Source organism: Cynocephalus volans, chromosome 7 (assembly GCF_027409185.1).
Source record: "Cynocephalus volans isolate mCynVol1 chromosome 7, mCynVol1.pri, whole genome shotgun sequence".
In the NCBI taxonomy this organism is placed as follows: Eukaryota; Metazoa; Chordata; class Mammalia; order Dermoptera; family Cynocephalidae; genus Cynocephalus; species Cynocephalus volans.
The window spans coordinates 160864527-161097687 of NC_084466.1; the positions used below are offsets into that span (position 1 = coordinate 160864527).

The window sequence follows — 233161 nt, forward strand, 5'->3', positions numbered from 1 at the left end:
CAGAAGTATCAGTGTCCCTGGGTGCATTTGTTTTCTGTGGCTGCTGTCACTGTGTGGCTTGCTGCTGGGCCTCAGAAGAGACTGAATGATTCACTGCGGTAACTGGGCATCACTGTGCGACCTCAGATGCTCCTTGTGAACTGGTCTCATCTGACGCAGCGAGCCATAATAGGGCTCACGCAGGGCTTGTAGTAGGCACAAGTAAGTGGCATGAGGAGGTGACCCAACTGGCATGCCCCCCCGCCTTCGCGGGTCATCAGGATCCCACCTTCAATACTTTTGGGTATTCCAGAAGTGAAATTGCTGGGTCACGTGTTAATTCTGTATTTAATTTTTTAAGGAACTGTGGTGCTGTTTTCCACAGCGGCTGCAGCAGTCCACATCCTCACCTGCTGTGCACAAAGTCTCCAGCTTCTGCACATCCTGGCCGACACTTGTCCTTTTTGGTTTTTGTGACAGTAGCCATCCCAATAGGTGCAAGGTGGTACCTCACAGTGGTTTTGATTTGCATTTCCCTGATGATTAGTGATGTTGAACATCTTTCCATGTGCTTATTGGCTATTGGTATGTCTTCTTTGGAGAGACGTCTATTCACGTCCTTTGTCCATTTTTCAATTGGGTCCTTTGTTTTCTTGTTGAGTTGCGGGAATTCTTTCTATGTTCTGGATATTAGCTTCTTATCAGATGTATGATTTTCAGGGGTTTTCTCCCCTTCCGCAGGCTGTCCTTTCACTCTGTGGATTATGCTATTTGATGCATGAAAGTTTTTAATTTTGCTCTAGTCCAATTCATCTGTTCTTACTTTTGTTGCCTGTGCCTTGATGCTGTATCCAAGAAATCATTGCCAAATGCAAAATGTCATGAAGATTTTGCCCTATGTTTTCTCTATGAGTTTTATAGTTTTAGGTCTTTGATCCATTTTAAGCTAATTTTTGTAAATGGTGTGAGGTAAGAATCCAACTTCATTCTTCTGCATGTGGATATCTGGCTTTCCCAACACCGTTTGTTGAAAAGACTGTCATTTCCCCATTAAATGGTCTTACCACCCTTGTCAAAAATCATTTATATTTATAAATAAGCTCTTATTAATTTATAAACCTATGTATGCAAGGGTTTATTTTGGGCTCTCTATTCTGTTCCATTGGTCTGTGTGTTGTCTTTATGCCAGTACCGCACAGTCTTGATTACTGTAGCTTTGAAATAAGTTTTGAAGTCATCCCTGTTTTCTTTCTTTGGGTAGCCTGAAGGCTGTTCTGATCTCTTTGAGCCTGTGTCAATACTCAGCTCAGGGCCACCTTCCTCCTTCTTCAGGGCCAGCAAGTCCTTCTCATGCCATGTCTCTGTGACTTCAGCTGGGAGAGATTCTCTGCTTTTTAGTACTCATTTGATAAGATTGGGCCACCTGGACCATCCAGGATAACTTCCCATCTCTGGATCCTTAGCCCTACTCACATCTGCAAAACCCCTTTGTTATGTAGCATATTCATAGGTTCTGGGGATTAGAGTGTAGACAGCATTGGGCGCCATGATTCTTCCCACCACACAGAGTACTCCCTGAGTGTTCAATGTGTGTTCATTGACATTACCTGTGTGTTCCAAACTTAACTGCTGACCCTCGTCCCTGAATTAATACAGTTTGTCCTGTTGTGATAGAACAAGTTGTGTTCCTAAGAAATCTTACACTTAGAAAACACTCTAAAATAAGTTGTTTCCAAGGTGAAATGGCAGGGAGCAGAACGTCTTAGATTCACAAAAACAATGTTAATTTTCTACAAAATATCCGTAATAAAAGCACTTCATAACTCTAAGTGTATTTTTATTAATAGCTAAACAGTATATACTGCCTCATCAAGATAGACAAAATCAACTTTATGGAGTAAATTTGGAAAAGGTAAGCCCATATCAATTGTAGGAAGCTCCGGAACTTCTAAAGTAAATTGCGGGTCACTTTATAACTGCCAGAAGTGCATGCACGCACACGCGCACACACACGCACACACACTCACACACACACGCACACGCGCACACACACGCACACGCGCACGCACACACACACGCACACTACATGCACGCACACGCACACACATGCACACACGCACACGCGTGCACACACACGCACACGCACGCACACGCACACACACACACTCACACACACACGCGCACACACACGCGCGCGCACACGCGCACGCGCACACGCACGCAGACACTCACACTCACACCCACACTCGCACGCACACACGCACACACACGCACACACGCACACACACGCACACACTCACACTCACACGCACACACACACACGCACACTCACTCACACACGCACACACACACATACGCACACGCGCACGCACACACGCACGCACACACACGCACACGCACACACTCTCACACGCTCACACTCACACACGCGCACACGCACATGCACACACACACGCACACACACACGCACACACACACACACGCACACACGCACACGCGCACACTCACACTCACACACACACGCACACGCGCACACTCACACACGCACACTCACACACACACACTCATACTCACACACACGCACACACACACACTCACACTCACACACACACACTCACACACACTCACACGCACACGCACACGCACTCACACTCACTCACACACACTCACACTCACACGCACACGCGCACACACTCGCACACACACACACCCCCAGCCCCTGCTGTGCACTGGCCACGATGCTGCCGCAGCTTGTTTCTCCCAGCTGTGCACAGCATGACTCAGTTTCTCTGTGTGGAAGGCTCATTTTCAGGAGGGCTTCTCTGGAACCATAATGCAGGCTCCAGTCCACCCGTCAAAAGCATCGGCTGCATGTTTTAAAGACTCTCGCTGTAGGAGAAAGTATATCATCACTTGGGTGTTTTAGATGCTGCCCTGAGCAAGTTTCCTTTTTCCTAGAGAGCTATTTCAAGAGTAAGAACCCTCCAGATTCAGGGCAGAGCTGTCTTCAGTCAGTCCTTTTGGGCACGGTCGGAGCCACTGAATCCCATTTCTGCACGTCCTCCAGGCCTTTTTCATTATTAAACTTCAGTCGGAACCCTGCTCCCCCAGTCCCGTTTTTTATAAACTAGCATAGCTATTAAAAGCACTCGTGTGTCTTTTCTAGCCCCTCTAAGAGAGCATACTCATAAGAAACCACCATAGCATTTCTCCCTTTGTGATATTTGCAAAATACTAATTCTGAGAGGCTTTTCATGAAAAAAGGTCTTCCTGAGCTTGTCTTCTGGTTTTGCTAGAGTACCTGGCACTGAACTTGCTAAACAGCTTTGCCTCTGGATGGAATAGTGCAACAGTGCAGCCGCCATCCTCAGCCTTTAGCTTTTGGGCTGTGCAGAGCTTGGTGCTCGGAAGGGGAGCGACACAGGGAGAGGGCCCAGGTTGTACCCAGCCTCGGCCACTTTTCTGCTGCAGTCCACCCAAGCTGTGGAGCCGTGGAGGCTACAGGTGCTGCAGGAAGCCATGGAGGAGGGAGCCCACTGGAGACTGCACAGGGAGCCCGCTGGAGACCAGCGGCCACATCTGCACCACAGGGAGAGACATGTGGCCTGCCCGGCCACTCCACTGTCACCATTGGCATGGAACCTCTGGTGAAGGGTGCGGCACTGTGGGACATCACCCGTTCTGAGATGCTTCTGCGGGTCTTTTGCCATTTTCCTGTTCGGCTGTCCATCGTGTTCTTCCTGGTTTGTACAAGTTCTTAGTGTATCCTGGACACAATTCCTCTAGGGGACATTTGTGTTCTAGATGTCTTCTCCAGCCCTGTGACTTGCCTTTTCACTCTTTTGAAGGTGTCCCTCAGTGAGCAGAAGTTCTTAGTGTGTCCAGCCCGCCCGATTCCCCTTGCACTTGGTGCTTTCTGCATCCTGGTAAGAAGTCTTCACCATTTCCAAGGTCATGAAGACCTTCTACGTTTTCTTCCAGAAGATTATTGTTTTACTATTCACATTTTATCTGCAATCCCTTGGAAAGTGATTTTTCTCCTATGGTAGAGGGCAAGATATGTGTTTTTCTCGTGGATACCCAGTTAACTGAGCACCACTTGTGAGAGGCCCTTCGCCCAGTGCACCGCATACAACCTTTCTCAGTGACCACACACGTGCCGGCTGCTTCTGAGCCCTCGCCGATTCCTTGGACTGATGTCTGTCCTTGTCCCCATACCCCGTCTTCATTAAAACACCCTTAGAAAGGCCTGGCGCCCGCAGTGCCTGTCCTCCAGCTCCATCTTCACCGTCCGGGGCGCCGCAGTCATTCTTGGCCCTTTGCCCTTCCACGCACAGGGCACGACGAGCCGTGGGGTCGGCGAGCCAGCCTGTGTGGGTGTGTGGTCCTGCTGAGCTGACTGTAGCCCTCCTGAGGAGTCTCAGAAGATGACGCGACCCTTTGCTGAAACACAGGTGCCGCAGTGCAACGAGAGTCACACGTCGCTGAGGCAGACATGGAGCAGTCCTAATCAAAGTCGTGATTTGGGTCTTTTAAATTTTTGTCATGTCTCTTCGTAACACATTGCTGTTTTCCTCTGCCTGCTTTAACATATGGATTTTCTGTATAGCAGCTGCTTTCATGCCCGTGTTTGCTAACTCTGTCACCTGTATCAAGTTGCTGCTGATTGGTTTTATCCTCCTCATTATTCGTTTTATTTCCGTGCTTCTTTGCTTGCCTGGTGATTTCTGACTGGATGCCACACGTTGTGAAGTTTGTATTGCTAGGGGCTGAATTTTTTCATTTCTTTCAATACTTATGAGCTTTGTTCCGGGATACAATTGAGTTGTTTGGAAAGAGGTGTGTCCCTTGAGGTTTGCCTTGAAGATTTCTCAGATGGGACAGAGCTGCTTTTCGTCTAGGGCTCACTTGGCCACTCCTGAGACTGTACCTTTCCAAGTACTCTACCTGAGTATCACAAGGTGAGGCTTTCACCAGTGAGGAGAATCTGCCAGACCCGGCGTGCCAACCTGCTGTGGGCAGAGCAGGCCCGGGAGCAGGCTCTCTCAGGAGGCTGCGCTGTGGCCTCTGCATCCTGGTTCCTCATCTGAAAGCCTGGGGATTCAGCTGGGTGATCCTGAGATTCCTTCCTGTGCTGGGAATCCGGTAGCTACACACCTCCATTTTTAAATGGAGATTAGTCAGAGACTGGTCTGTGGAGAAGCTAAGCTCTGTGAAAGCCATGCACGGTTTTGTTATTTTAGTTCTGTTATATTCAAAACACTTGCACTGCTACTTGTAAAACATTGAACATGCTCAGCGGTTCCTTTTATAAAGTGATAGTTGCTGCCAATTCTTACATCTCAAAAGGGACTTCTAGGTGTTAACATGACCTAAGACTTCCTCCTGAACTAAAGCAGGCAAACGTAAACCACACGGAAAGCTGCTCCTACGACACGTGCCTCCCCTGAAGTTAGCCGGCCCCCCAAATCCTGGAGGCGATGCCTGTTTTCTCAGCACAGGGCGGTGGTGGCTGCAGTCACTGCATGCCATGCCTGGCTTCGGCCCTGAGGAGCGCATCGGCAAATTTTAAATCATACTTGTTGTACAACCAAAATAATGGTCAGTACAGGTCCAAAATTTTTTCGTTGATCAGAAAGTCGTGGCAGGACTTCTGCCACCGGGCAGGTGGAGTAGACGTACTTCCCCCATACCTCTCATTAGTGTCATCAGAGACACTGGACGTCAAACGTAAAACAAGCGAAAGAAGACTGAAAGGTGGAGTGAAGAAAGCCACTGACTAGGTGTCTCGAGAGCCCAGGAATGACATGGTGGCGAGTTCCCTGGGCTTTCTTTTTGCCTCATGTGTCCCAGACATGGAGTAGAAGAAGCCAGCCACTCAGAAATACCACCGGGCAGAGTCAAAACAGCCCCAGGAAGAGCCTGCCCTCTCCAGCCACGGGACCGGGAAACGAGCACCCTAGCCACAGACATCCCACCCGAGCGGAGGCACAGAACTGAGCATGTGGGAAGATGGTGTCCGTAGTTACCAGGCAAATGCAAGTTAAATCCACAGTGAGATTTTACCAACGGAATGGCCAAAATGAAAAACAGTGAGAACAGTGAGCCCGCGAGGACACAGAGCAACAGGATGCATCGACACTGCTGTGGGACTGCGAACCGCGGCAGCACCTCTGGAAAAGAGTCTGGCAAACTAAACATCAACTACCACGTAGCCCAGAAATTGTACTGCTAAGCATTTATACTGGAGTGATGGAGACTTGTATCTACATAAAAACCTGTACATGATTGTCTATGGCGGCTCAATTCATAGAAGTCAAAGTGTAACAACTCAGATGGCCTCGATGGGTGAATGGTTAAATATACTGTGGGACACCCACACCGCGGGTCACTGCACAGCAAGAAGGGCAGATGAACTGTTGATATGAGCAACAACCTGCACGCGTCTCCGGAGAATTATGCTGAATGAAAAAATCCGATTGCAAAAGGTCACGTGTGTGTGGTTCCATTTCTGTAATGTTCTTGAAATGGCAAAATTACATAAATTTTAGACAGATCTGTGGCTTCCCAGGGTGGGGAGCGGATGGGGTAGGACAGAAGCCAGTGTGAGTCTAAAAGGGTCCCTTGTGGGTTCCTTGTGGTCCCTTGTGGTGACAGAAATGTCCTGGACCTTGATATTGACACTGTTCCAGTGTCAATATCCTCGTTGTGACATTGTACTACAGTTTTTCAAGATGTTCCCATTGGGGCAAACTGTGGAAAGAGTACGTGGGATCTCTCTGTATTCTCTCTTGCAGCTGCCTGTCAATCTGCAATGATCTCAAAGTAAAAAGTTTATTAAAGAAGAGAGTCATGGCACCTCAATGAAGGCTCAGAGTTCTAACTCACTTGTACTTGTAGGTGAGCAGAACTTGAGCCTGAATTAAAGAAACCCCTTTCCATCGCAGTGAAATGTGTCAGATTCAGTTCTGTAGACTAGGAATGGTGCCTCACTGCCAATATGCAGATAAAAATGTGAATGTGTTGAAATCAATGCACAGATTTTGTGCATGGTCGCAAATCACTTTTCAGAAAGACACACATCCAGCTTTATGGAACCACCTGAGTTATTGTGAGATGAAAAAGGATTTCTACATCCTGAAGCATCTTTTTTATCCATCATATGGCCACCATCAGCAACAGCATGGAAGTCCCATAAGGCCCCCTGTAGAAGTCCCTGCTGAGGCCAGCCCAGGAGGGTTTGCTGTTTTACCAGGTGCTGCGTGGTGGCCAGAGACCCCACACCTCCGACCTGCCCCTCTTCTCTCATGGGCCTGTGTCTTCACAGTCATTTCTGCCACACCTCAGGCTCCTTACAAACCTGCCCCTCTCCTGGAGCTGGCTTTGTACACTTGTCTCGTGAGAAGCAGCAGGGTCTTTGCCCACTATATAAATTCCTAGGCCTTTCTTCCTCCTGGAGACTCTGGTCCATATTTCATAAGCTTCCTCAGGTTATTCTCATACTCAGTTGGATTTGGGAACCTGCTGGTAGCAGGGCAGAGTGAGCTGGGGAGAGGAGGAAAGGAGGCCTCCATGGTTGTTGTTACATACTGACTTCACCAGCAGCATGGCTGGTGGTGGTTTGGTTGCAGTGGTGCCACACAGAAGGTAGGTGGAGCTTTTGTTGTCAGAGGGCATCCATTTCCCAGAGGCCATTCACCCAAACTCATTCTATGAGGCAAACATCACCCTGATACCAAAACCAGACAAAGATGCAACAAAAAAGAAAACTACAGGCTGATATCCTTGATGAATATGTATGCAAAAATCCTCAACAAAATACTAGCTAACAGAATACAACAACACATACACAAAATTATACACCATGATCAAGTGGAATTCATCCCAGGGATGCAAGGTTGGTTCAACATATGCAAATCAATAAATGTGATACACCACATCAATAAAATCAAAAACAAAAACCATATGATAATTTCTATAGATGCTGAAAAAGCATTTGGCAAAATTCAACATTCATTCATGATAAAGACTGTCTACAAGACTGTTGAAAGTATCTCAACATAATAAAAGCCATATGTGATAAGCCCACTGACAGTATCATCCTGAACAGCTTTTCCCTTAAGAACAGGAATTAGACAAGGATGTCCACTCTCACCACTCCTATTTGACATAGTGTTGGAAGTACTAGCCAGAGCAATCAGAGAAGAGAAGGAAATAAAGGACATCCAGATTGGAAAAGATGAAGTCAGACTGTCCCTGTTTGCAGATGACATGATCCTATATATCAAACAGCCTAAAAGTCTCTACCAAGAAACTCTTAGAGTTGATAAATGATTTCAGCAAAGTTGCGGGATACAAAATCAACACACAAAAATTGGTAGCATTTCTATGCTTCAACAGTGAGCATGCAGAAAGAGAAATCAAGAAAGCTAGACCATTTACAAGAGCAACCAAAAAAAGAAAATACTTAGGAATAAAGTTAACCAAGTATGTGAAAATGTCTATGATGAGGACACAAGTAGAGAAAAATCTCTACAAAGAGGACACAAGAAGATGGAAAGGTATCCCATGCTCTTGGACTGGAAGAATTAACATTGTGAAAATGTCCATACTACCCAAAGTGATCTCCAGATTCAATGCAATCCCCATCAAAATTCCAATGACATTTTTCTCAGCAGTGGAAAAAACTATCCTAACATTTATATGGAATAACAAAAGACCATGAATAGCCAAAGCAATCCTGAGCAAAAAAATAAAGCTGGAGGCATAACACTACCTGACTTTAAACTATACTACAAAGCTGTAATAACCAAAACATCATGGTTCTGGCATAAAAACAGACACATGGATCAATGGAATAGAATAGAGAATACAGAAATCAACCCATACATGTACAGCCATCTGATCTTTGACAAAGGCACCAACTCTACACACTGGGGAAGAGACTGCCTCTTCAGCAAATGGTGCTGGGAAAACTGGATATTCATATGAAGGAGAATGAAACTAGACCCGTACCTCTCACCATATACCATAATCAACTCAAAATGAATTAAATAATTAAATATACATCCTGAAACAATAAAATTCCTTAAAGAAAACGTAGGGGAAACACTCCAAGAAGTAGGATTGGGTACAGACTTCATGAATATGACCCCAAAAGCACAGGCAATCAAAGGAAAAATAAACAAATCGGATTATATCAAACTAAAAAGCTTCTTATAAACAGCAAAAGAAACAATTAACAGAGGGAGAAGACAACCAACAGAGTGGGAAAAAAATATTTGCAAAATATACGTCTGACAAAGGATTAATATCCAGAATATACAAGGACCTCAAACCACTTTACAGCAAAAAAACAAGTAACCCAATTTAAAAATGGGCAAAGGAGCTGAATAGGCATTTCTCAAAGGAAGATATATGAATGGCCAACAGACACATGGAAAAAATGCTCAATATCACTCAGCATTTGGGAAATGCAAATCAAAACCACTTTGAGATACCATCTCACTCCAGTTAGGATGGCTAATATCCAAAAGACTGAAAATGATAAATTTTGGTGAGGTTGCAGAGAAAAAGGAACCTTCCTACACTGTTGTTGGGACTACAAAATGGTGCAGCCTTTATGGAAAATGGTATGGAGGTTCCTCAAACAATTACAGATTAATCAACCATATGACTCAGCTATTCCACTGCTGGGAATATACCCAGAGGAATGGAAATCGTCACATCGAAGGGATACCTGGACTCCCATGTTTATTGAAGCACCATTTACAATAGTCAAGAGTTGGAACCAGCCCAAATGTCCATCATCAGATGAGTGGATACAGAAAATGTGGTACATCTACACAATGGAATACTACTCTGCTATAAAAAAGAATGAAATACTACCATTTACAGCAACATGGATGGACTTAGAGAAAATTATACTAAGTGAAATAAGTCAGGCACAGAAAGTGAAATACCACGTGTTCTCACTTATTTGTGGGAGCTAAAAATAAATATACAAACAAATAAAGGGGGCAGGGGAGGAAGAAGGAAAAAAAAAAAAGAAAACATCCGTTTCCTCCCTCCTTCCCTTCCCACCAAATTTCACTACCCTGTTTTCTGTGAACTCCATCAGTAGTTCATACAAGATCAACATTTGAAAACTTTGCAGTTAGAAATAAAGGTTATAACCCAAATCCTCAATAATTCTAAATCTGTCTTTCAGGTGGTGCATTTAAAATCACAGTGCAGTTGATCCTGCATCCTCAGTCTCGCTTTCGTGAGATATTCAGAGAGAGCAAGAGACAGACAACATTCACATAACTTTTATTATAGTGTATTAATTGTTCTATTTTATTATTACTTACTGTTGTTAATCTCTTTCTGTGCCTAACTTACGTATTAAACTTTACCATAGCTGTGTATGTGTGAATAGTAATAAAAACAGCACATATAGGTTTTGGCACCACGCTTGGTTTCAGGCATCCACTGGACATCCCCTGAGGGTAAGTGGGGGATATGCACGTGTTTCTAAGGGTTGCTGTCAATTTATCATGAGATAAGCCCCTCTTCACACTTCCTTTGATTTGTAGCAAAATGTCTTGCTGATTGTCATCATCAAAGGACAACATCTCAACAGAAATCCATCCATCTTAACAATTTTATCACCGTGTCCAGATCGAATACTCTGTCATCGTTCTTGGCAAGGAATGCTTCTGAAGTTAGTAATATGCTACTTCCTGTGAATTTGCTGAAGGATGCCGTCCCAAAACGGACACGCTCATGATGCTGAATGAAGTACGATTGGCAAGTCAGGGAGAGGGAGCATTTCTCAATATCATACTGGGCACTCGAGAGCTGGTGCTCAATCTCAAAAGTCAGGGAAGAAAATCCGTTGGCACATCCCCCAGGCCTGCCAACAGGCAGCACCCAGCAGGTGCCCGGGCCATTCTCTCTTCTCTGTGAGTCAGGAGAGGGTGGACATGGTCTGTGCGATGCCGCCTGTCCGGGCCCTTTGCTGGCCTGAGAAAGCCACTTGCCGAGCAGCTGACCCCCCTGCAGAGGCCAGGCCACCAGAGCTGGGCAGCTGCCCTCTCAGCACCCGAGGAGGCCACTGGCGAGTCTTCCCAAGAGCAGCCACGCTAGGGGTGGAGGGTGGTTCTGCTTTATTCACTCAGAGCCACAGACTCTATTTCCTGTTCCAGGAACAGGACAAAAGATAAGGCATGAATAGCTTGGGATGCAGAAATGAGGCAGGTGCCAGGCACGAAGCCTGGTGTTCACTCCACCTCTCGGGTCCTGTCCAGCGTGGCACCCTGGTACCAGTCTGTGCCCCCCTGCTCCCCGAAGCTTCCATACTGTGATCTCGTGTGGCAACATGTTCCACTTGATCTCTGCCTCTAGCTTCTAGGAGACACATGTCCAGGAGGGGTCTGGGCTTGCCTCTGTGCCCCAGCAGCCCTTCTCAGGCCACCCACTCCGTCCTGTGCCAGCAAATCCTGGTCTGTGAGAAAGGACCAGCATTTTCCAGGATGTGAACCAGCTGAGGGAGGGGCCACTCTGGGCCTTGGCATCAGGCACATCTGGTCAGACCCTGGACTTACCCTGAGTTGCTGTTTAACTTTTTTTTTTTTTTTTGACCGGTAAGGGGATCGTAACCCTTGGCTTGGTGTTGTCCGCACCACGCTCAGCCAGCGAGCGCAACGGCCATTCCTTATAGGATCAGAACCCGCGGCCTTGGTGCTATCAGCACCACGCTCTCCTGAGTGAGCCACGGAGCCGGCCCTGCTGTTTATCTTTAAAACATGCTTGTCACACGCACTGAGTCTGACTCTCATCTTTGACATGGAGACTGTGCTGCCTCTCGAGCGCAGTTGTCAGTACTGACCAGGGCTGCGTGTGCGGAGCCAGTGCCTGCCCGGTGCATGCCATGGCCTCTAGGTCAGGCAGACCTGGGTCACGTGACATGTGACCCCAGACAGGGTACCTGCATCCGAGTCTCCAACTGTAAACTGGGGTCAGTGGTCATCTCTGTACCAGGGTCGACATTTGTGTCTAAAGCCCCACCGTGCCTGGGACTTTGGACGGGTGTTTAACAGTGGAGGAGGAGGCAGGACTTGGGCAGACCAGGGCTTGAGGCTGGTGATGGGTGCTGCAAAGGCTGAATCTCCAGAATTCCAGAGGAGCGTGGAGCTGACCCTCCTTCCTGGTCTCTTTTGTCCTTTTTCCTGGGGTGGTTGGGTTGATCTTGGAAACCTTCCACCCATGTCTTCCTCCCCTCCCCCGGCCTCCTGTCTCCCCTTCACTGCCCCTCTGGCCACTCAGAGACCATGTGCTGCCCCCCAAAGCCCCCATCTCCCTGAGGCCACCCCGGCTTGCTAACTTTTGCTTCGGCAGCCTCCTGCTCCACCCGAGTGAATCTCCTCTTTCTCGGGGTCTCCAGATGTGGATCCGATTCTCTGAATAGCAACATTTACATCTAGCAGGAATGGCCAGCTGATTTCCCCCTGAGTGATATTTCTGTTTTCCAAGAAAAATAAATTTTAATGGGTGAGGTGCATCTCTTCAAGTTAGCTTGAGGCCCCACGCCTGGTCTGTCCCACAGGAGAGGAACCAGCCATTGCTCCAAGCTGCAGACCCTGCAGGCCCTGCTGCCCCACTAGGGCCCTTCCAGGGCAGCTCAGCCTGCCAGGCTCACTGGGAGGGTCCCCCCGGCAGGAGGTACCCTGAGCCCATGGTTTGTGTGCCACAACCTTTCTCCCCTTTGCCCTCACAGTGGGCATTTGCCAGACTGTGACCAACAGGGAGCCATGGCCCTGAACTGGTGGGTCCAATCACCCCCTTGGGGTCTGACAGCATGTCTCTGACCCTCCCCAGAAAGGCCCCCTCCTCCTCCCATCCACACCCTGGGTTTCTGTGGAAACACATCATCAGATTCACACTTTCTTCTCCATAAATAGACTAGTTAACCCAGAAAAATCCGCATCAAGTGCCATCAGCTTTGTAAGGTCACCAATGCTTTGTAAGACACCGACCTTTACATCCAAGATGCTCGAGAATCCCACGGGAATTGCTCTGTGGGCTGTCTGTGGGTTGATGCTTGTCACTGGCTTCTTGGGGTCCTCTATGTCACGTGATGGCATCAAGGCCCAAGTTCAGAGGCTCGACATGGGGCCGAGGTGGGCAGTGAGCCTTAGCCAGCCTGGCCTCATCATGGACAACGCTGAGGCTCACCGCGGTGACTCGTCGGTGCTGGAACACGTCCATCAGCTGTAAAGCCTGCGCCCACGCTAAGGCCTCCCAGCGTAGAGCCACTCACACGGACATCAACACAGGCGCCCCACGGCAGCCTGCGGAAGATGATTCAGAAGTAAATTGTATTTGTTGCCTCCTCGGAGACCCCAAAACAAAAGTAGGCAGTCAGTGCTATGAGTTTTATGACTTACCCTGTGAACGTAAGAGAAAAGCAGCCGGTCTCAAGCTGGCAGAAAACCCATTGCAGCACCATCCTGGTGCTGGGGGCCTGGAAGGGCAAACGCGCCCTTTCCTGGACATGCCCTGCCCTGGCTTTTCCTGAACTAATGGGTTCAGAGCTCTTTTCATGGTCTCATTCAAATCAGCCTATATTTAAGATGCCCAACACTGTTATGCAAATTCTAATTACTTAAACAGTGCAATTTACTAGGATGCTTAAATGAGTCATCACCAGCGTCAGTCCCCGTCACTGGGAGCCGGGTGTCTCTGCATGGTCCCTCATGCCCCTGAACCTCTCTTTCCTCCTCCTCCTCTGTCCTTTATACCCAAATCATTCTCACTTGTGTACAAATCTCGGGCCTATCCAGTGCAAGCCCTCCCCAGCCTTATTTCTCTGGCTCTGTCCTGGTCTTGTATCACAAAACCTCAGGAACCGAGCTGGAAAGACAGAGACCGAGGCAGTGAGTACTGGATCCTGCTGGTGAAGATACTTCTGATGGTGCCACCCAGCTCTGCCTGAGCATAAGCCCTGTACTGAACCCCTGTGTGGCACCCCCTCCCCCTCAGATGAGGCTAGATGCTTGGACAGGTGGCTGCAGGCTCCTCAGAGGGATACCTGCTGACTCCGCCCTGCTCCCACCCCAGCCGGCATTTCAGCAAAACCAGCCTCCTCTATACACCACCCCCCAGGCTGAGATGCTGTTCTCTCTGCATCAGTCCTCCCTTCCTGCCTCTCTGAGGCTGTCTCCCACTCACACCGGCCTCTGCCCAAAGGTCCCTCCCATGTCATCCTGCCTTCTCCTGCCACTTGTTCTGAGCACTTGATTCAGCCTCCACTAGATCTGCAGTGTTGATATTTAAGTCTCTCTCCTCCAATCCTGTGGGCTGACAGATTGGAGACTGGGAATACCAGATGCAGGAACGAGGACAGCTGGGTTCACCAGGAGAGACAATCGGGGCTGGGTGGGACCAAGCACTGTCCTGGCTGCTGCTCCCAAGGATGTGCTAATGCTGCACCTGGGGGCTGGCAACTGGGGTCCTGGCTCTTCCACCTGCGTAATCCAGAAGCTTCTATGTATGTCCTGCTGGCTTGTCCTTTCCCATCTGGTTGCCTTTAGTGCCTTGTGACAGGCAACAGGAAAGGTAGTCAACAAGGACAGGCTGGAAAAGGGTGATTTCTACCTCTGCTGGAAGAGCTGGCCACAGCAGGGATGGGAACAGGCCCCAGGAACAGGCAGACCACAGATGGGCCCAATGGACATGTAGGTGCATAGCGTCCCACCCCACCAGGCAGCAGAGAGGAGTGACTGGGAGAGGAGCAGCTGGGAGAGGAGCAGCTGGGGGAGAGGAGCGGCTGGGGAGGGCGTGGCTGGGAGGGGAGCCGGGCAGCAGGAAGGGCCTGGGAGGGGCTTATGTGGGGGTCTAACTAGCCTCGTCCAGTCGACTCCTCTCAGGCAAGGAAGGACAGCTTCCTGTCTTGCCTGTGATTGAACCTGGAGGCACTCACGGGGTGGTGGGGACAGTTGATTGCTTACATGGGGGCCAATCGTGAAGTGGCCCCGGAGAAGCCGCCTCTGCCATACTTAGCTCTATAATGGGGCTGGGGGCTGCATTTGGGTGCTGTGAGGTGGGGAGTCCAGAGTGGGCTCCAGCAAGGAAGGAAGGAGGTCAGTGCATGGGAACAGCCCTCCTGGGCAGTGTGCGTGCTGTGGGCCCTGGGGGCTTTGCCAAACAGTGTCCTCCCTGGAAATGACACCGTCTTTCCACTGAACTGTTTGAAACTGAATAGTGTGGAAGTAGGACAGACCCCGTGTGGCTCCTGTACACAAACAATGGGCAGAGACAGGCCTTTGGCCCACGGCTTCCCAAAGGTGGAGGCCGAGGCCCAGCAGACCCTAGACCGACAGGCCCAATGGCCTCCACCTGGACATCTGGCCCCCTGGGGCCTTGCAGCCTGCGGGATGCCTGGCTGGGGTTTGGGGGCTCAGGGTGACATGAGCTGGGCAGGACCTCGGGCGGCTGAAGAGCTGGCACTGGCAATGGGCTGGCTGCTGGGCCTGAGGCTCCTGCTGGCTAAGGCTGCATCATGCCACAGCTGTGCTGCTTGTCCACACCCTGTTGTGGGCTGGAAAGGAAGCTGGAGCCCCCTTCTTACCCACCCAGCTCTGGCCTCAGTGGGGATGGGGGGGCACACCCAGCCCATCAGTGAAGCCACCCACTTGCTCCCCCACCAGCGGGGCTTGTGGACAGAGCTTGTCCATCGGTGTCCTGTGCTGTGCTGAGGCCTGTCTGCACCATCTTACACCCTGGCCCGAATCGTGCCTTGGGGCCGCTTGGAGCCAGCCTCGGGTTCTGCCTCTTCCTTACAGCTCTGCTGTCCTCTTGACATGCAGAACCTTCTCTCCAGGTTGCAGGGTCTCTGTTCTTGAGTATCCCTGCACATGGCCTCTCTCTTAGAAACACGGTCTCACGATGAACCGTGCTGTCCCAGGAGGTCAGAGCAGCCCAGAGATGACCCTACTCTAGCTCAGGGAGCTGAGGCTGGGCTTCCACTGCCCGACGAGCCTGGTGGTGGCCATAGTGCCATCCTGCCCTCCTTCACCTCCCTGGAGAGGGGTCTGCAGGAGGCTTTGGGGGCTCTTTGGATGGTGCTCCTGGCCCCAGCTTCTGCCCCAGGTGGAGCCAACATCCATTGACTTCCGGTCAATTCTGGGGTCTGGAGCTGCTCCCACACAGCAGTGCCCAGCAGGGCTGGGGGCAGACCCTGCTCGCTCCACCCAGGCTTTGCACCCCCTGCCCAGCTGCTTCTTCCTCCTCAAGTGTCAGCCACTCCTGTTGGCACCCCACTCCTGTCAATGCCCCGCTCCTGTCAGTGCCCCACTCCTGTTGGCCCCAGTCCTGTCGGTGCCCCACTCTGGGCTACCCAAGTTGTCCCGAAACGTGTCTTCTCCCTCTCGGCACATCCCTTCCCTGTCGGAACTGGCCAATCCTGCCGTCCACGCCAGACTGGCCTAGTCCTGGTCTAGGAGATGAGGGAATAAAAGTGGAATGAGCAGAAACATACTGGCCAGAACTAATGAATGCATCGTTGCAGGAAAATAATGCTCGTGCTGCTTTCTGCCCATGAGGAGGCCCTTGCTCAGCACCCTTCCACCTCAGTCCTTTCTCATCGTGCTCAGCGATGGGTGCCTGTGTCTCACTGTTTGGTTCCTGACTTGCCTTCTGTGTTAGCTTGCCAGGGCCACCATAGCAGAGTGCCACACACTGAGTGGCCAAAACACACAAGTTCATTCTCTCACAGCTCTGGAGGCCAAAAGTCCAAGACCAAGGCATTGGCAGGGCCATGTTCCCTTGAAGGTGCTGGGGCAGGGTCTGTCCCTGGCCCCTCTCCCAGCTTCTGGTGGTTCCTTGGACTGCGGCGGCACAGCTGGGATCTTCTGAGGACGCTCTCTCTGTGTGTGCCTGTGTCTGTGTCCAAATCCCCCCCTTTTACCACTCATGTGGGGATCGGGGCCCACCTTACTCCAGTGTGACCTCATCTTAACTCATTACATCTGCAACGACCTATTTCCAAATAAAATCATATTCTGAAGCACTGGGGACTGGGGCTTAGGCTTCAGAATTTGAATTCTGGGGGACGCAATTCAACCTATGACCTCCTCTATTGGGTTTTTTTCCAGAAATAGCCCCTTCCGTTTTATGGTAGAAGGCATGCTCCGTTCCTTCCTGAGAGAACGAAGCAGACGTTGAATGTACTGACGGCTCTGGTCGGGTCTCCAGTGGGCAGAGAAGACTTGGCTCATGTCCAGGAACCACTCGACTCATTGCTTTCTAATTTGGAGAGTGTCGTAACCGAACATTCGTGTCCTGCTCGCCCGCCCCATTCACACGTCGCAGGCTGCAGGGTCAGAGTCACTCTCTTCCTGGGCAAAGTTTTTTTGGGTTTTTTGTTTGTTTGTTTGTTTTTTAAATGGTGGTCAAAACACATAACCTAAAATTTACCATCCAAACCATATTTGAATGTACAGTTCAGTAGTGTTAACTGCATTCACACTGTTGTGCAGCAGATCTCTAGAACTTTTTCATTTTATAAAACTAAAACTCTGTCCCGATGAAACACCAACTCCCCATTTTCTGTCCCTGCAGCCCCTGGCAGCCACCCTCTGCTTTCCGTTCGTATGAGTCCAACTGCTTCAGGTACCTCCTGGCGGTGGGGTCAGGCAGATTTGTCTTCTGCGACAGGCTCATTTCACTTAGCATCATGTCCTCGAGGCTCCTCCATGTTACAGCGTGTGTTGGAATCTCCTTTCTTTTTACAGCTGAGTAATAGTCCCTTCCATGGGTCCTCCACACTTCCTGTGTCCGTCCATCTGTCGCCGGACGCTTGGGCTGCCTCCACCTCTCAGCTATCGTGAACATGCTGCTGGGAACATGGGTGTGCAGTTATCTCTTCAAGCCTGGCTTTCAATTTTGGGGGATGTTTCCTGGTCCCAGTTTGTGGAGGAGCAGGGTCGTGGCCTTGAACCCGCCGCCCGAGAAGCCCATGGTTTGCACCTCCCCTGTCATCCTGTCACCTCATGCCCACATGCAAGAGCCTGGTTGGAAGTCGGGTGCCCAGTCTCTCATTCCTAGGGGGACAGAACTAGGCTTCACAGAGAGCTCGCTGTGTGCTGTGGATGGAGATTTGCTCCCACGCACAGGGTCCCCTCTTGGGCAATGGCCTCTGTGGCCTGGGACAGTGTCCTCAGTGCCGGACAAGGGCAGGGGAGGGGTCTGCTGTGCCCCCACCTGGCACACGAGCCCCCGACTGCAGGCCAGGGCTCTGGTGAGAGCCACTGCGGGTGGCAGGCCAGCACTGACTGCTCATCCCCCTGTGCTTTCCCTGCAGGTGAACGAGAAGATGTAGTGGAGCAACAGCCCACACCTGCCGGGAGCTCGGCGTGCACACCCCAGCCCAGACGGAGCCCCTGCCCCGGGGCGCTTCCTCTGGCCACCCAGCCTCACCATGTCCAAGAAGGGCGCTGGCAGCCGGGCCAAAGGGGACAAGGCGGAGGCACTTGCTGCCCTGCAGGCCGCCAACGAGGAGCTTCGTGCCAAGCTCACGGACATCCAGATCGAGCTGCAGCAGGAGAAGAGCAAGGTGGGCTCCCCCAGCCCCTCCCCTCAGGCGCGTTCACCCCCCTTCCCCTGCCCGGAGGCTCTGCTGAGAGGGCGTCGCCAGGTCTCTGGGAAGTGCCCTCCCTCGTTGTCCTGCAGGCCCCAGAAGAGTTCCTGGGGTGCTGAAGACAGCCCGCTCTGGGGCAAGGGGCAGAGGGTGGTCCCCTGTGAGCAGAGGTGCCGTGATGGGGGCCCCACCCAAAGTGAGCTCGGAGAAACAAACTCCTGCTGTGTGGGGACAGCCTCGTGCAGTGCCCGTGCCGCAGGACCTGGGGGGCCTTTGTCAAATGGCATCATCCCTGGAAATGATGCTGACATTCCCACGGAAGTGTTCATGGTGGAGTTGAACTAGTATACAGGAAACCAGTGTGGCTTCTCTTTGTGGATAAGGAGAAAGATGCACCATTGGCTTAGAGCTTCCTGGTACGGGGGAATAGCATGTAACAAAACTCAGAGACGTGGGGCAAGACCACTGGGGACGGGAGCCCCCGACCCAGCAGACCCTGCCTGGGCCGGCCTACGATGGCCTCCAACCCAGATATCCAGCACTTTGGGCTCCTTTTGGCCTTTAGGGAAACTGAGCTTGTGCTGGTGGCTGAGGGTGGGCCTCTGGGGAGAAGGCAGGGGCTGGCCAGAGCACCTGGGGCAGCCACCCCACTGGCCAGATCATCCTCCCATCTCTGCCTGACCTTTGCCCTGTCCTTCCACCCGTCCTGCAGCTTTTGGGAGGCATGTGGCGCTGGGCAGGGGAGGGCCAAGATGAAGTGTCTGGAGCGGGTGGCATCAAGAAGGGCTGGGAACCTGGGCTGCTGCTCTGCTGGGGGACTGGAGCGTCCCTGGGGGCTTCCTGCTCTGGGCTGTAATGCTCCCTCCCTCCCCCTCGCTGGCGGCTCTCCTCGGGGTGTATGGTCGGCGGTGGAGGGGGTCGGGTCGCCACTTTCCTGGTTAAATCAAAGAAGAGTAATGTTTCATGATACATGACAATTGCATGAATTCGGGTCTCAGTGTCCATGAGTGAGGTTGTACTGGAGCACCGTGGTGCCCTCATTCACTGTTGCCTGTGGAGTGGGCCTGCAGAGCCTACGAAGTGGACTTTTGGTCCCTGTACCGAGGAAGCTCGCCGGCCCTGCCCCATGACTTCCCCTCCTGACTTAAGCTCCCTCCTCTGTAAATGAGCAGGTGACGGTGGGGAGCAGGAGGCGGAGAGGTGCTCAGGAAGCTCCGGGACACAGCCTGGAGCAAGGAGAAGCCTCGCTGCCCATGCTGGAAAGTGGTTGGCACGGTGACCACATGTCCGCTGCCGTGGCCTTTGGGGATGATGTTGGCAGATGCTTGTTCGGCTCCTGCTCTGTGCCAGGAGGTCATGAAATCACAAACGGCAGCACCGGGAGGCCCAGACCAGCTGTCTGCTGGAGACACGGGTAGGGCACAGACCAACCTAAGGAAACCCTTTGTTTTATTTGGTAAAAATATAATTATCTTTCTAATGCAAAGAAACACCACATTGAGGAAATCACCAAGAACAGTGCCAGGCTGTCTGTCCCCCGACTGCGGAGCACGGCACACACTCTCTGTGCAGCCCACAGCATCCTGAGGGGCGCACGTGCCTTGTTCTTCAGCTGTGTCTGTGTCTGCGTGGCCAGAGCTCTGGGCTGGCCAGGAGCTGGCAAGGTCCCTGGGGTGGCACCTGAGGGCTGCAATTCACAATCTAGTCAGTTTTACAGTGCATGTTACTTATTTTTAGAAGAGATGATACACCCTCTTAGTACCAAATTCAAAAGGAACCAAGGGGAAGGCACACCGAGAAGACGCCTCCTTCCTTCCACACTCCATGTCCCAGGTCCCTTCCCAGAGCGGTTTATGTGACGGTTTCCTGTGCATGTACAGGCGTCGGGAAATCACAGGTGACAGCGCACTGTACGTAAAACTCCTTTTTGCTCGTCCTGACACAGAGCATCTTGGACACAGCTCCACGTGCAGCGGTGGAGCTGACATGGAACTTGTTCATCGTGTGTGTGCCCCAGTGTACATGTGCCCCGGCATACGTGTGCCCCGGCGTACGTGTGCCCCGGCGTACGTGTGCCCCGGCGTACTTGCCTGTCGACAGCGTTCAGGCTGTTTTCCGATTTTCAGCTAATCCAACAGCCCTATCTGCATGTCTTGGACCATATGTGCAAGGGTACCTGCAGAATACCTTCTCTCAGGCTGCATTGCTGGGCCAGAGCGTGTCTGTGTTTGCAGTTTGACAGTGACTGTCCCAGGGTTCATGCAGAACACAGAGGGTCCCTGGGCAAGGCCCAGGTGGCTCCAGAGGGGATCTCCAGGAGCAGCCCCGTGTGAATACTCACCGGGCTTGGGTTGACGGGAAGATGCTGGCTGCTGCTAGTCTGTGGTTCAGCAGCAAGGACCACACAGCACCAGGGCCCTGCATCAGCTCTCAGCAATGCTCGTGTCTGCAGACGTCCTGACTACCCTAGCTTGGGAGAGGACTCCAAACTCTTTCTATCTCTGCCAGTAGGTTCCCAGTCCCTTAGGCTGGGTTCTCACCTTGCTGGGGACAAGAGTCTCCTGACCTTAATCCTGTTGAATCAGAAGCTCCCGAGTGGGTCCTGGGAGGGCTTTAACCAGCTCTGTGACCGCTCGAGCTTTGGGCATCCCTGCGGAGTCACTTCCCCCACACACTCATCCACCAGGTCCTGCTGTCTGTCTGCCTGCCATCCTCTCTTCCATCTTGTCTCTCAGCCAAGCTGCAGTGTGGGGTCCAGGGGGAGTGCGCCGGCCGAGACAGGGGTGTGCTGGTCCTGGGGAGGGAACGCTGGGTTTCCTGCATCAGAGAAGCTTCCAGGTGATGTGGAAAATCACTATTCTTCATTGTCTTCTCAACTCCCGGAGACTGCTGCTAATCTGGAAGCAGGGGGCTGGAGAGAAGGAAGAGCAGGAGGGATTCAGGTAGAGCCAGGGACAACAGAGAGCCCCTTTGCCACCAAGGCCGGAGGACGTTCTCTGACCGCCCCCCCACCCCATCTTGGCTCCCACTGGTACCTCCAGGCCAGACCTGCACCCTCCCAGTCAAGCATCATTTAAACATTCTAGATTTTTTAAAAAGAAGGGTGTAGGTGGCGTGTGTGCACACGCGTGCACATGCAGTAAATAATATGGCAAACAGGCAGGTACCCACCATCCAAAATTCACAAATGCTGTCAATGGGGTTCAAATATAATTGAGCTAGAACCTCCCAGACCAGCTGCCTCCCTTTTTCTTGTCCCCGGAGTCTTGGGGACCTGGGTCTCCCTGGGCCTCAGCAACCTCCCACGAGGAGGACATGGGCTCCTCCCACCTAAGGTGCTGGTGGTCCCTGGCACCTCCCGTTTCTTTCCCAGTTCTCACCTGGGCTTCTGCTCGTTGCCCCACAGTCCATTCAGTAAATGGAAGACCCGCATCCGAGCTCGCCTCTGAGTCTCTCTGTGGCCTCGGGCAGTGTTAGCAACGAGACTGCAGGAAGCGTTTGAAAACCACAGGGTTCCCATGGCCTCCCACTCACCACGCGACTGGACCGTCACCACAGCAGCACCTGGGATCGCTGCCCTGCAAAATATTTGCTTAAGTCATGGCCAAGTGGGGAATATAAAGTATGAATTCAATAATTACAACAGATACTAGCATCAGACCTGCGGAAGCTGTTACTGTGTATGTGCTAAAATTAATATCACTGTGACTAGAAGACAAATTTGTGTGACCAGATCTAGAGCCGTGGAGTTGCAGCCTTCTGTCCGATTTCTGAGAGTCCAGATGTGGAGGAGGACCTAGCTGCAGACCTCAAGAGGGAAATCATGCGCGGCCAGACCACCCTTCCTGGGACAGGCCGGCTCTTCTCTACAGGTGACCGAGTGCACCTGGAGGCGATGGGTGTGAACTTGGAAGCTCCCATGTCCCCTGGGTGATCCAGGCAGCAGCTCAGGCACAGGCAGGATATTCTTGACGGTCCTCTGTTACCCGCGGCAGGGTCTGGGCCTTCAAATCTCCCAAGGTCAGATCCAAACACCTGGCCCCGCTTGATGGATGGGCCAAGATTTCTGTGTGGTTTCTCCAAGTTATGTGCAGACATCTTCTCGTTCAGTAATTAAGTCTCGGTTCAGACTTAGCGCCTGAAACCGTAGCCTCTGCCTAGGGCAGAGCGAGCGGGGGAGGGTTGTTCTGTCTCTGTGGTGGTCCAATCCCACTGCAAAGCGTCCTGGATTTCAGTCCACTGGTTAACATATCACCGAGGAATACATGAGTGGATTGAGATTTGACAGTGAAGAAAAAACGATTTAAATAAAAAAGGACTCTTCTCCAGGTGCCAGCCCTTTCTACCTGGAGATTTAAACGGGACCATCTCCAGTGTGGAAGACCCACCTCCTAAAAGGAGGGAGGCAGCCCCACAGGGAGAGAGTCTCAGGGGGAAAGCTCTCGCAGAAACCCCATTGAGATGAGCTCAAAGGTGTCTTAAAGAAAGCGAGTCTCCTCTAAAGCAGAAGAAGAGGTAAAAGTAATCCTGGGGGACGTAAGACACGGTGCTTTCATCAGGGACTCGAGGGCTCGGCTCTAGTCTGGGCACAGAGCAGCCTCTCCTGCGTGACTATGGGGTCATGGCCCTGCCCCGACCTGCACCACACGCCATACTGCAGGCTGTTCCCCCAACGCATGAAAACTCCCAACATCGTGGACAAGGAACCCATGTAAGGAGCAGAGAAAAAACACACCCGACAGTGAACACACACTTTACAACCCACTCTGAGAATTGTGCAGGATCCTGGGTCTAACCAGGAGGAGGGGACCCCCGAGTGCCCACTCACTGAGCAGCCATGTGTGCCGGCCACTGTGCTGTGGAGGGAGGCAGGGAACACACGAGAAGCGGGAACTGGGCAAGGGGACAGCTGAGCCAGCAGATGCGATGGACAGTGCTGGGGTTGCTCCTGAAGGGGTGGCCTTGGAGGGAGACCCCGACTAAGACAGAAAGACCCCAGGGTGATCGTTCCAGGTGAGATGAGCGTGGTTGGCTTGGAGCATGTGGGAGGCCAGGGTGACTGCGGCCCTGGCCAGGGAGGGTGGCAGGAAAGGACAACAGTGGGGGTGGGAGGGGCACGGAGGCCATGCAGTTGGGGGCAGTGAGGGGGACTAATGATTTATCATCTGACTGGGACGCTATGGAGAATGAAATGTACCAGGCTGGGACAACAAGGAAAACTGGCCTTGCAGGCAAGCAGAGATGACTGGGCATCCTCCACGGGCATGGTGGGGAGCTCGGCGGTGGTCCCCACATGGCCAGCAGCCTGTGAAGGCTTTAAAGCTGGATGTGACGTGATGTATTTATTATATATTACACATTATAGCTAGATTTACAGATTTAAAATATATTGATATTTTAAAATACCATCTGGCTACTGTGGGAGGGGCTGAGGGGAAGCAGAGAGGCGGGGGAGGGCGGCCAGCCCCAAGGTGCCAGTGCCCTGGCTGAGGGTGGCACCTTAGGACAGATGCAGGGCAGAGAGGGAAGGACGTGCTGACATAGCGTGTGCAGAGTGTGAGGGGATCGAGGCACGCAGGCGGACCCCGGGTCTGGCCTGGGCAGTTGAAGACTGGGGGGGCCCTTCCCTGAGGCAGGGGTCTGGGCGGGAATCCAGGGCTCTGCTTTGGATGGATCACTGGATACTCACGGTGGACATCAAGCAGAGGTTGTCAGGTGGCACGTGTGCCAGAAGTCTGCTGTCCACGGGAGCACAGGGCCTCACGTGTATGGAGCAGCAGGTGGCAGGTAATGTTACCTGGAGGAGAGCAGGTGGGGAGAAGGGGGCATGGGAGCAAGCCTGGGCCTCAGCTCCAGCAGTGAGGTCATGGGGAGAGGTCACATAGCCCGTGGCCTTCATCTGAGTCACGTTCAGTTCCAGAGCTCTCTGTCTTGCCTCTGTATTTTCAATACTGGCATTACGAGAAGGTCATTTTTTGTGGCTCATTACTTTGTTCAGTTGTGTTCTTTTCTCCAGGGTTTTTGTCTATAGAGTCTCAGGTGACTCTGTTTTCACAGAGATTTGTAAGCATTTTGGATTAAAAAAAGGAAAGGTCTCGAGTCTTTCCCCTGGAGGACTGTTTGCACATTATGATGGGTCCCTTCATGTTTCTGTGCCTGTAGAAGTGGAAAAATATTTCCCATAAGGAGTTTTGGAAATAACTGGATTTGGAGATGTGACGATCAGTCTCCTGGCCGTCGGCAGCCACACCTCTCGCAGGTCCGCCCGTCACACACCAGCCTTGCAGTGCGGACGTGCCAGGCTGCCCAAGACGGCGGCTGCTCTGCCAGCCTCCGCTGCCTGGCGCTGGAACTCCCCCTCCGCTCACTCTGTCTTTCCCTCCACCCTGTTCGCCTTTCCTGTTCCTCGGGCTACTCGTAACGAAACCGAAAAAACACGGATTTATAGACCAGAGAGCACACACCGCTCGGCGCTGAAAGACCGTGACCTTCACACATTTTTTAGCATGACTTATCTTGTGACCAGGACACTGTGCATACGTCTGAAAGGAATTGTCACCTGAGCTCACAGCCCACTGGTTGGTCTTGACCTGCTTTGGGGAATTCAGCGTCTGCCTCCTAGCAGTCTGTACGCTCAGACAGTACCCAAGTGGCCAAGAGCACTGGAGATTTTACTCAAAGAAATGCAAATTACAACAAAGTTGTACACACCAAATTGTTTTTACACACTGTTGATTCCCCCAGACATCCCCAGGAGCTGCTAGAAGAGTGACGTAGGACGCCCTCTCTGCAGGCAGCTTGGGGACAAGCACACGGACCTGAGAGATGTTGCTAGGCTTTTGACACAGTGATTCCATTTCTAAGAATCTGTCGTAAAGAAAAATATTCAGAGATGTGCACCAATGTTTATATGTGAAGGTGTCAATTTCAGCTCCGTAAATCACGATGAAAAAAATCAGCAGCCCCTAGTGTCCAGGCGTTGGGAAGCGGCTGAGAAAATCGGGTGTACGCACACAGAGGACTGCGCTGCAGCGTGGGAATCTTGCTGGGCAGGATGTTTGCTGATGGGGAGACAGTCATGCAGGGTGGAGCACAGGCCTGGGAAGGACAGCACTGAAGGTGTTCCTGCCGAGAGAAGTCTTTGCCTGTACTGAGGCCACAGAGACACTTTCCTGTGTTTTCTTCCAGAAAGTTCATTGTTTTACCTCTCAAATTTGTATCCAAAATCCACCTAGAATTGAGTTTTGTGCATGGGGTGAGTGGGGTCTAGACGTTTTTCCATACAGATATGAAATTGTGCAGCACCACTTATTTGTAAAAAGGGCTCTACCCACCGTACCACAGCTTCACTTGTACAGTGAGTGTCTGTGCAGCAGAATGTGTTACCACCCAGTTCTTCACGCCTCCCTGGATGACGCCTCATGTCCTAGGCCTCTGCGGCGTCTTGCTTTGCTTGGGACACTGCAGAAGTGACCAGGCCCAGGCCCTAGCCTCCCACATCTTCTGCTGGCCCCTCCCACCTCTGTCCTCACCACGAGGAGGAACGTCTGGACTGGCTGCCAGGCCCCAGGAAGAGCCACATGGGCCCCTGAACCCAGCCCAGCCCAGCCCCTCCACTGACCCACAGTCTCACAGGAAGTAATAAATACTTGCTGCGTCAGTGTGGTGCGGCAGACGTGTCAGTCCACGGTGACTAACCGGCAGAGCCTGCTCTTAGTGTCTCTATTCTGTCCCCCTCGTCCATCCTTCACCACTACTGTCCTGTAGTGGATTAATCACTTTACAGCAGGACCCGATTTCTGCAGTGTAAGCACCCTTGCTCTGTTCTTTTCTTAAAAACCGTTTCAGTCTTGGTTCTTTGCATTTCCAAATAACTAAGAATCTGCTTGTCCATTTTTGTAAAAAAGTTCCTGTAGACTGCACTGCATTGAATCTGTAGACCAAATTGACAAGTTTATACACTGAGTCTTTGGATTCATGGGTATGTTATATTCTTCCATTTATTGAAGCACGTTTTAATTTCTCTCAGGAGCCCTTTGTAGTTTTCACATAGAGGTCTTGAGCATCTCTCTTAATGTATAATCATAGGTGTTTGATTTTTTTTTGATACCATTACAGGTGTATATTTTAATATTTTCATTCCTATGTATTTGCTGATGATATATAGAAATCCAGTTGGTTTTTTATATTTCAGTCGAGCATCCCTCATCACATTCACTCAGTCATTCATCCGTTCAACCAATCTTTAATGAGTACTTATTTTGCCAGGATGTGGGAAAACCACAGGGAGCGGCTGCGTGATGCTGGCCTGGCTGGGCTGGATCAGTGCGTGAAGCATTAGCCAGTGTCGCTGTGATTCCATAAAAGGTTCCCGAGATGCCAACCACCATCTGTACAAGTTAGAGCGCTGTTCACACTAAGCAACTCTGACGTCAGCTCGACCTGGCTGGGGCAGGCAGTGGCCGTTGTCATGGGGAGGCAGCCCTGGCCTATGCCTGCATGCCCAGAGAGGCGCTCAGGGCTGCCTCCCTCTGAGGGCACCGGGATCCCACTGCTGCCCAGACAAGGCCTCAGTGGCAGCCGCTTCTCAGCTCACAGCTCTCCTGTGGCCTTTCTCGGGGTCACAGCCTTGGTGCTTGTGCTGAAGTTTTCTTCATTACCCTGGAATCATCTTGGGTGAAATGTTGGCTGCACTGTCTGGTTCAGGCACAAATATGGTGTTTGTTCTTGTAAAGGAACTAGTCCTCTAATGGCTATCTCTAAGGATGTTGGTGTTGGAGGTCAACAGAAGATCATTTTTCTGGAAATAAGACCACAGAGAAAAAATGTCCTTTCTAGTAGGAAAGTGGCTTGACTTAAAGTCACTCATGGGCGGAGAAGTATAGGACCCCCAGGGCATTGTTTTGTCCACTTCATTTACAATTCTATAAACCTGAGAGCTCGGCACTCTCGTTAACTCCAGTCTGAGAGCTGTAAACATTTTGTGACTTTATAAATGAACACTGCTGTTTCTGTCCATAAGTGGGTCTGGAAGTGATTGTACCAGAAGCTTCTCCCATGAGAGGGACAGAACTCTTGGCAACACAGCCAAGGTCACGTTAGGCAGGAGCCATCATCCCAGGCCCCGGCACTGTTGTCTGGACGCAGGACCCCCACTTCGCAGCCCACCCTGAGGCCAGGTGCTCACTGAGCTATTTTTGCCACTTATTAGACGAGATGCCTTTTCTGTGAAATTGAAAACAGTGACAACACAATATCAACTTCCACAAACAGTGTTGACTCGGGTATCTACCGTCCTGTGGGTAGCATCTGACAAACCTCTCAGTCCGCTGCATCTCAGCTCTGTTTCACAGTGGACCTGTCGGCACCACGGCCCCGGGTGGTCTGCACAGTACCCGCCTGCTCTGGCATCCAGCGATGCTCCCTCGAACAGTCTGTGACTCTCAGGTGCATCCCAGTCAGGACTGTGGGTTGTGGCCATCTGTCCTGGGAGTGCTGGTCGTTGGATCTCCCTGAACGAGCCAGGCACAGTCCGTCCTCACGGGGCCGCAGTCTGGCCTGAGGATTGAACTTGATCTTGACCCAGGAAGGAGCACAGTGGTGTTCATCACTGCTGAAATGACAGATGACGTGGGTGACCTTGTCTGTAACATAGGACAGAGCCACGTGGACAGATGGCCAGTCTGGGCAGAGACGGCTGTGCTGGCGCCCTATCCTCTGGAAACGGCTGTCTCTGCCACATGTGAGCCTCAGGGCCTGGCCACTGTCCACACCACCCACCTGCAGCTCTCTCCCCCTCTCCTGGTCTGTCCTAATGCTGTGTCTGGATTCCTCTCTTCTGCCCCTGAAGAGTCACCAGGCCTGTGGCCACCTGCTTGGTCCCTGCCTGGGTTTCTCTCAGGTCACCCTGTGCACATCTTGCAGCCAGCCAGGACCACACCACCACGGGCTGACCCAGTGCAACTCTGCCAGAGCATCCGTTAGAACACATGCAAACATCCAGTGTTCCCTCACGGCAAGGGTGGCGTCTGTTTGGAACTGGCAGAGAAGCACACGGGACCTCATGGAATGTGACTGACTCTGAGCGCACGCCAGTGGAAGGAGAGGGCATCCTGGACTCTCAGAAGCAGGTCATCACATATTCTGGAAATAACTCTAACTGACCCCTTCACATCTTTCAGAGCCCCATGACTGCACATACCAGCAAGGTTTCCAAGACCCATTATGTGCATGAGCATGTGCATGTGCATGCGTGCGTGGTGGGTGTGCACATGTCTGCATGGTGCATCTGTGCCTGTGTCTGTGTGCATGTGTGTGTGTAGTGGGTGTGTGCACATGTGTATGGTGTGTGTGCCTGTGTGCCCGTGGCTGTGTGTGTGTTGGTGGGTATTTGCCTGTGTGCATGGTGTGTCTGTGGCTGTGTGTATGTGCATGTTGGTGTGTGCATGGTGTGTGTGTGTGCATGGTGTGTGTGTGTGCCTGTAGCTATGTGTGTGTGATGATGAGTGTGTTCATGTGTGCACGGTGTGTCTGTGTGCCTATGGCTATGTGTATACATGTGTGCATGTGTGTGTGCCTGTGTGTGCGTGTGTGCATGGTGTGTCTCTGTGTGTGTGTGTGTTGGGTATGTGCATGTGTGCATGGTGTGTCTGTATGCCTGTGACTGTGACTCTGTGTGTGTGTGTACGTTGGTATGTGCAGACATGTGTGTGCATGTGTGCATGGTGTGTCTCTGTATGTGTGTGTGTTGGGTATGTGCATGTGTGCGTGGTGTGTTTGTGTGCCTGTGGCTGTGACCGTGTGTGTTGGGTATGTGCATGTGTGCATGGTGTGTCTGTGTGCCTATGGCTGTGTGTGTGTAGGTGTGTGCACGTGTGTGCCTGTGTGTGCGTGTGTGCATGGTGTGTCTCTGTGTGTGTGTGTGTTGGGTATGTGCACGTGTGCATGGTGTGTTTGTGTGCCTGTGGCTGTGACTGTGTATGTGTATGTTGGTGTGTGCACACATGTGTGTGCATGTGCACACACGTGGAGTGGGGGAACAAAGGATGGAGCTGACTCGAACGATCAGCAGGACTGTGGCGTCTGTGGCCCCCTCCCCCAGCTCTCCGTAAACCCTGGTTGGACCCCAGTGTGGAGCCACAGGTGTGGTCGGCTCAGACGCCAGGTGCTGCATCTCAGCAGCAACTCTCCACCTGGCCCCACATTAGTCTCTTCTGAGGAGTAGGGGATTTTAAAAGAATCCCAACATCCAGCCTGCCTCCCGTGCCAACACCATCATGTTGGGGCATGGGACCCAGGCATCCGTGTTTCTTAACGTGTCCCCAGGATGCCAATGTGCAGCCAAGGCTGAGGACCACTGACGGGAAGGGTCTTTGCTTAAAAGAGCCCTACTATTCATCAGAAAAACGACAGGTCTTTTTTTGAGCAGAATCACTGTTAATGGTTCAGTGAGGACTTGTGGGGTTTGGTGGAGACGCTGTATGTCATACGCAGGTTTGTGGGGCAGACAGGGCTCCACGAGGAGGTACGTACCCTTGTAATGAGTCCTGAATGACAAACCCGTCCTTTCCCTCCCCCCTCCCTTTCCTCCTCCTTTCTTCCCTCCGTCCACCTATGGAGACCTTACTAAAGTGAACCGCCTCCATCTCTGCCTTCTGTAAAAGCAGAAACAAGATGTATCGGGCTGTGATACAAGGTAGAGGGGGTAGTGTGCTGCGAGATGACAACCGCTGCTATTTGCAGGAGTTTACAGTCTGAGAAGCACTGTCCTGTGCATTTTCTTACTGCCAGTCTCTGTTACTCCTGAGGACCAGGGAGATGGACGACCAGCCCAAGGTTCAAGGTAGCGCTGGAACTGAAGGTCCCTGAGCTCTGAGGAAGGGGTGCTTGCTTCCCCAGGCTGGGGAGTGGGTCCAGGGGAAAGCAGGATGCGAGACGCCGGGGTGGCCGGGGTGGCCAGGGTGGCCTTCCAGAGGCAGCCGCCCTGGAGTCGAGTCACAAAGACAGAGTCTGATTTGGACGGAGGATTGTGCATCTTCATGTTATTTTCCACTGGGGTCCTTGGGCCGGGAATCCACACCTTTATTTCCCTCTGGTTTTCAAGTCCAAAGTCATCTGGCCTAGAGAGAGTTACTCATTCTCCGGCCAAACATCAGGAGACCCCTGCAGCTCCCAGGCACAGGTGAGCAGAGCCTCCCGGCCTCAGTCAGCACAGACACCACGTCCGCAGCACCAACCCGCCTTAGGAAACGTGGGTGCCTGCAGAACTTCACCTGAGCTCTGAAGGAGGTCCCAGGACCTCCCCCATCAAATCTGTCCCCTCAGGCCAAGAGCTTTCAAGCTCATCCCTCCTCTTTTCAAACACTGCTCTCAGGAAAAGATCTAATCAACCAATTTACACTGAAATGGAAACAGGTCATCGGTCTTCTGCACTCCCTCCTCCCAGGAACACTCATGTGAACAGGAACCAACCTGTCCTTCAAAAGGGACAGTCTCTAAGCGGGCGTGTCCAGCACTGTGAGCTAGGCGAGGAGGAGGAGGAGGAGGAGGAGGAGGAGGAGGAGGAGGAGGAGGCGGAGGAGGCGGAGCGGGCTTCACACTCACAGCCCCCACTGTGACCTCCCAGCCCCAGAGGTGGTGACTTCATAGGCAGAGTTACACATGCTTGTGTTTGGAAGGAATTTGATATTTCGAGAAAGACTCAAAAGAGCCAGTGTGGGGCAGGAAATCAGAGCTTTCTTGGACTTCCCTGTCTCAGCACTGGTTGTGGCTTCCACTGTGAATTGTGGGGCTGGGGTCAGCACATTTTCTTGAGCCGGTAGCAGCCCTTCTGGCAAACTCCACCTGCCTTGACTCCAGAGCGGCCCCAGGACGAGGGAGGCAGGAGCGGGTGAGTGCAGGGGAGGGGGTGGGGCCTCCGCCACGTGGCTCCACCCAAGTGTGGGCTGGGGGGTCTCCACCAGTCAGCTGATGCCAGGGCCAGCGCCCCCCTACCCCAGTGGTTTGTCTTTGAAACAGGATCCCAGAGAATGCCTGTTCTGTAGGCCAGGCCTGGGCTCCACCATGAAAGGAAATGACGGTAGCAAGATTTTGGCTCACAGATAAAAAACATAAATAAATAAACTACCTGAAGACAAAATCCTAGGGGCATGGAAGAGAGACATGAGCTGAAAAAGTAGAAGGCACCTGCGCGATTTCAGGCTGTTGAAGGAAGACTCACCGTGCGCTGTTAGTGGGTGAGGGTGTCAGATCACAGCAGTATTCAGATTCCACCAGGTAGGCCATGATTGCATTCTTGGAAACTTCTTAAACTTGTGGGTGACAACATGCTCACTTTAACGTGACTGGGGACATATGACTTTTCAAACATCTCTGTGGGGTATGCTTGTGGGTAAACAAGCTTGAAGCTCACTGAGTAAGAGGACCTGGCGCGGGACTCAGCTCCCCTGTAGCAGCAGGAGTGACCTCCGTGGTGAGCCAGTAAAAAGGTGAGGGGCCTGACTGGTGGCATTTGCCAATTCCCATGGTGCAGATACTGCCACCAAGGATGATTTCAAGCTACCAATGGCTTAACAACCAACTCGCAAAATTCCTCATATTTAACAGTCTGCTCTCACGAGCCAGGAGCCGGTGGAAGCCCACGGAATGCGGCACGTGGCTGAGCGCTCTCCACCGGGGAGCATGAGGGGGTCGCTGCTTTGCTTCAGAAGAAGAGTTGGAAAGGCTTGCAGCCAGGCTGCAAACCGTGGGATTTCACTGACAACAGAAAGGACCCGGAAGAGGAGCTGGGCAGGGGTCGAGGGGATAGGGGTGGGGAGGGAGCAGGAAGCCGTCGAAGCCCCTGCTGTCTGAGTGCTGGGTGAGGACCTCGGGGCTGACATGGCCTCAGGCCAGAGCTTCAGAGGCTGTTCCAAGATACTCAGCTCCTGGGACAGCGTCCAGGCCTCTGCACAGGTCACGGTCTGGCCACACCCATCATCCAAAGTGATCCCCACCCACCTGCAGGGGTGACGGCCTCGCGCCTGACCAGCAGCGCCAGCCCCTGAAAAAGGATGACCTGCCGGATGTAAGAAAAGCTCAAGGTTCTTAAAAGTGTTTCATTTTGTGACAGCTCATTTGTAATGATCACACTGATTTTTCAAAAACGATAAGTATAGCAAAGTACCTGCGAGGAACAGACCCTTCACTAGGGTAACGAATTAAAATGCAGTTTTTCTGGATGGGCTGCAGGCTCCAGAGCACAGCAAGTCAGCCGACGTGGACTGAACCGCCGTCCGTAGAGTTCACACACGGCTGGATAAAGAAAGGAGTGAGCGGCTCCAGAAGGGGACCCTGTGGAAGCGGCGCAGCCTGCGGGGACACTGGCTGTTCCTTACTTAAACGTCTGCTACTAAGTGTGGGCTCCCGCCAGGAAGCAGCAGGCAGGGCACGGGCCCCAAACCTGCCGGGTAGAGCAAGAGGTGCCTCCTGCTCGTCTGTCCACCTGCTGGGATTCCTGCTGAGATCCATCGTGGAAGCAGACCCTGTGCAAGCCCAGCCCCGCGACGTGTTCCTGCCCCCTCTGCGCCCAGCAGGATAACGAGGAGGCAGACGGGGAACGGACAGCAGCTGTTTGCTGCGTGCGAATTAACAGCCACAGGCACCGAGAGGAGGGAGAGGCAGGAGGGGAACTGGGGGGTGAGGAGGACTCTCGAGGCAGAGACATGCCTGGGAGAGTCGCTTCCCGTAGGGAAGTGTTCGGCACTGTAAAGATGCCAGCGCATGTATCACATCCTTAATTCAAAATTCAGCTTCTTATGGGCTTTGAGCAAATGATTCTAATCTGGAAGGATAAATGTGCAAGAATTGGTAGGAAAGATCTAAAACGGACAGTAGGTAACCAGGGGAGTTGCTGTAAACAGATACTAAAACATACTATAAAGCTACCATTGGAAAAAGCTTCTGGACAAGACAGAGATTGATGGATTGGACTAGGAAGTCCAGCAAGCGACCCAAGACATCCAGGAGCCTCCTGAGATAAAAGTGGTGCAGGCATTTGCCTGCTGGTTGTCACTCTCGATCTCACCTACTGTGCTCAGCCATCTATTTGGGGGGGTTGGGACACTACAAACCTCATTTCCCAGACACCCTTGCCAACACCTGGAGAGCACAGGAGGGGGCAGACTCTCTTCCTGCTCCAGTCCTGCTGGCATCTCTACAGGTGGCCATGTGCCATTGGCAGTCCCAGTGCGCCCTGGCACCCCTTATCTGCAGTTCTAGCACCAATGGACCAGCCTCTTGCCTGTGGCCAGGGGATCTCCAAACTGGTCAGGTGGTTCCCCTCAGTGATCCCGTGCCTGCTGGGACCCCGGCCATGCAGCGGGGAGCCCACTCCTGCCCCCTCCCCATCCAGCCCTACCGCAGCAGCTCCTTCTTACCCTCATCGTCTCTGGCCACCACCTTCTCCGTGCACCTCCGCCCCTCCGGTTGCCGTCAGTCCCTTACTTTAAGTCCCCTCTGTTCTTAGTGCATGTGATGCTTGCTCTTTTCCCGTGATCCCTGGTGGATAAAAGTAGTTTTGAAGTAAGTAGAGAAAGGGTTAATTTTACTGTAAGTAGAGTTGAGACAACTGGTTAATCTTCTGGGATAAATTATACCAATCTACTTTCCATATGGATTAAAATTTTTAGTGCATATGTGTATATATATATATATATTTATATGAAGAAAATAATTAACTAGTTAAACTTCGTGTGAGGATAGCCTTTCTAATCACGTCTTTAAAGGTGAAGCCATAAAAGAAAGAATTTATTACTGCAATACTTGAAAATTTTAAAATATGTAAGTAAAAGAAAAATGCCATGAGAAAATGAAAAACGACCTCCATGTGCCGCAGTAGAGAACAGATGACATGATGAACAGCACGTGAGTGTCGTGGATGCTTAGAAGCTGTTATGGTTAGTAAAACGGGAAGCTGTTTGCAAAATGTTGCTCTGTGAGAAAAAGGTTGCTTTACCATAAACGTTTTGATGGAGAGACAGAGACAGACAGAGAGACACAGAGGCAGAGACAGGGAGGGAGATGGAGGTACAAAAGCAGGAGGGGAAGGGTCCCCTCAAGCGTCACTGGTGGTCATTTCTGACTGATGGCACCTGGCATCGGGTGGGTGGCAGCTGTGGTCTTCGGGGCAAAACAGCTGGCCCCAGGGCAGGTCTGACCCTGGTGTGGCGTGTCCTCCAGCCGGCTCCCAGCTGCTGCCCAGCCCCTTGGTGGCCTCGGCAGACTCCCCGGGGACGTTCCACTGCTCTTGGCTCCCCCTGATGGAGGGTGGGGGACCGTGGAGGTGGCCTGTCAGGGAATCAGCCAGTTTTCTGACCAGTAGTGCTGGGAGGCCGAGCCGGACAGGCAGCAGCGATGGTTAGAGAGAAGATGGGCAGCGCCCGGCACCCGGGCAGTGGTGGGCACCCCTCAGAGCACATAGGTGCGCTCACGCTCCGAGCAAGCACAGCAGGGCCGAGTCAGCACCAGCGGACCCCACTGGCCAGGGGAGGGCCTCTGCCTTTGGGGTCTGAGAGCCTTTTAAAAGGAATTTTGGGGGCCGAGCCCGTGGCGCACTCGGTAGAGTGCGGCGCTGGGAGCGCGGCGACGCTCCCGCCGCGGGTTCGGATCCTATATAGGACTGACCGGTGCACTCACTGGCTGAGTGCCGGTCACGAAAAAAAAAAAAAAAAAAAAAAGGAATTTTGGGAGCAGTGACAAAAACTCCTCCTTGTTTCTACTCACCTGTCACAGCCACGATGATGGCGATGGGAAGCCCGGCCCTGTGCAGTGGGTCATTTGGGCTTTTTGGTCCAGCTCTTTTGCCTCTCCAGGTCCCTGAGGACACTGAGGAAGTGACCACATGGCATGCAGGCACCTGGTCCACCTCTGACAGCAGGAGAGGCGCGAGAGTAAATACCAGGACTCACTGGGTGGGATTGCACGTGGTTATGTGATGTGGAACCTAATTAGGATTCTTCGGGAGAAGTTCAGGAAGACTAAAATAACATAAATGAACAGCAGGAAAATACCAAATCTCATCAAGTCACTATAAGAAGCAAGGAGTGAGAAGCAGGATGAGGTCCCTGCAGACGGTGACAGCACACCAGACACGCTCTAACGCAGATGGCGGCAGTGGCGCACAGGAGGAAAACTATATCATGTTCTCTTGCACAGCAGGGCGACTCTGGTAAACAATATCCTGTATTTTAAAATAGCTAGAGAGAGGGTTTTGAATGTTCCACCACAAAGAAATGATAAATGTGTGAGGTGAGGATATGCTGATACCTTTCTTTGGTTTTTACACAGTGTACACATGTATGGAAGCACCACACTATACCCCACAAATGTGTACAATTATTACTATCTATCAATTACAAATAAAATTTTTAAAAAGAAAATTATATAAGACATAAGTAAAAACAAATAAAAATTAGAAAAATGCATAGAGTGTTTCAGCACACATAAAATTATACATAAAAGAAAAATATTTTAGAAATAAAGATTAAATTAGAGAGACACAAGAGCATATAAACACAACAAATAATACTGTAAGAAAAATAGCAGGTGAAAATGAGGGAAATTTTAAACATAAAAAAAATGGAGATAAAAAGGATGGGAGACAAAAGACAGATACTGAAGATGGGCAAAATCTTTCCAGCAAATGGGTAATAGAATTCAACAAAGAAGAAAACTGAAGAAAACAGCACGAACATTAAAAAACTGTAATTCAAGAAACCATCCAAAGGTTTAAAACCAAAAAAAAGAAAAAAGAAAAAAGCTTATTGAGCGAGAACACCATGTACCTGAGACTATAACCCAGAGCAACCAACACCAGCTATTCGAGCAACATTAGAGAAAAAGAAATTTCGCCTCAAGGCACAAAGAGCACCTGAGTCAAAAGGAAAAGAAACTCGTATGATTATCAGATGTTTGAGAGCAACGGTCTAACGCCAGAAGAAAGTGAGGAACATATTTAAGATACTTGAGGAAAAAAATATGCAAGCCAGGGATTGTATTTCTAGTAAAACCGACATTCAAGAGTATGGGGAGTGGACAAGGCGTTGTGGGCACGCAGGAATTCAGGGAATATTGTGCCCACGCGCTCTTCCTAAAAGATCTACCGGAAGACGGGCTTCTGACACCACAGTAACTAGAGAGACACCGACATTAGGACTGCCAGCGAGCAGTAAACAGAGAGCCACTCTGCGAGTTAAACCTCAGCGGTGGCAAGCGTGTAGGAATCACATATGACCTTCGCTTAGGCCTGGCCTCGTAGGTTTTGTCTGTGCAAACTCCATGGGAAAATTAAGAAATACTTTGGAATTCCTCGAAAAAAGCTAAATGAGAGTCCAAAGGGAGAGAGTATTAAATATACTGGCTGCATGAGCTGACCATGCAGATAGAGTACAACCATAAAATATTGGGGGGAGAATATGGAAAACTTGGAAAACAAATCGTCTTCAGTAATCATAATTGGCAGTGTGAGCATTAATATTGAAACTATTGTGTTCTGAAACAATTGTATGTGTAATGTGGATAAAATAAAAGAGTAGTTATGGGATATTCTAATTCTATCATCTGTTCCCTTGAAAACAAAGATTCTCAGTGTGAGGGAACAAGACACAGATGGACTATAGGAGAGGTTGAACAGAAACCCTGTAGTCCTGGATTTGAACTGGAAATTATAAATGCTAATACAAACTTAAAAGGTGCTGTATCATATACAGACAAGGAGTCTTTAAAAAATTCATGGAAAATGCATCTTATGAAAAACTATGCATGGATTTCAAAATATTTTTGCACCAAAATAAACTCATACTAAGTTGTTATAACATGTCTGAACAGGATCTAGTTTAAGGCACTAAGAAGGATCAGATCAGTTTGAAAAGAGGCCTGTCAGGGCAACAAGAATTCTGCTAAAATTGAAGCAAGAACAAACATCACATTTATGGGGGAGCTTGGGTGGAAGAACCGTGAAATAGTTGGTGCTTTACAAAAGCGTGTGGGGACAGTGGCCCAGAGAAATCAGCAGTTTACAGATGAAGAAGGGGACGAGATGGTGTTGGAGATGGAGCCCACAGCACGGACCGTCCGCATCCGCTTGCAAGGGAAAAGTCAGTCTTGCTCATGCCCTAGCTGAACAGGACCAACGGTTCACAGAGAAACAGCAGACATCTCGATGGGTTCGGCTCACACAATTCTGACTGAAAAATTACAAGTGAGCACACTTTCTGCTCCACGGGTGCCAAACCCGTCACACCCAGGTCAGAGCTGCAGACAAGGCAGAGCTTTCAATGGACATTTTAAACAGGCACGATCAAGATCGTGAAGCATTTCTCTGAAGAACTGGAACAGGAGATGGAGCGTGGCTTTACCCTAACGACACTGAAGACAGAGCACAATCAGACCGACGGCTTCCCAGAGGTGGCAGGTCCAGCCCAAGCAAGAGCGTACAGTCGAGAGCAGAGGTCATGGCGACAGCTTTTGGGATGCTCAAGGCATTCTGCTGTTGACTTTCTGGAGGGCCAGAGAACGAGACCGTCTGCTTATATGAGAGTGTCTGGGAAAGTTTGTCAAAGCTTTAGCAGAAAAACACCCAGGAAAGCTTCGCCAGAGAGTCCTTCTCCACCACAACAAGGCTCCTGCTCGCTCCTCTCATCAAACAAGGGCAATTTTGTGAGAGTTTTGATGGGAAATCATTAGGCATCCACCTTCCAGTCCTGGTTTGGCTCCTCCTGACTTCTTGTTGTTTCCTAACCTTAAAAAGTCTTTAAAAGGTCCCTATTTTTCTTCAGGTAATAATGTGAAAAAGACTACATCAACATGGTTCACCTCCCAGGACCCTCAGGTCTTTAGGGATGGACGAAATGGCTGGTGTCATTGCTTACAAAAGTGCCGTGAACTCGATGGAGCTTATGTTGACAAACAAAGTTCATATTTTCAAAATTAATTCCATTTCCATGAACTTTTTGAAGTTCCTTCATATAGTGATACATGACATATATGCACAGGAGTGTAACTGTCCACAGAGAAGGCCTTACAACAGTGGCCTGCCCAGGAGCAGCGAGCAGCCCCAGGGGCCTGACTGTGATCCTGAAACACCGTTCCATTCCCAGGAAAAGAAATCAGAGCAACTGGAGGATATATGTGGCAGGAAATGAGCAAAATGACCCTGGGCGCTCTCGACATGCCAGTGTGCTTGGCACACTCCAAGACCCACCCGAAGGGGCACCCACTGGCCACACATGGGCCATTCTCAGCTTCAGTAAGGGTTAGATTTGTGATGAATTGAAACCCATCAAATACAGGTACATCCATGTATTCCTAAGGAAACAACTAACTGGTTACCTTTTGAGGCTGACAAGGAACCAATTCATTATTTTGAAAACTGAGTAAATTAAAGGAAAGAATCAAGTGTTTATCCTGCCTTTCCACCAGGCAACTGACCAGCTGCCAAGAGGACGTGCCCAGCCCTGAATGAGGAAACCCTCAGCCCCCTTCATCTTCAGAGCCTGCCAAGAGGCCAGAAACGCCGGCGGAACGGGAGCGGCCCAGCGCACGTGACCCAGGAGCAGCCCGTGCTGCCGCTGGCTCCTGGCAGGCCTGCAGAGCCACTGTGCTCTCTGAGTCAGCACCACCGTCCACGTCGGCCACACCTTCACCTTGATGAGGTCCTGGAGGCTGCGGCTCCTTGAGGAGACAGTTGTGGGGTCTCATGGAAACAGCTTTCAAGTGCTTCTTTGGTGAAAGAAGCTTAACTCTTAATGAGTTATCGGAAGGCTGCTTTGTATTCCTGAAAAGAAACCTGAGTCATCCAGAGTTACCTGGGCTCAGCTGTTTAGGCCATGTTGGTCAATTCACCTTCTTTGGTGCCACCTACCCAGGGCGTTTTGTGAGTTTCACTCTGTTGCCTGAAATCCACACCCTTCCTCCCCCCTCCGGCCAACCAGAGCTCGCACACCCAAGTGCCCTTGGCCACATCCGCTTCCTGGCCGGGTCACCTTCCTTCCATCTGTCAGTCTCATGGGCAGCGTGGGAAGCTTCACATTTAAGCCCAGACATCTAAAGATGAAAGGGATTCAGCAGACCCCTCAGTGGACAGGGCCTCCGAGAGCTGCCCACTGTGGAGTGAGTGGATCACAGAGAGACAGAGCCTCGCGGCACTCTCACGGGCACCTCCTCGTCTCCCCCCGGAGCTGCGAGGCAGCCGAGTCTCTCCGCTCAGCTGCGTGCTGCTCACATGTACAGGTGAGCAAGGCCAGCCCGACGATGGCTCTGTGGTGCGTAGTTGTCTCCCATGATCCCACGTGGTTTACCAGTCCTTCCCTTCCTGCCCAGCTCCCGGTAACCGGGAAGCGGACTCGCTGTTGCGGATGGGAGCCCACCTTGCCATGTGCAGTGAGAAGCCAATTGCTCCAGCCCATCGATTGCGCGCTGCGGGTATTTCTGGGGTGGGCAGGAGGGAGAGGGCTTCCGGCTGGTTTGCTGGATTTCCAGCTACGCCTTCCATGCGTGTCTGGTACTGACGTGGGCAGAGACCTTTGTGCATGGCAGTCATCGACACTGGACTGCAGGCTCGCGCTGGGGCGGGTGTGGTCTCACGGTCGTGCAGCACATCTCCAAGCCAGGACTCAACCCCATCTAACCTTGAACTGTTCTGCTTGTATTTCTTTCTCCTCCATTCTCCACCCCCCTCCAAAAAAAATCTGCTCTGCCACATGCGGCACCATTTTTCTTGTCTCTGCTGATCCACATTCAGGAAGTTTTCATGAAGGTGAATATTATTGTTGTCTGTTAAGAGGAAAGACAAGTGGGGCTCTGGATCCATGGAGGCAGGTGTTAATTTTGGCGCTGCCATGTCCAGCTGCAGAAGCCACGTGACCCTGACCCTCAGTGCCACACCCACGTAGGTAATCTAGTGGCCCCCTAACTAACCATCCCCCCTCCCTCCTGCCCCTACACACAGCATGTTCTGGAATCCTACGGAAGTGGACCCCCTGCGGGAGAAAGGACTCACTGACCACCCCGCTGCCAAGTGACTTAGAAACACCATCAAAGGCCTTGCTCTTGTGATGCGTTGAGCTCAAACTGAACTGGAGAAGGAGGCTCATCTCAGATGGAGGCAGGGATGAATATCTGTCCGCTCCAGACTTTCGGTAGAAGTCCGGTTGTCTAGGCAGAAATCCAGACAGCGGGACCACTGTTTGCTTTGCCCTGTGTACAGCTGGGGAAGGTTCAGAGAGAAGCGTGGTGGTCGGAATCTCTCTATGCATTGCAGGGTCCAAGCCGTCTAGAGGGGAGTCTCAGGGTTGGACCCCATAGGATAATAGGACTGCCATCTGGGCAGTGCCAGCTGCATGAGTCAGCAGCACGTGACTGTCCTCATGGGAAATAGCAGCAAACAAGCCTAAGTTCCCCTGACCTCCCACTACCCCCAGGAGAGTTACCTCTGGCAGGGGAGGGAGATAGGACAGTCACAAAGGGAGACATAAGGCACATTCAGGGTGTGATCATTGCTATAAAGAAAGTAAAAAGTAATGGGATCTGTGTGCCATGGCAGGGCAAGGGGACGGTGGCCCTAGAAGTGGGGGACAAGCCCGGGTTCCAGAGGAGGTTATGCCAAGAATCTGCAGAGGCTACTGGCCAGCTCTGAGGGAGGGCACCAGCCAAGGGAACAAGGGAGGGTGGGTGGCAGAAGCGGGTCCAGGTTTTGTGGGATCAGAGTTTGCACACTGTCAGGGGGAAAAATACCAAATGCCAGGTACACTATTGTTAGGTCGTGAGAAGGACCCATGAGCAAGGGCTGAAACTGGCTCTGCTCTCCACGGTGGCTGAGGGTGAGGCCCTCTCCACGGCTCCCTGCAAGGGCTCTGGGATGCACCGGAGGCCTGGAAGAGGGACGCAGGGGCCGAAGCAATGAGCTTTGTGCCTCGAGAGAGCTTCTTGCAGAGAATGGACTGCAGTGGAGCCAGAGCGGGGAGGCGAGTTGGGAGACAGTGCAGCCTTGAATAGGGGGTGGAGGGGTGAGCAGGCGTGGGGTGGGCTTTGGAGGTGGAGATGACAGATTTGCTGATGGTCTGGGGAGGCACATAAGGAAGGGAAGGGTAGGAGCCAAGAACAGAGGTTGCAGCACCGTTCTGTCCTGGAAACGGGAGACCGTGGAGGTGGGCAGTGGCAAAGAGCTCTGTTTAGACCGATGACATGTGAAGTGTCCGTGAGGCAGCCGTGTCTGCAGGAGCAGATGGCATCCGCAGTGTGTCTGAGAGAGGATGATCAGGGGACTACTCACAGAAGGAGGCAGGAGGGACTGTGAGTCTTCTGTAAATAGGGGCTGGATCACCTGGGCCATCCAGGGAAGGAGGCTGACATTGATCCTGCACCTGCAGGAGTGAGGGGAGGGTCCCAGTTACAAGAGCTGCAGCCTCGAAAGAGGGGCTGCCTCCCAACAGAAGCTGTGGCTGTAGGTAGAGTTCCTTGGCTTGGCAGGGGGCTGCTGGAGGCTGCTGTGTCCCCCGTGTCATGCTCGTGCCACCCACTGGCTGTCCCCAAGAGGAGCCAGGGAGCAAGGGACTCTGGAGAGGCAGCCTCACAGGCCTCCCAGCAGAGGGTGGGCTGCAAGTCCATCTGGAGTGGTGAATGGGGGTTGGTCCTCATGGTTGCCAAATGGACTGGCCCCTGGAGTTCCAGAGAGGGGGCTGGGCCAGAGGTGAGAATTTGGGGCCAGCAGCATGTGGATGGGCTTGGGGCCTCGGGATGGAGTGCGGGTAGAAGGGAAGCAGCAGGAGACAGCTGGGGTCCACTCCAGCACCGAGAGGCCGGGAAGAACAGAGCCTCACAGGGGGTCAGTTCCCGCCGAGGGGACAGGAGGCTGGCTGTGGGCCTGGCACCATGAGGCACGGGTAGGAGTGCTGAGCTCAGGTGACGTTCCAAGCACAGGGTGGATCCAGGACAGATCTGAATTTCAGCCATCCTTTCATCCCATAGATTCTGAGCACCTCCTGCATGCGGGATTGTGGGTGGCATGGCAATTCAAAGGTTTACATATCTGGGTGAAAACAAAAACATCCGGTCAAAACTCTCAGTGCTTTCAAACACTCAGAAATTAGATGTCACCCGGATACAGGTCAGCACGTTAGGTTTCTTTCCCCATTTGACAAGAATGCCACAGAAGGTAAGCCCAGTGCCATGTGTTTTGAGTGAGGAAACGGGGCTGAAGGGAGCGCAGCGCCTGTCCACGCAGCCCCACGCTGCTCCCACGGGCTGTGTCCACGCAGCGGCCCTGAACCCCCTGAACCCCCTGAACCTCCTGGCAGGTTCATCTGAGAGTAGCGTCCCGCCTCCCGCACGGCCCATCCCCAGATCAGGCAGCAGGGCAGGCGACCTGGGGACCGTGCCCTCACCTTCCAGGCTGGCGATGCCCAGGCCGGGAGAGTTCCACTGTGGAGCCCACGGGTGCCTCTTCACCCTCTCCATCAGTCAGGTTTGATTTCGGTTTTTAAGCGACATGTGAAGGGGACACCCCAGGATGGTCAGCTCCCGCTCTGCTGTCTTGCAGGTGAGCAGAGTGGAGCGCGAGAAGAGCCAGGAGCTGAGGCAGGTACGCGAGCACGAGCAGCACAAGCACGCGGTCCTGGTGACCGAGCTCAAGAGCAAGCTGCACGAGGACAAGATGAAGGAGCTGCAGGCCGTGCGCGAGGCGCTGCTGCGGCAGCACGAGGCCGAGCTGCTGCGCGTCGTCAAGATCAAGGACAACGAAAACCAGCGGCTGCAGGCGCTGCTGACGGCGCTGCGCGACGGCGCGCCCGACAAGGTCAAGACCGTGCTGCTGTCCGAGGCCAAGGAGGAGGCCAAGAGGGGGTTCGAGGTGGAGAAGGTCCGGATGCAGCAGGAGATCTCCGAGCTCAAGGGCGCCAAGAGGCAGGTGGAGGAGGCTCTGACCGTGGCGATCCAGGCCGACAAGGTCAAGGCTGCTGAGATGCGCAGTGTGTACCACCTGCACCAGGAGGAGATCAGCCGCATCAAGAGGGAGTGCGAGCGCGAGATCCGCAGGCTGGTACGTGGGGCGCGGGGGCCGGGGGATGGGGGGCGCTGGTGATGGGCTTGCACGGGGCACAGGGGGCACGGGTAACTGGGGGCGTGGGGCGCTGGGCACGGGGTTGCGCCAGTGCCAGTTCTCGCAGCACACGCATCTCAGGCCAGAGATGCTAGACTGTTAAAAACACCAGGTACAGTTCAGAACGCAGAGGCAGGTACCCACCGAGCAGGCGAAATTCTAGCCTCTGTCCCCTCCACCAACACCAGCGTTACTTCCTATGTCTAACCTGGGCGACAACAAGAAAACTGCAAGTCAGCATTCCCCATTTGCCCTAAAACAGTTGTCAAAGACTTCTGCCTTCTTAGTGTCCCAGGTTAAACTAGAAGCAATGCAGGGCCCACTGTGTTCGAGGCAGGAGTCACATGCGTCCTGCCTGGAGGATTTGCAGAGTCCAGTGAACTCATTGGGTCCAGAGAGGCCCAGGGAGGATGGTGACGCCCCAGGCTGTCCTGATGCTTCCTGTGCCACGTGCCCTATCTGGGGACGCATGGCTCTGAGGCTGGGCCATAGGAGAGTGCCATTTTTGTAGGTTGATAGGGTCCGATATTGGCACCTTCATCTGGTGCCTCCTAAGAGTTCTAAATAGTTCCAGAGACCCAGGAATCCCATGGCAGATGCTGGAAGAGAACGTTCTCAAGGCCCCGGGGTTAAGAAGGTGAAGAGGACACCCAGGGATTGTGAAGGACCGACTGCGCCCTCATCCTTCAGACTGTGGGCTTTGTCAGTAATTTGGGGGAAATAGAGCTCTACCCTGGAGGTGCCCTACGCCCCTGCCCTGTGCTTCATCACCACCTGGAGCCCCCGGGCACTGAGATGCCCCTCAGTGGGCCGAACGCATAGGGCCCGCACCTCTCCCTACGCCCCTGGGCCTCTTGGAAAGACCACCTCCAGCCTGTGCCGCCGTATGGAACTTCCCAGCAGGGTGGCAGGAACTCTGGACCCATGACCAGAACAGGAGAACTGGGGGTTGTGGGGCAAACACAACTTTGCCACAGTGCACACATGGGTGCCCCAAACAATCCTAAGCTGGATAGTCCCCTCCCCTTTTCCAGGGTGTCCCTTGCTCCCTCCTGCCCCATAAAATCTTCCATCCATACCTGAGCTGCACGTTGCCATCGCCTTTAGCAACCCGAGGATCTGGCCCAAGAAACCACCTGTGAGAACTGGGTGGATTCCTCACATGACATGACATGACAGTACACCTGCTAGGGAGGAAGCGGCTGTCAGACTGTCCTGGCAGGATTGGAAAAGGACAGTGAGCACTTGCTGCCCCATTCTGCACCACCCTTCTGTTGGTCATGGCTGGATTTAATGTCTATAGTAGGGAAGGTGGCCTTATTTTCTTAACTAAAGGCTTATGGCAGAAAACACAGTTCCCTGTCATCCCCTTGGACCCCCTGATTTGGGCCCCCGGAGACAGCTACTTGCAGAGCCTCTAGCTGATTATTCTGTATTTTATTCCAAATTTCCAAAAGCACGCTTAACCTCTGTTTCTTCTTCTCAGTCTTAGCTGGGTCCCCCCTCGATGACCCCTCCCCATTGGGGGCTCTACTCCCACTCCCCCAGCCTCCCCCTAAATTACACAGGCCAAGTCTCAGCAGGAACAGGTGTCGCACACAAAAGAGGTCACAGAGGAGACTTCAGTGAAGGGTGATTCACGAGGTGTGGGCAGCATCACAGGAAACTCACTGAGGCCTGGTCATGGGGGCTCCCAGACCTGGAGAGCGGGTGCAGGCCACAGACAGCAGGGTGGCCATGGGGAGCGGAGCTCAGTGCTGCTGGCTTCCACCCAGCCAGGAAAAGAGGGAGCAAACACCCAGGCCTGCCTCTCTTGCCTCTGATTTCCATGTCTCCTGCTGTCCAAACCCAGCCAGGAGCCAGGGGGCTGGAACGCGTGCGTGCCACCGTGAATGCCCACTTCTGGGCACGGAGTGAGCGGGAGGGGAGAGTGGGTCTAGGGAGCAAAAGAGAAAGGCACACGTAGTGCTCGGGTTCCACCTTGGGCAGGTGAATGTCTACCACTTGCCTCCCAGTCGCTGTGTGAGCGCTGTTCACCAAAGGCCCACGGAGTGACCCTTGGCCTCGTGTGTACCTGCCTGGTTTCCCTGGAGCTAAAACTTTTTGTCATTTGCTTAACTTTCTAAGTGCCTATGTCACTAACACCTCAGAATTTCAGTACAATCAAAAGCGGTAGGAATTCATTTACCTTTTTTTGGAGCACGCTGTCTCCTCTGCCGGGGCTGTTTCCTCCCCAGACCTGCGACCCGGCTGTCGTCCTGAGGAACCCCCTCCCCCCTGCTCAGTGTCAGGCTGCCTCATATCTCCCCCTTTGTCGATTTGTTGTTCTCATTTTTGATGGAACATGTTCTCTTGTAGCTTCCTGGAAACAGAGGATGGGAGATTAATTCTGTGAGCCTTGTATGTAGGACACGTTTTTACTCCAGCCTCACATTTGATATTTTAAGTGTGGAATTATAGCTGAAAGTGTTTTCCATCAGGAAGCTGAGAGGCGTTTCTGCACCGTCTTTTAACTCCCAGTACGCTGCAGAGAGGTTTGCTGTCATTCTGGTGCCTGCTCTTACGCGCGGCTGTGTCCCTACTCGTTTCCCCACCTCCACCCAGGAGTTACAGGACTTTCTCCTTGAGCTCGGAGTGTCACCGAAATTTCGTGACGATGTGCTCGTGACATGAGGGTTTGCTCTTCCGTTGCCCCAGGTGGTCAGGAGGCCTTCAGCCGTGGAAAACTTGACTGCTTTGCAAATCTTTCTCTTCCTTCTAGAACTCCTATTAGTCAGATGTTGGACCTTTGAATTGATATTCTAATTTCTTATTTTTCTCTCCAATGTTAGCTTTTTGTTCTACTTTGTAGAAATGTTCTTAACTTTCTCTTCTAACTTTTCTGTTCACTTTTTAAAAATTTCTGCCATCATACGTTTAATTCTCAGAAATGTTTGTTCTCTGAAACAAAAATTCTTTGGCACCCCCCTGTCATTCATAGATGCAATATCATGAATATCTGAGGATGATATTATAACTGGTTATTTTTAATAGTTTTCTTCTGTTCCTTTCATTGTCCGGGTTGTGTCAGAGTTCTTTTCTGTGGCGTGGTCTGTCTGGCTGCTGTCTTTTGTGGTGGGGACTTCCCTGAGTGAAAGGGGGTCTTTGTCTCTTATGTCCTTGGCAGAGGAAGCTAAGAGGAGGCGCTGCATGTGTGTAGGGGGCTTTACTTTAGGATGAACAGGCAGAAATTCTGCTGTTTTGTTGGCGACTTTTTCTCTTTTATCTTTTTTATCTTTCCTCGAAGAGGAATTCGAGTCAGTGCAATAAGGCAAAAGAAAGAAATTAAAAGCACCAGATTGGAAAGAAGAAATTAAAACTGTCCTTTTTGGCAGGTGACATGACTGTGTACATAAAACATCCTAGGGAATCCACAAAAAAACTACTAGAACTGTTAAACAAGTTCTGCAAATTTCAGGATACAAGAGACGTATATAAATATCAGTTGTATTTTTATATACTACGTATACTAGCAACAAACAGTGCACAAGGAATGAACTCATAATGGCATAAAAAAAGAAAAATACTTAGGAATAAGTTTTACAAAAGTAGTGCAAGATTTGTACACTGAAAACTACAAAACATTGTTGAGAGAAACTAAGGATGAATTAAGTAAATAGAGAGATGTTCCATGTCTATTGATTGCAAAACTCTATAATGTTAAGATTGCAATTCTCCCCAAATCAATATAAAGATCAAACACATGCCTATCAGAATCCCAACAGGCTTTCTGCAGACATGGACGAGCTGATCCTAAAATTTACATAAAAATATATTTATATAAAGTGCAAGTATTTTCCCCACTCTGTGGGTTATCTTTTCATATTCTTTATGGTATCATTTTGTGATCTAAAGTTTTACATTCTAAAGTAGTCTAATTTGATGATTTTTTTTTCCTTTAGGATTGGCGCTTTTTGTGTCTTGTTTAAGAAATCCTCTTATCTTAGTCGTGAAGCTTTATCTTTTCAAAACTTTACAGTTTTGTCTCTTATACTTAGGTCTTTGCTCCCCTGGACTCTGTGTGCGTGTGCGTGTGTGTGTGTGCGTGCGCGTGCACGTGCGCATGTGAGTGTGCGTGTGAGTGTGTGCACGGTGTGTGTGCGTGTGCATGTGTGTGTGAGTGTGCACGGTGTGTGCACGTGTGTGCATGTGTGTGCACGTGAGCACATGAGCGTGTGAGTGTGCATGCCTGTGCGCACGTGCGTGTGCGTGCGCAGTGTGTGCATGTGTGTGCACGTGTGTGTGCGTGTGTGCGTGCATGCGCATTGTACAGTAGAGGCCAGGTTATGTTTTGTCCAGATGGATGCACAGTTGTCTTAGCAACCTTAACTAGAAAGACCCCCCCCAATCCCATAGTGCCACCTTGGTCGTATATTAAGTATTCTTACGTGACGAGCTTCCTAATCACTCCCGTCATCAGTCCCTCTTCCGTCCACTCTGTGCTGTTACAACACGCCTTGATTTCTCGAGCAGCAGGTTCTCCCACCTTGTTCTTCTTCCTCAAGAGTAACCTGACTCTCCCCACCCTTTAGACTTCCATATAAAGCTTGGAATCATTTTTTTTTCCTGAATAAAAAATGCTTGGAATTTTTCCCCACCTGACGAGCATCATTTGCATTGCGTGAACAGGGCTCGTACATGTGTGCACAGGAAACAGTGGGGTTGCTAGCAGTGTTCTCCGAGGTAGCTTTCCTCTCTGCACAATCATAAAATAGCCCAGTCAAAGACAAACACTGCTGTGGGGCCAGATTATGGCTGGCACCGTGCCCAGAACACAGGAGATGCCCCGAGAGCATTAGCTGCAGTGAGGAGCCAGCCGGCATCACCTGTGAGTCTGGCCCCCAGCCCAGGACCCTCTTCCTCATGACGCTGTCCCAGTGGGGCCCTCTTGCGTAATGGATGGAGGCCTCAGGACATCCTAGATATTCTCATTTAGGCACATAGTTTGTGAGAGAACATTCTGGCCCCTAAAACTCCACTGTGAGTTAAGGGGCGAACCCCAGACCCCAGTGTGCAGGTATGTACAATGTGAACGTGAGGGTGGACCAGAGACACTGACCGCAAGTGCTGTGGCTCTGGCTGGCAGGTGGCGTGGGACACAGCATGACATCCCAGCCTGGGAGCAGAGGGGAGGGAGCTGTGCTGGAGTGGGAAGGTCAGAAGCATTTTTGGAGAAGTCTGGAATGGAAAAGACTGTGGATGGAGCAGGCCTGACCCTGATGCTGCAGAGCGTGCAGAGGTTTCTGCACCTCCTGCATCTACACAGAGAGCACCTTATGCGTGCCAGTGCCCTGAACAGGGTCGCACTCTGCTGAGTGTGCAGCTGCCTGTGGGTAGGGGCAGCCCATGCACCGAGCTCCATCCCCAGATGGTCCCGGCCAGCAGGGCAGGGAGGGAGGTGCTGAGAAGGTCTGGGACATTCGGCTCCTTCAGGCATCCAGAGTGGGCTCAGAGCTCCCCCGTGTTGTTCCCAAAATTGATTCCATAATTCAAGGTTCTACCCCCCACCTTTGACAAGCAAAGTGTCCTGTCTGTATTTTGGGTCTGCACTATTCACTGCTCAATCCCCAGCACCTGGAGAAGGTGTTCAATACATATTTGTTGCATGGATTTCAACAAGTGGCAGCCAGTTTGCCAAAAACACAACAACCCCTTAGAGGGGCCCAAAGCCAGAAGCTCCCCACAACCCCTAGGCTGGACATGCTAGTGTTTCAGGGTGTGGCCCACTGCCTGCTTGCCCCAGCCCTCACCCCCTGCACCAGCCCGTCTGCAGATCTTCTGGACCAAGGGTTCCAGGGTGCCGATTGGGAGACTGCAGCCATCTCAGGGACCCAGTGGGCAGCTTGACTGACCTGCAATGGTGCAAGACTGGAAAGGCCACACAGCAGGCCAGGACCTGGGCAGGAGCAGACTACCCGAGCCAGGCTTGGCCACACCTGCTCCCAGAGCCGCAAATGTTCTCTGTCTTGCCCCAGGACCCTAAGTGCTGGCTGGAGATGTGGCACCTGGTGGGGGCTCAGAGGTCTCAGAGAGAAGCCAAGTAGTGAGTGGGGACATGGTTGCCTGCAGACACTCCCTACCAGGGCAGGGCTGCGGTACAGTGGGGGCTATGAGACTTCTGCAGAGAGCCCAGGTTATCGGGGCATCAGCAATGCCCCCACCCTGCCCAGAAGGTCACAGTGGGTGGGACTGAGGGGTTGAGCTGCCTCTCCACCCCTGCATGCATCAGAATGTCCCAGGTGGAACACATCAGGAAACAGCCATGGGGCCAGAACATCCCTGGTGAGTCTGGGGACCCAACAATTCTGCCATGTGGCCAGCCCCCTGATTCTACAGAAGGGAAAGCTGGAGCCTCAGGAGGCTCCGGAACCGAGTCCTCATCTGCATGTGTCCTGTGCAGTGCTCCTGGAGAAGCCGGTTCTCTGGTGGCTTTCTTCTAAATTTTCTCTGAAGTCAGAGTGCAGTGGAAGGAGCGAGAAGCTTCACAGCAAGGGCACTGAGTCGGTTGGCTCTGGCTGCCTCTGGGTTCAGGCAGGGATGCCCGCAGCAGATCTCCTGTCCTCCCTGGCATATCTCGCTGGTGACCTGCTTGAAGGACAGGGCTGTGTTGCAACCCCAGGGGATCAGCCACCGGTTCTTATGGAGTCTGGGAGAGATGTTTGTCCTGCACACAGCTGCACACTTAAGTGCATTTGCTAAAATACAAGCCCAGAATGTTATTAAAAATCCTGTAAAACCAAAGAATTAAGGGCAAAAAACAATTTCCTCTTTCTCATACAAATCTGTGGTTTATCATATTATCTCCTCCTCCTCCAGTTGTCCAGACAGCTAAAGTAGAATACTGATACACGGCAGTAATTAAGACCCCATAAAAAGGTTGCTCTGCGACCAAGATCTACTTCTCCTGGATGCCGCCTGGGGGCCTCAGGGTGGGGAGGAGTGGCCTGGCCTTGCTCTCCACAGCTGTGTTTTAACTGGGACATTGCTTCAGGTAAGTGGCCAGGAATGTGTGCAAGGCCCCTGATCTCTGATGGACCCATGCAGAATCTGGGCAGGAGCTCACTTTCAAGAATGGCGTCTCCAAACATAGCACAGCAGCAGCTCTGTCGGGGTTCCCAGTGCTGGTGCCTGGGCAAGGCTTCGGCTTTGGCCAAAGATCACTGATGTCAGATGCAAGCCACCCACAGCAGGGGCTTCCTCACTCTTGGCTGGTTGATTGGCTCTCTGGGGAGCGATCGTTGCAGCGCAGGTGCGTACCCTGCACTGTGCAGGGGGAGGGTCCCAGAGGTGAGGCTGTTCGTGTCCTGTTTAAAAATCTATTTTCTACCTAAGGTCATGAAGATATTATTCCTCTGTGTTGTTTCCCAGACACTTTATTGTTTTTCTCAACATTTAATTCTATGATCCATCTAAAATTAGTTCTTGTGAACAGTACGAGTACAAGTTCCTTATTTGACGTGTGAATATTCAGTTGTGATGGGAACGTTTTGTGAGAAGACTGCCTTTCCCCACTGAATTTTGGCAGCTCTTTGTCCCGTATCCAGTGACCCTGTATACGTGGGTCCATTTCTAGATGATTCTATTTTGTGGGTCTGTCTCTTCTACCCTGCGTCAGTAGCACAGTGTCTTATTTCTTACGCTTTAAAGTAAGTCTTCACATCTAGTAATGTAAGTTCCCCAAATTTGTTCTTTCTCTTCTTCAAGATTTGTTTTTGCTTTTCCATATGAAATTTAGATCATCTTGCCAGTTTCCACAGAAAAACTGCTGTCTTGAACCTTAATGAACATGGTATATAATGACTATTTGTGTAGATTTTCTTCTGTTTTTTGCATATTTTTGTTATATTTACTCCTGAGGACAGTATTTGATATTTTAGCTATTATAAATGGTATTGCTTTTTAAATTTTTAAAATAGTATCTTCCAATTGTTTGTTGCTGATATATAGAAATAAAATTGATTTTTATATTGATCTTGTATCTTACAACCTAGCTAAATTCAGTTATTAATTCTAATAGCTTGTTTGTAGATATTTTTTAGATTTTCTACATACATAATTATGTCATCTGTGAACAAAGACAGTTTAGTTCTTCCTTTCCAATCACAACCTTTTATTTCTTTTTCTTGTCTTAATGCATTGGTTAAGACCTCCAGCATAATTTTGAACAGAAGTGTTGATAGTGGAAATCCCTTGTTCTATTCCCAACCTCAAGAGGAAAGCATCAAATATTTACTTCTTCAGTGAGTATAATGATAGTTGCAGGTTGGTTTTTGCTTTATTTTGTTTCATTTTGTTTTGGCAATACTTTTTAAAAATCATATTAAGAAAACTCCCTTTTATTCCTACTTTGCTAAGCATTTTCTCATGAATGGCTATGGAATTTCATCAATGCTTTTTCTGCATAAGTTGAGGTGATTATATGTTTTTTTCCTCTATTGATGAGATGAATTATAGTAATTGGTTTTTAAATGTAAAATCAACATTACGTTTTTGGAATAAATTTTATTTGGCTATGATATATTGTTCTCTTTATATATTTTATATATAAACATAACTGGATTTGGGATTTTTTTTCCCCCTTTCTTATAATGTTCTTGCCAAGTTATGGTATCTAGATTTGGCTGACCTTATAAAATGATTTCAAAAGTATTTCCCTTTTTTTATTCTCCCAATTAGTTGTATAATATTAGTATATTTCTTCATCAAATGTTTAGAAAAATTCACCAGTAAAGCTATTTGGTTCTGGATAATTTTGTGTGAAATGTTTTTAAATTATGAACTACATATATTTAATAAATATGGGATGTGATTCCCTGGTCACAATAGGACCCTGTTGAGAGTTCCCACCAAGAAGGGCCTCACCAGTTGTACCCTCTGGACCGTGCACTTCCCAGCTTCCAAAACTATGGCAGACTACAGGTGCCTAGGGTGCATCTCTCTCACAGAAAAGGACCAGAACAACTCACAGACAGCTAAATATTGATGGGAGAATCTGTGGCAGAGCACAGGAGTGCAGCAGGAAACTGGCAAGATCCCTGTGGAGCATGGAAGCCCAAAATGACAGCATAGAGAGGAGAAAGATACACATGGCTTCAGCCACCATGTCTCCACTGCCAGTACTGGCACAGGAGAGACACAGGGGGAAGAGGTAGGTAAAGGGCCCACATCAACCCCCTTCCTCACCACAGAGGCCTGCAATTCCTACTGTAGGAGAATTCAAAAAAGAAGACAAAAAATAAAAATAATAAAGAATGAACAAAACATACAAGATTTATGGGATCTATTAAGCAAACAAATACTCAAATTATGGGCATTCCAGAAATAGAAGAGGACAAAAAAGGTAAAACATAAAACATATTTAATGAAATAATAACTGAAAAATTCCCTAGATTTGGGAAAGATACAAACATCCAAATCCAGGAAGCTCAAACATCCCCAAATATATTCACCCCAAAAATGTCCTCTCCAAGACACAGGGTAGTCAAAATTTCAGAAGTTAAAGACAAAGGGAGAATTTTAAAAACAGCAAGAGGAAAGTATCAAGTCACTTATAAGGGAATCCCCATTAGACTAACAGCAGACTTCTCAGCAGAAACCCTACAGGCCAGAAGAGAATGGGATGATCTATTCAAAGTACTAAAAGAAAAAAACTGCCAGCCAAGAACATTATACCCAGCAAAGCTATCCTTCAGAAGCAAAAGAGAAATAACATCTTTCTCAGATAAGCAAAAATTAAGGAAACTTACCACCACCAGTCTGGCCTTACAGGAAATGTGTAGGGCAGTCCTACATCTAAAAGAGAAATAACAGTAACAACCATCACAAAAACACCTGAAAATATATAACTTACTCATAGAATAGATACACAAATTAGAAAGAGAAACGGATCAAAACTTATCAATACAGAAAACAACCAAACTACAAAGACAAACAATGACAAAGAGACAGAAATAAAGGATACACAAAACAATTAGAAAACAATCAACAAAATGGCAGGAGTAAGACCTCACATATTAATAATAACCTTGAATTTAAGTGGATTAATTGCCCCAATTAAAAGACATACACTGGTTGAATGGATAAAAAAAAAAAATCTCTATTCTTCCCACAAGAAACACATTTTACCTCCAAAGACACATGTAGAGTAAAAGTGAAGGGATAGAAAAAGATATTTCATGCAAATGGAAAATGAAAGTGAATAGGAGTAGTTATACTATCAGATGAAATAGGCTTTAAATCAAAATCACTACTAAGAGACAAGAAAGGCCATTACATAGTGGTGAAGGAATCAAAACAGCAGGAATGTATAACAATTATAAATATATACACTCAACACTGGAGCACCCGGATATATAAAAGCAAACATTATCAGATCTGAAGGGAGATATAGACATCAACACAGTAACAGTTCGACATTTTGACACCCCACTCTGAGCATTGGGCAGATGATCGACAGAAAACCAACAAAGAAATATCAGATTTCTGTGACTCCACAGACTAGATGGACCTAACAGACTTTTACAGAACATTTCATCCAACAGCTTCAGAATATACGTTCTTTTCATCAACACATGGAACATTCTCCAAGACTGATCATATGCTGGGCCACAAAACTAGTTTCAACAAGTTCAAAAAAATAGAAATTATATCAAGTATTTTTCATGATCATAATGTAATAAAACTAAAAATCAATAACAAGAGCAACTTTTGAAACTACATAAATACATGGAAATAAAACAAGATGCTCCTGAACGACCAGCGAGTCCAAGAAGAGATAAGAAGGAAATCATAAAATTTTTCAAAACAAATGAGGACAGAAACACAATATACTAAAACCTATGGGATACATTCAAGACTGTATTAAGAGGAAAGTTTACAGCAATAAATGCCCACATCAAAGAATAGAAAGATTTCAGTTAAACAGCCTAACAATGCACCTCATGGAATTAGAACAGTAAGAACAAGTCAAACCCAAAATAAGTGGGAAAAAAGAAATAATAAAAATCAGAGCAGAAATAAATGAATTTCAGACCAAAAATACAAAAGATCAAATGAAAAGTTGTTTTTTAAAGAGATAAACAAAATTAACAAACCATTATCCAGACTAAATCAAGAAAAAAAGAGAAAAGACCCAAATAAATAAAATCAGAAATGCAAAAGAAGGCATTACAGCTTATACCACCAAAATACAAAGGATCATTAGAGGCTATTATGAATAACTATACACCAATAAATTTGAAAACCTAGAGGAAATGGATAAATTCCTGGACACATGACCTACCAAGACTGAACCAAGAAGAAACAGAAAACCTAAACAGACCAATAATAAATAACAAGACTGAATCAGTAATAAAAATTCTCCCAAAAAAGAAAAGCCAGGACCAAATGGCTTTATGACTGAATTCTAACAAACATTTGAAGAAGCACTTATACCAATACTTCTTAAATTATTTCAAAAAATTGAGGTGGATGGAATTCTTCCAACCTCATACTGTGCCACAGTATCACTGTGATACCAAAAACAGGCAAAGCACAACAAAAAGGAAAACTGCAGACCAATATTTCTGATGACCATAGATGCAAAGATATTCAATAAAATAATAGCAAACTGAATCCAACAGCATGTCAAAAAGATTGTGCATCATGATCCAGTGGGATTTATCCCAGGAATGCAAGGATGGTTCAACATATGCAAATCAATAAACATAATACATCACATCAACAGAACGAAAGGAAAGAAACATGATCATCTTGATAGGCACAGAAAAAGCATTTGATAAAACTCAACATCCCTTCATGATAAAAACTCTTGACAAATTAGGTATAGAAGGAGAGTATCTTAATACAGTAAGGGCTGTATATGACAAACCCACAGCTAACATTATATTGAACAGGGAAAAGCCAAAAGCTTTCCCCCTAAGAACTGGAAGAAGACAAAGATGCCTAATCCTACCACTTTTAACATAGTACTGTAAGTCCTAGCCAGAGCAATTAGGCGAGAGAAAAATAAAGAGCATCCAAACTGGAAAGAAGGAAGTCAAATTGCTCCTGTTTGCAGATGACATGATATTATATAGAAAGAAACCTGAAGACTCTACCAGAAAACTCCTAGACCTGATAAATTCAGTAAAGTTTCAGGATGCAAAATTAACATACACAGATCAGTCGCATTTCTGTTCACCAACAACAAACTAGCAGAAAAAGAAATCAAGAAAGCAGTTTCACTTACAATAGCAACAACAACAAAAAAATACCTAGGAATAAATTTAACCAAGACGGTGAAAGATTTCTACAAGGAAAACTGTAAAGCACTGATTAGGGAAATTAAAGAAGACGCAGAAAAATGAAAAGACATCTGATGCTCATGGGTTGGAAGAATCAATATTGTCAAAATGACCATACTACCCAAAACTATCTGCAGAGTCAATCAATTCCCATCAAACTACCAATGACGTATTTCACAGAAATAGAAAAAACAATACAAAAATTTATATAGAACAACAAGAGACCCTGAATAGCCAAAACAATCCTGAGCCAAAAGAACAAAGTGGGGGCATCACACTCCCTGACTTCAAAATATATTACAAAGCTATAATAATCAAAACAGCATGGTACTGACACAAAAACAGACACAGAGACCAATGCAACGGAATAGAGAATTCAGAAATAAATCCACAGCCTCCAGCTAGCTGATTTTCAACAAAGTAGCCAAGACCATATGGGGAAAGGACAGTCTTCAATAAATGGTGCAGGGAAAATTGCAGAGCCATATGCAGAAGAATGAAACTAGACCCCTATCGCTCATCATATACCAAAATCAACTAAAAATGGATTAAAGACTTAAATATAAGATCCAAAACTATAAAACTTCTAGAAGAAAACACAGGGGAAACACTTCAGGACTGGGCGAATATTTTATGAATAAGACTTCTAAAGCACAGGAAACAAAAGCAAAAATAAACAAATGAGATTATATCAAACTAAAAACCTTCTGCACAGCAAAGGAGACAACAGCAAAAAGCCTGAAGAATGGGAGAAAATATTTGCAAATTATACATCTGACAAGGGATTAATATCCAGATTATACAAAGAACACAAACATCTCAATAGTAAAGAAAACAAATAATTAAAAAATGGGCAAGGGAGCTGAATAGACATTTCTCAAAAGAAAACATACAAATTGAAAATATGTATATGAAATAATACTTACCATCACTAATCATCAGATAAATTCAAATCAAAACTGTGATGAGATATCATCTCACCCCAGTTAGAATGGTTACTATCAAAAAGGTGAAAAAGAACAAAAGCTGGTGAGGATACAGAGAAAGGGGACATCTTATACATATTTGGTGGGAATGTAAATTAGTATAGCCATTATGGAAAACCATATGGAGGTTTCTCAAAAATCTACAGATACAAGTACCATACGGTCCAGCAATCCCAGTTCTGGGTGCACATTCAAAGGAATGGAAATCATCAAGTCGAAGGGATACCTGCACTCCCATGTTTATCGTGGCTCTATTCACAATAGCCAAGATTTGGAATCGACCTGTATGTCCATCAACAGATGATTGGATAAAGACAATGTGGTATCTGTACACAATGGAATACTACTCTACCATAAAAAAGAATAATATTCGGCCAAATACAGCAACGTGGATGAGCCTGGAGAAAATTATGTTAAGTGAAATAAGCGAGGCACAGAAAGAGAAATACTCATATGTGGAAGCTCAAAATGTTGATCTCATAGAAATTGAGAATAGAATAGTGGTTACTAGAGACTGATAAGGGGAGGGGAGAGGAAGAGGGGGAGGCGGTGGTCAGTGGATACAGAAGTGTAGAGACTTAGGAAGAATAAGATCTAGCGTTCTATAGCAATACAGAGAGACTACAGTCAAAAGCAAACTACTGTATAACTTCAAGTAGCCAGTGGAGATGATGTTGAATGTCCCCAACACAAAGAGGTGACAAATGCTTGAGGTGATAAATATGCTAAATAACCTGATAAGATCATTGCACACTGTAGAAATGTGCCCAAATATCATATTGTACTTTATGAATATATACAATTATCATGGGTCAATTAAGGAAAAATAAATTAAAAGAAAAAAATGTTTTAGAGGTTACCAGAAATGGGAAGGGACAATGAGAAGTTATTTCTTAATGGGTACAGAGTTCATGTTTAAGATGAAGAAGAAGATTTGGAAATACATAGAGGTAGTGGTTGCACCACACCATGAATGTAATTAATTCCATGCAATCGTATATTTAGAAATGCTTAAAATGGCAATTCTTATGCTATATATGTTTTACCACAATAAAAAAAATGGAAAAAATAAATAAATATGGGACTATTCAGATTTTCCATTTCTTCTTATATCAAGGTTGGTAGAATGGATTCTTCAAGGAATATGTTCAATTTATTTACATCTTCAAATTTGCTGACATTTAAATTTTCGTAGTATCTTCTTATCCTTTTGATGTCGCCAGGATCTGTAATGATGTCTCCTTTTTCATTCCTGATACGGTAGTTTGTGTTCCTGTTCGTTTTATCACTCTCTCCCTCTTTCCCTATTTTCCACCTTCTTTCTCTCCCCCCTTCTCCCTCCTTTCCCCCTCTCTTCGGTCCTGCACAGGTTGTCTCCTTTTTAAAAAAAATAGCATTTAGCCTTTTTCCATTAGTAGTTACGTGGGAAATTTACAAGGTATCTTTAAATTACTACACTCTATTATAAACCAGTAATGTTTGCTGCACGCCCAAACTGCAAGAACCTGATAACGGCAACAGCTGAAGTCCATTTACCTCCCTGCTTCTACTGTCATGTACTTTACCTTTACATGTCATAAGCCCCAAGAGAAATGGTTTTTCGTGCTCCTTTAAGCAGTCAAGAGTCCGTTTTTGTCGGTTCGCATCCTGCCCTTGCATGCTCTCATCTGGAATTGTTTCTGTTCAGCCTGAGAAACTCCCTCTAGCATTCTTTGCAGTACGGCTCTATTGACCGAGGAGTCTTTCAACTTTTGTTCGTCTGAGAATTTCTTTACTTTCCTTCATTTCTGAAGGAAATATCCACTCAATATAGAACTCTAGGTTGTCAGGTTTTTCTTTCAGCACTCACAAGATGTCATTCCCATGCCTTCTGATTTCGTGAGCTTCGGTTAGGAAGTTTTAAAGTTTTTATCTGTTAATTTCAATATCCCCATAATCTCTGGGTTTACTTCTGTTAATCACGATTACTTTTAAATTCTCTTTTGCTAACTCTAGTGGTCTCTACAACTGCTTCTATTGACGATTTTATCTTCATTAGTGGTTACTTTTTCGTGCCTTCTTCACATGTCTCCTAATTTTTGTTATATTCTTGACATTGTAAGTGATGTGTAGTGAGGCTTTGCATTATGTTATCACAGGTAAAGAATGTTGAGTTTTGTTTTGACAGACAGTGAAATTACCAGCAAGCCACCCAGATCCTGTTTAGGTCTGTTTTCAGGCTTTGTTAGGGTGGGTCTATTTTCAGTTTTCTCTTCTCTTAGTGTGAAATTCTTACTGCCAGGACATTGTCCTGGCTTTAGAGTCTGGCCTTTCCAGGGTCTCAACTGAATATCTACAGCATTCACCCAGATCCCACTCACAAAGGGAATGTGGGAAGGGTGCTCTCATAACAGCACCCTTGCAATGGTATCTCAGATGGCTTCCTAAGGCCACCCGTCCCTCTCATGCAGCATCGCCCTTAGGCAGGAAGTGCGCAGACATCTCAGCGCGGCATGTGTATCTGCATCTTCTAATCCCGCCGCCTCAGATGCAGAGCCTGCTCGGGGCGGAGGCGTGTGCGTGACACAGGGGCCCAGCCTGGTGAGGAGGCTGCTCTGTCCAGCTGTGCAGACCCACCTCATCCACAGGGCCATCTCCAGCTCAGAGCACATACTCAAGCATGAGTAATGGGATGGCGACTGGCACCTGACGCCCAAGCCCAGCCAGGCCCAGGGAAGCCACCACTGGCGGCACAGGATCTGGGGCTCCCCACACACCTGCAAATGCTGCACCCTGCACATGTGCCTCCCTTCCTGTGAGGGCAGATTAACCAAGTGTCAAGTGGCATCATCACGGGCTCGAGGTATGAAACGCTGGCCCTGCTGTGCCTGGGTCACAGCTGCCGCTTTTCCTCTCGCGGAGCTGTTGGGTCAGAGGGCATGCCTGGGCAGAGCTAACCTTTCTGCTGAGGTAACGCAAAAGAGAGATTCTGAGACTCTGCTCTTTGCTCCAAACCAACCTCTCCAGTAGCTTGTGGAAGTGGGTCTGTGTTAGAAGCTCTTATTTTCTTGTTCCCTGATGAAAAAACATAATGTTCCTAAAGTATGTGTGTGTGAGCATGTGAACGTTAGGCCACAGAATGTAGCTGCTTATTCACATGATTTTATTTTCACTGGCCTTTTTGTTTCCACTAATTGACTGTGTTGCTTCTTTCAGCATTTCCACGTGCTCGAGTAAATGGGAATTTAGCAGTTAAGGATTTCTTTTATTCTGTTCAGCTCATCGCTTCCCCATGAATTCTGTGATCTGGGCTAATGAGACATCTCATCTCTTTCTTTCCAAGCTAACGTCAGCAGACGGCTAATTTATTAACTTATTTTAACCTTAAGCAGAAAATGAAATAGCAAGATATCCTATTCTGCTCCATGGTTTGAAAATGTATTTTAAACCGAGTTGTTCATCCCTGAAGACATTGTCTCTTCTTGTAAATCTAGCACCATTTATAATGACACCCAAAGCACCCGAGTCTGTCTGTCTGAAGAATGTGTAGCCACAGTTGAGTCTGTCCCACCCTCCCGTCTGTGTGCAGCTCCCACCTCTGGCCAAGCACGTGCATGTGGCCGCCTGGACCAGGTGTCCCGGGTGCAGGCAGTAGGAGGCAGCTGGTCTGGAAGGGCTTCTTGCAGCCCTTAGTAGGTTAAGCACAAAAAGTGCTGCATTTTACGGAAGGTGGGGCCACCAACCCCTGCGACCACCCTGCTCAGCTGCATGCAAAGGCCTGGGTACGTCAGATGTGCTGGGCACTCTGTGCTGCCATGTGAAGCCTACTCATCCACGTGCCTCCCCACCACCCTGGAAGCCTCTGCACATAGCAAGATTAATAGAAAATGTGGCTTTGCCTGAAACCAGCTGTGCAGCACTCAAGCCTGGTAGCTGCACCTTGGAACAATGAGGCGGGGTACAGAAGGATGACAGTGGTGTCCCCACATGCACTGCCCAGCCCTCCCATGTCCTAGCCATCGCCGCTTGGGTGGTAAGCAGGTTCAGGGTGAGGAAGGGGCTGTGACCCCCACTTGTTCTGACAAAGAGTCTTGCCTATTACACTCCCCTATTGGGGGTGTGTGTGTAACTTGGGGCATCTCCTGCTCTGCACCACCACAGCAGGAGGCAGGAGATCGAGGCGGCCTCTCTTGACCCTGCCAGACAACGCCAGCCCCCGTGGGCACCTAGGAGCCCCAGCAGCACAGCACGGGGTGGGGGGTCTGGCCAGGTGCCCAGATGGGCTGTGCAGGGGCACACACAGCCTGTCAGGAAGGCATCCTCAGTGGGCACCAGTTTGGAGGGAGCCGGCTGAGCCAGGGGCCAGCCCAGAGCAGGGGCATCGTGCCTCAGCCTGGGGTGGTGGGGCTTCTGGCTCCTGGTCTAGGACGATCTGCTTTTGCATCCAGTTTCAGAGCTTGGGGACATTGGCAGGGCCGCCGCCATAGAGACGCCTCCTGGTGCCACTCTGCCTGTTTCTATGGTAACTGCAGATCTATATCCTGCCTGTGTGTGTGATTGTGTTCTGTTCTCCTTGTAGATGGAGGAGATAAAATTTAAAGACAGAGCAGTCTTCGTGCTGGAGAGAGAGTTAGGGGTTCAAGCCGGGCATGCTCAGAGACTGCAGCTCCAAAAAGAGGCTCTAGATGAGCAGCTTTCCCAGGTCAAAGAGGCTGATCGGCACCTGGGCAGCCCCAGACGGGAACTTCCTTATGCAAGCGGTGCAGGAGACGCCTCAGACCACTCGGGAAGCCCTGTAAGCACCCCCCAGGCCTCTCCATGGCCAACCCAGTCACAGACACACAGTACCACATGGCTGCATGGCCCTGCGTGGGCGACTCCCTGGGGAGTCCAGAGCCTAAGTCCAACCAGAAGTCCCTGACCTGGGAACCCCTCCAGCCGGACCCTGGACCCACGAGCTTATCTGGCTCTGGCCATGAGCCTCCCTCCTTCCTCACCAGCACAGCCTAAGCACTGGCCGCGTCACCCTCCCACAGGCCCTGAGGCCTCAGGCTTCCGGCTGTACTCCATCTGCCAGCTGCGGTCCTGGGTGGCCAAAGGTCCTTGGTCCCTGCTGGTACCAGTGCCTGCCCTTGCTGGTGGGGGCAAGGCTCTCCGAGCATGTGCTGCTTCCATCTGTGCATGGGCATTTCTGGCGCTCACTTCACCAGTCACCCTCCCACCCGCTTTTCATGTGACCATGCCACCTCTGCTCCACCTTGGGCTGCTCATGAGGGACAGGGTCAGCCAGCAGTAACACGGCCGCGACATCATCCGCTTCCTCTTTGCCACTCCTCATTTTGATTCTCTGCAGTGGTTCTGGTATACCCTGGGGGATGTAAATTCCACAGACCCTCAATGCTGGTCCTTGTGGGTCTTTGGTCCCCAGCCTCTCCTGCACCTGTTGAATGAGGAACTTGAGTCACGTCCAGAGCCTTCCTGGACACCCGTTTGTTTGCTTTGAGGACAGAACTGTGTGAGCTGAGCCCACCCTAGGACAGTGACATTTCGAGATAGGAAATGACATTTTATAATTTTATTAAGAATGGCTTAACTGAATTAAAACCAGCCCCTCCTGCTCTGGTGCTTGATAGACTATTGCATTAACTCCAGAGAGATTCAGAAACTAGATTAAAATGTTTTCACTGATATTTGAATGACGTTCCAGTGGTTCCAAAAGTGATCTTTTAGAAACCCCATTTGAGGGAGCCCATTTATTGGGAAACCAACTTTTGAGGGTCTTCACTGGGTATCTTGTCCTGTGCTCCCTGGCTGGGGGCAGGGCAGACCCTTGCTGGGAGGTGCAGCTCAGCAGTGGCGCAGGAAGGCCTGGGGCTTGGTGTTTTCCTGGGCGGTCCCACATCTGCACACTTGCGGACATTTCTGCTCCTTTTGGTTCTGTCCCCATCGTGCGGTTTGCAGTGACATGGTGCTCAAGGCAGGGGTGCCTTCCCCCAGCAGGGTCCGAACCACCCCGCCACCATCTGGAGGCAAAGGTGACAAGTCACAAAAGTGTTTGGGTTTCCATAGTGAATCGGGATTTGCAAAGGTTTTCCACGTCTGTGTCTAGGAACGGTTATTTGCAGTTGATTTTTGTTTTAGGAACAGCAGTTGGATGAAAAGGATGCCCGCCGCTTCCAACTTAAAATTGCAGAGTTGAGCGCGATCATTCGTAAGCTGGAGGACCGCAACGCCCTGCTGTCGGAAGAACGGAACGAGCTGGTGAGTGGCAGGCGGTGGGCTTTTGGCGCTGGTGGGTTTATAACTGCAGAGTTGGGGGAGCCAAGGTGTGTCCATTTCCAAAATCCCTTGTGGCAAGGAGGACTGATGGTGGCAAGGGTTGGCCTTGCATCTAGGCATCTTGGCTGTGTTCCAATAAAACTTTATTAACACAAGCAGATGGTGGGCGAGATTGTCCCTCAAGTGCTGGTTGGTTGATCCCTGTTTTGTATTCTGGAGTGAAAGTGTCCTCAATTGTGCGTATGACCTAGGAAGTATAAGGACACAACCCCTTGGAGCTGTCACCATTGGTCCTTACAGCCACTGAGAGTTCCGAGTAACATCAGCTCCTGGAGGGTGTGTGAGGTGCTCAGAGCTTCTGGAAGGTTCCAGGGGGCCAGGCGATTTTACCTCAGGCCTTACCAGCAAAATGGGCCCCAGACTGGTGGCCTTCAAATTCATCCCTGTCTGCAGATGGGATGGGACCTGCCCCCTGGGGATGTGGAGCCCAGCTGCTGGCCTGCTCGCTCACGTGGGCACGGGGCCATAGAGCGTGGCAGCTGGCCTGGGGACACCGCCTGGCAGCATGCACTGACCCTTACTCTTTCCGAATAGTGGGTTGATGATCATGTCGTGGTGGCCGAAGCTTCGGCTGGCTGGCTGTATGGACACCTGCCGGTTTTCTGTCACTTAAAAGAAATCATCTTGTGTAATTAATTTTGTCTTTCAGTTAAAGCGTCTAAGAGAAGCTGAAAGTCAGTACAAGCCATTGCTGGATAAAAACAAACGCCTTACTCGGAAAAATGAAGAGCTGTCTCACACTCTGCGTCGGATGGAAAACAAGTTGAAATTCGTCACCCAGGAGAACGTGGAGATGGTAAGGGACTGCACGGGGTCCATGGGGCCAGCAGCATGGCCTCGCGCGTGGCCAGCAACAGTCCCCTGCACTTTTCTATGTGAGATTCAAGATGACGCAAACCCGCGCCAGGCGTCCAGACCTTTTGCCCGGTGACTGGTCTCACATACGTTTGTGGGAGGCACCGAGGTGAACCCTCTGCCTGGAAGAGAAGCCTTAGATGCCTGTGGACCTGACCTGGTACAGGGGGTATCTCCTGCCTTGGGCAGCAGGGACACAGGCACAGAGCTGGGATGCCGCTCAGCAAGTCACGCGTCCCCTCCCCTCGACTTGTTTGCCCACGTCTAGCACAAGGGTCTGGGACGAGCGGGCTTCCACCTTTGAAGGTCCCAGTGGAGCAGTGAGAGGCCACCCAGGAGCCTGTCTGGGGGAGGAAGGGAGGAGCAGGTGTCACAGAGCACCGAGGTGGGTCAACGGGCTCCATGCCTGTCATGGCTGCCGCGCCAAGAACAGGGGGTGATCAGCATGGGGTGTCTCGCGAGTTCCTTCTGCCCAGAGGACCTCAAAGGCCACGAAGCGAGAGCTCAGCCAAAGAGTAATTCAGCACGGTGCGGGAGGCGGGGGCCGAGGTGCCCCTGATGCCCGTCTCTGCAGAAATCCCCTTCTTTTCAAACGCTGAGTTGAAGTAACGACGGGTTTGGAGAAGGCAGTGGGTGTGAATTGAACGCAGACAGCCCACACAGCCTCACCTTCAGGGTACAGAGGGGTCCCTGTCTGGCCAGGCTTTCAGAGTCAGCCAAGACACAGGCCTCAGTTTCCCCTGGGGCTCTGCAGCCGGCTATGCCAAGGTCTGGTCAGACAGGGTCCCTGGCCCTGCAGCCGGCGTGTGGGGGGAGGTGACAGGAAGCTGTAGGTACTCACACAGGTGAAGGAAGATGACCCCCAGCTCCCGATTGTCCAGTCAGACCACAACAGCTGCCACTTGTGATGGCTCTGCTTGTGTTTCAGAGACAGAGAGCCAGAATCATACGGAGACCCAGTTCCTTAAATGATCTTGATCAAAGTCAAGATGAAAGGGAAATTGACTTCTTGAAGCTTCAGATTGTCGAGCAGCAGAATCTCATAGATGAGCTTTCTAAGGTAACCAGCTGTCCTGTCCGCGCCCAGAACCCCACCCTCTGTCTCCCAGGGGTTTGACTAATGGGAAGCCCTGGCAGGAGATGGGAGGGGAGGGGTCAGACAGAGGGGTCCCCCCACTGTTGTCACTGCTTGAGGTGGCCCTCCCTTCAGTTCTCTGCTCCAGGGGTCTATGAAGCACGTCCTACGGCATTGCTCTGGACCTTGGGTTTTCAAGACCAGAAATGCTGCCCATGCTAGGTCGTTCTGTCACAGTTATGGAGGCCACGAGTCTAAAGTCGAGGTGTCAGCAGGGCCATGCTACCTCCAGAGGCCCAGGGGAGGATCCTGTCTGGCGGCTGTGGCCCACATCACCCCAGTCTCTGCTTCTGTCTCCCCATGTCCCCCTCCTCTCTGTCTCTTATATGAGGGTCTTCAAAAAGTTCCTGGAAAGATTTATATTATCTTTTAATTCTGTTTTTCCACGAACATTTTGAAAACCTGCAAGAGCACGATCTGCGTTATCAATTCCATAAAGTGCCGTTTTCTTTTCCTAGACCCTGGAAACTGCCGGCTACGTGAAGAGCGTCTTAGTAAGGACCCATCGGTGTCTCCTTCCTTTCTGACCCTCCTGTTTGCTGGTGTAGCTGTCCGTGGGACCCGTTCTGCTCTGGTGGTTCCTTGCAGTCTAGACACAAGTGGCCAAAGCAGTTTTTTGGGTGGCTTTTGTTATCATAGCACTGCCTAACCACAGTTTCAGTGGTGACGAGAACACCCGTAAGCCAGGGAAGTGGGGGGTGCCCCATTGGGACAGCGCCCAGTCCCGATGACTTCTCTGTTTGCCAATGAAAGGCCCCTCTGGAGGCGCTCACCCCACCACAGGTCTCTCCCTGGCCAGCGCGGCCAGGCGGCCTTGACCTGGCGGCTTCACTCTCACGGCCCGGAGACGCAGCCTGGCTTCCCTGGAGAGCAGGTCAATGATCTCTGTATGAGTGGAAGGGGGTCCGTCTCACACAGGTGTGGGTGCCATTTCTGCAGAGTACGGAGGCGGCCTGGCCACCGTCCCCTCTCCAGCCAGCCAAGCTTTCAGAGCTAAATACCCCGATCAAGGGCCCGAGGTTTCAGGGTGTTCATGATCATACGAACAAGAAGCCAGTCTCGAAACCGTCTTCTCTGTCAGTCCAAATGATGACATGGAAATGTTAAACCGTGTATTCAAAACCCAAGGAGCCATGCAACTGCTTAAAAAATCTCTTCCCCTGGTTCTTGCAGGAGCGTGATAAGCTTTTAAGATATCGGAAACAAAGAAAGAAAATGGCAAAACTCCCCAAGGTAAACGAGAAAATGTTGGTGTGCATGTGCACAAAGTGCCTGTTTTTAAAAGTTGCTTAACAGGGATGAATCTCTTCCTTTGGAGAGGAAAAGAAAATAATTTTATTATTTCTAAAAATTGTTAACTGCGACGTAATCAAAATAGAACCCAAAGTAAACATGCTGTTTATAATTTTAAATTTAAAAATCCAAACTTATTTCTTTTAAATTTCCAAGAGCAGATATGAATTTCTAATGACAATAACAGCATCAGTACTAATGAGGAGGAGGAGGGGTTGGCTGCAGGACGCCGGCTCCTCACGCCTGCGGGGCAGCCTGAATCCCCAGGCCGTGCGGACACCGGCCCCGAGGACGGCCGCTTGCAGCAGGCGTGTGGCTGTTTACACTCACTGGTCCTCAGTGAGCCACGCGCCGTCTCCCTGGGCCTGCCCCAACTCCAAGCTTCTCCCAGCCACGTTTGCAGGCTGTGGCAGCCTGTGTGCACAGGCACCACTCGGACCCCACACCGGCAGACCTGTGTCCCTAGGAAATCTGAAGACCTGGGGCAATTTCTCTACAGTACAATCCTTTCTGATAAACCTATGATTTTTATTAAGGGAGCTTTGGGAGAATTTTCCACAGGACCTAACTTGTCTCCTGCTTTATGCGAAATGTGTATGTGTGTTGTTTTGTTTTTAAATAGTCGTTGATGCTTCCTGATAGGCTGTTATATATTTTAGTCACAAACACTTGTTTGTGTGGCCCTTAGGCCCCTAGGAGGGGGGAAATGGTGTTGAGGGCCTCTTAGGATCTTTTCAGGGTGTTTAGAAATTCTTTGGAGGTGCTTTTGCCCTGCTGAGCCCAGCTGTCCGAGTGCTTCCAGAGGGGCCGAGTCAGAAGAGAAAGTCAGGAGCAACGATGAGCAAGACGTGCCCAGGGCTTCGAGGACAGGAAGGTGGCTGATAAAAGCCTAGAGCCACTGACTGGATGTGGGGGTGACAGGAGGAGGTCAGGTCACTGGGTCAGGCTGCTGACTGGATACAGGTGACAGTAAGAAGTTAGGTCGCTGACTGGACATGGGGGCAACAGAAAGAGGTCAGGCCACTGGCTGGATGTGTGGGTGACAAGAGATCAGGCCGCTGACTGGATGTGGAAGTGACAGGAAGAGGCCAGGCTGTTGACTGGATGTGGGGGTGACACCAGGAGGTCAGGCTGCTAGCTACACGTGTCGGTTACAGGAAGAGGGTAGGCCGCTGGCTGGATGGGTGGGTGGCAGGAGGAGATCAGGTCGCTCACTAGATGTAGGGGTTACAGGAAGAGGTCATGCCATTGACTAGATGGGGTGACAGCAGGAGGTCAGGCCACTGGCTGGACATGCAGGTGACAGGAGGAGGTAAGGCTGCTGACTGGACAGAGGGGTGACAGAAGGGGCTGGGGTTAATGAAAGAACCTCATGATTGTGCTCACCACATTTGCCCATGTTCTGGGTATTTCAGTGGAAATGTCTGGAAGAAGGCTGGCACACAGGGAAAGCATTCCTCAGAGAGGCCAGGGCTCCACCCAGCAAGCATCAGGCCCAGGTGGTCACTCAGCTCAAGAGGCAGGGGCAGGTTAACAGGGGAGAAGAGACCGGCCCAGAGCCCTGCATGGCCAGGGCCAGAGGACACAGGATGTCTGGGGAGAGCCACATAGGAGAGGAACCAGCAACAGTGGTTTGCGGGGCTGCGAGGTGGTCCTGGGGCCCCAGGGAGGAGTTTCACTGGAAGGTTCTGGTGAAGAAACCAGCAGGGAGACCTGGAGACCACAGCAGCCAATTCACAGAGGTGGCCAAGGAAGGAAGGAGACCTGAGTGTGACTGAGAGAAGACGGCTGGCTTTTGGATGTTGTACTCTTTCTAAAACCTGGATGAGGAAACCTCAGGTTTTTGAAGACGGGGGTGAGGGAACCAGGGGGACCCCGAAGGCAGTGCCTCTCAGACATCTGGAGGAGGACCCATTTTATTTCTGGTTTTATTCCGATCTGTCCTTCTTTAAAAACTATGACACAATGCGTCGCTGGGAAAGCCACGGCACATTGGAGCACGTGCTCGGTGTCGGTTCTGTGCTATCTCAAGCCACACCAGTGGCCACCAGCTGAGGGCTGCTATCCTGCAGCAGGGGTGGACAGCTTCTCAGCCACGGCCCCACCCCAGGCGACAGGAAGAGGAGGTGGGAGAAGGCCAGGAGGTGCTGGTGAAGGCCAGGTCTGGGTCTGCACTAACACGTTGCATTTGGGTCAGAAGCCAGTTGTCGTGGAGACCTTCTTTGGATACGATGAAGAAGCTTCCCTGGAATCCGATGGCTCCTCCATCTCTTATCAAACAGACAGGACCGACCAGACCCCGTGCACCCCAGACGATGACTTGGAAGAGGTAACTTTCTTCCTGCAGCAGTTCCTGGACTTGCGGGGAAGGGGCTGACGGTTCATCACAGGCCAGCCCTTGGGGACACGGTTGGGCTGGGGAGGCAGGAAGGGGTGGGGGTCCTGCTCCCTTGGTGGCCCCCGCCTGCTCTACATCCCTAACAGTCCGTGCATTTGCGCGGTGAGAAGCACCTTTCTCTTTGCTTGGTTGGGTGGCTGTCGACTGTCATGCCTGGCTTCCATGAGCGCCCAGTCAAGTTTCCTCCCCGCCTTGAGCTTGTGCCCCTTCTGCAGAGCAGTATGGAGGGACCACTCACCCTCTTAAAGGGCCTCCCCATGAGGGTCTGAACCACCCAGCAGGGAGGTCACTTCCAATGACACAAGCACTTCAGGAAAACAGAGACAGGAGCTTTCTTTCTGACAAAAGCAGAGCCTGGTGTTCCTGCCCACCAGCCCCTTCTTCCAAAAGCACGGCCACCCTAGAGTCCAGGCAACCATCTCAGCCCCAGGGCCAGAAGCCAGGGCTTGGCAGTCTGACTCGTCCAGCACCTGTGGCTGTGGGACAAGGAGTGGCAATCCATGGCCTTGACGGGGCCCAGTGGCAAGGCCATGGATCAGGCCTCCCCTGGCAGATCCTGCAGAATGGCCCGATGGCCAAGGACCTGCTGAGAGATCTAAGACATCACAGCACAGCTGCTGCCAGCAGGCCTTGGGAAGCAGGGCAGGGCAGGTGGAGCTGGGGCCAGGTAAGGGTTTCTGTGCTTGGTCACTCCAGGACACAGTCTGACCTCCCAATCCGAGGGGTCCACTGGGACCCTTTGAAGGTAGCAGCAGACCACCGCCATGCCTTTTCCCTGGGGCAGCAGGTGCATTCCAGCTAGAAGGGTGCATCCCGGGGGTGACTCTGCAGGAGTGGCCTGGGGTGGAAGGGCCTGGAAGGAAGTGCGCTTCCTGGGCGCTTCGCTTCTTTTGAAAAGCACCACTCTTCCCGCAGCACATCTCAACAGAACAGAGCTGTGTGTTAGCTGGTCAATAATGGGGGGTCCGCCGGGTCAGGGCAGCCTGGCTGGCAAGTGGGAGCCCCAGGACAGCCATTTGCCCCAGGCACCGGCCCACGAGGTTCACCCTGGTCAGGGTGCAGCGGCTCAGCCTTCCACCCCAGGGACTCAGGACTCACCTTCCCGGGGAAATCTTTCTCCAAACAGCACCAAGCCCCCATGTAGTTGTCCCCTCCCTGCACGCTGAAGAACGGCTCCTCCCTCAAGCTACTAGAAAGACCAGTCCATTCCATCTTCCTGGAGAGGATGGGAAGCCTGGGTGCCCCAGCTGTCGGGCAGTGGTGCGGTGTGGAGGCCCTGTGCTAACGCTGCGCCTCTCTCTCCAGGGCATGGCCAAGGAGGAGACGGAGCTGAGGTTCCGGCAGCTGACCATGGAGTACCAGGCCCTGCAGCGTGCCTACGCCTTGCTGCAGGAGCAGGTCGGAGGGACGCTGGATGCAGAGCGAGAAGTTAAGGTCTAAATGACTTCTATTCCACCACGTTCCGGTTCCCGCTGGTCTCCTTCCCGCTTGACCCCCGTGTCCCTGGCAGGGACTCTGCATCGCCAAACCTTTCGGGGTCGCAGCTCTTTTGTCCCACAGTTACTTTTGGTCCTGAGTGATGCTCACTGAGGCCCATTAAAAACTAGCGTTTGCCAAGCCCGCTGCTGCAGGTCTGCCCCAGGCTCGGGTGGAACTTGCCCAGAGCGGGGCCAGGCACACGTGTGACTGAGGAACCTTCCTGAGCTGCATGTGTCCCTGCCAAGGGCGTGGCTGGTGGGTATGGGACCTGCAGCATCCCAAGATGAAGTCACCCTCCTTCCAGACCTGCCAGCAATGCTCTTAGGGAGCTTCCCGTAACTGCGAGGCACGAAGATGAACCAGGGGCAGCATCCGGGCTCAGGTTTTGAAACTGGCTGAGATCATTCATCCATCCAACAAATATTGAGCTCAAACACTGTGCCTGCCTTTATCCCGTGCCTCGCACCTTGTGGGGCTGTCCTGCCGGGAGCAACATGTCCCTCCTTCCCTGAGGACCCTCCCAGAGCGTCAGTATCCGGGAAAGGCCCAAATGCAGGGCTGGAGGGCACCCTCTGCTGGCCTCCTGCGGGAGTGCAGGCACCAGGCTGTGCAGGAGGTGCCGTGGGTGAGGGGTCCCCTCTCTGCTCCAACCGAAACCCCCACCTCCTATCCTCCCCGTAGGTTTGGAGTAGAAGCCACTATAGGAACTGTGGTTCATGCACCATGTAGGGAGACAGGCACTGCCCCGTGGAGGTGAGGGGCTCTCCTGAGCGGGCAGCTGGGGGTCTGGGGTCCCAGTGGGCCGCACCCCTAAACACCCCGCAGGACAAGAAGCACCGTCATCTGGGTGACTGGGATGGGTGGGGCATGGTCCTGGGGACCAGGGACAGTGTCGGCAGAGGACCACCCCCACCCCCACCCCGTGTGTCCGTCCTGGCTGCCCTAGGGGAGCTACCAGCCTTACCCAGTGTCACCTTTGCCTGCCGTGGTGACTTGGCTGGGCCCCACCCCCCCGCCGCCTCCCTGGGCATTCCACTGAGCAAGGCCTCGCCCTGTTGTGCTGCTCCAGCTGCTCCGGGTGGGTGCGGCCGAGACGCACCGTCGGGGGCGACTTTCCCTCCTCTGGCTTGAAAGTTGGAGATGAGAATGCAGAGGTATTTATTTGCATAACGGGGGACTTTAAATCTTCCCTTTTTGACTTTTTGGGCTTAATTTTTGCACAATCCTTGGAGAAAGGAAAACGTCAGGCAAAGTCTCCATTCAGAGCATCGTAAAGCCCAGTGGCCCAGGGAGGCTAAGGGCATGACGGGCCGAGCCTTCTGCCTCACAGCAGAGACCGCCGTCCTCGTGGCCAGTCTCACCTGGGAGCTGGAAGAGCTGGAGGAAGAATCCCGTCTTCCCTTTTTTCAGAGACATTTGATTGGGAGCCACATAAAGGCAATGAACTTAGAACATTCTGCTTGGAGAGTGAAAATGACCAAATTGCATTTAAAAGATTTTTGGATGACATTTAGAATCAGAGGAAAATCTGATGCAGAGAAGTACCACGTGATCACTTAAAAATTGGAAAATACAGGAAAGATTAATGAAGAAAATAGACCACTGATGATCCCACACAGCCTGATTCTGAACTAGAATTGGAACTGCCACCCCTCACTGTGCCAGCCGAGGAAGCCACACAGATAGTGAAAGGACTGTGGAGGTGGATAGGAGAAGACATGGACGTGGGCGTGGGCCTGTCTCTTACGTGGTCCCAAGACTGTGGGTGGCTGATGGCCCCCCAGGGCTCAGCCTCCCCACCTGGAAACAGAGGGTTAGGACTATCTTGACTTCCCTCTCCGCTCCAGGATTCTCCAACCCAAGCCTCCACGGCTGTTACTGCAGCCTCTTGAGGGAGAGAAGAGGCCGGGGAAGGAGGGCTGGGACCCAGTGGATGTGACCCAAAGGGGGCCCAGAGCTCCATGAGCACCACCACAGGCCATTCATTTGGTCCTTCTCTCCCGGAGATGATGGACCCTCAGACCCTGTACACAGCTGTCCGCAAACACTGTCATCCACTGGCCCTGAAAGCTGTTCCCATGAGGTGGCAGAGGGTAAAATGCCCCGTGGCTTGGACCCTGTAAAAGCAAATTAAATCAAGCAGCCCAGCCCCCGGCTGGAAGCCCAGGTGTTGCTCGGGAGGGACTTCACCCACAGTGCTGCCTGGTAAAGCTCAGGGCTTGTACTCCAGATGGAACAGGCTCTGGGGAAAGTGGGCTAAGGAACCAAAATGCAGAAAAGGCAGCAAACCCAGGGCCAGCAAAGGGCAGATCCACTCAGAAAGCCCCTCTGTGTGTGTCACGGTCACCCAAGGAGACTAAAGCGAACCCGCTCTTGCTGGTACCTGGCAGGGCTGAGCACAGAGCAGACTCGGGCCTCCTCGGCTGTTTCGTCCTGTAAACTAGGATTCTGCCTAACAGGTTCTCAAACTTAATCTACAGACCTTCCCCCGCTTGTGGTCTAAGTGAGACCACTTGCTTCAAACCAGCCTTTAAGTTCTTCCTTTCTTAGAAAGCCTCTTTTCCAGAGGAGTGAATGGTCACTTCTCAATGAGCAAAGCCAAAGGCAGACAGAGTCCTCTGAAGTCTCCATCTGTGTGAGCTGGTCCTGTCGGCGTGCACCTGGCTTTTAGAGAAAATTTGATGTATCTTTTCTCCATCCTACAGACCCGCGAGCAGCTACAAGCAGAAGTACAGAGAGCCCAGACGCAGATACAGGACCTGGAGAAGGCCCTGGCTGAGCAGGGGCAGGTGAGCCTCGCCGGGGCGCTTGTGGGGGCCTGGGGGCCTCCTCCCCCATGCAGGGTGGCTGGGAGGGTGGCTGTACATGGGTGCGTACATGGGTAGGGATGACTCGGCTGCACACTGAGGATGAGCAGCTTTAGCACGCTCTACAGTGTATATATCACACCGCAATAAAAAATTCTAAAACCCAGAGGGAACGTGGGTCTAGCAGAATTCCCTGGTGGCCTTGCTGAAGGCAGGGGTCTGCCTGACCATCACGGCCTCTCCTGGAAGGAGAAGGCGGCCAGGGTGGTTGGGAAACCAGCCAGAGGAGGGGACACCGCCTCCCTCATGCACAGAGGTGGATCCTTCAAGCTCTACAGGAACTCACAGAGGACTCTGGGGAGAGTAAATCCGAGATGCAGTCCCGTGCCTGGGGAAACCAGGTTTCTCCCAACACCTGCTTTATACCAGAAATGCTGCTGGTGGACCCAAGGGTTTCCAGACGGGAGAGGATATGCTGAGGACATAGAACTTCCTCCCGAGGTCAGGCCTTGAGGCTGGGTCGGCGAGGCGTCCACATGCCAAGTGACAGCATGAGCCCAGTCTGCCCATGAGTACCAAGCATGGAGGAGACAGGACGCCCACCCTAAGGAGACTGCCCTCCTCTTGAGCCTGAGACCCCTCAATCTCCAGCCAAGCCCCAGCGCCTGCTGGCCCCACATCAGGGTCCCTTGGCCCTGGGGCATCCACACAGGCCACGTGCTGCTGGGTACCGGGCAGGGGGTACTGTCCGTGGGTGACACACAGGGTCCTTGAGGGGTCCTCCTGGAGCAGGACTGCCTCTGCTTATTCACTGTCCAGGACTCTCTAAGAAAATGGGTAAAAACACAGGTTTTCACTTTCTATGATGTGAACTGTCATTAGGTGGTTATTTCAGAAGCTGAGTGTTGAATCCTTTCAGGGTTGACATTTTCTCTCCTGCCAAATCACAGTTTAAATGTTGGCTTCATAAATTTGTCCTGCAGTAATTTATGTATTTCTCCATTTCAATTCCATTTCCAAGGATATGAAGTGGATTGAGGAGAAGCAAGCGCTGTATCGAAGAAACCAGGAGCTTGTGGAAAAGGTAAGGCGACCCGCCCAGGGTCTGGCAAGAGTTGCTCTGTGCACACAGGAGTGCGGTGGGCCCTGTGGGCTGGCGGGGCGGGGCTCGGCAGAGGTCCCCTGACCTCCCCGTCACCGGGCCACTTCTGTGTTCTCATTCCTGCGGGAGCCATCAGGAGCCCCGGCCACCTGTCCCCCTCTGCATCCCAGACGTGGGAACAGCCCGGATGGAGGAGCTGGGTTTGTCCTCCCGGAGTCTCCGCAGCATCCCGATGCGCGTTTCTTTGTGCTGATGGGTTCTGCAGACGGGAGGGGTAGAGAACCTCTGTGAAGGAGTGGCGCTGTCGAAACCTCTGGGGTCCGCCCACCTGGGAGCCCCGTCGGGTCAGGAAACTCCACCTGTAGCAGTGTTCGCTGTGGAGTTTGCGGGGTCCTCGAGGAAGAGTGCCGCAGGCCGGGCCTGGGTTTTAGTTTCTGGCTGAGCAGTTGTGTGCTTCTGACTTGGCCGTGCTTCACCTGGCAGCAGCCCTGGGTGTGGGCTCCCTTGGCCATCATGGGTGGGGGTCCTGTGTGGCACCCTCCCCACCGGCAGCTGGCAGCCACCTTGTCCATGGCAGAGCCCTTGCTGAGGAGGCAGCAGGCTCCCCCGGCAGGGTGCAGCCCTTCCAGGGAAGAGCCGGGACCTCAGGCGCTCACAGCTGTGCTGCACGCTATCCCGACGAGCTTCAGACAAACAAGAAGCCTCCACACCAAGCCCTGGGGGCCACTGTCTGGCCAAAGGCCCATCGTGCCCTCTCCCCAAAGCCAGCAGTCCCTCATGGGGTCATGCTCTGGGTTCAGTTCAAGTCTTGAATGGTGAACGACACACACGTGCTTCCTGTAGACACTCTGCACACCTCCTAAATCAGGACAGCTCTTTCTGTGGGGCTTGCATACACACTTACACATATCACACTTAAATGCACATGTGCACATGCTAACACTCATATGCAGTTAAACACATCACACTTAACTGCTGCCATGCACACACAGACACTCGTGCGCACTTAAGCCCACGCACACGTAAGCACATGCACATAAATGCTGCAGGCACACATAAGGCCTGTGCTCTTCTCTGGCTACTAGGGCGCTGATCACCCTTCTGGCCTGAAGCTGCTTCACCACAGCCCGGCTACGAGTGCAGCATGGAGCCAGCTCATGCCCAAGCGGCTCACCCAGGGGGTACCAGTGCTCCCGGACCCATCTTGTCTAATTCCCTGAGCATCAGAGCAGGTCCCTTAGTCCCCCAACTTTGGTTCGGGGGGATAGACGCAGCTGTCTGCCCATGGTGGACACCCTGCCGCATGGAGCTGCTGAGGACATGTTCCATGGCTGCATCATGTTTACCCTTTGGAAGTCATGGGCCTCTCACATCTGGTTCACTCGTTATGGGTTCTGTTTAAACAGTCCTTTAATCAGCACAGTACATTCTGGAGCATGGTCAGGCAGCCCTGGCACCCAGTCCTTCCGTCGGCAGCCGTGTACCCTCAGGCTCCAGGCCAGCCTGGGTTTTGAGGAGTGCCAGGGTGCCTGATGTTAACATTGTGCCCTGAACAGCCCCCTCTGCCCTGTCTCTGCTCAGATGGCTGGGCCTGGCTCAGGGCTACTTCTCCAGCTTCCAGCCTCCCCTGTTCTCTGTGCCCAGCCCTGCCTGTCCAGCCCACCCCCTCCCCCGTTTAACCAAGGGGTGGGGGCTCACCCCATCTCACTAGGATGGACCCAAGTGCACTCAGGCTGGCATGAGAGCTAGGGCTGCACGCACACCTTGAAGAGCTTCCAGGGGGCAGGGCGCCTGCCAGGCAGCGGTCCCCATGCACGGCCAGCAGCTGTGCATGAGACAGAGCCAGACTCCTCACCTCATGTGTCTTTTATTTTACAGATTAAACAAATGGAGACAGAAGAGGCTCGGTTAAAACACGAAGTCCAGGATGCTAAGGACCAGAACGAGCTGCTGGAGTTCAGGATCCTGGAGCTGGAGGTGGGTGGACTGCGTGGCCAGCTCCCCAGCCTAGGCTGCAGCTCCCCTCCTGCTGCTAAGTGGTGACAGTGGTGACCACCTGGTGCTGTCACCCCTCGACTACGTGGCCAGCACCCCGGCCTCGGCTGCAGCCCCCTCCTGCTGCTGAGGACAGTGGTGACCACCTGGTGCTGTCACCCCTCAGAGCTGGGGTGAGCACAGGACTGTGGGTTGGGGCTCCTGCCTTGGCCTTCCTAATACACACGGGCCCTTGGCCATGAACCCAAAAAGCCAGGCTGGGAAGCAGAGGGCGAATGTCTGTGAACCGCGCGTCTCCCCCACAAGGGACTGGCCAGCTATGCAGAGAAAATGTAAATCTGGGATCTGACCTGCAGGGCTCAGCGTCATGAAGGGAAAACTGTGGGGCCTGAGTGACCAGGGCGGTGTCCTCAGCGTGTCACTGTGGTGGCAGCTGCCTCTGCTGATGAGGAGTGGCAGGGCTGGTGCCTGAGCCTCGGCGGTCAGTCCAGCAGATGTTTGTTTCTTCCTCATGTAAACCTGAGTGAGGGCTGTGGTGCCACACAGTGACCAGCCCATCGTGTGTGCCCTGCTGGTCCTGGCTCTGCATCCTCCATCCACCTCCCTGGTGGGGCTGGAGGGCTGTGCGGTAACTCTGGCAGACGACCATCCCTGTGACCTCCGGGGCTCCTGCCTGGGGTCCCGCCTGGGAGGATGGTGCCTCACCAGCCTGTGTCCTCGAGGGCTTGCTGTGCTCGGGCTCATGGCCCGTCATGACACACAAGATGCCACCTCTCTCTGAGTCTCCCAGCAGCCCCCTGGCGTTCACTGATGGATGAGCAGATGGGCTCTGGGCCAGGGCGTGATGGAGCTGGGGCCCTGCATGCCCGTCTGGGGTCAGGCACGTCCACTGAGGTTTCTGCCGCTGCCACCGCCACCTCCGGGGCTTAATTTTGCCTTTGTCCCTCCTTCGGTGGTCTTGCCATGTTTCCAGACCCCAGCAGCCCTTGTGGAGGGAGGAGACAGAGAGTGAGGGGCCCACTGTGCCCAGCCTTCTGCTCTCTGTCACAGGAGAGGGAGAGGAAGTCGCCCGCCATCAACTTCCACCACACGCCCTTCGTGGACGGCAAGAGCCCGCTCCAGGTGTACTGCGAGGCTGAAGGCGTGACGGTAAAGCCCTCCCCGTCTCCACCCCTTGCCCCCACCCTGGCTGCAGCTCACCCCTGGCCTGTCCCTTGTCTCTCTGCCTCCTAGGACATCCAGGTCCCAGAGCTGATGAAGAAGCTGGACATCCTGGGAGACAACGCCGTAAGTGTAGGTCGCTCTCCTGGCTTGTGCATGCCCCTAACGCCCACTGCCCCGGCCACCCCCATGTGCGTCAGGCCCCTGCAAGCCCCACCGTGGTCCTGCCAGAGGCCACCCTGCCCCAGGACCCTCCCAATGCCCAGGCCTGCCTAGAATGGGCCCCAGCATCTGGGAGAAACCCAGTCCTTTCTCATAGTGTGCCTTTGCCCGTCGGGGCTTCTGCAGTGCTGACCCCAGCTCTTCCAGCTAGTGATACTGCCAATCACATGTTCTCAGTTTCTGGAATCCTCTCAGTCTTTCAGCTATCCACACCCTCAGTGGGGATGTGGGATGTTGCTCTTAGACACACCAAGACTCCTAGGGGTTCCCACTTCCTTGGTTTTGAGGAAGAAGCAGAGTCCATAGATAATCTCCAAATCTCATTTGGGGCAGAGTTTCAGTTTGTGCAGGGAACTCATCAAAGGAATATCAATTACCAAGTGGGCAAGCAACTGAACCCTTTCTTCCCACCCTCCATCTTCATCCGTCCATTCGCTATCCTCCATCCTCCATTTATCCATCCATCCTCCATCCATCCTCCATCCATCCTCCGTCCATCCTCCGTCCATCCTCCATCCATCCTCCATCAATCTTCCATCCTCCATCCATCCTCTGTCCATCCTCCATCCATCCACCCATCCTCCGTCCATCCTCCATCATCCTCCGTCCATCCTCCATCATCCTCCATCCATCCTCCATCAATCTTCCATCCTCCATCAATCGTCCATCTTCCACCCATCCTCCGTCCATCCTCCATCCATCCTCCATCCATCCTCCATCATCCTCCATCCATCCTCCATCAATCCCCCATCCTCCATCAATCCTCCAACTTCCACCCATCCTCCATCCATCCTCCATCCATCTTCCATCCTCCATCAATCCTCCATCTTCCACCCATCCTCCGTCCATCCTCCATCCATCCTCCATCCATCCTCCATCATCCTCCATCCATCTTCCATCAATCCCCCATCCTCCATCAATCCTCCATCTTCCACCCATCCTCCGTCCATCCTCCATCCATCCTCCGTCCATCCTCCATCATCCTCCATCCATCCTCCATCAATCTTCCATCCTCCATCAATCCTCCATCTTCCACCCATCCTCCATCCATCCTCCATCCATCCTCCATCCATCCTCCGTCCATCCTCTGTCCATCCTGTCCATCCTTCATCCATCTTCCATCCATCCTCCATCCATCCTCTATCCATCCTCCATCCATCCTCCATCCTCCATCCATCCTCAGTCCATCCTCCATCCATCCACCCATCCTCCGTCCATCCTCCGTCATCCTCCGTCCATCCTCCATCATCCTCCGTCCATCCTCCATCCATCCTCCATCCATCCTCCATCATCCTCCATCCATCCGCCATCAATCCCCCATCCTCCATCAATCCTCCATCTTCCACCCATCCTCCATCCATCCTCCATCCATCCTCCGTCCATCCTCCGTCCATCCTCCGTCCATCCTCTGTCCATCCTCTGTCCATCCTTCATCCATCCTCCATCCATCCTCCATCCATCCTCCATCCTCCATCCATCCTCCGTCCATCCTCCATCCATCCACCCAACCTCCGTCCATCCTCCATCATCCTCCGTCCATCCTGCATCATCCTCCATCCATCCTCCATCAATCTTCCATCCTCCATCAATCCCCCATCCTCCATCCATCCTCCATCCATCCTCCATCCTCCGTCCATCATCCATCCTCCATCCTCCATCCATCCTCTGTCAATCTGTCCATCCTCCCTCCATCATCTGTCCATCTCCCATCCATCATCTGTCCATCCTCCATCCATCCATCTTCCATCCACCCTCCATTTATCCACCCATCCTCCATCCATCATCTGTTCATCCTCCATCCATCCTCCGTCAATCCTCCATTCTCCATCTTCCATCCATCCTCCATCCATCCTCCGTCCATCCCTTATCCATCCATCCATCCTTTATCCTCTGTCATCCATCCATCTATGTATCCGGCCATCCACCCACCCGTCCATCTTCCATCCTCTGTCATTCATCCGCCCCATCCATCCATCCTCCACCCATCCATCCACTTATCCTCTATTCATCCTTTATTCTGCCATCCACCCATCCATCATTTATCCATCCTCCATCTCACACAAGCTCTCCCACACCCTCCCTGAAGGACCCCTGTGTTGACAGGAATCCCTTCTCTCTGTGCCCACCTATCACCTGGAGCAGTGGGCAGCAGAGCAGGGAGGCTCTCCTGGCTGTGTCTTCCCCTCATTCAGACCTGGGGACTCCATCACAGCTGCGGTGGTGAGGGCACCACCCAGAGCAGGGACAGCTGTTGTCATGATGTGCTCTGGGGTCCAGTACTGGCTGTCAGCCCCCATCCTGGGAACTTGGAAAACATGTTGTGCACCCCTCTGATTCACAGTTGGAGAAACTGAGGCCCCAGAAGGCACCTGCCAATGGTCACAGAGCTGCTGTAGGGGCAGAGTGAGGGTGAGCCATGCTGTGCCCATCCTGGTTCAGGGCTCCTCCCCAGTCCTGTAGCTGCCCACTCAAGAGGGCCACTGAGCGTGACTGCCCTGGAGCCATCACATGGCCTCTGAGGTCATTCTGTGAAGAGTGCAGGGACAGAGGAGGGTGGGGACTGGAGGACACACAGCCAGATGTTAGTTACACTCAGGAGACCTGGAGACTCTTGGCAGTTCCTGCGGATGGGCCGAGGTCTGAGTGTGCGGTGGTTGTTCAGCGAACTTCAGGTGCATGTCCAGGCCTGGGACTGTGCTCATCCAGCCTGAGCCCATGGGTGCATGAGGTGGCCCAGTTTGTGAGGAATCAGGTGACCATCACCTTCACAGCCAGGGCATGCTAGTGCTGTAGCCACTGCCCAGACTAGCCCCGGTGAAAGCTGCAGCCTCCAACCTGGTTGTGTAAACAAATGAACCCCAGAGATCCCCCACCTGCCTTGGTTTCCTCAAAAGCCAGGGCCCTGGGAGCAGGGTGGAGAGGCTGATGGGGGGCAGAATGGGTGTCTGCCCTCTGTGACAGGCGGTGCTCACTGCTGGGCTGCAGGGGAACGGGTCACTTGGGAAAGGAAAAGCAGGTGGCACTTTGCCGCAGCTGGGGCATCAGGGTGCAGCCACTACCAGGTGGGAGTCAGAGGACCAGGCTGCTCACAAAGAGAGATGTTAAGGGCCCTTCAGCCTCCTGTAACCACGTCCAGGTTTCAGCCTGCCTTAACAGCATCCAGGTAGATTTCCTCAGTCACCCTGAAGCCACCTGCTCAGCTCCTTATCTTCATCGTCCTGCCCATCAGATGAAGTGTGGGAAAGGCCTGCCCTGGGAGAGGGCGTGTGGCCAGGAGGCGGCCAGCTGCCCGGGAGCAGGAGGGACGAGGAGCCCTAGCAGGAGGAGGCCCCCACACAGCGCCGGGTCAGGAGCGCAGCTGCCTGGGGACGGGGCCTGCCTCTGCCTGCAGCAGCTGGTATCAGTCACCAGCTCCTGCCCCGGGAGATCCTGCGCTGACTTCAGGGGTGGGGGGCTGGCAAGAAACACCGCGCCTAGGGAGCTCGCACTCCAGGGGGAGAACGGCAGGGATGGAATCCTCTGAGTGACCCGGCCCTGCATCAGGGAAGTTCTGGGGGAGGACAGTGCGAGGGCCCCCTCCCCAGCAGTGACCCTGGCAGCCCTCCCTGCTCCAGCTCTTGCCCTGCCCGTCCTCCTCCTGGCTGCCCCTTGAGGTGGGGCCGGGCAGCCCTGGTCCTTATGTGGGGCAGTGGGGTCTGAGCCTGTGAAGTGCCCCCATCCTCTGAGGATGCTCATTGGCCCCAAATCCAGACTCATCCTGCCCAGAAGGACCACCCAGTGGGCCCCTTGGGACAAAGTGTGAATAAGACATGCAGAAAAAAGGCAAGAACACCAGGGATTGGAGCCATTTCTTAGCCATCAATACTCGGTTTCCCAGTGGTGCTTTAATAATTCATGGCTGTGTATGCAGAGTGCAGGCCTTAAGCAACACAAGACAGACACAGAGAGTGGGGACGCATCTGTCACTGGGATGTGGCCACGGCCTGCTCACATCCCTGGTTAACTTAGGCCATCGTCGTGGTTACCAGCAGTGAGAGCATGACATGGGCAGTGCCCCAGAGTAAAAGCCAAGAGCAAAGGTCATCAGAGATCCCACGATCCCAGCTGGTGAGGGGGGTTGGGTTTAGTAAAAGTGTCTCTTAGCACTAGCCCCCTCCCCGCACTCCCAGCGTCCCTCTGTCAGCCTAACGTGCGTCCGTCATTCAGCCCCACCACGGAAGGTGCTGCCTCTGACACACCTGTGCTCTGCTTTTGGGTGCAGAATCTGACCAATGAGGAGCAAGTGATTGTCATTCAAGCCAGGACAGTCCTGACCTTGGCCGAAAAGGTAACAGTGACTGTGCGGTCGCTCAGCAGACGGCTGGCTCCTGCGAGTCTCCCTGGGAGGAGGGGCTTCAGGAGTCAGGGTAGGGGTCCACTACGTCCTGTCTGCTGCAGGAGGTCTGGCATGCATAGATCCAACAGCTGCCACTGAGCATGTTGGCAGAGGACAGATTCAGCCAGACCTTGTCCCACACCAACTCTGCCTCAGTTTCCTCCCAAAGGCTGGAAGCTGTGGCGGGGCTGTAAAACCGGCAATGTTCTCTGTTTCACCTACCAAGACCCACCTCTGGGGGCCACCCAGCCCACCAGCCTGGCCCCCGTCACCCAGACCTGCCTGGTGGGCTGGCTGTCAGCGCCCGTCTTTAGGCCTTCTGCAGCAAGGGAAGTGGTGCTCCTGGCAAACAGGTTCAGAGGAGCAGGCCACCCCTCCCCCCGCCTCTCCTGGTGAGATGAGCAGAGGCACCAGCTCCTGCTGCACCCCAAGCCAACGCCCTCCTCTCCTGAGGAAGACATGGGGCAGGGTGGGGGCAGACTGGACACCAGGCCGGGGAGGGGGCCCGGACCTGGCCTGCAGCAGGATGCACAGAGCTCACACCAGCCCAGCCCTGACTCCTGGGTGAGGAGGGGAAGAAGACCCAGGCCTCCCTCACTGCTGTGCCAGGCTGTCTCCACAGAGCTGGGGGTAGGGGAGGCATCGGAGCCCGTGGGGGTGACCAGGGGGTCACTGTCACTATCATGTCCTGTTTGTGCCCAGTGGCTCCAGCAGATCGAAGAGACGGAGTTGGCACTGCAGCGGAAGATGGCAGATCTGGAGAGCGAGAAGGTTGGTGGGCGTCTCCCCGCAGGGCCCAGCAGCACGGCGTCACCAGGCCCAGGCGCCCGAGGCCGAGACACGGGTCCGCTTGTGTTTCAGGAGCTGTTCAGTAAACAGAAGGGCTATCTGGATGAGGAGCTGGACTACAGAAAGCAGTCCTTGGACCAAGCCCACAAGGTAAGAGAAACGAGGCTGCTGGGCCCCCGGCGGGGGATCTGAGGTAGAAATGGGCAAAGCCACTCACACGCCCGAGCTGGGTCTCAGGTGCCATGGGGCTCAGCCTCAGAGCCCTGCCTGGGAAATGCCTGGCTCGGCTCGTGTGGCCACCTGGGGTCATTCTCTGCCTTCTCTCCCCGGAGACCCCTTTCTGGGTGAGCTCTGAGGACGTTTTACTGCCCTATCAGCAAACGCTTCAACTAAGGAGTGCAGACGCAGAAGCCTAACTCGCGTGGGTATTTGCAGTGAGCTGACAAAATAGAATTCATTGAAAAATGGTGTACTTACGGGTTAACTGAGCACCATTGAATGTTTATGTGACATCATCTACTGGGGCCTCTTGCCACTGTTCATCTCCCTCTCGGAGAGGTGCCAGCTTCAGCTGTGTGGCGCACGTCCCACCACCCCCTGAGCGACCATTTCTCCCGCTGATAGAACAAGAGGTCATGTTTCCGTCTCAGGTTAACACTGAGATCTCGGAAATTCTCCACAGACACTTGTATCTATCACTGTGAATCAATCCTCACTAAAATCCATTTGCAAACAGGAAAAGAATTCTTTCTGTTTCAAGATGGTTCCTGAACCCAAATCCAGTATTGCCTCATAGCTGCTCAAATTAGCATGACAAAGGCACAGAAGCCAGCTGGGAGGCTTCCCATGTGTCCTTCTGGCAATTAGCTACACCTGCAGTTTAATGTCACCCTACAAGCCATGTGCCTCTGTCTCCCCCAACTGCTAAGTCCTTAAAGGCAGAGAGCATGCTGCAGCCGCAGACTGGTGTGGGATTTGGAGCATGACAGCTCTGAGCTTAGCCCTCGGCCACTGAGGCTGATGACACGGCCCTCACGGTAAATGGAGACATTAGTTCCACCTCCTGGACTTGTGGAAAGTGGGTCCCTGCGGCATCAGCACAGGCAGCTTTTACTGCCGGCTGGGAAGCTGGTGGCTCCACGTTTCTGCTGTCCCTATCAGGGGCGCAGGGATGCTGGGCGGGGGCACCACCTGAGCATAGGGTGGGCTTCCTGTGGGTTGGGGGGGGTACCCCTTTCAGTGGAGGGAGGGACAAGGGCAGGAGAGTCAGGAGGAGTGGCCTCCTGACCTTATAGGCTCTTAGGTCCTTTGTGCCTCCCTTGTCCACATAACACAGGGACGTGACAGGGACATGTGCAATCATCAACCAGGACCGAGCAGAAGGTGTCAGCCACCCACCCCCTCAGGTGCAGCGGCGGTCCTTAAGGCCACAAACATTACTAGTTTGTGGTGGTAGTATGCATCGCGCCGTCACAGCGCCGGCCCAGCCAGGCCCTGACTCTGCAGAGAGGCCTGACTGGCTCTTCACTTGGACCTTTGTAAACTGAGCAGCAGGACTGCATGATGAGAGCGCTCTGTAGTCACACACAGGCGGCTTCAGTGTAGAGCACGGCCTGCAGCCGAGACAGCCTTTGGGCATGCATGTGGGTGCTGCCTGCTTCCAGCCCCTCTGTGGGGAACTGAGGAAGCCAGCAGCTGTTCGGCTGGCTTTTCTGCTACAACCGTCTGCTCATAAGCAGAGGGCTTGGTCTTACCCTATTTTGTCTGCTGTGGCTAAGATGCGCATAGAACATTTCTAAGTTGAAAACTCAGTTTGAAAACTAGGTTCTCCTGTTAGGAGCTACCAGGCAGCCCTGATAGGAGCCCCTGTATTTCCATACCATAGACACTGTCATACCTCTGTGATTGCACAACCAACTAGCTGTCTCCCCACTGGACTCCCTTTCACGTGAAGGAAGATACTACCAAGAGGATGCTCAGGCCCTGGTCTATAGGCAGATAAATATCACCACCAGGACACTCACCTGGGCATCCAGCCCGGCAGGCAGGGCCCTGGCCTTTATGCCTGTGAGGAGACCTACTCAGCCACTCAAAGCAGAGGAAGGTTGGCTTGGATGAAAATGCACACTCTTGGGGCCCAGTTGACATTGGGAGCTGTCAGAGTGGTGATGATGATGATGGTGATGATGGTGATGGTGATGGTGGTAATGATGGTGGTGGTGGTGGTGATGGTGATGATGGTGATGATGGTGGTGGTGGTGGTGGTGATGGTGGTGGTGGTGATGGTGATGGTGGTGGTGATGGTGTGGTGGTGGTGATGGTGGTGATGGTGATGATGGTGGTGATGATGGTGATGGTGGTGGTGGTGGTGGTGATGGTGGTGGTGGTGATGGTGATGGTGATGGTGGTGGTGATGGTGTGGTGGTGGTGATGATGGTGATGCTGATGTTGGTGGTGGTGATGGTGTGGTGGTGGTGATGGTGGTGATGATGGTGATGCTGATGTTGGTGGTGGTGATGGTGGTGATGGTGGTGATGGTGGTGGTGGTGATGGTGGTGGTGATGATGGTGGTGGTGATGATGGTGGTGATGGTGGTGATGGTGGTGGTGGTGGTGATGGTGTGGTGGTGGTGGTGGTGATGTGGTAGTGGTGGTGGTGGTGGTGATGATGGTGGTGGTGATGGTGGTGGTGATGGTGGTGGTGGTGGTGGTGGTGGTGGTGGTGGTGATGGTGGTGGTGATGGTGGTGGTGGTGATGGTGGTGATGGTCGTGGTGGTGGTGGTGGTGGTGGTGATGGTGGTGGTGGTGATGGTGGCGGTGGTGATGGTGGCGGTGGTGATGTGGTGGTGGTGGTGATGGTGGTGGTGATGATGGTGGTGGTTGTGGTGGTGGTGGTAGTGGTGGTGGTGGTGGTGGTGGTGGTGGTGGTGGTGGTGATGATGGTGGTGATGGTGGTGGTGGTGGTGATGGTGGTGGTGGTGATGGTGGTGGTGGTGATGGTGGTGATTATTGTGGTGGTGGTGGTAGTGATGATGGTTATGATGGTGATATTGATGGTGGTATTGATGGTGATGATGGTAATGGTGGTGATATTTATGGTGATGGTGGTGGTAATGATAACGGTGATGGTGATGATGGTGATATTGATGGTGATGATGATGATGGTGATGATGGTGATGGTAGTGATGGTGGCAGTGATCATAATGATGGTAGTGATGGTGCTGGTGGTGATGGTGATATTGATGGCATTATAATGATGGTCTACTCATGAGAGCCCTTCCTATGTGGCAGGCACTGGTCTGGGCAGCCAGCCAAAGAGAAGTTGATAACCTGCCCAAGGTCACTCAGTTAGAGCGAATGTAGGAGTCAAATCTTGGCATTCTTCCCCAGTGCCCACAGCCCTGACCACCACACTAGGCACCTCTCTTTTCTGCACTCAGGGATGCAAATTCCTCACACAGAGGAACCAGGGCTCAAACACAGAGCCCTGCAGAGCAGAGCAGCCACTCCTGGCACCTGGCACCTGGCATCCTGGGTTGGGGAACCAGGCCCATTTCAGTCACTGTGGAAGCCACTGTGAGCCATGGGTTGCTTTAGAGGCATATTCCCTGGGTTTGAGGTCCAGCTCAGCCAGTAACCACTATAAAGATTGGGGATTCCAGTGAAACGCTTGGCATTGGGGCCTGGCCCTCGGCAAACTGTAAATGACCCTCCTGTTGTTATCGTTATTATTTCTGACCACCAAGTGTGTACATAATTGTGTGGGAGCAGCTCACAGAGCTCCCAGCTATGCTTACTGGGCCACTGTTCTCACAGTCTCCTCTGAGTGCCAAAAGTCAGCACTTGGGTAAGTTGGCCCCCAGCAGTGGCAAGGCTGAGTCCTTTCAGGCTGCCTGGACCCTGCACAGTACAGAGCATGCCTGCAAACTCTCCCTTCCTCTGGTGGAGGGTAGACCCCAGGCCCAGGATGCCCAGCCAGGCCACTTGGCTGGAAGGGCCTGATTTGGCCTTAACTTTTCACGTGGTCATCTTGGCCCTCTCTGTTCTGGCCAGAAGGAAGCTGATGCAAGGATGCCTGGTCCCCACACTGCAGCCAATCGGACACTCCTCTCCTTAGCACCCCCTGGGTGGGATCCCAACTGCTCTCAGATAAAGAGAAAACTCCTACAAGGTCCAAGTCCCCTGCCTCCCTGCTTCGGCTCAGCCTCGGTCCCCTCTTCTGCTCCGTGGCCTCCTCACCCCCTCATTCTACCCATGCTACTCCCTGGCACAGATAGCTTCCCTCCCTGGGTGGCAGAGAACAGTGACCTCCCATTAGCCTCAAGTTGGGAGGGCTGAATCCAGCTGCCAGCCTCCCTGGGGATCTGTCTAGCCGGCAGGCATTCCCGTGGTGGCATAGCTGCCGCTGGAGGCTGTGGGACAGAGGCCTCCCCTTTGCCTCTGCTGTTCCCTCCCCCTGGAGTGCCCTCCCTTCCCCTCTCCTGCCTGCTCCTTACTGTCTCTTAAAGTCTGAGCCTAGCACATTGCCTCTGCTAGGAAACCTTCTCTAACACCCAGGGTGGTAACCCAACAGGCTCCACTCCCTTGGGACTCACCCCAACATAGAAATGGGTCTGTCCTCTTACTAGGCAAAGGAGGTACCATCTGTCACCATCTTGCCTTCTAGACCTGCACAACGCCTGGCAAATAACAGGTGCTTAGCAGTTGCTGAACAGGTGAAGGAGGAAAGGCTTGAGCAGAGGACAATGGAGTGGGAATTTTCAAACCCAGCTAACCTTGAGATAGGAAAAGGAAAAGAAATATTTCTTTTCTAAATATCATCTTTTTCTAAATGGAAGAATAGTAAATGTACAATTCTGATTTACAACACAGAAAAATCTGAGAAAGAAAAGAATTCATTGCATGCCCAGCACACAGAGCAAAACCATGCACATTTCAGTTTCTCTCCTTCTAGTGGGTTCTTTTTAGGCTAAATGTATATGTATACTTACATTTTTCTTACAAGACTGGGGTCTTCTTACACTTATTTGTAGCTCACTTTCCAAAATTTCTTATTAGAGACAGTAATCAGGCAAATGGTATTAAAATTTAAAGGTACAAAGGGACGTTTCCCTCCCATCCCTGTTCTTCAGACCCCAGGTGTCCCCAACAAAGCAGACCCTTCTTACAAGTTCTAGCACCTTCCAGGAGGTGCTGGCATAACCACGCATACGTGTGCACGTGCATTTACACGGACAGCCTTAGAACCGGAGCAGTAGCGTCGGTGCCTTGCAGCACACTGACTGCACACGTCGGCACTTCCCACCAGCCTGAACGGTAACTTGGTGCGAGCACTCCCTGGTTTATTAGTCCCTGTTTGCAGACACTGGGTTGTATCCACACATTTGCTGTCACCAGCAATGCAGCAATTTGTGTCATTTCTGATTTCTTTAAACATAAATATGAGTATGTCTGTCTGCAGGAAAAGTTCTTTTGTTTGGTCAAAGGATAAACACACTTAAGATTTTGTTGGGAACTGCCAGGTATTTCTCCCATAGTTGGTACAACTTACATCCCACACCTCCACCCTGCGATCTGTCAGCAAACACACGGGTCCTCACCAATCTGTTGTTGAAAGACGTCTCTTGGCTACTCGGAGCAGTCATAGTGTCTCCTAGCAAGCTCCATGCCAAGCCCGTCTGTACATGACTCCGCCCATCTGTATTTTTTCCTGCCTGTTCATATCTCTTCCCCACTTCTCTGTTATGTCTCTTCCCCACTTCTCTGTCATGTCTCTTCCCCACTTCTCTGTCATGTCTCTTCCCCACTTCTCTGTTACGTTGTTGGCCTCCTTCTGATAGACATCTCAGAGCTCCTGATAAGTTCAGGCGGCCAGCTCTTTGTCATCCATGGCAAACACGTTACTCAGGTTGTCAGTTCTTTGACTTTGGCCATTGTTTTGGAGACCGAACAGAATTTTTGTAATATGTAAAAAATTGATGGCCTAGGTTTTATTCCATAGTTTCAAGTTTTTCCTTCCGCAGATTATCAAATGTTTTCTTTCAGAATGTGTGTGTGTGTGTGTGCGCGCACGCGCGCGTGCAGTATAAAGAAGAAATTGAACTTTATTGATCTCCCAGATGATAGCCAGCCTCTCTGACATCGGCTCAGCAGGCCATCTTTTCTGCCCTGATGGCTTATAATAACAGTTCCCATTGTGAAACTGCACTGGGCCCAGAATCCATCCAGAGGAGTCTGGTGGGCTGTCCTGTGAGTGGCCACATGGCCCGCAGACCTGTCATATATATGTCCAGGAGACAGGGCCAGAGCAAAGAGAGCTTGGTGGGGGGAGGGGGAGGGCATCTTTCACAAGCCTGGGCACAGAGCTGCCCCAACTGCTTGCAAATTCCCTGTCAGCACACAGCCACCAGGCACTGGAACTCGAGTCTTGCCACATATTTGCAGAAGGTCCTATTAGTTCGACTTTCCCAGAGCCACCTGCCTCTGCCACCTCCAAGATAGCTGCTTCTGTGGGCACCAGGCAGTAGCCAGCCAGTCAGTGGCTCAGCCTGCCCCACAGTCCACAGGAGAGAAACATGGTGCTCACAGTAACAGCATTGCTGTGTGAAGCTGGCAGTGGGTGGGGAGGGCACTTCCTGTGAGACGCTGTGTGGGGGCCTCTTCCTGTGAGACGCTGTGTGGGGGCCTCTTCCTGTGAGACGCTGTGTGAGGGCCTCTTCCTGTGAGACGCTGTGGGGGGACCTCTTCCTGTGAGACGCTGTGTGGGGGCCTCTTCCTGTGAGACTCTGTGTGGGGGCCTCTTCCTGTGAGACGCTGTGGAGGGGCCTCTTCCTGTGAGACGCTGTGGGGGGCCTCTTCCTGTGAGACGCTGTGTGGGGGCCTCTTCCTGTGAGGCACTGTGGAGGGGCCTCTTCCTGTGAGACGCTGTGTGGGGGCCTCTTCCTGTGAGACGCTGTGGGGGGACCTCTTCCTGTGAGACGCTGTGTGGGGGCCTCTTCCTGTGAGACGCTGTGTGGGGGCCTCTTCCTGTGTGACGCTGTGGGGAGGGCACTTCCTATGAGACGCTGTGTGGGGAGCCTCTTCCTGTGAGGCACTGTGGGGGCCTCCTCCTGTTTGATTCCGTCTGGTGGTCTCTTTTGCACTTTCCACAGCAGGCTACGTGTTTGCTGTGCACACTTGTTTTTTGTCACTGCCTCAGCATGCACTTGTCGGTGCATAGTTAGCCTTTGCCATTGTATTTTATCTTTCATTCACAAGGGTGGCACGGACTGAGGCCCGGTGCCCTCAGGTGTTTTCCACACTGCTCTGCAAACTGGGGAGCCACAACATGGTTTGAAGGAGAAAGGCTGGTCCCTGGTGCAGCAGTAGTGCAGACCTGGCTTCTGCAGGACATGGGTGGGGAAGGCTTGTGGCCTCGCTGAGGGCATGAGGATCCTCCAGGTGGCCCATCGCTCGTTCTCTGAGATGTCCTTGTCTGTAGAAAAGGTCATGATAAACACCTCCTGTTCCAGCTTTATGATGAGGCTTTGTGATGTTAATTCTAAGCCAGCACTCAGCCATGTTTATGTTAAATAGCTGGAGCTCATCTTCGACACACTAAGCTCTTGCTCTAAGCGGTGGCAGTTGATGTGGGAGGGTGAACTGGTTGTGGCAGCTGGGGACAGTTTATTTTGCTGTTGTCAAGAACAATAAAATGTAACTGAGGCCCAAAAGATTTTTCTCACTTCCTAAAATTTCTAAAGCAAAAGGAGTGTTCACAATCATTTTGCCTGAAGAAAAAGAAACATTCATGCCTGAAGATGTTACATTTTTGATGGGAAGAAAGGGCTTCTGAAGTTTGAGAATTTTGTGTTTTTCAAAGAATATATCAATAGGATTTCCTGAAGAGAAAGTTTAAAAGTACTGCAGATCAAATTGATGAACCCTAGGAATTTATAAAAAGCTTTGTATTTTGGCCGCTGAGTTAGAGCGAAGTTCTCATTTTACATGGATCCGTGTTGGTTTCTCGGTCATGAATGAGGATTTAGGGAAGCAGCAGGGGTGGTGCCCGGCTTTCCTCTTTCTCTGTGTCTCTGTACACAGCCAGCTCCCAGCCCACACCGCCCGCCACCCCCAGCTCCGACCTCTGCCTCAGCTCCTGCCCTCACAGCTCAGCTCTTCCCTCACCTCCACGTCACTGTGACCTGCCCCTGGCCCGGGGCTTCCAGGCCCTGGCTTACACTTCACCTGATGATCTTACTGCTTCTAGGTTCTTCTCATGGATGGAGGGGGAGTGGTATGTGGGGTTCCAGGTCCTTCTCCAGAGATTGTGGAGAGCACTGTGCCCACTAAGTGCTGCCCACCGCCTCTCTGCTCTTCTTGGTGGATGGCCTGGCCTCCTGTTGCTCTTTCTGAAAGGCCAGGGCTGTCCAGCCCTCGGGGAGGACAGGTCAGTTCCAGGGAGAAGATGAGGACTAATGCATCTGCCCTCCCACCCCCAGCACATCCTGGAGCTGGAAGCCATGCTGTACGACGCCCTGCAGCAGGAGGCCGGGGCCAAAGTAGCCCAGCTGCTGTCAGAGGAGGAGCGCGAGAAGCTCAAGGTGGCCGTGGAGCAGTGGAAGCGCCAGGTCATGAGTGAGCTGCGTGAGCGGGATGCCCAGATCCTGCGGGAGCGCATGGAGCTGCTGCAGCTGGCACAGCAGGTGCATGGGCAGCGAAGGGCCAGTGGAGGGGTGGGGACTAAGACCTGGCAGGATGGCCTAGGCAGTATCTCATGGCTGAGCCTTCCATCAGCCATACCCACAAACAGCCACATCATCCAACAGCCACTTCATCCAATAGCCATGCCCTCCAATGGCCACACCTCCAATAGTCACACCCTCCAATAGCCACACCTCCAATGGTCACACCCTCCAATGGTCACACCTCCAATGGTCACACCCTCCAATGGACACACCTCCAATGGACACACCTCCAATGGTCACACCCTCTAATAGTCACACCTCCAATGGTCACACCCTCCAATGGTCACCCCTCCAATGGTCACACCCTCCAATGGACACACCTCCAATGGACACACCTCCAATGGTCACACCTCCAATGGTCACACCTCCAATGGTCACACCCTCTAATAGTCACACCTCCAATGGTCATACCCTCCAATGGTCATACCCTCCAATGGTCACACCTCCAATGGTCACACCCTCCAATGGTCACACCCTCCAATGGCCACACCTCCAATGGTCACACCCTCCAATGGTCACACCCTCCAATGGCCACACCTCCAATGGTCACACCCTCCAATGGTCACACCTCCAATGGTCACACCCTCCAATGGACACACCTCTAATGGACACACCTCCAATGTTCACATCCTCCAATGGACACACCTCTAATGGCCATGCTCTATGGCCTAGCCCTCCTGCCAGACTGCCCCATCAGACTAGCCTTTGAGGTGAGTTGTTGAGGCCTCTGGGTGGCAATTCCCCTCTTTTGGACTCCTGACTGCTCGGTCTCCTCCATGACACCATCCTCTGATGTTAAGGGCATTGTCTGGCAACAGTAGCTGTTGTATTTCTCTTGGCATCAGGGGCATGCTGGGATCTCAGGCCCAATGGGCCAGTTCAGTTCTAATGGGAGGTGAGGAACCCTGTTAGACTGGGCAGCCCTGATGTGTACAACATGCTCTTCTGCGTGTGCTGGGTTGGGCTGATAGTGGCTTTTATGAATATGTTCCATGTTAAAAACACCCCAAATGCAAAAGTTGCAACTTGCAAATTCAGATGAACTAGTGCACCATATGCTACTGTACCGTGACCCTTAGTGGCTAATGCCAGGCAGAGGGTTGGTCAGCTACCAGGGGATTGGTCAGCTACGAGGACAGTCGCTGCTAGCCCCTTTACTTGTCATTCTCCCCAGCAGCCCCTGTGGGCTCCAGCAGCAGTCAGGGGGAGGCCGGTCACCTGCAGCCCCCCTTGGTCCCATCAGATGGGCTGTGGCCAGAGCTCAGCTGCTTTCAGGCCCCAGGCACAGGTGTCACCCTTGCTAGAAAAGTCCGAGTGACTGGCTTTGAGCCCTGTGGCTGCTCCTTGCACTGTTGTAAGAACATTTGGGGACTGTGGATTAATCCCTTTCTGTCTCCTTGGGTGTCTGGCATTATGATTTATGACCTGAAGCTGCAGGAGATGGAAGGCTATTTCTCCCACCAGGGAAGTGTGGCGGTGGGGAAGGCCCTCGGCTCCCTATTGGAGCGAAGCAGCAAACTGAGAACAGCTGTGTCTGTGTTGCTAGCCTCAGGCCACTAGGGTGTGGAGCGGCACGCCAGCTGCTCTGTGACCACACACGAGTGAAAATCTTGAAAGACTTTTTTGCACTTAGTTTCACCAATGCTCTGATTATTCAAGATTTTCCTCCCTTTAACATTACAGAGAATTAAAGAATTAGAAGAAAGAATAGAAGCTCAGAAGAGACAAATAAAAGAACTGGAGGAAAAGGTAAAATGAATGCAATTTGGGGGCTTTTCTTGCTAACGGAGCTTATAGATAGAGGTGAACAGGAGCTGTCACTCAGCACGCGTCTCTGGGGAGGAAATAGACGTAGAGTGTAATAGTTACAGTAGGCGCCCCACCTGGAATTCAGGGTAGAGTTGGGCAGAATGAGGTTTTAGGTAGCTGCAAGGTCTCTGGCCCAGGAGGCAAGAGCCCCAGGTCTAAGAAGCCCTGCTCCAACGACCCAGCTATGCCACCCCAAAGGAGCCAGTCAGTTTTCCCATCTGACGCTGTGTGACCCGTGACGTGGGCTCCCTTTCAGTGCAATGTCCTGGGCTTGCTAAAGCCTTTGATCCCTCCAAGTCCAACAGTTGTGTTGGTCTAAAAATCAGTTTTCTGAAAGACAGGCTGTGGGTTTTCCCCTTGACAGCAACAGGAGTCTTTTCTTTTCTGGTCCTTAAACAACTGCTCCAGGCTCTGAAACTCCGGGTGCCAAAGCGCAGTTAGGTTGGGGCTGCCCAGGAAGGCTTGTCTGCTCCTTTCTCTGGATCTCCACACCTCGCAGAGCCACTGACTCAGCACTCCCCAACTCAAGGTGAAGGGAGCACACCCAGAGAGACCCCTGACTGTGGAGTTTTGCTGACTCGCCGAGCAGTTCTTGACTGGTTCTGCCTGTGGGTGAATCTCACCAAAGTGACAGGCTCAACTGAGCGCCAAGTGAAGCAGCCAGGGGGACCCACCTTGCTGTCTCATCTGTTCAGGAGAGAATAGGAGGGTGGGGTTTGGGTAGGACCCCCCCTACGGTCAGCATGTTCTTGGCCCAGCCCGAGGAAGAGCCTGCAGACATTCTGTGTGCCCCAGGAGAGATGGGGCCCTCTGGACACCAGTCACCTTATACCTGCTCTGGTTGTGCTTTTTTGCTTTGAATGGAACTGGGAACAAGATATTGCCACAGGAACATTCATGTCTCCTGGCATTTGGAAGGGCTTCCCACAAGACTTTCATCAGCATTATTAGCCAATTAGTGCTCTCAACGTACTCTCTTGTGACAGGTGGTGGTGGGTCCCCACTCATGGGGAAGGGAACTGAGCCCCCGAGAGGCTCACTGGGCATGTAGCCCCCAACTAGTGCCCACATCCGGGTTCTGGACAGTGCGAGGTCCCCTGAGCGCCTCCCTGGGGGTCGCAGCACCATCAGCTCAGACCCAGGGATTCCCCACAGAGTCCAGCTGAGCTCCGTCTTGTTCTGTGTGTAGTCGCACAGTATTCCTGCCAGAAGCACTACAAACTCTTTTTTCTCTCTCTTTCCTTCCGTTTCTCCATCCTCCCCTCTCCTTTTCAGTTTTTATTTTTGTTCTTATTTTTCTCCTTAGCTTTCATTCTCTGGTCATAGTTCGTCTTGGCAGCCTGACATGGTGAGTATTTCATTGACTGGTGTCCTCTGGCGAGGGTCCCACGTCCAGGCCAGGGAGCTGCCTGTCTGCTGTTTGATAAACAGGAAGGCGACACCCAGGGCTTCAAAAGGCTTGTTAAAAAGCTACCAAGTGCCCTTCAGAAACCAGACACCCCTCTGGGGTCAGGATTCAGAGAGAGGGCATCACCGTCGGAGGCTGCAAGGCACGCCTGCCTTTCTCGAGGACGAGGGGAGAGAGTCCCCGTGGCTCCTGGAGGGAAGCAGAGCTGGCAGAACACGGTCGTTTCATGTTTCATGATTTTCTTTGTCCTTTTCCGGTTGGTGCTGAGCACAAGCTTGGCTTATGTCTCCCTGGCACAGGGGATCACTCCCCAACGTCCCGGGAATAGTGCTAGACTGTAGGGTCCCTGATGCTACCTGCAGGCAAAGGCCACACGCCAGTGTCTGATCGTTGCTTCCTTCCTAAAGGAGACAAGATGACAAGTAGGAAGGAAAGTCGCTCGGTTCTCAGGTCTCTGCCCTCCAGAGGGTGCCGGAGGGCGCTTCTCTCCAGAACAGTGGTCATAAGCAGGACACCTTTCCCCGCAGCCCTGACCCCCAGCCTCTGCACTCTGGCTGAGCAGGGCACAGGCTCCCTGACTTCTGTGCTCTGTGTCTCTTTCCTTTCAGCCCCCCGAGGAGTCGGACCCCTTTCTTCTAGTGGGACCAGAGAGTGGCAGGTGCTGGCAGCATGACAGGACATTGCGTCTCATCCCTGAAGGCCCAGGAGGACTTGGTCTCTGCGCACCCATGCTATGGAGGAGGAGGGGAAGGGGCTCTGAGCTGGCAGAAAGCTCCCGAGCACCCTGAGTGGGGGCCACTGTCCATGCCGGATGAGCCAGAGTTAGAGCAGCTCTGCTGGCTGGAGCTTCCAGGAGGGGCCTGGCCTTGCCTGGTGACCTTGGGGTCCCTCCTCCTGGGCAGCCCCCATCCCAATTACAGGGATGTGGACATTCCCTGCCAAGCAGGGGTGACAACCGCTTCTGTGCAGGAGCACGCACTCCGGGCCCTCCACCTCCCCTCTAGGTTCCCATAGTAACCGTCACTTCATGTCCCAAAGGAAGATTTTCAGAAACCACACAGGCTTATATCCCTGACGACAAAATGAAGGCTGTGGCCTCAGTGGTGACCTTCATTCAAGGGAGCCAGGAGGGTTCATCGGGGACAGTCCCCAAGGGGATGCCCCTGACTCCTTGGCACACAGTGACAATGCTGTGACTTGCACTGGGGTGCTGAGCACCCGCTGTCGGACACATCCCACTCCTACCCATATTCATTACGTCATCATCTCCATGGGGACAGACAAGAGCCGTGGCCACTGCGGGCTGCTCTGTGCCCTCAGCCCTCTGCCTCCTCAGCCCGAGACATGAAGCCAAAATCCTGCCCAAACCGCTGGCTGGGAGCGCGGTGGGACTGGCCCAGGGGAGGGTTAGGGAGCATGGCGATGGGCAGCATGCTCGGGGCAGACCCTGCCAGGAAGGAGCCTGACCTCGGAGAGCGTGGATGCCAGAGGCCGCCTCTGATAGCACAGCCCCGGGAGCTGCAGAGGCCCTGGACGCCCAGCCCACCGGGCCTGAAATGCCCTCAGCCACAGGCCTGAGCCCAAGGGTGGCAGACCAGCCAAAGACGGCTGCAGCCGGCCTGGCCCAGGGCCTCTGCACACAAGGAGCAAAGCCCAGGCAAGGTGACAGCAGATGCACCTGGGACTATGTGGACGTTGGGAGGAAGCCCAAGTCCAAGTGGCTGACAGGTGAGGTGACAGAAGATGCACCTGCAGCCCTGCAGACATCAGGAGGGAGCCCGAGTCCAGGTGCTCACAGGTGAGGCGATGGCACCTGCCCTGCTGGGCAGCCCATGCAGGGGGACAGGCCTCCTTTCTGGCCTGCTGATGCTGCTCAGTCAAATGTGGCCACATTTGAGATGTGAGTTAAATTCACTGACACATCCACCCCCCCATCCCCAGCAGTGGGAGCCTGGGTGTCTAAACAGGTGGCGTGGGATGGGGCAGGCTTCTCCGTCACCACCTCTTGGCCCCAGAAATGGGCCTGGCCACATGTGTGTTTGGGGGCTGTGGGTCTCTGGCAGTCTCTGCTGCTCAGCATAGACTTCCGGTGGCCCAGAAAACATTGTGGCCACAGAGGCATGGTGGGCAAGTGGTCCTGGTCCTGGTGGCATCTCCCCAGCTGGAAGAGCCTGAGTGCTTCCCATGCGGCGTGGTGGGAGCTGCCTCTAGGGTGCAGCAGAGGCTGTGGGCAGGGCACAGCACAGGGGCCCGGCACATGCCCCCAAGTGGCACAGATCAGCTCTGCTCCTGCTCTTGGGAAAACTTTCTCGTGTGTGCACCCATCCTCCGTTGTCTCTGTGTGCGCGAATGTGAGCGCTCACCCACACTCACCAGGCTTGCAGCTGTGGAGCCGCTCTGTGTGGCTCTCCACTTTGTGCCTGTCTGTTCCGTGTGTCCGGCCACTCTGGGGAGGCGCAGTGGGCCGGCTCCCCCAGCAGAGAATGAGCATCGGGAAGAGGGAAGGACATATTGTTGCTGAACTTTTCTTTACAAGCTGGATTTGCTCGCGAGGGCTCATGTGCGGACCAGTCCAGCTCTAATGGAGGGCATGTGGGTTCTGCAGGTGGCAGTGGTCGGACTCCTGGGCCCACTCAGGAAGCACTCTGCCTTCCAGACCCCCCCCCCCAAAGAGCCTCCTGGACCTCCCCACAGAGGGGCTGTGCAGGGGATTCTAGGACAACAGATGCTGTGGACCTGCTTATCAGAAAGGTGACGTTTCGTTCCTCTTTGTGTCAGGTTCTGAGTGTTCTTAGAGATGCATCTTGCATAACAGCATTGTTGTTAGTGGGGGACGGGCACCCTTGGCACAGGGTGGTATCTGGCCTCTGCATCCCTTTAGGTAAGCACAGCACAGCCTCTGGCTGGACAGTTCACTGCAGAGACTCCTTCTAGAAGGGAGCACAACAGGCCTGGCCCAGCCCTGTCCTGGAGATGCCCACCGTTAGCCACGTGAGGGCACCCCAACCCAACAAGCCCTTCAAGGCATGTTGTACAGGACCCAGGAGCTCAGGGCTGCCTTTCAGGGTAGCTTTGGCACAGTCCTTGAGCTGTGTCCTGTTGTGTTCAACTAAGCGCTGAGCACTCTAAGTACTGCATTTCTAATTGCTTGTCAAGGACAGTTCATGACCACAGGTTGTTGAGCTCCACCTCCCTCAAAGGTCGCCTGTGGCCACGTGAAGGACGGTGAACGCCTTTCAGTGCAGCAACACATGCCTGTATGGAAACGCACCCTGAGAGTACCTGGAGAGGTCCCCTGAGTGGCATCCTTCTCCCAGCCCTGGGCAGGCCAGGCCGTGGCTCTCTGGACTACTTCACCATGTGCAGGGGCAGGTGGACTGTCCAGAGCTTGGAAGGCCACTCTGTGGCCTGAGCCATGATCAGGTCCCATGCACAGAGCGTGTTAGGGCCAGGCACGGAGGGCTGGGAGCCCAGGAGCAGGGCTGAGGCATCTTTCCAGGGAGCCGGGCCCCTCCCAGGCTTCCCTCTGTAGCCTCTAGGACCTGGATGCTGATAGACAGCCTCCCTGGATGGAACCGTGTCATGGACATTGGGCCTGGAGGTGACTTGGACCATCTCCCATTTGCAGGGTGTTCACATTGGGGCAGACAAGGTGGAGGGGCCATGCTGTCATTGGGGAAGGGCAGCGGAGTCAACGACAGCAGAACTGGGCTGCACACTAATGGGCTGGGCGTCGTCCCTTGGCTGGAGGGCTGGCATGCTGCAAAGCAGCCTCAAGGCAAGAGTCAGATGCTCTCCAAGGTTGGCGGGCACAGCTACACAAAAGAAGCAAATTCTCTTCTCACCCAGCCACCAACTCCCAGGATCAGGGAGAGAGCTCTTGAGCCCTAATGGAGTAGGGAAAAGTATGTGAACCAGTCAGCACTGGGGTCCTGTGGCCCCACGTAAAATTATTAGCCCCGGACGTTCAACAAGGGCTAGTCACCGTGGCCCAGCAATGACCTCTGATGCGGACAGGGAGAAGACCAGCAGGCTGAATGCCTCCCTGCCTGGCAGCTGCACCGGGTGACAATGCCCCTTTAAGTGTGTTCGGTCAAGTGAGCGGAGGACGGCGATGCCTCCTGAGGCTGCTTATGTGGTGGCCGTGGGGCGCAGCGCTGGGCCACTGCGCTCATCCAAAACGAGGCTGCTGTTCGCCCTCTTAGGGATGCTCTCCCACTGCCTTCGAGTTTGCCAGTCCCCAGCGAGTCTGAAGGACATCAGGAAGAGCTGCCGTCTAAATCTGCAGCCGGTGAGGGGTCTTTCATGCTGTAACCCCCACTCCCAGCCCGGGACCACCAACCCCATCGCTCACAGGAAGCAGCAGGCCCCTCCGGCCCCGGCTCGGCAGGTCCAAGGCCGTGCGCCTGCCTCCATACCAGGGACCTCTTCGGGAGCGCCTTTTTAGTACACGTCTTGGCACAGTGAATGCAACACCGGAAGTTAACGTGCTCTCTAATGAAGCATCTTCGTTCCCCCCAATTAGCTTCTTAAAAATTCTTTTATTCTGGAATAATTTTAGACTTCAATTTGCAGAATCGTGTCGAATCCTTGTTACCCTCCCTCCCCAGCTCCCCGGTGTCGATAGCTCGCACGTCACGGTACACTTTCAAAGCTGAACTGACCACAGACGTGACTCGGGTTTCTCCGGGTTTTCTGCTGGTCGAGGTCCTCCTTCCGTTCCAGGATCCCACACTGCATTTAATTATGCGACTCAGTCCCTCCAATCGGTGACAGTTTCTCAGTTTTTCCTCATCATTCTTAACTTGACACTTCGATAAGAAATGGTTGTTTATGTCGTAGAACGGCCCTCAGTTTGATTTGCCTGATGTTTTACGTTGAGGTTGTGCATTTTGGGGCAAGAATACTGCAGCAGTGATGGACCTTAAATGTATCATGTCAGCGGGTGCCTGATGTCAATATATTTTATCACTGGTGACATTAACCTTCACCACTTGGGTAAGGTGGTGGCTGCCATATTTTCCACTGAAAAGGCCCCTTTGTAATTATTATATGTGTAGAGGGGAATGTTTAAACTATGCAAATGTCCTGTTTCTCAAACCTTTGCCCACTAATTTTATCATCCATTAGTGGATCTTTCCTGCAACAATTGTTACTGCGGTGTTCTAACGCTGATTTTCTATTCCCTCGTTCCTTCTATTTTATTAACTAGAAATTTTCTGTAGAGAAGACCTGCCCCTTCTCTCCTATTTCTTTCTTTATCCATTTATTTATATCAGTTGGATTCATGGCTATTTATTCGGGGGGGGCTTGGTTAGTTTTGGGGGGTTCTTTTTGCCACAAAACAAGTCTTAATACATTTAAAAAGACTAAGGTCATAGAAAATGTGTTCTCTGACCAAAAGAACACAAGGAAACTTAGAAAATTCACAAATGTGCGGAAATTAAACAGCATTCTCCTAAATAAACCATAGGTAAAAAGAAAAATCACAGGGAAATTAGAGAGTACATTGAGATAAAAATCAAAGCACAACATATCAAAATTTATAGAATACAGGGCTCATGCAATGCTTAGAGGAAAATTTACACTTGTAAACACCTATGTTAAAAATAAGAAAAATCTCAAATCAGTAATGTAAACTTGTACCTTAAGAAAATAGAAAAAGAAGAGCAAACCAAACCAAAAGCAAACATAAGTAGGAAATAACAAAGATTACAAAAGAAATATATGAAATAGGGAATTAAACAATAGAGAAAATCAACAAAACCAAAAGTTGACTCTTGAGAAAGATCAACAAAATTTGCAAACCTTTATCTAGACTGACCAAGAAATAAGACAGAAGACAGAAATTACTAAAATCAGAAATAAAGCCGGGGCATGGTAGAGCAGTTGCTTCTCCTTTTACGCTGGGTTGGGCTTTGGGGAGAGACTCCATTGGTGACTCTCCTTGTGTCACTGCAGTAGAGTGTCTGGCAGGGCACCTGCACAGTGGCTGTGGCTACTGCTGTGTCATCGAGCCACTTTTGCAGCAGCCGTGGCTATGGCGGTGGCTGTGGTGGGCCATCCACATGGAAGTGGTGTTTTTGGTGTGCTCCTTGCCTGCTTCCAGGCAGGGGATGCTGCCCTCAGCTCCTGCCCAGGACCATGGGCACATTCTGTTTCTTGCCTGCTTTTGAGCAGAGGGGCTATTCTGTGGGTTATAATCCAACACCATCACTGATTATTTTCCTGCTTAGATCACCCAGCTGATACCATATTTTCATCGTTTTTCAGGTTGGCAGCCATGTCCTTTCGACATGCCCTTTCTCTTTTTCTGAGGACTTTCTTACTTTCTGTTGCCACAAGATGTGCCAAGCTTACCTTGTATCGCACCTGCCCCGGGGTGGGAATCAACTCCTTCTCCAGGAGCTCTGGTTCCTTTGTTGGAGAATGGTGTTTAGAAACCAAAGTCTCTGGATCTGAGTGTGCTTGTTGTTACTGGGGCGACATTATTCCTGGGACCTTGCAGGGAACAGAGCTTGGAAATATGTATGTTCTAACCTTTGCATCCCCCCACATCTGTGCGTATCTATCTGTCTGTCTCTACCATCTGTCTATCTATTCACCCATCCACCTGTCATCTATTTCTGTTATAAAGCCATGCGTTCCTGATGATACCTCCAACTCCAGGCCTGCAACGCAAGGTTCATTCCAGCCTCCCCCAGTCTCGTGTGTAACCTCTGTCTTTGATTCTCAATATCTACATTATATTTGCTAAATGTTCACTCTTAGAAGATACACGAAGTCGTTTCAGAATTCTTAGCCCTTGCCCTGTAAGAACAAATTTACTAACTAGAGTACAGTGTTTGTGTAGTTCTCTTTGTCCTTGCCTTACCGTAGCCGTAGAAACTGTCGTCGTCCCAACCAGCTTAGGTGACTTCGTTGCTTCCTCGCCCTCTCCAGGGGTAGTTGTGCCATGCACTTGTGATACTGTTAGGTCCCTTCGTTTCACCTTGTATTACATTTTTGGGTTTCCCCACATATTGAGTTGTTTTAAATTTACACATAGTGAAGTTTATGGTTTGTGGTGGCTTGTGGTTGTCTGTGCTCGTTCTCTGGGTTTTGGTCCAGTACCCAGCACCACAATCATGACACAGACAGTCCCACCCCTCCCGCAGTCCCTCACACTGCCTCTGCAGCCAGCACCTCCCCCACCCCTCTTCTTGCACCCCTGGTCTGCTTCCCATCCTTTCAGTTTGGCTATTTTCAAGTCATATAAATGGAATCGTGTAATATGTAGCTTTGGGGATGTGGCTGTGTTAACTTAGCAAAGCCTATTTGAGATTCCTCTGTGCTGCTGTGTGACTGTTATTTGTTTATGGTGCTGAGTGGCGTTCCAGCGTGTGGATACTCCCGTGTACCCAGTCTATCCGTAGCTGGAGGACATCTGCATTGTCCCCGTTTTTGTCGATTATGAATAGAACTGCGCTGAACATTCGTGTATGGGTCTTTGTTTGAATGTGAGTCCTCATTTCTGTTTGGTAAATCCCTAGGATTGGGATTTTTGGATCATATGGTAAGTGTATGTTTAATGAATAAGAAACTGTTGTCCGGAGTGTTTGCGCCATTTTGAATTCTCGCCAGCATGTACGAGAGCCCCTGTTGCTCCGTGCCCTCACGGGGCTCAACGTGGCCAGTCTTCCTCTGTTTGTTCGTTCATTCTAGTAGGGGTACAGCAGCTAGCTTATTTTGGTTTTAATCTGCATTTCTCTCTCTTTTTTTGTGAACTATAAAGATTTCTATTGCCTAAAATATTCACTGACATGGCAAATGTTCCTGTTTGAAGAAACCAGGCCACAGAATAGTAATTGGCATTTCTCTAATGACTAATAGCTGTTGAGCCTCTTTTTATGTGTTGATTTTCCATCCATATTTTATTTTGATGAAGTATCTATTCAAATCGTCTGCTCATTTTTGAATTGGATTATTAGCTTTCTTATTATTGAGTTTTGAGACTTCTTTATATATTCCAGATACATGCCTTTATCAGGTATACAGCTCAAAAGTATTTTCTCTCTTTTGTCTTTTGAAGAGAAATATGTTCTTAATTTTGAAGAAGTCAAATTTACAACTTTTTTAAATGGGTTGTGCTTTTTGGTGTTGGAACAAAGAAAGCATTGCCTGACTCAAAGTCACAAATACCTTATCCCGTGTTTCCTCCTAGAATTGTATGGTTTTATGTCTTACCTTTAGAAAACCTGTAATTCATTTTGAGTTAATTGTTTGCATATGGGATGCAACATGGACTGAAGTTTATGTTTTGCATGTGAATGTCCATCGCCACGTGTCCTCATCTCCCCCTACCCCCATTGTAAAGAACTCCTCCTCTTTTTGATTAAAATCCCCTCTGCTTAACTGGACCCATTCCCTGCTCTGGGTCAGCATGGTCCTGGCTGGAGTTTACCCCCGAACTGTGTCACTGCACACTGAGAGGCAAGATGGGGTACAAGGGCTGCTGCTGCGTTGTCCTCTGATCTGGCCATGCCAGGCACATCTGGTCCCCATTTGATCCTGGGGGTGGGGCTGGATCTCCAGGGACCATGGCTGTTCTAGTTCAGGGTCTGGAAGCTCAAGATGTGTTAGATTAACTGTCAGCAGATTCAGATTTACTGCTCCTAACAGAGCCAGCACCTGAATGCCAATGAGCAGCCCCGCTCCTTCTAAGCTCGGTCACGGAGTGTTCACACCGCGCTGCCGCCCCGGTGGACCAGAAATAATGGCTGTAGTGTCATTTCTGAAATCCAGGGATAAGCTGCTTTCATTCAGAATATGTCCATGTTTAATGAGCATTGTGCACATACAGTACAGGAAATATCTCTAACATTCTCCATCACAACTCAACGAAATTTTCTTCTTGAATTTGTGTACGTTGTTTTTTTAAAAAAAGGAACAAAAGGTGAGATGTTTAGAAACGGTTCACCCAAGTGTGAACAGTTAGTTCTTTGAGGCTGCTCCATCCCAGGGCATTTGCTAAGCTCACGAGAAAGCGTCCCCCGGGCTCTCCTGGGGAACACCCCAGTGCAGCCTGTCTCTCTTGGAAGCAGGGGCAGGGGACGCCTACCGAGCTGGTGGCCCTGCCCTCGTGCGCTGCAATGCTGTCTGGAGGTTCCAGTCAGGGTGCTTTGTCAGCCTGGGCTCAGCCCAAAATGGAAGTGAGGAGGGCCTGGGTCTGAGGTCAGCGTGTGCTTGTCTGATGGCAGGTGCAATGCCCGTGAGGTGTCCCCTCATCTGGAGCCACGATGGTCATGTTGCATTAGCGTTTCCGAGTCAGTGGCTTAAGGGTCCTGCTGGTGGGTGCTGCTGACTTGCGGCTCCGGCTCTGTGCCCTCTTTCCTCACCACAGGAATTGTCTTTATTCATTTCCCTGGTGCACGGGATTGCCCTAGTCCTGAGCTGGTACCTGCTACCCTTTCGCCGTTGTCTGCGAATGGCCCACGTGATTGCTTTGTTCTTTCATGTTTACAACCTCCATGGGCCCACCACCCACCACAGACACCCACCTCCATCCTTACGGCGGCCCACCCATCCCCTCCCCCATGAGAGCTCTGTGCAGAGGTTAGGGGCAGACTCGCAAGTTTCTAACAGGTGTAATGTTTATTGTTCTTTGAGCTTTTGTTAAGAAGTTATCCTTTGGATGTATATTTTTATATTTAATATCATTGTGCTAAGATTCAGCCTCGTGCACCATCTGAGGCATGTGACTTCCTGTGGGTCTTTACCTCCCCTTGGATGAACATCTGGGTTATTTCCAGGTTTTGGCTCTTGTGAATGGTCCTTCTTGAATATTCTTGCAAAGTCTCAATGTGCTGGTGCAGGGGTGGAAACGCTGGTCACACAAATACGAATGTTCGGCTTTAGGAGATAGTGCCAAACTCCTCCATTTCATATTGGTTTCAGAGCTACTTACGTTGCTCTATGTTCAGGATCTTTCTGTTTTCACCTCATGACAAAGATGTTTCTCAAATGTTACTAGGTGACTTGCATGAAATCTCAGACAGAGATTGAATAACTGGCTTGAAACCGAGTCTATCCCTTCCGCCTTTTATTGCTCTATTATATAGTTTATTCTTTTCAGCCAGCAGCTTCTGGCCTGTGGCTGTCTTGAGATCTGTAATGTAACCATCTTGGTAAAAGCAATAATGGATCTTTTTACTAGCATGACCAGGAGGCTGTTTATAAGAGATGTCATTATTAGAGAAGTCAGTGTCAGAAAAGATAGCTGGGCAACCCCAACTAGGACTGAGAGCAGCTGCTAGTGACCCAGATAGGAAGCAAAACTAAGCCAATGGAGAGCAGGTAGCAAGTGGGCGCATGGGTGTGGGCACACACAGGCCTGTGCATTGGTGTGTGTGTGTGTGTGTGTGTGTGTGTGTGCACGCGCGCACAGCTATGCATTTGGTTGTGTGCATATGTGCACACACCTATGCATTTTGTTGTGTGCACATGTGCATACACACTTGTGCATTTGGTTGGGCATGTGTGTGCGCACACCTGTATATTTGGTTGTGTGTATGTGTGCATACATGAGCATTTGGTTTTGTGTGTGCGCATGTGCACCTGTGCATTTGGTTGCGTGTGTGGTCAGGCAGAGGCCTGGGAGGCTCGGCAGTGGATTCTGTCCCCACACAAGATTTTCTGACCAGCAAGTGGGGATTGTACCCATATGAGAGCAAGTTACCCTTCTCTCCAGAAAGGACTGCCTGAAGTGCCAGCCCTGGCCCAGGTAACTCTGGGCTGATGTGGACTTGGTGGGATCCTGGGTGCTCAGATGGTTGGAAGGCGGGAACTCAGAGCCAGAGAGTAGCACCAGCCTTGGTCCATCCTGCACCATGAACGAAGCCCCAGAAGCTTCCGCCCTGCCCCCATTCCTGGAATTGTACCCCCTCTCTTTCCCCCAGACACAGCCCCTCGCTGTAGTGGTACTCACAGGAACGGGGGTGGGGCCTCTGGGTAGAGCAGGAGGACAGTGACCCCCACCCCCCCGCTCCTGCTGAGCCCAGTGAATGGCAGAGCTGAGATGCTGTGCTGCCCGGGGCTGTGTCACCCTAGGCTTGGTGCCCCCACACTCTCCAGAGCCTCGGGGGGTGCCTCTCCAAGGGCTTGGTGTAAGGGCCTTGCTGTCCCTGTCAGTATGGCCAAGCCTGCTGTGGCCCCTGCTGGGCTGCGTCCCATCAGTGCTCTGGGCTTCCCCATCCAGGGCAGAAGCCAAAGCAGCCTGCAGAGGGTCAGGAGTCTTCTACAAGCAGAGAGTATGTGGGCCTGGTGGCAGCCACTGGGCTGAAGGCAGGAAGGGGAAAGAGGTAGAGCCAACGCGGGGCAGGCAGGGACAGAGCCCAGCACCCACCTGGCAGTGGGAGCCACAGGGGCTGCTGTATGGGTGCCCATCCAGGAAGCCCGGGGTGGGGGTCCTGAAGTCCAGCGTGTGAGACCCCCAGTCCTGTGCCTTTAAGCAAGACCACCCCCACCGCCCACCCCCATGCGTCCTCTGGCAGAAGCAGCCCAAGGCACTGCGCTGTTCCCGCTGTTCCCAGCAGATGTGCCACAGCCTCCATCCAGCCTTTCTCTCCCTTCACCTGGCCCCCGCTGTGGGACCATCTTCTGTCCCCGTGTCCCCTCCTTCTGGCTGCTCAACTGGGATGGGCCCCTTGGGCTGCCCATCCCTCCCTCTCTCAGTTGGGTCTGCTCCAGGGGCTTCTGGCCCTACCAGCTCCTGGCTCCCGGAGGAAAGGACAGAATAGAGGCTGCCAGGAGCTCCCAGAGGCAGCTCTGGGCAGAACAGACAGAAGCATGGGCACTGCACTTCCTAGGCTGCCGCCGACCTTCTCCCCTGCCCTGGCTCCACCTGCCCCGGCACCGGAAAGCCAGCGGGGGCTGTGCTGACATGGGCGTGGGCTCTGGAATGTGAGGCCTGAGACGGTTAGGGAGCTCGTCACTCTGAATCTTGAGTTATAGCCTCAAAGCACCAGGTTCTGTCTGTGACAGCAGCCAGCATGGATGCAGAGAGGGTGGCCAGGCTGGCCGCCTTCTCTTCCTTCTGGAGCATCTGGACTTGCCCGGCTGTGAGGGAAGCAGGAATGGTCTGGACAGGGGCAAGGCCAGTGACCCCTGGATTAGTCGGTGTTCTCCAGAGAAACAGATACAGTAGGAGATACATAGATCTACCGGAAGGGATTTATTATGGGAGGGAGTTAAGTCTCAGGTCTGCCATCTACAAGCTGGAGACCCGTGGGCGTGAAGGTGGGGTGAGCCCTCTGCCCCAGGGTTGTTGCCTGAAGCCCCCAGACCCGGCCCCCGTCCTGGGCATCCTGGGTCCCTCCAAGTCCACCTTCCCTGCTGCCCCTCCACCTCTAGGGCTCTCCTGTGTGGAGCCCTGGGCACCCAGGAGCAGCTTGTCAGCCAGAGACCTTCACTCCTGTGAAGGACGAGCCTGGCAGGGTAGGGGCCCACAGCAAGCTTTCATGGAGAGACCTTGGAGCTGGTGGCTGTCCCGGACACCTCCTTCCTGCCCACATCACACATGCTCCAGTGCCATGCTGAGTTGCAGAGGTGGATATGAAAGGAAGTCGAACTGTGGGGCTGGGAGGAGCCCTGGAGACCAGGCAGGCTGAGAATGGGCCAGGGTGGGCTAGCAGTAACCTGGGTCACTCACACACCACTGTCCCTGTGTCCCCTCATTCAGAAATGCTCCCAGCAGCAGGGATGGGACTGGTACACTGCCTGGCTCCTGCAGCTCTCTGGGCTCCATCGTGTGAGGGTTCCACTGTCTGCAGCCCTGCCTCAGTCCAGGCCATTCCCACCAGGGTGATGGGGGAAGGGAAGTCCCCGCCCCACAGAATGAAATGGCCAGGGGAGCAAGGTATGACTGTTTGTCTGCGTGCAGCCTCATCCATGCCCAGGGCCACAGCCGTGGAAGGCAACAGGCATAGCAAAGACACTGACCAGCAGAGACTGAGTGACCATTAGTGTTGGACAGGGATGGGCGAGTTCTGGTCTCTGACTTCACTCCCCAGATTTTCTCTGGTTTTCAAGCCAACCTCAGGCCAAGGCTGCTGGTCAGACTGTGAGCCTGAGGATGCAAGCAGCCTTGACCAGGGCAGAGGGCACAGCCACAGGCACCCACGATGCTCGGCGAGATAGAGTACCCCATAGGGGTCAAGGCCGGGCAGGAGAATGTGCCATCAAGCAGTGTTTGCAGATGCACCACAGCCGAGAGCAGTGCTTGGACCTCTGATTCCCACATTCCTGAGGGGAAAACACTGAGCAGACCTTTATGCTCATATAGTCACTTTTTGCAAAATGACCATTAAGGGAACAGATTTTCAGAAACTCAGCAATGCACCTTCATAGAAATGGCTCTCAGACTTGAGTGAACCTCAGAACCATCTGGAAGGCTTATTAAACCAAGACTGCAGGCCCACCCACAGAGCAGCTGGTTCCAAGGAGCAGGGCCCAGGAATCTGTATTTCTAAACTGTTCCAGAAGATGCTGAGGCCTGGGGTCCTGGGACCCCACTTGAAGAGCTGTTGACTTTCTAATGGGGAGGAACCTCCATAGTTACCTTTAACCACTTTTTCTTGGGTTTGGGGTTTGTAAGGAGACCACTTTCATTATCTTGGCTAAAATGTCATGTTTTTTTTCTCTGTTTAAATTTTCTCGAAGTTATATTCTGATATAAGATGGGATTTCAGTACCCTCCAGGCCCCTTTCCGACAATGTCTGTGGTCTCAGTGGAGTTACACATCTGTATCAGTCTGTGTCAGGTTACTGGAGAAGCTGTGGTAGCTACTCAGGAAACTTGGTGGTTCTGTTGAGAACACAGTTCTGGAATCAGACGGACCTGGAGTTGGATCCTGCCTCTGCCCTCTCTTAGCCATGCGCACGTGGCAAGTGACATGGCCCATGTCCACCCCGGCCTCCAGCTCTAAGAGAGGGTCACCTCTTCAAATATGGGAGGTCAGCCAGGTTATGCATCTGTGTATTAGTTGGGCTTCTCCAGAGAAGCAGAAGTAATAGGATGTATGTGTGTATAAATATATACGAGTGAATGTATGTATACATATGTATACATGTATGTGTATATGTGTATTTGCATATGTATGCATGCGTATGCATATGTGTATGTGTATGTGCCTATGCATATGTATATGTATGTGTGTGTGTGTGCGTATATGTATATATATAAGGAGGGGGTTATTACAGGGAATTGGCTCATGTGATCATGGAGGCTGACAAGTCCAAGTCCCAGGATCTGCAGCCAGCACGCCGGGGATCCAGGACAGCCAAGGTGTCATTGCAATCTGAGTCCAAAGGCCTGGGAACCAGGACAGCTGGCAGTGCCATTTCCAGTCTGAAAGTCAACAGGCTTGAGATCCCAGAAGTGAAGAAGAGTCCAAATCAGAATTCCAGAGAATGCCAACGTCCCCGTCTACGCAGCCTTTCTGACTAGCTGGGGCTACCACGCTGGGGAGGGCAGCCGCTTTTCTCAGTCCACCAGTGGACATGTTACTCTCATCTGAAACACCCTCACAGGCACCCCTGGAGTAACGCTCGCCCGTGTACCTGGGCACCCGTGACCCAGTCAAACGTACACATAAAGTTAACCACCGCAGCACTCAAGAGCCCGGGGCAGTGTCCTCGGCTGCTACCTGCTCCACAGAAGCCTTTACTGTTTACTCACTGGGCAGCTGCAGAGTGCAAGCCAGGAAGACGGAGACCCCAAGCACAGCCCAGCACAACCGGACCATCCTGGGATGGGAGGACCTTCCCAGCAACTGTGGAGCACACGGGCTCTCCTCCACAGGAGCCAGGGAGGGGGTGACCTCACAGATGACCCTGGGCAGGTGGCAGGCAGGGGGTTGATGACGGCACTGGTGCCTATCTGTAGGGTTGATGGAAATCAGAGCTTTGGGGAAAAAAGACCTTGTCCCCAAGCAGGTTTTGTTTTGCTCTTTGTTTCTGTTCAGTTTGAAAATGTTTGGCTAAAGTTTCCCAGACAGACATGGCTCCACTGACCTATAAACTGGTGATACGTGTATTTGTGTGGGTTATTTTGGGGGCTGCTGGGCACAGGAAATGGGGCAGTGTTTGGGGATAGAGAGCAAAGATCCAAGCAGCTCACTCTGTGTGGGATCCCTGGTTCTGCTTGTCTTCTGCACATTTCTGGAAACCCCAAGTGAGGCTGCGGGTCCAGAGTTTTCCAGTGGCATTTGCCATCTGCTGTTGATTCCGATCCAGGTGGGGCACTTCAGACCTCAGGAAGGTGTTTGTCTTCCTTGCCAGTAGCTTTATGTTTCCAAACAGTTGAGAGCCCAGTAGAAATTCGCAGCACAAACACAGACAGTAGGGGCCTGTCATGAGGGCTCTATTTTGACAGAAATCAAAAAGTTGTTTCCTGATCCATATGCACGACTGCATTTGCATGTGTTACCCATGGGTGCTCCTGGTGAGAGTTCTGCTTCTGCAGTTTCTGATGGGATTCTGTGTCTCCGTGCCCGCAGAGCTGGGCACCAACACACGAAAGTGCCCCTGCCCCACTGCCAGCCTGGCTGCGGTCTAGCCAGACTGCCTGTCATCCTCCCATCCTGCTCCATTCATTTTGGTGCTACAAAGTGAACCACATTCACAGTTATGTGGTTCTTTGGTTATCAACACATTCTTTTGTTATCAACTTGTTTTTACACTTCATCACCCATCCTCACTGTAGCCCACCCTCCAAAATGAAGGGGTGTGCCAGGGTTCTGAGTGCCCAGCCTTGTCATGATGTACACACCCTCCCAGGGCAATTTCATGTTTACTAGGTTGCTCCATTGGGCTTTCAGCTGATCGGGGGCTCCCACCAGCACCACCACGTGCATGAGCTCCCTCCACATCCCGCACTTCTCCTACCACGTGACGCTCAGCTGCTGTAGTCAGTTGACCACCTCTCTTCCTTTGTGAACTGTGGGCTCCAGGAGGAGCCACACACAGGCAGTGATGTGCCTGGATTGCTCACTGTGGAATCCTTGATTTGGCCCCTCATACACTCAAATAAATTTCTGCCACATGAATGGCCACACAAATAGACAAATGCACTCACTGAGTCAAGGACTGCATCTTCTCCAACCTGCAACCTCACGGCCCCACCTGCCTTCCTGTGCCTGGCATGGCTCCAGTTTGGATGAGATCTTGGGCTGACCATGTGGGATAGCCAGGAGTTTGGGCCAGTGGCCTGGAAGGGGACGATAGAGAACATCCATCCCCTGGAGGAGACAGGACTTGGGGAGATGGGGCAGAAGGGATTTGGGAAGACTGGAACCCAGGAAGCAGAACGATGCCTCTGTTGTGTGTATGTGTGCACATTGTGCATGCATGTATATGTGTGCATATGTGTATGTCTGTTGTGTGTGCGTGCATGCATGTGTGCACATGTATGCATGAATGTGCATGTATGTGTGTGTGGTGTGTGCATGCATGTGTATGTGCATTGTGTGTGCATGTGTGTATGTACATTGTGTGCATGTGTGCAGTGTATCTTTGTAGTGTGTGTATGCATGTCCACATATGTGTGTATACATTATGTGCACATGCATGTGCGGCATGTGTGTGTGTGTGTGTGTGTGTGCATGTGGTGTGTTGTCACGGATGAGAGCAAGAAGCCACCCACTCTAGAAACCGTGGCAATGAATGCAGCTTATTAGCAAAGTCGGGCAGCGACTGGCTCAGGAGAGGGATCGAGTGACCTCAGGTAACCGAATGGCATTGTCTTGTCCCTTCAGTTTGGAAGTGACTTTTTAAAACTACACATATTGTTTTCAGCAAGCTTTCTGTTCTTTAATGCATGTGTGTTTATGCCCCAGGTAGTTGATCACACAATTTAGAGAGGCAGTGATGTGAAGTGAGAGGATTGGTGGATGGGTAGTCAGGACCCAGCTCTGGGCATCCTAGAAGTGTCACCTTAGGAAATCCCTTTTTTTCTTGGGGTTTCAGCTTTTCCATCTGCAAAATGACAGGGCCAGACTAGAGGGTCCCCTTACTCTTTAACATGCTGTAGGTAGATGATTCAGTGACAACTTATTTAGACATGAACCAGATTAAAGGCACCATGAACAATGTGTTATTTTAGTTGCAGCAGGAATTTGGACTACAACGTGTCACGTGAAGAAGTAAGCATGTGTCGTTTGACTATATTTATTTTTCATTCTATTTGAGGTAACATCCTCTTCCTTGGAAGTTAGGTTAAAAAACCAAAAACCCCCAAAATTCCTGGACCTCTTCTAGATTAGAAAAATGTGGAGTTTCCACTGCTTGGGACCCCAGTGGTTCTGCCTCATGCCCCCCCACCGATGCTGCCGTTCCCTGTGGGCTGCTCTGGACCCAACATCCTTGTGAAAAGGAACCTTACAAGCTTCTTCATAACTTGTACAAAAATATTAAAAATTTAAAAGGTAACAAGAAAAAATTAGAACGTAGCAGAGACCCTTTTCTAAGTAATGAGAGGAAATGAACATTGGGCAGAAACATAGGCAGCTGCCTCAGGCATTGTGAGGAAGACCCAAGGCCACTTCTTCACGTGGCTTCTTGGGGAGCACAGACTAATCTCTGTGAACACGCCTGGGAGGACCATTTGCATCTCCAGGGCTGGCACTGGGTCCATGAAAGCAGGGCCACTATAATTGGCACACAGGCTGTCCACATGCAGAGCCAGCGCCTGGTCAAAGCCCTCGCCCAGGGTGTTTCTCCTGACCTTCCCCCTCTTGAGTGTTGCCCTGTGGTACACGAGTGCCTCGCATAGGTCACCCTAAAAAGGCGTTTGTCTCCGCTCTTTTTCAGAGAGAAAACAGTGCATGGATGAAGGTGGGTTTACTGTGTGATTTCCATTCCACCAGGTGATCCGGCCCACAACTCGGGAAGGTCCTTCGACACTTGGATAAAGCCCCACTCACTGGTGGAGATGGGTCTTCTGTTGTCCTCACACCCTAGGTGGTCCAAAGCTGCCGCTCTCAGTGCTGAATTTACAAGAGCGGGGTGTGCGTGTGTGCACATGCATGTTCACGCGTGTGCTTGCGTGATGTGGACCACTGGGTGGTTAGATGTGCAGCCAGGTGTGAATATAACACACAACATTGTATAAAAGAAAAGCAAACTCAGTAGCTGGAGGGAGGACCTTCGTGTTGTCTGGAAGTGTTAGGTTTATTTCACATTTGTGTCAGAAGAGACGTGCAACTCTGGTGCAGATGACAGGGTGGCAGGGGTTACCCAGGTGGAAATCAGGGGAGAGCTTATAGGATAAGACAGATATGCTTTTTCTTTGGTGGGTGCAGAATTTCTGCTGAAAAATGCGCTGTCAAACAGCACTGTCCAAGAAGGACCCATCCCTTTCTGTTGTCATCAGAGCCACAGTTACTGATTCACTCAGACAAAAGACTAGGCCAGTTCAGCGCCTCTCTAGCTCAGCTTGACGTCAGGGTTTGTGTGTCAAGTCTGAAATCCGGTTTGATCCTCCATGCATTGTTTTGTCTCATTTTAATGACTGCATCCTCTTGGCACACTTATTGTACTTGGAACTGAATGCAAACAATAGCCTTGTGTTGGTGAAAGCTGCCGAGGAGCCGTGGATGAACTGCTGGGCTGAGGTCTGACGGACTAACCATGCAGGCATCCAAAAGTGTGTCGGAACTCCACACGGCTCCCCACCAGACGGGCCTCCTTGGCAGGAGCTGCCAGCCCAGCCCCAGTGTGCACCTGCATGGGAAGAGCAGCTACATGGGTTAGTCTTTTGGGATCTGGAGACATGCATTTGAAACTCACCCAGATTCACATCCCGCGTGTTTATTTGGATCATCGTGCTTTTGCATGTTGTATATATGTCTGGAGTACTTAATAACCCTCCTCACCCACCCCAGACACTCTTAACCACTGTTCTGTAATAATAATTTAAAAATGCAAACTATACAGGAAAGAGAAGCATGTAAATATGTAGCAATGCTTTGACGTTGTTATTGTTTATATGTAAAAAGTATGTACATAAGAAAGGGAAAATGGCTCAATGAATGTCTTAAACAACATCCCGTGTACCAAACAGCATCTGCATCTCTGCCGTGTTCCTGCGAGCACGTGTTTAGTGGGAGCGTCGGTTCCTCTCTCTCTCTCGACCTCGCTGTTTTCATTCACGTGTTGCAGGCACTGTCTTTTCATCTGATTACAAAACCCAACATTTCAGAACTGGGCTTTTGCCAAAAAAAACCCAAAAAACAAAAAACAAATATGAGCATTTATCACTAATTCCTGCTGGTCCAGTGAGTATCTAAAGAATTCAAGTGTTTTGAAATAAGGCACATTTTCTAAATCCCAGACTATACCTTTTATTCCAAATCTGTGGGCTGGACTGAATTTTCTTTAAGTTTTTGGGCTCTCTTCCTGCTAGCTCTTCAAATGGGACATCTGTGTGTCCATGCATCACTCCCAATGAAGCAAGAGGAGGGACCCTGAAATGTTGCCAGAAATGTTTACCGTGTTGTAACCAAGACATGAACATTTATATTCTATTATATTAGCAATTACCAACATAATCACGCTCTGTGCACAGCACACAGAACAGCATAAATATTTCAGTTTGTCTAAACTAAAAATCCATGTAAATTGGAGATTTCTTTGTTGACACCAGTGAGTCGTCTACCTTGTTTCCTTGGTCTAGAGTTCTAGTTACTGAAGGACTGTGGCTGCTACTTAGAGTCTCTGCACTTGCAGAATCTATAGCCTTCAGGATACCCCGAGTGCCTTACGTGGCTTGTGAACACCAACACTGCAAATCAGGAAGGAGGTGTGCCCGAGAGCGGGTGTGGAGGCATCGACGCATTCATCAACATTTACATTGCTCCGTCGTTGACACCTTAAGATGGACTGTGTGTTTTAACACAGCAACGGATTTAAGTTTAGGCTCAGGAAAACCATGTTGTGAATATATGTATCAAATCATATATTTGTTTACTGTATATTTTTTTAAAAGCTTTATTGTAAATTTATGCAAAAACAAATAGGACTTGTTTTCTCATGGCAATATGCCAGGCAGTATTTGTGTTCTCTAAAGCAATTCCTTAATAACCACGTTCTAAACATGCGATGTTCTGTTCACTGCTAAATAGTATTCACAGGCCTAAAATAGGTTTGTATGGTCATCAACTACAAAATTTTACACATATTTTTGTATTGTGATTCCTACAATATATGCCAGAGAATTTTTACTCATTTGTAAATTATTGTACAGTTTTAATAAAAAATTGTTTTAAATCTTAGAAGATCAAATCCCCTGAAAGGTATTATTAAAATTTGGATTTATGGGCTATATTAGGCATTTCTGTGTTTCCGTGTTCATTCTCTGAACAACAATGTCTCTTTCCACACCAGAAAGGGAATCTGGGCCTTCTGCCCACTGGGGAGGGGGAACCACGCGTCTCACCAGCAGCCTCGTCCTAAATCATCTAAAATCACCTGGAGGACACCTCTGCCGTCAGAGGTACCTGGCAGCACCTGGCTGAGGTCCGTTGCCTGTGGCTATTTATCAAACGTGAACCAGAAAAGAAAGAATTCAAATAATTCAGGAAAGGGAAAAAACTTCCGCACATGAATGAAAGCAGCTGGTGATGTGCTGTATATGACCCCGCCCAGGTGAGTAAAGGACGTTTGATCCATCAGTTTCGGGAAGTGGAAACCCGAGGTAGGGCAGGGATGGGGAAGTTGCCAGACTGCTACGCCCGCCAGTGGGCACCTAGGCTTTGAAACGCCGGCTGCGCTGACAACACAAAAGCTGAGCGTGCTTGAGTTCAAAATCAATTGCCGCAGAGCTTGACAGAGTGACAGCATCGCCCTGTGACCCTGGCAGGCCCCAAACCTCGAGCTCGGCTTTCAAGGAGGTCGGGAGCTGCTGGCGTGGGAGGACCCCCCTACTCTCCCCACTTGCCGATGTTTTGGAGTCAGGCCTTCTTGCTTGATTGATGTGGGATCTCCCCACGGGGCTGGAAGTGAGTCTGCGGTCCGGACAGACAGAGGTTTCTGCAGGCGCGCCCCCGCGCGTCCGTCCTGCGTGTGGAGCTGCTGGTCAGAGCCCACGCGTGCCCGAGGGCGAGCTGCCGCGCTTCGCAGGACGGATCGTGCGCCCCGGGCCAGGCCCGCGAGTTCAGCACCCACGGCGTGGACAGCGCCGGCCCCGCACCGCCCGGCGGGCCGCCCAGCCCACGTGCCGCGCGCAGACCCTCCTGCAGGAGGCTCCGGGGACCTGGCCGCGGTCGCCCACTCCCGCCATGACCGCGCCGGGCGGCCGCCGAGGCCCTCGGGTCGGCGAGCCCCACCGCGGCCGCGCGGCGACTCAGAGGGACCCAGCCAGCCAGGCAGAGACGGCGCGGCGGTCGCGGCCAGTCCCCGAGGGCGGCCCGGCGTGGCCCAGGCCGCAGCCCACAGCAGGTAGTGGCCGCAGGACAGGAGCCCGTCCCCTCCCTGACCGGCGGGGGACTTGTCCAGCCGGCGAGCCCTCCTCCGGGTCCCTAATGCTCCTCGGTCTCTGGGTGGTTGTCCCTTTCTCTGTGTGTCTCTCTCTGTCTCCCTGTCTCTTTCTGTCTCTGTGTCTCTCCAACGTGTCCTCTCCCGCCTGTCCCCAACTTCGCGTGCCCGGCCGTGTCCACGCCCTGTCTCCCGCCCCAGCCCGGGCCATCCGCGGAGACAACCTCCTGGCCGGAGCTGGGACCCTGGGGCGCCGCGGCCTGGATTTGAGACAGGTTCTGAGTTCCGAGGCTTGGTGCCTCGGGTCGCCGGAGGGGCAGTGGCGGCGCGCCCTTGGCAGGGCCTCCCGGCGGTCCTTCCCGGTGCAAACTCCACACAACGCCTGCCGGGACACCGAGCACGTGTCCAGCGGTCCGCGGGGGGCCCGGGGGCGCAGAGATCCCAGCAGCGGAGTTGGGGGGATAGGCGGGGGCGGGGCTTGAATGCAAGCGAGCTCCGGCGGGGGCGTGGCTTGAATGCAAATAAGCTCCGGCGCGGGGGGGGGGTAGAAGGCAAATGAGCTCCGGAGGGGCGGGGCTTGAATGCAAATGAGCTCCGGTGGGGCGGGGCTTGAATGCAAATGTGCTGCTGAGCTCCGGCGGGGGCGGGGGCGGGGGCGGGGGCGGGGGCGGGGGCGGGGGCGGGCTCGGAGCCCCGCGCTCGCACTCGGACTCCCCGCGCTCGCCCCGCCCGCCGCCGCTCGCGCTTCCCCTGCCGGGGACCCCAGGCCCGCCCCGCCGGAGCCAGGCCGCGCGGGCGGACGAGGCGCGGCGCCGGCCCTCGGAGCAGAATGTCCTTCCAGGGCAAGAAGAGCATCCCCCGGATCACGGTGAGCCCGGCTCGCGGCCCCCGCTTCGTCCCCCGCCCGCAGTGGGGCCTAGACGCGGGGCGGACCGTCCCGGTCCCCTGCCTTCGGGTCCAGGACCCGCGCGAGCCCCCGTCCGGCGCGAGAGTCCCCGCGAGTGCAGGCCGGATGCGCTTACGGAGCGGGGCGCGCAGGCCCGGGCCTCCCGGCCTTCCGGGCACCTCCTCGGGCGGGTGGCCGGGGTCGCGCCGCGGAGCTCTGCGCTCCTGTCGCGGCGGCGGCGCGGCCCTTTGTTGGCGGCCCAGCCTCGGGGCGCGCGGCGGAGCCGTTCTCGGCGCAGCCGGTGGCCTCCCGCCCCCTGGACGCGCCGCGCCGCGACAGGAGCTCTTTGTCCGACACAAAGCGATTTAGCCGGGGCCGCTTGCCCCGGGGCCCCCGGCGGCTCCGAACCTCTCGGGGAATCCTGGATTCCCAGACTCCACGGGAGGCGGCAGTCACCGGTCACCGACCGGGAAACCTGGCGCCCCGGCCCCGCACAGCACCCACCGCACCGGTGCGGGACGTCAGGCCGTCCACGCCCCACTCAGGAGGCCGCGAACCCGGGTGGGGAAGACCGGGGAGGGATGGAAGGGGGGACGCCCCTGGGAGCCGACTCTGGACTCGACCCGCGTGGGCGGGCGGGGGAGTCCGGTGCGCTGAGGGCTGGCTCCTTCCTGAGACCCTCAGCGAGGAAGGAGACCGTGCCCTGCCCGTACGGGACTGGCCACTGTCCCTCAGGGCCCGGGCCTGATGCGGGAGGTCCCACCAGCCGGCTGGCACAGGGGCGGGGCTTGGGGGTGGCTGCAGGACCCCATGTCGGGGTGGGTCAGGCAGCATGTCTAGGAGGGGTGGCTGCTTTACCAGAACCTGCACCCTGGCTCTGATGAGACCAGTAAGAGCCTCACCGTGCCACATTCACCACCTTTCAGCTGCGATACCCTTGGGTTCCAAACCCAGGAAGGTTCCCAGAATCTGGGTCCAGGTGCCTGAACACTTGGGGTGAGGTGTGAGCAGGAACCGGGACCGCAAGTCTCCTCTGCCCCCCAGCCTTGCTCTTCCTGCTGCGTTTTCCTTGGGCTTACCTGAGAGTGGGTTGGTCGACTGGCAGGGGTGGCCTCGGCAGGCAGCCTGGGCCTAAGTGGGTGGCTGTGTTGGGTCAGGGCTGGTCTGGTGTCCAGTGGGCACAGGGCAGTAGCATCTGCAGGAGACAGTGGGTGTGGGGCGGGGGGAGGGCCCACAGTTGGGAATGTGCAAGGCCGTGGACCACTGGTCAGCAGACTTCGTCCATAAGGGGCAAAGAGTATAAACAGTTTTGGCTTTGTGGGCTGTTCTGTTTCTGCCGCAACAGCTCCACCTTCAAGAAAGTGGTTCTACACGATAGGAAATTAATGGGCATGGCTGTGTTCCAATAAAACTTTATCTGTGGACACTGAAACTTTTCAAGTCATAAAACACTCTTCTTCTGATTTTTTTTCAACTAATATAAAATTTGAAAAATGTTTTTAGCTCCGGGATGAATAAAGACAGATAGAGGGCTGGGTTGACCTGAGGCATGGCTGGCCCACCCTTTCGTAGACCATGGAGTTGTGGTTTTACCTGTAATCAATGGAATCCTGAAAATTCAGCCCAAAAGTCAGACGTCAGTAAGAATAACGAACACACTCTTCCTACCTCGGTGCCCCTTGGAGTTCTCCTGGCCACACTGCTAGGCTGGGCGCAGCGTCAGAGCAGCGGTGCATGAGGAGGTTGGAGCCCCGCACACAGGACAAGGATGTGCTGCAGGCCACACAGCTGATGGGCATTGCCCGGGCCTGCTCGTCCCCTTCTTTTTGGGGTTTCTGCTCACTGCTCCCTGCTGAGGTCAGATGATTGCCTGTGACATCCAGGCAAAGTACCGCTAACGATGCCCCACACTTGCCCAGCTCCCCTTCTTCCCGACCATTTGGTGGGATTCTGAGAAGTGGTTTCAGGGCCGCCAAGCATGGGAACCCGCCACTGTCTGATGCCACAGCTCCTGCGGGGGATGAGCCACCAAGAGAGGGCCTGCCCCCTGCACTCTACCACCCATGTAGGGCGCCTCCCAGCCTCAACGGAGCCTGTGGTCACCAGTTTCCCATTTACCTTTCACACCACGGCCTCTCCACCAGCAACACTCAGCCCCCGTGGAGTCCATCTCTCACTACCCCCCTGGAATCCTGGCCCAAGGCCCCCTCACACCTGGACAGCCTCAGAAACCACCCAAGCCACAGCCCTATTTCCATGTCGAACGCCATATTCTACCTTCTACGTGGCATCTAATGTGATCTCTTTAAAACATCAGACCGCAATGAAAACCTCTTAAGGTCCTCCGGTGGCAGCCCATCGACTCCCGAGCCAGCACATCCCACTCCTGCCAGCTCTGGGCCCTGCACTTAGCTTTCCCCTCAGAAGTTTCCAGCCCTCTCTCTTCTCAGGTCAATGTCAGCTCAAGCTCTTTCCTGCCTTAGGGCTTTTGCACAGGCTGCTCCCTGGCCTGGAACTCTCCCCTGGCTGTGCTGCCTCTAGTGTCAGCTCCTCAGGGGTCCCCTCTCCATCCCTGAAGCAGCCTTGCCTCCTTGCCAATCCCTGTCACGCCACCCTCTCTGTGCTCTTTGTGTCTGTCACAGCCTGTGACAATCTCGTGCTTGTGTCTTCTTTGCCGTCATCTGTCTCTGCCCACTGGAGTGCAGCCTCCCGGGACGGGGACTTGCCTGTTGGGGCGCCGCTCTACCCCCAGTCCCCAGTAGGCCTGCAGTGTCCTGGTGGAAGCCAAGTCCAGCTGTGTCAGCTCCCGGCCTCCTCAGTGTGGGAGGGAGAGGGCAGCGGGAGAGCAGGCCTCCAAGGCCAGCGCAGGCGGTTGTGGCACGCAGCTCCCTCTTGCCCAGGCGGGTTTAATCAGGTATAACTTTAGGGGGTCAGCATGGTCCGTTGCAATGCTGCAGTTTCACCAGCACCGGCTTTGCCCTGGTGCTCCCCGATCACCTCGTGCCTTTGGCAACGCCAAACTCTGAGCAGCAGGTGAGGGCCGGGGGCCGGGGGTGGCCTCTCGGGCAGCTGCCTTCGAGTGTCCTCTGCCCCGTTCTTGGGGTATGGTAAATGGTTGCAGGCCCTTGTGCTCATTTTTCTGTCTACAAATTATGCCCAAATGTTTCAGTCATAATTCCAGATGAGGAAGTTGCACTAATGGTGTTGCTGAGTAACTCAGTTTGGAGAAAAATGATCCGTTTTCTGTTTCCCCAGAGTGACCGCCTTCTGATCAGAGGTGGGAAGATCGTCAATGACGACCAATCCTTTTATGCTGATTTGTATGTGGAAGACGGTTTGATAAAGTAAGTTTCTGCCAAAGATACGTTCATAGATCATACCAAAATACATGGTATCCAGGCAGTTTACTTTTGGGTGAAATCCATGTTGATGCTTTTGGTCATTTCCAAAACCCTGTTGCCTGGAAACCACAATGCAGTTACCACTGCAGACCCAGGACTTCAGTGAGTGGTAACAGACTCTCGCCAGTTGGTCGCAAGGTCTCGGAAAACAGGACAGCAGTTTCCATGTTTCTTTGTGTTGCCACAGCACTTAGTATAACCCCTGGATTGCAGTGGGTGCTTAATAAGTACTTACTGACCACACCTGTTAGCATCTCTGCTTGTACCTGTCAAGCAGCTCCAGCCTCTAGTCAATAAAGTAGCAAATAGAAACTTTAGTGGAAAACCAAAGGGGGGTAATGTTTGCACAAGGCTGGATCCTCCACCTTGACAGTCTCAGGCCACTTAGGGGGTGCTTTACTCTCTGACAGCCTCAAGGAGCTGGTCCAGGTAGGTGGTCGGTCACATTGCCCATCCCTCAAGGACAGGAGCTCACCCATGCACTTCTCAGCCTCTCTGCATTGCTCCACAGCCCCTTCAGGTTCTGATCTGGGCTCTGTGACCAGTGAAATCTTTCCTTGTCGCTTTCAGACAAATTGGAGAAAACCTCATTGTCCCTGGGGGTATCAAAACCATCGATGCCCATGGCCTGATGGTCCTACCAGGTGGAGTCGATGTCCATACAAGGCTGCAGATGCCTGTCCTGGGCATGACCCCAGCTGATGACTTCTATCAAGGCACCAAGGCAGCCCTTGCAGGAGGGACCACAATGATCTGTGAGTGTCTGGGCCCCCTGGCAGGGGGCAGCATCCAGCCCATATGTGTGTTACAGGAGCTCTACATGACAGTGTTTTCCTTTATTGCATCTCAGCCTCAGAAAACCTTTAGTGCCCTTTTGTGGTCCATGCTGCTTATTCCAGGTCATTTTGCCTTGGCCAGCTCTGCAGTGCTCCTGGGGTCTCCAGGGAGCAAAAGGGTGTGTGCCAGCCACTATTTCCCGGGAACTAACAGCTGGCTGGGGGCTGGGGTTCGGAAAACCCAAATGCCTTGGACGAGGATATCAGACATATGTTTGACTCCGAACATCACGCCTCCAAAGCTTGACTTGCAGAAAGCATGTTGAGAAGAGTTACAGATGGAAGCTGTGTTTTTAGGGAAAGGCTGACAGTAGTGCTCATTGTTAGCTTGTCAGCAACAAGCAAAGGTCCTTTCTCTGGTGCCGCCTGTGTGCCAGACACGGGTCCCGTCCTCATGTGCTTTAGGTCAGTGCTCCCCTCCTAAAACCCTCTGAGCTCAGAGGAGAAGCCCCATTTAACAAGCTTGTGAGGTGAATTCACCTGCCACCGTGAACTTGCATGCAGTAAGCTCAGGAGCCGGGAAAAGACCCCAGAGCTCAGCTCCTCCCCACGCTGCATGGCCTCAAACGCCATCAGCTCCACAGAGCCAGGCACAGATGTCTCTGCACGGTGAAGAGCTGGTCTTATGGTCCTGGCTGAACACTGACTCTGCCTTTTTCTAGCTGTGTGACTTCAGGTAACTCAGCTGACTTCTGTAAGATGCTCTTTGCTGGTCTGTAACCTCAGAGGAAGAGCACTCTCGTTAATGCACACTTTGCTGTGTGTGCTTGGCCACAGCAAACACTGTCACCAGGGAGGGGAGCTCTGAGGACTCTGGGCTACTTCACAAGTGACATATAGCCACTGCCAAAATCATGGCTTGGTTTGGTTTACTCAACCACAAAGTTAGGAGAAACTAGCAATCTTGTATTCTGACTAAGGAAGCTGGCCCAAATGCTCACATTCCTCACGGTGGTCCCAGGCTGGCCATGACATCCAATGTCACTTACTCACACCAGTGTCAAGGCATCCCACAAGCCGTGAGGTGTCCCCAGAGATAGAGAAATGCTGTAGGCATGAGGCTGCCCTGTCCAGCACTCCCTCCTTCACCTGGGAGCGCCAGGCTGGAGCTGTGAATGGCTGCAGGGAGTGGTGGGCTGGACAGAGGCACTCACTGGCTGTCCCGGGTGGGTGCACCTTCCTGCTCAGCCACCCCCATCTGAGCCTGGCTGCATCCAGGAGAGGCCAGCGAGCGGTGTGTGGACCTTGGACATGGGGCCAGTGGGGTGAGGGCACAGTGGCCGTGAGCAGGGGCACGCAGGAAGCCAGCCCAGCACCACGGACAGTGCCCCCACCCCCCACCACCCCACTTCGGCTGGGACCTGTGCTGGTGGTCGGCACCTTGGGCTGCTGCGGCCGCCATTGGGAGTGGGGTGGTTTGATCTCCGGCTCTTCTCTCTGCTCAGAGAGAGGCTGGGCGTGTGGGACCAAAGGAGCCTCTGGAATGGAGCTGATGGGCAGGTTCCTGGCTGAGGTGGCTGCTCCTGTGTCTTCAGACACATTCTCTGATCTCTTGGGAATATGAAACCAGATCTCCTGGGGGGCACGGGTGGGACCCCATGCCTGGGTGCAGGGAGACTGGCTGACCATGCCACCCCCACAGTGGACCACGTGTTCCCCGATGCGGGCACGAGCCTGCTGGCAGCCTATGAGCAGTGGCGGGAGCGGGCGGACAGTGCAGCCTGCTGTGACTACTCCCTGCACGTGGACGTCCCCCGCTGGCATGAGAGCATCAAGGAGGAGCTGGAGGCCCTGGCCAAGGACAAGGGTGAGCGGCGGGAGGGGGCAGGTACGGGAATCTGGGCTCCGACCCCTGTGTCCTGCTGGACGCCGGGCCGACCTGACCTCAAGGGCAGGAAAGGGGTGAGAGTCATTCGGAGTCTGTTGTGCTGTCAGAGGACCCAGACTAAGAGGTTTGCTCCTTTCCTCACCTAAGAGACACACCCTGTCACTGTTCTCCCTACAAGGGGACACCATAGTCAGGCAGACAGTGGCTTCCCCTTTTTTTCTTGGATACGAAGCTGCCCGGGGTGCAGGAGAAGTGGCTGCACATTTTCTCCGCATTCTGAGAGCCTCTGGAGAGGAACGTGTGACAACCTGCATTTCTCTACTGCCACCTACCCCGAAACAGACCAGTCTGGAAACAAGGCTTAGCTTTTCTCCCATAAAAAGTCCTCAAGTTTCATAGCGGGTTTGGGAAAAGTCAAACATTATAACTGACCTCTTATAATCGAGCTCCGAATGCGATCTGTAGCTTACAACCTGGAGTGGGGGCAGGACAGGGCCAGAGCGTGTGGGGGACCGGCTGGGGCCCAGACATCAAACTCACTGCCACAGGCCCCGGCCCGCCCAGGGAACACCAGCTGCCCTCCCACTGCAGACCTGGAGAAGGCAGGGCGTTTCTTACAGGTCATTTCCTTTGGGTTCCCATTTCCCAAAGAGCGATAGTCCCCACACTGGTGCCCTTTGGCACTCAGGACCTCCGCCTCCCTGCAGGGCTGGTGGAGTCAGTCGACTCTGGTCTGTGGGCCATGGTCCCGGCAGCAGGTCTGCCACCACGCTGCTCCTTAGTTGGCATTGGGAAGCCTTGTGTCTCAGGCGGAGGTAGAGCCCACGGAGCCCCCTCTCACCCTGCCAGGGCAGTACTGAGTGGGACTTCTGCTCCCACCAGAGCTGGGCATGGCCGCTGTCCTGTGCTCACTGGAGGGGTCCCAGGGACCAGGATGCATCCCAACCTATAGGCTCCATTGGATACTCTGGGTGGGCCTCCAACGCCCGGTCACTGCAAGTTGTCATCTGGGGGGGCTGGCGTGGCACAGGGTGACTTAGTTCCTCCACTGTGTCGTAGCTCCTCATATCAGCACCAGGGAGGAGGGCAGGGCACTGAGCTGGGTGGATTTGGATGGTGGGAGGCTCAGGTTGCTGCCTCCAGGCCCCGCTGGGTCCCCATGAAGGCCCCAAGTCCTGGAGAAGTGGGTGGGCCCTGGCTGCCCACAGAACAGGAGAGCTCGGCCCTGTCCTGGTCGAGCCCGGAGGCCATGGGCTGCCGGCCCCTGTTCCTCTACTTATCCTGAGATCCCAGCCTGGCTGAGGACCCCTGAGGTGTGCCTGAGTGCTCCGTGAGCTGGGCCTGGCAAGGCAGGATCTGAGGCCCTGCAGGCAGGTGATGTGCCAGATGGCCAGAGTGAGGGTCCCCAGCACACCGGGGCCAGGCCGTTCTTGGTGGAAGTGCGGCAGATGGAAGCCAGGCATCCAGCCCCGAGCACAGGATCTCTGTCCCTCCCAGAGGTGGGACGTCTGTTGGACAGGGGTTAGACAGGTGTGGGGGTTCTCACTTGCATTTGCTGCTCAGTGAACAGTCGACTCCTGAACCCACAGCACGAGGAGCAGGCAGGAGGGGCTGGGACGCAGCCACAGGGCCAGCCATGCCAGCTGGTGAAGCACCCCTGGGAGAGGGGCCCTAGCCCCGCTGGAGAGCCAGAGCAGTGGAGACTCCCTGGGGTGTCCGACTGGCAACCGAGCCGTCTGAGCCCCTCCCGCCTCTCCTGCAGGCGTGAACTCCTTCCTGGTCTTCATGGCGTACAAGGACAGATGCCAGTGCACAGACGGCCAGGTAAGGGCAGGTGCGGAGAGAAGGGGGCAAGCAGGTATGTCTCAGGCCACTGCTGGAGCAGACGCAGCCCGACACGGGACCCTGTCCACCTCTCTTCCCAGATGTATGAGATCTTCAGCATCATCCGGGACCTGGGGGCCGTGGCCCAGGTGCACGCAGAGAATGGAGACATCGTGGAGGAGGTGCTGCAGGGTGGGGGTGGGTGGGGTCGGGGTGGGGGTGACCTTGATGACCCTCGGATGTGAGCACTTAATCCCACAAAACCCTGAGGGACGGAATATTAAGTGCATTTCGGTAAATAGCTTACCTGAGGTCAGTGGTCAAACAAGCAGTGGGTTAGGGGAACCTGGGGACCTTTGGAGCCATAATACAGGTTTTTGCATGATCATCATATTTTTTATCCAAAATATCCCAAAACCAAAATGTCACTTGTCAGGGACCTGAGCCTGGGGGTTTCCCTGGGATCAAGGCCCCCTCTGGGAGAGGTCGTTGTCTTCCTGCTATTCCATGAGCACTCCATATGGGATTCACAGCCTTGTCCAAACACATCCCAGAGGGGCCTGGGGAGGGACCTGAGCCCACCTGTCACAGCACGGCCCCCTCATTCTTTACCCACTCAGAGACTTGCTGCAGCAGGTTGGGGCCTACCCTGCTCCCAAGCTCAACAGGAGGGTAGAGACGCTGGGGAGGAGCTTGTGGGTCCCTGACATCCCTGTCTGCCAGTTCAGCTGTCAGGGCAGCAGGGCGCCATGTGCATCTCCATGGTCCGAGGCCAGGCCCCACGCTGCATGGTCAGGACAGAATGTCATGGTCTTGCTGGCGCTCAGTGTACAGGGGAGGGCAGAGCATGTCAGGAGACCCCCCGGGAGTGTCTGGGATTCTCATCACTGGGGCCTGCTCCTCCTGTGTTCCTCACACCAGAGCTAGTATGCGTGTCTACCTTAACACGAGCGCAGATCCTCAGGGACACGGTGCCAGAGCGAGGTGCAGCTGTCCCCTGACCCCGCGCCTCTGCAGAGCCCCATGCTCGTGCACACCCACACATGCCCCATGCAGAACGCAGCACAAAGGACCAGTCCATTCCCTTGTAACGTAGGGAGTTGGCACTCCCTCCCCAAAGACCACCCCCGCCCCTACTCTGAGTTCTCTGAGGTTGGGTGATTCTGGGAGGCCTGGGAGCCCAGGACTCAGCTCAGGACTGAACATCCAGAGCTGGGCGCCATGCAGGGCTATAGCACGGCCTCCTGTTGCTTTATTTAGGAACAGAAGCGGCTGCTAGAGCTCGGCATCACCGGCCCTGAGGGCCACGTGCTCAGCCACCCTGAGGAGGTGAGAGTCTGCGCCTGCCGAGAGCTCATGGGCCGCACACCCCAGAGCCAACCTCACCCCCAGACTCCCGCCGCCTGGAGCTGGGCTGAGCCTTGGCCTTGGCTTCGTGGCTGGACAAGGCTGTGCCCACCCTGTGCTCGTCTGGGAATCAACAGACCCTCCCCCTACCAGGCACATGCCCTCCTGACCCCCGCCACCCTACAGCCTTTACTTGGGGCAGAGAAGCTGGTGTGGTCAGGCCCTCGGGACTGCAAAGTCAGCCCAGATCCCAGGCAGCAGCCCCAAGGTGGGCCCACACTCCGGTCAGGAAGTTCCTGAGCCCGCGAGTGACCTGAGTGCCACCACCCTGTCCCCAGGTGGAGGCCGAGGCCGTGTACCGAGCAGTCACCATTGCCAAGCAGGCCAACTGCCCGCTGTACATAACCAAGGTGATGAGCAAGGGCGCGGCCGATGTGATTGCCCGAGCCAAGCGCAGAGGTGCGTGCCTGGCCCGGCCTGCCCACGTGCCTGGGAGGGAGGGGCACCTTCCCATCCTCCTGGCCGGAGCTCAGCCGGCCAAACTGAGGGACCTCGGGGTGGAGCGGGGACAGGCCTGATGGAGAAGGAAGCCTGGGGCCTGGCCTGGCCTCGTCATGATGGGGCCTCCCACCTGGGTTACACCCCGGGCGCGGCGGCAGGAGATGTAGCCTGCAGGGGTGGGGCTGGCCCGAGCCTCCAGCTTTGGAGCAGCCGGCACTGCTGTCCCGGGGGCTGGGGGGCCTGCTCCTCCCGTTTCCACAGGAGTGGGGGTGGGGTTGTGCTGAGTGTGTGTGTGTGAGAGAGACCACCCGGGGGCCCCACGCAGACAGGCAGTGTGTGTCCAGGAGCTGGGGTGCACGTCCCATGGGCGGGGGTGCTCCCTGCCCACAGAGCACCTGGCCAGCTGGAGGTGGGCACAGGCCCTGGAGCTTAGAGGTGAATCTTTCTTGAGAGTCTCAGGCCAGGCAGGGAGTATGAGCAGCTGTCATCAATAGGGGCTGGTCTGGGGGGTCCCCCAGACTGGGCTCAGAGGGTCTGGGGAACCTCAGCCATCACCTAGGGGGCTGGAGAGGCCCAGAGGCCAGGGTTTAGGACCCAGGTGGCAGGTGCCTAAGGTGGCATCTCTCCCCACCTCCTGCTTTACGCCCCCCGCCAGTCTTGTAAGGAGAGCTCATTTCCTCCACCCTGTAGTGGGGTGCGGTGTGCACTTGCATGTGTTTTCTTCATCAGGGGTCAAAACAAAAACTCACCTGGCTAACTGGAGAAGGCTCTGTGAGGTTTGCTGGGCACAGGGGTGGATGGGGTCCACAGAGGGTGGGCCCAGGTGCCTCACTGGCCCCTCTGAGAAACCACTGTGCAGGGCCAGGCACTCCTCTGGGGCACCCCCACCGCACCCTGAGCCCCCACTGGTGGGAGCTGCCACAGCCCTGAGCCAGAGCCCCACAATGAGGATCTGGTCACAGGACCCAGGGCCGGTCAGCTGCCACACAGACAGGCTGTGGCAAGGCCAGCTGGGCAGTGAGTTGATCATGTCTTATTCTGGCTTGCTGGCCCCCCATGGCCCAGCTGGAGTGCCCAGAATACCTGACCCCTAGCCTGGGGTGTGGGTGAGGAGAGGACCCCCTTCTCCCAAGGACCTCTGAGGCCACTCATGTCTGCCCAGGACTGAGGCCTCTGCCCAGGGCCAGTGCCCCAGGAGGTGGGACAAGCTGTCCTGGGTCAGGAGAGTGAGGAACAGTTGGGTGCAGCGGCGGCATTGGGGGTCACAGGCTGGTGGGGGTGAGGCATGTCTCACGGGCCTCGCGCTGCAGGAGTGGTCGTGTTTGGGGAGCCCCTCACTGCCAGCCTGGGCACTGATGGCTCACACTACTGGAGCAAGAACTGGGCCAAGGCTGCGGCCTTCGTCACATCGCCCCCCATCAACCCGGACCCCACCACTGCAGACCACCTCACCTCCCTGCTGGCCAGGTGAGCAGCTGTCCCAGGGCCACCTGCAGCACACAAACCCTGGGCACCCGCAGGCAGCCCCAGCAGTGGGGCACCGGACCTGTGGCTCCCAGCTGCAGCTTGCCATGTGGGAGCCCGCCCCCCTCCCTGCTTTCAGTCCTCAGTTCTGTCCACACCCACCCTTCCTCTGCTCTGTGGCACCAGCTGTGCCCAGCTCAGACCTCGCGGACAACCTCTAGCCTGCATGGCTGTGCTGGCCAGGGTAAGCAGAAGCTGATTCGCCCCTCTTGGCCCCTCTGACCCTGCCTTGTCCCCAGCGGGGACCTCCAGGTGGCCGGCAGTGCCCACTGCACCTTCACCACTGCCCAGAAGGCCGTCGGCAAAGACAACTTCACGCTGATCCCCGAGGGTACCAACGGCATCGAGGAGCGCATGTCCGTGGTCTGGGAGAAATGTGTGGTGCGTCCGTGCCTGGGCATGCCGGGGCTGTGGGCAAGATCCGGGCGCTGTCTCAGCCCTCTGTCCAGGGCTCCTCAGAGACCTGGCCTGGCCACTAGACAAGACTCCAACAGTGACAGGCGCAGCCGTTATCCTCCCACACTTGCACCCGCGGGTTAGCGAGAGCGGGTCCCTGTCCCCAGTAGATGAAACTTGGTGAGGTTAGTGGTCTCTCCACCCATCTGTCCGGCATCCTCACCCCCCACCCCGGCCCCGAGCACTTCCCCTCAGCTCCCCAGGCCTCCTGGGCCCCCAGGGAGACTCATTGTCCCTCAGGGGACACAGACATTGTTATGGAACTTAACAGTTTACCCACAAAGTGTGCACAGAAGGGTGGCTTCATCCACAGAAGGATCAGACAACAGGCTTGGCAAGATGGGCCATTGGTCACACGTGCAGTGTCACCCTCCGCCCTGGGCGGGGCATTTGTGTTCAGGACATCGCTGTGGCGGGGGCATGGTTGGAGCCCCTCCTGATCCTTACTGCCTGGGGCAGGCACTGGGGATCCTCGTGACTGTCCACACAAGAGCCCCAGACCAGGCCCCCCACCCCTGCCCCAGCTTGTCCTTCTCGCTTCTCAGGCCTCGGGGAAGATGGACGAAAACGAGTTTGTTGCTGTGACCAGCACGAACGCTGCCAAGATCTTCAACTTCTACCCAAGGAAGGGGCGAGTGGCTGTGGGCTCTGACGCCGACCTGGTCATATGGAACCCCAAGGCCACAAAAATCATCTCTGCCAAGAGCCACAATCTGGTGAGAAGAGCCTGGGTCCCTAGGTCTGGCCATGGGGCCTGGGCGCCCTGCGACAGCTTTCCCGGGAGACTTGCAGGGATGGAGGCCACAGCCCTGGGCAGCACTCATGGGGCAGGAGCCGCAGCCTCGGCCCGTCCCGGGCAGCCTCTGCCCAGCACCTCCCGGGGCAGCCGCCACCACGGGCTCGGCCCTCCCCATCTCGTCCGCTGCCTCAGGAGAGGCATCTGGGGTCCCGTCGTACAGACGAGGAGACTGAGGCACAGCCATGTGCCATCCTCGTACGGACAAGGGGAGAAGTAACCCTGACGGCTGCTCACACAGGTTCCCTCTGTCCTTTTAGGAAACACGTGATCGGGAGCAGCTGTGTAGGCAGAGGGGTGGGTTCCTCTGAATGTCAGCCCCCCGTGGGGACGGGGACTGCAGGGCTGTGGGCTCTGCTCTGTGCCATGGCCCCGGGGCCTCTCTCCCCAGAACGTGGAGTACAACATTTTGGAGGGAGTCGAGTGCCGAGGAGCCCCCACAGTGGTCATAAGCCAGGGCAGAGTGGTGCTGGAGGACGGGAACATGTTCGTCACCGCGGGGACTGGCCGCTTCATTCCTCGAAAGACGTTCCCGGACTTCGTCTACAAGAGGATAAAGGCCCGCAGCAGGGTAAGGGGGGCGGGGAGCACCTCCGTGCGGGTGAGGCTTCGCCGCCCGGTCGGCCTGGCCCAGCCCCCGAGGGGTCAGGAAGGCAGAGGCCCGCCACCCGCCCAGGGCCCCGCCGGGCAAGGGCACACGGCCTGCACCCGGGCAGCGGCAGGGGGCCTCGCTCCAACCCCGGGGCTCCAGGCTCCCACCGCCAGCCGCCAGCTCGCTCTGCACAGTGGCGCCGGGTGCCTTGTTTACCAGGTAATCCGCAGTTGTTACAGACAATGTGAGTATGAAATAAACAAAATATCACCTGTAGTCACCTACCCAAGTGAGCTACCGTTAAGACTTTAGCGAGGATCCTTCCAGGACGTTTCGCTGACAGGATGTGCAGGTCAGTAAGTTGGTCAGGGTGTGGAGAAGCTTTCCCAACGGGCTTTTTTGGACTGGGAGGCATGAGCCGTTTCCTGCCTTCCCTTCTCTTCCCCTGGCCGTTTGCCTTGCCTGTCCCTGACCACATCTGACAATGCACCGCGTGTCTGCCCGGCCGCGGGTGCTATGCACCTGCACTCACCCGCACACCACCCAACACACACGCATGCTCTTGTGCAGGCGCATGTGCATGCACACGTAGAAACATACACACGTGTGAGCGCACACGCGCAGTTACTGTACACACTGGGTTTCTTTACCCCAGCTCTGCTCCAGGTTTCTGGGACGATGTTGTCTGTACTTGGAGAAAGGAGGGACAGCCTTCAGGCTGGGGGCCAGTCCCCTGGGGCAGGGACAGGGGAGCAGGTTTCCTCTATTCTCAACAAGAGGGGTGTCCGTGCTAGCCTGCCTGGATGCTCGGTCACAGGCTGTTGGAGCCCGGTAGCTGCTCACCAGAGGGTTTGAGCAGGACCGAGAGGCGGCATCAGGACACAGAGCACACCACAAGGCCAGATGGGTCACCCTGATGGGAGCCACAGCAGGGCAGCTCTGTGGGGTCACAGATGAGGGAGGCAGGGAGAGGAGACGGGGTGGGGGGCTGGGTTCAGACCCCCCTGCATCCTTGGGACTCAGCACCCTAAGCTCACTCGCTCAGTGAGCCTGGGGGCTGTGCGGGGGTCCCAGGAAGCCTGGGCCTTGAGAAGGCAGTGACTCTGCTAGGGCCAGTTTCCACTTCCGTGAAGCGGCCACTCTGCAGGCAGTCCCTCCCTCGGCAGAGCTCCTGCAGCTCAGGCCATGTGTGCACACGTGTGGGTGGGGGCTGCAGGAAGTGTGTGGGGGGAGGTGTGAGCGTGTGCACCCATGTAGTTAAGGCTGGAGGGATGTGTACACATGCAGGTGGGATATGGGCAGGTGCATGCACATGTGGGTGGGGAGGGGGCCTGTGGGGAGGGGGCCTGTGAGGGGGAGGCGTGTGTGCACGCAGGTGGGCGCCTGCATTCCTGAGCCCGGCATAGGAGGGTCACAGAGGGCAACAGCTCTGCCCTCTAGCTGCTTGGCTGGCACAGCCTCTCACACCCAGCCCCCTTGGACCCACAGCTGGCGGAGATCCACGGCGTGCCCCGTGGCCTCTATGACGGGCCGGTCCACGAAGTGATGGTGCCCACCAAGCCAGGGAGCGGCACCCAGGCTCGCGCATCCTGCCCGGGCAAGATTTCTGTCCCACCTGTGCGCAATCTTCACCAGTCAGGGTTCAGCCTGTCTGGTGAGTTGACCTTGGGGGTGGAGGGCTCTGCTGCTGTAGCATCCTGAGGCCCCTGGGGCCGCTGGGCCTCAGGTACCAGAGCCTGGCCTATGCCAGGAGGGTTGGTGAGCTCGGCCAAGGCTGCAGAGCCCGGCCACACTGCACCTGCATAGAGGCAGCTCCCAGGGCAGGGGTGTGAGCTCCCACGGGGAAGGCCCTTCTTGTCCCAGCACCTGCCCTAGAGGAGCAGTGACAAAGCCCCCACCTAGAGTCCAGCACGTGGGGTGGGGTGGGGCTGTCACTTTGAGCCCAGGGGGAAGCATAGGCTGGTGCAGCCTCCACGGGGGGCCAAGGCCTCTCTGCTGGGACCTGAATATCACGTGGGAGCCCAGTTCCCCAGCCCAGCCAGCCCCAGAATCACTTGTGAGGCATAAGAAAGGGGTCTGAGGTACATCCTTAGGCACGCAGGGACTTGCTGCAGAGCCTTGGGGACTCAGAGGGACCCAAGGTGCAGGCGCCAGTATTGGCCTCTCGTCAGCGTCTCAGCTGAGCGTCCAGCACACAATGCAAATGAGATTGTCCCAGAAGCGCCGAGCCCCAGGCTCTCCCTGCAAACCAAAGCAGACCCTCTCCGTCTCTTTCCCTGCCCTTGGGTGAGAGCCGAGCCACCTCCAATGTCCTGTCTCATGGAAGGTGATGGCAGTCCCTGCACACCTCCTGGGGACCTAGGGCCAGGGCAGTCCCTCAGGATCCAGCACTGTCTTGGAGCTGCGGACAGCCTTCTCCCATGCCACAGGGCCCACAGGACGGATGAGTAGGACTGGACTGGCCTGTGTACCTCCCTGGACAGGACAGGCTTTCTGGAGGGTCAGCCTTGAACTTCCAGTCCTCACAGGTCTGAGGGGTCTGTCGGGCACATCTCTGTGCCCCTGGGGCCTCAGGTAGGGAGCACCTGCCTGGTCGGCCGCCTGGTCTACCAGCTGCGCAGTCAGGGAACGAAGCTGACCTTGGTGAATGGGGAGGCAGGCGGGGACGGGCAGGGCCCTGCAGTGCTGGCCTCACAGATCCAGCCGGCCATGCCTTTGTCCCCCTCTCAGGCAGAGGAGAACCCCCATTTTGTTCTCCTTCCCACGCCCACCCCTTGCCCTTTCTTCAGGATCACAGGCGGACGACCACATCGCCAGGCGCACGGCTCAGAAGATCATGGCGCCCCCAGGCGGACGCTCCAACATCACCTCTCTTTCCTAGATGTCCCAGGACTTGGGATCCAGCACGCTGGTGCAGTCCCCACCCCGGGCAGGTGGCCGTGGGAACCGCTGGCCTCAGTTAGCTTTTTCCTTCTTAGAAGTTATTTTGAAAGGTGCCGGCCTTGCCTTCCCCTCCCCACATGTTCTCCTGTTGGGGTCCTGGGTCCTGCTGTGAGGAGCCCCCTCGAGGACAGGACTGAGTTTGGGTAGATCTCACTGCCAGGGTGAGGCGGCTGGATGCAGCAGGGACAGCTCAGGTGGCCCGTGCCCAGCTGCTGGGTGGCCTGACGCTCGCTCAGCCTAGGGCTGCGGGATTCCACTGGGTGCTGCACCAGATGGAAAACTGGGCTCCACTGAGTCCAGGCGGCCTCTCCCCTTAGCAATCACTGCCCTGCGGAAGCCCCCCGCGCTCCTGTCTGCTCCACAGTGCAAAGGGAGGCCCTCACCTGTCCGCCCTCGCAGAGCTGCTGTGACTTCAGGGACCCATCGGGAATTTAGTGTAGAGTAGCTCCCGCCCGCCTAGGGGCTGGATTGTACACGTTTCTAAGGTTTCGTAGTAGCCCATCTCCAGGGACATTTTATGATCCTTTAGCTAAGATGCCCTTTTACTACAAGATGTGTATTCCAATAGATTTATTAGAGTAATGGTTTGTACAGTGAAGACACCTATAGCCAGGAATCTGCGCATGCCTCCCGCGGCCCGCCGGGGCCACCGCCCCGAGTCTGATGTGAACTGGGTCAATTAAAGACGTCTGGGCTAGAAGCTGCCTGTGTGTGGAGAGCTCCGACGTCTCTTGCCCCACTCCCCACCCCGGTGGCCGATGTGCAAGCTCCGGGGAGCCCCCTGCTACCCCCGTTGGCTTCGTCCGAGGCTGGACCTCCACGTGCTGCTGGGAGAGCTCTGTTCCACCTTGTAGGCCCGGGGCAGGGCTGGGTCTGAATGGTGAGGAGGGGGCTCTTCCCTCAGGAAAAGGGGGTCTGCAGAGGGCTGTGGGTCACAATGTCTGTGACCCACGGCAGACATCAGATGGAGGGCCCTACACATTCCGCCTGGATGGGCCCAATCCACCCAGGAGGCTGGCAGCAGCACGTGGAGCCGTGAGGCCCACACCTCCCGCAGCCGGAGACAGACACGCACAGCAGGGCTCTGACCCAGAAGCTCCTCGACATCAGACCCGCTGGGCTGGCCACCTGGCCTCAGCCTCTTTCTCATAAAAACGGTGCCAGTTCTGGACTCCAGGTGTGGCATGTTCTTAGAGGGGGTTCTCCACCCCAAGAGCAGGGGCCCACCACAGTTGCTGGGCACTCTCTTACTGCACACACAGATCGTACTGCCCGGCTATGCCCACCCCCCGCAGGCATCGATTCTTCGTGGGAACCAAGGAACATCTCTTGCCATGGTCTCTGGGACCACAGGCAGGCAGGCTTCAATCTGGGCCTCTCATAAAGCTTCACGGCCCTGGCAGACCCCCTGCAGAAGGCCCTCCTGGTGGCCCACCCGCCTCATTGCCAGGGCTCCCCTCACCCACAGGTGTTTGGTCAGTGAGGCCTCAGACTGGATCTCTGGGGCTCCCCTGAGGCTGATGTCCACTGTGCCATGTCCCCCACTCCCTGCAGCAAGGAGAGAAGACGATCAAGGGAAGCAAATGGTACCCATGTCCCTGTGGCAAGGAAAGGACAGGTGCGCCATCCCCCCATGATCCCCAAAACACATGCTACAATTTACACGTTGATACAAAACCCAAATTTCCCCTCCTCCTGTCCCTGCCTCTGACACCACCAGGTTTCACGCAGAACGCAGCCACCGCTGTGCCCTCTCTGGTGCCAGCCCCTCTTCTGATGGGAGCTTGGGCGCTGTGTCCCTCTGCCGTGTCCCTCAGTGTGCTGAATCTCTGGGGTCCAGGCCTCGTGTAGTCCTGATGGTTGGTTCCCGCCGCATCTCAGAGGGTGCGGGCAGGTGGGGGACAGGGAGCAGCCGCCTCTGCCCCCGACTCTGCCCCTGCTCCTGGCACAGCCAGTTCTTCCCCAGATACTTGATGGTCATTTTGGTCCCTTGTCATTTTACAGCCCGGTGCATTGGGGACGGCAGTGTTTGCTGGGGGTGGAGCTGAGCGCAGCAGACACAGGCCCAGACACGCCCTTCCACAGTGTCTGGTTTGGCAAGCTGCCCTGGGAGGGCACAAACAGGACACCCCGATTCCCCTGAAGCAAACCAGTGCAGGCTTGTCTGGGGCCCTGGGGTGATGGGGCTGAGCCCACCCTCGGGACAGGAGAGAAGCCTGTGGCCTGTTCGCCCCGAGTTTCTGTTCTGATGACAAAACCCCCAGCAGCACCGGGAGGGGATGTCTGGTCTCCACTGGGGACGGCCCAGGCCCAAGGTGCAATTTCCAGTATGTGAGGAGGCTGGGAGCTCTGTGGGGCTGTGTCCCAGCGGGAGTTGCCCTGAGCAGCTGCCGCCACCCTGGTTGCCCCGAGTCCCGAGCAGACTTGGTCCATGCAAACCGCACGCAGGAGTCTGACCGCTGCGGCACGGAGCGAGCACAGAGTGCTGTGGGCTGAGTGGTTCTTACACTGTAATTCTCAGAGGTGAAGACTGCACAGAGGCACGGCAGGGACCGCCCGGTCAGTGTGAGTCTCTAGAAAACGTTCTGCACCTGCCCACCCACGCCCTCCCCCAACCCATGCCCTTAACACAGAAGAACGGAGCAAAACGTGGGCCCACCCACAGCTCTGGGAAGCCAGTTCATGGATCGGGGCAGCCGGACAGCAGAGTCTGCAAGAGGCCAGAGGCCAAGGGCTCCTGTCCCACCACGCGGCCCTGCCCTGCCACGACCTGCCAGCCAGCAGTCAGAGGCCCCCAGGGGTGGCCAAGGTGGGCAGCGGCAGGCCTCCCCACCGCTGCAGGTAACAGGGCCCAGGAGGCACCAGGCTTCCTCGTCCTCCCGGTGCCCTCGACAGGCTCCCACGGCTCCCGCCACTCTCAGCCACGCCCACAGCCTCCTGTCGCTGGGCACCACCACCAGCCCCTGGGCAGGCTCGATGGTCAGACCGTTGGTGTGAAATGTGGCCAGGGCGCTGTGGCACGGCCAGCCTGGGGCTGTCGGGTGGGAATGTGGATGCTGGACCTCCACGCACCAGCCCTCCCTCTGGCAGACCCGAGTCTCCAACGCAGCCGGAGAATTAACCGTCCGTGGGGCACCGGCCCGGGTGGCCTAGCTGCTCCCGGCCGAGGGGCAGATGGAGCCGCACACCGGCAGGGCCGAGCGCCCCCCATCGCTGTCTGCAGTGGACTCTGCCGCGTCTCCAGGCTCGGGGGTAGGGAGAGGCTCGGTGAGGTCCTGGCTCCTCTTCAGCCTGGGTGGGAGAAACACAAGGAGGGGCTTTACACAGCCTCCCGGACAGCCACGGTGTCTCCAGCCACCTCTGCTTCCCACTCTCTGGTCACACGACTTGTTTAAGGACTCCCAGGATGTGCCCCTTGGAAACATGGCATGGGGTGTCCAAACATGGGCCATGTGCTGGGCATCTCCCTGGCTCTGGGATATGTGGGGCTCTACAGGGAGCCTAAGAGGGGCGTGTGGCGCAGCTCAGCCTGGCAGCCTCTCTGCCTGACTTTTCACATTGCTCAGGGCTGGGAGCATGAGGCTGGAACCTGGACTCACTTCCAACCAGAGGCTTAAGGGAGGCCTGACTCAGTGCAGGTTCCACAGGTCAGCAACTTTGGAATAAGGCTTTTCAGAGAGCTTAGCTGAGTCCCATTCTTCACTGGGTCCTCTGACCCCCAGGATGGAGGTCAGTGTCCTCAAGCAGTCCCCACATACCATCCTGCACATCCTTTCCAGCCAGAGCTCACAGCCACCTGCCCCAGGAAGCCCCCCCTGCCTCACCCAGGCAAAGGGCGTGTCCACTCCCCCCCCACTGCAGGTGGTGTTAGCTCTCGTGGCCCGTCTGATCCCCCTCCTGGCCATCTGTGCCCTTTCTGTCCCATAGCGCCTGACACTCAGAGGAGGCTTACTGAGTGAGTGAGTGCTGACAGGGGCCGCCCAGGAAGCCATCAGCCCTCACCACCCCAGGAGGTTCTGGCCGCTGGCCCCATTTAGAACTAGAAGATTCCTAGGGAGCCCCCTCCTCCACCACAAAAGGCTGAACAGGGATCCCCCTTCTCCCCCATGGCTGCTGCTCAGACTCCACAAAGACAACAGGGACAGGCATCCAGGCCCATGGATGCCACACGGCTGCCGGGGGCTCAGCACTCTGTGGCCAGGCAAACCTTGGCCCGATTCCCTTCTCTCCACCCCACCCCAACATCCATACTCACTTTTCTCTGTTAAAAATCACAAAGTCTTGCTGGATCGCATCGAGGCAGTCCTGAAGGTAGTCGTTCTCCTGTGGACAGAGACACACGTGGGGTCTGTGGTGGACGCTGTCCAGGTTCTGCTCATGGCCCCTTCTCGATCAGTGTCTGAGCGTCCCTCAGGACCCCGGCCCGGTCAGCTTCTCCCCCCACCGCCCACTGGTGCCAGCGCCTGTGGCTTTCTCGGGGCAACTGCCTTTGGGCTGTTGGAGAAACTTCCCTCGGCAGCCAGAGTGCCTGGGAGTTACACATCCCTGCAGGTGACCTGCATCGAGCCTCAAAGGATGCCCAGGTGTGACAGCCCAGCCCCTTGCCTGAAGGGGATGCACTTGCTCCATAACATCCGCAGGCCCTGGCCAAAGCTGCCCTTCCCGGGACTCTGCCAGAAACCACACCCTGGCTCGGCTTCTTCCCTTCCCCGTCCTGTTCCCCCACTCCCCTGCGGGGCTCTCCCATCCCTGGTCACTGGCACACATGTCCCCATCTCAGGGCCTGCTTCTGGGGGCTGTCCTGAGAAGCAAACCCTTGGGATGGGATTTTGGACTTGGGCTGCCCACTGGCCCAAGGACCCATCGCAAGTGCAGTGTTGAGGGTGCCCAGCAGGCAGCAGGGTGGGCCACAGGTGCAGATGGAAGGGGATGTGCCGGCCACTAGAGCTCTAGCACTGGTGAGATGGGGGGATGCTGTGAACTGTGGGTCACGATCAATGTATGGGCAAACAACAGACTCAGGTCAGCTGACCAGCAACCCGAGGCACAGCATGAGCACCAGAGGCCTCGGCAGCAGCAGTGTTTAAAGGAGGCCTCATCTCCTGCAGCCCCAGGGCAACCACACTGAAGACACGCTCAGTGGCGGGAGCAGCAGCATCTCAGGAAGCTGTGTCCACAGCCTTGGGAAGCCGCCTGCACCAGCACAAGGCCAGGGAAAGAGCAGGAGCCTGAAGTGGGGAGGGGACATGTGAGAGGACGCATGTGGCAGCATTGACCTGAGATTCCCCTGCACGCACTGAGCCTGCAGAAGAGGCCCCTTGCTGCTGCTAGAGAACAGCAGCCCCTCCCCACAGATGGTGCAGAGTCACAACCACAGCAGATGCCTCGCAGGACGCACTGGCTCCTAGAGATCTGCCTCCACCTGCCCGCCTGGCTTCAGAACAGTAACCAGGTCACTAGCAGCATGGCCCAACAGGGACGTGCTGGACCTGCTGTGGTCAGAAAGGTGCTGTCCACAATTTTCATGTCACTGATGCTATCAGCATGAACTATTCCCAGTGTGAGCTCTGAGAGCTGTTCTTGCTTCTGTCTGGTGGCTCTTTCCCCAGCCTTGGGAGTTTCCTCCCACAGCATGTACAGACCAGGGCCTGGCTGAAGACACCAGGGCAACTCTGCATATCTCCGGTGCTCTCTGTGCAGGTCCCTCCTCTCCACGTAGCCATCTCCTTGCCAGTACTTTGCCCTGCCACCGTGGCCTCCCCCAAAGAAGTCACCATCCTGGCAGGAGGAACTGGCCTTCGTAATCCAGAAGAGGCAGGGCTTCTGTGCCAAGACAGGCCAGGCGACTCACCTGGCAGTGTCTTACCACACCCTGCCTGATACTGATGACAAGTGGACAAGCATAAAACCCTGGCCTGAGAAGGTAATGGCGACCAGGGCTCAGGCCACGCAGGAGTGATGGTCAAGTCACAGCACGGGCCGACCAAGCCACCGAGACACTGAGATCAACGGAACTGCAGCACGAGGGTGAGCAGGAGAAGAGCAGGCACTGGAGAGTGGTGACAATGGGTGTCGGGTGTGGCCTGTGTGCAGTGCAGGGCAGGGGCTGTGGTGACCTGATGTTCCACATCTGAAGAGATGTCACTGGAAGAGAGGTCACCAGAAGCCCAAGGAGCTGCTCCCAAAATACCCAAAAAAAGTGGCTATGCATGAGTGTGGACCGTGGTGACCACTGAGGCATGCTGCCATGCACGTCCCTTTCTGCAAGACACTCGAGTGCTGTCAGCAGGACGCCCACGCGTTGTCCATGCTCCTCCTTGTGACGGCCACCTGCAACTCCCCTTCAGTCCTTTGCCAACACACACACACAGAGCTGGAAGGCCACAGACGTGTGTCCCTCAGGGGCCCTCAGCCAGTGACTGATGAGAGCTGGTGTATGAAAGCCCAGCTCCCTCAGAGCAGGCCACCCAAGTCCTAACGTCCACTCTAGAGTCCCAGGCAGGCTCAGCTGAAGCTGTTCTCCACAGGACACTGCCTGAAATACCCCCTTGCCAGCCTCTCCCACTCCTGGAGGGATTTCTCCTGCACGCACTTCCTGAACATCTCACTTGCACACAAATCCTTGCTTCAGGACAGACATCTACAGAGCCTCTACAAGTGTGGAGACTTAGCCTCAGATGCCAGATGTCACGCACTGTTGCAGAGGACCTGGAACACGGAGACTAGGCTCTCATCCCTAACTCTGTCTCAAATAGACGTGCCATGCAACTCAGACACATTCCCCAAACCTCTCAGAATTCACTGAAAATGCAAGGGCCCCAGAACAGTCAGATAATCTTGAAAGAGAAAAACAATTAGGAGGAGTCACAGCTCCTAATTTCAACACTTGCTACACAGCTCAGTAATCAGGACAGCATGACACTGGCGTGAGGACAGACGTACAGATCGATACAACAGAACTACGAGTCCACAAATAAACCCATGCGTTCACAGTCAACTGATTTTTGAAAATGATGCCAGGCATTCAGTGGGGAAAGAACAGTCTATCCAGCCATGGCGCTGGGACAATTGGATGTCCCCATGCAAAAGACTGAAGTTGGACCCCCTATCTGATACCACACATAAAAATTAACTTGAAATGGATCATAGGCCTAAATGTAACAGCTGAAACTGTAATATACTTAGAAGAAAACACAAGTGTAAATCTCTGTGACCTCAGACTAGGCAATAGTTTCTTAGACGTGACAAAGCACAAGCAACAAAAGACAAAACAGTTACACCAGATGACTTTCCTGCTGCAAATGATACCATCGAGAAAGAGAAAACACAACACACAGAATAGAAGGAAATATTTGCAAATCATCTATCTGGTAAGGCACTGATATCCAGAATATGTAAGTAAATAACTCTTACAAAGAAATAATAAAAAAGATAAGCAAGGACTTCTGGTTCCAGCTCTGCCATGGAAATAACCTGAAGTCCTCGTTCCCATCCTTACAACAAGAAAAAAGCTAAACAAACTGAAAATTAATGGCTTGTCTTGGGCCCATCAAAGAGGTGAGGTCAAAGGGCCACAGCTACCCCAAAATCTGGAGTGACAGGTAAATAGAGTCACAGCCAAGATCAGCTTACCTGGAGCAGAAGCCACCAGAGTCCTAAACTACAGGAAGGCTCACTGGCAATACTGAGGTACTGCTGGAGTCTGAGAGTGTAGACCCCTGGGGCTGCAGTCTACACAGGCCCCACTCTTCTCTGGAACCCTCCACGTTTTAATGAAGAGCCAAGAAAGATCCCCTTGGCTTAGTGAGGGGAAAGTAACCATTGTGAAATATAACCAGAGCATGCTCCATAACAAATGGAGAATTTGTTCTCCAGGGGAAAGACTTATCCCACTTGGGGTAATAGTATTTTTCTGACTGAACCCCCACTCCCAGCCTTCCTGTTCCACCTAAAGGGGGTGGAAGTTGTGAAGCATTTGTGGAGGACACAGGTCCACAGAGAGACTTAATGTGTTCTGTGGGCTCTAACGGAAGAGTAGACAACAGGCAAGAACAGAAGGGTTATAGGTGGGTCATGTAAGCAGAGAGGTGGAGACTCTGAGAAAGAACCAAGAGGAAGTGCTAGAGATAAAAACCTGTCACAGAATGAAGAACACCTTTGACAGGCTCCTCAGTAGACTGGACGTGGTCGAGGAAAGGAACAATGAACATGGAAATACATCAACAGAAACTTCCCTGAGTAGAAAGCAAAGAAATAACAGAATGGAAAAAAAAAATGGGCAGAATATCAAAAAACTGTGGGACAATTTCAAAAAATGTAGCACATGCATAATTGGAATACCAAAAGAAGAAGGAAGAGAGAACAGTGCGGAAGAAACATTTGAAGTAATCATGGCCGAGAATTTTCTGAAACTAATGACAGACACCAAACCACAGATCCAAGAAGCTCAGAGAACAGCAAGCAGGATAAATATGAAAAATCCACACCTGTGCATGTTATATTCAAACTGCAGAAAACCAAAGACAAAGACAAGATCTTGAAAGAGGCCAGAGGGGGAAAAAAATCCTACTTAAAGAAAAACTAAGAATTACGGCAGACTAGAAACCATGTAAGAAAGAAGAGTGGAGTAAAATATTTAAAGTATTGAAAGAAAAAAATCCCACCAACCTAAAATTCTATATCCAGGAAAATTATCTTTCAAAGTAAAGGAAAAATACTTTTCCAGACAAACAAATGTGGAGAGAATTCATCTCCAGTAGACCTGTCCTGTAAGAAAGGTTTAAAAGTTGTTCAGGGAAAAGAAAAGTTATATAGGTCAGAAACACAGATCTACATAATGGAAAAGCATTAGAGAAGGAATAAATAAAGGTAAAATAAAATCTTTTATTTTTCTTATTCTTAGTTGATCTAAAAGATAACTGTTTAAAATAATAATAGTAACAATGTATTGAGTCAATAGCATATAGGTAAATGAAAAGGGCAACAACAATGTCATAGGGACGGGAGGAATGAGCTGGAGATGACCTGTTATGAGGCTCCTCCATGGCATGTGAGGTGGCACAGTGTCACTTGAAGGTGGACTTAGATAAGCTACAGGTACATTGCAAACTCTGGGGCAACCACTATAAGTATCCTTAAGAGACGTATAACTGATAGGCTAAAGGAGGAGATAAACAGAATCATATAAAATGCTTAATTAAAACTAGAAAAGGCAGAAAAAGGGAAAAAGAAGAAATACAACAAACAGATGACACTCACAAATACCATAGGTATAATCCAACTACAACAACAGTCACTCTAAATGTGAATAGTCCACACACACTGACTGAAAGAAAGATGTTCTCAGAGTGGATTAAAAAAGACAAATAACCCAAATTTAAAAGGATTTGAATAGACCCTTCTCCAGGAAGAAATGCCTGAAAAGAGGCTCCATATCATTAGCCAGAGAAATGCAAATCGACACCACAAAACCACTTCATGCTCACTAGGATGGCTATAATTAAAAGAAAAACTGAGTAAACCAGACCATAGCAAGAGCTGGTGAGGACGTGGAGACACGACAGCCCTCCCGCGCTGCTGGGGCACGTGGACGGCACTGCTGCTGTGGGGGCAGTCTGGCGTAAACGTGCTGCACAGTTACCACGTGGCCCAGTAACTTCTCTCCGAGGTACTTACCCAGGAACAATGAAAACATGTCTGTGCAAAGACTGGCACACAAACGCTCAAGCAGCATCATTCAGAGTAGTCAAAAAGTGGAAACAATCCAAGTACCCATCAACCATGAAGGGTAAGCACAGATACTGACCCTTGAAAACATCATGCAAAGACGCCAGTCACAAAAGAGCATATGTTGCATTATTCCATTTATATTAAATCTCCCAAATAGGCAAATCCATATTGACAGAAAGTAGATTAGGGGCTGCCAGGGGCTTGGAGGAGGGGGACTGGGGTGAGACTGCTGATGGGTAGGGGTTTCTTTTAGGGGAGATAAAAAGTTCTAACATCAGATCGTGGTGTTGCCCAACCCTGTGAATAGGCTAAAAAAAACCACTGGATTACCTCCTTTAGATGGGTTCATTGTAAGGTATGTCAATTATATCAAAATAAAGTTGTGACCAAAAAAACACTCATTCAGACTCAAGGTTCTTAATTTTCCAAGTAGGACACTGGGATTTTTTTTCAGTGGTGTGTTCCTTTCAAAACATCTCTCTACCCACCAGCCACAAACAAAGCTGAGCTCCTCCATCCAGGGTGCCTGACTTAGAATGTTCCTGTCCAAAGCCTGCTGGGCGGTCCATGTGGCCAAGCCAGGCTCTGCACACTGCCCACCCCTGGGTTCTCTCCTGAGGGCTTTATTCCTTCCTGGACCTGCTTCCACGCCCCAAAGCCCTAGCTCTGGAGATGCCCTGGTAAGTGGGACTCAAATATTCAACAGTGGGAACACAGAAGAACCCCAGCGAGTGCCTCCCCACCATCCTGCGACTCTTCCCAGCACCGCACCTCCTGCTCCCTGCAGGCGGCATCTCTCCACCTGCAATCTCACCCACATACACCAGGGGCGCCACCAGTGGTCCTGAAGAGGTGGGGGATGGGAGTCTGGCCCACGGGGCCTGTGTTCCCTGAAACACTGAGGCACCCCGGGATGACCCCATGGTGAGGAGGAGACTGATACCCACCTGCCCAAATCCACACAGGCCCACCAGGTCTGCAGAGATTGCACAGGGGTTGGGGACCTGAGGGGACCCTCCCTCCCCAGACTCAGATGGGTCCCAGGACAGGGGGACTACTGTTCGTACCAAGTATCACCACTATCACCCCTGACATCAGCACTCACGACCTTGACTGCTCTCTGTGAGTGCCAGCTGTATGCTGGTGTCATGGGCTAAGCTGTGTCCTCCAAGAGACGTGCTCAAGTCCTAATGCCAGTATCTCTGAATGTGACCCTATCTGGGAACAGGGTCTTTGCAGATGTGATGAAGTTGAGGTCCTACTGGATTAGGGTGGGCCCCAATCCAACGACTGGTGTCCTTCTACGAAGAGGAGAAACAGCCCCACACAGAGACGGCTACGTGGCCACGGAAGCAGACACTGGAGGGATGTAGCTGTGTGCCAAGGAGCCCCCAGGACGCCAGCAGCCATGACGCTGGGAGGGGCGAGGAAGGACCCTTCCCAAGAGCCTTTGAGGGGGCACGGCTCTACCCACACTCTGGCCCCAGAACCACGAACAATACATCTCTGCAGTTTCAGCCACCTGGTTTGCGGTCATCTGTTACGGCAGCCCCAGGACACTCTGCACCCAGGCACGGCATTAAGGGCTTCGCATACATGATCCCCACACATGCTCACAGCCCGTGCTCCCGGGGGTCACTGCCTGCCCCATGTCAGAAGGAGTGAGAGGGTCGGAGAAGCTGCATGACGGGGAGCTGGGGTGGGTGGTGCTGGGAAAGGCAGAGGGAAGGTTGGGGGCTTCTCAGGATGCCGCCAAAACAGTCCACTAGGCTTTCGAGATGTGCACCCTGCCCAGGGCCCTTGCAGGACGCCGTGAGGGGACCTTTACACACGCGCACAGGTGGTGGAGAGGACCCCGGGCTGGCAGGGATCCCACCCGCCCCAGCACTCACGGACTGGGAGCTGTCCCTGCTGTTGTCGCGGGACCTGTTCTTGGCCAGCCGCTTCTTCTTCTTGTGCAGGGGCCTGGACTCCAGGATCATCTCCTCCAGCTCAAAGGTGGGGTCACAGTGCAGGCGGCCTTTCTGCAGAGGGACAGGCGCTGAGTCCCAGCCCACAGGCACTGCCCACCACCCAGCCCTGGAGCCGTCTGCGCGCCGCCACTGGCTTACGTTGGGCACGAAGCCCGGCTCCACCTTCTTCTCGCTCAGGTCGTCCCACGGCACGCTAGCCAGCGACGGGGCCGCCTGCATGTCCTGGAGGCTGGAGAACCGGTGCTCGGGGTTCATGGTGAGGAGCTGCAAGAAGGCCAACGTGAGCCCGGCCGGACCCCAGCAGGCAGCCGGGCTGGACCCAGGCTCAGCACCCGCCAGCACAGCAGAGCCGGCCACCTGCCTGGGCCTGGGCATCTACGCAGGTGCCCGCCAGGCCTGCAGTTTGGAAATTCAGGATCTCAGGGCACAAAAGGAAAGGTGGAGCCAGTTTCCAGCAAAGCCATGTGGCTGGCTCAGCAGCCGGGCCCAAGGGACCACCTGATCTGCAAGGTGCTGGCCAAACCCCTGGCACCTAAGGACAGCAGCGGAGTTTGCAGGGCTGTGCTGCCATATTCGCCAGCAGGTGGCAGCCCAGGCCTGGCTAGCGGCTCTCTCTCTGCACGTGGCTGGGGACAGCAACTAATCCAAAAAAGTCCTCCAGCACAGTGAAGAACCTCCACAGCCAGTGAGCCCCGGCCAGCGTGCGTGACCAGGGCAGCAGCACCACAGGGCCAGGCAACTCCCACCTGGCTGATGATGCCGTGTGCCATTGCCTGTCCAGGGGAAATGCTGCAGTCCCCATGTTAGGCCTCCCCAGGCCTGGGGCTTGGCATGTGGGTCACCCCCACTTCCCGCTCAGGCCCCCTGGAGCCAAGGCCCCATCTTGTGAGCCACCAGGCAGGTGTGGACAGAGCTTCCTGGGGCAGGGGAGAGCACCAGCCAGGCTGCACCTCTCTGAACATCTAGGCTGCTTGGCTACAATTCTAGGACAGGAGGACTCATGGGCAGGCGTCCAGCCCTCTGACTTCCCTTTCAGAAGCACCAGCCATACTGTTTACAGCATGGCCTTCCAAGTGGGGAGCTGGGCAGGCCAGCGAGGAGCAGACCCCAGCCCAGCCTGAGCAGGATGGGAGGCCCCACTGACAGCAACACCAGGCCCCGAGCCCCACCAGGCTGATGCCCTTGGGCTGCTCAGACATGCTTAGGCCCTGGGAGGTGCCCAGAGACCTGGTTTCTTCTGTGCACTCCCTGGGTGGAGCACCCTTTCCACAGGAGAACAGGGCTAGAGGCCAGAGAGCAGTGCGGGCCCCGCACCTGGCCCCAGTGCACACCCGGGCCTGGGTGAGCTGGCACAGGACTTCTCTGCGCCGCGGTGTGAGCATCTGTGCAGGGGGTGATGGCCAGTGCCCAGGCATGCAGGCTCTCTGTGGGGATGAAATTAGACAGTCGTGCACAGTGACTCTGCTCATGGCAGGGACCCAAACAGGGCTTGCTGTGATAAGATACAACCAGGCCACCCCACCCGGCTGGAGAGGAACGCAAGATACACAAAACACATAAGCCAGACTTGCTTTCCCTGACACACAGGTCTCAGAGCCGCTGTCTGGGGAAGGCCCCCACGAGGTGCTAGTGAAGGGGTCTCACCCACAAGAAGGGGTGCTGAGTCTGCACGGGGAGGGGCGCCCTCCCTGAGCTCTGGGTAGGGCGAGCTGGGGGGCAAGGAGGCAAGGGGCACAGGCTCACCTTCCGCAGTAGGGCCACCATCTCCTTGGACCAGGTGGGGACGTACTGAACACTCACAGTGCTGAACAGCTGCACCAGGGACTCCACAGCGTCACTCGAGTGGACGTCATAGGGCCTCTGGGGGCAGAGACAGTGTGGTGCCAGGTGCTCCTTGTCCCCCATCATACCCAGAATAATGCCAGGCACCCCAAAAGCACCCCATACCCTCACCCCAAGTGCAGGCACAGGTCTGAGCACATCCTCCCCCCAACATGGAGCAGCAGGGAGGTGAAGCCAGCCCCTGGGCCACCCCACACCACTGCCCCCCAAGGGCCTGGGTCCTGGGTGGGTCAGCCCTGGAGGGCCAGGAGGGGGCTGCCTCCCTCAGAGGTGGTGGCCGGTAGGGTGGCTGAGGGGGCACTGTGCCTTGGACAGCCCCCAAGAGGGCATGGGGAGGGGTAGTTTGGGCCTGAGGCAGCAGTGTGGCCAGCGGGGAAGCACACAGGGACCCCCACGGGAACCCTGCGGGAGGCTGCGAGGAGGCGCCCGGCTGGACGGCTCTGCAGGGCAGCGAGCGAGCCCCAGCACGGGCCGGGACATCCACAGTGAGTTTACTCCCTCCTGCACCTGCTCAAGCATTCACTCACTGACCCAGACGCTTTGCTAAAAACAGAGTCCTCCGGGGCAAGTACAAACATTCCTGGGCACCTGGGGACTGGGGCAGCCTCATCCCTCCTGATGCTCGGGCCAGCTGGGGTCTGAGGGCCATGCGGGGCTCAGGAGCTCCATACCCATCCTCGCAGCAGCTCGTAGGCCATCACCCCCACCGACCACCAGTCCACCTCGAAGGAGTAGCCAGTCCCACCACTGACGAAGGAGTGGAAGATCTCCGGAGCTTTCCGACAGAGAGGGAAGGACAGCCGAGCTGCCGCAGGGATGGCAGCCCCAAGACCAGGCTGCCTGCAGAGCCGGCCAGGGAAGCCGCCCTCCCCGGGGCTCTGCCCTGTCCCCGCTGGGAGCAGCCAGTCCCAGCCCCAGCAGAGAGACAGATGTGCCGCCAGACCTTGGCTCTGCTCAGGTCCCGCCACCCTGACATGGTGCTGGTTTTGTCTCACTTTTAAACCCCATATCTCTCATGTGCACCCTTAGATCCTCTGTACGCATCAAATATGACTGTTGCAAAAACCATGGCCCCATCATATGGCTGCGTGACTTTAGGGACATGGGTTAACTTCACCAGCCACAGGCTCAGCATGGGAGACCCCCAAGGGCCAGCGGGGCTGCAAGGCTGGGAGTGAGGACTGAGCCGTGGGTGTGGCCAGGTGTGGCCGGGCAGTTGGGTGACGGTCTGAGTGGCCTTGGGCTTACCCATGTACGGCTTGGTGCCGGCTAATGCCGTCGCCCTCTCCCCGTCCTTGATGATGGTGGCGATGTTGAAGTCGGTCAGGTGTGCGTGTCCTGTGAGGAGAGAGGGCAGGTGCAGCTGTCCCAGGACCAGACATGTCCTTGTGGGCAGGGTCACTGCCCGCCCATCGCCGCCCACCCCCACCTCTGACCACTGCCAGCTGGCGCCGCATACCTTGCTCATCTAGGAGAATGTTGTCAGGCTTGACGTCTCTGTAGGAAGTGGGAAAGTGGGAAGATGCTCCTGGAGCCCCTCTCCATTTTCTGAGCGGCTCTGCCCCGGAATCCCTGGCAGAGCCGAGGTTCCCAACACACCCCCCACACCCACCCCCCGAGGCAGAGGCCTGGGAAGCTTGAGTTGGTCCTTGGGACAACACTAGCCCTAACACCTCTGGGTGGGGTCAACAAGAACGTACTCCCCTTTCTGGCAACATTCCCAGACATCACTGGGTGAAAGCAGAGCCTCTGTTCTGGCTGGGGGGTCACCTCCAGGATCCCACCTTCTGAGACCAGACTGCAGGACAGTCCCTGGCACCGAACACAGAAGGGTGCCTGCAGCCTGAAGCTTCCAAAGGACAAAAGCAGGCCCTCCTCGCCTGGACCCCCATGATGGCCCCTCTGCCAATGCCCCGGGCTGTGCGGAATGGCCATCTCCAGCCTCTCCCTCCCACAATGAGGCCTCATCATGGGAGACCAACCAGCCTCAGCCTTCAATATGCCTTGACTCCCAGGCACACAGTCAGCACTCAGTGTCTGTCTGGTGCCTGAATCAAGACCAGATAACAGAACTCTCGAGGGCAGAGATGCAGAAACCAGTTCTATCTGACTTTATGTCTTGCAGAATTTTTAATTTTGTTCTGTGGTTAGAGAATTTCAGTCTAATTTCTGCTTCTTAATTTTTCTGCTTTCAGCTAATGTTAGGGTCAGTTTAAATTCCCCAGGTACATGGTAGATGGACACACAGGTTATGCGGGTTATGGCGGAACCCCGCAGTTAAACAGACCAGGTGAAGGCCACTTGATTTGACCAGGTCCTGTGGTCCACCCATGACAGCTAACAGCCCTTTGTGTCCAGCTCAGCTGGGGCTACTTGGACAGGGTCCATCCCTCAGTTGGGCACTAACTATGCAGCTGTGGCGCTGACTTTGGAGCCGTGCATCAGTCAGCCCAGGTGCACAGCCGGGGGTGTCCTGTTGGCGTATGGACGTACCTCAGGTGGCCTGACCCGAAGCTACTGCCAGCCCGCCTGACCAAGACAGGGCCCCACCCCATCAGGTGTGCACACACCTGTGGATAATGTGCTGACTGCGCAGGTAGTCAAGGGCCAGTGCCATCTCGCAGATGTACAGCCTCACCGTGTCCTCGGAGAACTGGACATTCTGCTGTAGGTGGTAGCGCAGGTCCCCGCCCAGAAGCAGGTCTACCACCATGAACATGTCCTCCTCATCCTGGAAGGAGTACCTGTGGGCACCAAAGGAGGACCTGGCATGCCCACAGCTGGGGAACCAGAACCATGACTCCTGCCACACCTGACATGCACCCCCCGTCTAAGGACCACTGCCCCATACCACCATCACCCACGGGGCATTCCTAGGAGCAGGAGCCTAGCCAAGGTGCTATCTGTACTCCTGCTCAAAGCTGCTCTGAGCTAAGACCTTTGGGAAAGACAGAGCAACCTGTCCTGGGGGTGGCCTAGCTGGGGGCCAGAGATGCCTGTGAAAGACAAATGGACAGCAGAAATACAAGCTTGTCCCTGGTTGTTTTGGGATGCCCTGGTTTCCTCCTCTGTAAAATGGGGATAAAAATGTCTGCCCTGGAGAGTTGTTAAAGAATATGAGACGGTATGGGTGAAGTTCTTGGCACAGTACTTGGCAAGAGGCTGACATTTAATAACCAGCAGGGACGGTGATAATGTTGATGGCGATTATGATGAAGGTGATGATGGCGATGATAATGATGGTGGTGGTGGTAGTGATAGCGATGGTGGTGAAGTTGATGCTGATGGTGATGGTGATGGTGATGATGATAGTGATGAATATGATGGTGATGATGATGGAGATGATGGTGATGGTGGTGATGATGGTCATGGTGGTGGGGGGTTATGGAGATGATGGTGGTGGTTAAAGTGATGATAATGGTTATGATGATGGTGGTGATGGTGATGATGGTGATGATGGTGGTGATGGTGATGGTGGTGGTGATGGTGATGATGATGTTGATGTTGGTGATGATGGTGATGGTGATGGTGGTGGTGATGGTGATGATGATGTTGATGTTGGTGATGATGGTGATGGTGATGATGGTGGTGATGGTGATGATGATGTTGATGTTGGTGATGATGGTGATGGTGGTGATGGTGGTGATGGTAATGATGATGTTGATATTGGTGATGATGTTAATGGTGGTGATGGTGATGATGATGATGATTTTGATGGTGGAGATGGTGATGGTGATGTCGATGGTGGTGATGGTGATGGTGATGGTGATGGTGGTGATGGTGGTGATGGTGATGGCGATAATGCTGGTGATGGTGATGATGATGATGATGATGATGGTGGTGATGGTGATGATGGTAATGATGATGGTATTGATGATGGTGATGGTGATAATGGTGATGGTGATGATGATGTTGATATTGGTGATGATGTTAATGGTGGTGATGGTGATGATGGTGATGATGTTGATGGTGGTGATGGTGATGATGTTGATGGTGGTGATGGTGATGGTGATGATGATGTTGATGGTGGTGATGGTCACGATGATGGTGATGGTTGATGATGGTGGTGATGGTGATGATGATGGTGATGGTGGTGATGGTGATGATGATGGTGATGGTGATGATGTTGATGGTGATGGTGGTGATGGTGATGATGATGTTGATGTTGGTGATGATGGTGATGGTGATGATGGTGATGATGTTGATGTTGGTGATGATGTTAATGGTGGTGATGGTGATGATGGTGATGATGACGTTGATGGTGGTGATGGTGATGATGTTGATGGTGGTGATGGTGATGATGATGTTGATGGTTGATGGTGGTGATGGTGATGATGGTGATGATGATGTTGATGGTGGTGATGATGATGATGTTGATGGTTGATGATGGTGGTGATGGTGATGATGGTGATGATGTTGATGTTGTGATGATGTTAATGGTGGTGATGATGGTGATGGTGATGGTGATGATGTTGGTGATGGTGGTGATGACGTTAATGGTGGTGATGATGATGTTGATGGTGGTGATGACGTTAATGGTGGTGATGATGATGATGGTGATGATGGTGGTGATGATGTTGATGGTGGTGATGACGTTAATGGTGGTGATGATGATGGCGATGATGGTGGTGATGATGGTGATGGTGGTGATGACGTTAATGGTGGTGATGATGATGGCGATGATGGTGGTGATGATGGTGATGGTGATAATGGTGGTGATGGTCATACTGGTGATGAAGATGGTGTTGATAAAGATGGTGGTGGTGGTGGTGGTAGCAGAACATTTTAAGACATTTCTTCCACTTTGCAATCCTTTTGTAAGCTCTCAGAGGTCATTCTAATTGTTAAGTGACTAGATCTCCCAAGAATAAAGTTACAAATAACTCATTTTTCATGTGATGTCCTTCTACCTGCCCTCTATAAGCTACTGTCTTCATCCTCAGTGAAGGATGGCCTGGAGAGGGTGGTGCTGGTTGGGGCCTAGGGAAGAAGCCTGGGGAGGGAGCCACAGAGCAAAGGTGCTCAGGATGCCAGGCTCTAGGACAGGCCAGGGGTCCTGGAGAGCAGTGGGCTAGAGCAGGCATCCTCCTACACCTGGAGGTGAGGCTGTGGTCGCCCCACCCTGTGTGACCCCAGGACAGCAGGATACGTCTCCCACAGGCTGGGGGATGGGGACACCTGGCACAGCAGGTGAGGAAGGGAAAGCATATGAGCCATAAGGGTGGCTCACAGCCCCCCGCGTCAGCCTATGCAGAGTGCTTAGCCCACACGGACCTGTGCACAGCCAAGGAGGGCAGCTCTGAGACCACTCCCACAATGTTCCACAGATGAAGGGACTGAGAACAGAGAGGTTGGTATGTCATCCACTGCAGGGTGTAGGGATTTGACTCAGGAGCCCATGCTCCTGATCACAGGTCACACTGCCACCCAGAAGAGGGAAATTCTGGTTTTCCTTCTTTGCGAGAAGCTTCAGTGCCACATTGTGGCTGTCACCCCCAGATAGCAGCCCATTCCCAGGGTCTACAGGCCAGGCCTCGCCTCTCCTTCCCACTGACCCACCCCAGGAAGTGTCTACTCCCATCTGAGGATAAGGGATCTGGCCCTGGCCTGCCCTCTTTAGCCATCGGGTGGCTGGGGCAGGTTTAAGAGGCGCTGGGCACTTAGGTGCCCCTAGCTTTAGAACCAATGCCCCAAGATGCTGAAAACAAGACCAAAGACCACAAAGCCATGGTCTTCCCTGCCAGCTCCTCTACCTGCCTGGAAACCAGATAGCCATGACTGCCCTGGGCCCACGAGCAGGTGAGCATGGGAAGGAGGGGCGAGGCTGCAATGCTGGGGAGGGCAAGGAGACAAGGGCCCTGGCCATGCCTCGTGCTCTTTCCTCTCAGCCTGGACAGCACACGGCTCTGTGACACCCCAGGGCCCTGAGGCCTCGATCAGCATCTCCCCGTATCTGCGCAGGCACAGCCGCCCTAGCAAGGCCAACTCCCCACCACGGCACCATCCAGCTCCTCCTCCCCAGGAACCACAGAGCAGAGCCACATGACACCATTCCTGAGCCATGTCATCAGCTTCTGGGACATGGCCCCTGTCCACTTTGAAGTCCCCCTTCCTATTGTGGTGACCCCAAGTAAATAACCAGGCAGGGGCAGTCTAGGCTCTGAGTGAGTCCCTGAAAAAACTGGCACAGGGTCCACCTTTCAAACAGAATGCACCTGCCCCTACTCTCTGTTATCCCCAGTGACAGTGGGGCTGCCTCTTTCTTTAGTTCAGCTGACAGATACTTGGGTTGTATGGGTGGGGGAGGGGGATTTAAATCTCCCAGGGCTGGTATCACATGACTGTCCAGGTGCTAGGAGCACCCTGTGCTCTGTGGGAGCTTTTAGGGACAACGCCCACCTGTGAGCACCTCAGAGCACAAAGCCTACTGCGGGAGGCCATTGGGGGGGGACCCCTGCACTGACAAGGACCTCTGCATCGGTGGGACTCCCGGGGAGGAGGGGGTGAGCCTCGCAGCAGCCTGCAGGTTTCTACACCTCCCTGGAGCTGGTCTTGGTGCTCATTTCTTAAAGGAAACTCAGGTCAGACCTTAACCTCTCCCCCACTGACTTTAGAGCCAGAACTCCATGGGCAGCACACCTCCACTGTGGGTAAGCCCTGGGCTCCAGCAGGCCCAGGGAGGACCCTGCATTAACTTCAGCATGCCAGAGAGCCAGGACCTGTGCTGCCCAGGACACAGGAAGGGAGCTGGTGGAAGGGGTAGGGAGGGCCTGTGGGTATCAGGGTTACCAGGCGGGGCAGCCTGGGGCAGGGTGGCAGGTCTTTCTGCAGCACGGCCTTCCCCAGCCCGGAGCCCCAGGTGTGAGCTAACCAGAGGTTCACCAGGAAAATATGCTCGATCTCCTGCAGGATCTCCAGCTCGCGGAAGACGTTGCGGACCTCGTCGCGCTCGATGCACTGCTGCTTGTTCATGTACTTCATGGCGTACATCTTCTCCGTGTCCCGCTTCTGCACTATGCACACCTGTGGGCGAAGGGTGCTTCAGTGAGGACGCACACGGTCCCCGCGCCTCGCAGCCACGGGACAAAAGACTCTGAAACAACCAGGGTTTCAATCTGCAGCGGGACAAGCCTGTGAACAGACAGCTTCTGCAAGCAGGCAGGACCCAGCCTCACTGCACCCAGGTGGTGGCCCGAGCCAGCCGCAGCCTGGGCAGGTAGCTTCACCTTCCTAAACTTCAGTACCCCCTCCCCGGGGCTCAGAGCAGCAAGTGGCTTTGAGGCTGCTGGGGAATGGATGAGAGAACCCTCTTAGCACAGAGCCCCGTCCCCGGGAAGCCCTCGCCCAGCTCTCCCCTCACAACAGGGACCCTCCGGGATGACGGTACCCACACTGCTCTCAAGGCGCGAAGCCCTCTGAGCACTGAATGGCCAGTGTCAGCTAGCAGTGCTGACATTGCTAACACATCGCTAACACATCACTAATTGCGTGGCAGGGGGGGTCAAAGTGAGGAGAGGGTGAGAAGCAGGCTGGGAGTCCCTCGTGGCCTGGGAATGTCAATCAGAATCAAGGACAGTGTCTCTGGAGGGAAACAAGAATTAAGGAGCAAACCATGGGCGGTGGAGCCAGACCCTCCGTCCCCATCCAGGTCGTGGAGGGGTCTCTCAGTGGGTAGCCCAGAGCCATCTCTGAGGCTCTCCATCAAGGGGATGCGCAGATGTCCAGGACAGAACCCCGGGCAAGGGTCATACCACGAGGCCTTTGAAGGACCTCCCACCCAGGAGGCCACACATTTTAGGGCAACGAGCCTTTTTGTATTGTGCTTCGCATTTCAGCAAAATGACCCAAAAGCTGCCCACAGGAGCCGAGACACCCTCCCTGGCCGGGCGCGGGGTGCAGACCCAGAGCCCGCCGAGAGGGCCTGGGGAGCATGGGCATAACTTGCGTTTTCCTGTGTCCTGGTGTGATTTCCACGGCCTCCTGCTCTGGGGAAGATGCCAGAAATGCAGACTGACAAAAAGAGAGGGAAAGACCCCAGGCACCAGCAGTTCCAAAACTGAGTTTGATGAAGTGCAGTTACGCCCATTGACAGCCAGATCACCTGCTGATCACACTGGCTCTGCAAGCTCTTTCTCAGGATTCCTGCTGGGTTCTTCTCTCTCCTTGGCAGAAGATCTGGGGCCAGGAAGGCAGTGGCAGGCAGGGGGGTGCCTGTGGGGCTGCCCGAGGGGCTCCTGGCCAAGGCTTGGGGAAGGAAAACGCCAGGGCTCCTCCAGTGGCTCTCGGACCTGACACCAGGCCAAGCCCCCCTGGAGATGCTAACACACCACAAGTGGAGACCACCCTCCCGGCTGCCGTCTGAAGAGCAGGCCGTGGCTGGAGCTGGGAGGCCTGGCTGATATGGGGCTACCTATCATAGACTGTCAATCCGGAGCAGTAAAATGGGCTTCCCATGCAGACTTCAGCCAGAACCACAAGCAACATCCTCCAATTGCTGAAATGCAAGGCCACAGACGCTGGGAAACTCCTGACGCAGACACGTCACATCCCAGAATAAGTCCCGCTCCTAAGGACAGAGTCGGCTCCTAATCACGTGGGCGCAACGCAGGAAGAGCACCAACTTTCGGGTGGGCGTGGGGTCCAGCCAGGCAGGGGCACCCTCCCCACAAGGGAAAATCAAGCTGTAGCGACTCAGCCTGCCTCACGCAGACCCTGCTGCCTGAATTTCCAGGATTCAGTGGAATTCTGAAAGAGAAAATTCTCTGGTGCTTCAAGAGGGGATATGCCGACCACATCGCTGGAGGCAGAAAGGACAGGCCTCTCGGTGGCACGGAGGGCTTGGGAGTTCTGGACTCGGTCGACAGCCTGCAAGTCCCGCTGGGCCCAGACCCTGCGTGGGCTCCGGGCTCCTCCCACCGCTCTGGAACAAGGCAGCCTCGATCAAGGCTCAGCCTCCTCTGCGAGAGTTGGGGCAGATCCACGACCCCCGCAGTGGGGCAGGAAAGAGCAGGGAGGACGCTGCTCCTATCCCCCCATGACAACGGGCAGCTTGGGGCTCTTGCTGCTTAGAGTGCAGCGATCCTGCCATGTGGGGAGACCCAGCCACGTGGGAAAGAAGCAGAATGTGTCGATGGCCCTCACTTGAGCATCCCGGAACCCTGGCCTCGCCTGTCCCAGCCATCTCCCTCTTGCACCTCCTCTCTCCCTTCCTGGTCCCACAGCTGCCACTGGCACTCACCCACGTGGCCAGGGCAGCGCACTTGTTCCTCAGCTTCCACTCCAGCCACTGAGCCCATCCCCGCCCAGTGGACCCTGGCCACGCTTGCTCCTGATGAAAGCCGAGGCGGCCCCTGCTGTCAGGACAAAACCCGTCTCCTCCCCACGATCTGGCCCTAGGCTGACTTCCGACCTCCTTGCCCCACCCTTCCTAGAACATTCCAGGCCCTGGCCTACCTGGCAGCAGGTGCTTGCTGTTACCTGAGCTGAGGACTCTCTTTCTGTGATGCATCACCTCCTCAGAGAGCCCCTTCCTGGAAGGAGGAACCCCTCAGTGTCTGCTTTAGCAACTTATTTCCAGCTCTTACTTCACGCTCTGATGCTTCTGCTCACTGTTTTCTGTGCCTGTCCCTCAACTTGACTCCTGGGAGGGTAGAGACTCGGTCCTCAGAGCTGGGCAGGAGCAGGGCTTCGGATGTTTGCTGAACGCAAGGACAGCCAAAGCCTCGGCATCTCACACGCCTCCTGCTTCACCAGCCCACGGGCCCCCAGGGCCAGGGACCCGCCCCTCAGCACAGTGTCCTCCGAGAAGGTCCAGGGATGACGCCAAGACAAACTTGATGGCTGACTCCTGCATTCATCCAGCAATGCTCCCCACGTGGCCCCTCACGGCACCCATGCAGGCTCTGGGAACCACCACAGGCCTCAGCGGCAAAAGAGTTCAAAACACACCGGTCTGGCATATTGACCATTCTGAATTCAAGGCACTTAAAAAGCAGCCGGTGAAGGGAGTCACTCTGCCCACTTCTCTTTCTTAAAACAGGCGATGAAATTCCCACGTGAAAGGTGCCCTTCCTGCACTGCAAGGAAAGCAACATTCCTACCATCGAGGATGGGAAGTCGAGACTGAGAGAATTCTGGAAAGACCTTGTTAAAATAACTCTGACCCTGTAAGCCTCCCCATCGGATTTAGTGGCTCTTCACAACCTACCACCCTTTGTCCCAGTCAGCCCATAAGTGACTGACGCTAGCGGCTTCTCTGGGTCTTCATTTCCTGACGAGGGCCCCCGTGGCACGTGAAACTTGCATCGAATAGATTTGTATGTTTTCTCCTATCGATCTGTCTGACGTCGGTTTAATTCTCAGGCCCAGCAGAAAACCCTGAGAGGGCAGAGGTAAACTTTTGACTTCTCTACAGTGACCACCCTGTGGCGGAGAGCCCAGTTCTCCTGCCATCCTGTGGAGGGAGTGGCTCTGCTGCTCTGCCATCAAATGCATGTGGCATGGAGCCCAGGAGAGCCCTAGGGAACCGGATCCTCACGGGAGCACTGATGGGCCCCAAGGAGGTTCAGAAGGCCCAGCAAGGCCGCCTCTGGTCCAGATACCCCTGGATGAGGGGCAACCTCAGTGGCAAAGCCCCGGCCTAAGTGTCCTGGGGAGGCTGCGTGTCCCAGGCCCACCTAGCCCTCACCACTGACTGCCCCTACTCTGGGTTCCACCGTGTAAGGACGCCTTCCTTGGCCAATGCCAGGGCCAGCATCACAAAGTGTGCCACCCAACATCTGCAGGAAGGACCAGCGGCACCTCACAAGTCAGCAAGCTGCAAACACGCCCTGGCACACAAGGGGCTGAGGCAGGCATGGGGAGTGAGGGGGCACATCTGGGCAAGCCCCTCTGGCATGCTGCATCTATCTCCCTCACCATGGTGAGTGGGTGCATGGGCAGAAGGAGGGGACCCTGGGGTCTAGTAGCACAGGGTCCCACTGCTGCTCTGAGGCAGGTCCTGACCACGGAAGCACCTCTCACCTTGGACACTGCACCTCCCTTTACCTCAATGGCAACTTCCCAAAAGCATTGGAAGTTTCTCTTCCTGCACCTGAGACCCAGCCCCTGGGGAGCTTCCCAGGCGCTGCTGAGTGACAGGAGTGCCGCTCCTGGGATCCCACTGCACCCTGCACACACCCGCTACCTCTCCAGCTCTCACATCTGGCCCTCCGGGAGGGTCACAGCCATCCCCTGAGCCCTGGTGCTGAGGTCGTGTGGCTCATGGGGACGTGGGATGTGGGGTGCAGGCTGCCGGATCCTTGGTCTAGGATATGATGCCTGCCCGTCACTACAGGCCGGCAACCTGCTTCCAGAGACTCGTTTCTTTGTTTCACTGACTCGCCCTGAGCACCTCCCACCCTCCGCCCGTCCCCTCGGCACCCGCAGCAGCGCCTACTCCCAGCGAGGGCAGGACCCGGCACAGCCATGGGGTGAGGGAGTGTCCCCACTGCTTTGATGTGGCTGCTCGAAGCCCTGGGCCTGGAGATGGACACGCCGTGCCGTTAGATCTGCATCTGAGGAGGAGCCGCTGCCTGCCTGCTCTGCCCACGTCCCAGCCCCACCATGGCGCAGTGCCAGGGCACGGTCACCACCTCATGCAGCCGACACAGCTGCCTAGGTCAGCCGCTGCTAGGGCTGCTGTGCCCCACCCGCCTCCTGCTCAGTGCCCCTAAAGCAGCCCCCACCCCCAGGGACCTGACTTTCAGTGGTGGCCACACTGTTCCCAAAGCAAGGGTCCCTTGGCACTTCCAGCAGACCCCGTGGTGGCCGCCCCGCCCCACCCCTCCCTGGAGGCCTGAGGAGGGGGTATGTGTGTGTGAGGGGAGGAAAGTGCTTAGGGCCCCTTGTCGTTTTCACAACTTGGGAAGGTGGTCTTAGCCCTGTGAATTGCTTGAGGGACATTCTCTTAATTGGAAAAATAAGTCTGCCAGGTCCTCGGGCTCTGGTTCAGGCCACCTGAGAAGACTCTGTGTCACTGCCTTCGCCTCGGGGAAGAGACCTCAGGCCCTTCTCCAGGCGCATGTTCTGCCACCGGGTCCCCACCCGTCGCCATGACGGGTCAGGACAGCAACCATAGCCCCTTCCTGTGGACAATCTGGCTGGCCCTGAAGGCGAATCTCCTTTCTTCCTGGGGAAAGTACTTGCTGAGAAGAGTTTATGAAAAATGTCTCCTGGTTTTAAAAAGCGGTAAAATACTAAGACTAATTTTTTCATGACTAACATTGTCCTGCACACAGCAACCAGGCATTAAGTCCTAGGAACAGCCCCCATCTTCCTCTTCACCGTGGGTGGCCGCCACCCCAGGAGGTGCCACCTGCAGGCACAGATCCTGCTGCTGGGAATCTTCATGCCATCCCACAGAGACCCTCTGCAGGGCTCTGTGACTCACACTCCCCACCCCACGACCCACCAGACGAGGCAGAGGCCAGCCTCGGACCCAGTCCTGCACCTGCAGGGCTCCTCCCTGTGCCAGGGAGCTGGTGGCACAAAGGGGATCCACTTTGAGGCTGGTCTTTGCTGACAATTCCAGGCTATCTTGAGTTTCCACCTGTAGATTCAACCATCTTCCCCACCAGCTCCCGGCCCCGCTCTGGAAGGGTCCACATAGTGTCATCCCACGGGTTCTATGGCCACCCAAGCACGGGGGTCCCTCAAGCCACCGCTGCCCTTGCCAGCCTCAAGGACTTTAATGGGCTGCCCCACAAAACCCTCCACTGCAAGGACATTGTAAAGGTGTCTTCCTCGGTAATGAGGACTCATTCTTGAGCCGTCTGGAAGGCACCCAGTGGAGACGGCTGTCATTAAAAGAAATTGCCAGCCCATCCATCACTGTCGATTCGCAGGACCAAAGGAGCTCATCAAATCCTCCGCTGAGCGAATCTAGGGCGTCGGGAAGCAAACCAAAGCCTGGAGCACTCGCGCGTCTTGCTGCACGTTAATCCCCACTCCCAAACCTCAACTCGAAACCCCGAGAACCACCCTTCTGTGGTCCAAACTTCACAGGGTTCAAGGAAGCCTTGGAAAGTTCCAAGCATTGGCCACAGCTGCTCCACGGGCCTGCTGAGCGCAGAGGTCAGTGGCCGGGCTGAGCCGGGCAGGCGCTGTCTGGCCTGCATGCTACGGGAGGCACGGCGTCCTGGCCGGTCACACCAGAGCCCGCTCACCCAGACGGAGGAGGCGGGGTGGGGAACACAGCCCCAGGTGCTGACATTAGTGCACCTCGGTTCCTTCCCAGCTGGAGCAGAAGGGCCAGCCAGGAGGGTGGGTGGGGCTGGCCCTCCATGCACTCCTGAGACAGAGCCAGGAGGGACCACAGGGTGGCGGGGTGGCTGGGCACGGACGATTTGCTCCTTTCCTGTACTCTGCAACTCGTGACCACACACTTCAGGGCTTAAAACAACACCGATTTATTCTTTTACAGTTCCGGAGGTCAGGAGCCTGACATGGGCCAGACTGAGGGCTGGTCCCCCTGGATGGTCTCGGGGAGGCCCATTCCCTTGAGATTTCCAGTTCCCAGAGGCCACCTGCCCTCCCTGGCCCATCCTCTATTCTCAAAGCCAGCATCTTTCCATCTCCCTCTGACTGACCTCGTCCACTTGTACGTACCCTGGTGGTCACGCTGGGCCCACCTGGATAGGCCAGATGCGCTCCTTATCTCAGAGGCAGCTGATTAACAACCTTAATGCAATCTGCAACCTGAGTATGTTACCTGCAACATATTCACTCTGGGGATTAGGACGTGGATGTTTTGGGGGCCATCACTCTGTGAGCACAGAGGTACCTGCGATGTTTAGGGTCTGGCCCCTGGAGGCACTTGCCTGGGTCATGTCCTGGCTCCACGGAGCCCCTTCCTTGAGACCTGGCCTTCCTGTAAAGTGAGGGTGATGGCCCTCCCTCCAGGGGTCTCTGGTGGTCACAGGAGACAGTGCCATGTGCTGCACACTTAGCATAGGGGTTGGCCCAGACAGAAGGCGTTTCTGACATTGCACAAGGCCCATGTCAATAGGCTAGAGGGCCACGGGCACAGAGAGAAAGTGCTCGGTCTGGCACCATGGGCTGTAAGTGTGGCCTCTCCAGGGAGCCGGACGACACAGTGGCACCTGCTCTGTCCAGGGGTTGGGGAAAGTTGGGACAGGAAGAGCCTGACAAAGGATTCCTGAAGGCACAGAGGCCACACCTGCTTAAGAGTGGGACCAGCAACATGTCAGTGGAATGGGGAAAGGACAGAAGGACACCAAGGAAAGCACGACCAAGTGTGAATGATGTGGCCTCAGGAGAGCTGGACTGTGAGTGATGTTTCCGTAATTTCTTGCGTTTTCTACAATCATTTTTAAAATTACTATTTTGAAAGTTGGTTGAAATTTTCAGAATGAAAATAAGGGTCAGCCGCAGCAGGCCACCAGCCGCCCTGGGCTCAACTCCAAGGCCACTCGCAGTGGGCAGCGTCACGGGCTTGTCTGTCAGCAGCACTGCCAGCAGGAGTGATCTGTCATCTCCCTTGAGCACACATGCCAGCCTGGGGACAGGGAAACCCTGGTGCTGCAGAGGGGCCTCAGCCTACCACCTCTGCACAGAGGTGCAGGGGAATACCTTCCAGAGCCGAGCAGGGCAGGAATCGCCTCCCACCCTACGGCCCACTGCACAGCCAGAGGCATCGGCAGCTGTGGCTGCAGTAAGAGGCTGCGAGAGGGAGGGGACACAGTCCTCCTGCCCGTCCACAGGGCTCAGCCAGGCAGCTCCAGCCAGGGCTCCCCCCTCACTGCTGGGGCCGGGGTTCCTGGGCCCACCCCAAGCAGGGGCTGCCTTGAGGGGCACCAGCACCCACAGCCCAAGGCCCTTCACAGCCAGGTCCCATTTCTCTCCCTTTGTTTCTCCCCGTGGAAGCCACCTGCCCAAGGGAGCTGATCCTTTCTGTCGTCCCACATCACTGTTAACAGGGATCTCTGGGGAAGGATGCTTTCCCTCGGCATGCAAGATCCCTCCAGCCTACTTGTGGCGGGAAAGCCACTCCTGGGCTTTCAGTGCCCACCACCCCAGCCGCCAGCGCTCAGGAGCAGCTGACAGTCACAGAGCATCTGCTGCACACCAGGCCTCGACAGATGTGATCTCACCCTCCCTGTAGGCTTTCTTACCTAGGACCACCCCTCCCGTAAGCTGGAACCTGAGCCTGGCAGGCTCAGATCCTTGGGCACCATTTGGGGCTGGCCCCCAGCCCTAGAACCTGGGCCCACTCTCTTTCTATCACCCACGGCCAGCGAGCACTGACAGGAAAGCCTTCTCAAGCTGAGCCTGGCCTCACACACCCACAGCACCTGTGTTCAGCCTAACGAAGCATCAGATCTATCTTCCCTATGGCCTCAGTTTCCCCATCAGCTGGAGTCTGAGCCCCGCCTGGCCCTGGATGAGGGTTTGCCTGGGGAGCCAGAGGAAGGTGGGAAGAGCAGCCTTGGGACCCAGCCTCCTGATGTTTGGGCTCTGAGTTCTGGAACGTTCTTAGCTGTACTGCAATTCAAGGAAAGCTTCTGTCTCTATGTGGCAGCCCCGTGCAGGGTGCTGGCAGTGTAGGGTGAATCGCTATGGTTGCTCCCTGGAGGCCCAACCTCCCTATAGCGGGCCCAAGTGTGCCCCTCGTAAGACATGGCCACCAGGAGCCTCAGAATGGGGTCTTATCTGGGTTAAGGGTCTTTAAAGATGTAATTAAGTCGAGGATCTTGAGATCATGGATTAAGGTGGGCCCTAAAGCCAATGGCAGGTTTTCTTATAAGAAACAGAAAAGGAGACATGGACAGGCCTAGGGGCAAGGCCATGTGAAGACGGGACAGCGATTAGAAGAGGCTGGTATTGAGGACTGGAGTGAGGCAGCTACAAGCCACAGGCCACCTAGGACTGCCAGCAGGGGAGGGTCCCCCTCAGAGCCCCAGAGGGGACCTGCCTGCCTTGATCTCAGACTTCTCCAGAACTGTGAGAGAATTTCTGTTGTTTGAAGACACCAGGTGTGGTACATGGTTAAAGCAGCCCCAGTGAAAGGGACCTTAGCCAGAGAATAGCCATCTTTGGGGTAACTAGGACGAAGCAGAAAATTTCAGTTATCCATCAACTTGGGAACGTATAATCATCAATTCCTTGAGATTAGCAGAGGAAAGGACAGACTGACCGTATGGCTGAAACTGCCCAGAGATGAAGTCATGCCCCAAAGGGCCCTTCTGAAAAGTTTATTTCTGTTTATTTCTCATCACACCCTCTTATGTTGATTTACTTTAGATGCTGTGCACGTACATTTAAGGATTGAAAGTAAGTTTTCTTGTTTTTCTTACCTCCCTAATCAACTGGAAACAGGAAATCCAAGAGAAAGGCAAAGCACCCTAGCTGATTCCTTCTCGCTTGAAGGAAAATTGCATCCACGTTAGACAGAGGTACAAGTCAGGTATTTTTATGTTCCAGTGATGCTTGACTGAGGTTATCGTCTTTGAGTCTCCCTAGGAGACAAGGACTCCAACCACGAAACAACATCAAAGACTTGAAGCTGACCCGTCCACCAACTGCAGACTCCGTGACGCCAAAGCACCCGGTCCATCCTGGGACCCTGACATCTGACTCAGACCCTCTGCTAATCCTGTGACCAGCCGCCTCCTTTTCCTGCAGGACAAAACCCTTCCCTCACCAGCCTGCCTCTTCCCCTTTATAACCCCCAGTGCGGGCATCAGAAGGCGGGATGACTTTAGCCTGGTCATCACCTGGATGCTGATTATCCAAATAAACCTTCCAATCCTTGCATCAGCTTTTGGACTTTCGAGTCATTTATTTAGTGTGAGAGGGCAGCCGAGCCTGGCGCCGGTAACACCAGGACACCCACACCCCCTCCACACCTCCCTGAGCACGCCCATCCCAACAAGACCTGCCCGCCGGGCACCAGCCATGGCCGGCTCTCGCTGCCTGCCCTCCAGAGCCCCTGCTCTCTCCTCTCCACCTGCCAACCTGGCCACAGTTCAGGTGTCCCCAGCCAGACCCCACCACTGACCACTTCCTACCGAGACCAGCCTCGAGGCCAGGGTCTGAAAGGCGCAGCAGCCATTGTTGGGGATGGTGCCGGGTCTCCCCCTTAAAATGGGTTTGAGCCGATCACATCAAAGCGCATTCTGGTGGCAGCAACTGAGAAGAGGTTAAGGTCGAAAGCAGCAGCCTGGCTAGAAAAGCTCAAGTCTGCCAGCCTCCGTGGCTCCCGTCTGGCCCCTGGCAGGAGAGGCGTCAATTAGCGCCAGTTTGGAGCTTGGGGCTTTGGTGCAGCCCCTGTTCAGAGGGACCTCAGCGTCCTAAGATCTAACAGAGCAGCGTTTACAAAAGCAGAGCGGAAACACACAGCCTTTGGTGACTAAGCCTCCGAGGCTGAGAGCGAGCAGGCCAATTAAGCCATTTCCTCAAAAGAAATTGGTCTCGGCTCTCTGGGCTGCTTCTTCCAGTAATCGACTTAGGCCCAGACGAAGAGGAAATGGAATTAGATTTAAGCGCAGGGAGGAGTAAACCCTGCTGACCCTGGGGGTCTGCAGAGCCCCCGGTTTCCATGTAAAAGGCCAGTGGCCGCAGAGAGCCAGCAGAATAGGCAGTGACTAATGGCAGTGTGACTGCCACTTTAACTAAATGCTGTTTACATATTCTGCACATTTACGTGATTCACCCTAAGCTCTTTTTCTTTCAGAAAGCAAAAGCCTGACAACAGGTACTTAAAGCTTCTACACGTTATAATAAAACTGCCTCCTAATTCAACCTGGGGGAGCTTCTAAAACCCCATGGAAAAGCAGAATCAGGGCCTGGGTGGGCCTCTTGCGTGACACCGAGGACGTGGGAGCCAAGGCAGGGCTAAGTCCCTCCCCAGGGCTCTAGACCAGTGGTCCCTTGGACACCACAAGACCTGGAGGCTCTGTGCCCAGGTCGGGCCTGCAGAAGGTGTCTGCAGCTGCTGAGGAGGGTGACCCCCCAGATGGAGCATCTCGGGGAGGCTTGTGGAGGACTGGGGGCCCCCAGGCCAGGCAGGGCCCCTCCTGCAGGAGGCCAACTGGCTAGAAGCCAGGCAGCAAGTGGACGCTGCTCAGAGAATACAGGGGGCCAGTGCAGCGCCAGAGGCCACGCATCTCCTGTCTCCACTCCCGTCCCGCCCCTCCGAGAGCCTGACCCCAGCTGTTCTCTCGAAGCTCCCTGAGAAACCAGCATCCTCGGGCCATTCCAGGCCCTCTCTCCCTGGGTAAGTCATCCATGCCCTGGTGTGACAAGGGTCCCCAGCATGTTTGCCCCACCCAGACCTGTCTTCCGTCCTGCCTGCTGCCCTCTGGACCTGTACACGACCTCTCCTCATCTTTCCCTAACCACCTCCCCAGCAACTGCTGTGGAGCATATGTACCTGAGCAGGTGCCCCTAGAGAGCACCCTAGTCTCACAGCAAGGTCCAGCCTGGGTGATTCTAACAGGGTGAGGGGAGAGGGGCAGGGGAGGGGAGGGGAGGGGGCAGGGGAGGGGAGGGGCGGGGAGGGGGCAGGGGAGGGGAGGGGAGGGGCGGGGAGGGGGCAGGGGAGGGGAGGGGTGGGGAGGGGGCAGGGGAGGGGGCAGGGGAGGGGGCGGGAGGGGAGGGGAGGGGTGGGGAGGGGAGGGGAGGGGAGGGGAGGGGGCAGGGATAGTTTCTAACAGGGTGAGGGGAGAGGGGCAGGGGAGGGGCGGGGAGAGGGCAGGGGAGGGGCGGGGAGGGGAGGGGAGGGGCGGGGAGGGGGCAGGGATAGTTTCTAACAGGGTGAGGGGAGAGGGGCAGGGGAGGGGCGGGGAGGGGAGGGGGCAGGGGAGGAGCGGGGAGGGGAGGGGAGGGGAGGGGTGGGGAGGGGGCAGGGGAGGGGAGGGGCATGGAGGGGGTAGGGGAGGGCAGGGGAGGGGAGGGGGCAGGGGAGGGGAGGGGAGGAGCAGGGAGGGGGCAGGGGAGGGCAGGGGAGGGGCGGGGAGGGGAGGGGAGGGGAGGGGTGGGGAGGGGGCAGGGGAGGGGAGGGGCGGGGAGGGGGCAGGGAAAGTTTCCCGACGCTGAGGAGCTGCTTCCTGAGCCACGGCAGGTGGAGTTACAGAAGCCTCACGAGGCCACGGGAAATGGCCACAAGGCTGTCAGGAAGGGAACTGGCAGTCCCACAAAGGGGCCTCAGGCAGCAGCTGTTGGGATGAGGTGCTGGTGACAGCTCTGCTGGACACTGAGGTGCTTTTCTTACATCTACTGATAAGGATGTAATTGGGTTGTTTATCTCGAGATACTGAGATCCTCTGCACCCTCTGGCTGTCACATCTGGGGTCGCGGCAGAGTTGGCCCAGCTCAAAGATCAACTGCAAACGTGGCAGGCAGAACCTCAGCCTAGGGCAGCCCACCCCCCAACACACACACACAGTGTGTACCTGACGTGAAAATCCCACAGGGGACAGGGGTCAGGACTGCGGGAGCGGGTGCCCCAGCCCCAGGCAGGCGACGTCCTTGCACCCACTGTCTCTGGCCTTTGCTCTCCTGTCCGCTCAGCCATTTAATCAGAATAATTCCACGGGCTCAGCCATGCAATAACTGCAGTTGGACAATGGCCACTTCGGCAATGGCTTTCAAATCCCAGCTTTGTCTTCCTCTGGTTGGACAATCCCTGACTTGGAAGGGCAAGTGGAGTCGTGTGCTGTCCACGCCCTTGCATCTGCGAAGACACCGTCTTCTGGTCTTGCACGTGGGCCGTGGTTTTCGTGAGGTCTGGAATCCTCGGCTGTTTTCCACAAGGAGTCCTAGAGACGCTGCTCCCAGGGGCTGAGCACCCGCGGCCACGCTGTCACCCTCCCCCTGGGGTCATCGGGGTTGCTGTGGCCTTGCCTGGCCGCTCCCGGGTTTCCTCTCACCCTCGGGATTAAGGCCTGCTGCAGAATGTGTCTTCATCCGTGGTGGATACCGCCGGCAATACTTCCTGAACCCGGGTGCTTCCAGCCACAAGACGCGGGCGGTCTTCCATCCAGGCGAGCCTTGGTTGCAGCTTCTCCCGGGTCCCTCGCAGTCCCCTGAGACCTCCCAGTGCATCAGGTCAAGTCCCCAGGTGACACCTCCTCGGCCCCTACTCATCTGGCGTTGTTCCCTTTGCCTCACTGAGGTCCCTCTGAGTTCGGGAGGATTCCTCCATAGATCTTCCCAGGGTTGTCCTTCTGTGCCCCGCTGTGCCCCGCTGTGCTGGGGCGGGATGGGGGGTGCAAAAAGAGGTGGGGGGAGATAATGAGTACGTTGCGTTAAGGCGCTATGTGTGTGATAATGCGTTCCGGCAACCATGGGACACTCACACAGCACGCCCACCCAGTGGCAAGGGACACGGCTGCAACCAGGAACGGGCGACATTGCTCCACGTGGGAGGAGCGTGAGATCCAGAAATACCGTCAAGAGAGAAAGCCAAGCGCGGAGGGGCGCGGGCAGCCGCTGCTGTTTGTGGAAGCAGCAGCACGCGGATACACTGGAGAGAAATGGGGGGAACCACAAACCGAAGTCTCTTTCAGAGGGGTGTTCCTGGGAGGAAGGGGACACGGCAGGTCAGACTTCTCTGAACATCCCTTGTTTTGTAGCTTTTCATTAGGCTCCACGCACGTGCCTCACACAGGCGTTACATCTAACGTAAAAGGCAATCCCTGAAAGTTGAAAGTGCAGTACGACATACCCTGACTGTGCATCGAGTCAGTGGCACAGTGAGAGAGGATCCACCTCAGGTGGCTTTAAAACTTGACCTTGCACCCTTGTGGGATACTCCATGGGGGTTTCCCAGCTCTGTCCCCGACGGAGACCTGGGAACAGCGGCCGCACCAGGATCAACGAGCAGCCCTAGAGTGCAGACTGTGGCCTTTTATGATGAGCCCACCCTGGGGCCCGGCCTCCTGGGCAGAAACAGACGTGACATGGCTGGAGTGTCCTGTCACCCGAGCAGCGTGCACACAGCCACATCGGAAGGCGCGCAGAGCACGGACGTGCTCAGTGACAACATGTGGACTGAACGCCGGCGCAGCTGCTCCCACGAGCTCACGGCGACGATAAAGGCCTTCTTGGTGAGCTGCCAGGACACTAAAGGACAGACTCACTGGGCAACTGTTCAGTAAAGGGAAAGAAAAGAGCGCTGACCCTCCTTTTCTTTAGGGTTTCCTTTCTTCCCATTTTTTCTCTGGCTGCTGGCAGTATGGGGATCCGAACCCTTGACCTTGGTGTTACAGCATCACGCTCCCACCACGTCAGCTAACCCGCCAGCCCCACCCTCCTTTCCTGCATGAGTTGCACCTTGCATGTGTGCTCTACCAACATCCTTAACAAGAGAAAGCTTGATTTTTTAACTACTTCAGCTAACTGAGACGGATGAGTGAGTGACAGACCCAGAGCGCCACCTGCTGCGGTCTGAATGTGCGCTCCCCAAAGCTCGTGTGGGGCTCGATCCCCAGCGCCACAGCCCTGCGAGGTGCAGCATCGGGAGGAGACTGGATCATGGAGGCCCTGCCCATGAGTGGACTAATTAACCCATCCACGGATTAACGCAGCAACAGGTTAACGGATGAGTGGCTTATCCCAGGATCGGCACTGGTGGCTTTATGAGCCACCGAGCACATTTCTGTGCTCAGCCCCCTTGTCATGGGACACCCTGCGCCGCCTCCAGACTCTGCAGAGAGCTCCCATCCAGAAGAAGGCCCTCACCAGATGTGCCCCTGGACCTCAGACTTCCCAGCCTCCAAAACTGTAAGAAATAAACTTTGTTTCTTTAAAAATTACCCAGTTTCATATAATCTGTTACAAGTGACAGAAAACTAATACACTGCCATTTTGCAGCTCCTAAGGAAATACCAGGTTAGCAATAACCATCGACAGCAGTCAGCATCAGAAGGGGACAGGAACACAGCAGAGCCTGACCTCTAAGTCAACCCTCATTGGATCAAGCCAGTCCCAGTCACTGACCAGCTCTCAGCAATGGCAGGGACAGGGGGCTGTCAGGACAGAGAATGACTCAGACAGACCCTCAGCTCATAAACCAAAGGAAAAAGGAGACGGAGGGGCCTGCAGAGTGGGAGAGGCTCAGGGTCCTCACAGCACACTGTACAGACTCATGGGGATCGGACCAGAAAAGCAGTGATAACAGAGCACATATAAGGCCACCAGGAGAACGAAGGCCTGACGAGGCGCATGCTGATATCGAGGGGCTGTCATTCATGATCTTAGGTGGGAAAAATGTGTCGTGGTTATGTGGAAGAAAAGAGTCCATGTCTTTTGGAGTTACACAGTGAAATATTGACGGATAAAATGATACCCTCTGGAACTCATTCTAAAGAAGCCGGGGGGGGGGGTGGCTGAAACAAGGTCAGTGTCACGCTGGTCACTGTGAGGCGGGGAGGCGGGTGTGTGCTGTTCAATGTTCTCCTCTCTGTTTTTGTGCATGTTGGAAGTTTTAAAAAGAAAATTTGAGGACACATCTGTGTGGCCCTAAAGCCTGAGCCATGGGCCTCCGTCAGCACAGAAGGGACCCTGGCCTGCTTTCCCAAGTGGCAGAGCCATGGATGGCCTGGTCAGTGGGTGACGATGGCCAGCAGTAGCACTTGGGCTCTGGTCCCTGTGGGGAGGTCTGGATCACCAGACTTTGGGGGAACCAAGGGTTGACTGTCCCTGCGATCCTGGAATCCTGGAAGCTGTCAGGAGCCTCCTGCAGGGGGTGACCCAAGGGGGTGGCCAGGAACCCCGAGCGGAGGCTGAACTTCGCATCACAGATGACACCCAGGTGAGCAGCCCATGCGAGGACCCCACAACCAGCCCCAGAGCCTAGGAGAACAGCCTCTGGCCTGATGGTGGTATCTGCCAGCCTGATGGTGGCATCCAGGGGGCACAGGAGGCTTTCCTCACACCCTGGACCCGCTGGCCTCCGCCCATGCTTGGTCATCCCAAGCCGTGTGCTCCCTGGCTGGGAGGCACCACCTCTGTGGGCCCGGCTTTCTGGAGGTTCCAGGGCAAAGGCTGTGACCACTCACCTGCCACGGAGGGAAGAAAACGGGAAAATGGATCTGAACTTTCTCCTCCCGAACCAGAGTCATGGGGGAAACGGCTATTTAAGGCACACAAGTGTGCCTGGGTGACCCCGAGAGAAGAGCCCAGCAATTCACACCGTGCTTTGGCCCATTTAGGAGCATGTGATAAACGCTCTGTTTGATGCCATCTGTGCGGGGCGGCCGCCATGCTGGGCTTCTTTGGTCCTGCAGTGACAGCAAAGGCGATTCCTAAGCAGACGGCAGCAGACAGAGACGGCAGCAGACAGAGACGGCAGAGACAGAGATGGCAGCAGACAGAGATGGCAGCAGACAGAGACAGCAGAGACAGAGACGGCAGAAGACAGAGACGGCAGAGACAGAGACGGCAGCAGACAGAGACGGCAGAGACAGAGACGGCAGCAGACAGAGACGGCAGAGACAGAGACAGCAGCAGACAAACAGAGACGGCAGCAGACAGAGACGGCAGAGACAGAGACGGCAGCAGACAGACAGAGACGGCAGCAGACAGAGACGGCAGAGACAGAGACGGCAGCAGACAGAGACGGCAGAGACAGAGACGGCAGCAGACAGACAGAGACGGCAGCAGACAGAGACGGCAGAGACAGAGACGGCAGCAGACAGACAGAGACGGCAGCAGACAGAGACGGCAGAGACAGAGACGGCAGAAGACAAAGACGGCAGCAGACAGACAGAGACGGCAGAGACAGAGACGGCAGCAGACAGACAGAGATGGCAGAGACAGAGACGGCAGCAGACAGACAGAGATGGCAGAGACAGAGATGGCAGAGACAGAGACGGCAGAGACAGAGACGGCAGCAGATAGAGACGGCAGCAGACAGAGACGGCAGAGACAGAGACGGCAGCAGACAGAGACGGCAGAAGACAGAGACGGCAGCAGACAGACAGAGACGGCAGAGACAGAGACGGCAGCAGACAGACAGAGACGGCAGAGACAGAGACGGCAGCAGACAGACAGAGACGGCAGAGACAGAGATGGCAGAGACAGAGATGGCAGCAGACAGAGACGGCAGCAGACAGAGACGGCAGAGACAGAGACGGCAGCAGACAGAGACGGCAGCAGACAGAGACGGCAGAGACAGAGACGGCAGCAGACAGAGACGGCAGCAGACAGAGATGGCAGAGACAGAGACGGCAGCAGACAGAGATGGCAGAGACAGAGATGGCAGCAGACAGAGACGGCAGAGACAGAGACGGCTGGCACTGCTGGTCCCGCCCCGCCTCACCCCTCGGCCTGCAGGGCTGGGAGCAGAACCGCCCTCGGCACAATCAGTCTCCCCGTGGCACGCTCCAGGGCCCCTTCCAGCTGGGGCAGACCTTCTCCTGGCCTCTGGCAAGTCCTCCCGCGGCTGTGCTCTGGCGAGTCGTCCTGAGGGCTCCTGCTGCTCTCTGACCAGTCCTCCTACCCACCCTACCCTAGCCTCCCGGGGCTTGGCCTGTTTGATCCTCAGCGCCTCCCTCCTCATCAAAGCCCTGTGACCCTGCAGCCGGCACAGTCTGGAGCCCAAGGCTGGAGAAAAGGTCACCTGGGGGGGCTAGGATCCTCTGGTGTGGGAGGAGGAGGGGATGAGGCCTGGAGAGCTGCCAGCAGCCCGGGGGGGGCGTCCTCCCACGATCTGGGTGGACTCCTTGGAAGCAGAGAAGAGGGGTCCCAGAGGCTTGTGCTGGGGTCTGTGGCTCTGGGGCCCGCTGCTCTCAGCAACCCCTGCAGGAAGCCGGAGGGCGCGGCCCAAGAGGTCAGCACCATTCAGGTGATGACTCCTGTTCTAAATGTAGGTTTTGTTACATGCAGAAATGGCGGCAGAGCAGGAGATGACCACCATTGAAAAGCTGGTTCATCACTCACAGCACCCAGGAGGAGGCCATGCCACACAGGACATGCCACGCAGGGCCATGCCACACAGGGCCATGCAGGACCACAGCAGCATGGCTCATGAGACAAAGGGAGCAAAAGGGAATGTGGGCACGAGCCTGCACCATGGTTTTCTTGGGAAGGAACACGTGAGGCAGGCAGGCTCAGGACTGGCTAGTTGGGATAATTTCAGTGAGCTCGGGGGGCAAGGCCACCCCTAGTGGCCTGGCACCTGGCCCTGGGGTGAGCAGGGCAGGTGGACAGTGGCCTGGAGTATGCAGCCTGACTGAAGTGGGGGGGGGTGGGCTCTGGGTCGGTGTGTGTCCAGGGTTTACTCACTCTAGGAACTGGCCAGAACTGGAAACAGCCGTGCCTCCAGGGTAAGGCAAGGCCCCAGATGTCAAAGCATCGAGAACATGTGGTAAACCCCAGCCCCACCCTGAGGAGGGGCCACACTGGGTGGACATGTGGGCAAAGAAACCAGGCCGCAGGGCTAAGGTGACTGTCCAGCCCTGGCCCAAGCCCCTCTTTGTGCACCTAAGCCCTCACCCTGTGCCATGCTTGACCTGTGGGGTGGGGTCAACAAGGCCCTGTTTTACCAGAACACCAAAGTCTACAACAGGTGCGACTGCCTAAGGGACAGTGCATGGGGAGGCTGGAGATGACCAGGCTCTGCCCCAGCCCAGGTCTGCCCCTCCTTTGTGGCTCCCACCTGCCCGCAGATACCCAGGGTGCAGGGATTCTGGGAGGGCATGTGTGTGGAGCAGGACAGGACAGAGGACGACGCTGTGACTGACCTCCAAGCCCAACCCTGGGTGCTTGGCCAGGGCCCGAAGCCTCCTGAGGTCACAGAGACCCACACTGGCAGAGGGTCAGTGAGAACCACAGGAGACCACCCCCTATGGAGGCCACCCTGCCAGCTTGCTGACCTGATGCCTGGACAGAGGCACCTGGGCACAATCCAGCAGAGGATGAGGCTGCGATGGCAACATCACAAAACCACCGCATGGTGCCGTGAACACCAGCCACTCTTAGAGAACATTTTCAGATTACCCAGAAGGTCACTGGGTCCCCTGCTTAATTTATATTACATGTGCACACAGGTAAAGGATTCTTAGGAAACCTTAGGCCCCTGTTAACTGTCCCCATGTTTATCAAATTCAAATCCCAAAGTCATCCAGGGCTGAGGAGTGGAGCTCTGAGATGGGGAGGGGGCAGCTGGGAAACGCCGGGTGGTCTGTGCCCTGCTGTGGCCAGGACCGGGTTCCACACACCCTGACTTCCACTGTGGGACAGTCTGAACCCCTGGCTCCTGGCAGACTTCGTGGACTTAGGCCCAGCGCAGGCACATTCTGGGGCGCACCACCCTCCCTGGGGTCACCCATCAGGCCAACCTGGTCCTTGGTCCCTACACGGGACAGGTTATCAGCTCAGCTCAGTAAACATTCTCTAGATGCAGCCTTAGCAATAGCGCAGGGTCCTGTCCCTGGGAGCCCCATCACACACATGCGTGCTCACACACACACAATCACAACCACTAACGACCAAAGTCAGCAAAAACCCAAACAAAAGTCAGTATCAAACCATCTTAGGTCCCACCTCATGGGGTCAAGAAGCACCGTTGCTCCGAGGCCTCCAGGGGCATGTTCCCTGCCAAACGTCACTGCACGACATCCGCTTAGGCTGCAGCAGGGGACTCGTTGTGCCCACACAGTGGGGCAGGCACAGCAAGATGGGGGAAGGGCAGCTGGGGGGCAGGAGGGGGTGAGGCCAGCGGAAGCCTGAGCCTGTGTTGCTGGAATGAGGGGAACACATGAGAGGACCAGGCTCAGGCGCCTGCAGGGCCCACACCTGGGGAGGCCACACCGGGCCCATGGCTGTGGGGCTCTCACAGACGCTGTGGGGTGTCATGCCTCTCTGGTGACCACCACTAGCCTGCCTCAGCAGTGCTTCCCAAGGCCTGCTGACACACCCACACCGTGGTGGTCAGTCGTGTGATGGGGACATGGAGCCACGGTTCTGACCTGCATGGCACATGGGCATGGGTTTCTAAGATCCAGAGTCTAGGATCCAGTGCCTGGACGCCTCAGGAGAGGACCTGGACAGTGAGCCGAGGGCAGGACACACCATCACCTCCTGTGCAAATATCAAAGATAGGCAGCCGCCAGCACATCTGGCCTTTACCCCGTGGCGTTGGTGTCCACCGGCTACACACATGGAGAACGAACAGCCACCTGCCACACTGAATTGACCCAGGTGCCTCCAAACAGAGCTGCCCACCTGGTGCCCTGGAAGGCACGAGGTCCCGCAGGGCCACCTGCCCGGCTGAGTGTGGGCTGCAGGCAGAGCTGGCTCCAGCAGCCGCAGTGGCAGCCTGAGACCCATGACCCTGAGCTGACAACCAGGTCACATTCCAACCCCAGACACCTCAGAGCTCTTCGTGGCCAAAGCCACTGTCCCTTTACAGCCTCTGACCATCACGGGCACATGGAACCTCCAGGAACCGGCGCCTTCTCACATTGACTCAGCCAGCCACCAGCTCATGGGGGTGTCACAGCAACACTCTTGGTGGGGTGAGCGTGGACCGGCCTCTAAGGAGTTGCCATGGCAACCACCAGGCACTGTCTTCTCACTCAGGCGGCTTCGGGGGGGCGGGGGGTTGCAGTCCACGTCAACAGGGAGGGGGAGGCTGGGCGCACGAGCCCTGGCCTGGATGCCACCCCACCAAAGCCCCCAGGACCACACGTCTTCACAAACACTCTCCTCCACCCAAGGATCTGGGGTCACGGCAGGGTCAGGAGATGGCTCAGGGTAGCTTGGGTCTGTGCTGAAGGTGCTTTTTACCCAGATTATCTCAGTTCTCTCCCCACAAACTGGGAAATGCAGAAGCCGTGCACCTGAGCCTGGCCCCTGCATCCCAGGGGCTGGTCTGTGCGTCCCTTCCCTCCCCAAATAAGCGCCCAGCCAGCCCTTCTGCGGGAGCTCCGCTGCATGGCACAGGGTCCCCAGCCCCACAGCGGGAGCAGAGCCCCATCCCCTCCTGCCAGGCCAGGGCTGGTGTGGGAGCAGAGGGAGCCAGGCCACTTCCCACCCTGGGTCTGGGGTGCACGGGAAGTGGAAGCCCAGCCAACAAAGGGGCGTGAGAGAGAAGGGCACGGGACAAATCCACCCAAGAGTCAGGACCAAGCCACGGGGCCAGGAGGGCCGCAGGTGCAGGACAGAGCCTGGACATTCCTACTCAAACACTAAACTGTGCCCAGCGCCCAAAAGCCAGCCACGTCACTGAAGTTCCCAAGGGGACACCCCACCCCCATGGGACTCGCCTTTGCCCCCTGAGGCCTGTGCCCATCAGACCTCTCCGCATTCACTTCTCAGGCTCCCCGTGGTGTTCCAGCCAGGTGCCCACTTCTCAGAGGATCAGCAGGACCCCCGGTACGAGTGGACACCCAGCCTCTGCCCCTAGAGACGACACTGATGGGAACACTTAATCTTCCAGCTCGGGACACATTTAGCACTTAGAATATGTCTCTCCTCTAAAAGCCCAAAACACCCTGGTTAGGCCAACAGTGGGTCTCCTAGTCCCAGCAGGAACCACCCACAGGTTGGCAAAGCCAGACCCGACCCTCAGCCCACACCTGCCACCCCAGACCATGTGCCAGGGCCACACCCCATGCCAGGCAGGTCCTCCTGCCTCAGGAACAGCACGGGGTCCTGGGGAAGAGCCCCCCCCAGCAGCCAAGGGGAAGTGGAGGCAGGGTGGGCACGCGGAGGCACAGGGTCAGTGGTTTTCCAAAACTGGGAAACAAGTCAGACAATAACATCTCTATTCACAATAACAAAAAATATGTATATAACAACGTGACATATGACAGCAATAAGAACAACGTATCATACGTACAACACGACGCAAAGAACTAACATGGCACAACCTAAGACTATCGCGTTCAAAGGTGCGAGAGCGCTGGATAGGTAAGACATCACCTTTCCTCCCAATTAATCTTAAAATGGAATTCCTGTCCAAATCTCAGTGGGTTTATTTTTGATCTTGACAAGATTCGTTCTAAAGTTCAATTGGGAAGATAAAGAGGTGGGAGCGGCAACGTTTTTGGAACAAAGGGCACAGGCGAGGTGGGAGAGCTGGCGACACAAAACATGCCTGAGGTGCCCTCATGCGAACAGCGTGGCCAGGAGCAAAGCAGCGTCCCTGAAGCCAGCAGGTGCCACGATGGTGGCCACTCCCTGAAGAGGCAGACGGGGCGTCCCCGACTGGCTCAGGAGCACACGCTTGCCGAGCGAAAAATGGTAAATGCCAGATGGAGCAGGCTATTTTCCAAAATAGAGTATTTTCATGTTCTGATTGTGCGAGGGGCAATCCTCATCGTAAAACCAAGCCCCGGCTGGGCGCGGACTCCAAGCACCCAGGCGTCGGCCTCCCTGAGGCGGGAGAGCTGAGGACAGGGGCCCGAGGAGGGACGTAGGCACAGAGGGGCCCCGGAGGGGAGCGCGGGGAGGTGGAGGGCCGGCCTGGTGGAAAGGGGCGGCATGGGGGGCGCGGGCGGGAGGGAGCTCGGGACAAGCCACCCAAAATCTGACACTTGGCTGTGCTGCGTACTTTGAGCTGAAGGCATGTGAAGACAGCCAGTGCGGGGAGAGGCCTTCCCTGAAATCCCCATATCTGCCTGAAAACAGACCCTCTGAAAGGACCGCAACACTGTCAGTCCCCTCCCTGCAGCTTCATCAACCGGGACAATGGACTCAGGCGGGGCTGACACCAGCCCCAGACACTGCCCGAGGGTCCTACCTGCCTTCAGTTCTTCTGCAGCTCCAGAAGTCACAGCTCCTGTGACTTTCTCCAAGGCCACCAGCTCTCCCCAGGCAGCCAACCGCGCTCCCCCTCTGTTAGGAGGGCAGGTCAGCGCTCCAGCCCCACCACGTCTCGGGAATTCACTTGTCTTTCTTGTAACGCCGCCACACGCGTGATATTAAAGCTAACAGACCTGTGTGCCTTTTCTCCTGGCACCAGTTTTCTTCACAGACCCAGCTCTGGAGTCCAGGAGGGAAGGGGCAGCGCCTGTCCTCCCCACAGTGGCCATGGCAGCGTTTCTTCAATGGTGTGTTTGTTTGGTTCAAGGGAGGGCAGAGGGCAGGAGACCGTGACTGGAAGAGCAAGAAAACACTGCCCTTCCCCCTGTCCTGCCAGGAGCCCCAGAGTGTCAGATCCTCTTCGGAGGAGCAGTGTGTCCAGAACGGAGCTCACAGGCAGCGGGGCACAGGTGAGAGCTAAGCGCGGGCCTGGGCTGCATGCCCAGCTGGGGGCCACAGCCCCTCCCGCACAGGTGCCAGTGCCCCCAACCAGGCCCGGTCCCAGAGGGGCCCTGGCGTCAGAGACCCCACACTGGGCATCCATCAGGGGTAGCTGTGTCCAAGCTCACTGCCAACCAGCTCGCACAGTGACATGGAAGGAGGCTGTCCCCACCCCATCAGTGGTCCTGTGATAACAGCCCCTGGGATAACCGTAGCCTGGGCTGGAATTCAATTTCCTGAATTCAGAACAAACACAATTAGGCAGTGCTGGGGGAGGACAGCTAGCTTCTCAAATGCCGTGGCCTTTCCTAACCCCTGGCTGGAAGCCAGTCCTCCAAGTTTTTAATCACACTGAGCAGCAAGAGGGAAGGGGTGGTGGAGGGACAGAGGAGGGGAAGGGGAGGGTTGGAGGCCTGCATGAAGGTCCACGCCAAGAGGAAAATGGATTGATTTTCTCCAAGTCCTGATTATCCCCACCTAGACAATCTGTCATGGAATTAATTATGGCCACATCACTCGCTGGACATCAGTTGGACAGAACAAGGGAGAACAAAGCTGGGGGTGGGAGGGGCAGCCCATGCCATGTGTTTGCTCCTGCAAAGGCCTCCAGCTCCTGAAACCAGGTGTACGGGCCGTGAGCTCTTGGCTGGGGTCTGGATGCAGCTCCTCTCCCAGCACAGGATTCCTCCCAGTTCCAGGTGATCAGTGGGTCTGCCCACATCCCAAGTTTCTCGAGGCCAGCCTGTCATCTCCGGGAAGGGCAGATGCCTGGCAGAAGAGCCGTTCCGTCCAGCCTATGCCATCCCTTGAACGGAGGCTTCTAGAGTTCCACCAGATTCTCCTCAGAGCTTTGGCTCGGCTCGGGTGAGGAGCCCAGGCGAGAAGTCCCAAAGCCTGAGTCAGGGGCACCACCAGAGCCTGCTGCCCTGAGCAGGTGGCCACTGGGCAGGAGACCTGCAGGGCCCAGCCCCTCTCAGCTGACACGTCGCAACCTGACTCAGAGCCCTGCACTCAAACAGCTCCTCCTGAGAGATGAGACTCTCACCAACAGGATTTAAAAACCAGTCTTCGTGACCATCAGGGAAATGCAAATCAAAACCACAATGAGACACCACCTCGACCCCAGTGGAACAGCTACTATCAAAACCAGAACCAAGAGAGACATGACGCTTCCCTGTGAGGACATGGAGAGAAACGGAGCCGGAGCCCTGCCGGTGGGAGTGCGAAATGGTGCAGCCGCAGTGGGAACAGGCTGCAGGTTCCTCAGAAAGTCGAACACAGAATTACCATACGACCCAGCAATCCCACTGTGGAGCTCTGGCTAATGTCAGGATCCTGTCGACATCACCAATTGTAGTGCTCTTAATCCTGTTCGTGACACCAATTCTCTAGCTGTACGACCACGCTGGTTGTCGGGCTCTTTTACCTGCTGGTAATCCTGTACTGACTGGGCCAATTGCCGAGCTAGGGCTGGGTCTGGAGCTCACAGACCCCCTCAAGCCCATTCACAGACTGGGTCACAAACCCTAAACACACCAGGCTGGGTCACCAGACCCCACACATGCCAGGCTGGGTCTCCAGACCCCTTCCACACAGGTCTATGAGCTAGGTAACTGGCCAAAAGGTTGTTGGAAGCCTCAGGTTGGAAAGCACGGCCATGTGTGGCGGATGCCCAAGGCAAACGCCTGCCAGCCTGCCTCACCCAAGATTCTCTTCACAACACAAGAATAGCAACAAAACTAAAAAGATACATCGGTGCGCATGCACACTAACTCCACACACACACACACACACACACACACACACACACACAATTTGCTTACAATGGATGTGCTGAACCACACCCAACCGAGGCAAGGGTCCTGACCAAACCATTCTATTTTCCCAACACCCACTTCCAGATGGAAGAATTTAAAACAGGGGCTCTTAGAGATGTCTGCACACTCACGTTCACAGCAGCATCATTCACAATCACAAAAATGTGGATCAACCCAAGTGTCCATCAAAGAACAAATGGATAAGCACAATGCCGTGTACACAAACCATGGAATATCATTCGGCCTTAAGAAGGAGGGGAACTCTAACACACACTGTAACATGGTGAACCTTGGGGACACTGTGCGGTCACATGAAGCAAATGCTTTGCGGTTCCACTTAAGTGCAATGGCTGACTGTGTCACCCCAGTTCATACGTTGAAATCCTCACCCCCGAGGTGATGGAATTAGGGGTGGGAGGTGATGAGTCATGAGGTGGGACCCTTGTGAATGGGATTCATGTCTTTATAAGGGACCGCGAGCTCTCCTGCCTCTTTCCACCGTGTAAGGACCAGGCACCGAATCTGGCTTGATCTTGTTCCTCTGCCTCCAGAACTGAGAGAAATAAATGTTTGTGGATGAAGCCACCCCGTCTGCAGTGTTTTTGATGCAGCAGCCTGAACAGATTAAGATGATGAGGGACCGAGAGCAGACAAATTCATAGAGACAGAAGTGCAGTGGTGCTTGCCAGGGCTGGCGGGGGCGGGGAGGAAGAGTTCGTGTTTAATGGGGACAGAGTTCCAGTTCTGAGATCTAGAAAACGTCCTAGAGATCTGCTGCACGACAGTGTGAATGGGCTTAATGCCACAGAACTGTGCACTGAAAATGGCTAAGAGGGTCAATTCTGTTCTGGGCAATTTATCACAGTCTTCCAAAAATTGAAAACAAAAACAAGAGCCAAGGACCAGATACAAGTTTGGAAATCCATCTGCCAGAGCCCTGGCCCCAAAGGGTGGGGCAGCTGTAGCTACGTGCCATTGGGCTGGAAACAGACGCTGCCACCGTTCCTGAACACGGCCGGGCTTGGGTGGCTAGGCGTCCACACCCGCTCCACCGTCTTCGCAACACCAGGCTCTCTGGTGGTGGTGCTGGGGTGCGCCCCCCCAACAGGGAAACAGGAACAGTGGCTGCTGCAGCAGTGGAGCCATGGCCATCTAGGGACCGACACACACAGGCCCAGCCACACATGCTGATCCTCATTCCTTCCCGCTGGGGCTGAAAGCAGAGTGGGGTGGGGGCGGGGAGGGGCAGAGCTGGGTCTGCGACAGGCCTCCCCTCCCCACATTCCCAGTCACCCCCAGCAACTGAGCCCGGAGGCCCCTGGAGGCTTCATTAGGTGCCCTAATTAGGGAGCAGGAAGGACCCTCCAATTGTGGGCTAACGCGCCTCTGAAAGAAGGCCAGCAGCTCCTCTGCACCTCACTCTGCAGCTCCTGCTTCCAGGCCGGCAGGCTTTTCAGAGGAGGCAGAATCCTGGGGCTCTGCAGACACTGGTGGGGTCGGGGCTGGCAGAGTTGGAGAGGGTGGGGAGGGGTGTGCGGAGGGGAGGCAGGGCCCCAGGAAACCGCATCTGCACCCACCAGCCTCGCCCACCCAGGCGGGTCTTTGCCTCTCAGATGTCCCCAGCCTGGTCCTCTCTAGACGTGCTGGCACCAGCCCAGGCTTCCCAGCATCCCTCCTCGGGGCTGATTCCTGGATGCGTGGTGTCCCCGGGGTCTCCCTGTCTGAGCCTCCCCTCCTGAACCCGGCACACAGCTGCTGTCTTCTGCTGCCAGTGGGGGGCAGATCCCAACCCCATCGTGTCTGCCCTGGTGCTTGCCTGCACCCTCTGTGGCCCTGGGGACCAGAGCTTACACTCGGCTGGGAGAACAGGGGGGCAGAGGCCATCCCCATGGCCTTCAGCGTCTCTGACAAACTACACCAACTTCAGGCCCTCATGCCCCAGGCCAACCATCTTCATGGTCCACCAGGCTACAGGGCAGCACAGGCCCAGCCGTACCTCCTGACACCCAGAGATGCAGATCCTCCTTGGTGCTTAACAGCATTTTCAGTGAATTCACTGGCTCTGGCTTACAATGATCCTGGGCCCCACGACCCAGGGCCACAGTCTGTGACACAATGAAGTGGAGGCAACTTACAGCACCCAAACACACCACGTACTGCACTCGGGTTGCAGAGCATACCCTTTGGAAAGAGCTGATGGAGCTTCGACAGACGCAGTGTCCAGACAGCTGTGCAGGCAGTTGAGGGAGGGGCCGAGCCTGTCTGCAGCACCCTGGACGCTGCAAAGAAGCTGTCCATGCAGAAGTGATTCATGCCCAGCAGAGCTGCAGCACAGAAGCCAGGGCTAGTTCCAATCTTTTCAGAGCACTCGTTAAGCCTCTATGAGTTATAATTACCCCCAATCTCCAGACATCACAGTCGGTAATCAGGAGGTTAGATCTGGCCAAGAGAAAACTGAAGGAAAGTACAGGATTGGGGCCCAAGCAGGCCCATCTGGAGGACAGGAGAGGCAGGGCCACCCGAGACCAGGATGAGGACAGGGACGTGGCCACTTGCGTGCATGGTGGTGTCCCCCACATGCCCTCAAGGAACAGGTATGAGCACACTGCTGCTACTCTGGTCACCAACAGCCTTGAAGGGTCCCAGTGGCTCTTGGATATGGGCCTCAGCGTGGGGCCAAAAGGTGGGTGTTGTAGATTGCATTATGTCCCCCCAAAACTCCCTGAAGCTTGAATTGTATGCCCCAAGTTTCATGTTTTAGAAACCTACCCCCACTGTAACTGTTAAGAGGGTGGGAAATCCTATTATGGTAATTGAAAGGTGGAGCCTTGATGAGGTGATTAGATTGCAGGACTGTGCAGTAGTGAATGGATTAAAAAGGTGGTCAGGGACGTGTTTCTGAGGGCTTTAAAAGGAGAGGAGCGTCTGTCTTTCTCTCTCTCTGCTCTCTCTGCTTCCACCATCTTGCAATGTGAGACCCCTGGGTCACTGTCACCACTACCAGATGGACTTTGTACTTCCCAGTCTCAGAAGCTATAAGCAATAACTGTCGCTTGTCTTTATAAATCACCCAGTCTCGGGTATTTTGTTTGCAACACAAATGGACCATCACAGTGGCCTCAGTAGTCAGAGTGGGTGGATGTCAGGGCTGTCCCTGCAGCGGCTGGGCCGTCATCACCCTCAGCTCCCTGCTGCACTGCAAGACCCCCCAGATCTGGACTAAAAGGCGTTCGTGAGCTTCGCCGGCAGCCCCTCCTGACGCCCCATCACTGCGGCCTGCTCGGCGGGAGGAGCGTCCACACCCTCCCCGACACACCTGGAGCCCACCACCCAGGGGGGCCGGCTTCCCCAGAAAAGAAAGCAAGCAGGTGGGCTGTGGGGGGGCGCCCTTTCAGCACCGCAGTCCCGCCACGGCCTCTGGCATCCCGCAGAGGCTCCACCTTACCTTGCCGAAGCTGCCCTTCCCAATGGCCCGCAGGATCTGGAAGTGGTCAAAGTTCACTGCAGAATAAAGCAGAGGGACGGTGGTGAGGTAAAGCAAAAGCCCCACGCCTGGCACAAGCCCCCACCCTCAAGCAGCTCCACTAGCTCGGCTTCATCCCACACCCCCAGCAACCCCCCATTGAAAGCTGCCCCAACCCATGGAGACCTGCAAGTAGGCAGGCCCCAGGGGTCTCAGGGGATGCCGCGCATGCACTAGCGGCCATCCTGGTCCTGGCCAGAGCCTCGAGAGCAGGCCACCCTCCACCTTGTTGAGTCTCCAGAGCAAAGGGGGGCATTTGCCCTCCTGGAGTTCCCTGGACAAGCAGGGGAGGGTGAGGCACAGGGCTGTGGCTGTGTCAATGACCACGTGTGGCGCGGAGCACCTGCACCTACAGGACGGGTGTCCTAGGCCTGTGTGAGGCCACAAAGTCACGGTTTCTATTGACTTTGTCAGTGGGACCACAACTATGAGCCACTCCCCTCCTGGAGGACAGCTTACTGACTGTCACAACCCTCCTGAGAACCATAGCCGCCCCACTGCCCCACCAGGGTATGCACCAGCTGTCCCCTAGAGCGGCAAGCAGGGACCCGCGCAGAGTGAGACATTCTGCCATGTTTCCCAGACCTCCCCCACACGTTTTGAACCCATAGGATGGGAACCCTCAATGCCAACACAGGTTTCTTTCCTCCCTCCTCTTCGGCTTCCCACTCCCAGGCAGGGCCCGTCTCCACCATGGATGCCCCATACTCAGTGGCCTCCAGGGATGGGCCCCTCCAGCTAACTCCCAGGCCAGCAGCTGGCCCTGCCTGTGCTCCCAGGCCTGTGCACCCCAAGTCTGCACCCCCAGGTCTGTGCTCCCCAAGTCTACACCTCCCAAGCCTGTGCCTTCCCGGTTTGTATCCCTAGGTCTGCACCCCAGGCTTGTACACCCCCAACCCTATGCACCCCAAGCCTGTGCCCCCCAGGCATGTGCCCTCAGGTCAGTGCTTTCCTAAGCCCACCGCCTTAAGCTGAAAGACCACTGGGTGTGACTCTGTCCCCCGTCCTTGAGGATGGACACCTTGCCTGTTCTTGTCCATCTGAACCCTGGTGTTGGCGAGTGCCCAGAACTCCCTGGTGGTGGAACACCCTGGGGAAGGGCACAGGCATTTTGAAGTTTAGGTGGAAACGACAGAACCATCCTGTCCCCTCCTCCACACACTGACTGCTTAGAGCAGAGGGCTGTCATTTGTCCCCCAGCACAGCAGGGACCACCAGGGAGCAGTGGAGAGGACACTCCCACCCTCAGCCCCCTGAGCTCCGTGTCACCCCCAGTGTCTGCCCCGTGATGCTGCTGTTCTTTTCCCACCACTGAGATGGCTGGGTGCAGATAGGGACCCACAGAGGCTGTGGTGCCTGGAGCAGAGGTTGAGCCAGGCAGAAGGTGCAGGACAGGCGTCCTGGGAGAGGGTGCCTGCGCTGGGCCCTCCAGGACAAGTGGGCATCAGCCAGGGGAAGTGCCCCAGGCAGAGGGACCAGCATGAGCAAAGGCCAGGAGGGACCCAACCCCACCCCACGCCCACAGGGTGTGGACGGAGTGGGAGCAGTTCATGGTGAGCAGGGGTGCGGGGCTGTCGCAGAGGACCTGGGGGTGTTAGGGAATGAGGCTGGAGTGATCTGTGGTCAGATCTCCAGCTCGTGGAAAGGAGTTTGAACTTGACTCTGCAGGGGTCGGGGAGGGGCTTTGATTTAAGCACCTTAGAAGGCATGTGCCGGGGAGGGGACAGCAGATCTGAAGCAGGAGGGTCTGGCCAGTGCAGGGACGGAGACGAGACCGGGTGTACTGAGGCGGCTGCTCAGGGGGTAAGGGGGGAGGGGGGAGGAGGCCGCCAGGCTCTGGAGGAGTGACCAGGTCTGGGAACCCCTGAGAATGCAACTCCAGGCCGGGCTGCCACCAACCCCAGGGGCCCCTAGGGCCCTGAGGCCTCTGTCCCACTGGCTGAGCTCCCCGCTGTACCCAGCATGTTCACAAGCTTTGTCCCCTCCATCCTACACTACATTGCAGCCCCTTCCCCAGAAAACCTACACACCGCAGCCGTCCCGTGGGCTGGGACCACCTCCGCTGCTGGCATAACTGCCCGGCTCTGCCAGATGCTAATGGAAAGCCAGCCCTCCATACCAGGGACAGAACTGGGGGGGGGGGGGTACAGTGGGGATGCTCGGACGCCATCCAGCGGCCAGACCCCAGCACGCCACAGCCTCCTGGAGCCTCAACACCCTTGCCCCACGTGAGGCCGGATGCAGGACAGCTGCTCCTCTCCAGGCCTGGGCAACACTGCACGGGGTGGAGTCTGCTGCAGGCAGAGGCCAAGGAAGCTGGTGGACACCAGCCGGGCTCTCTGACCCAGCCCACTCGTTCACGTCCTCAACGGTCTACGCTGCTGCTGACTAGCAGCCGGGGTGTGCACACAAGGTCCACACTCACGGGGCCGTGGCAGGGGCTCAGTCCTGCAGGGGCAGCGTCCTGGGAGTGGGACAGTGCCGAGCTGGCCCCGGGGTCTGAGGCAGCCTGCACCATAGTGCAGAGAAGACCCAGGGCTGGGCCCAGGACCCTCCACCTGTGCCGTCCCCACCAGGCCCGGCTGCTGCTGTCTGGAGGCCGTGGGCCCCTCCCTTGCTCCTCAGAGGCAGAGGAGCCCTGGCCTGCACACAAGCCCAGGTCAGGGCAGCCTCGGCCACTCCCCACACAAAAGCACAGACGGAGGGCAGTGTGATAGGACCCCATACAAAGCCCCCATGGGCTCAGGCTCCAACAGCTTGTGTAGGGGTGGGTGTGAAGCTGGAGAAAAGGGGTGTCCAGACCCGAGCCCTGGAGGGGAAGCTGATGCCACGCACACAAACCCACAGGACATAGGTCAATCCCTCCGGGTGTCCTGGGGGCCTCCGCCCTCTTGCCCACTGACCCTCCACCCCTCCTGGTCAGTCCTGCAGCCCCCCAGGACCACCCTCCCTGTACGAGACACCAGCAGCTGCCTGCACCTGGAGGGCGTTCCTCTGGCACCCCCACTTCTTCCTGGGCCATTCAGGGCTGGGTCTTGGCACCGTCTGAACAAGGACTCTGGCCAAAGATCTGGTGAGGACTCATGGGACCCACTAATCAAGCCAAGGTCAGAGGTCCCTGCATGAACCACAGGCCAGGCCCATTCTAGACCCTGGAAGAATGTAGGGAAAATGCAGGGAGACGCCCTCCCGGAGCAAACTCGCTGGTGTGGAGGAAACAGACACTCAACACAGCAGATGCCAGGCACCAGGGAAGGACACAGTGAGGAGGGGGACTGCGTTTTTACAGGGTCACTGGGGAGAGGTTTCTGAAGCTGACATTTGGGCAAAGAAGTGAGGGTGTGAGCCCGGGGTGCCTGGGTGACGGCGGGCCGGGACGCTGTGCTGCGTTCTTCAGTCTGACTTACATCATGTGACACCGCAGTACGCGCTCGTTGTCTGCTACATGCCTCCTAAACTACAACGTTTGTAAGGGGGACGCTAACTCAGCTCCTAACAGTCCCCTCTCACGTTTACGCCCCTCCCTCCAGGACCCGAACGTGACTGCATGAAGGAAAGGCAGCCTGTGTCGCGTCCACACAGAGACAGCACAGCTCGGAGCTCAGAGCCCACTGGGACCCTCCTTTTTGTACAGCCAAAGTGGCAGGGCACAGACTCTTCCCAGTACAGACAAATATTTTTAAATCAAGGGTTTTAAAAATATTTATTCTTCAAGGAGGTTTCTGTCTGGCAGAGCTGGCAATTGGAGCCGCTGTTGCCATGAAGACAGGCCACTGTGGGCCAGCCGAGTGCCACAAGCAGAGGGGGGTCTCCTCGCCGGTGCAGCCTCCTGCACCTCCCACGGCACCCAGGGAGCCACACACGTCACCTCCAAGGGCCTCCGGCTGGGTTCACAGCACTGAGCGCGCCTGGCAGTCATGGATGGATTTTCTCACACGTGTCAGCACTAAACCCCACAGGCCAGACCAGGCTTCTGGGGGCTTGTCCTCCCTGGTGTGCGTTTCACAACGTGCTGAGGGAGAATCTCCTCCAACCTCCAGCTTCGCTAGGAACAAGAAAAAAAAAAGGGAAGAGGGAAAGACCAGCAGCTGGTTTTTAGAAAGTGGTGAACGCGCCTAATGGCATCTTTTCTGTTTCCTGTGACTCTGCCAGTTGCTGTGACTGTGCCGTGAACAGGCGTGTTGTGAAACAGGAGCCCCTGGCTCATCGGCCTGCATGTGGGGGGCATGTCCCTCCCAGGGCACAAAGTTGGTGTCACACATCGGTTAAAGGCAAGAGGAAGTCACGATGCTGGCTCTTGTGCAGCTACCACAGACCTAAAGCAAAGACCTCAGGTGACATTCAAACACTTCTCCCCTAACAATAAAGTGACAATCTGCCCTTTGTGCACACCTGGCCAGAACCTTCTTCCCCGCCTCCCATCGACCCACCTCAGCACGGATGGAGCCTTTTCCAATAACAAACCGTCCTTAGGAAGGCTGTGAGATGTCTGGTTAAAACGTTGCCCTTTCATAAGCCAGGGCTTTTACTGAAACAGACAAGAAAATGCCCCCAGTGAGAAAAGCAAAGAGAGAAGATGGCCCTGGGAGAGTAAAAATAGCCCGCTACAGAGCACCGTGAGTCACCGCTATTGTCATCAGCCACACAGCGAGTGCGCCCAGCCAAGGCTTCCCCCACAGACCTGGAGGGGCAGCCCTGCTCCTGACACCCCTGTCCTGGCCTGATGCTTTCGGAGGCCCAGGAAGAAAGTGCTGTACGCAGTTTGCAGAGAAGCCACATAGAAGCTGAGCTGCGCACGGCCACAGGCGAGTCCCGGGCTCAGAACCACAGCCTGGGACATTTCCCTTCACAGCCTGCCTCGTCTGGTGATCTAGGGGAGGTCCTGGACCCCAGAGTGTCCTCAGAAGAACCGAGAACTCCATACCACAGGTGGGAATTATTTACAAAGCCGTAATAACAAATCGAATGTTGCGAGTTGCTGAAATTCATACAGAAGTCAATTAAATTCTATCATGTATCCTATCACCCAAAAAAGTCTCGCGATGAAGACAATCATCCAGTCCGACCCTCTGAGGCCTTGGCGGAAGCTCTGGCCCTTCCCAGGGGCTGCCCGGGGCTCAGGGCTCAGGGCTCCTCCCTTGGGGCCACCAGCGGAGGGGTCGGGAGCGGGCCCCACAGCTGCTCGCTGCAGCAGGAGTGCCACCCTGCCCCCGGCGCACGGGCAGGACACCCACACACGGACATCACCCAGCCACCTCCTAGACACACTGTGGCCTTGGCCTGCTCACCATGGCCTGCCGGGGAACAAAGACCCCACAGGCTGAGGGGGAGGCCGGGCAGACCCGGAGCCAGAGGCAGGCACTGGGAGGACAGCGGAGCGAGGGCCCTGCAGATGCCCGGTGAGGCAGCGTGGCCTTGGCGTGGACGAGGAAGGACAGTTTTCTGCCTGACCCCTTGCAGGGCCTCTGAGCCACGGGTTTCCCCTGCAGGTGTCTTGCTGGAGACCCCGGGGCAGGAAGGTCAAATGCTGGGAGTGAGGAGCCGGGCAGCTGCTCTGGCTGATCCTCGGCGCCTCCGTCCAAAGCAGGGCTGGAAGCCACACGGCCACGCCTGAGCACCCGGGCGAAGCCATGCGTTCTGTGTGCTGCCCGGAGCCCGCAGACCCCCATGGCCCCCTCCGCATTATCCACTGTCCCCGCCCAGCCAGGGCAGGACCTTCAGCCTGCACCCTCCCCGGAGCCCCGGCAGCCGGTGTGGCCTCCCAAGGAAACAGGACAGCTTCTCGACCCCCCACGCCCACCCCACCCACTGCCACCTGAGCTTCTGGGGTGGGGCTCCATCCTCAGCAGACACCGCTGCCCGGCCAGGCCACAGGGGAGCCTGTGCTTGGGGCCTCTTGTGCCAGGGGCCTGATCAGGGCAACAAGGCCCTCCCCTGTCTTTTCTGCACAGCAGACACCGTCAGGATGCAGCACCTGCCAAAAAATGGAGCTGAGGCCTCAGGATCTCTAGGTTCCAGAACAATCCTGGCCTCTCATGCCCAGAAATGTGGCCAGAGGCCTGGGTCCTGGTACCTACACCCCCCAGGCTGGTACCGCTGGGGACAGCATCCTCACCTGTCCCCCTCCCCCCACCTTTACTTATAGTGAAAGCTTCGGCCCATGAACACATTTCGTAGCAACTTCCCAGACTAGCACTGTTTATCCTGGTTCCTGTCCAATCCGAAATAACCTGGAATTGTGTTCTGGTGTCTCATATTGACATCCTCAGACAACACCGGAAACTCATAAATTAGTGATGAGCCAAACAGCCGGATCAATAAAGTCTCTCCGGGCCGGCGTCCTCAGCTCCTCCAGGCCCGCGGGGAGGCCTCCTGGGATAGGCAGGGAGCCGCCCCGTGGCAGCCGGGACCTGGGATTCCTGGCTCCCCATCTCCCATAGTGGGGGAGGTCTCCACCCCAGCCACCCAGCAGGGTCTGCTGTTCAAGACCTGGCTCCACCCCCCACTGCCTCCACCGCCCCAGGTGCTCAGCACCCCCAGGACCTCAGACCTGGAGGACCCCAATGCCATGTGGTCCCCTCATCTGATGAGGAGCCTTCCCCTGGGACTCACAGTCAGACGTGCAGACAACAGGAGTGCACGGGGACCCTGAGCTGCGGGGCAGACAGCCCTGGACCAGGGAGGGGGGCTGGGAAGGGGAAGGGGGTACAGACCTCCTGAGCCCTGAACCCCGAACCCCGAGGCGGGCTTGCCAAACAAGGCACAGATGGTGGCCGGTCAGGGCAATAGCACCACTGGACGAGGGTGGGGGTCTCAGGAGCCTGAACCTGCCTGCCCCTCTGCAAACGCACCTCCTTTGCACACTCAGCCCCAGTAGGGGAGAGAGGTGCACACTATACCTGCCCTGGAGAGCCTTGGCACCCCCAGACTCGGGCCTCCACCGGCTCCTGGTGCCTGTGCTCAGGGCAGGGCAAGTGTGCAGCTGCAGGAAGGAGCCACACCTGCCCCACTGGGAGGTACAGGACCCAAGTGGTTTCTCCGGTCCAGGCGCCCCCTCCCAGAGTCCGAGGAGGCGGAGGGGCCCAGCTGTCCCAAGCCTCGGCTGACGGGGGGGCAGGGCTGCAGGGGGGAGCCAAGAGAATGGCCCGGCAGGGTGGCCTCTGGTCCCTCCTCAGCCAGGTTCAGGGTGGCTGCTGGGCACTTGAGGTGTGCAGGGTGTCTGACAGGCCCAGCCTGACAAGGAAGGGGCCCTCCCTGCTGCCCCGAGTACCTCCTCTCCCAGACCACCGCTGCCCCTCCCGCGAGGGCACTGCAGGGAGACTCTCAGCAGACGTGAGCCCTGTATTTGGACTCCTGTGTGCTCAGGGTTGATGTCACTGTCCAGCAATGAACCTGCCAGGGTGCAAGTCAGACCATGGGCATGGAACGGCAGGAGAGGAAGGGGCAGGGCCTGGTGTGGGGAGTTCAGCCGCTCCCAGAGTCTGTGTCAGCAATGCCCCAGCCCCTACTGAGGGTGCATGTGCCCAGCAGGGGCAGTGGAGCAGGCAGAGCCCACAGTAGCCCTGGCCCAGGGGCGGCCAGTCAGAGCAGGGCCTGCGTCTTGGGCTGCACATGGGGCTCAGGGTGGTGCCCGGCTGGTAGGCGCTGGTGGGGGGTGAGTCCCTGTGGATGCGGGAAATTCCCTAGAAACAGCCCAAAGTCAGAGCATCCAGAGGCCAACACTCGTGGAGAGATGAGGCTGGGCCAACGGGCAGGATAAAGCCCATCCATCCATCCATCCATCTGTCCTTCTGTCTGCCTGTCTGTGGCATCTGGGCTCCTGCCATCGTCTCCCGCAAAGGAACACAGAGGGGCTCCTAGGAGGCGGCGGCAGCTGACAGCCAGGCCCACGCAGGCTGGAGGGAGAGAAGCCCCAACCCAGGACCAGCGAGAGCCAGGCTGGGGCTGGGGGCTGCAAGGAGCTCACGAGGCCAACGCCGCCCCTGCGGTGCACCTGCAGGTGGGGACCGGCTGCCGAGGCTGTGCCTGGCACGGCAGGAGCTTCATTTCCAGACAGGGCATGAACTCAAGCTGCACTGTCACACGCATTAGCACTTGTGCAAAATAGAAAACACCTTTCCCAAAACTGCCAACAGCGTGCAAACGTTCTCGCAGCCTCCTTTCCCCTAAAATGAAGCGCAACCATAGCGACCGGTGCCCTCCTTCCAGGCTGCTGGCCAAGGACCACAAGGGATCCCGTGTCTCCCCAGCCCCAGCCACCTGCTGAGGAAATGAACGTGTCCAGACTGGCGCTCACCTGGGCGCTGGGCCCCCACCGGTCCCGCCCAGACACCCAGAAGACAGGTGCGGCCCTTCTGCAGAATCCCTTCTGGCCCACCCAGCAGGAACACGGGTGGGGTCTCAGCACCTAGGGCCTGGGCGCCAGCCACTGTCCACATAGTCCCCAAAGGAGCTGGTCGCTGCTTCTGAATACGCGCATATCTGCTGTCCTTTTTAAGTGGCCGGGGCCTCACAGCTGCACATCGGAGGGTCAGCCTGGACCCCATGACCAGGAGCACCCCACAACAGAGCACCCAGTGGGGCAGCGAAGGCCTTGCAGGGTGTAGACTATTTTACACACTAAAATTTCATCCCATGAACAGACCTAGGGTGAGAATGAGCTGTTTCATCAAGAAAGAATTTTATCCTAAAAAGGCTAATGACAGACGGCAGGAAATGTTAACTCTAGTGAAAAGCATTCACCCCACGGCACACACAGGAGGCCCCTCACCGGGGACCAGGGTGCAGAGCCGGGGGTGCGGACGTGAGCACAGCCAACTCCCCCAACCGCTGCACTCGGAGCCTCTCTGGCCTGGATGGGGGATCCCAGCAACCTCCACCCAGAGGGCTCAGAGGACAGAGGGGCCCTGGGGAGGGGCGGAGCTGTCCCAGCTCCCACCTCTTCAGTAGCCCAAGTCCTGCTGTGGCCCCTCCGCAGGAGCAGACCCTCAGGGTCCTGCCGGCCCATCCATGCTGGTGACAGGACAGACACTTCCTGCCCGTGGCCATCAGTTTCACCAATTGCACTCTCCTTGCACCCCCTATCCCCTTCCCCCGGACAGAAGCTTCTTGCTCAGAACACACCAGCCCCCGCCTCCTTCCTGCTCACCCAGGGGTCCTCCCCAGACACTGTCTCTGCCCCGGCAGCTTGTGAGGCAGCCCAAGTCATAGAAGAGGGAGTTGCACAGGACGACTTAAGGACAGCTGGGGCTGAGAGGCAGCCTCGGACAGAGGGGAGGAAAAGACAGAGGACACAAGACCTATCAATGCCAAACGCTGGCCACTGGGATGGAAGTGACCCACGCAGGCTCCGAGGCCCACCTCACCTGGGACGCATCCATCAACACCCAGGCATCAGCCACGGCCACTGCCTGCCCAGGAGGCACGTGCAACGGCTACAGTCTCGACACCCCAAATCTCAGACGCCATCCTGCTCAAGTCCTGCCCTGTCCCACACTCCACCTCCCCCACACTCCACACTCCCCAGGAGGGCTGACCACACTACAGCCCCCAAGTCTCGCAGCCAGGGACCCGGCAATGTCCCCCACGTCCCCTGACAGACAGAGGGCTTCCGGATGCTCAGGAAGCAGCAGAGGCAACAGGCAGAGCACAACTGAGGAAGGTGTCTGTGGACTGTGAAAGACGGTCTGCACCTGTGCACACACCCACACACGCTTACACACTCACACATGGATACCTTCACACTCTCATAAACACAACACGCCCGCACATGCTCACAGCACACGCTGATGCTCACAGCACATGCTCACACTCACAGCACACACACTCAGCACACACTCACACACTCAGCACAGACACAGCACACACACAGCACACACATTCACAGCACACACACAGCACATGCACACACACAGCACACACATTCACAGCACACACACAGCACATGCCCACACACAGCACACACATTCACAGCACACACACAGCACATGTCCACACACAGCACACACAGCAAACGCTGTCACATAGCATGTCACACACTCACAGCACACTCACAGCATATGCATTCACAGCACATGCTCACACAACGCACAAAGCAAACACACAGCACATGCTCACACTCACAGCAATGCTCACACTCAGCACACACAGCACACGCTCACAACACACAGCACACGCTGACACAGCACACACACTCACACTCACAGCACATACAGCACATGCTCACACTCAGCACACACACTCACAGCACACACATTCACACTTTTAAATATTCATGACACTCACACGCTCACCGACCTTCACACTCGCATACACTGGCCCAACATGCAGAGGTTCTCAATCCACCACCCAGCTCAAGAGATGCCTGGGTGACTCCTACTTGCCTCAGTTTCCCACTTGACCTGCCCTGCCCTGCCCACAGCAGCCCCTCCCCACATGCCCACTCTCTGGGTGGCTCCCAGCTCCTGCCCTGCACAGAAAGGTGGGGGCCCGGACTGTACCTGCAGTGTCTGCAAACAGCGCAGTGAGCGGCACATGCTCTGCGACCTCGTGCCAGCAGCATCACAGTGCCACTGTTCCCTCCGTGTTTGGTTTTCCCACTCACATGGGAGCGAGATTCATCCACATCGATCTGTGTGGCATTGTTTGCAATAGCATGGAACTGCGAGCATTTCTGTGGAGTCCCCAGTGTACGTGTTTCCTGTGGCTGCTGTAAAAAATGACCACCAACCTGGTGGCTTAAAACAGCACAAATGTATTCTCTTACAGTCCTGGGGGTCAGAAGCCCAACACGGAGCTCAGTGGGCTAAAATCAAGACATGGGCAGGTGCAGAGGACTCAGTGTTTTGGGGTCCCCCAAAATTAGTGTGCTGAGCTCCCAACCCTCAGGGGATGGTGTCAGGAGGTGGGGCCTTTGGGAAGTGATGAGGTCAGGGGGGTGGAGCCCTCCAATGGGGTCAGTGTCCTTATAAATGAGACCCCGATCACCCCTGCTGCCTCATGAGGACACGAGAAGAAGACACCGTCTGTGAACCGCAAAGAGGCCTCAGCAGACACGGAATCTGCTGGTGCTTTGATCCCCAGCCTCAGAACTGTGAGAAGCAAATGTCTGTTGTAGCAGCACAAAAGGACTGAGACCACAGAGCTGCCTTCCTTCCTGAGGGCCTAGGGGAAAGCCCACATCGTGCTTCTCCAGCTTCCAGAGGCCGCTGCGTCTCTCCATGTGGAGCTGCCTCCCGCCCCGGGCCCTCCCCTGCCCTTCCCCCGTCCCCAGGTCCTATGGGAGAGGGGAGCCTGGCCTTGTCCCCAGGTTTGGCTCCATATGCCGGCACCGCCTGGCAAGGCCATCGGTGGGGAGCATCCTCACTGTGCTCAGCCTCGGCCAGCACCATCCCTGCCCGGCACCCACTGCCACTGTGAGCAACAAACACCCACCCCACCCCTTCCCAAACCCATCACTGCGAACTTCAACCCGGAAGAAAACCGTCTCTGTTTGGAGACTAACTGCTCCGCGGGACTCTTTTCAAAATGCAAATTCGTGAGGCATCATCCTTTGCATGATTAAGACATCCTGGTAAATTAGGGCAGGTCCCGGCCCCTGCCCAGATGCCCAGTGGCTCTCACAAGTGCACAAGGACAGGCTGAGCTCCTCGCAGGACAGAACTGCAAGCGATGCTGGATTCCCTGCTTTTTCACCAGCCTCCACTCATACAGTGCCAGGCCAGGCCTGGGAGCTGGGCCACCGGACTGACACACCTTGGCCTGCCTCAGGGTACACTGGATGGCACCACAGAGTGGGGGAAGGGCCTAAAACGAGTCTAAGAAGTCTTCCTGGAGGAGGGGCCCTAGGGCAGGTCCTTTGGGCTGACTGGAGGGAGCTGGGTGCTGGGAAGGGGGTTCCAGGATGCCTGTGGGGAAGGGCGAGGCTGGACAGGGTAAGGGAGCAAACTGCAGAGGGAGGGCCTGGTGCCACCCAGAGAGGACTTTGTCAGCCCTGGGGAACAGGGTGGAGCTAGACGGGGGTTCCATGAGCAACCAGATGCCCAGGGTGCCAGCGTGGGTGCCACATGCTGCCTGACTGGGAAGGACAGGGAGTCTGGGCAAATGTTGCACGTGTGTGTGCACAAATGTGTGTGCCCATTGATGTGTGTGTGTTTACGTGTATGAGCATGCACTGTGCTTGTGTGTGTGCACATACATGTGTGTTTATGTGTGTGTGTGTTTGCGTACATGCACACATGTGTTTGTGCAAGTGCACATGTATGTGTGTGCTGTGGTAGGGACCTGTTGTATGTGTACGCACGTCTGCATTTGTACTGCATGTGTGTGCTTGTGTACGTGCATGTCTGTACATGCATGTCTTCGTTTTCAAGTACACGTGTGTGTGTGTGTGTGTGCACACCAAATGACCAGCGACCGCAGGCCTGACATGGGCCCCATGCCCACCGAACTTCCGAGCTCACAGCATGGCACAGTGGGACTCTCACCCCCAAGGGCTCCCACACCCCCTCTTAGAGGGCCGGGGAAAGCCAGCAGCCCAGGGGCTCCTGGCTGACACCCACCTGTAGCTCTGGTTAGACTAGATGCTGCTTTTACCCTTTCTCCCCAGGAGACCCTGGCCAGGGAAGCATTCGCACCCTCAGGGCACCCTCCACATCCCAGCCTCCTACAGTCCTGGGTTGGGTGGGAAGACGGGCCCTGCGCCACTTTCCTTCCATCCGGGGTAAGAGGCAACTGCCACCTCAAGAAACCACACCAGACACCTCAGAGCTGCCCCTGCAATTTCCCCGCAGGGAGTAACTATGGACTTTCTGGGACATGGAACCCTGCTGGGCACATCACTTAATGAAGGAGCTGTGTGTTTTCAACCAGCCTTAACAGATCCATCAGGCTTCTTGTGGCAGCTGGTTGACTACTGACCCACTCTGGGGACTGCCACAGTTTCCTGAGACTGGCGAGTCTCCCACGTCTGCTCCAGACTGAGGGCAGGACCCACATCACCAAGGCTGAACACACATGTCACAAACACACATGCATCAAGTCTGGTTCGGGGAAAAAGTCCAGGCAAAAAACTCCAGTGCTGTTAAGAGAGGGTCACAAGGCTCAGGGCCCTGTGTCAAAGCTGTCCCCGAAATAACTCCTCAGATAGAGGACGTGTCCTCCACACCCCATACTGTTCAGATGCGGCCACTGGCCCCGAGCAGCCCAGCCTGGACCCCGAGCCTGCTCAGCCAAAGGGAGACGCACTAAAGCCCCACCCTACAGAGCCCAGCCACGGGTTGGGGCAGCAGCGGCATCCGCACAGGTGGCCGCCTGGGCAGACAGAGACAGGGCATCATTTAGGGTGACCACATAGGAAGGGCAGGCAGCAGCACCTCTGCTCACAGCCAAGCCAGGGCCAGTGGGAAGTCACCCCTTGTGTCCCCTCAGCCCCCACTGGCTCCCATGAGCAGGGGAACAATCACCATCAGAGACCAGCATGGCACACGCCAGGTCACCAAGGCTCCCTGCCCCTTGCACTGCTCCCGTGGACCCCCAGCGGCCATGGGGGTGCCATTTCAGCAAGGCACAATGCACACCCTCCTGGCCAGCTTGTGACCCCCATGCCAGGACCCGGACACCCAGAACCACCAGGCCACTTGAGGGACACACTGAATCCCCACAAGCAAGTCCCAGAAGACAACACAAGCAGGACAGCCTCTTCATAAAGTTCGAACACAAGTGAGACCAGGCATACATATGTGACGGAAGTGTCTACAGCTGAAGGGGACAGCGACCACAAGGTCCAGGCTGGAGTCTGCCCTGGGAGAGCCCAAAGGCTGGGGATGTTGGTAACGCTCCAGCACAGGCTGGGACACGGTCCACGGTGCTGATGAGTTAAAAACTCAAATACTCATTAACAATCAAAGGTACATTGACAAGTCTGCCTCCCTCAAGGAAATGTGCATGGCCCCCAACGTGGTGTCAGACACAACAGACACAGATCCTGGCCAGGGGGCAGACGGCCAGGAAGGGAGTCCAGGAGGGCTCAGCTACGGCAGGAAGGGGCTCCTCACGAGATGCTGTCGTGAGAAACGGACCACAGAGAAAGCAACCCCTGAGAGAGCCGGCAGGTGGAAACAACCAGGTGTCCACTCCTCACGAGCAGATAGCAGGACGTGAAGGACCACGCAGTGCACTATCAGTCGCCGCTGCAAGAATGAGCACTGACGCATGTGGGATGGGGTGAGCCCTGAAGGCACCACGACACGTGAAAGAAGCCACACGCAGCGACCACGCGTCCCATGATTCCACTCATACGAAACGTCCAGCGCACACAAATCCAGACACAGAAGGCAGCTGGGTGGCTGCCAGGGCCGGAGGGAGGGGGTGAGAATGACCGTTTAATCGGAAAGGGGTCTCCTTAGGGGGTGGTGACAGTGATTGAAGTTAGGTAGTATATGCGTAAATAGTACGTTCACAAACGTCCTAAATGCTGCTGAGTTGTTCCCTTTAAATGGTTGATTTTATGTTCTGTGAATTTCATGTCATGAAATAGTAATTTTTTTATAGTGACCCACAACCAGGTGGGCTGAGGCCCCTTGAGGGAAGCCTGGTCACTAGGTGGCCCTGTTAGGATGGCCCGTGGTTATGGGGAAGGGGGTCGGAGCAGGCGTTTGGGCGGAAGGTGCCCCCCGAGCTGGGAGTGGGCCCATGGGGCGGGCAGGACACATGGCGAGCTGGGAGCCTCCCGAGAGAAAGGGGATCGGGGCTTCTGCTGTGTCTGGCACTGCTAGGATGTCTCTGCTGGATGCAGGTGGCCAGAGGTAGAGCTCCACCAAGGAGGAGGAGGGTCCCTGAGAGGCTGGACACCGTCCTGAGCCCAGGGAGCCCCTGAGGGGCTTGGACTCAACAGGAGAGAAAGGGCCCCAGGAGGGAAAAAAGACACACGTGCCCCACGGCACCTACTGTCACCCAAAGCCAGAGATGTGGGACCAGTATGACAGATACAATTTTCTCTTCTTCAAGGTGATTCCCCGAGGCAGGGGCACGGAGGCAGGACAGTCTTTAATCGTATTTGTCCTTGGTGCAAGAGGTAAAAAAAACATGTAAATAGTTAAGGCAGCTTTATTCTGATTCTTGTACTTTAAGCTAAACTACATCAAATTCACAAAAATGCAAGCTCCATCCACCAAACCTATATTTTATTTGTACTCAGGCTAGTTTCATAAAAGGACTCAGGGCCGCACCACTCTCCTTGGCCCATCTGTGCATCAGAACAGCAGGAGGCATTAGGAGCTGACATGGCCACTGGTGGCCCCTGGGGAGGAGCCACAGGGTGGTGCAGCCAGCCCCGTAGAGTCACCCACCAGGTGACAGCCCTACTGGGCATGGCTCTCCACCCACAGCAGCCCCAGCTCTCTGGGGGATCCAGGCCTGGCCCATCAGAGTGAAGGCATCCGGTGAGACCCAGCCCTGGGCTCCCAGGACTACAGGAGATGTGTCCACTGGGATCGCAGGGGCAGAACATAGCCTGGAGGAGCCTGAGGGACGTCCTGCCACAGCGCAAGGCCAGCAGAGAAAACAGCAGAGCCGAGAGATGGAGGATGCGCCCTGGAGGTGGCCTCCTGGACCGGCCAGTTACACCCTGACTCCTCCCATCCCTCTGACCCCCGCATTGTCTCCCTGCTGAAGGCTCTCTAAGTCAGGATTTAGTCATGGGAAGCCACAGTATATAAAGAACTCCTGCAAATCAATAATAAAGTGACAAATCATTTAAAAATGGCCCAAAGACCTGGACAGACACTGTCAGAAATAGCATCTGTGTTTGCCCCTGGGGGTGAGGGGCTGCCTGGAACAGAGCACGGGGGAACTTTCCAGAAAGATGGCAATGCTCTGTGTCTTGACTGGAGTCTCGGTTACACAGCTGTGCACATTTGTCAAAACTCATCTGTCCATACACTTCAGATCTGTGCCCTTGACCGTAATTATACCTCAATAAAAATACATAAAATATACATTATATACAGTGGGAGTTGTACATATCTAGTGTACATCGTGGGACACAGACATTTACCATCTGACAGCAGGAAACTGAGGCTCACTGAGGTTGAATGACCAGCCCATGCTCACAGCCAACAGCAGCGGCAAGATCTAATTCCAGCCTCCGGGACAACAGCTGTGCCCGGGGAGAAGGTAGGACAAGCCAGATGAAAGCAGTTGTGAGGTGCTGGGGGACAGGGAGGAATGTGGAAGGTGGGGAAGGTGCTGGTGTAAGGGGAGGCCAGTTCCTGGGGGGCGGTCAGAAATGCTCTCAGGGGAGCAGAGTATGTGGGGTACACTCAGCCACTTGAGGGGCAGCCCTGCGGTCAGAGCAGTGAGATTCCTTAGCCAGCCTTGGGGCCTGGGATGGCAATGGAGGCTGGGGGGCTGCTGAGGGGACAAGGCCACAGAGGAGCCCCAGCTCACCACTGAGCACCAAGAGCTCGGGCTGTGCCCCACTGTAGTAAAGCAACCCCAAGCCAGGCTCACACACAGTCTGAGCATCCCTGCCCAGCCCAGCCCCAAGCTTCCTCAGCCCCTTCTCCCCCACCTGGCTTTTCTAGCCCATGACCCACGTGTCCCAGGCTCCATCTGGATAGAATGAACCAGCTGCACCACCCCGTTTAAAAGCAGTGCACTCAGTGCAGGACACTGGTCTCCTTTCAGGGTGTCTTGAAGCCTGGCCAAAATGGGAAACGTTTGCACAGCACAGAGTTCACTTTTATCCTTTGATACACCTCAGATCACACCTGTGTGTGTGTGTGGCTATGGGTGCAGCTTTATGCATTTGTGTGCAAGTATGTGCTTGTGGGTGCATCTCTGTGAATCTGTGTGCATGTGTGTTTACCTGTGCATGTGTCTGTGTGTGCATCTCTGTGCCTGTGCATGCGTCTGTGTTTGTGAGCACGTCTGTGTGCATGCATGTATGTGAATGAATGTGCATGTGTGTGTGCACACAGTAGTGGGGCACAGAGGCTCTGCACAAGGTCTTCTCGAGTGGGTTTATTATGCACCCGGCCTCATCTGACATCCTGTGCGGAGCTGCTGTGGGAGGGCTTGGGAAAGTGAGTCGAGGTCAGCACGTGGTCTCGCAGCCATTTATCACCACCTCTGCTTTGCTAAGAGCCGCCGCCTCCTCCCTGGGCTGGCTGCTGGATTCATTTATCCCCAAAGCACAAAGGCTGCTGGCCAGGCTGACAGGCCGTGGACAGTCTTGCTCCCACGTGTTGGCTTATAATTCAGACCTGGAGCATTCCTTGCCTCGCCTTGCAGAGGTGGGGTTACCCCGAGGTCCCCTTCTGCCCTGGCCTCCCCAAGCACCCAACGGAGTGTTGCCTCCAGCAGCAGGTGGGAGCAGCTTTCCCGAGCCTGGGAGGTCGGTGCTGGCAGGAGAAGTGCAGGGAGAGTCCTCAGCCTGTCACAGCCAGGACAGCTGACAGTGACCTCTACACACGAGGCCTCTGCACCCCCGTCTGCGGCCTCCATTCTCCACTCCCTGCAAGCCTGGCCCCCACCTGCCAGGTCCCACGATCTCCTGGCAACCACACAGATGTAGACAAGCTGATCCCTCCTGCCGCTGTGGGTCATGGGAGGGTGTCCCTCAGCCCACAGACCCCATCAACCCCAAATGAGTAGGAGGGGCCAGAAGAGCCGGCCACACAGCCCCTAACCCTGGAACCTGCGAACGTGTCCCCACACATGGCCGAGGAGGCTCTTCTGTGCTACTAAGTGAAGATCATCCTGGATTGTCCAGGTGGGCCCCAAGTGTAACCACAGCTGTCCTTACAAGAGGGAAGGGAGGGAGACACTGCGACCAGGGAGGGCCACGTGAGGACTCAAGCAGATGCTGCTGCTGTGAGACCGGAGGAAGAGGCTGCCAGCCACGGCAGGCAGGGAATGCGCCCTGAAGCTGCAAGAGGCAGAAAGCCTCCTCCCCTCCCTGTCACCCACCCCCCATGCTCCCCACCCCACACCTACTGAGCCAGAATTGCTGTGAGGGGGGAAGATCTGGAGTCTGAATCTTTTACAACCTCCGAGGCCTAGAGAGCACCTGTCACAGCTGTGCCGTGCCCAGGCCACGGGCATGGGACACATGCCCATGCACGCTCACACGGCTTCTCCCAGGCTCAGCTACAACAGCAGAAAGAGAGCCCAGAGCCCGTGTGCAACATGATCGCACGCATCACACAGGGCACATGTGTCATGGGATGACTGTGTCTCCTCGAATTCACAAGTTGAAGTCCTGACCTCTAGTACACAGAAAGTGACTGTATTTGGAAATAAAATCTTTGAAGAGGTGATTAAGGTAACCTGAGGTCATACAGGTGGGCCCTAATCCAATAAGACTGGTGTCCCTATAAGAAGAGATCAGGACAGACGTGCAGAGGACACAAGGAGGAGATGCCATCTGCCAGCCACAGACACAGAAACCCACCTGCCCACACCTAGATCTTGGACTTCCAGCCTCCAGAACTGCGAGAGAATAAGTGTCTATTGTCTGTGCCACCCATAAACAGTCTGAGCAAACTAACAATGTTTCAAACCTGAAATTCAAATCAACACGCCTTAAATTGAGATCCTTGCTTCTCCCCAGACCCCACAGCTCCCCCCAAAGCCTTGGTGAATAGCAACTCTTCCAGCTGCTTGGGCCTGCTGAATGAATGAACAAATGAATGGGTAAATGAATGAATAAATGAGCAAATGAATGAATGAATGAGTGAGTGAATGAGTGAGGGAACGAGTGAGTGGGTGATTGGAAGACAGATCAGAAAAGCCCTCCACATGTGCGCTGACCCCAGCCCCACACTGATGGCACCCGTTCTGCCAACTGGGCTTTTCACTCTGGACTGCTCCTGGCCAGACGCTGGGCCTCGTTTACTTAATTTTTAAGCCCTGTGGGAGGTCGGAAGCTCACAATGCATTTAAGCATTTACAAGATGGAGTGGGTGATGTGCAGTGTTTAGACTGAAATGAGGATCTACAAAGGCAATGTGATGAGTCTGCAAACACCGAGGGGTTGTGCCACAGGACAGGGCCTGGACCAGTCCCCACCAGGTGGCTGGAAGAGGGCGGACAGGCAAAAGAGGGAAGCAGGTTTAGCTTGGTGGGCAGGGACCCCACACCAGGGCTGGCCTTCCCCAAAACAGCCTGTCCTGCGGCCACAGCCCCGTCCACCCCTGTGCTTGGCCAAGCTGGGGCTTGTGGGGGGGCCAGGCAAAGGGACGGCCTGCGTGGCAGAGGAGGCCCTGCTTCCTGGGAAGCCATGTCCTGACACAGGCTTAGTCTAGCGCCAATCTGCGCCAAATGTGGAAAAGGACAACACATCACGGCTGAGGAAAGCTGCTATTTTAAATTCCATCTCACGGTGAGTGCGCAGTTTTACTTCAGACTTTTTCTGTGCAAAGAAATCTGCACGTGCTTTTGATGGAAAGTCGATATCTGAAGATTGACAAACCACATGGTTGCTTGTTTTGTGGGAAATGTGTGCTGACGAAGCTGCACGGGCAGCACCCCGGGCTGACATTTACCCAAGACGTGGAGATCTAACGATCTAACGGGGCTTGGCCTGGAGCCTCCCAGCCCCTCACCCAGACGGGAGTCTCACTCAGTGCGTCCTTGGGCCACCCCAGTCCCTTGGGCAAATAGCCTGTCTGCAGAATAAACCTGGCTGAATACAACCACAGCACTCCACGACCAGAGCCAGAAGGGCCCTGAGACATTCCCCAGTCCAACACCTCCACAGCAGGGGAGACTCCCACCCAGGGACCCTGCAGTGCGGGATCAGCAGGAGGCCCCCAGGAATGCGGCTAGGGCTGAGTCCTTTCTGGGGGTCCTGAGAGAGAACCTCATATGTATCCTGTCCTCCCACTCTCTGGAGGACACCCCAGCTCCAGAGCAGGGGCAGCTGCACCTCAGAGGAAGGCAACAGTCACGACAGAGCCCTGAAATCAGCTCCACGGGCCACCTCCGAGGACCTAGCACCACCACACACAGGACTGCAGTGGGTGCATCCCTGAGTCCCCCGAGGACTGAGAGCCAACACTACGAGGAAACAAACCACCGCTCCTTCCTACAAGCGCCCAGGGAGCCGAGGCCCCGTGGGCGCTGACCCTGGTGCTGCCGGCTCCGGGCCTGGCTCTTGCCAACACCCGACGCCCACCACGTCTCTGAATGCCGCAGCCCCCGCGGGGCACCCGCATTCACTCACACAGCCCCAAGGGCGGCAGGTGGGACTGGGGTGCTGGCCCCGCAGGGACGAGGCACCACTGTCCACAGGAGAGGCAGTGAATCAAGCAGCAAGAGTAAGGTTTGATGAGGGGACAAGGGCACACGAGGGGACCCAGGGGTCATGGGGTGAACCGGCTCTGTTTGCCCTTGGGGGGAAGCCACATCCTGGCCTGGCCTTGGAGGGTCTAGGCTTGGTGCCACAGACAAATCATAAGAACCAGCTCCCTTTATTGGGATCCCAGCAACGGGGGAGCCCACGAAGCCCCGTGATTTTACTCCAAAATTTCATTACAGTCTCAGTGCTTATTCTTTTATTTTATTTCTGACTCATTTTCTCTAGACGTGTTTCCCCAACAATGTGATTTTGCAGCAAAACCAAACTACTGAGTGGCCAACGTCCAGCACCGCTACAAGCTACTCGTCCCCGCTCGTGATTTCAAATTGGACGGAGGAGGGATTCTGGGCCCCAGACTTCCCGCACTTCCTCTCAGGCTCACTTGATTCTCTTTCCCCTAGAAACCCCCTCAAGTACCCCCTCAGCTGAACTCTCCTTGTGGCCCAATGTTGCCCCACCCCCAGCCCCAGCATCTCTGGGAGGAGGCAGAGCTGCTCCTCTGCAGGGAGAAGAATTATGGGAGGTCCCATCTGCCAGACAGTCCCTGCCCTGCTTGGTGGCTCACAGCTGTCCGCTCTGGGCTGGGAAGCAGAGAAGACAGAGACACTGTGACAGAGAGACGTGGGCACTGAGAGTAGGGGCGCCCACGCTGGCGATCTGCCCTGCTCCCAGCCTTCGCTCACAGAGACTTTGCACACGATTTTCTAGATGACCAATTTTCCAGTCCACAGAGAGTCAGAAGGTGGATACAACACTAGAAAACAGCAGAAAGCCAGCAGGAGAAATTTTTTCAAAGGACAACAAGAAAAGGTATTTTTAAAGAGAGTCATGAGATGCTAAAAGGCTGAGCAGCTGGACCGGTTTGTGTCCCAACCCTACAAACCCCGGTCACCTGCTGGCCTTGTGGCACCGTGGCTAAGGAACAGGGTCAAGATCACCCCCCTGAGCCGGTTACGAGGTGTTTAAGTGCAGTCTTGCCAAGAAAAACAGTCACTAAACACACTGGAAGTATTTGTATCCACTAAATACATTTAAAGTACAAAATGTTTCCACTCCTAAGGAGGTTTCCTCAGTGACATAGGCTGGCCCACGGGTCCCCAACAGTCTGGAGCAAATGCAGGGTCCGGCCATCCCCAAGGGCTCAAGGCCACCTCTGCACTTGGCTCCGGTCTCCGTCTTCTCCGAGGGAGCCCTGGATGCCGCCGGCCCCGCCCCCAGCCCAGCTCCGCCTCCGTCACTGCTCCCTCCAGCTCAGGGGACTGGGCTTCCGTCCTGGGAAAGGGGGGTGCCTATTTTTGACTGACTGAATTGAATTAAGGAAAGGCATTATTTCTAGACAGAGCATACGGCTTCTGTTTCTTTTACATTTCCAAAAATAAAAGTCAGAAGAGCTGAGCGGTGCTAGGAGGAGTGTGTATTCCTGCAGCACTCAGCTGTGGTTTCAGGATGAGCATCTTGGCCAGGATCTAAAATCCATCTGACGATGGGATGAGGGCAGTCAGGCCTTCAAGTCTGTTCCCAAAAGCCGCCAGAAAGACAGCCAGGGCTGATGCCAGCACCTGGGCCTCCCGAGATCCAGGCACAGTGATGGCCACGAAACTGGGCTCCAGCCCTGCCCTGTGCAGGGAGCGTCCCGGCTGGGACCACACCAGGTCTCTGGGCCTTCAGGAATGGCAGTGAGCTGCCGACACAAGCAGCTTCGTTTTGCTGAGGAGAGACTCAGGAGCCTGCAGAGCTGCCTGGCCCCCAGCACAGCTCTGTGCCCTGCGGCCTCCACTGGATGCCAAAACGCTGCTCTCTGAGAGCCAAGCACCCGGACCGTCTCCTGGCCTGTGATCCTCAGGACAGCCTCTGACAATGTCCCTGGCCTGCAGGGGACTTTTCTCAGCCCTGACCCAAGCTGGTCAGGGGCAAAGCTTTGGAAGAAGCAGGGTTTCCCCTCTGAGTCCCTTGCACAGGCACGTGTACACACACATTCCTTTCCAAACCTCTTCTCAGGCAGCTGGTTCCTTACCCAGGGCCTCGACGTACCCTTCCTGACCCTGCATCAACACCCACAGCCCTGTCATCAGCCCACAGCCAGCCCATGTCTGACTGGCCTGGGATGAGGGTCTTCACCTCTCAAATCACAATAGAATCACATACATTCATCCTGCAGAAGGCAGAAGGCTGGGGTTGCAAAACAAAGCTTCTAAATCCTTCCTGGGCTTCCTTCCGGGTGGGGGGGTGGTCTTGAGGGGACAGTTCAGGGGACAGACCCCTTCCCATGAGGATCCTCAGGACCCCATCTCCCACCACCTCTCTCTGCAGACCCCATCCTCAGATTTGGCGCTCAACGCTCTTACAAAAGGAGGAGGCACAACTGAAGTGATTTGCTGCAGAACAAGACAGAGGCAGGTCCACCAGCTCCCTGCAGGGTCCAGAAAGAGACCCAGGAGCACGCGGAACCCAGCATGTTAAGAAACAGGCATTTCGTGTCAGTGGCATAAAGAAGAGAAATATACAGTGATCCCTACTTCACTCCTTACGATAAAGCAAATTCCAAACACAGCAAAGACTTATGTGCGTGCACACACACACACACACACATACACACACATGCACACATACACGCATGTACACATACAGGCATACACAACACATGCAAACACACACAAACACATACACATACACACATGCACACATATGCACACAAACACATGCGCACACACATACATACACACAGAGACACACATGTACACATACACATGTGCGCATACACACACAGAAACATACACGTACACATACACACACGTACACACACACGCAACGAATCCATAAGACTTCCAGGAAAAGTGGTAGTGGTGAATTCATTCGTAAACCTGCAGCAGGAGAGGCCTTTCCAAGCAGGAAGCAAACCCCAGAAGCCACAAAGAAAAGACTCTTTATCAGACGGATAAATTTAATCATATAAGGGCAGGTCAGGACAGAGAACATGCAGGTCAGACCCGAGACCGTGCCCCACCTCATTCCCAACTTAAGAATGGAAACCAAAGCAACAAGGAGATGCCATCTTGACTTGCCAAAAGAGTTTGGTTACAGCCAGCCCCGGTCCGCCGAAGCCACCATGGTCATATAAGGGTCTCGCCCTCCCAGAAGCCATCAGCAGCTGCCACCAACATTCAGGCATTCCCCATCCAACACAACAGTGCTGCAGAACCCAGAATTTCCAGAGTCAACAAACTCCCTAAATCCATTAAGACCAACGTGCAGTGACCTCACAACTTACAAGAGCAAGTCAAAGAGCCCCGAACCCCCTCTGCCCCATGTCCACCACTGGGGGTTGTAACCATGTTATGGCTGTAAATGGAATATTGTACACACATTAAGAACAAGGTAGAGGGATGTGCTAATAAGAAAATATCCCAAAGAGAAAATGTAAGTCAACAAAGTACAGAACGCTCCATGCATGATGATCCCTTTTGTGTAAACTGCAGGTGTGTGCAAAGGCACGTGTGTGTGTGCAGATGGGGGGACCTTCATGTCCCACCTTCTGCTTCTCTAGACTGTTTTAATGTTTGAACCTGTACACGAATCACTTTTATGTGCAATACAGGTTATGTGGGTGGCGGATTCTGGGCCTTTTCTGCTTTCTTCTTTAGCTTGTCTGTTTATTTAAAAACAAAAGCAGAGGTCAGTAGTGCTCCTTCCCACACGATGGTTATTACAGCCCAACCACAGGACAAGGGAGTCTGGGAGGGAGGGAGGCAGGACGGGACACTCTCCCCGGAGACGGGAGCACGTCTGCAGGGAGCAATTCTCCCACATGAACGACTCTCAGGAGAAGGCTCCCGGCAGCCGGCTGGCTGCCCATCTGCACCATGAAGGGATGAGGCACCTCCCTCTTGTCCCCACCTGCAGGCAGAGCCACCAGCAGTGCACACACAGCCTCCCGCACGGCCCTGGGGGTGGGTGGCACATGTGCCAGGAGGGGGAGAGGCGCTAAATTGCGTAACATGCCAGCCAGCCCCGCTGCGCTCAGAGGAGCTGGGGCTGCGCTTAAAATACCCAGAGCAGCGCCACCCTAGAGGGCTTCACAGAACCTCCCACTGCCCCCTCAAGAGAAGAGCCGACTCACACAGCCCCTCCCTGGCCATGCACCCACCGCGGAGCCAGAGCCCAAGGTGTCAGGAAGGGCGGCACAAATCACAGCAACGTCCTCTGCCAGGCGCTCCTTGATGGTTCCTTCGTGCAGTTTCTCACGGTGCCAGCTGCCCAGCCATCCCCACGCTGTCCTTCTGCTGTGAACTTGAGTGGTGAACTTATTTAACCGACAGCAAGGCTTCACCGGGGGCGGTAATGTACTAAACTGCACACTGAAGCTCCCAGTTGAGGAAAAAAATTACAAAGTCAATTTACTATTAGAAATGCGCCAGGGACCATCAGTTGAATGTCTCGGCTGCCAGCAGCCACTCCTCATGGAATCAGCAGCCCAAGAGACTCTGCTGCATCCTATTTATCACCAGAGGGCGGGGAGAGCCAAGCCCTTGGAGAAGGCACAGGACAGAGAGTGCTGCCAGCCCCTGGCCCTGCCCTGTCCCCATCCCTCACAGGCTGGCCCTGCTCAATGCTCCAGGTCCACGGTCACATACCTTCTGCTCTCAGGGGTCCTGCCCAGGAAGAGCCTCCACCAGCATGATGCCACCCCTTTACAGAAAATGCTAGGGCAACAGAGAAGGCTCAGGCCACCAAGAGAGAGAAGGGAGGGGTGTGTATGGCTCAGGTGCATGCCAGGGGGTGGCTGGAGGTGGGAGGTGGGCACAGCCACATGAGGGTGGTGGCCAAGGCACAGCAGGAGGTCAGCTGAGCCCTCCCTCCGGCCCAGGGACTACACCTGGCCATCTCTGACCAGAGCGTCCTGCTACCCCAGCATCTGCAAATACAGTCTGAAGATGCCCCAGAAAGGCGTTCCCATTCAACTGAGTCTCACACTGGCCAGCAGCTCCAGGGATGACTGCAGGGTGGGTGAGGTGCAGAAGCTCATCTGACGCTTGAGCAGAGCAAACGGGCTTTGACAGTGTCAGCAGGAAACAGACAACACTGCTGAGCCACAGAGGCTGTTAGGAGCCAAAGCTGTGACTGAGCCAGCGTTGCAGGCCACGCTATCCTCACTGTGCCACAGTGGAGCAGGGTCATGGATACCTTCACCTGGGACACAGGTCACTGCTGGGGTCCTGAGACTGGGCCAGAAATTCCCCAAAGGGAGGCAGGCATTGCAATGCAGAACAGAGCCCCAGGTCAGATGCGAGGCGGGGAACGGTCCAGCTTCCAGAAAGGGCCCCCCACCCCCCATATTCCCTGGGCACAGAGGAAGCAGGTGAGGGGAGCAGTTTGCTACCTGAAAACTGGAGCAGGGCTGGTGGGCACTTGGGAAAGGACAGTTCCTCTCACACACTGAAAAAGCCCTGAGAGACTGGCTGGTGTCCTGATCCAGGCATCTGCTGCAGAGTCAGAGGCCCCCAGAGGAGAGAGGAGGAGGCCTCCAGGCTGTCATGGAGATGACCCAATGTGACGGAAGGGGAGTGACCCAGTCCAGCACCAGCCTGGCTCTGCTGTAGCCATGACTGTCGGAAACGCAGCTGCCATCTCCCCACCGCCCCAGGGGCTGGCTGTGACTCCTGCTTCTCCCACGCTGAGCTTAGGAGCCACTCCCAACTAGTTCCAGAGGGCTCCCCGAGCCCGGCAGGCCTTGCTGAACCCCACCACATCCAAAGTCCAGGGTCCTGGAGAAGAACAGGGCTGCAGCCCCTTCCAGCTGTCCAGGTAGCAGGGAAGCTGAGGACAGAGGAACACACGCAAACAGCACAGAACCGGCACCTGCCTGGCTGCAAAACATGTTCTTCTTTATCCCAGATCCTCCAAATTGCAGGACTCGATGCTGAGGCCTGTACATGGCAGCCTCTGACCCGAGGCTGGCCAGCTGAAAGACACATGGTGGACTGCAGGGACACAGTGTTAGAGACAAACATCCACTAAACTCAAGCCCCGGGAACCACCTCATTAGTATGCCTGATGTCAGTGGGCTTTGCAGGGAGCTCGCCTGGCTGTAAGCAAAGCCCCGGGAGACAGCCTTACACACTAGGAGGCAGCAGCTCAAGGTAGAAAACCCAGGTCTGGTGAGCAGCTAAGTAACCCCAGACAGATTCCACAGGGACCCTGACCAGTGGCTGACCACATGGGCCTTTCCATCCAGACAAACAGCACAGAGAGTTTGTGAACTGCCTATCCCAAAGACCAAGGATGAAATCAGTACATATTCACAGTTTTACAGTGTTTAAATACACAGCGCACAATATTTCCCTGTCCTCAAGAGGTTTATCCTCTAACATGGGAGATTGATGATAAATAGTTAATAAATGGGAAAAACAGAAAAAAAATAGCAAGATGTCAGCACTACACTTAAAGCAAACCATATAAATAATTAAAGTAAAGTAAGTGGATTAACATTCCAATTAAAAAGCAGACATTTTCAGACTGGAGTTTAGAAAGCAAGACTCAACTATAAGATATTTATAAAAGATGTACTTTGTATTTAAAGACACAGACAAGTTAAAAAGTAAAAGAGTAGAAAATGACATATTATGAAAATGCTGGTTAAAAGAAAGCTAAGTGGCTGTTAGTATCTAAGTAGACTTTAAGCCAAGGAATATTACCAGTGGCATATTATTTTCAAAAAATATTACCAATTATAGGGGGACATTTCATATTGATAAAAGGTTTAATTTGTAAAAAAGACATACCAGTCCTAAACATGTATGCACCCAATAACAGATCAAAATATATAAAGCAAAAAGAGACACAATAAAAGGAAGAAATAGACAAATCAACAGACACAATTGGAGATTTTATCATTCATCTCTGTTACTGATAGGTAAGAAAAAAAGAAAACGTGAAATAGTGATATGAGGAATGAAAGGGAAGCATCACTACAGACATTAAATGAAAAATAACAACCTTATACCAACAAATTCAACAAATTAGATGAAATGTACAAATCTCATTCCTTGAAAGATAGAAATGACCAAAACTAACACAAGAAATGAAAATTCCGAATGATTTTATATCTATTAAAGAAATTTAATTTATAGTTAAAATCTTCCCACAAAGAAAACTCCAGGCTCAGCTGGCTTCACTGGTGAATTCTAGCAAACATCTAATAGAGGAATAACACCAAACTCAGAAAATAGAGACAAGAACATCTCTCAACTCACTGTGTGAGGCCACTGTAAACCTGATACCAAAATCAGACATGAACACTGCAGGGAGGGAAAATTTAGAACAGTGTCTTGTCTTAGTTTATTCATGACGTTATAACAAAATACCCAAGACTGGGTAATTCATCATAAAGAGCAGAATTAATTTCTTACAATTCTAGAGGCTGTGAAGTCCGAGACCAGGGTGCTGGCATTCAGTGACTGGTGAAGGCCTTCCTGTTGCAACCTCACATGGTGGGAGATGGAAAGGCAAAACAGAGGACACTGCAGGAAGCCTCTTTTATAAGGGCCTTGATCCCAGTCATGAGGAATGGGCCCTCTTGACCTAATCAGCTCCCAAAGGCTCTTAATACTCTGCATTGAAGATGGTTTCAACATGAATTTTGGAGGGACACAAACATTCAAACCATAGCATATTCCTAATGAACACAAATGTAAAAACCACTAATGAAATATTAACAATACATCAAATTCAGCAATATATCAAAACAAACCTAGAAATGCAAGGTTGATATAATATTCAAAAGTCTATCAATGTAGTATACCACATTGACAGAATGAGGAAGAAAAATAATACGATCATCTCTACAGATACAGAAAACCCATTTGACAAAATTCAACAACCATTAATGATTAAAAACCAAAAAACTTAGCAAACTAAGAAAAGAAGGAGACTCCTGGATTTGATAAAGGGCATCTGTGAAAAAGCTCAGCAAACATTTTACTTACTGGCAAAATATTGACCGCTTTTCCCCTAAGATCAGGAAAAGGGTGCGGATGTCAGCTCTCACCACTTCTACTCAGCATTGTGCTGGAGACCCTAGAGAATGGCACAAAGTTTCGAAAAGGAACAACTAAAACTGTCTACATTCAAAGATGATATGATTTCAACACAGGAAATCCTAGTGAATCTACAAATAAGACACTAAAATAATAAGTGAGTTTAGCGAGTTTGTAGGATACAAAGTCAATATACAACAATTGATTTTAGTTTTTAAAAAAACTTAAAATATATAGGGATAAATTTAACAAAATGTGTGTAACACCTGTACACTGAAAACTATGAAACAATGCTGAGAGAAGTTAAAGACCAGAATAAAATGTCAGGACATGCCATGTTCACAAATTGGAAAAGTCAAAAATTTTAACAGGTCCATTTTTCCTGAATTGATTTATATTTTCAATGCAAGCCCAACAAATACCTCCTCCAGAATAATACAAATAATATCTATTATATGTAGAAATTGACAATCTGGGATGGAATGGCAAGGATCTAGAATACCCAGAATAATTTTGAGAAAGAACAAAGTTGGAGGGCTAGCACACCTGTTTTCAAGATTTATAAAGCTACAATAACCAATATAGTATGGTATTTATATGTCTTTATAAAGAAAGACATATAGATCAATGGAACAGAATAATATCCAGAAAGAAACCCACAATTATAAGTTCAATGAACTCTCAATAAAGGTTCTAAGGTAATTCAATGGGAAAGAGCAGTCATTCTAGATCAAACAGACATCTATACTGCAAAAATGGGGAGGAAGAGGAGTGGGCAGGAGCAGAAGAGAAAGGAACAAGAGGGGAAAAAAGAACCTCAACCCTTACCTCATATGGAACATAAACAGCTATAGCAGCTATAAAACTTCTAGAAGAAAACATAGGAGAAAAATCTTTGTGACCCTGAGTTGTACAAATATTTCTTAGAAAGGACACAAAAAGAACAAACCATAAAGGAAGAAATTGATGAAAAACTGAACTTCATCAAAATTGAAAACTTCTTTTTTCCAAAACCACCATTAAGAACAGGAGAGAAAATGATACAATTATGAAGAATTGGCTTCCTTGAGCTGCTATAGCCAAGTGGAGCTATCCAACTGGACTGACTGTCAAAGGCCAGGGAAAACTTTTTGAGGTGGTAGAAATACTCTGCATCTTGACTGCGGTGATGCTCACATGATCACACTCATTTTCTAAAACTCATGAAATCACATCTTCAAAATGGTGAATTTTATTTTATGTACATTATAATTCAATAAAACTAATTTTTAAAAGTTAATTGTATTTCTACGTACCAGCAACAAATTTTTAAAGTAAAACTATAAAACAATGCACTTACAATAGCATCAAATATAAATTACTTGGGAATAAAAATAATAAGAGATTTACCAAACCTGTATACCAAAAACTACAATCCATTGTGGAGATAAATTGAAGAAGACCTAAATAAATGGAGACGTATACCATGTTCATGGACTGAAAGACTCAACATTATTAAAATGTCCAGTCTTCCTAATATTGACTTATATATTTAACACAATCCCAATCAAAATTTCAGCCTACCCTTGACTTTAGGGTAGACAAAGATTGCATAGACAAAATGCACAAATCACTGATCAGAAAGGACTGCTCATCAAAAGACAGCATTGAGAAAAGGAATAGGTGAGCCATAGACTGCGAGAAAATGTATGTTGTCAATATTGAATTGTAGGAGTTCTTGAACATTCTGGATTCAAAGAATGTTGAAGAACTTCTACAACTCAATATTATTAAAACATACATACACTACAAAATGGGCCAAAGACACTTCACAAAATAAGGTATAGAAATGCCTGTCTTATTCAGTTCAGGCTGCTATCACAAATTATCATAGACAGGGTGGCTTAGAGAGCAAACATTTATTTCTTAGAGTTCTGGAGGCTGGGACATCCAATATCAAGGTGCTGGGAGATTCAGTGTCTGGTGAGAGCCACTTCCTGGTTCAGAGACTGTTTTCTCAGTGTGTCTGCACATGGTGGAAAATGGGTGAGAGAGCTCTCTGGGATCCCTTTTCATAAGGGCGCTAATCCCATTCATAAGGGTTCCACCCTCACGACCTAATTATTTCCCAGAAGCCCCACCTCCTAATACCATTACAGCAGAGGTGAGAATTTCAACATATGAATTTTGGACAAGGCACAAACATTGAGTCCATCGCAATGACTGATAAGCACATGAAAGAGTAATCAAAATCATTAGTCATCAGGAAAATGCAAATGTTCCTAACACCAAAATTTCTCCTTAACCACCTTTGGAAATGCCCATCATTTGCCAGTACAAGAAATATGATTTTCTCGATAATTGTATGGTCCTCCCACAGCAATTAGATTGGGCCATACCTGCCAAGGAGATTCTGCTGTGCCTACACGACACCAGCTGGCCACCCTGTGGGCCAGCAGATGCCTTCACCACAGACCCCATGAGCAACCCCAGGACCCAGCCAAAAAAGAACAGGGCTGGACACGTCTGTCCCCTGCACACTCCAGGACATCCCCTAAAGGAGACCCAGTATTGCAAAGCATTTATGTGGTCAAAAAGCCAGGCTTCCAGACGTCTAGCCCCCAAGCAGGGCTGGTCTAAGCCCTTCCACGTCAACTCATCCACTTTCTCTGTCTACTCAGTTTAGTTAAATCCGACAAGCATTCATTGAGCACCTGTATGTGTAAGGCTCTGTGATGTTCGGAATGAATATAACCTGGCCCTGCTTCCATGGCTTTCTCAGCAAGGGAGAGAGACATACGTTCTTGCACCACATAGTTCCCAGAGAGGATGTGTATCCATGTATGCATATGGGTGTCTTTGTGCACATCGCAGGAGAAGCATCACCTGCAGACAGAAAGCCAGGTCCTTGTGGCTGATCGTCTGGCTGCTGCAACATTCATGAGGATGGCTTCCAAGAGCCCCCCAACAAGCCAACACCTCCAGGATGCCTAAGGCCACACACATGTCCAGCACGTGGGTCCTGAGGCATCCTCCTGCCACAGCGCTGAGGCACTGGGCACTGCTGCCCTGAGGGTCTGAGGCTCTGCCACTGTTCGCAGGGCCACCCACCCTGGGACGGCCACCCGCCCTGAGACGGCCACCCACCCTGGGACGACCACCCACCCTGGGACGCCCACACAGGGACGCCCAGGGAAGCCTAAGGGAAGTAGGTGGCAGAGGCACAGCTCAGAACCAGCTCCTGCTGCATCTGCTCTGCCTGACTCCCCATCACTTCTCCCCTTCACCTGAGAACAACTCACCTGGCATTTGTACGTTTAAAATATGAAATCAGACGCAACTGTACATGCCAGAGAAGAAACCGCTAGATGGCAATTGTAACTAACAGACACTTTCTGAACCTTCCAATTAATGCAGTCCGCAGACGAGCCAGATTGTGTTCTCTGGAGCATTGACTTCTTAATTAAAAGGAAATTGAGTTCATTTTGGTAAAGGTTTCTTGAGATTCCACTCACTGGGGACCACTGGACACACCCACATGGGTCCAAAGCCAGGACAGACCCCACTGGCTCCAGGGGACCAGTGTCCCTCTGCTCTCACTCTGAGATTGTACCCTGGGGCTGAAGATGTGTGTCATCCCCAGGGGAAGGTGAGCCACTCTCAGGCCAGGGCAACTCTGTCAGCCAGAGACCTCCCAGAACGCCCTTCCCTCCCCTGGGCCAGTGTGACCAGACGCGCCGAGCCATCCTGCCATTTCCCACGGACATGGGGAGAGAGGTAGAGAGAAGCTCCTGCAGAGTGAGCCCCCTCTCTGACTGCTGGAGAAGCTTAATCCCCATTGTGAGTGTTAAGAGGGTAGAAAATCCTATTATGGTCATTGAGATGTGGGGCCTTCACTTGGTGATTCGATTGTGAGGACTGTGCCCTCGTGAGTGGATTAATCCACTGGTGGTTTAATGGGTGGCCACGGGTGTGGTTCTGATTGCTTTAAAAGGAGAGCCAGTGAGGAGGTGGGTTCTCTCCTGCTCGGCCCATTCTTGCCTTGTGGTACCCTATGACACTGTAGAGTCCCCACCTACAAACAAGGCCCTCACCAGACGTGTTCTCTGAAACTTGGACTTCCCAGCCTACAAAACCATAAGAAATAAATTTCATTTCTTTATAAATTACCCATTTCAGGTATTCTGTGATAAGCAACAGGAAGAAACTTAATACAGCCAGGGTGGGAGGAGTCTGGTCATTGGACTTGGACAGCGCTCACAGTTTTGTCTCTGTTCAGATGGTTTTGTGGAAGGTCTTGTTTTGTCTTGATCCATGCTGGACCCAGAGCACCCTGTCTGAAGTGTGTGTTCTATGAGTCGTTTATGGTCAACAGGAGAACACCCAGGCCCAGCCGACGGTGCCAGGCCAGCTCTCCCATGGGGTAAACATAGTGCAGCCGCAATAGACGCAGACAGTTTCCTAAAGTGGCCATGTCGATGCACACTCCCTCCAGCAGCGTTCAGAGCAGGTGCACAGACAATACATTCAGCCGAATGAACGATGTGAGACTGAAGAGTCTCGGGCCAGCAAGTGATACGGTCAGCTTCTGCTTTAAGAAGATCATTGCCTCCCGGGACCAGGGAGCACACCTGCACCCAGATCTTCGTTTCTAATACCAGTCTCCTAAAAAAGCAACCAGGGCTCCCTGGAGAAATGGCTGATTCTAGGGCTGGGTCAGGAAATACACAGGATATTCCTGGAGCATCTTGGTGTGCCAGGAGGTAAGGAAGTGATCAAAACTAGACCACAACAAAAAAGAAAGAACATGCGCGGAGCACAGCAAAGGAGCCGGGCACCGGCCGAAGAGCTCCCCAGGGCCAGAGCTGGGACAGTCCGAACAAACGAAGTGTTACAACTCAAATGTAAAACAGGTATCCACGAGTCCACAGTGATATAAACAATTGGAAAATGAGATAAATAGGGAGAAGAGAAAAATCTTCCACATGGAAGAATTCCAAATAATTTTGTGTAGGTGCGCGCCCTCGAGGAGGGGGACCACAGCCCCAGCCCCGAAGTGTGGGCTGCACACAGCGACTTCCTTCCAGACAGCCGGGTGTGGAAAGCAGAAAGGGTGACTTTACAGTAGAGACGCCTGGCAAACCCGCCTCAGCAGGGGATCAGGTCGGCATCGCCCGGGGTGGGTCGTGCTGGCAGCGCAGACCCTCGGTAGGACGCAGCTAATTGGCACTTTGCCTCTGGGGTCTTCCTCCCAAACCTACAGCCTAATCTTAGAAAAACACCAGACGAGTCCCAGCTGAGGGGCATCTGCCAAGCACCTGAGCAGTGCTCCTCAAACTGTCAAGGTCAGCAAAGGCGAGGAAATCTCCGAAACTGTCACAGCCCAGAGGCACCCAAGGAGGTGCGAGACTAAACGTCGTGTGGGATCCTGGATGGGGTCCTGGGACGGAAAAAGGACATTAAGGAAAACCTGAGGAAATGTGAGTAGAGCACGGACTTCAGTTAATAATAACCTACCGATACACTGGCTCACTCGTCCTGACAGATGCACCGGATAAGTGCCAGACTCTAACACGAGGGACCGGCTGTGGGGCACATGGGCACTCCCGGTACCTTCTTCACAACTTCTTTGTAGGTTTAAAACATTCTAAAATGAGTGTAGTAGAAAAAAGTTGTAAGAGGCAGCACATATCGCGTGTGCTCGACGTGGACCAAGAGGCGGTGTGGACACGGCCAGCGCCGGCTGTGGCGCGCGGAGGTCACACAGGACACCGGCTCCGTCACGTCGTTCTCGTCGCTTCATTATGTAATGAAAAGCCACAAAGGAAAAAAAAGTCATTCTGGCAACAGCATCCGGCGGTTTGATAGGGCAACCATGTAATTTATCATCCAACCCAGGACGCTTTTAGAGGGAAAGGGGACGCTATGGATGACTGTCCCGGTCAGCAGGCCCGGGCGGGTGTGTGGCTGCTGTGCACTCAGAGTGGGACTCGCAGGCTTACGCCCGCTGGGATCCCACAAGCTTTGGTGGCCCTGGGAAGCAGTGCCGGGCCCGCGGGGACAGTGGGGGTGCGGGGCAGCCCCGAGGAGACAGGAGGAGTGGGCATCACCCTGTGGAGTGAGCCAGGGCCTTGGCACGCTCCCACCCACACTCCCTCCTGCTGCGCTGTACTCCATGCCCCATAACGTGTCTTATCCCTGTGCCCGGCCCGGTGCTTGCACCGTCCCAGCTCCGGGCAGGGGGTCTTCATCTGTGAAGCCCTTTCTTTCCTGCACATCCTAACGGCATTGGAATTCCACTCCCTGACTTGGGTTTCACGCTGCATCCTCTGCAGGAGCCACCTCAAGACAGGGAGCTGTGGGGCGTCCTCCTCTGCCACCGGCCTGGGTGTCCAGGGCAGCCGGCCTCCCCCACCCAGTGCCCACCACTCCTGCATCTCAGCCCCGGGGCCAGCAGCTCGCACCGCAGCCGAGCCTGGTTACCCACCCCTGGGTTTTCCAACTGCCTGGGCAGCTCACCTGCCCTGCTGGAGACCCACCAGCCTGGGCAGGAGGGTCACACATGCGGGGACTAGGTCCAAACCTCTCAGCATGCACCTCTTGCTGCCCTTTTCTTTGCACACCCCTCCCCGGTCCCACCTGTCTCCTTCTTCCCCTCTCAGTCATGTACTGACTTTACAGATTACCTTTTCTGCCCATGGAACTAAAATATGATTTCAAAAACACAAGATAGCTTTGATATTTAGAAGAAAAGGAAAAAAGAAAAAAATTGGGGGCAAAACAAATAAGACCCTGGACAACCACAGGTGGATTCTGCAGCAGCAGCGTAGGACACCCCAAAGCCAGGGTTGTGAGACCTTCCCAGCAAAGTGCAGCCAGAGCCACAGTTCCAGCCCAACAGCCAGCAGCAGGTGCACACCCTCCTGGCTTCTTGGACTTTATTTTTTAAGCTCAGGAAGAGTTTGACTTACACTCCAAATTCCTGTTTGTTCCAAAGCACAGTCTTCCCCCCGAGATCTTCAAGCTTCCATGCATGGGAGATGCTTTGTGTCTCCTGGTGTTTCTCTGGCTCTGAAACAGCATCCGGGTTGTGCTGGTTGATGGTGAATCAACTTGGCTAAACTGGAGTCCTGCGTGGCCCAGATTAGAGTTGACCCAGAGAGAACTTGAGCATCGCTGGGAAGGCAGACGGGAGGCAGCAGCCCCACGTCTGAAGGTCACTGCCACCAGACGCGCTGACTACAGCGCTCCCAGCTCACCTGTCCCCCTTTGTCCCATGCATGTCCAGCTCTTCGCAACAGCTGGCCCTGCTGACCAACAACCTACCCCCAGATGCCAAGACTTCTCACATGCAGTCCCTCCCGCTGAATCCCAGCTGCACCTGTGACTTGCTCCAACCCACAGGATGTGGCCGAGTGGTGCTGTGCCAGCCCAGGCCTGAGCCTCCAGAAGGTCTGGCACCTTGCGCTTTTGCTTTCTTGGGAGCCCTGGGTACCTTTTAGGAAGTCCTGCTGCCCATGCAGAGACCAGTGAGAGGAAGCAGCCTTGAAACTGAGGACAGTCATTATGGTTTAAAACATGTCCACAGGTTCTCTGGCATTCCCTTCAAAGGGGGAGCCGAATTCTCCCCACCCCCACCCCAAGTATGAGCTGGATTTAGTGACTTGTCCTTACTAGTAGAATAAGGTGGACGTGACTCTGTGACTTCAGAGACAGGGTCATAACACTCACTGTGGCTTCGCCCTCTCTCGCCAGGGGTGGCCAGCCACATGTCATGCGGTCACTCAAGCAGCTCTACGGAAAGGCTCGTGTGGTGAGGAACCGAGGCTGCCAGCCAAGACCTGCAAGTGGATCCTCCTCCAGTCAAGCCTTCGAGTGACGGCAGCCCCAGAAGACATCGGGAGTCAAGCAGCCTCCTGAGAGATCCCGGGCAGACCCACCCAGTGGAGCCGCTCCTGAATGACGAACTCCCAGAAACTTCCAGGTGATGTCTACTGTTGAAAGGCCCTAGGCTTTGAGGTAGTGTGTTAAGTGTACTAGATAACCAATACACCAGCCTCCAGCCCCCGGAGCCATTCTGCCAGAGGCACCATAGATGTGAATGAGGAGGCCACCTAAGTTGTTCTGGTCCCACAGATGTCACCTAGGGCAGACTGTCCCCCCTGGGCCCCATCCAAATTCCCAGCCCACAGAGTCAGGAGAAATAATAAAAGTGGTTGTTAAGTCACTAACTTTTGGAATAGATTATTGCCAGCCATGGATAATTGTAGCAACGGGTCACACAGGCACAAAGAGTGCCCGGTCTGAGAAACACAGTCCCGGGACCCTGGCCCCTGCAAGCAGGCACGAGAGCTGCTGGGAAAAGTCTTCTTGTCGTGGGCGCTGGCTGCGAGCCAGATGTGGCAAGTGACAGAGGAAAGAACTTAGGGCACCTGGGCATGGGGCAAGGCAGAAGTGCCTGGAGAAGAAGGCACTTAAAGCCCCTGCAGACCCTTCCTCACCCTCACGATGTTATGGGCAAAAAAAGAACACATGTCACTTGCAAAGGCCAGAAAGTGTGACACAGACATGACCACACAGAGTTGTCTCCTTCTTGCTTTTGTCCCAAGTCATGCCTTTTTCATTCAAAGCACAAAGAGTCACAACTTGAATTCTGAAAGTGGAAAAACCTCTTGAAAGTCAACTTTTTAGATCACTGTGAGAAGGGGAATGTGCTTGGTTCCTATTTTTAATAAATTGGGGGCGACACTGGCTCCCACCCACATCATCTCCTTGGCTCCAGAACTTAAATAACAACAAGCTGGGTTTTCACACGATCAACCTGGGCTACAGTCCGGGAGGAAGCGTGTTAGAGACCATCGTGGGCACCTGGGAGGAGTGACCCATCTCACAGCTGGACGGGGCTCGGCCAGGGCTAGTGCCTGGGTCTGCTGGGTTCCAGCCGCACTAATCTCTGTAGCTTCCCTGGTTTTTAAAATAATAGATTTCAAATCAATGAGAAATTCGCTTTTTGGTGAAGCAGGCATCCCAGTTTTTTAAAATAACAATTATTTTATGACTTACAGCTTCTCTCAAATTGTCTCAAATTTTGATCATTATAATCATTCAATGTGTTGGGTCCCAGCCGTATTTGGGGGGTGGGGGGATAGTGTTTGCCTACACCTTGGGTATGAAGGAGATGCCTAAGGAAGAGCTCTGGGCACAAAATGCCCCCCCGGGGATGACGTACTCGCCCCACCTGATGGGTCAGATCTGGGAAAGGTGGAGAAAGCCAAGATCTAGCCATTTGCCAGACATTCGGCAGCAGCAGAAACAGTGATTTCCAAAGCTTTATTTTTATCTGTAGTTATACACAGATAGCAGAGAGAGGGAGGTACAAAGAACACAGTTCAACAATATTTTTTAAGTAAGGAGGAAAAATCTGGATGAGAAAAAAAAAATGATACCAGGTAGAAGGCCTGGTCCTTCCCTAAAGTGAACCCCAAAATCAGCTCTGAGTTTCCTAATGAGAAAAGAAACAGGACCAGAGCCACAGGGCACAGGTCCTTAACATAAGAACCATGAACATAAGAATTGCAGAGCCTGGCCTGGGGCCCAGATTCTTCCCTAGAAGCAGAGACCCCCCCACCCTACCCCACCTTAACAGCCCCCACAGCTGTGCTGGAAAGACAATCCCTTCTAGCAGCCAGCTCTGGGACAAAAGGATACAATGACCAAAAGGATAGGGACACACCCCTCAGGCAACCAACTTGTCTCGAACCAGCATCAGAAGGAAGATGCCAGGTCACAAGCTAAGGTGAAGGAAGAGATTAGGGCTGCCGTCAGGTGGAAATGCACATTCCAAAGACAAGCTACATCTGGCTACTTACGTAAAAGGGTTTGCCTCAGAAATGAGAGGAATAACACAGAAATAAAAACAAAATTAAAAGAGATACACCACACTGTCTACAATGTGTGGCACGGATCTTGCAACTGGCACCTTTGTAACAAGCACCAGCTGGTCTCCAAACAATAGAAGGTTTGAAATCTCCCCTCCAGCACCTGGCACCTGGCCGAGCGCCGGGGCCCTTCCTGCTTCTGGCTTATCAGAAGCCCGTGCCAAGGGACCAGGGCCCCCGGGGTTTCCTGCCCTCACTCAACAATGTACAACTGCTGTATACTCACTAAGCTCTTGCTACTCAACCTGCGTCCATGGACCAGCAGCATTGGCACCGTCTGGGAGCCGGTTGAAATGTAGACTCCCATGCCCCATCCAGACCCACTGGATCAGAATCTGCATTTTCACAAGCACCTTGGGTGATTAGGGGCCCCTTTACGGTCTACAAAGCTGCTCTGAACTGTCATGACTCTGGAAGAAACGCCGTTCAATAGCGTTGCCTCTACAGACCATCCTGGAGCCTCTGTAGGCTCTGTCCTCAGACAGCAGCCCTGGACAAAAATGACCTGCAACACACTCTTGCATGACTTCTCAACTGGAAAGCTGGGTGGTTAAATTTTTAAAAGAAAAGCTGGATTATTTTTAGCATTGCAAAATGCACAACCAGATGGATAGACAAGCAGAGCTGACATTTGTTACATAAAAAAGTACGACAGTAGGTCCCAAGTCCATTCTAGACCAGCTTTGCCAGCTGGGAAGGAGAAAATGCATCCAGCTCTGCAGTTTCCCAAAGGCCCCCAGGACACCTGGTGCTGAGCCTGGAATCTGAGGAACCCAGGACCAATGTGAAAGGAAGGGAGAGCTGGGCAGGTGGCCAGGCCCAGACGCCCGCCTACCCAACCTGAACCCCAATCCCCATCCCCAAATGAGGGGCCTCTACAGCCAGTTTACACTGGCTGGTGAAGGACCCCAGGGTCTGCAGCTACAAGGCTTCTGGCCACCAAAACCCCTGCATTGTAGGGGGGCGGGTATAGACCAGCATCTGGGCCACACAAAGAACCACCACCTCCACCCTCACCATCCCTTCCCCCCAGCACCTGGAGGCAGGCAATAGGTGGCTACGAAGACTCAAGTCCACACCTCACTGGAAAAAGATCCTTAGTGAACTGGGCTAAACTGCCACTCTGAAACGATGACCCATCAGCACCGAGGGCACAAGAGGAGCTGTCACGAGTTGTCAGCAGCCTTGGGTTCCACACCTGCACACTCCTCTGCTCCATGAGCTCTGGGGAATGCCATAGAGAAAGTGAAGCCAAAGCGTCACAAGCTGACCAGGGTCAGTCTTTGCAGGTGACAGGACAGACCAGAAGGCCCAGAGCACTAATTCAAAAACTATGAGAACCTACAAGAGTCATAGCAAAGTGAAGCTATGGTTAAGGTGTGTAGTTTCAAAAGCAGCGTTTTCCTTCATGCCAGCACTACGCAGCGTAAAATCCTGATGAGAAGGAACGTCGCGCTTGCAGTTCAGCCACCACCAGCAGCCAGCACACAGTAAGGAATTTAAACTTGGAAACAGCCTAACTGTGCACAACTTAAGAGAGTGCAAAACTCACAGCAGGAAATTTTTCTCATTGTGCGTTAAATGTTATTCTCAATGCATTAGAATTTTCAATATAAAATGTGAAACCATAGAAGTACTAGAAGAAAGTACAGATGCAGGTTTATAAATTAATTATCATTAACTGTGCCTGGGAAAGGACTTTTGTAACATAACGCTAAGGTAGGAAACTGCCACGAAAGCAGATGTTGATGAATCTGACCACTCGAAAATTAAACACATCCGTACGGGGCAGTAAAAAGCTAGCTACATTGAAAGACAAATGATAAATGTGTGTGGTGGGCTGTTAAAGGCTAAGCCATTATATATAAGGGAAAGTGAAGGAAACACAACAGCAACCATCCCAACAGGAAACACTGGGAAAGAACATGAGCTGGCAATTCAGAAAAGAAAAAAAGAAAAGAAAATAGAAATTCAAATGCCCTGAACATAAAAAACAAAAATATTATTAATCTCATTGGTAATCAAAGAAACTCAAAGTGTTAATGCCATCTTTTTATCTCTTAGATTGGCAAAAAAATAGAAACACTGCCAACACTCAAAGCTGGCATGGATTCAGGGGAAGAAGTACTTTCATGCACTCCTGGAGCAAATAAAAATCGGCCTTCCCTTTCTCGGCCAGCTCCATTTGAAGTACGTCTCCCCTATTTCTCCATCCTCCTGGCCTCTCCTGGCAGTCAGTTTATTTATTCATGTTTCCTTGTCTATTGTGAGTCTCCCACTTTTCCTAAGTCCAGTTACCCCAGGACAGCAGGGACCACATCCAACTGGTCATCACTGTATAACCATCACTGGTGGCTGGCTTAAAGAAGGACTACTACGTTCACATCTAAGCGAGCTGGCCACATGCATCAAGCTATTTTACATAGACACCCTTTGAGTCAGTGACATCACTCCTAGAAATGCATCCTAAGGAAATAATGCCAAGTGCACAAACATGAATATGCAAAGACGTTAAATTATTTATGATGTCTAAAAAATGGAAAACACCTCAATGTCCTCCAGTGGAAAATTAAGTAGACAGAGAATGTTACATCTGCACAGAGGAACTCTGTAAAGCAGTGATTCTCAGCCCTGACCACTCATCAAAATCACAAGGTGTGCTAAAAGACCAACAGATGCCTGAACCCCATCCCCTGTCCCAACCCTCCCAATTCAACCTCAGTTCATGGGGGCATTGCATTTTTAAGAGCACCCATTGAGTCTAGTGCACAGCCTGGTTGAGAATTGCTGTTGTAAGTTTAGCCAACAAATGATGCTTTGGATACATAAGGCATTGGTACATGTTGCTAAATAAAAAAAAAAAAAAAACAGGCTACAACAAAACAGTGCATAGAGCATAATCCCATTTCTGTAGCTGAAGAAAAAGAAAGTGCATTTTTATATGGCTGTACATGTGGCTATGTTCCTAGAAAAAGGCTGGGAAGGTGTATACCCAAAAGTTCACATGGAGACCTCTCTGTACAGAAGTTACAGATATCTTGGCATAAGTATAAAATTTTTTAAATTTATACATTTTAATGCTTCTGTTAGAAAAAATCAAAGCCTTTTTTGTTTGTTTGTTTTTAATTTTAAAATAGTTGACTAGTGACTCTGGTAGCCCACGGTCCTGCCTCATTGCTCACCCCAGCCAGCAGCACACAGGGCAGGCATTCTGCAGCCTGCAAGGGCCTCCCTGCATCTCAGTTTTCTCTGGGGGAAGTCGAACCTTCTCAGTGATTACTCCCTACTAGTAAGCCAATGCCACATTAGGTGTGAGATGACAAGCCACGGCCCACTGAGATGGCTTGGTGCCCCACCAGGTTACAAAGCTGCTCAACAGGAAGGTGCTGGAAACCTCCGCTCCCCGTCGCCCACCATCACGGAGACACCAAGATGGAGAGAAAGGAAGGGCTTGCCCACCATCACCCAGCTCTGGGCAGGGCGACAGAGATTCAGGTCCCCTAGCAAGTTCAGCTCCTAAAACTTCTCCCAGAGTCAGAGAAGGAATAGAATGGGCGGACCTTAGGGGTTGAAGAGAGGAAAAGCAGGAGCCCTTGGCAGTGGTGTGAGGAGGAGGTACAGAGAATTCCATTCAGGCACCAACACCTGCCAAGGAAGGAAAGTGGCTCTACATCCCACAGGGCTTAACAAGAGCGGAGGACATTTAAGATCTTATATGTCACAACTATGCTTTTTAGTTGAAATTTACCTGGCACTTTGTTAAGCTGCCCTCTCAGGTTTTTTTTTTTTTTTTTTTTTTTTCTGCATACCAAATTTGATATATTAATTAGGTGTTTTAATCTAAAAAATTCATCAGAAGGTCTGGCATTGCCATAGCAACCGTGCAGTTCTAGTAGATGCAAGTCACCAGCACAACACCATCTCCTCCTTAAACCTGCACTACAGGGAGGCCGAGAAAGTAAAGCGGCAGTGACTTCATGAACCTGGACAAGAGGTGGGATTGGGGCGACAATCCCTTCCTGAAGGACTCTCCTGCCTCCTTTCCAAACTGTATTCTTTCCGCGCAAATAAATCCCATGGCCTTCACATCAAGTGCTACACATGGCTGTGCAAACACTGTGCCATGGCCCTCAGGCTGTTTGTGCCCTGCTGATGGCACAGAAAAGTGGAATGAAGTGGTCACCTACCCAGAGAAGGTCCTCCGCCGTTGGGCCCAGGGCCAGGCTTGGCCTCCCAATCTCACCAAACAAAAGCCAGTTAAGTCCGGGGTGTGTGCTCAGTTTGGGGATAAGGCTATGGTGCCCAGTGATGAGCAAGTGACGGTCACACTCCATAAAGAGCAAGCACCTATAAGCCAAAGTCAGTTCATCATTCACCACCCCACAGAGCTGGTGCCTCTGCTGCCTACGACCAGCAAAGAAGGGGTGGGAAGTGCAAAATAATCCTCAAATCAGACTGTGAGCACCGTAAGCAGAAGCTGTGCTCTCTTTTGCCTTTTTAATGATCTGAATTCTGAGCCATAACACTGTAAACAAGCAGGAAGAGTCTACCTTAAAAAGCTGAAGGCAGCCCTGTCTACACCAGGGCCTCTGTTCCCACAGTTGCTGCCTTGCAGAGACCCAGAAGGGTGGCCAGCTCTCGGCTGACAAGGCAAGTGCTGGAATCAGATGTGCTCCTCAGACGTTTTCTCATCCTGCAGCCAGAAACTAGATGCAAATCTGCTTCCTGATTAGCTCCTAATTCACTCTGGGCTTTCTTTACTTTGTATATTTATGTTCAAAACTATAACACATAAAACATTCGCCACAATGAGTTCTGCTGTCCCAAAGTTCAGAACGCAATGACGGACTGCCCCAGAACATACTGTGGCTGGTCTGGCTGTTCCTGAATGCCCCTCCCTGCTGGCTCTGATTAGTGGGGCCCTGGCACCCTGCACCCCCTGGGAAGCACATCAACAGGCTCTCAGTGGCTGTCCCTGGGAGGCACGGCCCCACGGACACCAACAATGGCCTGAGGTCGTATTATTGAAATTTCCTACAATGCTTAAATTATTTATTAGAAATAAATAGCCTAGGCTCTTGAGCTGAGCTGTGCTCTAAAATTATAAGATCCATCATACCTCTGCAGGCTGCCTACAAATGAAAAATGCATATTTCAACTATTTTAAGAAAATGTCAAAAAAAAAGAAAAACATCAAATGTGTCATCACTGTACCATTTAAAATTATCTGCATGACATCTGCAGAAAAGAGCTATATATTTGCATGTGAATTTATCACAGTACCCCGGAGGCAGACACAGCACAGCCACCTCCCCTGTAGGTGCTAAGTCAAAGGTCCTGGTGCCCAGCATGGCCCCAGGAGGTGTGTCTACACCACCTGCTGCCTGTCACCTGGCCTTCCCGGCTTTCCATTGGCACCGACCTCTGCACGGCCACTCAAGAAACACCAGTCCTCCCGGTTGGCAGCTTTACCTGCAGGACTTCACAGCAAACTAGCTCCTGAGAAGGCAGGTCTTTGCACAAGGCAAGGCCCTGTCTCCACCGCACATCCGAACGCAAAGGCTGGGCATGCCACTGGTGACAAGGCACGGTCACCGGGGGGACTGAGAGCTCCGAGAGGCCAGGGACCCCGCGACACCTGTGCGGCGGGCATCTCACTTCACAGACGGGGCACGCGGCAGGTGAACACCTCCCGCAACTGCAGGTTAACAACCTGGCCGGCACCCCGCCCCTGAGGGAAAACGAAGCCACGCCGGGCGACGTCGCCCTAAGCCCGGAGCTGCGGAGACCGTGGACCCTCACGCAGCGCAGCCACTGGAGACGGAGGACGCGCGTGGGGACAGCGACCGCTCTCCGCGAGTTTTCTCGGACACCGAGACGCCCGGGACGCCGTCCCCCCCCCGGGGGCTGCGGTGTCCGGACGCGAGGCAATGCCACGCGGCGCGGGTCCCCGCTGTCCCAGCCGGCGGCCACGCTCACCGTCCTCTCTGTCGTCGAACACCGGCCTCCGCGCCGTGGCGGCCGACATGGACGAGCCCATCCTCTTCTTCCACTTGCTCCACGCAAACAGGGGGCGCGGCTGCGCGCGGGCATCGCCCGCGTCCCGGGCCCGGGGCTGGCCGGCGGCGAGCGGCGGCAGGGCCGGGGGAGCGTCGGGGCCGGCGGGGCGGGCGCGGCCGGCGGGCGGTGAGCCCGGGGGCGCCGTGGCGCTGCTGCCCCTGCGCTCGGCGCCGCTCCTCATCGCCGGGCCTGGGTGCGCGCCGCGGCCGGAGCGAGGAGCATGGCCCGCCCGCCGGGCCGAGAGCTGGAGCCGAGCGGCCGGCAGCGCCCGCTGTGCGCCCCGGCCTCGGCTCTGGCTCGAGGGACGGCCCCGGGACTGCGAGCGCGCGGGGGAGGGCCGGGGCGGGGCCGGGGGAGGAGCGAGGGCGGGAGCGGGGCCGGGGCGGGGCCGAGCGCGGGGGGGCGGAGATGGGGCGGGGCCAGGGAGGATCCGTGGGTGGAGCCGAGCGCGAGGGCGGGGCCGAAGGTGGAGCCGAGCCGGAGCGGGGCCGGAGCGGGGCCGGAGCGGGGCCGGAGCGGGGCCGGAGCGGGGCCGGAGCGGGGCGCGGCGCTCGGTGCCCGGTGACCTGCGCTGGGTACCCGCGTGTGTGAGGGATGCGGGGGTGTCTGGTCCGGCGGGCATGGGGGCCGGGGCACCGACTAGGCGGCGGGGACGAGAGCAAAGGACGACAGGCGAGCGTCCGTCCCTAGGATCTTGAAGGCCCCGAAGGCTGGGGTCCGGGGCACGGGGACGGTTCTGCCCCGAACGGCGACCGGGACATTTTCGCGGACGCGGCTGGAGTGTCGCGGCCGGCAGGGGCTCGGGGGGTCCTCTGGGCCTTCCCGCGCCCACCGCCTTCGTGAAAAGAGCCGGTTCGCGGGCTTCCGCCGCACGACAGGGCAAGCCTGAAACCTCAGCTTGAGGCTCTGCGCTCCAGGGGCGGGAGCGGAAGTCAGGGGCGGGCGGGGGCGGGGCCCAGAGTGGTGGGGTTGGGGTCCGGGGTGGGGGCAGGGCCGAGGCAGGGCTCCTGGTGGGGGCGGGCGGGGCCGAGGCCCGGGGTGGGGTCGGGGGCGGGGCGCAGAAGGCGTGGCCTGGGCCCTACTGCGAGCGCGTGCGCGCACAGACACGCGCGCCGGGGGTCGCTAAGGCGCCAAGCTCGTGCGCCCGCGCCCTTGGGTCCCCCGATTAGTTTTCGGTCCCCTCCCAGCGTAAGTTGCACGGCGCCGCCCCGGATCGTCACCCCCGGCCGGGACCGCGTGCCCGCGGCGTCCAGCGTGTCCCGGCCCGGACCCGACAGCGGCCTTGGCTCGGATGCCACCCTGCGCGTGACGCGCTCAGCCCTCGGGATGTCCAGGACACGCGGTTCCGTCAGCTGTGCCCAGCCGCCCTCGCCCGACGCCTTGTCACCGACAAATCGGGTTTGGGTTTGTGGAAGCCTTTGCCTCCTCGGGTTCTGTCCTGCAGCCGCTCCGGCCTGGTGAAGTCCTGGCAGGGCCTTCCTGTGGCCTCACGGTGGACAGCAGATCCCCCTGCCTGGCAAGCCCTGCCCCGCTCTCCCACTCCACCCCGCCCTCCGCACACAGTTTGGACATTGCCCTTCAGCCACTCTGGGCTCTGCCCTCCCCGCCACCTCTGAAGTTTGATGTGGCCGCTTGCCCTGTTTGACCAATGAAATGTGAGCACAGGTAACCTGTGTCCTGTCTGGCTCAACGTTTTAGGGGCCAGTGCCTAGTTGGCTAAGAGGGGGCCCATCACTTGCGGGCTACAATGAACGGAGCCACCCGCCGACCCATCTCGGACATCTAGGACAGGGGTAGAAAGCAGCCCCTATGTTAAGTTATGGAAATCGGGGGGGACTTTCACTGCAGCCTGACCTAGGTCACCATGACGGAACCCCTTCCGCAGGCCTCCTTGTCTGGCTAGCATATGCACCTCCGGTCTCGAATTAAACTTCGGGTGCTTGGAGGTGAGTTCCCGGCCTCCAAAACCAGGCTGGGCCTCCTCGGCTGGACACCGGTGTCCCTCTGCGCTGAGGTCGCTCTTACAACTGCCGTTTGCCAGTAGGCGGGTGAAGTCACCCGGAGCAGCGCCAGCCACAAAGGCAGTGCCTGTGAGATTCCACCCAGGCAGCGGGGTAATTAATGCTGGGAGCCTGCTCACCCCGGCCAGCACCTCACCATCCCCAGAAGCTTCTCCCAAAACACACGGCGGCCTCTGACCATACTTCATCGCCTCTCCCTCCAAGACTCCGAAAGTGGCAAAAAAGCAGTAAAAGGAATAACCCTTCCCTCCCCACAAAGAGAGAGGGAACAGGAGAAGGTAGCCTCATAAGGAAAATATACGTCGGTGGCTTCAGAAAGTGGCTGGAAAAGTTATGGTGAACTTGGAGAGGCTGAGAGCTTGTGCGTAGGGGGAGGGACCAGAACACAAGGGATGCTGGGAAGTCTGAACACAGAGGTCAGAGCCCCAGGACACTTTCCCCACCAGGAGCAGCTGGGATGGACAGTCCTTCTCTGGATAGAGGAAGCAAAGGGGCTCCTGATTCAGGGACACCAAGCCTAGCAGAAAGACTGAAGGGAACTGGACAGACTCATGGGGACCTACATTCACAGGGACTCTCTCTTCATCGTGGACCCTTCAGTCCCACCCCTGCTGGGAGTCCCAAACCAAGCCAGGTGCTTGCCCCCCAGTCAGGAGACAGAAAGCTCTCCTGTGGGGAAACAGCAGCTCACAAAAGAACACTAGGTCCTGAGATCTGGGGCTCCTCTACAGGCTCCAGCAGGAAAGAAGAGGGACCAGCATAGCAGGTGAGCTCTGCGACCAGCCCCTGGGCTCAGGACACAACCCCCCAACTGTCCAGGTGACCCCTACACCCAGCCACAGCTCAGGGTCCAGGGATGTGCAGGACCGGATGTTATGGGCCGGGCTCAGAGTATGGGGTGCACGGTGTGGGCCGAGACAGAGGAAGGTTGGAGCTGCGGCACCTGAGAGCAAACCAAGCCCTGCGACCCACCAGAGGTGGCTGCGAAGTTCGGGGGATGAGGGGGCTGAGACCCAAACAGGAAAGAGGGTAGTGAGGCCGCCAGAGAGTTCCAGAGCTCCCTGGGTGCTCACACTGATCAGGAACATCAGTCCCACGAGGGCAGGGACCTGGTGTGTCCATTACAGTGACAGGAGACCAACAGCAACTCCGGAAACAGATAAATGCACACACAACTCCTAGAGTGTAAGAGCTGACAGGATCATGGGCCACACGTGATCATGGGACCTCTTTAGCTTGGGGGGTCCAGCAGGGGTCGCTGAGGCCTGAGCATAAACAAGCAGTCCTATGAAGGCCCGGGGCCCAGGGCTCCAGCAGCAGGAACTGCTGGGACGCTGGCCATAAGAGTTAATGTGCAAGGACAGAAAGAGGCCAGCGTTGCAGGAGGACAGCAAGTGTCCACTTAGGGAATGTGCAGAATGGCTGGGGGCTGATTTTTAATCTGAGGCTCAGTCCCTGAAACCCAAGCACAGATGTGCATTACTCTATAATTCACCCAAAAAACTATGCTTCCTGAGGAAAATGCCTTTGACTTTGAGTCAGTGATTGTCACATAACTGGTACCCCGTACAGTCTCATCAGTTTCAATCTGTACTTACACTGTCATTCTGAAGTCAACACGTGTGCACTTCCACACTCTGCCCAGGCCTTTGTAAGCAGTCCTCGTGTTAAATCTCCTCGGATCTCCCAGTTAGAGTGTGCTGTGCCTGCTGGGAAAAAGATGCCACAGCTGACCCCGAAAACAGGGAGCAAGCTCAGATGGGGTCTGGTCCTGGGTGCTCACTGGTGTGGAGAATCCACGAGAGCCTCCTTCCTGGTCGGAAATGGAAAACGGTTCATCCCTCCCTGTGGTGCCATCAGAGTCACCCCTGGTGGAGACACGTGGTTGCTATGGTGACAGTATTGATTGTGAAGACGGATGGGGCCACCTGGTGTCTTTTGTGGACTCTCAAGAGTGTAGACAGGGAAAAGAGAATACAGAGATTGTGCGTGGAGAGCCAGAAGCTGCACCCCCTTGCAGGCACCCTTGTCCCCTTTTGTGATATTGCATCAGTGTCAGGGCAGATGTAACAAATTTCCCCAAACAAGGTGACTTAAAACAACAGAAATTTATTCTCTCACAGTTCCAGGGGCCAGAAGTCTGGGATCGAGTGTTGGCAGAGTTGGTTCCCTCTGGGGGTCAGGAGAGGATTCATTGCAGGCCTCTCTCCTGGCTTCTGGTGGTTCCCAGCAATCCTGGGACTTTTCAGCTTGTGGATGCATCACTCCAGTCCTGGCCTCCGTCAGCCACACCACGTTTTTCGTGTGTGTGGGCTGCACTTTTCTTCCCTTATAAGTACATTTATCGGGGCCCACCCTAATCCAGGATGATGTCATCTTGAGATTATTAACTTAATTACATCTGCAAAGGCCTTCTTTTCAAATAAAGTCACATTCACATGTCCAGCACAGACATATCTTTTGGTAGGGAGGAGCCCATTCAACCCACTACAGCCCACCCTCTGGTCCCCCCAAATCCATGTGCACTGCATGCGCAGAATACAGGCAGTCTTCAAAAAGCTCATGGAAACAGTTGTATTATTTTTTAATTCTACATTTCCATGATCTTTTTGAAGTATGCTTATACATTCACCACATCCCAACATCCCCCAAAGTATCAACCATTACAGCATAAACTCTAAGTCCAAAATCTCATCTAAGTATTTCCAGATCAAAAGTCCCAAGTCTTAAATCATCTAAATCAGGTGCAATTGAGACCCTGGGTATGACCTATCCTCAGGCAAATTTCCTGTCCATTTGTGGACCTGTGAAACTAGGAAACAAATCATTTGCTTCCAAACTACAATGGTGGGAAGGGCATAAGATAGACATTCCCATTCCAAAAGGGAGAAATTGGAAGGAATAAAAGACTCATCAGTCCCGGGCAGGTGTGAATCCAGTAGGGAAAATCCCATTAGGTTTTAAGGCTGACAAGACTGCTCTGTGGCTCCCTCTGCACCCTTGGGGCCCATGGAAGCCCCTAACCTCTAGCGCACACTCAGTCATCTCCCCTTCTCTTGAAGGGTAGCGCGTGTCTTCACCTGAGGAGCTCTGTCAGCCCATTTCCTGCTTACAGGATTTTGAAAGTCTGACAGCCCTCCACTTTTTCCTGACTCTGTTCCTTTCAGTCCAACTGGCAGTGTTTCTGCTGACACAGCATTCTCAAAAACCTTGTGAATCTCCTGTATGTGTCAGAGGGACCATTAGACAAGAGGGTTCTACAGATCTTTCCTGGATAACCTGTTTGTATTCCTAGATCCTGCTGGAGCAGTTGAGCAGATCCAGAAGTCACACTCTGAGTCTCTCCAGCACAAGATAGTCCTGCCGCACCCTTCGTCCTCTATTTAAAAACATGTGTCTCCAACAGTGAATTTCCTAATGTCAGCATTCTTTCAACCTGGATCAACCAAGAATCTCCCAAATAATTAAATGCTAGTTCATTTTTCTTAACAGATCCTTCCTTAATTTACTGTTTTCCTCTCATACTTCACTGTAAGTGGCAAGAGACACCAACCTGCACCTACCACTTTGCTTAGGAATCTTTTCAGCAAATGTCCAAGATGATCACTTGCAAGCTCTGCTTTCTACCCAACTGCAGAACATAATTTAGTCAAATTTTCTGCCAGTTTAAAACAGGGGTAACTTTTCCTTTAGTTTCTGATAACACATTCCTCATTTCCATCTGAGCCCTACCGGACCCACCTTTAACATCCACATTTCTACTAACCATCTCCTCCAGGTCTTTCAGCTGATTGCATGAGGCTCACCCAGATTATCAAGGATTACCTCCTTTACTTAACCACATCTACAAAATACTCTTGCAGTAACAGCTCAACGAGTCCTTGATTAAATAACTCCTAGTCAAGTTGACAAGTAAAACTACCCATCACACCTATGTTAGAGGAAGAGCACGCATGGGAAAGGAGGGTGAACTTGTGATTTAGATGGGGGCACTTGGGTGACGCAGAGGAGGCTGAGAACTTTGAACCCCAAATCTCCCTTGCTGCCTTGGTCCTTGTCTCCTGAAGGAAAAGCATCCTTTGCATGAATATTTTCAACAACTGCACCTGGAGCACACACCTCTCAAGTTGATGCCACTTTTTTTCAGGACTCACCGTGAAGACCCCCTCATCACCTCCAGGCCCATAAGACAGTCAGCTGGTGGCAGAGTGTGGATGGACAAGTACAGTCTGCTCTGGGCGGAGACAGCCTGTATGCAAAGAGAGATGGCA

The 233161-nt window shown here is 54.1% G+C and overlaps 3 protein-coding genes across 20 annotated transcripts; 2 read left to right on the forward strand and 1 right to left on the reverse strand.

Moving 5' to 3' along the window:
- The first annotated feature begins 18442 nt into the window (after nt 1-18442).
- JAKMIP3 (Janus kinase and microtubule interacting protein 3) lies at nt 18443-94832 on the forward strand. 18 transcript variants are annotated; one of them, XM_063101945.1, is made up of 21 exons: nt 18443-18581; nt 38221-38237; nt 43200-43673; nt 61601-61816; nt 63163-63282; nt 64010-64173; nt 65152-65275; nt 66524-66583; nt 68844-68972; nt 70347-70475; nt 73226-73309; nt 74349-74411; nt 76308-76406; nt 77475-77573; nt 77658-77711; nt 82069-82134; nt 82885-82953; nt 83044-83121; nt 91452-91655; nt 93381-93446; nt 94782-94832. In XM_063101945.1, exons 1-21 carry the CDS (start codon nt 18443-18445, stop codon nt 94830-94832), a joined length of 2505 nt encoding a protein of 834 aa, XP_062958015.1. The 18 variants fall into 18 exon arrangements, with proteins under 18 accessions (XP_062958015.1, XP_062958009.1, XP_062958010.1 ...); XM_063101939.1 differs by lacking the exon at nt 38221-38237 and adding an exon at nt 65809-65844 and having other exon boundaries at nt 18443-18577; nt 43176-43673; nt 64010-64156; nt 65144-65275; nt 77658-77717; XM_063101940.1 differs by lacking the exon at nt 38221-38237 and adding an exon at nt 65809-65844 and having other exon boundaries at nt 18443-18577; nt 43176-43673; nt 64010-64156; nt 65144-65275.
- A 22421-nt stretch (nt 94833-117253) lies between these two features.
- On the forward strand, nt 117254-133296 carry DPYSL4 (dihydropyrimidinase like 4). Its single transcript, XM_063102564.1, has 14 exons — nt 117254-117292; nt 120566-120654; nt 121282-121466; nt 123190-123354; nt 125138-125199; nt 125301-125381; nt 126460-126528; nt 126885-127005; nt 128358-128514; nt 128811-128952; nt 129573-129743; nt 130215-130394; nt 131904-132069; nt 133205-133296. Exons 1-14 carry the CDS (start codon nt 117254-117256, stop codon nt 133294-133296), a joined length of 1719 nt encoding a protein of 572 aa, XP_062958634.1.
- Nucleotides 133297-136507: 3211 nt separating this feature from the next.
- On the reverse strand, nt 136508-227050 carry STK32C (serine/threonine kinase 32C). Its single transcript, XM_063103064.1, has 12 exons — nt 226789-227050; nt 182420-182475; nt 153774-153925; nt 149473-149646; nt 148362-148399; nt 148151-148240; nt 147574-147677; nt 146804-146920; nt 145199-145324; nt 144980-145111; nt 137614-137681; nt 136508-136649 (listed from the first exon to the last, which is right to left on the reverse strand). Exons 1-12 carry the CDS (start codon nt 227048-227050, stop codon nt 136508-136510), a joined length of 1461 nt encoding a protein of 486 aa, XP_062959134.1.
- Nucleotides 227051-233161: the final 6111 nt, after the last annotated feature.

Bases quoted from the DNA above. Each gene is read 5' to 3' on its own strand.
- JAKMIP3 (XM_063101939.1), top strand. From the start codon at position 18,443: ATGTCCAAGAAGGGCGCTGGCAGCCGGGCCAAAGGGGACAAGGCGGAG. The intron at 74,412-76,307 runs GTAAGGCGACCC...TTTATTTTACAG, and splicing joins ACCAGGAGCTTGTGGAAAAG to ATTAAACAAATGGAGACAGA. The intron at 91,656-93,380 runs GTGCATGGGCAG...TTAACATTACAG, and splicing joins TGCTGCAGCTGGCACAGCAG to AGAATTAAAGAATTAGAAGA.
- DPYSL4 (XM_063102564.1), top strand. From the start codon at position 117,254: ATGTCCTTCCAGGGCAAGAAGAGCATCCCCCGGATCACG. The intron at 125,200-125,300 runs GTAAGGGCAGGT...CTCTCTTCCCAG, and splicing joins GCCAGTGCACAGACGGCCAG to ATGTATGAGATCTTCAGCAT. The intron at 129,744-130,214 runs GTGAGAAGAGCC...CTCTCTCCCCAG, and splicing joins CTGCCAAGAGCCACAATCTG to AACGTGGAGTACAACATTTT.
- STK32C (XM_063103064.1), bottom strand. From the start codon at position 227,050: ATGAGGAGCGGCGCCGAGCGCAGGGGCAGCAGCGCCACGGCGCCCCCG. The intron at 148,241-148,361 runs GTATGCGGCGCC...CTCTCCTCACAG, and splicing joins CATTCTCCTAGATGAGCAAG to GACACGCACACCTGACCGAC. The intron at 145,112-145,198 runs GTAAGCCAGTGG...GTCCCTCTGCAG, and splicing joins AGCCGGGCTTCGTGCCCAAC to AAAGGCCGCCTGCACTGTGA.